This window comes from Coregonus clupeaformis, chromosome 15 (assembly GCF_020615455.1).
Source record: "Coregonus clupeaformis isolate EN_2021a chromosome 15, ASM2061545v1, whole genome shotgun sequence".
Taxonomy (NCBI): domain Eukaryota; kingdom Metazoa; phylum Chordata; class Actinopteri; order Salmoniformes; family Salmonidae; genus Coregonus; species Coregonus clupeaformis.
Genome location: NC_059206.1, coordinates 42,514,917 through 42,765,114, shown reverse-complemented (window position 1 = coordinate 42,765,114; position 250,198 = coordinate 42,514,917). Strand labels below are relative to the sequence as shown.

Here is a 250,198-nt window from a genome sequence, read left to right as displayed (position 1 = left end):
TGTACTCCAGTCTAGTAGGTGGCAGTAATGCAACATTTATTGGATGCCAACAGCGGTTAAACCTCATCGAAGAAGAAGAATCTGCCCCCAGCGGTTGGGATGAGAAGAATCTTTGGGTCTTTGGAGATGGTTAATAAAACAAATCTAAATTACCTCCTGAAAATAACATTGGATTGTTTCTGGGAGTGGTCATTGGTCACCTACACATTTGTAAAATATATAAATCTGGTTAAACAATCCTCCAATATAAACATATGCCCACACTAGCTAGCACCAGGTAGCCTGTCCAACTCTTGCATATCACCTATAATACAGTAGATGGCAATAATGCGCAGAAGCACATCATAGTTAGCAGGCTAGAAGAAGACAAATTGCTAGCCTGTGGAATCTGCATCGTTTTAGCTATGAAAAATAGAAAGACAACTTGACAATTGTTCTTGAGATATCCTTTTAAACATTCATAATGATGCTCAGGCTATTGGTAGATCGTATTTGGCCGGATTAACTAGCTCCGCAATATCTGGTGCTAAATTACCTCTTTGTCTTTGTTCCAAAAATTTCAACTGAGAATGCTTGTTGTTTAGTACAGTAGTAGCTAGCTACGCCTGGTGACCTGTCACAGCTGAGCTTGCTAGCAACATAGCTAGGCTTGCTTAAATTAATTGACAACAAAGCTTTCTAGCCGACGGGTTTGCCTTGTTATAGATATATCAGGTAAATTACATTTCTGTATATCGTAAATTATCTAGCTATTACATTTATTAAATACCCGATCGCACGCTAAGTGTAGCTAGCTGTGTTGTGTATGTAGCTAGCTAAGGAGCTGTGGCAACAACAAAAACAATAATAGCTGAACAAAGTGCCTGAGGTTGTAAGCTAGCTACCATAGGATTGTTGATGTCAGAGAACAGGATTTACTTGTGTTCATAATTTATGCTTTCGACATACACTATATATACAAAAGTATGTGGACACCCCTTCAAATTAGTGGATTATGCTATTTCAGCCACACCCGTTGCTGGCAAGGGTATAAAATCGAGCACAAAGCCATGCAATCTCAATAGACAAACATTGGCAGTAGAATGGCCTTACTGAAGAGCTCAGTGACTTTCAACGTGGCACCATCATAGGATGCCACCTTTCCAACAAGTCAGTTAGTCAAATTCCTGCCCTGCTAGAGCTGCCCCGGTCAACTGTAAGTGATGTTATTGTGAAGTGGAAACGTCTAGGAGCAACAATAGCTCAGCCACAATAGCTCAGTACACAAGCTCACAGAACGGGACCGCCGAGTGCTGAAGTGCGTACAGAGTAAAAATCGTCTGACCTCGTTTGCAACACTCACTACCGAGTTCCAAACTGCCTCTGGAAGCAACATCCGCACAATAACTGTTCATCAGGACCTTCATGAAATGGGTTTCCATGGCCGAGCAGCTGCACAGAAGCCTAAGATCACCATGCGCAATGCCAAGTGTCGGCCGCCGCCATTGGACTCTGGAGTAGTGAAAACACGTTCTCTGGAGTGATGAATCACGCTTCACCATCTGGCAGTCCGATGGACGAATCTGGGTTTGGCGAATGCCAGGAGAATGCTACCTGCCACAATGTATAGTACCAACTGTAAAGTTTGATGGAGGAGGAATAATAGTCTGGGGCTGTTTTTCATGGTTCGGGCTAAAGCCCTTAGTTCCAGTGAAGGGAAATCTTAGGGAAATCTTAACGCTACAGCATACAATTTACATTCTAGACGATTCTGTGCTTCCAACTTTGTGGCAACAGTTTGGGGAAGGCCCGTTCCTGTTTCAGCATAACAATGCCCCTGTGCACAAAGCAAGGTCCATACATAAATGGTTTGTCGAGATCAGTGTGGAAGAACTTGACTGGCCTGCACAGAGCCCTGACCTCAACCCCATCGAACACCTTTGGGATGAATTGTAACGCCAACTGCGAGCCAGGCCTAATCGCCCAACATCAGTGCCCGACCTCATTAATGCTCTTGAGGCTGGATTGGAAGCAAGTCCCTGCAGCACTGTTCCAACATCTAGTGGAAAGCCTTCCCAGAACAGTGGAGGCTGTTACTTTTACATTTTAGTCATTTAGCAGACACTCTTATCCAGAGCGACTTACAGTTAGTAAGTGCATACATTTTCATACATACATTTTACTGTTATAGCAGTAAAAAGGGGGACCAACTCCATATTAATGCCCATGATTTTTGAATGAGATGTTTGACAAACAGGTGTCCACATACCTTTGATCATGTAGTGTATATGAACAACTGTGAATGTTCTCCAGCTCTGAACCTAGATGATAACTTTCAGAAATAGTTACTCATCAACAACAAAGTGACCTAATCTAGTTTACCCCTGAGTAGTGAAACTCATATGAATTACAATGCATCCATGCATTTGAGGTTGCTGATGGTCTTGTTTTGTGTGTAGTGTGCAGGGGAGAGATGGGCACCCTGGGCAGCCGGATGCAGGCCTCCTCCCAGGATCCAGAGGAAGCAGTTGAGACGGCATGTGCCAGTGGCAAGCATGGATGTGAGTGCAGAAAGAGGAAACGGACTGCACACTGCGACTGTGACAGTGAGCCTGATGAGGAAGATGCCTTACTGGACACACCACGGAGGTGAGAAGAGCCACACACATCACACTGGAAACACACACATACACACAACTTCACGAACACAAGTGACACACACACACACAGAGCAGGCCAGAGTAAGAGAAAAACACACTAAAGGTCTACACAAACAGAGCCCCGTTTGCGGCGAGCTCTACGTAGTTCCACGTACATTTGTGCGGCTGAATTTTTGGAACGCGACGCAAATGGACCTCCGTCAGCTCTGTTTGCGTAGACTGTGTAGAGAGCCCTTTACAGCACAGGTGAGGTATTCACACATCTCTCATGTCTTTCAAATGGCCAGCCTGTTTCTAACCTAGGCCTGCCCTCTGCTGGTTTTATTTTGGAATTGTAACAGGAAGAAGCTAAAGAGCACTTCTAAGTACATCTATCAGACCTTGTTCCTGAACGGGGAGAACAGTGACATCCGCATCTGTGCCTTGGGGCAGGAGTGGAACCTGCACAAAGTCTACCTCTGCCAGGTTAGTGCACTGTTCTGTGTATACTATACACTGTAGTCTCTACAAAGCCAATGCCTGTGACTCATTCCACTCCTTCTCTTTCTCCTCCCTGTGTTTTAATTATGTAGTCGGGGTATTTCTCCAGCATGTTCAGTGGATCCTGGAAGGAGTCCAACATGATGGTCATACCGTTAGAGATCCCAGACCAGAACATCGACACAGAGGGTGAGGACTTAAGTCACTGTCAGGCAGTGTTGTACTCACTAAACCTTGAGTCCAAGTTGACTCCGCTGTGCTCGAGTCGAGTCTAGAAGTCCCTATGGCTGGAGTCCAAGTATGAGTCTTCAATGGTCGAGTCACGAGTTAAAACCCGATACTAGTATTGTTTTCAATTTCGTAAAGCAGTTTGTGTTTCTTAACCAGGCAAAGCTAAATAGTTGGCTGGTGGTTACGGGGAAGCAAGACAGTCGCTTGCGCAATGTGTCGCTTAGCCTATGATTGGAGCGGAGCCTGCCTGCTTGTCTGCGCACAATCATCGCTTGCTCCCCTGCAGCTCACCAGCTGATGTAGGCTGCATGTGCCGGGTGTGGCTCATCCTTCCCACTGCTAGAGAATAGAACCTTTGCAGATCTGCGCACCCAGTGCTGCTAATATTCTGTTTATCATAGTAACCTATTCAGTCGAAGTGCAAATACAAGTCACAAGAAGGCAAATCCCATTCACCAATGGTCGAGTCCAGGTTGAGTCACAAGTCGTGAAAATCGGGACCCAAGTACTACAATACTGCTGTCAGGAACAAAATACTACAAATCGCTTTGTTTATGTCACTGAACTCCTTTTTTGCAGTTACTATACTCATTTATCTTTGTGGTGTGTGTGTGTCTTTAGCTCTGCAGGTAGTGTTTGGATCTCTGTACCGGGATGATGTTCTGATCAAGCCCAGCAGGGTGGTCAGTATCCTAGCAGCAGCTTGTATGCTCCAACTGGTCAGTAGATTATCATTATCACACTACAGTATATTTTACATAGAATGTAACGGTATACAATGTAGTGATAATGTTGAGATGATAGTGATATGTGTGAGTTGAAAGTTAAACTTGCTGGAATGAATGAGAATAGATGATCAAAGGCGACAATAAGCCATGCCTTGTGTCTTTGCAGGATGGTCTGATCCAGCAGTGTGGTGAGACCATGAAGGAGAACGTCAGTGTCAAGACCGTGTGTGGCTACTACTCCTCTGCCAGCATCTACGGCCTGGACTCTGTTATGAAGAAGTAAGCCCCATCATTACACTCCTGTTGAATAATATTACACATTTAATCATTTTCTTCTCACTGTACATGCTTATGCTTGTGTGTCTCCTGCAGGTGTCTGGAATGGCTCCTCAATAACCTCATGACTCATCAGAATGTTGACCTGATGAAGGAGCTGGGGTGCGTATCTTCAATGTTTTCATATTTTTCCCTATACACTATATATACAAAAGTATGTGGTCACCCTTCAAATTAGTGGATTTGGCTATTTCAGCCACACCTGTTGCTGACAGGTGTATAAAATCGAGCACACAGCCATGCAATCTCCATAGACAAACATTTGCATTAGAATGGCCTTACTGATGAAGAGCTCAGTGGCTTTCAACGTGGCACCGTCATAGGATGCCACCTTTCCAACAAGTCAGTTGGTCAAATTTCAGCCTTGGTGGCACAAAAGAATCAAAGGTCTGACTGCACGGACATGCTTGGGAAAAATGGTTACAACGGGGGACCAGAGTGTTTGTGTCTCCATCACCTAGGACTTGACATAGGTTCATCAAATCTCAAATTTCTGTCAGTTTTTGCTCAATCTTGCATGCTTTCTCAAACAGCTGTAACTGTATATGCATTTGTAAATCAGGTCCTTTCTTGAGTTGGGCTCTGGGAAGTATAAATCGTGGAGCATCTGAGCTTATGGTTGATTGTGGAGGAAAGGGGTTGAGTGTGTTAGAGTATGTGCGTGTGTGTGTATCCCACATCTGTTGCAAGGGGGTAAGGATGTTAGGGAGAATATAGGATGAACCACAATAATTGTTTGCTAAAATAATAATTGCTTGACAAAAATGTAATGTAATACAATGGCAATCCGGGTTATAGGTAACAATCTTTCGCATGAACTTCCAACATTATTACGGATATTAATTGATAATGATGGAAATTAAGATATGCAAGATATTTGAATAGATATATATTTTTAATAGCTATATATATATATATATATATATATATATATACATACATACATACATACAGTGAGGGGAAAAAAGTATTTGATCCCCTGCTGATTTTGTACGTTTGCCCACTGACAAAGAAATGATCAGTCTATAATTTTAATGGTAGGTTTATTTGAACAGTGAGAGACAGAATAACAACAACAAAATCCAGAAAAACGCATGTCAAAAATGTTATAAATTGATTTGCATTTTAATGAGGGAAATAAGTATTTGACCCCCTCTCAATCAGAAAGATTTCTGGCTCCCAGGTGTCTTTTATACAGGTAACGAGCTGAGATTAGGAGCACACTCTTAAAGGGAGTGCTCCTAATCTCAGCTTGTTACCTGTATAAAAGACACCTGTCCACAGAAGCAATCAATCAGATTCCAAACTCTCCACCATGGCCAAGACCAAAGAGCTCTCCAAGGATGTCAGGGACAAGATTGTAGACCTACACAAGGCTAGAATGGGCTACAAGACCATCGCCAAGCAGCCTGGTGAGGTGACAATAGTTGGTGCGATTATTCGCAAATGGAAGAAACACAAAATAACTGTCAGTCTCCCTCGGCCTGGGGCTCCATGCAAGATCTCACCTCGTGGAGTTGCAATGGTGAGGAATCAGCCCAGAACTACACGGGAGGATCTTGTCAATGATCTCAAGGCAGCTGGGACCATAGTCACCAAGAAAACAATTGGTATCACACTACGCCGTGAAGGACTGAAATCCTGCAGCGCCCGCAAGGTCCCCCTGCTCAAGAAAGCACATATACAGGCCCGTCTGAAGTTTGCCAATGAACATCTGAATGATTCAGAGGAGAACTGGGTGAAAGTGTTGTGGTCAGATGAGACCAAAATCGAGCTCTTTGGCATCATCTGAACTCGCCGTGTTTGGAGGAGGAGGAATGCTGCCTATGACCCCAAGAACACCATCACCACCATCAAACATGGAGGTGGAAACATTATGCTTTGGGGGTGTTTTTCTGCTAAGGGGACAGGACAACTTCACCACATCAAAGGGACGATGGACGGGGCCATGTACCGTCAAATCTTGGGTGAGAACCTCCTTCCCTCAGCCAGGGCATTGAAAATGGGTCGTGGATGGGTATTCCAGCATGACAATGACCCAAAACACACGGACAAGGCAACAAAGGAGTGGCTCAAGAAGAAGCACATTAAGGTCCTGGAGTGGCCTAGCCAGTCTCCAGACCTTAATCCCATAGAAAATCTATGGAGGGAGCTGAAGGTTCGAGTTGCCAAACGTCAGCCTCGAAACCTTAATGACTTGGAGAAGATCTGCAAAGAGGAGTGGGACAAAATCCCTCCTGAGATGTGTGCAAACCTGGTGGCCAACTACAAGAAACGTCTGACCTCTGTGATTGCCAACAAGGATTTTGCCACCAAGTACTAAGTCATGTTTTGCAGAGGGGTCAAATACTTATTTCCCTCATTAAAATGCAAATCAATTCATAACATTTTTGACATGCGTTTTTCTGAATTGTTTTGTTGTTATTCTGTCTCTCACTGTTCAAATAAACCTACCATTAAAATTATAGACTGATCATGTCTTTGTCAGTGGGCAAACATACAAAATCAGCAGGGAATCAAATACTTTTTTCCCTCACTGTACAGTGGGGAGAACAAGTATTTGATACACTGCCGATTTTGCAGGTTTTCCTACTTACAAAGCATGTAGAGGTTTGTAATTTTTATCATAGGTACACTTCAACTGTGAGAGATGGAATCTAAAACAAAAATCCTGAAAATCACATTGTATGATTTTTAAGTAATTAATTTGCATTTTATTGCATGACATAAGTATTTGATCACCTACCAACCAGTAAGAATTCCAGCTCTCACAGACCTATTAGTTTTTCTTTAAGAAGCCCTCCTGTTCTCCACTCATTACCTGTATTAACTGCACCTGTTTGAACTCGTTACCTGTATAAAAGACACCTGTCCACACACTCAATCAAACAGACTCCAACCTCTCCACAATGGACAAGACCAGAGCGCTGTGTAAGGACATCACAAGGCTGGGATGGGCTACAGGACAATAAGCAAGCAGCTTGGTGAGAAGGCAACAACTGTTGGCGCAATTATTAGAAAATGGAAGAAGTTCAAGATGACGGTCAATCACCCTCGGTCTGGGGCTCCATGCAAGATCTCACCTCGTGGGGCATCAATGATCATGAGGAAGGTGAGGGATCAGCCCAGAACTACACGGCAGGACCTGGTCAATGACCTGAAGAGAGCTGGGACCACAGTCTCAAAGAAAACCATTAGTAACACACTACGCCGTCATGGATTAAAATCCTGCAGCGCACGCAAGGTCCCCCTGCTCAAGCCAGCGCATGTCCAGGCCCGTCTGAAGTTTGCCAATGACCATCTGGATGGTCCAGAGGAGGAATGGGAGAAGGTCATGTGGTCTGATGAGACAAAAATAGAGCTTTTTGGTCTAAACTCCACTCGCCGTGTTTGGAGGAAGAAGAAGGATGAGTACAACCCCAAGAACACAATTGTTACGTGAATTATTTAACAAACTATTTCAGTGTCTCTGTGCGTCTCCCAAAAGGTTGTAAGTCTTTTGGGATTTAAATAACGGACAGAGTCTCGATCTGCATAGTCAGAGATTTATTCATTGAGAATTCTGCCATCACAATTTTAGAGTCCATCTTTTATACTCATACGTCATACAAAAAAATCCCTCCCCTCTATAGGCGGGCTGTAGTTTTCCACTCCAAAACCGCTCTCCTGACCATCAGTTCACACACACACCATATACACACACACACACACACACACACACACACACAAGCCTAACAGTTTCTCTACTCCCTAAATTCCTCAATTATCTTGGTTTCTCAGTTGCCTGTAGCCTTTCTCCTTGTCTTTTGTTGTCTGGCCTAACTCTTACTCACATTGCTAAATAGTAACACAATATCATAATATTTACTACACTCACACATTCTAACATATTTCACACAGTTTCAGGGTGTAATAATTAGTCATTAATAATTAATCTATCAATTCCACCCTTTGACTAAATATTACACACATACAAAATATATGTTGTTATAGAAATGAATCACACTCATTGAAGTATATAAGTTGGTTTGCATATAAAAACATTACAGGTTCATCAGGGTTACCCCATGATTAAAAGCGTAACGTTACTTTTTAGCAATGGTAACTAGTACATCATACTTAAAACAAGACTTTAATTCACAAAAGATCATTACAATAACTTTTAAACTAGAGATTTATATTTCTAGGAAAACATCCAGTCTCAAACTATCTGGATCGTCGTCGTCCTCCACCAAGCCTGGTAGGTCATATCCTTCATTCCTTAGGTCGGAGTCCGGGATTGGGCCGTATCTCACCATCTGTTGGGAAACCGCCTTCTCCATCGCCTTGCTCACCAACCTTCGGACACAGGGAATAAGACAACATCCACAAAGAACAAGCATTCCCATAGACGCGATTGCCGCGCCTAAAATAGTTACAACAATAGTTTTCCATTTACCAAACATTTTATCAAACCAACCAGTCATTGATGTATTCACCCCCCAGTTCTCAGCCCATTCTTTAATTAATGCAGTGAGACCTGCCAGCGCTCTAGTTACTGTACCATCTGGGGCTGTATTGTTGGGGATAAACATACAACAATGACCTCCCACCATTTTGCAAATCCGCCCTTCTCTGCTAAAAGCATTTAGAGAACAAAACTATTCTGCAGGTCATGAGTGAGGTGGCGGATAGTTGGCCTGAGATTCTCTTCACTGCATCCCCTGTCTAATTAACTAACCTTTGTAGATGTAATTAATCCAGTCAACATTTTTATCAATTGTAACCCACCAGAAAAACGTTGTTGTAAACCCTTCTCCAATTTGATCTGTGATTCGCATTACTTTGGTGTCTATAACATTGATAATCTCCGGGGTTCATGGTGAATTGGGGTGCCTTAGTATTATCCTTTTTAAGAGTGGTTATTTTAATATCAGAACAATTAGGTGAGGTTTGGTTTGATCCCAAATCTATCACACAAGAGAACATGGTCTGAGGCATAGGTTTAGTTACAAGTGTTGGCCTACCTGTTGAACAGGCATAACAATTAGTTTGACCCAACGCCCTAGCTGTGTAGTTCATCCACCTTACCCAGAAGTTCTCATTTGAAATTCCTTCTACTTCTCCTTGGTTCATTTCCTGCAAGAGGAAATATTCTACCCTTGGTGGTTTAGTGCTCTTCAGGATTCCTTCTGAGGGCCTTCCAAGGGATGTCAAGACTATTTGTTGATACCTCTAGTGATAACATTGGATCTACCTGCTGATCTGTCTCGGAGGTGGAAGATTCAATTTTCTCCTGAAAAATGAACCTCAAACGTATATCTGCCCCGAAATCATCAACACAGGCCCAATAGTTCCTTGCTATGTCATCTTGCATAATTGACTTTACCGTTATCACCAGTTCCGTTTTTACATTTATCATGGGTTTGTTTAATTCCCCCATCGGTGTACTGCGTCCATTCCATTCTCATAGTATGTTCCCCCAGGTATGTTTAAACACCCTTGCCCAAGGACATGAGCGTTCCCCAGTGCAAATGTATTTACCATACCTTCTAGGACCTAACTTTCTTGTACACACCCCCTTCTTACCAAAGCCCCCAAAACCTCCTATCTCTTCATGGGAGAAGTCGAATGGTATCTTGAATCCCCCATCTTGTCCTAAACTGACTTTAACTATTAAAATAATCATTCCCCCAATAGTCTTTCTTGGTTTCAGTATTTATACGAGATCGAAAGTGCATCATTTCCCTGTTTAGGTTGACCTGGATTAATCCATAATATGGTTAACATGATGATGCAGCTCAGAGTCCCCCAAAATCCCCAAAACCGCCATCCCAATCCTGTCCCTGACTCACCTGCCTGGTACTTCCCCATACCCACACCTCTATAAACACCCCACAGTGATGAAAGGTCGGGGTAGGGTTTCTTCGTTAACAGAGTTTACCCCCGAACCCTAATGGGTCAGTTCTTCTCTTTAACTCTGTGTGTGTTCAACAGTGTTGGTATGTGGGACTACCTTTTTGCAGTGGGTAACGTTGACCCAAGTGGCTCTCTCAGCTATTGTTATAGCGAAGGCAGTTACCAATAGGACTTGGTATGGTCCCTCCCAGTGTGACTGCTTTCAATCCTTTTTCCTCATTGATTGGTTCCACACCCAGTCTCCAGGTTATATAGAGTGGGTCACCTTCTCCTTTAGTTCACCTGTGGGGCACAAAACCTTTGACATACAGGTGTGGTTAATAAACTACCTTCTCACGTGTTCTGCTAGGGTGCTCTCTAGTTCTATGTCTGCCTGTCTGGTCCTGCCAACTGTGGCATTCTGTAAGGTCTTCCAAACACTTTCTCAAAGGGGGATAACCCATCTTTATCTGGGGTTACTCTACATTTCTTCCCTTCACTCCGTGATAACTCTATAAAATCCATTTCCAATTGCTGGAAAGGGTACTTAGCCGGAGGATACTCACCCTGAGGTGCCCTTTGTCTGCCCTGGTGATTATTCTGAGCACAGATAACAGATCTTGAACAAAAGTTTTTTAAATTTATTTATATAATTAGTAATCCCAAATGCAACAGTGTTGTCTAATCTGCTCTACCTACCATCCATCCCTCCTTTTGACACATGTCACTGCCCATGTGTCAATATTACCACCTACCTAAACAATCACTTAGGTAAAATTGGTAATTTATCATCCAATTGCCATCCCTTATTTATTTTTGAGACTGTCCCTTGCTTCTTTATTGCTCCTATCTTCCTGATCTCATTACTAAATAAATGATCTAGGTAATAGCTGTTTCGCATTAGATTGTGCCTTCCTCTGATTACTGCAGATCATTGCATTAATTTAGTTTCAAATACCAACTTGTTGTTTATTAAAGCATACTAAAAATGAAATTTAAATGACAACATTTGATAATACCTCAACTTACTTCTATCCCGTAAAAGTAATCCAAGATTAGTACAATTTACTAGCAACAGGTATCCCTCATTCAGGGAAAGCTCTCTCTCTCTCTTCTGTTGTTTTATGGTTCAAATCATATTATTACCTAATTATAATCTTCTTCACACTTGTCACAGTATTATAAATTACCCTCAACTTAGTTTATTTTACTATCTTAAAGTCTTCCTCTCATGCCTTTAGAATTTACCAGTGTGGATGATTAATTAACACCAGAAAGTTAAAACAGAGTTCAGAGGCAATTGAAATTATTCAACGAAGTGTTCCATCCCATAGTATACCAAACATTACCATTATTCTAAATATTTCATAAATGTTACTTATCCCAAGTGTTCATTAAGTCCTCATGACATTCATTCTCATAAGAAATCATATATACCCCAAACTCAGCCAAAACCGAAAAAATCCATAAAATCCTTCTTGTCTGTCTTTGCTACCGTAACCTCTCTTCTCTCCTAGGTGTTGACTAATAGTCTCACTGTCTCCCTGCTTACACTCGTGGACTTTGGAGAAGTCGGCATGTCTGTGATAATATTCTCTCAGATTATCACAGAGTTGTGCCAATTTATCTCCATAAGCCCCTCCTTCTGCCCACTCTAGAACCCCTGTATTCAGCTTAAAGCTGGCGGTCAGCCCTTCCATATCTCTTCTGAACTGGTGTACCCCCGTCTTAGGGTGGGGTATCCCTTCCACTGCTCTCACTAAATCTCTCTGCTTCGTTTACTAAATCCTGCCATTAGTAAATTCTATCCACACACCACCAAAAATGAATAACATATTTGCATACACATAACTAGAAAGCATGAATTTAATGCCATTCTTGCTTAAACAATGCAATTCAACCTTTCTCAAATCTAATTACCTCTGTTATCAACTAAAATTATAGCCACCTCTTATGAAACCCCCAATCTGTCATTGTTTAGAATACAGCAGATATAGGTAACTGTCTTTTCTAAGTAGGCTACAAATAACACCAAACACATGCTGTAGTTGACCAGCATATATTGAATTTATCTCCATAGTATTAATATCCAATGTAGTGATTGACGTTCCTTAATGGAAACCCTAAATTGGCTTTGTACAATATTATATTAATTATGTCTCACCCATGACGTATGTCTACGTTCGTGTGAGCAAGTTAATATATAATTATTATTCCAATTATTATTTTATTAAATCTCTAGCCTCTAATTCAACACAAAACCCCATCATCAAATGTACTCCCAGCAGAACTAAAAAAAAAAAAAAAAACAGACTGTGATTTCTAGGACACTGCACCTTTGTTTCTGGCCTCACTATCTCCCCGAGAATTGGCCCTCCCTCAAGGTCCCTCCCAATCTGCTCTTGGTAAACTGCAAACCTTTTATTGCTTCTGGTTTCATATGGTATTGCTTCTGATATGGCCTATGATTAGATTTGGGTATCACCTGTACTGGAATTACCCCTTTTATTAATCCTACGTCTGCTGGACCCCGGGACCACAAATGCTCTGGAATTTATTTTAAGTCTGACTCCTGTTGTTCTGTCAACAGGTATTCCTCTCCTCAGTATCTGCTATTCTCATCTAAATGTACTCCGGGAACTGAATTGGCTCTCCAATTCAATTTCCGACGATACCTATTTGTGGATGGGCTGTGTTGATCTCCACTCACAATATTGACCCAATCAGTGATCCTCTTACCCTTGGATACCCACTGGCCCATGTCTTTCCAGTCCTCTGCTGGCTCCTTTGCTAGGGACACATGTGGGCTCCATCTTTCCCTGAACATTGGGGCCCTAGTTCCACCTCCACTGCTGCGTGGGTGTTGTCATAGTGAAACCATTTCAAGGCTATAGTCCTTTCTGTGGTTTTAAATAATGCTTCCTCATAGATTGCATCTGGACCTGGGTGTTTGTTATACCAGAGAGTACAGTGTAGGTCATCGGGGGACATTTTAGTGGGGCCTGGTACTACATCATCAGCAAGTTCCATCAAGGTTTGGGGAATATCAGTTATTCCCCCCCTTAACAAATCTTGCCTATACCAATAACATGGCTCCCCTTCCCCACAGACCACCATATTGTCTCTATGTGTGCTTTCATTCCCCTCTCAGTGGAAATGACGGCCACATTCAACTTAGTCATTACATCACGTCCTAGTAAATTTACCGGACACAGCTTAGATATCAGGATGGGTATGGTTGCCTCTCCTCCTGATTGGTCATGTTTTAGGGTTATTGGGGCTGATAACCTTTCAATAAATTGATGACCAGAGGCAGATCGCACTATGATTTTCTCCCCATCAATCCTGACTCCATCTGGCACAGTCTGTTGCACAGATTGCTGTCCTGCAGGCTCCCGTATCACAAAGGAATTTAATTTTCTTACCCATTATTGTCAATGTCAAATAAGGTTTCTGTTCCTGTTGAAGTGCTAAGTCAATAGTAGCCAATTCTAACACCTCACAATTTGGATCAAATGGTTTCTTAGTCTTCCCCTCACTAGAGTCTACTCTTTCTCCCTCACGCTCAAAGCTGGGGGATGGACGTCTGTTAGGCTTCTCTCTTTTCTCTCTTCTCTCCCCGGTTTCCCTTCTTGCCCTCTCCTTTATGTTTGCAGCGGGAAATGTTATGGCCTATCTTGCCACAGTATTTACACGGGGCCTCACATTCTTTGGCGAAGTGCCCTCCCTTGTTACAGTTAAAGCCCCTATTCTCCCCCCGTGGCCTTCACTCTTTCCTGCCTTATCTCCTCTCTCTCCTAGGTTTCTAGTTCTACCCGCCATCTCTCCCAGAGTGGCAATTAGGTACTCTGCATTTTCCTCTTCTTTCTTGGCTCTGTCCTGTCTGTTATTCTGCTCATGATGGATTGCATGTCTCTCTGAGGCTATTACACAATTCAGTTATTTTCCCAACATACTCTCCGTGATCGGCCCATGGCAAAAGTGTCCTCTGGGCATCCCCTGAAACCCACTGCCCTCTAACGGCAGCCAAAACCTTACTATTCCTCTTTTGGGGTGGGTCATTCCTTCTACCGCTCTGGCCACGTCCTCTGTGTTCATGGCCTGTCTGCTAAATGGCATATTATTATTATTGTATACATCTAAGGTTGCTGGGGCCCCTTTCATTCCCCGCCAGTAGATTAGGTAAGGCTATCAGTGGGTACTGGCCCCCTCCTACTCTCTCTCTCTCACTGCTTCTTTCTCCTTTACACACCTTATGTATCTGTTTTAAGCATGGATTCGAGTTTATCTGCGTCTAGATGTCCCTCAAAACCATACCTCTCCCTCCACCTGGTTACATAATGGAGATTTCTTCTATCCCTGGATTCCATTTTAATTACATCAAGTATTTCTCGTCCCCAGTAAATTCTGGGACCTCTTGTGAGGATTTGCCCCCCATGGTTGGTACTGTTAAAAATCCCTTAGCCACCTCTTCTATATAACAAGTCAATTTAACAAGTAATTAAAAACAGCTTCACACCACAACACCTGGAATCACCCCTTCCTGTATATGTAATCTTGACTAGTCCCCCAGAATTATCTCATACTTTACGGAGGAATTTATCCCCACAACGTAATCTTGATAATTCCTGACAGTCTCATACAACAGGAATGGGTTCTCCCTCTTCTCTATACAACCACCTGGAACCACCCCTTCCTGTATATGTAGTCTTGACTAGTCCCCCAGAATTATCTCATACTTTACGGAGGAATTTATCCTCACAATGTAATCTTGATAATTCCTGACAGTCTCATACAACAGGAATGGGTTCTCCCTCCTCTATACAACCACCTGGAATTATTCATAGATGTGACTTTTGAGCAAACATTAGGTCTCACACGTATACAACCTTACATGATTATTGGTTAACACCATCGGTAACCCGGAGTTTGTAAGGCTCCAGAACGGATAGAGTTACAGCAAAATCTACAGTTGTTTGTGACTTTTGACTTTACTAATATTCTATTTCTCACACATGCTATTTTAATTCCTTCTGGTGTACTTTTTGTATTTGTTTAACCCGGATTATTTGTTGACTGTTCTATAATCTCTTACAGGTTACATCCCATAGGTGTACTTTTAATAGTTCCTTCTATTTCAACACCGGGTAGTTTCTTTTGGTAATGGCCTATTACCGTGAATCGTTACGGAACCACCAACATTTCACTTAAAATGGCTACGCATTTATCATTGATTTGTTACTTTTCAATATTTTAGCAAGTTCTCAAATCAATTTCACCAAGTAATGAATAAAGACTACTGACCTTATCCTTGCAGCCGAGATTCAATGTAGGTTTGGATTCCGTCACCGTCTCTGTCATTAATCAGGTGTCCTCTGGCCTGTTTTAGCCCTTAATGTCAAAGGGCAGGACTTTCTATTTACGAATGTATCATTCGCCCGTCGACGGTTTTCAGAGTTACCTGGAATGACAGAAGCAGGGTATTGGAATCCGGCTCGAAGGACCAAGCTGTTACGTGAATTATTTAACAAACTATTTGTGTCTCTGTGCGTCTCCCAAAAGGTTGTACGTCTTTTGGGATTTAAATAACGGACAGTCTCTCGATCTGCATAGTCAGAGGTTTATTCATTGAGAATTCTGCCATCACAATTTCAGAGTCCATCTTTTATACTCATACGTCATACAATGTGATTTTCTGGATTCGGCAGTGTATCAAATACTTGTTCTCCCCACTGTAGAAGCATATATACAGTGGGGAGAACAAGTATTTGATACACTGCCAATTTTGCAGGTTTTCCTACTTACAAAGCATGTAGAGGTCTGAAATTGTTATCATAGGTACACTTCAACTTTGAGAGACGGAATCTAAAACAAAAATCCAGGAAATCACATTGTATGATTTTTAAGTAATTCATTTGCATTTTATTGCATGACATAAGTATTTGATATATCAGAAAAGCAGAACTTAATATTTGGTACAGAAACCTTTGTTTGCAATTACAGAGATCATACGTTTCCTGTAGGTCTTGACCAGGTTTGCACACACTTCAGCAGGATTTTGGCCCACTCCTCCATACAGACCTTCTCCAGATCCTTCAGGTTTCGGGGCTGTCGCTGGGCAATACTGACTTTCAGCTCCCTCCAAAGATGTTCTATTGGGTTCAGGTCTGGAGACTGGCAAGGCCACTCCAGGACCTTGAGATGCTTCTTACGGAGCCACTCCTTAGTTGCCCTGGCTGTGTGTTTCGGGTCGTTGTCATGCTGGAAGACCCAGCCACGACCCATCTTCAATGCTCTTACTGAGTGAAGGAGGTTGTTGGCCAAGATCTCGCGATACATGGCCCCATCCATCCTCCCCTCAATACGGTGCAGTCGTCCTGTCCCCTTTGCAGAAAAGCATCCCCAAAGAATGATGTTTCCACCTCCATGCTTCACGGTTGGGATGGTGTTCTTCGGGTTGTACTCATCCTTCTTCTTCCTCCAAACACGGCGAGTGGAGTTTAGACCAAAAAGCTATATTTTTGTCTCATCAGACCACATGACCTTCTCCCATTCCTCCTCTGGGTCATCCAGATGGTCATTGGCAAACTTCAGACGGGCCTGGACATGCGCTGGCTTGAGCAGGGGGACCTTGCGTGCGCTGCAGGATTTTAATCCATGACGGCGTAGTGTGTTACTAATGGTTTTCTTTGAGACTGTGGTCCCAGCTCTCTTCAGGTCATTGACCAGGTCCTGCTGTGTAGTTCTGGGCTGGTCCCTCACCTTCCTCATGCTCATTGATGCCCCACGAGGTGAGATCTTGCATGGAGCCCCAGACCGAGGGTGATTGACCATCATCTTGAACTTCTTCCATTTTCTAATAATTGCGCCAACAGTTGTTGCCTTCTCACCAAGCTGCTTGCCTATTGTCCTGTAGCCCATCCCAGCCTTGTGCAGGTCTACAATTTTATCCCTGATGTCCTTACACAGCTCTCTGGTCTTGGCTATTGTGGAGAAGTTGGAGTCTGTTTGATTGAGTGTGTGGACAGGTGTCTTTTATACAGGTAACGAGTTCAAACAGGTGCAGTTAATACAGGTAATGAGTGGAGAACAGGAGGGCTTCTTAAAGAAAAACTAACATGTCTGTGAGAGCCGGAATTCTTACTGGTTGGTAGGTGATCAAATACTTATGTCATGCAATAAAATGCAAATTAATTACTTTAAAATCATACAATGTGATTTTCTGTCTCTCACAGTTGAAGTGTACCTATGATAAAAATTACAGACCTCTACATCCTTTGTAAGTAGGAAAAGCTGCAAAATCAGCAGTGTATCAAAAACGTGTTCTCCCCACTGTATGTGTGTGTATATATGTATATATTGTATATATATATATATATATATATATATATATATATATATATATATATATATATATATATATATATATATACACACACACATACTACCGTTCAAAAGAGCCGTCCGTTCAAAATGTGCCTTTTAAAATGATAAACTTGGATTAGCAAACACAACAGTGCCATTGGAACACAGGACTGATGATTGCTGATAATGGGCCTCTGTACGCCTATGTAGATATTCCATTACAAATCAGCAGTTTCCAGCTACAATAGCCATTTACAACATTAACAATGTCTACACTGTATTTCTGATCAATTTGATGTTATTTTAATGGACAAAAAATTGCTTTTCTTTCTAAATCAAGGACATTTCTAAGTGATCCCAAACTTTTGAACGGGTGTGTGTGTGTCAAGCAATGTAATTGTCTGCATCACTTCCAATCCCCCATGTTTTTTTTCTCTCGCAAAAAATAAATGTCCTCTCACTGTCAACTGTGTTTATTTTCAGCAAACATAACATGTGTAAATATTTGTATGAACATAACAAGATTCAACAACTGCGACATAAACTGAACAAGTTCCACAGACATGTGACTAACAGAAATTGAGTAATGTGTCCCTGAACAAAGGGGGTCAAAATCAAAAGTAACAGTCAGTATCTGGTGTTGCACCAGCTGCATTAAGTACTGCAGTGCATCTCCTCCTCATGGACTGCACCATATTTGCCAGTTCTTGCTGTGAGATGTTACCCCACTCTTCCATCAAGGCACCTGCAAGTTCCCAGACATTTCTGGTGGGAATGGCCCTAGCCCTCACCCTCTGATCCAACAGGTCCCAGACGTGCTCAATGGGATTGAGATCCGGGCTCTTCGCTGGCACCATCGAGAGCATCCTGACTGGTTGCATCACCGCCTGGTATGGCAACTGCTTGGCCTCCGACCGCAAGGCACTACAGAGGGTAGTGCGTACGGCCCAGTACAGCACTGGGGCCAAGCTTCCTGACATCCAGGACCTCTATACCAGGCGGTGTCAGAGGAAGGCCCTCAAGATTGTCGAGGACTCCAGCCAACCTAGTCGTGGACTGTTCTCTCTGCTACCGCACGGCAAGCGGTACCGGAGCGCCACGTCTAGGTCCGGGGGGCTTCTCAACAGCTTCTACCCCCAAGCCATAAGACTCCTGAACAGCTAATCATGGCTACCCGGACTATTTGCACTGCCCCCCCACCCCCACCCCATCTTTTTACGCTGCTGCTACTCTGTTAATTATTTATGCATAGTCACTTTAACTCTACCCACATGTACATATTACCTCAACTACCTCAACTAACCGGTGCCCCCGCACATTGACTCTGCACCGGTACCCCCCTGTATATAGCCTCCCTACTGTTATTTTATTTTACTTCTGCTCTTTTTTTCTCAACGCTTTTTTGTTGTTTTATTTTACTTTTTTATTAAAAAATAAATGCATTGTTGGTTAAGGGCTGTAAGTAAGCATTTCACGGTAATGTCTACACCTGTTGTATTCGGCGCATGTGTAAATAAGATTTGATTTGATTTGGCCATGGCAGAACACTGACATTCCTGTCTTGCAGAAAATCACGCACAGAACGAGCAGTATGGCTGGTGGCATTGTCATGCTGGAGGGTCATGTCAGGATGAGCCTGAAGGAAGGGTACCACATGAGGGAGGAGGATGTCTTCCCTGTAACGCGCAGCTTTGAGATTGCCTGCAATGACAACAAGCTCAGTCCGATGATGCTGTGACACACCGCCCCAGACCATGACGGACCCTCCACCTCCAAATCGATCCCGCTCCAGAGTACAGGCCTCGGTGTAACGCTCATTCCTTCGACGATGAACACGAATCCGACCATCACCCCTGGTGAGACAAAACCGCGACTCGTCAGTGAAAAACACTTTTTGCCAGTCCTGTCTGGTCCAGCGACGGTGGGTTTGTGCCCATAGGCGATGTTGTTGCCGGTGATGTCTGGTGAGGACCTGCCTTACAACAGGCCTACAGGCCCTCAGTCCAGCCTCTCTCAGCCTATTGCGGACAGTCTGAGCACTGATGGAGGGATTGTGCATTCCTGGTGTAACTCGGGCAGTTGTTGTTGCCATCCTGTACCTGTCCCGCAGATGTGATGTTCGGCTGTACCGATCCTGTGCAGGTGTTGTTACACGTGGTCTGCCACTGCGGGGACGATCAGCTGTCCTGGCCACATCTGCAGTCCTCATGCCTCCTTGCAGCAAGCCTAAGGCACGTTCACGCAGATGAGCAGGGATCCTGGGTATCTTTCTTTTGGTGTTTTTCAGAGTCAGTAGAAAGGCCTCTTTAGTGTCCTAAGTTTTCATAACTGTGACCTTAAATGCCTACCGTCTGTAAGCTGTTAGTGTCTTAACGACCGTTCCACAGGTGCATGTTCATTAATTGTTTATGGTTCATTGAACAAGCATGGGAAACGGTGTTTAAACCCTTTACAATGAAGATCTGTGAAGTTATTTGGATTTTTACGAATTGTCTTTGAAAGACGGTCCTGAAAAAGGGACATTTCTTTTTTTGCTGAGTGTGTGTAATATATATATACTTATTTTCCACCATAATTTGCAAATAAATTCATTAAAAATCCTACAATGTGATTTTCTGGAAAAAAAATTCTCAATTTGTCTGTCATAGTTGACGTGTACCTATGATAAATTACAGGCCTCATCTTTTTAAGTGGGAGAACTTGCACAATTGGTGGCTGACTAAATACTTTTTTTCCCCACTGTGTGTGTGTGTGTGTGTGTGTGTGTGTATATATGTGTATATATACTGTATATATGCGAGAAAAAAAACATGGGGGATTGGAAGTGATGCAGACAATTACATTGATGGAGGTTAAAATCTATCTGCAATATTAAAGCTGATCTACCCCCAATAAAAACATAAAAAATTAAAAAATCAGCGCTGCTAGAGCTGCCCCGGTCAACTGTAAGTGCTGTTATTGTGAAGTGGAAATGTCTAGGAACAACAACGGCTCAGCCCCGAAATGGTAGGCCACACAAGCTCACAGAACGGGACCGCTGAAGCGCGTAAAAATCATCTGTCCTCGGTGCAACACTCACTACCGATTTCCAATCTGCCTCTGGAAGCAACGTCAGCACAAGAACTGTTGTACATACTGGTAATAGAGGTTTACGTGTTGTGTGGTCAGTGAGCAGTGTTTGTGTCTGTGCTGTATCTGCAGAGTGGACGTGATGGAACCGCTGATCCAGTCATCTGACCTGTTCGTCATGCAGGTGGAGATGGACGTCTACACCGCCCTGAAAAAGGTACTACTGCAGCCATTTGGGCTGTCTCTACTGTAAGGAAGACTTATCTCCCCATTCCCCATCCCTTTGTTTTCATTCATACCCTCTCTTTGTAACCCTCCCTCTCCTCAGTGGATGTTCCTGCAGCTCAATCCATCCTGGGACGGTCCCATCAAGCAACTGCTGGCTGACGCTGACGCCTGGCTTTGCAAACGCAGAACTGGTACGTTCTGTTCTACAGTGCATGTCACAGCTAGCTACACGCCTATCTGAACAAAGGGTTGTAGAATATACACAGAGACGCTGGTTGACCAGACTTTTCTAATGGCCCTTATGTGCATGCTGTTGCAGAGTTGGGAGAGGAGGAGCCCTTCTTAAAAACAGAGGACGGCACTCCCTTTACTCCTGTCTTCAGACATGTGCGCCTACAATACATCATCAACGACCTGGCGTCTGCACGCATCCTGGAGAGAGACAACATTCTCCCACCTGGTAAGGTTGATGATTGGATAGTGGTTTATGTTTCACATTCACGTATGACTGTTTTAGTAGTCATTTTGATCTACTCTGTACAACTCCTCATACCACAGATTGGCTGACCTCCGTGTACAAAAGCCAGTGGTTTGCCATGCTACGGACGGAACACGACAATGACAATGGGTGAGAACTGGAGCTCCAAAGCTGCAACATCGCACCATGACAACATTAATGCCAATCTGCGACATTCAGTGACTGAAAATATATTTCTGCTTGTATAGAGCTCGGCAGCTTGTAGTCCTAAAACTCGGAAATGAGTTACCTCTGGTTCGATCAGCCATTCCTATGGCGAAAATGAATGGGGAAAGAATAGGGTTTTGGGATAAACGCCAAAAATAAGGTCCGAGGTTAACACAGGCTTAGGAGATCGTTCTATCAGTCAGTTAACATGAACTTTATGAATTATGAAGCCTTTATGTGCTTAGTGGGGGGGGGGTTTATTACATAAATGCTTCGAAATTCACAAAAAGTGACGTTAGCTGACAAAGATTATCTCCGAACAAAAGGTATAAGATCTCCTAAATCTGTGTTTACCACAGACCTTATTTTTGGCGTTTATCAAAAAACGGCATTCATTTCTACATAGGCTTTGTCCAATGAACCATGGCGGAGTTGGTGCTGACAAAAAGACGCCATTATTATTTCTCTCTATGCTAAGACATTTGTGTTTGTAGTCCACAGGATGCCAACAAGGAGGAGTTTGAGTCAAGCAGTATGAGGTGTGGCAGGAAACTGACCAAAGATGGAGATGTGAGTCAGACCATTAGTCTCTGTGTAATAAGGAAATCATTTATTCTGAATCATCATGCAATAAGAACTTAAAATCAAATAAAAGAGAATGTTTTAACTTTTTATTCTTGCTTAGTACTGTTGGAGGTGGACGGGCTTCAACTTTGGCTTTGACCTGCTGGTGACCTACACCAACCGCTTCATAGTGTTCAAGAGGAATACACTGAGCCAGCCATGTGGGGGAGCTGTGAGTCTGCAGCCTCGGAGGCATCTAGCATACAGGTAAGTGTTCCACGCTGCAGACAGGACCTAGGCTATGATCAGCACAACACGCATAGGACAGCTACAGATTTCAAAGGTTGGCAATGCATTGTGTGTAGTAGTAGTAATGGTATAATTATGTTCTGTATAACTGCCATGTGATTTACCTGTGCTCTACCAGGCCTGACTAGCCCCTCACCTGTCATTTGCTGTTTGTCTCTGTTCAGGTTACGCCTGGCCTCCTTTGATAACAGTGGGAAGCTGGTGTGTAGTCGATCCACTGGTTACCAGCTTCTCACCCTGGAGAAAGACCAGGTCAGTCAGACCACACATAATCCACGTTCTGAAATGTTCCTCCCCTCTTGAAATTAACACATCACTATCTTAAGTATTGCCTGAATCAGATTATATAATTATGGCTGTAACTTACATTCTGTGCTCTCCCTGTTCCTGTCTCTCTTCCAGGAGTATGTGGTGATGAACCTGGACAGTCGGCTCTTGTCGTTCCCCCTCTATGTGTGCTGTAACTTCCAGTACACATCTCCTCATATGGACCGCCGTCCTGATGCCCCTGAACCAGAGAGCAGCGCCCGCAGTGTATCCTGATATCAGCTCCACACCCTCAGCCCAGTCCCCTTATAATATAGGCTAGTCCTGTCCCAAACCAGCATCTTCCATGGTCCCTCTCTGATCTCAGGCTGTGGCCCACAGCTTCTACCCCACACAACCCTGGCAGCTGCATGCTCTTTAGCCCAGTCTGTTGTGTTTTGGGATACGTTGTGTTTTTCAAAAATATTTATCATTCTTCAGTTTTCATTTTATAACATTCATTATTTGAAGGTTCATTTTTTATTTCATTCATTTGACATGCCTTTTTTGTATAATTTATTGTGCTTTTTTTATGAAAGAAAAAACCCACAAAAAACCTTACACTGCCAAAATATTGTCCACACCAGTGGGCTGTGGTGCTATCAGAAGTGTGACCATGGTCATCTCTCACAGGGAATTATCAGTTACTAGGTCTGTACATCCATTACTATCCTCTATGTAATTACTAACACGTACAATATTGCTAATTGAGTATGTTGGCCACTATAGTGGGTCTGAATTAGATGTGAATTTCAAATACCTACGGCAGAATATGGTGCTGCTTTTAAACTTTCAAAATATTTGTTTAATTTCTAGTCTACATTTTGGATAATTGTAATATACATGCCATAATGTGTTGGACAAATATTTATTTTGGACCAAAGTGGCATGGCAGTCTTGACAAAATAGTTTACTGATCTACTGTCAGTTTGATCTACAGTGGTGGCTTATCTTTACACTGTGCAGTCATTCATGATATAGTACTATTCGTATTGTTGCGTTGTCGAGAAGAACCTGCAAGTAAGCATTTCGTTGGACAGTGTATACCATGTGTATCCTGTACATATGACTAATAACTTGAAACTTGTGCTGTAATATCCTCACTGAAATGCTGTCAATTAGTTTTTTTTACCATTTAGTCTGCATATATTTGTACATTATACAGATTTCACTATGCTGTACATGCTTAGTTATTAAAACTGGTGTTTTCAAAAGCTGTATATGGTGTGTGCATTACTATTCACATTTTGATGAATTGCCAAAAGACGCAGCTAGATAAAGAAATTCTGATTAAAAGATATTACCAATGCAATTCCACCCTTTTCACCATTGTTTAAATGTTTATAAAAACAGAGGGAAAGAATCACAGAACAGGTTGCAGATATTAAGAGCAGTCACTGAGGCAGAATAAAGACTAAAATCATACAACAGATAGGCTATCAAGACATGTAATAAATCACCCTCACACAGTTCACATTTTGCTGTATTTTGATGTTAGACAATTCTGTAATGGCACAGGCCTGCTGAGTAAATTCATCTGGCCTATCTCTGGTCTTTAGGTTCAACCAATAAACAGTAAGTGTTCCACACAGAAACATGTAGGCCAGCCAGTTTGCAAGGGATCTGTAGTCTCTTCTGATTAAGCAGAGGTATCTCCCCGACAGCATGGACTAATCTTTTACCAGGACTCAAATCTCATCCTTGCCAGCTGTAAACCCCACATGAACCCCTTTCCTTTCCCTCACCGAGGTATTGGATCTGCCATTTCAGTGTTTCCCCTAGGATGTTTTTCAGCAGAGGTAGTATGTGTGTGGGGGACGAATGGGGTCTTCCTGGGGCTTACATCTATTATAAAAAAATGCATATAGGGGAAACACTGCATTTCTAACTGTTTAGACTTCTTCGCTGTTATTAGAGTCGGAGAGTAAACTTTATGAACCCCTTTGTCACTGTAGTATGGAGTCCAAGATGTCTCGTGCATCTGCTGTACCCTCTCCCCTTCTCACTGTGGAATAGAGTTCAGGTTCTCTTTGAGTCTGTGTGTCATGCTGGGTATCAGGTTGACGTGGTCGTCCACACAGCTGCCCACACAGTTCTCCATCAGGGACCGCACGGCTGGCTCCTTGGCACCAGAGTCCAACAGGTCCCTGGCCTTGTCATTGCAGTGCATGGTGCACCTGGTCAGCCGGTCCTGGGCATGGGGAGACAAAGATAATCACAATCAAGCTACACATTCTCTGTATCGGCTGTCAAATGATATTCAAGGTTGTTGTCAACTAAAACAAAAAAGCACATGATACTCACCTGAAATTTCTCTAGTTCATTGGTCACTAGTCCTTGGGCCTGAGCCAGAGGGGTGTGGCAGCGTTCAATACAATTGTGCACCTGCGACATGGAGTCTGTGGAGCGTTCGCAGCACTCTGCACTGCACTTAAACATGAGACCCTGGGTACATTATGCACAAGACAGATTTGAACTGTGCACCTGATATAAGCCTAAGTGTTGACAATTACAGGTTGCAAATAATGTATGCTTGGAGAAAGAGAGGGCGGTTTGTAGATAATGCTGATTCCATGACCACTTACTTGCATCTTGCGAATGTGGTTCCGTTCTAAGCTTTGAACCATATCCTCTATGGTTTTCTGTACACGAGCTTGATGTGCCTCTGCCATCTCAAATGTTACTCTCAGTAGCGTGGCTATTTAAGCTCAATTCTAACTGTTAGAAGATAACGTTTAGCTACGATGCACAGCTGAATAACAGCCACACCAATTACATACAGAATGTTATTACAAGATTGGAAGCCTTATTACGTTACTGTTTCAACACAAGGTCACCTCCGTGAAAGCATGCTTCTTCGTTCAAATGCAAACAACGTCACATCTGCTCTAGTTCCGGCTTTATCTTGGTCATTTCCGGTTCCCAATATGGTCGCGACGTGACCGAAGTCTCCGCTTTGAAGTCCCAACTTTAAACTTACAACACTGTGCGGGTTCTATATTTGTTTCTCAACAACTTATTTGACTAAATTACGAGTTAGATAAGTAAATAGCTTGCTTCGTTTTAAAGATCCTCTGTAAACTCGTAGCTAGTAAAACTTCATCGTGAACTCCTTGTGAAGTCTTCACCACTGCTGACATTTGAAATGGTGAGCAGTGCACACTTATCAGTTATCAGACCTTTTTAATTGTCTGATTTTAGCTACTAACTAAGTGGGGTGATATCGTTTATGTTGTTAAGATATCAAGCAGTAAACAAAAATGCCAATCACCATGAAAGACTGCTCCTCAAAAGATCAAGTGTGCTGCCCTTTGACCCAGAGAGATTAACACACTTCTTGAAAACACTGATGGTACACATGTCACCACCAGCAGCAGTCTATGCTGTCTGGCCTTAATTGACCCAGCAATTCACACAATCATATTAAAGTGACATGTTTCTGACTACTGATCAGTTGTGAATGTGTAGCCTATGTTATTTTTGTCATTGAATTATGGTTTGTTTAATCTCTACTCAGATAACCTTTCTTGGAAGGAATTGAATGCACATGATGATTTCAAGAACCCTGTCAATCAGGGCACTCCTGTTCTTGGGGCTCTGTCAAGCTGGACGGAGGAGTCTAGCCTCAGCTCCAGAACGCAGAGATCCACCCAAGAGGATAGGTAAGCCAATCTCAGTCTAGACTCCACATTCCATTGTCTTTGTCAATGGCATCCAGTGTTGTGTGGCTACGCAGTAGCACATCAGTTCTGCATAGGTGTGTTAACACATCTCCATGAATTTAGTTATATTGGCCCAGAGAGCATTTCTATTTCACATATTTACATGACACACATTTTTTAACGTATTAATTGTTCATTTTACTCCCCTTGGACTTCGAATGACATTGCATTGTGGTTCTGTTCTATTAACAGCTGTGGTTGGAGCGGGCATCGGTGGCACAGCAACAGCTTACTTCCTGAGACAGGAGTTTGGGGCAGCGGTGAAGATCGATGTGTTTGAGCCAGGCACTGTGGGGGGGCGCTTGGCCACCCAGAACATTGGGGACTATGAGTACGAGACGGGGGGCGCAGTTATCCACCCCCTAAATCTGCACATGAAGCACTTCCTTGAAAGACTAGGTGAGACATGTTAGCCTATCAGAGATACACTTGCTTGTTCCTGAAAGAGTGCAGTACACATGCACAGACAGACTAATGACACCCATCTTTATTTCTCCCATGTTTCTCTCAGGTCTTTCCCAGAGGCGGGATGTCCCTGGAAAAATGGCCATCTTTGATGGAAAGGAGCTCATCTTTGAAGAGAGTGACTGGTTTATTGTGAACTTCCTGCGCCTGCTTTGGCGGTACGGGTTCAACTTCCTGCGGATGCAGATGTGGGTGGAAAGTGTTCTGGATAAATTCATGAGGTGAGACTTCAGTTTCTGCTACCTGTCTATTTACAACTCAGCAGTCAAAACCTTTATTATGAAATAAGTATGTTATTAATGAGAGAAGAGTGCTAATTGTAGGTATGTGATGTTTTGGTTCTTGTTTTTCCAGAATCTACCAGTACCAGCAGTTTGGCTACTCCTTCACCAGTGTGGAGAAGCTCCTGCATGCAATGGGTGGTGACGATTTCCTCACACTAGCCAATCAGACGCTGGAGGAGGCCATGTTGGGGGAGGGCTTTTCTCAGAGCTTCCTCAACGACGTCGTGGCACCTGTCACCCGTGTGAACTATGGCCAAAGTGTCCGCATCAATGGCTTTGTGGGTAGGTTTTTAGGCAACAAAATAAATGCACACCAAAGTGGTTTGATAAGTGGTTTCGAGTGCTCTTATGTGGCCATCCAATCAAATCTATTTTATCTTGAAAACATAAGGAAACTGAACTAATCCTTGTGAAATGTGTGATGTTGTCTCCAGGGGCGGTGTCTCTAGCAGGGGCAGATCCAGGCCTGTGGGCAGTGGACGGAGGAAATAAGAAGGTGTGCTCAGGACTCCTGTACCACAGCAAGGCCGAGCTCATCCCAGCACGAGTCACTGCTATCTCTGTCAAGCTGCGACCATCTAAAGCAGGTACATACACTGAGTGTACGAAACATTCAAGTGACATCAATAAGGGATCATAGCTTTCACCTGGGTTCACCTGGTCAGTCTATGTCAGGTGTTCCTGCTCTTTCCATGACATAGACTGACCAGGTTAATCCAGGTGAAAGGTATGATCCGTTATTGATTTAATTTGTTAAATCCACTTCAATCCGTGTAGATGAAGGGGGGGAGACAGGTTAAGAAGGATTTTTAAGCCTTGAGACAATTGAGACGTGTGCCATTCAGAGGGTGACTGGGCAAGACAAAATATTTAAATGCCTTTGAACGGGGTATGGTAGTAGGTGCCAGGCGCACCGGTTTGAATGTGTCAAGAACTGCAACGCTGCTGGATTTTTCACACTCAACAGTTTCCCTTGTGTATCAAGAATGGTCAACCACTCAAAGGGCATCCAGCCAACTTGACACAACTGTGGGAAGCATTGGAGTCAACATGGGCCAGCATCCCTGTGGAATGCTTTGGACGTCTTGTAGAGTCCATGCCCCGACAAATAGAGGCTGTTTTGAGGGCAAAGGGGGGTGCAATTCAATATTAGGAAGGTGTTCCTAATGTTTTGTACACTCGGTGGATATACACATAAATGTCTCAAGTAACTAACAGCACAGGTACTTGTTACATAAACCTGGAAGTAGGCTAAAATCTGTTCTGTAGCTGCTAAGGGTCTACTCATTCTCTCTTTCTCCTGTTCACAGGTACCACAGCCAGTCTTTATGAGGTAAACTATGTTGGGGACTCTGGCTCCGCCCATTCCCTGTATGACATAGTGATTGTGGCCACACCTCTCCACCAGGGAAAGTCTGACATCACCTTTGCAGGCTTCTCCCCGCCCATTCCCTCCCAATACCCTGGGCGCTACCACCAGACTGTCACCACCCTGGTCCACGGTCTCCTTAACGTGTCCTACCTGGGGACCTCTGAGAAGCCTTCTACCTTCAGTGTGTCAGAAGTTCTCACCACAGACACCAAGGGCTCCATCATCAACAGCCTCAGCTCTATTGACCCTGTGCACATCCCACCAGGCTACTCACGCCCGCCAGCCAGCGAGAGCAAGGTGTGGAAGGTGTTCTCTCCTCAGCCTCTGTCCCAGGAGCATCTCCAGGACATGTTCCTATCATGGGACTCCATCTCAGAAACGAAGTGGCTGGCGTACCCTGCTTACAGTCCACCACACCGCAGGACCCCTCCATTCATCCTCCATGAGCGCCTGTACTACCTGAATGCTGTGGAGTGGGCAGCCAGTGCCATGGAGATGAGCGCCATCTCAGCCAGGAACCTGGCACTGTTGGCACATCACCGCTGGAACTCCCAGGTGGGCAGAATCGACCAAGAGGATCTGCACACACGTCTGAGGGGAGAGCTGTGAAAAGGGAGGGAGGGAGAGAGGGAGGGAAAGAGGGAGGGACGGACAGACAGCAGAGGGGGAGAAGAGTAAATCATGAGAAATGGCATTAATATCAGTCTGAGAAATTCCACACCAAAACACTCCTGTCTAGGTGAACACTAGTCTGGGGTGTTCTGCCCAATTATGAAGCTATATCCATTGACCCACTATATTGATATATTTTGTATTGAAAAAGTCAACTTAAATAATATAGACTCTAACATTAGCACATCATTTTCAGCAAATGATATTCAGGAGATATTCTTGCACTGTGCTGAATAGAATGATCACTGTGACAACAACATAGCAAACTATGCTATACTGCAGGGTAAAAGTACAATTATTGTTTAATAGATGTATGTGTTGAACAGACAAGGCATTGGGTTTTCACATATATAGCTGCTCTAGATGGTACTGCTAACTTTCTGTATTTCGTAATGTTTCAAATACATCTGGAAAATGTACCCTGTGGCTACTCTAGACCCATCTATACATGTCTTCATGCTGCGTCTCAAGCTCTCTACCTCTGGCGTAGTGTTGAAAAGGTTGTAAAGCAAATTGGTTGGTGAAATTTAAGTGGTTGTGCAAAACAAAAAGGTTCTTGCAAGGAAAATTGGCCAAAAGATTATTGCAAAGGTTTTGGTGTTATACAATTATGAATACACCAATGAAGAACAAACCCCTATTCGCACTGATCATTTGATGTCGTTTGAAAATGTATTGTAGTCTATTTACATATTTCTAAATTGTGCCTTTGAAATTACTAAGCAATGCTCTTTATATCTGGGAATCAGCCTTTCTACTTGCTTTCAGAAAATCTTTTGTCTCTGTTTTTGGTATGTTTGTCATCTATGTGATGAGCAAATTGTGCCATAAAACTAGTCTTCCATTGGGACCAACGTAAAATATAAGAACACAAAGTACATCTATTTTACTGTGAGTGACAAGTATCCTTCAGAAAATATAGTCTTCTATTCTGGGAGGTACATTTCAAGTTTCTCTGTAATTACTCTGAGAATAACCATAGTTGGTTTAGCCTTTCTAATGCACTTTTAGAGGTTTTTAGGGTTTCTATGCGTTTGTGATAAAGAGTTAGATACTGTACAACCATAGTAAATGGTGCACTTTAATATATAGAATAGTATGACAAATTTTACAGCAAATTCCTAGATGTTTAGACATTAACTATATTGATGGAAGAGGGACAGTATTTTGAAGTCAGCTGAGTTGACTCCCAAATGTTGGCACAGATTAAATGCAAGCTTTTCTAAACAAATTTGAAATCAGAGTTTGTAATTGCGATATGTTTTATGCTCTATTTGACATGGTCTTCTATGGATTTTCAGGAAAAATTAAATGACTTCAATCTTGTTTTGTCCATTTTTTTAAAGAATGGGACTTGAAATCAATGTTTACAATCAGAATAAAGAGGTAACACACTGAAGTGATGAATGTCATCTTTAATTAAACAATACATACTCTGCCAGGCCCCGAAGATGCAAATAGCCTCATGTTCTTCAATAAACTGGACATTGAAAGCCCAACCACATTTTCTTATTTGCAGATAGCGCCATTTGCCCTGTGTTGTGGAGTAGTTCAACTAGTAATTTAACTACATTTTGCAGTAGCTTGGCAGTAGTTTAACTAAATTAAAATCATCATATTGTTTTCGGTAGTATAACTACTTCAACTACTCACTAAATCTTTTGCCAAAAAATAAGAAAATAAACGGGTAAGTCAACACACACTCACTGGCTGTCACACAGATCTCATTGCACTATTGACATCTGACTCCAGAGTGATGTGTTCTTGAAGTATACAAAGTTTCATAACTTTGTATTATATGACATTAAAGATATAATTTTTCTTGAGGTAGTTTTGATGTATTGAACTACTTTTTAAAAGTAACTATTTTCTCTTAAGGGTAGCTTTACCTTCCAGTGTGAAGTAATTGGTAGCCTTGTAAACTATATTTTGAAAGTTGCTTTATATTTTGAAATTGGTCAATAAAAGTAAGGGTCACATTGCTAGATAACAAAAATATTACTGAAAAAGGTACAGTAGCAATGATATTGTGAGAGATCATTGAGGGGTTCAAATGTCATACAGATATCATTCACTGTTCCCAAACAAATTAGAATTAAAACGGAATGCTCTGTACCAAAAATGACATCATCAGGTCTGTGCACAATGGATGAATTGTCTCTCTGAGGTGGTCTGTACCCCACATCAGAACACAGTGTCAGTGATACACAATAATAAATAAATAAAATATTCCAGAAAGGAAATTAGGTTTGCTTTTGACAACATGGACAGACCGTCCTACAACACCCCCCCGCCCCCCAGGGGCATCTGACAGGGGAGCCGACAATGGGTGACATTCACTCCCTGAATAATGACACGTCTGTGTTGTGGCCGGGATGTGTCACCCAGATGCCCCCAGGTAGGGAGGGACAATGGTACCACAGCCGCCTGTCCATGCAAAGCATGTGATGAGAGAGACAGTATAAAAGGGCCACTGGCCGACAAAAAAACAATACCCAGTTTGGACTGACCCTATACCACCTTCTATAACCAACCACAGAGCCAAGATGAGAGTCGAGGTGCCCATATTCCTCTTTCTGGCCGCAACAGGATTCCATGCTGGTATGATAATTGTGTGGTTTATATTCTTAATGTCATAACATCTCCAATATATTTTGGTTTAAATATCCGTCAGTTGTGGCATTTGATGAAGCATTGTACTAAGATGAATGCTGTTTCATGTTGTATTGTGCAATGGTAATGTAAATATGGCCTTTAGCCTATTTTTATGTGATTGGGTTTCTATTGAATCCTTACATTTGATGGATAACATGGCCTGAGAAAAATATGAGTTGGTGAGATATAATCACATATAATTTGTGTTGGATAATATAATATTCAAATTTGATAATAAATTGCCTTCTGACATCCCCAGTTCTCGCTGCATCCCTGGAATTGGCAGAAAAAGAGGACACATTTGCTGAGGATGGTAAGAAAGCCCATTATGGATGATGATAATGATGATGATAATGATGATGATGTTGAGTGCATTCCTGGCAACTCATATAGGTTTTTCACTTTTTCCAGTGGGGCTGGAGCAGCTAAGTGACCTGCAAAAGAGAGGTACAATTATCAATATCTCAGAGATGCTTATAAAGGAGCTTCTGCTCCATGCACAGCTACTGCCTTATCGTTAACAGCTGCAATGAATTTGACTGAATTTATCTAACTCAACTGGATTTTTTTGATGTACTCAAGGGCACAAATGGCTCGTAGTGCTAAAGTTTGCATTAAGCAAAATAAATTCCCTCCCTTTCTCTGTCCTCAGATCAGGAGCAGTTCGAAGCAGCTCAAATGAATGGTAAGACAGTGACACAGGCACTGATTCAAGTCTATGACCTGTCTGAAATTGTCTCGCCATATAATTTGTTTTCATTTTAATTAACACGATGAAGGAACAATCATTTCCATATTTCCTTCCATCTACAGAGGATGCACATAGTGAGGATGTACGCTACTTGGGTAAGGGAATCCTACCCTTATAAAAACAAATAAGGGGACATCAGAGCCATTGTCTGTCTTTTTGTGCATTTGGACTATTGATAGTGAAATAATACGATTTGACTTCTTGTTTTCCTTTAACAAATGTTATTTTTCATATGTCTACTGTAGAGGCTGTTCAAGATGAAAATACTGGTAAGGACTGTAGTCTGCTGTAGGCATGTGCATACTTATTAATCAACAATATTTATATTTTTATATTATCTTTATCTTTTAACTCTGCATTGTTGGAAAAGGACTTGTAAATAAGCATTTCACTGTTAGTCGACACCTGTTGTTTACGAAGCATGTGACAAATAAAAATGTATTTACAATACGTTTTTGAAAATGTAGGCCTATTTTTAAAATGTTACAGAGGAGAATGACACTCAGGAGGAGGACATGGGTACGAGCATATTTCACATGTTGAAATTACAAAAAATTGGTTACTGATGGTCACGTGTTTTTGCTTAGTTTGTTCAGATTACATGATTTTACTCCTTTCGCTTTCCAGCAGACAGAGACAGAGACAGAGACGTTGAAGCAGACGAAGAGGGTAAGGAAAGGTTGAATGCATGGTGTTCAAAAACACACCTGTAGATGGAAATAAAGTGTTAGAAGACCGACATGAGGGTATCAGCAGGAAATTCAATGGATGTATGATTATGCAATTCAAAATATTATGATGATTATGAAGATTATATATTTGAGATTCATGGAGGTACATGTATAAGCCTAACTCTCCCGTTTTCCTACAGAGTCTGAGTCTGATGAGGAAATAGATGGCGAGTATTTACCTTTTTCAAAATACACTACATGACCAAAAGTATGTGGACACTTGCTCGTTGAACATCGCATTCCAAAATCATGGGCATTAATATGGAGTTGGTCCCCCCTTTGCTGCTATAACAGCCTCCACTCTTCTGGAAGACTTTCCACTTGATGTTGGAACATTGCTGCGGGGACTTGCTTCCATTCACCCACAAGAGCATTACTGAGGTCGGGCACTGATGTTGGGCGATTAGGCCTGGCTCGCAGTCAGCGTTCCAATTTATCCCGAAGGTGTTCGATGGGGTTGGAAACACAAATTCGTCTAGAATGTCATTGTATGCTGTAGCGTTACGATTTCCCTGCACTGGAACTAAGGGGCCTAGCCCGCCCCGAACCATGAAAAAAAGCCCCAGACCATTATTCCTCCTCCACCAAACTATACAGTTGGCACTATGCATTCGGGCAGGTAGCGTTCTTCTGCCATCCGCCAAACCCAGATTCGTCAGTCGGATTGCCAGATGGTGAAGCGTGATTCATCACACCAGAGAACGCGTTTCCACTGCTCCAGAGTCCAATGGCTGCGAACTTTACACCACTCCAGCCGACGCTTGGCATTGCGCATGGTGATCTTAGGCTTGTGTGCAGCTGCTTGGCCATGGAAACCCAGTTCATGAAGCTCCCGACAAACAGTTATTGTGCTGACTTTGCTTCCAGAGGCAGTTGGGAACTTCGTAGTGAGTGTTGCAACTGAGGACTGATTTTCACTCAGTGGTCCCGTTCTTGTGTGGCCTACCATTTCGGGGCTGAGCCGTTGTTGCTCCTAGACGTTTCCACTTCACAATAACAGCACTTACAGTTGACCGGGGCAGTTCTAGCAGGGAAGAAATTTGACGAACTGACTTGTTGGAATGGTGGTATCCTATGACGGTGCCATGTTGAAAGTCACTGAGCTCTTCAGTAAGGCCATTCTACTGCCAATGTTTGTCTATGGAGATTGCATGGCGGTGTGCTCGATTTTCAACACCTGTCAGCAACGGGTGTGGTTGAAATAGCCGAATCCACTAATTTGAAGGGGCGTCCACATACTTTAGTGTATATAGTCTTGTTGACTGCCTGTCTTGTTGACTCTGGGAGTAGAAGTTCATATACACACACTATGTTATATAATATCCCCCTTTTTTCTCTCCACAGATGAGCTCATTGAGGACAAAGCCAGAGACAAAGTGAGGACAAAGCCAGAGACAAAGGTGATCATTTCTTAATTTGACCCCTCTAGTGTCCATGTTCCATCAAAATGTGTGTGTGTGTGTGTGTGCCTGCATGCGTTTGCTCTAGCTGTTGTTGAAGTTATTTAATATTTTCCACTCCTCATAAAATGTGAAGATGCTGGGGTTTGACTTGATTCAGATAAGATTGTGTCCCAAGTGGGATGAAATTGACTGTAAAGGAATGAGCTTCATCAGTTTACCCTCTAGTTACACTCTACATTTCCATCTGATAAAACTGGAATCTTACAACACACAGTAAACACAAATGTACCACAGTTGTATAATAGCGTCCTGGCAGTGCAACATGTTTTTATTACACTCATGCGAACAAGTAATGACATCTTTGTTGTCCTAAAAACGGTGCTTTGTAGTGAGCACATCAACATCATATGTTGAATAATAGTTTTATAGTTAACAAGCTACTTTTACCAAAAGACAGTGAAAACTGTTTTTATGAACTATGCCAGTCAGTCCGAGTCACTGTAAAAATATAAATGTTATACACAAGCATTCTTTGTATGGTCAAGATTTACTCTTTGTGAGTTTATGAGGAAAACCACATCATAGAGCTAGACTTTATTAGTGACCTCATAACTAAAACATTCCATGGAAAGACTGTCCTAGACCACGAGTCACAAGATGTCAAACTAGTTGAATTAGTTAAACTAGAAGTCCTAGGTTTTACTGCACAACTTCTAGGACACTGACAGCAGTGGCAACATGATTGTTTGTTTGAATGTTGGCCCCCTTGCTTTTACACTATTTAGGACAGAAATCCAGGGCACTCCAAGACGCCTGTCCCCAGATGCTCATCTGTGCTTGATTTATTTTGCATCATATGCTGTGTCCTGGGTTATTTCTGGACCCGAGATGCACCGTTCCTTTCCTAGCCTGTATGAGTCAAGGGAGGCACATTTTGGACAAACTATAGGACCAAGGTCATTATCTACATGTTCAGTCCTTCATTTTAGGCTTTGGGTCTTGATTCCTGAAAATAAATTAATATCATGTATTGTAATCATTTACAACTAGTTTCTAGATCATGGGGTTAACCTTCATGTGAAAATGCACTTTACTGGGCATGAAAGGAGCCCTTACGTCCTGTATCAATGACTTTTCACAGCTTCTGTGCTAGAACGAGTCAGGTCAGGAGATGATGGGGGTTGGTTGAGGAATCATACACGTGGCTTTGAGACTCCTGGGGGAGTAGGATACTCGTGTGTGTGTGTTGGTCAGAAAACCTAAAGGAATCAATTCTCACTTTATCTGTGTCACAGCTTAGGTTGAGTGAGCCTGCAGGAGGCATCATGTGAGGAGGCAGAGCCTGCAGACCTCCCCCCACCTTCCATTACAGAACCTGAAGAACACTGTGCATCGGAAGAGTTTACTGTCAATAAAGAGAAACATCTCACCATTATATTACACTCCTGTGTGACTATCCTTATGCAATAGGTATTTATTTGAAATGTCATGGTTTATGAAAAGTGAGTCTTTCAAAGCACCTTAAAAAAAAACATTCAAAGAAACCTGTACAGTGAGGGAAAAAAGTATTTGATCCCCTGCTGATTTTGTACGTTTGCCCACTGACAAAGGCATGATCAGTCTATAATTTTAATGGTAGGTTTATTTGAACAGTGAGAGACAGAATAACAACAAAAAAATAAAAATTTAACACGTCAGAAATGTTATGAATTGATTTGCATTTTAATGAGGGAAATAAGTATTTGACAACTCTGCAAAACATGACTTTGTACTTGGTGGCAAAACCCTTGTTGGCAATCACAGAGGTCAGACGTTTCTTGTAGTTGGCCACCAGGTTTGCACACATCTCAGGAGGGATTTTGTTCCACCTCCTCTTTGCAGATCTTCTCCAAGTCATTAAGGTTTCGAGGCTGACGTTTGGCAACTCGAACCTTCAACACCCTCCACAGATTTTCGATGGGATTAAGGTCTGGAGATTGGCTAGGCCACTCCAGGACCTTAATGTGCTTCTTCTTGAGCCACTCCTTTGTTGCCTTGGCCGTGTGTTTTGGGTCATTGTCATGCTGGAATACCCATCCACGACCCATTTTCAATGCCCTGCTGAGGGAAGGAGGTTCTCACCCAAGATTTGACGGTACATGGCCCCGTCCATCGTTCCTTTGATGCGGTGAAGTTGTCCTGTCCCCTTAGCAGAAAAACACCCCCAAAGCATAATGTTTCCACCTCCATGTTTGACGGTGGGGATGGTGTTCTTGGGGTCATAGGCAGCATTCCTCCTCCTCCAAACACGGCGAGTTGAGTTGATGCCAAAGAGCTCCATTTTGGTCTCATCTGACCACAACACTTTCACCCAGTTCTCCTCGGAATCATTCAGATGTTCATTGGCAAACTTCAGATGGGCATGTATATGTGCTTTCTTGAGCAGGGGGACCTTGCGGGCGCTGCAGGATTTCAGTCCTTCACGGCGTAGTGTGTTACCAATTGTTTTCTTGGTGACTATGGTCCCAGCTGCCTTGAGATCATTGACAAGATCCTCCTGTGTAGTTCTGGGCTGATTCCTCACCGTTCTCATGATCATTGCAACTCCATGAGGTGAGATCTTGCATGGAGCCCCAGGCCGAGGGAGATTGACAGGTCTTTTGTGTTTCTTCCATTTGCAAATAATCGCACCAACTGTTGTCACCTTCTCACCAAGCTGCCTGGCGATGGTCTTGTAGCCCATTCAAGCCTTGTGTAGGTCTACAATCTTGTCCCTGACATCATTGGAGAGCTCTTTGGTCTTGGCCATGGTGGAGAGTTTGGAATCTGATTGATTGATTGCTTCTGTGGACAGGTGTCTTTTATACAGGTAACAAACTGAGATTAGGAGCACTCCCTTTAAGAGTGTGCTCCTAATCTCAGCTCGTTACCTGTATAAAAGACACCTGGGAGCCAGAAATCTTTCTGATTGAGAGGGGGTCAAATACTTATTTCCCTAATTAAAATGCAAATTAATTTATAACATTTTTGACATGCGTTTTTCTGGATTTTGTTGTTGTTATTCTGTCTCTCACTGTTCAAATAAACCTACCATTAAAATTATAGACTGATCATTTCTTTGTCAGTGGGCAAACATACAAAATCAGCAGGGGATCAAATACTTGTTTCCCTCACTGTAAATACACAGAGAAAATAATGAAAATACAAGGTAATAGCTTTCAATTTGTATTTATTTTCCCTCCCCCAGTCTGAGTAGACTGTATGCAGTCTGTGCATAACAAACCAGTATTTTCTTTGGTGACTAAAAAAACAACTTTAAGGCAACTACAGCATCGATAAGTCTAAATGCATTTAGTACTGCAGCAGCCCAGTACTGCAACTCTTGGTGGCATCACAGCAGTACACCACCCCCCTTTCCAACAGAGCATCTGGTCAAGGTCCACACACCACCAGGTTTAGGGTAGTAACCTGCCACCTCTCACACTAATCTCATCAACCAGATATAAAACATATAGCTGAGAGAGGGTGGCAAGAGCAACCCGATGTGTATGCAAGTGTACATTCCACAGAGAAAGAGTACAGGGAAGTTACTTGTTACAATTCTGCAGTTAAATTGCAAAACAGAGACTACAGAAGGCTTGAGCAGCACTAACGCATTACACCATCTAGTTTGATGCAATCAAGTTTAACAGGAAATGTAAAGGTCTTTTCACGAGTGTTACATTTGTTCAGGTTTACCTCGTGTTTTCAGTAGAGGTCTGCTACCACCATGATTAATGCCAAAACTAACCCAGAATATATACTGATGTATGGAACTAGATGGTTTTATCCTTCACTTGCTTCAAAACAATTGAAAGTGACAATTTCAACTTCTTACAATGATGCCATTAAAACAATTTTATTTAAAATAACTAGCCACATGAAAGTGTGACTGATTCAGACCACTTAAACATTACTTAGAAAAATGTGCAATTTTAGCCAATTTCCCAATGAATAAATTATGATTTGTCCCAAGAGCCAGCGTGGTAAGAGCTAGGCTAGGTCAGGTCCCGTAACACCTGCTCTGTGCTCAAAGAGCATATGGCAAGTAGAGAAACAAAGGGGTCTACTCAGTCTGGTTTCATGTTGAGCGCATTTCAGTTAAATTAGGTAGTCTGACACTACATAAAAAAATCTATTGCATTACAATAACGCAGAGCCAATGACTAACAGCTAAAGTACAGAAAATCAGAGGGACCATTGTAACAAGTTGAGGAAGCTGAGACAATCAGCTCAGAGGGGCTTGCGCATCGTTTCCTGTACTTCTATACAGACCAGGGTTCTGTTCAGTTGCTGAGTGACAGTCAAACTCGGTTCGATCAGGAAAGGGCGAGGGGAAAACAAGCGCTCCTGCACATGAGGAAAAACTATTCCACACACAATTCTTAAACTTGTTTAGTGACAAAAAGACACGCAAACAAATTTGACAATGGCATGTAAAGGAGAACACCCCAATAATCTCAATTTTCAACCTAAAAATACTGCTAATTCTAGGTTACTTTGAGCATTTTTTTTTTTTTTTATTATGTATGTCAGGAGAAATAGATATTTCAATAAAGGCCAATACTGCATTGTAATTGTGTCATATGAACTTGTAAAATAAGATTTAAAAAAAAACAGGAACATGGTTGTATGTACATAATTACACAATAAAAAAAACGGAAGTAGTGGAGTATCAGAAAATGCTTTGATTACCAGTAGTTATTTACAAGATCATGAGCATTGAAAAGCAAATAAATACAGCCAAGTCAGACAAAATGTATGTCCCATTGGAAGTGATCTGGCGGAACAACCAACCATCACTTAAGGTTGAGAATGATGCAGCCAAGAACCACAGGCCAATATCATAACATCATTTTTTTCCCTTTAACATTTCTTCATGTATTTTTTCCTTTGGGTATGTTGGTTAGGGGCATATACCCGCCTTCCAACCCCTTCTCCTTTTCACTCCCCCTCCTCTCCCCTGGTGCGAGCGGGCATTTGTTCCTTCTCCTCCCCTGTTGTGGGGTGCAGGAAGCCCTGGGCTCACAGGATGACATAGATGAAGAGGGCCATGATGGCAGCGCTGATCAGGCCAGAGATGGGCACAGTCACAAACCAGGCCATGAAGATGTTCCGGAACAGACGCCAGTCCACACCCTTCCTGGACCGCAGCCAGCCAACCGCTACCACAGAGCCCACCTGGAAACACACACGATTGACGCACTGACCTTTAATAAACACTTAGGAACCATGGCCCATTAAGACGTGGACAACACTCCCCCTGACAGTAGCTGAATGGATTCTGTTTACGTCTTGGTTTGAGAGTTTTAAAGTGGAAATTAGAACCAGTTTGAACCGCCAATCTCAGACATCCTGTTTACTGCTCCCTCCCCTCCACATCAGACCAGTGTCTGAGGCTGAACAGCTTACCTTGCAGTGGGTGGTGGAGACAGGCAGGCCAATGTTGGAGGCAACCACAACGGTCAGAGCTGAGGCAAGTTCAATGCTGAAACCACTGCAATGAAAATAAATCCAGATTGAGTTAACGGTTGGTTGTCTGTCTATGTACCTTTGTCATTTCATGGATAGTGAAGCGTGGGGGTGTTTTTGTAAAGTCTCATGTCTGTGGGGAATGTTGTTGTAAAGGTGCCATTTGACTGTTTGATTTAGATTTGGCAGTCTGGTACATACCTGGAGGGAGTGATTGGGGTGAGGTCCTTGCCCATGGTCTGGATAACCCTGCGACCCCACACCCAGAGCCCGAGGCAGATGCCAACTCCTCCATATAACAGCAGCCAGATGGGTGTGGGGGCGCTGGAGTTCACCGAACCACTATTGTACACCAGCCACAGAGCTACCAAGGGACCAATGGCATTGCTGCAGGAGAAGAGACTAGGTTACGCAAATACAAACCAGATACAAAAAGTCCCTCTACATGAACATAAGCAGCAACCCTACTACTAGTCAAAAAAATATTTTAAAAACAGCGGTAAAACGCCTATTCATCCAAGATGGAACATCTCCCTACCTGACGTCGTTGCCTCCATGGGCGAAGGAGCCGAAGCAGGCGGTGAGGATCTGGAGGAACCTGAAGAGCTCGGAGACCTCTGGGCGGTCATGGTCATGGCCATCCTCCTCCAGAGAGCTGCGGCTGCTGCCAGCGTCCTCCTCTCCCATCTCCAGAGTCACCTCTGCCTCCCCCAGGCCCTCAGGAGCCCCGTGCTCGGCCACAGCGTTGCAGTAGCTTGTGTAGCTGTCCATGCGCACACGCTTCTTCTTCTCCTCTGTACCCTTGTCCTCGCTGGCGTGGAACTCGCCCTCTTTGGGCCGGAAGTCCCCGTGCATGCCGATGATGGCCATGGTGTAGGAGGTGTAGCTGTTGTTGCGGCGGATGGGTCTGTCGCCTGCCTCGCCCATGCAGTCGCCCACCTTGGTAAGGTGGAGCTTGTGTAACAGGTCCTTGTAGAGGCCGGAGTCCTTGTGCACCGTGTGGTATTGGCTGTAACCGTTGCTGGGGACGTGGGCAGGGCCGTCGCTGAACTGCACATCATTGCTGAACTGCACTTTTGAGACTGATTAAAAATACATTTTAAAAGTAAGCAACAGTGCAGTCAGTCATGGAGGAGAATGGATTACCATTATTATTCAGAATATTTTTATCCCATTTTTTTAACTTTTCCCAACCACTTTACCAAGGCAGCCAGAACCTCCCCATGACTCTCACTTACCATTGGTGTTGCCGTTCTCAGACTCCTTGCCTTCCTTGTTGTCGCCATCATCAGAATCTCCAATGCCAAAGGTTACCCTGCGCTCCTCTTGGGGAGGCTGGGAGAGGGTGTCTGGGTCAGCGGAAAGGCAGGGGAGAGGGGTGAAGGGGGCTCCTCAGGGACAGGCTTCAGGATGGTACAGGGTACAGGCTCCTCCCTCAGTTCCCTCTTCTCCATCAGGGGGCTCTCAGAGGGGCTGGAAGACTTGATTTTTCCTGGAGGGGGAAGAGAGTGGAGTTAGACTGCCTGGGCCGAGTCCAAACACGAATACGGTACAGTGAGGGAATATGAGACGGCACATTTGGTTCTTATACACCTCAACATTTAAGATTTACACAATAATTCAAATCAAAGGTTATTTGTCACATAGGTGTTTAGCAGTTGTTATTGCGGGTGTATTGAAATGCTTGCGAATTGCATAACCAGCTGAGAAAAAACAATAGCAGCTGCCCTAGTTACTATAGGGGTAAACGCATTCAAATTTGAGGGAGCCAAAGTGTTCATAAGTGCAGGTAAAAAGGGCTAATGACTGTTCTTATTTGAGCATATTTACATTGTGCTATTGATTAAAACCTTTACATGTAGGCATATGTAGATAAGGTCTGAAAGTGGATGTATCCTGCATGACTTTTTGTTTGCGGTTTCAGATACTCAATGCAAACATATGTCCACCGCGTGAGTCCTAAGAACGGTTTGGTCTGCTACCTAGCCAGTTGACCCGATTGCGTCATCCAAACGGGTTAGGACAGGAGTCGAGGCAGAGTTTATTTTCGACTTGAGCCACGTCAGTCGAGATCACCTGCACAGTCTTAACCCTGTGATTCAGTGCCAACTTCACGTCAATACCTTAAGTCAACCCATGGCTATTCTAGTCGAGGTAAAGGCCAATGAGTCGATCACTATGACCCAATTAAGCGCCTCTATTTAGTGGAATAGGACCCTACCAGACAGATCTATCATGGATATACAGATGTACACCAGAAGGCCATGTATTAACCTTTCACAAGACCCACCAATGGCCCCTTATAGTAAAGTTAAGATAATACAGACTATATTAAAATCTAACTTTTCACTTTTGTACCCATTCAAATAAAAGGGAGGCTATTTAAGAAACTTTTTCATCCTGGATTTCAGATCATGTGATAAGACTCCTTTTCACTATTAAGAGACAGGTCTACTTTTGACCAGAACAATTATCTTCCTGCATTTTGAGCTAATTGTCAATTCAATGTGGATTTGTATTAAAAGATCAGACTTGAGAACTTCCAAGACAAGCCAGCACACAGAATTAATGTGTAAAACATCAACATGCCTGCAGCCCTGAATCTATTTGCTGGATTAAACCCTTGGCATGAATGGTTGAGGCCACACACATGCAGTATTAATCCCTATGACACTTTTAGTGCCCAATGTAAGGCATCAAGCTAACAGCACCCAATCAAAACGTATTTTCCAGGTGAGACCATAGAATGAGTACCTCAAATTCTCTATCTAATAAAACCCTAAATGATCAACTTTGTAAGAGGTGTGCCAAACTGAAGGGGAAATTAAATTGACTTACCTTCAATCTTCTTCTTGAGGCGTGGGCAGACGATGAACCAGACCAACAGGGCGGTCAGCACACCACAGGCCAAAGAGATGAGCAGTGTGCCCCACCATGGGATCTTGTCAAATCCAAGCACTGGAGTGACACAGAGAGGGGGGGAATAGAGAGGAAAGATCGTTTTGAAAAACAAGGCAACATGTGCTACAGTTCTAAAGGTTTACAGTAGAAGACCGTAGGTATTCAGACTAATATTTTATCTGGACCTGGGGCCTCACCTATAGTTGGTAGAATTACAGTAGCACATTCTTATTATAAATATTCACAATACAAAATATTTCTATATTATACAATATCAACCATAACACAGTAAATAATATAATTCAATAGGATAACAAATTAACATACTGAGTACAGAGAAAAACATTTAAGAGGGTAAAATGCTAGAACGCTCATTTGGACATCTATTCATTGCACATGGTCATATTTCCAGGGAAAATGTTAGTATTACCTCAAACACACCTTCACCACTAGCTACAAGGATGGGCCACAGCAAGTGGCAAATGTCCCAGTTAAATATGGCACGTTAGTGTGCCCATAGATCTGAACAGTTACGCAATGTCGTGGGGTGAGAAAAGCATGTGAATGACGAGGGATGTCGCAGTGACATGGACAGGGAGTGCCTTAAAAGGCTAGGTGAGAGGACTTAAATAAAAGGAGCAGGCTTTTTTTATTTTTATTTTTTACAGTGTCCGCTGTAGCATAAAATACATCTGTGTGCCAAGACTGCGGTAGTGTTTGTGGGGGTGCCAACACAGTCTTGTGTGTGCTGCTGGCAGGGAAAAGAACCACTACAGATTTCCCTGGGGGAACAGCAGCAAGCGACATGTCGGAGAGTCAGCAACATGGTCAGAGTAAAAAACTAAAGTGCTGCTCGAAAATTAAAGCTTCACGTTTGCGGTAACCTTGACCACACGTTTAAAAAAATTAAATAGAAAAAGCCAAACTGTAGGCTGGGATGTGAAAAACTAAAGGAAATGGAAGGCCAGGGCCCGAGATAACGTGTCTCGTTGTGGTGTTCATTAAAGAGCAGAGTCCATCATGCTCTCTCCTGTGTAGTCTGTACTGACTCATTCTCACATGCTGCAGCAGGAGACTGCAGGCCGTGGCACATGAGCAATGAGTATTTAGTTACGCAACAAACTCACCCCCTCCGGGAGGGGAGAGGCAGAGTGGAAATGGCAAGGGGGGGCGTTAGAATGTTTTTCTTCTAAGAACAGCGGAGGCTTCTTCCATTAGACTAGTCTAGAATGACTCAGTGGCTGTGTTGACAGCCCAAAACAGGTGCGGCCGGTAGACATTTGTGTGGGGTAGGAGGGGGTGAGGGGTGGCTGGTGCCAAATTAACAGTGGGCAAAAATAAGTGCCCCCTAAAGAGGAGAATGGGGGGGGGGGGGACGACGACTAGCAACGGGCCAGTCATAATAAACACACCCACAAAAAGGGGCGAGTCTACACCACAGACTTCCAGTGGGATGAATGATGGAGGTCACAGGAAGTGGAATTTAAAAAAATCACTGCTCGGTTCCAAACCACTCCCTTGTAAACCTCTGCATCCCGTGGCCTACATTACACAATAACATGGTCTGTCATTTTTTCCCCCAAGAGCGGTTGAGCCCCAGCCCTCATGATCGTTAAATGACCAATTGTATAGTTAGGATGGGTGGCGTCGGCCAATTATCCTCTTTATGGTCCCAGTCTGTAACGCCTACTACTAGTAGCGTAAACAGAATGTTGATAAACTAAAAACAGAATAAAAAAGCTCAACTTTTCCTAACTGAACGAACATAAAGTAGGCTACAAACTATTTCAGTTGCATTAAGTGTTGCTTGCCTATCAGAGTCTATCATGTTCTAAAATCAGTAATTTTAAGGGCCTTATACCACAGAAAACGATAAACTCATTTCTCAATTGGCATATACTCCGGTAATGAGCTGGTGTCCACTTATTGAGCCCCACCAAAAAGTTAAATTTGTGCAAACAGGCAATGTGCCTTCTTATCAAGATGTACCATTCAGACATTTAGAGACCGTCGTATTTCTGGCATGTAGTGTATTCTGAGTCACAGCTCTGTTTAATAAACCCATTCTTCTCGGCTGTGCCACTGATCAGTCGTTTCTACTTTCCCGATTGTTTAGTGTCCCCTAAACAAACAAGCCACCCACTGTCTCTTTTTCAAAGGGGAACCGAAGCAGAAAATTAGCATTCTGGCTAAAGCATACTGAAATGCCGGGACATGGGGGTGTCCACTGTTTGAAAGTGCACAGTTTGTAGTGAAGGCCAGGCAGGTTATCCAAGTGAGTGAAGAAATAGATTTGATTCTCTAACTAGAGGGGACCAATATTTGCTTGGTTGGTTCAACAAATCAAATGTAGGCTAAATGTTGACATGGTCATAAATTGGTGACAGACCTTTCCTCTGTTGGCAAAGCCTTCAACTGTACAGCTTCCTAATCACTAAATAGAGCTGTGCTAAAATAAGTTGGGGTGATATACAAGGTGTGGACCGCCAAGGCCTCTTCTGTAAATTATCCACTCTTGAGTTACATTCATTTTTCACCCATTCCAACTGAGGTCTCTGGCACTAGGATCTGATATATTGTGTATAGGAACACGCTTGCGGGATTGCCACGTTAAAGTTAAACCAAAGGAACAGAGTCCTAAAACAGGAGACAAAATGTACAGTTCTCAGTCTTGACTCCGCCTCCATCGTCACCCATTGAATTTAAAAAGGGGCTGTATTAGACTAGCAGATCAGTCACCGCTATACTACTGTTATACAACTCTAGAACCAAATGCAGCCAAAACACACAAAAAATGGTGGTGCAATCCATTACTTATCCTGTGATTTATGTGGTTTAAAAGACGTCCTGATGAGAGGACAGTTGAAATGTGTTCTGAAATAGTATAACCCATTTGGATACATTGCACCTGAATGAACTGTGCAAGAAAAGGAAAGTGGGGGAAGGGGCTAATCATGGACTCCTGTCTTGTTTTGAATTCTTAATCCAGGCGCTTATAACATGAGGAAGTGACTGACTAAGTGTGGCTAAAGATCAGAACTAGCCTCGTAATAAGCCAGCTCCAATTACAGGCAGTGGCCAGAGTCTAAAAGTGTGCCAGTATGTGTAAAGACACGTCCTCCTCAGCGCGTGTGAATACAGTAGGCCTACATGTCATTATGTCATATCTGGTTCTCCCATTAATCACTCCCTGAGCTCTTCTCAGTTGTGTTGAAATGTATTGAGCAGGATTCCTGGAATGCAATCTCTGTATGGAACTTCATGTGAGGTGCCCCAGAGTAAAAGGTCCCCATGTACAGTACACTCACGTGTAGGTGTGAGTGACAACAGTACATTATGTGACTGAGTGCATGTGGTCTCCTCTGAGTGAGTGTGCTGATGTGCGTATATACACATCAAGTCATACTCTGGCCTGTAGCCTTCATTTAATGGCCCAGGCCAGTTGAATTCTTGAACTGTTCGGTCCTGTAGGTAGAAGAAAACAAGGAGCAAAAGTGGCTCATTTAATAAGAGTTTCAAAACTAAAAAGTTAACAACAATATAGCAGACCTTAATAATCGCAGTGCTCTCAATGAGGGCCCTATAAAAATCGTTTCTCTTCTTCTCCAGGTTTCTGTTTTTCGCTCCCATAAATCACACCTTTTTTTTAATAGAAAAAACTAAATTGGATATTGTAAGTCCACACCAATGCTTAGACCACATCAGGATATCACTTTTGAGGTCTGGGGGGGGTCTAAGAAATGTGGGTGTAGTTACACTTTAATGCAAATGTGCACCAGCTAGAGACTTGTTTGGTTAGCTGTGTTTCTGTTGCGCTCGTGTGATTGCAGGGTTTACAAAACAAACGGCCAATGGATTGACACAAATAATAATGATCTCATTCTGCCAGGTAGGCATAGGCTACTTAGTAGCTAACATTTAATTGAGAACGTTTTTGGGAAAGTCGTTCCATCTACCAACAGACGGTTATCATTAGCATTATCGCTAACAGGTACACATAGTGTAGACCAGACATGTACAACACACAGACGGGGGCATTCCTGTGCCGTTTCAGAAAGTTGCAGGAAAATACAAAATCACTGATGCATTTTGTTCATGTCTTATTATTAACTTGGGCAAATTAATGAATGTTCTAATAAGTTTAATACATTATTTATGTATTCCATTTTAATGTCTGGATTCCGTCCGAAAAACAGATTTTATAGGGCCCTACTCAATGAGACTACTGACGGAGACAAAAGACGCCCAGCTGCAGAGTTAACATCCTCTTTACTTCCACTTTTCCTCCTCCATGTGGGAAAGGGACAGACATTGACATCAAGAATAAAAGAGAAATCCTATTTCCAGCTCCCTGTTGTGAAGTGCTCCTCTCTGTAATTTAATTCGGTCATGACCCACATAACCACATTCAAGAAAAGACCCAAAACACAACAGGTTAAAATAACAGGCCTTCTCCGAGAACAGTAAACATTCTGGTTCAGTCTTGAAAAAGTGTGGGTATCCGACTGGCTGAGGGAGCAGTTTATTTTAGGCTGTAGGCAGGCATGCATGGTGAAGGTAGACTGGGACAACGATACTCACTTGGAGCGCCAGTGAAGATGATGGAGAACAGGTTGATCATCATGGTGACAGCATAGAAGACAGGCAGGGCCTTCAGACCGTTGGGCACCGGGTCTTTCTACAAGGGGACAAACAGAAATGAGAAACACTATGCTCCCCATTGTACTGTCAGGTTACATTTTATGGCAGAATAGGAGGTGTGTCAGTACATTTTATCTAACATAAATGGCCTGTGAGATTACATGCAGAATAATACCCCTTTCCAAAGAACAAGGAGTGTCTTTATTCTATGTTTAATATAATGACCTTGTTATGATGTCTGGGACATCATCTATGGTCTGGCACAGACTACAACCATTTCCAACAGGAAGCATCATACAATTTAAGAACATCTAGATTTAGATAGAAGCAGATTTTAGTCAGCTTACCTTGTGCAAGATGAACATACGAACAAAGTAGAAAAGGACGCCTGACATGATGCCAGACAGAAGGGGGGAGAGAAACCAGGAGGCAACTGTGGAGATTACAAAAATTAGCATTGCACAGTGCTCTCAGGAAGAACACCAGACACTTGCATTACTCATACAAAGGTGTCTGAATTAAACCATGCCACATAATAGAAGCTGTTCATTTTACTTTGACTATAGGGATCACTTCAAAGTAAGCTGTGGTCAATGGAAGCTGCTGACTCACCAATCCGAAGGAGTTCCAGCCACCTGACCCCCTGTTGACCTCTGGCCACCAGAGAGAAGCCAATGGTAGCACCCACAATGCAGTGGGTCCCTGAGATGGGCAGCTTGAGAAATGAGGCCACCAATTGCCATACCGCAGAACCTGAGAATCAGCATAAAAAGTCAAATTGAAAATGTGAACAGTTCCAGCACTATTTCAACATTACATCATAGTACAACCATACACAAGATGTCCAAATCGAAAGAAATAATTTGCTTACCTACAAAAGGGTATTATAATAATTTGTGTCACTCACCAAACATGGCACTGACAGAGCCAGCCATCAGCTCGTGTTCGGAGCCATTGTACATGCCCACGTCGATGATGCCCTTGCGGATGGTCTCGCTGACCTTTGCTCCAAGAAGCACAGATCCAACGGTCTCAAAGATAGTGGCCAGGATGCAGGCCTGCCGCAAGGTGACCACTCCAGAGCCCACTGCCGTGCCAAACGAGTTGGCCACATCATTGGCCCCCACAGAGAAGGCTAGGATGAAGGCGATGATAAAGCCAACTATGAGAAGCCACATGTAGTCTGTCAGTGGCCCATCAGTGACCTGGGCCATGATCCCCAGTGTGGTGCCCGCCAGGGTAAGAGTGGCAAGAGTTGTCGAAACCATTGTGCCTGATTGATTGCTCTAAAGATTGAGGTGTCACGATATAAGGGAATGTATATCAAAATAGATGTGATATTTGCTAGCAGCAAAATTAAACGAGGTATCAATGTGTGTATACAATTACTTCTCTTTGAAACCCTAACCCTCAAGGTTTTGAAGGTTAACTAAACTTACTGAGAGTTTATGTGTTGTCCTGACTGAACCACAATAAATTATGGAGAGGTAAAGTGTGATGTATTGCTATCGTGTAATTTTACTAGATTTGTTAGGGTTTCTTTGGCTTTGGGCAATCATACAGACTGAACAGACACGCATTGTTCAACAGTCACTGTAGGTGAATGGCAGAACATCCTGAAAGAGAAGAGGGAGAAATGTCTTCATTATGTAACCATCCCTTCTTCCAACTTTAAAGCTTTAGCAACAGTATGCCTCAGATCATTCATGGCTATACAATATTGAGTCAGAGGGGACCAGCTGCGGGTAAATTTATGATGGTCAAATCCTACCATGGCAAATACGGTTCAGCTATCTGAAAAAACAACTTGCATGACTCCACAAGTTTACCATTTTGCAACACTACTCAAAAGAGCAGTAGTAGCAATAGCTAACCTGGAGCCTGACCATATCCACTTCTTCTTTATCGAAATGAAAGTGTGGCCAGGCCATTCAATAAGAAAGTCAGTGTGGAAAATTGCACCTTTTTTTTACGCCAACACTTTGCTCTGTCCACGGCATGAATACAACTAGTTACTTAGCAAAATATGAGCTGGTGAGCTACTTGGTATGCAATTGAGCAAACGTCCTTCCCAGAATGTATTGTGCAATGACTGAATGGGTACCCCTATAGATACAGGCTGGCTTGCCTGAAGACAATGCAATAAGGAAGCCATTTTGGGGGATGTCGCAAGAAGAGACTAACCAAAGGCAGCTAGACAACATAACAGAAATTGCCAACATACTCCTAGCCAACGTTGCAGAGAAATGTATACACGACGATGCAACATAACACTAGCCATCTAACGTTAGATAGCCAAGAATTCTCAACTCCACGATACCCCATAGAGTTGAATGCCGAGGCGTCGAGTGTAGGCTACCTCCGACTACATAGAGTCGGTATCTGTCGATACTTGTAGTAAAAAAATACATATTAAAAAAAAACGTATTTCATACGAAACTTGTACCCCTGTTCGCCCTGTGTAGTTTAGTCCTGCAATCCGTAGTTTTTGATACCTTTATTCTGTGACCTCTTAAATTGCGCCGTACAATGACTGGGCTGTTCATTCTGCGTTAAACAACGCCGGCTCCCCTTGGCGGATGGCGCGTAAAATGATATATTTGTTTGTTTTAGTCGTTATTTCTACACTTCATACAAAATACATGTGATGGGAACAATGTCAAACTGCCGTAAGCGTTTAACAATCTGTTAAACAATAGTGGCAGATTGTTAAACGCTATTGGCAGTTTGACATTGTTCCCATCACATGTATTTATTCACATGTATGTGTTTTGTATTAAGTGTAGAAATAACGACTAAAACAAACATACATATACACACATCATTTTACGCGACATTCTTAATGGCTAGCTAACAACAGACGGATTGCGTCACCCAACGAAAATAATGCAACTACACAGGACAAACATAGGTAAAGTTAACTAACTACACGTTACTAATGAAATAATTTACATACAGGCTGGCTTGCCTAAAGTATTGACTGATACCGACTCGACTGTAGTCAGAGGTAGGCTAAAGTTACACTCCGCCAAAAAACGAATCGCCTCGGCACCCAACATCGCCGGGTATCCTGGAGTTGAGAATTATTGGCTAGACATTTAACAGGATGGGTAACATAGCTATAAAAAGTTGTGCATATGTTAAAGCTGCAGAGACATCTAGTTATAGCTACGACGCAGAGCACTTGTCATAATTCATTCAATCATGACTCGCACCAGAGCTCGCACCAACATGACCCGCAATGTCGAATGTTCATTACTACCTAACGTTAGCTATTGTCAGTCGTCTACCTAGCTCTGTTTACCAACGTAATTGTCAATCCCCGCCATATAAACTATACTAGAAAGCCATGTTTCGTAATGGCTAGCTATCTTTTGTTAGCGACTCTTCATTATTATAAAATGAATGACATGACCTACTAGCTGCTAGATACAGTATAGCTTGATAGCGGACTTCATAATCCTCACGATGTAGGGTCAATTTGACAGAACCATTTTTTGTTCGTTAGTTAGGAATAGGTTAACTATCATCACGATTGAACAAACGTTTGCTTAACTATAATCACGATTGAACAAACGTTTGCTAGCGTTAGCCGGCAAGCTATTGACAAAAATGGCAGTCACAGTAACGTAACCAACGTTACGAAATACGAGAAAACGTTAGTTACCAATTAAAACCGAAATATTTAGAAGAAGAAAAAAAAGACAAGTTTAACTTACCACATGTTAGTTGTCAATGTTGAAGAAGACTAGGACATTTTTAGCCCGCGAATAACTTGTTCAGGTAGCGCACGCGGGATCAGGAAACAGACAAGTCACAGAAAACGATTCGTTTTAACTTAAAAATTATATATATATATATATATATAACTATGTAAAGCAAAAAAATATATTAACGTACTCTTGCCGTTTAGTCTGTTATATTCCTGTAAAAACCGAGTTTGATTGCGTCACGAGCCGTTATATCCGCATGTATAAATTTCGCCAGTAGAATGTCGGGTGCTTGCCTTTATGTAGAATCAGGGGGTGGCGCTTTGGTAACACCCTTCGTCATGCCCAGCCCCCATCCTGAATACCTGTCAATCATCGAGCTACACTGTATCCTCATGTTTACATTTTAGTCATTTAGCAGACGCTCTTATCCAGTGCGACGTACAGTTAGTGAGTGCATACATTATTTTTATTTATATTATAATTTTTTTCATACTGGCCCCCCGTGGGAATCGAACCCACAACCCTGGCGTTGCAAACGCCATGCTCTACCAACTGAGCTACATCCCTGCCGGCCATTCCCTCCCCTACCCTGGACGACGCTGGGCCAATTGTGCGCCGCCCCATGGGTCTCCCGGTCGCGGCCGGCTACGACAGAGCCATGAAGAGCCACACAACAGCACATTTGTCATCAATGAATCATGGTGCACCCGATTAGAGAACAATCACCCCATTAAAAGGTGGTAACCATGTGGCGTGTGGGATACCACATTCACCATATGAATGGTGTGATTGGTAAGTTGTTTCCACCTTTTAATGGGTGATTGTTGTCTAATCGGGTGCACCGTGATTCATTGATGACAAATGTGCTGTTGTGTGGCTCTTCATGGCACCTTCCCACGCAATAAAGTGTAATGTTATAGATTGTACAAACTCAAAATGGGCAAGCACCACATTTTCCAATAGCATGTGGTAGGCCAAGTTGAACTAATTTTAAAATCACTGTTATGACCGCAGTGGAGTAGGCCTATCTTTTTCAAAATCACAAGATTTTCATGAAGACATGGAGGTTGGAAACAAAAATCTCAAATCTGGACTCATCAGACCAAAGGACAGATTTCCACCGGTCTAATGTCCATTGCTCGTGTTTCTTGGGCCAAGCAAGTCTCTTCTTCATATTGGTGTCCTTTAGTAGTGGTTTCTTAGCAGCAATTCGACCATGAAGGCCTGATTCACAGTCTCCTCTGAACAGTTGATGTTGAGATATGTCTGTTACTTGAACTCTGTGAAGCATTTTTTTGGGTTGCAATTTCTGAGGCTAGTAACTCTAATGAACTTATCCTCTGCAGCAGAGGTAACTCTGGATCTTCCTTTCCATGAGAGCTAGTTTCATCATATCGCTTGATGGTTTTTGCAACTGCACTCGAAGAAACGTTCAAAGTTCTTGAAATGTTCCGTATTGACTGACCTTCATGTCTTAAAGTAATGATGGACAGTCGTTTCTCTTTGCTTATTTGAGCTGTTCTTGCCATAATATGAACTTGGTCTTTTACCAAATAGGGCTATCTTCTGTATACCACCCCTACCTTGTCACAACACAACTGATTGGCTCAAACGCATTAAGAAGGAAATAAATTCCACAAATTCACTTTTAAGAAGGCACACATGTTAATTGAAATGCATTCCAGGTGACTACCTCATGAAGCTGGTTGAGAGAATTCCAAGAGTGTGCAAAGCTGTCATCAAGGCAAAGGGTGGCTACTTTGAAGAATCTCAAATATAAAATATACCACAGCATTCTGCAGCGATACGCCATCCTATCTGGTTTGGGCTTCGTGGGACTATCATTTGTTTTTCAACAGGACAATGACCCAACACACCTCTGGGCTGTGTAAGGGCTATTTGACCAAGGAGGAGAGTGATGGAGTGCTGCATCAATGACCTGGCCTCCACAATCCCCCGACCTCAACCCAATTGGGATGGTTTGGGATGAGTCGGACCGCAGAGTGAAGGAAAAGCAGCCAACAAGTGCTCAGCATATGTGGGAACTCCTTCAAGACTGTTGGAAAAGCATTCCAGGTGAAGCTGGTTGAGGGCATGCCAAGAGTGTGCAAAGCTGTCAAGGCAAAGGGTGGCTATTTTGAAGAATCTCAAATATAAAATACATTTTGATTTAACACTTTTTTGGTTACTGCATGATTCCATATGTGTTATTTCATAGTTTTGATGTCTTCACTATTATTCTACAATGTAGAAAATAGTACAAATAAAGAAAAACCCTTGAATGAGTAGGTGTGTCCAAACTTTTGACTGGTACTGTATATATATTTCTTAGGGGCTAGATCAGCTTCACTATTGCAGATAGATTGTAGCTTCCATCAATATAATTGTCTGCATCATTTCTAATCCCCCATATATATATTTTTATATATATATATATATAAATATATATTTTTCTTTATTATTTTCCCCTAACCCTACCACCCCTCCCCTAATTGGAGTAAGCTAATGGACAACAACACTTAGGCTTCTATTTCCAGTTTATACATACTACATAAACTCTACGGACACAATGCATTTTACAATAAAAAATGAAAAATGTATGCACTCACTAAAAAACTGTAAGTCGCTCTGGATAAGAGCGTCTGCTAAATGACTAAAATGTAAAATGTACAATAGTTATCTTCTGTTTGTTTTTAATCCCATCCTTCAGCTACCCTCAACCCCTCTCATCTATCTCTTAACATAGCTGTCAATTTTTTGGTCCTTAAATGAAACTGGTATACTTTTTTATTTACCACAATTTTATTTATCACAATTTATCACTGCAATTTGATAGGCAGAGATTATTATGATTTCTCAATCAATTGTGATATGAGTTTTATAAAAATAGACAATTTTCCTTCTGGTTGATCTACATTGGAGTCACATCCCTTCTTTGTCGGCTTACATTTCAGCACAGACTAATATTCATTCAAATCTTACAGTATTTGTCGTGAAGTGTAGTGGGGAGGCTAAACTCAAATATCCACAATGATCGTTCATTTGATAAAAGCACAAAATTTGGCAGAGAGGTAGATGTACAAGATTCAGATTTTGGGCCATCACAGATTTGCCTCCTGGGGTCCCAGGAGTCATTCCTGTCAGTCGTGTGCTGTTTACTCCTGCATCAAAGTTAATATGGCATGCTGCTCCTTCCAGGATTTGTTTATTTATTTATTTTATTCAACCTTTAGTATGTGGGGATGTTCTGATTAGTGGTGTAGTAGAGGGTAAACGCACATAAACTCTGTTTATACACCTTTTTTTTTATTTTGCGCAAGTGTTTACCCACCTATAGCGGAAAACTGCATCGAAAATATAGGGAGCGTTACCTTCAGGGATGCAAACTTGCCCCTTTTTGGCAATATTCGCCATTTTAATCTCAAAATAGGTAATCCGTGTGATTATCCCACTGTTTGCTCACAAACCTTACTTTCTCTGGTGGCTGTGTCATCATGCACTCCACGCAAAAAACGTTGTTCCTGACTGGGAAATTTGGAATCCAACTCGAGGTAAGCAACCTGTGTTATATAAATAATGCCGCAGTTATAGTTGATAAGAAGAAAATTATAGATGCATGTACAGTGAGGGAAAAAAGTATTTGATCCCCTGCTGATTTTGTACGTTAGCCCACTGACAAATAACTGATCAGTCTATAATTTTAATGGTAGGTTTATTTGAACAGTGAGAGACAGAATAACAACCAAAAAATCCAGAAATACACACATCAAAAATGTTATAAATTGATTTGCATTTTAATGAGGGAAATAAGTATTTGACACCCTCTCAATCAGAAAGATTTCTGGCTCCCAGGAGTCTTTTATACAGGTAACGAGCTGAGATTAGGAGCACACTCTTAAAGGGAGTGCTCCTAATCTCAGCTTGTTACCTGTATAAAAGACACATGTCCACAGAAGCAATCAATCAATCAGATTCCAACCCCTCCACCATGGCCAAGACCAAAGAGCTCTCCAAGGATGTCAGGGACAAGATTGTAACCTACACAAGGCTGGAATGGGCTACAAGACCATCACCAAGCAGCTTGGTGAGAAGGTGACAACAGCTGGTGTGATTATTCGCAAATGGAAGAAACACAAAAGAACTGTCAATCTCCCTCGGCCTGGAGCTCCATGCAAGATCTCACCTCGTGGAGTTGCAATGATCATGAGAATGGTGAGGAATCAGCTCAGAACTACACGGGAGGATCTTGTCAATGATCTCAAGGCAGCTGGGACCATAGTCACCAAGAAAACAATTGGTAACACACTATGCCGTGAAGGACTGAAATCCTGCAGCGCCCGCAAGGTCCCCCTGCTCAAGAAAGCACATATACAGGCCCGTCTGAAGTTTGCCAATGAACATCTGAATGATTCAGAGGAGAACTGGGTGAAAGGGTTGTGGTCAGATGAGACCAAAATCCAGCTCTTTGGCATCAACTCAACTTGCCGTGTTTGGAGGAGGAGGAATGCTGCCTATGACCCCAAGAACACCATCCCCACCGTCAAACATGGAGGTGGAAACATTATGCTTTGGGGGTGTGTCACGATGTTAGAAATGGTGTGGTGTGGAATCAGGCGCAGAAGCAGATGGACAGTCCAACAAGACTTTACTGGAGAGTGCAAAATAAATCCAAAACAGCCAGAGGCCAAAAAGACGCACACAGGCGTCAAAACACGAGCGCACAACACAGGGCGCAAAACTCTCCTCAACCGAGGAGGAAGCTAAATAGCAATGGCGTACTGAAACACGGGTAACGCACAAACACCTGACACAAAACAATTACACACAACACTACACTAACAACAAGGAAACTAAATAGGGTGCTTAATGAGACATAACACAAGACAGGTGTGGCTAACAGACAAAACTAATCAAACAGGAAACATGGAGCGGTGGCAGCTAGTACTCCGGAGACGACGACCGGCGAAACCTGCCCGAACAAGGAGGAGGAGCTGCCTCGGCCGAAACCGTGACAGTACCCCCCCCTTGACGCGCGGCTCCAGCCACGCGCCGCCTCCAGCCGCGCGCCGCCTCCGGCCTCGGGGACGCCCAGGAGGACGCGGAGCAGGGCGCGTAGGATGACCACGATGGAATTCGGTCATCAGGGACGGATCCAGAATGTCCCTCCTCGGCACCCAGCACCGCTCCTCCGGACCGTACCCCTCCCACTCCACGAGATATTGGAGACCCCCCATCCGGCGTCTCGAATCCAGGATGGTCCAAACAGTGTACGCCGGAGCCCCCTCGATCTCCAACGGGGGCGGAGGAGTCTCCTCAATCTCGAAGTCCTGGAGTGGACCAGCTACCACCGGCCTGAGGAGAGACACATGGAATGAGGGGTTAATATTCTTGTAATCAATAGGTAGTTCTAACCTGTAACACACCTCATTCAATCTCCTCAGGACTTTAAAAGGCCCCACAAACCGCCGACCCAGCTTCCGGCAGGGCAGGCGGAGGGGTAGGTTTCTGGTTGAGAGCCAGACTCGATCTCCAGGTGCGTACACTGGCCCCTCACTGCGGTGTAGGTCGGCGCTCGTCTTTTGTCGACGTATGGCACGCTGCAGATGGACGTGAGCAGCGTTCCACGTCTCCTCCGAGCGCCTTACCCACTCATCCACAGCGGGGGCCTCGATCTGGCTCTCATGCCACGGTGCCAGAACCGGCTGGTACCCTAATACACACTGAAAAGGGGTTAGTCTAGTGGAGGAGTGGCGGAGAGAGTTCTGTGCCATCTCGGCCCAGGGCACATATCTCGCCCACTCCTCCGGCCGGCCCTGACAATATGACCTCAGAAACCTACCCACATCCTGGTTGACTCTTTCGACCTGCCCATTGCTTTCCGGGTGGTAACCCGAGGTAAGGCTCACCGAGACCCCCAAACGTTCCATAAATGCTCTCCAGACTCTGGAGGTAAACTGGGGGCCTCGATCGGACACTATATCCTCGGGTACCCCGTAATGCCGGAAGACGTGAGTGAATAGAGCCTCAGCGGTCTGTAGGGCAGTAGGAAGACCCGGCATGGGAAGGAGACGACAGGCCTTAGAGAACCGATCCACAACGACCAGGATGGTGGTATTCCCCTGTGAGGAGGGAAGATCGGTAACAAAATCCACCGATAGGTGAGACCAGGGTCGTCGCGGAACAGGCAGGGGCTGTAATTTACCCCTGGGCAAGTGTCTGGGTGCCTTACACTGGGCACACACTGAGCAGGAGGAGACATAAACCCTCACATCCCTGGCTAACATTGGCCACCAGTACTTCGTACTAAGGCAGTGCACTGTCCGACCAATACCCGGATGTCCAGAGGAGGGAGACGTGTGAGCCCAATAAATCAACCGATCCCGGACCTCGAGCGGGACGTACGTCCGACCCACCGGACACTGTGGAGGACTAGGGTCGGTACGTAACGCCCGCTCGATCTCCGCATCGACCTCCCACACCACCGGTGCCACCAGACAAGACTCCGGTAGTATGGGAATGGACTCCACGCACCTCTCCTCCGCGTCATACCGGCGGGACAGAGCATCTGCCTTCCCGTTCTGGGACCCAGGGATGTAAGTGATCTTAAACACAAACCGGGCGAGAAACATAGTCCATCGAGCCTGGCGAGGATTCAGTCTCCTAGCTGCCCGAATGTATTCCAGGTTACGGTGATCGGTCAGAATGAGGAAAGGGTGCTGAGCCCCCTCAAGCCAATGCCTCCACACCTTTAGGGCCTGTACTACGGCTAACAGCTCCCTGTCCCCTACGTCATAATTCCGCTCCGCCGGACTGAGCTTCTTAGAATAAAAAAGCACAGGGGCGGAGCTTAGGTGGTGTACCCGAGCGTTGAGATAGAACGGCCCCGATACCGGCCTCAGACGCGTCCACCTCAACTTGGAAAGGTAAAGTGGGATCCGGGTGCGCCAACACCGGAGCCGAGGTAAACAGGTCCTTCAGTCTCCCAAAAGCCCTGTCCGCCTCAGCCGACCACTGCAAGCGCACCGGACCCCCCTTCAGAAGAGACGTAATGGGAGCTGCCACCTGTCCAAAACCCCCGGATAAACCTCCGGTAGTAATTGCAAAACCCAAAAACCGCTGCACCTCTTTAACCGTCGTTGGGGTTTGCCAATTACGCACGGCGGACACTCGGTCCACCTCCATTCTCACCCCTGACGCAGACAACTGGTAACCCAAAAAGGAAACTGACTCCTGAAAGAACAGACATTTCTCAGCCTTGACATACAGGTCATGCTCCAACAGTCTCCTCAATACCCTGCGCACCAGGGCTACATGCTCGGCCCGAGTAGGACTGTACACAAGAATATCATTGATGTACACCACCACTCCCCTGCGCCTGCATGTCCCGGAAAATTTCATCTACAAACGATTGGAAGACTGATGGAGCATTCATTAACCCATATGGCATGACGAGATACTCGTAATGGCCGGAGGTAGTACTAAATGCTGTCTTCCACTCATCGCCCTCCCTAATGCGCACCAAATTATATGCGCTCCTGAGGTCCAATTTTGTGAAGAACCGTGCCCCGTGTAATGACTCCGTCATAGTCCCAATCAGCGGAAGTGGATAACTATATTTAACAGTCACCTGATTGAGACCGCGGTAGTCAATACACGGACGCAGACCTCCATCCTTCTTCTTCACAAAAAGAAGCTCGAGGACGCGGGAGAAGTAGAGGGCCGTATGTATCCCTGTCTCAGAGACTCGGCAATGTAAGTTTCCATTGCCCTTTTCTCCTCCTGTGACAAAGGATACACATGGCTCCGCGGGAAGCGCGGCTCCTGTCTGAGGTCTATCGCACAATCCCCCTGTCTATGAGGTGGCAATCGTGCCGCTCGGGTCTTACTAAACACGAGTGCCAAATCCTCATACTCAGGAGGAATGTGCAGTGCTGGCATCTGGTTCGGACTTTCCACCGAGGTCGCCCCTACGGAAACACCCAGACATAACCCCTCACACTGAGCAGACCACCCTTTAAGAGCCTTCTCTCGCCACGAAATAGTAGGATCATGGGTAGTCAACCAGGGAAGCCCCAGTACCACCGGATACGCAGGAGAGTCAATCAGATAGAGTTGAATCGTCTCCTCATGACCCCCTGCGTCATCATCCTAAGTGGCGCTGTGAGCTCCCCAATCCACCCAGATCCTAACGGACGACTATCTAAAGCATGTACGGGGAAAGGCTTATCGACTGGAAGGAGGGGAATCCCTAACTTAACACAGAATTTACGATCTATAAAATTCCCAGCTGCGCCTGAATCGACTAGCGCCTTATGCTGGGAACGAGGTGCAACCTGTGGAAAACAAACAGGTAATGTAAAGTGGACGACAGAAAGCTCTGGGTAAGTAGGGCGCCTACTCACCTGGGAGGACTCCCCACTGTATGGCCTGCCATCTCCCCCCTCAGAGGACCCTCCCCAGCACCTAGCCGCGGTGTGCCCTCCGCGGCCACACTTGGTGCAGGAGACTGCCCCCCTCGGGTTCCTACCTCTTCTCCCTCTAGCGCCAGCCCCTCCAAGCTCCATCGGACTCTGCTCGGAGGCGCTGGAGGGTGGAATGGGAGGCCCCCATCTGGGACGTCCGCGGGTCGTGAGTAGGTTGTCCAGACGAATAGCCATGTCCACAAGCTGGTCGAACGTTAATGTAGCGTCCCTACAAGCTAACTCCCTGCGGACGTCCTCCCTAAGGCTACACCTAAAATGGTCTATGAGGGCCTTCTCATTCCACCCCGCATCAGCCGCTAGAGTCCGGAACTCCAGCGCAAACTCTTGAACGCTCCTCATCCCCTGTCGGAGGTGGAATAGACGTTCCCCCGCCGCTCTTCCCTCTGGTGGATGGTCAAAGACCGCACGGAAACGGCGGGAGAACTCCGCATAGGTGACTGTGGCGGAGTCTATTCCCCTGCATTCGGCGTTGGCCCACTCCAACGCCTTGCCGGTGAGACAGGAGATGAGGGCGGAAACGCTCTCGTATCCCGAGGGCGCCGGGTGTATGGTGGCCAGGTAGAGCTCCACTTGCAAAAGGAACCCCTGACACCCGGCAGCGGAGCCGTCGTACGCCCTCGGGAGCGAGAGCCGAATTCCACTGGGTTCCGGTAGAGGGGTGGGCTGGTTGTCTGGTGGTGAAGGAGCGACAGGTGGGGCTGTGGGAACACCGCTGATCTCCCATCGCCGAAGTGTGTCCATGACGCCCTCCAAAGCGTGCCCGATCCGATTTATGCGATGCTCTTGTCCCAGGAGACGTTCCTCCACGCTGTCGACGTGTGCTCCTGCTGATTCCATATCGGTGTGTAATTCTGTCACGATGTTAGAAATGGTGTGGTGTGGAATCAGGCGCAGAAGCAGATGGACAGTCCAACAAGACTTTACTGGAGAGTGCAAAATAAATCCAAAACAGCCAGAGGCCAAAAAGACGCACACAGGCGTCAAAACACGAGCGCACAACACAGGGCGCAAAACTCTCCTCAACCGAGGAGGAAGCTAAATAGCAATGGCGTACCGAAACACGGGTAACGCACAAACACCTGACACAAAACAATTACACACAACACTACACTAACAACAAGGAAACTAAATAGGGTGCTTAATGAGACATAACACAAGACAGGTGTGGCTAACAGACAAAACTAATCAAACAGGAAACATGGAGCGGTGGCAGCTAGTACTCCGGAGACGACGACCGGCGAAACCTGCCCGAACAAGGAGGAGGAGCTGCCTCGGCCGAAACCGTGACAGGGTGTTTTTCTGCTAAGGGGACAGGACAACTTCACTGCATCAAAGGGACGATGGACGGGGCCATGTACCGTCAAATCTTGGGTGAGAACCTCCTACCCTCAGCCAGGGCATTGAAAATGGGTCGTGGATGGGTATTCCAGCATGACAATGACCCAAAACACACGGCCAAGGCAACAAAGGAGTGGCTCAAGAAGAAGCACATTAAGGTCCTGGAGTGGCCTAGCCTGTCTCCAGACCTTAATCCCATAGAAAATCTGTGGAGGGAGCTGAAGGTTCGAGTTGCCAAACGTCAGGCTCTAAACCTTAATGACTTGGAGAAGATCTGCAAAGAGGAGTGGGACAAAATCCCTCCTGAGATGTGTGCAAACCTGGTGGCCAACTACAAGAACCGTCTGACCTCTGTGATTGCCAACAAGGGTTTTGCCACCAAGTACAAAATCATGTTTTGCAGAGGGGTCAAATACGTATTTCCCTCATTAAAATGCAAATCAATTTATAACATTTTTGACATGCGTTTTATGGATTTTTTTTGTTGTTATTCTGTCTCCCACTGTTCAAATAAACCTACCATTAAAATTATAGACTGATCATGTCTTTATCAGTGGGAAACGTACAAAATCAGCAGGGGATCAAATACTTTTCCCCCTCACTGTATGTTTCAATAGTGAAAATTATTACACACAAAGATATTAACATTAGCTAGTTAACATTACCACCCTTCAATAAATAATGGTGTATGTTTCTCATATCGAAATTAATGACTGTTAAATCTGTAGCCTATCTCCACTGCGCTGTATCAGCCGAATGGACAGTGTCCTACACACTAAAGCAAGGCCACAAGATAGATAGGGTAATTCACCTATTACAAACAGCCTATGTGAATGCAGCCATACACACAGCTGTCTTACCAAAATAATGCAAACCAAATACTGAAAGTAGTAGCCTAGTTATTCATGCATGCAAACAAAAATACTGAATAGCAGTTTAGCTTAGAATATTGACACAACTGCGAATGCAAACAAATGAATGCAAACAGAACAAAACAGTGGTACCAAGTAGGCCAAGTAAACAAAATATCAGATCGATAAATGCATGACACAAATCTATATTTAGGCTAGTTACATTAACAGTAAACAAACACAGTAAACAAAAGGCGGATGGAGATCCAAATAACCAAAACATAGCCTACAGCCTGTTACGGTGAGATGCCAAACAAATAAGCCTATAGGCCCGCTTCAGACATGGAAAATCCTGCCGCGCATGAGTCCTGCAACACATTGTGATATGGCACAATACACTTCTGTGGATTAAATTCGACCCACGTAATCCATTAAGCAATGCCAGCCTACCATAAACATGTTTCCAGAGTATTAAGATTGTTCAAATATGTATTATGTACTTGTTATTCTCTGAAAATACACAAATTATATGCACATTTTTGTCACCTTTTTGGACCCTCACCAGTTTGCACCTTATTCACATTGAATGACAACCAACGTTTACCCACCTATTTTTTAACCACTACATTATTGGTTCTGATGGAATTTGATGGAAGACATTGGCACTGCGCTAGCTAAAGCGTGAGCATAGCACATGCTGCAAATATTGTGCATCGTCAAATGTTCCCCTCTGCTTTCCCAGACAGGGATGTCAAGAAAAATCTGTGCTACCCCTACTGCTTTCCATTGTAAACATGGTTCTCCAGCCTTCCAAGTCAGATCTTATCATAACAGTCTGACCAATATGTAATTTTGTAATTTGGGTGAACCAGTGAACTATTAATATGTAAATATTTTAATTATACACAAATCTTACACAAATCTATCTGTGCCAAAATGAACAATTATTATGCTTAACCAATAGCCACCTCACTAGTTTCAAAGTACTCAGCTACTTTCCTTTGTAGTGTAGTTTAGCTACTCTCATATCAAGGATAGCTGTTCACCCTAGTTCACCCCAAAAAAGTATGATATTATAAGAACCTAGATGTATTCTCTTTTGTATGGCCAAAGTCCTATAGCTTGTGTACATAATTGCATTAGAGCAGTAGAGTGAAATCATTGACAATATTTGTTTAGTGATTAAACTGTACTGTGTTTTTCATTTAGCATTACTTCCTAGCTATTGCAACTGTGCATTAGCATGGGATCCTTGGGACGTCCCAACTCGTTATCCCATTGAAGTTGAAATGTAAAATGGTTAAGGGTTAAGGTTAGGGTTATGTAAGGATTATGGTTAATAAGGTTAGGGTTAGGGTAAGGTTCAGTGTTGGGGAAGCTACTCTGAAAATATAGTTTACCAAGCTACCAATTACTTCACACTGGAAGAAGGTAACCTTAACAGCGTTGGGGAGTACGAGTAGTGAACTATGTAGTTCAATTAGTAATTTAACTACATTTTGCAGTAACTTGGTGGTAGTTGAACTAAATTCAAATCTTGGTAGTGTTTTCAGTAGTGAATTACTTTTTTGCTATGTAGCGGTGTAGTTAACTACTGGAACTACACACTACTTTTTTTGCAAAAAGAAAATATGGGTGATGTAGGCAATAATTTCCTTTCTTTTTTGTCATCAGACCTGCCTAGTTCTCACTTGAAACATTGCTTTTGTGTAGCTTAAGGTAGGGACATCCCAAGGAGACTCCGTTCTTCTTCTTCTTCTTCTTATTCTGTGGATTTTATCTGGCGGTTGGCAACCAACTTTAAGGTGCATTACCGCCACCAACTGGACTGGAGTGTGGACCAGAGACAGTGAAAGTCTAAATTCTACCCAATAATCTCGTCTCCCTAAGGAAACGAAATACATAATTAAATACTACTTCCCCTGAAGATTTCTCTCACATATTTCTGGCACTGAAATAGAACATGTTCCATTGTCGCCATCTCCTCCTGACAATGATCAGACCTCCCAGTCGGATGTTTCCCCACCACTTTCAATGTACTATTTAGCCTTGTGTGTCCCAGTCTCAGCCTTGTGACTACACTTTCCTCCCTTCTCTCTCGGCCTGAGGACCTCCCTGCCCCCATCTTTTCCTGGATCTTATACAGGTGTCTTCCCTTACTCTCCCTGTTCCATAACTCTTGCCACTTATTTTTTACCACTGTATTTATTAATCTCTTGGCTTCTGCTTTACTGATTGACAATTCCATCTCAACATTAGGATGTTTAAAAGCCTGCTTGGCAATAATATCCACTTCCTCATTCCCCTCTACTCCCACATGAGCTGGTACCCAGAGGAACATCACAAATACCCCCATCTGTACAAACACTGCAAAACTTCATAAAATACATCCTGTCTGCTTTGAGACACACATGAATTTAAGCTCATCAGTGCTGCACTGGAGTCAGAGCAGATGTCTGCTTCTTTTACCCTTTTTTTATTAAACCTTTATCGTGGTCCGTTACGGCAGAATGACGTCAGGATCCCAACTTAAAGTGCTAGTGGCTAATCAAAAGATTGACACCAACTACTGCAAATGAAATTGCACCGCAATGATAGGTGACCAATAAGAATTGTGTTATCCAAATAAGAAGGGTACTCTCGAGGAGGGGTGGGAACCCTATTGGTTAGTGCTATCCGGGATTGAACCCCATTGGCGTGAACAAGCTCTTGATCCGTTGTCACTAGTTACCACAGCCACAACGTCAAAATGGTCTATATCTTAAAAATTTATGAAAAAATAAATTAGCTTTTTGGTCTTATTTTAAAATTAGACATAAGGTTAGCAGTGTGGTTAAGATTACTATTAGGTTTAAAATCAGATTTTAAGAAGATAAATTGTAGAAATAGGCGGGGTTTAGCCGTGATTATGACTTTGTGGATGTGGTAACTAGGGACGGCCATCATGTCGACTGACTTCGATGTGTAAGAAAAACGTGATGCTGGTTATTGCACGGAGTTGAAAGTACGATTAAAATTGTGAGTTAGCTAATAATTGAACCGAATGGACGAAAATTAAAAACAATAGAGGTTTATACGACTATTCACAAACTGTACATTATGCCTGCTGTCGCTCAAATACCATCGGTTCCATGGTACGTTAGCTCTTGTCTTGCGTAGTTTAGCTAACGTTAGCTAGCAAGCTAATGTCAAATACAGTTTGAGACCTGGGTTGATACTTTGTTGTCATCTCTTAGGCCTTTAAGTTAACAACCTAGTTACATAACCACCTAACGGTAGAGCAATCTGCATTTTTAGCAGTGTTTGCTTCATATGTTATAAATGATTCGTAGTTAGTTAATTTGCCATCAATACTGACAGCGTCACAATTGACATTGTTGGTAACAAGTGTTCCAAATACACCACATATCGCGCGTGATAGAAAGTTAATTAATAAGCGTGCACTTGCTTTAATTAGCTGTCACTTCTAGTTGTCGAAGTTATTCTTGCACAACCAGCAACATGTTTCAGTCTATACCACGGCGGCCTATAAGAATAAGTGAAATCAGTGTATGTGCTGTTAGGCTTCAAAGCAGTTATACACTGAGACAGGGAATTGGCAAGAGTAATGGCAAATCTCAAACCACGACATGGATGGGACGACGCATAGGCCTGTTGTTATCATGGCTCCAGAGATCGGGGGTGGGTACCAGTAAAAAAGTGGCGTCTGACAATAAGAAGCAAGACCTGCTATCAATTTTTGCCAACCATTGTAGCTTTGTGACAGGCCAGAGGCTTCGACGCGCTTATCAGATTGGAGAGCTTTACGCAAACCTGTACTCAGAGCGAACTAGGTGGACCCTGGTAGGAAGCATATGGCGTCGACTCCAGAGCAAGCACGCTTCCACTGCGAAGCTTGTGGCAGCACTGGCCGGTGTCTTCCTGTGGGAGGACGAGAAGGTTCGGGATGAAGAACTACACAGGTAGCGACATGCTGTTACTTACAATTCTAGAGGAGAAACATATTGTTGTGCATATAATTGTACTCTGCCACATTGTACACTGTGATTTGCCCAGGTGTAGAAAGTTAGGCCTACCTTTGCTTCAACCTTGTCCTGTAATGTGAAAGCAGGCAGAATGCTTCGCATGTTTAGTGTTTAGAACCTGTATATACAGCAACACCAATACATGTTGCTTGTTGTGGTAAGAACTCTAACCCTGCTCACTTCCAAAGGTGTGGACTAGAGCTACAAGCTTTGGAGACAGTGAGAAATCTGAGTGCATCCTCAGAGAAGGAGAAGGCTGCAGGGCAGGTGGAGACAGGCTGGGAGGTTGTCATGGAGAAGAAGAATTTCAAAGTGTGGAGGAGGCCAATTGAGGGAAGCCATATGTGTGAATACAGAGGTCAGCCTGCATTATCACACATCTTTGTTGAAACCCAGAACATGCAGTAAACCTTTTCTTTGTGAATATATGGTATTTCATCAACCCATTGATGTAGATCTTCTCTTTTTGCCATGATCATCATCTACAGTACTAGTCAAAAGTTTGGACACACCTACTAATTCCAGGGTTTTTCTTGATTTTTACTATTTTCTACATTGTAGAATAATAGTGAAGACATCAAAACTATGAAATAACACAAATGGAATCATGTAGTAACAAGGTAGGGGTGGTATACAGAAGATAGCTCTATTTGGTAAAAGACCAAGTCCATATTATGGCAACAACAGCTCAAATAAGCAAAGCGAAATGACAGTCCATCATTACTTTAAGACATGAAGGTCAGTCAATACGGAACATTTCAAGAACTTTGAATGTTTCTTCAAGTGCAGTCGCAAAAACCATCAAGCGCTATGATGAAACTGGCTCTCATGAGGACCGCCACAGGAATGGAAGACCCAGAGTTACCTCTGCTGCAGAGGATAAGTTCATTAGAGTTACCAGCCTCAGAAATTGCAGCCCAAATAAATGCTTCATGGAGTTCAAGTCACAGACACATCTCAACATCAACTGTTCAGAGGGGAATCAGGCCTTCATGGTCGAATTGCTGCAAAGAAACCACTACTAAAGGACACCAATAATAAGAAGAGACCTGCTTGGGCCAAGAAACATGAGCAATGGACATTAGAGCGGTGGAAATTTGTCCTTTGGTCTGATGAGTCGAAATTTGAGATTTTTTGTTACAACTGCCGTGTCTTTGTGAAACGTGGTGTGGGTTAACGGATTATCTCCGCATGTGTAGTTGCCACCGTAAAGCATGGAGGAGGAGGTGTTATGGTGTGGGGGTGCTTTGCTGGTGACACTGTCTGTGATTTATTTAGAATTCAAGGCACACTTAACCAGCATGGCTACCACAGCATTCTGCAGCGATACGCCATCCTATCTGGTTTGGGACTATAATTTGTTTTTCAACAGGACAATGACCCAACACACCTCTGGGCTGTGTAAGGGCTATTTGACCAAGAAGGAGAGTGATGGAGTGCTGCATCAATGACCTGGCCTCCACAATCCCCCGACCTCAACCCAATTGGGATGGTTTGGGATGAGTCGGACCGCAGAGTGAAGGAAAAGCAGCCAACAAGTGCTCAGCATATGTGGGAACTCCTTCAAGACTGTTGGAAAAGCATTCCAGGTGAAGCTGGTTGAGAGCATGCCAAGAGTGTGCAAAGCTGTCAAGGCAAAGGGTGGCTATTTTGAAGAATCTCAAATATAAAATACATTTTGATTTAACACTTTTTGGGTTACTACATGATTCCATATGTGTTATTTCATAGTTTTGATATCTTCACTATTATTCTACAATGTAGAAAATAGTACAAATAAAGAAAAACCCTTGAATGAGTAGGTGTGTCCAAACTTTTGACTGGTACTGTATATATATTTCTTAGGGGCTAGATCAGCTTCAATATTGCAGATAGATTGTAGCTTCCATCAATATAAATGAGTAGGTGTGTCCAAACTTTTGACAGGTAGTGTATATGGATGATGTAATAAAGGCTTTACACTTTTTTTTCTTTAGACCAGCCTCTCTGGTATTATTTATAATTTATTTAGTGTTTACACTGTTCCAAATTGTCAGAAACTATATTTACAGTGAGGGAAAAAAGTATTTGATCCCCTGCTGATTTTGTACGTTTGCCCACTGACAAAGACATTATCAGTCTATAATTTTAATGGTAGGTTTATTTGAACAGTGAGAGACAGAATAACAACAAAGAAATCCAGAGACAGAATAACAACAAAGAAATCCAGAAAAACGCATGTCAAAAATGTTATAAATTAATTTGCATTTTAATGAGGGAAATAAGTATTTGACCCCCTCTCAATCAGAAAGATTTCTGGCTCCCAGGTGTCTTTTATACAGGTAACGAGCTGAGATTAGGAGCGCTCCTAATCCCAGTTTGTTACCTGTATAAAAGACACCTGTCCACAGAAGCAATCAATCAATCAGATTCCAAACTCTCCACCATGGCCAAGACCAAAGAGCTCTCCAAGGATGTCAGGGACAAGATTGTAGACCTACACAAGGCTGGAATGGGCTACAAGACCATCGCCAAACAGCTTGGTGAGAAGGTGACAACAGTTGGTGTGATTATTCGCAAATGGAAGAAACACAAAATAACTGTCAATCTCCCTGTGCCTGGGGCTCCATGCAAGATCTCACCTCGTGGAGTTGCAATGATCATGAGAACGGTGAGGAATCAGCCCAGAACTACACGGGAGGATCTTGTCAATGATCTCAAGGCAGCTGGGACCATAGTCACCAAGAAAACAATTGGTAACACACTACGCCGGGAAGGACTGAAATCCAGCAGCGCCCGCAATGTCCCCCTGCTCAAGAAAGCACATATACAGGCCCGTCTGAAGTTTGCCAATGAACATCTGAATGATTCAGAGGAGAACTGGGTGAAAGTGTTGTGGTCAGATGAGACCAAAATCGAGCTCTGTGGTATCAACTCAACTCGCCGTGTTTGGAGGAGGAGGAATGCTGCCTATGACCCCAAGAACACCATCCCCACCATCAAACATGGAGGTGGAAACATTATGCTTTGGGGGTGTTTTTCTGCTAAGGGAACAGGACAACTTCACCGCATCAAAGGGACGATGGACGGGGCCATGTACCGTCAAATGGGTCGTGGATGGGTATTTCAGCATGACAATGACCCAAAACACACGGACAAGGCAACAAAGGAGTGGCTCAAGAAGAAGCACATTAAGGTCCTGGAGTGGCCTAGCCAGTCTCCAGACCTTAATCCCATAGAAAATCTGTGGAGGGAGCTGAAGGTTCGAGTTGCCAAACGTCAGCCTCGAAACCTTAATGACTTGGAGAAGATCTGCAAAGAGGAGTGGAACAAATTCCCTCCTGAGATGTGTGCAAACCCGGTGGCCAACTACAAGAAACGTCTGACCTCTGTGATTGCCAACAAGGGTTTTGCCACCAAGTACAAAGTCATGTTTTGCAGAGGGGTCAAATACTTATTTCCCTCATTAAAATGCAAATCACTTCATAACATTTTTGACATGCGTGTTTCTGGATTTTGTTGTTGTTATTCTGTCTCTCACTGTTCAAATAAACCTACCATTAAAATTATAGACTGATCATGTCTTTTTCAGTGGCAAACGTACAAAATCTGCAGGGGATCAAATACTTTTTTCCCTCACTGTATAATAATAACCCTCCTTATTCCTTGATGATCATCATTATAATAATAAGTAATGTCACTATCATTAGTAGGTTGTGTATAGCAGCCTTGTATAACCACCATTGAGCTGTAGGCCTAAGAGCACATCCTGTTTTTTCTTTATACCGTAACTTACTTAGGCCTGTATTTCAATAATTCGATAGGCTACTGTATCTATCAATCAATCAATACTTTTTTCGTTCATGTCATCGCACAGCATACGAGTCATTCATGATTTGAATTGCAGTCAAGTATTTTCGTTTTTAAATAAAATAACAAAGTGACCATTGAATAATTAGCGTAAACAATAAATGGTCCCAAACTGTTCCATTTCGGAAATTGCATTCACGAATGAATGCAACTGTTTTTAGTCTTTGCTGTAATAAAGGATTTGCAAACAAACGTTACAACAGACTCTCTGGTACGCTTATTTAGTGTTGTTTACATTGTTCCAAACAGTCAGAAGTTATATTGTAATCTAACAGCACCTGTTTGGCAACCAGCGCTTGCTCCTTACCTACTTTTCCTTGATCTCCAGTATTTTCCACAAATAGTCAAATTTATTCCACACATCTGATTTCCCCTTTTACCTCCTGAGCAACCAGGAAACATTCCCCCATTTCGAGTTTATTTGTCACGTCATCTGCATCCATTTTGCTGTTACAGTGTTCAGAATTTGCTATAACCTATTTATTAATGTGATTATGATATGCTATAGGTCAGACTCTATTGGTCACGTGCATGCGATGCATACATGTGTCACGTAAAGCGCATGGGTTGAGGGAATAGGGAATGTTTTTCCTAAACAAATTAGGAATTTCAGTAACAACTTTTCAGTCAGAAATGGCTGTAATTATGTTGCAGCTTCAGCAACACGGACTGTGCGATACACACTGTTGATGTTCTGTGATGGTCGCTGCACCATGGAGGAGAGAGACAACGGGTGCTAGTCACAGTCACTCGCTGTCCTCTTTTTTTTAACACAACGCAGCAAGTCTGAGCCCGGCCCAGCACAATCAAATCAATTGTGGTCGGACTCCCTCTAGTCATTTGTGTGTCTTCATTATTTCATCAAACAGTTCGCTTAAAGCATCAGACAAGCTCAGTGCATATACAGTGCATTCGGAAAGTATTCAGCCCCCTTGACTTTTTCCAAATTTTGTTACGTTACAGCCTTATTCTAAAATTGATTAAATCTTATTTTTGTAGCAATTTACACACAATATTCCATAATGACAAAGCGAAAACATGTTTTTAGAAATTTTTGCAAATGTATTAAAAATAAAAAACTGAAATACCTTAATTACATACAGTGAGGGAAAAAAGTATTTGGTCCTCTGCTGAATTTGTACGTTTGCCCACTGACAAATAAATGATCAGTCTAATTTTAATGGTAGGTTTATTTGAACAGTGAGAGACAGAATAACAACAACAAAATCCAGAAAAACGCATGTCAAAAATGTTATAAATTGATTTGCATTTTAATGAGGGAAATAAGTATTTGACGCCCTCTCAATCAGAAAGATTTCTGGCTCCCAGGTGTCTTTTATACAGGTAACGAGCTGAGATTAGGAGCACACTCTTAAAGGGAGTGCTCCTAATCTCAGCTTGTTACCTGTATAAAAGACACCTGTCCACAGAAGCAATCAATCAATCAGATTCCAAACTCTCCACCATGGCCAAGACCAAAGAGCTCTCCAAGGATGTCAGGGACAAGATTGTAGACCTACACAAGGCTGGAATGGGCTACAAGACCATCGCCAAGCAGCTTGGTGAGAAGGTGACAACAGTTGGTGCGATTATTCGTAAATGGAAGAAATACAAAATAACTGTCAATCTCCCTCGGCCTGGGGCTCCATGCAAGATATCACCTCGTGGAGTTGCAATGATCATGAGAATGGTGAGGAATCAGCCCAGAACTACACGGGAGGATCTTGTCAATGATCTCAAGGCAGCTGGGACCATAGTCACCAAGAAAACAATTGGTAACACACTACGCCGTGAAGGACTGAAATCCTGCAGTGCCCGCAAGGTCCCCCTGCTCAAGAAAGCACATATACAGGGCCGTCTGAAGTTTGCCAATGAACATCTGAATGATTCAGAGGAGAACTGGGTGAAAGTGTTGTGGTCAGATGAGACCAAAATGGAGCTCTTTGGCATCAACTCAACTCGCTGTGGTTGGAGGAGGAGGAATGCTGCCTATGACCCCAAGAACACCATCCCCACTGTCAAACATGGAGGTGGAAACATTATGCTTTGGGGGTGTTTTTCTGCTAAGGGGACAGGACAACTTTACCGCATCAAAGGGACGATGGACGGGGCCATGTACCGTCAAATCTTGGGTGAGAACCTCCTTCCCTCAGCCAGGGCATTGAAAATGGGTCGTGGATGGGTATTCCAGCATGACAATGACCCAAAACACACGGCCAAGTCAACAAAGGAGTGGCTCAAGAAGAAGCACATTAAGGTCCTGGAGTGGCCTAGCCAGTCTCCAGACCTTAATCCCATAGAACATCTATGGAGGGAGCTGAAGGTTCGAGTTGCCAAACGTCAGCCTCGAAACCTTAATGACTTCGAGAAGATCTGCAAAGAGGAGTAGGACAAAATCTCTCCTGAGATGTGTGCAAACCTGGTGGCCAACTACAAGAAACATCTGACCTCTGTGATTGCCAACAAGGGTTTTGCCACCAAGTACTAAGTCATGTTTTGCAGAGGGGTCAAATAATTATTTCCCTCATTAAAATGGAAATCAATTTATAAAATGTTTGACATGCGTTTCTCAGGATTTTTTTCGTTGTTATTCTGTCTCTCACTGTTTAAATAAACCTACCATTAAAATTATAGACTGATCATTTCTTTGTCAGTGGGCAAACGTACAAAATCAGCAGGGGATCAAATACTTTTTTCCCTCACTGTATGTACTGTATTCTATACTATTCTACAGTATCTTAGTCACTTTAATAATGTTTACATATCTTGCATTACTCATGTCATATGTATATGCTGTATTCTATACTATTCTACTGTATCTTAGTCCATGCCGCTCTGACATCGCTCGTCCATATGTATATATTCTTAATTCATTCCTTACTTAGATTTGTGTGTATTGGGTATATGTTGTGAAATTGTTAGATATTACTGCACTGTCGGAGCTAGAAGCACAAGCAGTTCGCTACACCAGCAATAACATCTGCTAAACACGTGTATGGGACCAACAAGATTTGATGTGTCTATATATGGAAAAATACACGTTTAAAAATGTTGACCAATCGATTGGTCGAAAGAACAGATGTCTTTTGGTCGACCAAGATTTTTTTTTAGTCGGGGACAGCCCTAGTGTCAGCATTAAGACCCCTTTCCCTCTTATCTTTTCACAGTTTTGGGTTCTTATAACGATGTCACCCCCAGACAGTTCTTCAATGTTCAGGTACTAAGCTAGTTTCCTTTATGCTAACTGTGTAAATTGCTAAATTAGTTTTAAATGCAAAAAAAAACACATTTGTGTGCAAGAGGAAGCTTTTTAGTGATTTTAATGAACCCGTTGAGAAATTATTCTGTAGAAAAATGTGTGGTGTCACTGTACAAGTGACTTGTGTGTAGATTCAGCACCAGATTCCTTGTATATTCATACGCTCCTCTTGCGTTTGAGTGTCTATGCCCATATTTAGCTCTTGTTGTTTTGTACATGTCTGTTTACCCAACTGCGCTTGGTGGAGTGTAAGGTTTTTGTGCAAGTATGTAGCTCTATGTGTTGTATGTGTGTGCTATATTACACCTCTGCTCCTCTCTTGTCTCATGCTCTAACCTTTGCCCCAGTTGGACACAGAGTACAGGAAGAAGTGGGATGCTCTGGTTCTCAAGCTGGAGGTAGTGGACAGGGACGTCAACACCGGCTCAGAGGTTGTGCACTGGGCCACACATTTCCCTGTAAGTTTCCCCTGCCAACTCACACACTAGAAATGCGGAACTCGTGCTTATCATCAAAGTCATGCACTTGTAATATGCCTTCTCTCTGATGTTACAAAGTAACATCTGTAGACTGTTGTGAGTGCTGCATGTTCTTGCCTTGCTCATGATGTTCTCAATTTGAGTATTACAGATACTTGCAAGCATACAGTGTTGCAGGAGTTCCCAAACTATTTTGTCCCACGACCCCATTTTGATATCTAAAAAGTCTGCTGACCCCACCAAAGTGAAAAAAATGATGTAATTAACATCCAATGTTTACTTTTTATTTGGGGCTATGGCTGTCAATTGAAAAACATTCAAACAGTATTTATGATTGTCTTCTCTACTCACAATCATATACTTTTAATGTGGTGCAGTCAATTGCAAATTAGTCTGACGTAATGTCTCTTATCTCACCACCACTGATGAGATGGGTGTGCTTGATGCATGTCGCGTCGGAGCTTCTCAAAGTCAGGGGGCGTAGTTGACAGTGCACACCTAATTTCGGCTGTCACATCCAAGCTGGATCAATATTTGGTTTTAATGCAGACGAGAGCACTGAATCCAGCTTCACACAGATATGAGCTGGTGAAGGGTAGACAACTGAGAACTCTGAAAAATACGAGGTGAAATCATGACGTCAGTGATCTTTAGGTCAGAAAGTCTGAGCTCTAGAGAGAGGCCCGAGTTCCTGAGTTGGAATTCTGAGTTGATGACCGTTCAAATATATATTTTCCAGTTGGAGCGCGTTTCTTTCAGAGTTCCCAGTTGTCTTGAACGCACTGAAATCGGAAGTCAGAGATTTCCGAGTTCCCAGTTGTTTGGAACGCGGCATTAATGCTCAGATGGAGACGGCAGGGTATTCCCTTTGAGTCGGGAACCAAAACTCCTCCGTAGTGATACGTGAATGTGTTGTCTGCAGCATTTGGTCACATGACAGCTCAATCAGCTGTTTGATTTGACTTACCGGCATTTCAGCTGAGCCAGGATCACAGTCAAACGGATTGGGAAGTAGGTCCGTCCCAATGTGCTCTTCCAAGGCAAAGAGTGGCTATTTTGAAGAACCTCAAATATAAAATCTATTTTCATTTAACTTTTTTGGTTACTACATAATTCCATATGTGTTATTTCATAGTTTTGATGTCTTCACTATTATTCTACAATGTAAAAATAAAGAAAAATCTTTGAATGAGTAGGTGTTCTAAAACTTTTGACCGTGTGTGTGTGTGTGAGGGGGGGGGGGGAAGTATTTGATCCCCTACTGATTTTGTATGTTTGCCCACTGACAAAGAAATGATCAGTCTATCATTTTAATGGTAGGTTTATTTGAACAGTGAGAGACAGAATAACAACAAAATAATCTAGAAAAACGCATGTCAAAAATGTTATAAATTGATTTGCATTTTAATGAGGGAAATAAGTATTTGACCCCCTCTCAATCAGAAAGATTTCTGGCTCCCAGGTGTCTTTTTATACAGGTAACGAGCTGAGATTAGGAGCACACTCTTAAAGGGAGTGCTCCTAATCTCAGTTTGTTACCTGTATAAAAGACACCTGTCCACAGAAGCAATCAATCAATCAGATTCCAAACTCTCCACCATGGCCAAGACCAAAGAGCTCTCCAAGGATGTCAGGGACAAGATTGTAGACCTACACAAGGCTGGAATGGGCTACAAGACCATCGCCAAGCAGCTTGGTGAGAAGGTGACAACAGTTGGTGCGATTATTCGTAAATGGAAGAAATACAAACGAACTGTCAATCTCCCTCGGCCTGGGGCTCCATGCAAGATCTCACCTCGGAGTTGCAATGATCATGAGAACGGTGAGGAATCAGCCCAGAACTACACGGGAGGATCTTGTCAATGATCTCAAGGCAGCTGGGACCATAGTCACCAAGAAAACAATTGGTAACACACTACGCCGTGAAGGACTGAAATCCTGCAGCGCCCGCAAGGTCCCCCTGCTCAAGAAAGCACATATACATGCCCATCTGAAGTTTGCCAATGAACATCTCAATGATTCCGAGGAGAACTGGGTGAAAGTGTTGTGGTCAGATGAGACCAAAATGGAGCTCTTTGGCATCAACTCAACTCGCCGTGTATGGAGGAGGAGGAATGCTGCCTATGACCCCAAGAACACCATCCCCACCGTCAAACATGGAGGTGGAAACATTATGCTTTGGGGGTGTTTTTCTGCTAAGGGGACAGGACAACTTCACCGCATCAAAGGGACGATGGACGGGCCATGTACCGTCAAATCTTGGGTGAGAACCTCCTTCCCTCAGCCAGGGCATTGAAAATGGGTCGTGGATGGGTATTCCAGCATGACAATGACCCAAAACACACAGCCAAGGCAACAAAGGAGTGGCTAAAGAAGAAGCACATTAAGGTCCTGGAGTGGCCTAGCCAGTCTCCAGACCTTAATCCCATAGAAAATCTGTGGAGGGAGCTGAAGGTTCGAGTTGCCAAACGTCAGCCTCGAAACCCTAATGACTTGGAAAAGATCTGCAAAGAGGAGTGGAACAAAATCCCTCCTGAGATGTGTGCAAACCTGGTGGCCAACTACAAGAAACGTCTGACCTCTGTGATTGCCAACAAGGGTTTTGCCACCAAGTACAAAGTCATGTTTTGCAGAGGGGTCAAATACTTATTTCCCTCATTTAAAATGCAAATCAATTTCAAAAAATTTTGACATGTGTTTTTCTGGATTTTGTTGTTGTTATTCTGTCTCTCACTGTTCAAATAAACCTACCATTAAAATTATAGACTGATCATTTCTTTGTCAGTGGGCAAACGTACAAAATCAGCAGGGGATAATACTTTTTTCCATCACTGTGTGTGTGTGTGTGTGTGTATGTGTGTGTATATATATATATATATATATATATATATATATATATATTACTGCTCAAAAAAATAAAGGGAACACTTAAACAACACAATGTAACTCCAAGTCAATCACACTTCTGTGAAATCAAACTGTCCACTTAGGAAGCAACACTGATTGACAATACATTTCACATGCTGTTGTGCAAATGGAATAGACAACAGGTGGAAATTATAGACAATTAGCAAGACACCCCCAATAAAGGACTGGTTTTGCAGGTGGTGACCACAGACCACTTCTCAGTTCCTATGCTTCCTGGCTGATGTTTTGGTCACTTTTGAATGCTGGCTGTGCTTTCACTCTAGTGGTAGCATGAGACTGAGTCTACAACCCACACAAGTGGCTCAGGTAGTGCAGCTCATCCAGGATGGCACATCAATGCGAGCTGTGGCAAGAAGGTTTGCTGTGTCTTTCAGCGTAGTGTCCAGAGCATGGAGGCGCTACCAGGAGACAGGCCAGTACATCAGGAGACGTGGAGGAGGCCGTAGGAGGGCAACAACCCAGCAGCAGGACTGCTACCTCCGCCTTTGTGCAAGGAGGAGCAGGAGGAGCACTGCCAGAGCCCTGCAAAATGACCTCCAGCAGGCCACAAATGTGCATGTGTCTGCTCAAACGGTCAGAAACAGACTCCATGAGGGTGGTATGAGGGCCCGACGTCCACAGGTGGGGGTTGTGCTTACAGCCCAACACCGTGCAGGACGTTTGGCATTTGCCAGAGAACACCAAGATTGGCAAATTCGCCACTGGTGCACTGTGCTCTTCACAGATGAAAGCAGGTTCACACTGAGCGCGTGACAGAGTCTGGAGACGCCGTGGAGAACGTTCTGCTGCCTGCAACATCCTCCAGCATGACCGGTTTGGCGGTGGGTCAGTCATGGTGTGGGGTAGCATTTCTTTGGGGGGCCGCACAGCCCTCCATGTGCTCGCCAGAGGTAGCCTGACTGCCATTAGGTACCGAGATGAGATCCTCAGACCCCTTGTGAGACCATATGCTGGTGCGGTTGGCCCTGGTTTCCTCCTAATGTAAGACAATGCTAGACCTCATGTGGCTGGAGTGTGTCAGCAGTTCCTGCAAGAGGAAGGCATTGATGCTATGGACCGCCCGTTCCCCAGACCTGAATCCAATTGAGCACATCTGGGACATCATGTCTCGCTCCATCCACCAACGCCACGTTGCACCACAGACTGTCCAGGAGTTGGCGGATGCTTTAGTCCAGGTCTGGGAGGAGATCCCTCCGGAGACCATCCGCCACCTCATCAGGAGCATGCCCAGGCGTTGTTGGGAGGTCATACAGGCACGTGGAGGCCACACACACACTACTGAGCCTCATTTTGACTTGTTTTAAGGACATTACATCAAAGTTGGATCAGCCTGTAGTGTGGTTTTCCACTTTAATTTTGAGGGTGACTCCAAATCCAGACCTCCATGGGTTGATAAATTTGATTTTCATTGATAATTTTTGTGATTTTGTTGTCAGCACATTCAACTATGTAAAGAAAAAAGTATTTAATAAGATTATTTCATTCATTCAGATCTAGGATGTGTTATTTTAGTGTTCCCTTTATTTTTTTGAGCAGTGTGTGTGTGTATATGTATATACAGTGGGGAGAACAAGTATTTGATACACTGCCAATTTTGCAGGTTTTCCTACTTACAAAGCATGTAGAGGTCTGTAATTTTTATCATAGGTACACTTCAACTGTGAGAGACGGAATCTAAAACAAAAATCTAGAAAATCACATTGTATGATTTTTAAGTAATTAAGTTGCATTTTATTGCATGACATAAGTATTTGATCACCTACCAACCAGTAAGAATTCCGGCTCTCACAGACCTGTTAGTTTTTCTTTAAGAAGCCCTCCTGTTCTCCACTCATTACCTGTATTAACTGCACCTGTTTGAACTCGTTACCTGTATAAAAGACACCTGTCCACACACTCAATCAAACAGACTCCAACCTCTCCACAATGGCCAAGACCAGAGAGCTGTGTAAGGACATCAGGAATAAAATGGTACTGCACAAGGCTGGGATGGGCTACAGGACAATAGGCAAGCAGCTTGGTGAGAAGGCAACAACTGTTCGCGCAATTATTAGAAAATGGATGAAGTTCAAGATGACGGTCAATCACCCTTGGTCTCGGGCTCCATGCAAGATCTCACCTCGTGGGGCATCAATGATCATGAGGAAGGTGAGGGATCAGCCCAGAACTACACGGCAGGACCTGGTCAATGACCTGAAGAGAGCTGGGACAACAGTCTCAAAGAAAACCATTAGTAACACACTACGCCGTCATGGATTAAAATCCTGCAGCGCACGCAAGGTCCCCCTGCTCAAGCCAGCGCATGTCCAGGCCCGTCTGAAGTTTGCCAATGACCATCTGGATGATCCAGAGGAGGAATGGGAGAAGGTCATGTGGTCTGATGAGACAAAAATAGAGCTTTTTGGTCTAAACTCCACTCGCCGTGTTTGGAGGAAGAAGAAGGATGAGTACAACCCCAAGAACACCATCCCAACCGTGAAGCATGGAGGTGGAAACATCATTCTTTGGGGATGCTTTTCTGCAAAGGGGACAGGACGACTGCACCGTATTGAGGGGAGGATGGATGGGGCCATGTATTGCGAGATCTTGGCCAACAACCTCCTTCCCTCAGTAAGAGCATTGAAGATGGGTCGTGGCTGGGTCTTCCAGCATGACAACGACCCGAAATACGCAGCCAGGGTAACTAAGGAGTGGCTCCGTAAGAAGCATCTCAAGGTCCTGGAGTGGCCTAGCCAGTCTCCAGACCTGAACCCAATAGAAAATCTTTGGAGGGAGCTGAAAGTCCGTATTGCCCAGCGACAGCCCCGAAACCTGAAGGATCTGGAGAAGGTCTGTATGGAGGAGTGGGCGAAAATCCCTGCTGCAGTGTGTGCAAACCTGGTCAAGACCTACAGGAAACGTATGATCTCTGTAATTGCAAACAAAGGTTTCTGTACCAAATATTAAGTTCTGCTTTTCTGATGTATCAAATACTTATGTCATGCAATAAAATGCAAATTATTTACTTAAAAATCATACAATATGATTTTCTGGATTTTTGTTTTAGACTCCGTCTCTCACAGTTGAAGTGTACATATGATAAAAATTACAGACCTCTACATGCTTTGTAAGTAGGAAAACCTGCAAAATCGGCAGTGTATCAAATACTTGTTCTCCCCACTGTATATATATATATACACACACACACACTACCTGGAAATTCTCCCGTGAACCCATTTTCATATCAGGTGACCCCACATGGGTCGTGACCCCTAGTTTGGGAACTGCTGCAGTATTGTATTTTATGAAGCGAAAGCGATGTTTCCCTGAAAAAGGGCTGTGTCGTAGGTCACAGATGGCAACAAGAGGTCATATCCTACATTTCTATTGTGTTTTTGATTTGTTGGATTATCTTCCCACAGTATCCCATGTACTCGAGGGATTATGTTTATGTTCGTCGCTACAATGTTGATATGGAGAATAATCTGATGGTCCTGATCTCCAGGTGAGGGTTGACTTCACGTAAAATAGTTCTAATGAAATACATATGTGCATTACATGAGGTCTTCTTTTCCTATCCTTTTAATTTGTATTCTCCCTCTTCTCCCTTCTATCCCTTTTTTTTGTGCCATTTAGAGCGGTTCAGCATCCTGGAGTCCCAGAAACTCAGGACTACGTCAGAGTCCACTCATACCAGTCCAAGATGGTCATTCGCCCTCACAAGTCCTTTGATGAGGTGAATAGAGAGGGTATCATAAGACAACATAGATTATCATACATCACCATAGGGTAAGATTTTGTTCTATGCTTGTTAGATTACACTGTCTGACCTTGTCATGTCGTCCTGTCCTACAGAATGGCTTTGACTACCTTCTGACCTACAGCGACGACCCTCAGACCGCCTTTCCCAGCTACTGTGTGAGCTGGATGGTGTCCAGTGGTGAGCTCTCATTCTCCTGGTTTCTCTTCACTGAGCTTAATGATTATTCCCAAGTGTAAACTGGATGTAGTAATTGTTAGAATATCTAACAAAAGATTTGGGATATTTACAGGAACAGCCCTCCTTATTCAAATGGACTGCCATCTGTTCATAGTAAATGTACGTACTGTCCATACATGGTGTCAGATATTTCCCTGAAGCGACACAGCAGGAGTGCTTCACTGAAGGGCAGTACGGCACAAAAGGAACCATCAATTCCCGGTGATCTTTCCATCAAATGCAGCCACTAACTATGCAAAACTATTATATTGACCAGGGATAGTTTTTTTTTAAGCCTGCGGTAGCTGGGCTACAGTTATTGGCTGATTCTTCAACATGAACCACAACTTGATCTGCTGATATTGTAGTTCACTGCTTTGCTTCTTGGTCTGATTTACTTTTATCTGGATGGAGAGTCACCTTAGGTTAGGGTATTCAATCAAATTAAAATAAAAAAAGTAGGTCATTGAGGTCTGCAGTTTCCGCTGCCATCATATGAGTGTGGTTTGTACTCCCCAGTGGCGCAGTGGTCTAAGGCACTGCATCGCAGTGCTAGCTGTGCCACTAGAGATCCTGGTTCGAATCCAGGCTCTGTCGTAGCTGGCCGCGATGGGGCGGCGCACAATTGGCCCAGCGTCGTCCAGGGTAGGGGAGGGAATGGCCGGCAGGGATGTAGCTCAGTTGGTAGTGCATGGCGTTTGCAACGCCAGGGTTGTGGGTTCGATTCCCACGGGGGCCAGTATGATTTTGTAAATTTTTATAATGTATGCACTCACTAACTGTAAGTCGCTCTGGATAAGAGCGTCTGCTAAATGACTAAAAATGTAAATGTAAATGTTTGCCCCGTGGTTGTATGTTATCCTGGTCATCAGCTTTTGCCCTCCTCACTCATAGGTATGCCTGACTTTCTGGAGAAACTGCATACTGCAGCCCTGAGGGCTAAGAACCTGGAGGTAGGGATCTATGATTATGCCAGCGTCGTAAAGTCCAACGACACCAAGCACCAGCTCAGCCAGGACCGGCTTGGGGACAACACGCGCCCTGGGCACATCTACGCCTAAGGGACACTTTTTAGCAGGGGTGGGGAGAGTAACCTGCACCTGCTCGCATACAACAACCCTCAAAACACAAGCTTTTGGACACAATGGGTGACAGGATATCAAATGAAGCTTGAATATACATACGTTGAAGATATGCAGTACTCGTGCTATACTGTTGCTATTTGAGTGGTTATAATGGTGACCACGGTCATTTGGCTGACCAATAACCTTCATCCAAAATTCCATGACCGTCACAGCCCTATTGATAACATAATAGTCATGAGAAGCTTAAACGGTACCGACGAGCGTTTGAGCCCTATGGAGAAAATAATCCCCTTTTTCTGCCAGGAGAATTTCCATTGGAGCTTTCTGCCTTGAAACAATGGTGCTAGACAGCTAACATCCTGAGGGGAGAGGTGTCCATTATGCCTCCTTTTGCTAACTTGCTGCTGCACCAACTAGCGAGACTGCACCAAAAATACTACCCCTATAGAGATGATGTTGCCAAAGCATTGTTTCTCGCTCCATCCACCATGTCTACTAGTTTCTTCCAGCCACCTTGTTTGTGTTCCTTATTTGGTCACATCCACACTGAAATAGCTCGCTGTAAAAGCTTAGCTACATAAATACATACATACATAGTTATTTTATATAACAGAGAAAGAAGAACATCTATAAATAAACACGCTGTGATATCAGGAACTCAAGGAACATGCTTTGTAGCTGAATGCCCTGGCATATTGACTTCCACAGATGAGTGGATTTAAGGGCTCTTGTGGTCTCTTTTTCACGTTATGGGATTAGTGATGTTTTTCTCTGCAGAACTGATGTTTCTCACTTCTTTGTCCGTTACGTCTTGTCTGTGTGAGTGTTTTAAACTGCCAGGTCACGTCACTTCTAACAGCCTTCTGAAGATTACCAGTGTCTTCCTGTCCACAAGGTGCCTTATGGCAACCGCAAAATCCTCTATGGGGCAAATGCTCTTGATGTTTTTTGTTTAATTTGCATTGCAGTTCCCCTCCACTCGACAATGTTATATATGCCCTGATCCAAAAATTATATAAAAAATAAGCATGTGTGTTCTTGTGCCACCTGACTATCTGCATTTCAATGGAATGGATATTTACATTATCCAGAGTGACTTAAATGACTTGCTCAAGGGCACATGGACAGATGTTTTTCACCTAGTCTGCTCTGGGATTTGAACCAGCGACCTTTCGGTTACTGGTCCAACACTCTTAACCGCTAGGCTACCTGCTGCCCCATGACGATGACAGAATAACTACATCATCCTGAGAACAAAGTTCAAAGTAAAGGAACAGACATTATTAAAACAGTGCTTGATAGTTTGCACCACAGAGGAAGATGTTTGTGTTACTGTACCTTCACAGTGAAAGTAGCCTAACTGTAGTAGTACAACACATTTTCTATTACTGATGAGCTTTGGAAGGCAAGTGTTTAGTAACATCATGTGCCCTTTGCATCCTTGTGTGTGTGTGTGTGTCTAATATCTTTAAAGTGTTCTTCAGTCTTTGATATATTAGCAATTTTTCTGACTCAGTAAGTTCCTTCTGGTGGACAAAAGGGCATGAATGTGGGCTCTGTGCGATATGTGAATTCTCTATTTACAGCCTGACAATCTGGTACAATTGAATTAACACCCGTTTCTGTATTATATTTATTTTTTGTGTCTGTGTTACTGATATTGGTTAAATCAGGTATTTTTTTTCCATTAAAAGTTTCATGAATTTATGGTTCCAGTATACAGTACATGCGTGACTGCAGTTTGTTGGTAGTTCACCAATACTGAGTTAGAAATGTACAAGTTCATTAAAAACTGTGGTGGAAAAAGTACCCAATTGTCATGCTTGAGTAAAAGTAAAAATACCTTTTTTAATAGAAAATGACTCAAGTGAAAGTCACCCAGTAAAATACTACTTGACTAAAAGTCTAAAAGTATTTGGTTTTTAAATATACTTAAGTATCAGAAGTACATTTAATTGCTAAAATATACTTAAGTATCAAAAGGAAAATCCGCCAGATCAGACGGAGTAGGATGACCAGGGATGTTCTCTTGAAATTGACAATTTTCCTGTTTTGCTAAGCATTCAAAATGTAATGAGTACTTTTGGGTGTCAGGGAAAATGTATGGGGTAAAAAGTACATAATTTTCTTTAGGAATGTAGTGAAGTAAAAGTAAAAGTAAAAGTAGTCAAATATAAATAGTAAAGTACAGATACCCCAAAAAACGACTTAAGTAAAAATATTTTTAAGTACTACTTAAGTACTTTACACCACTGATTCAAAATATGGCATTTAAATGTATTGAACTATGGTAAGGGTAATTTTGTTTAATTCCTTGGGTCCCACAATGGCTTGAAGTCAATGGGTATCTACTAACATGCTATAAGATAACCATAGACTTCCAGTCATTGTGCTAGTTAGCATTCGCATTTGCTAGCAAACTCTAACTTCCTTCATACTGGACACAGAGACATAAAAATGATATCCACAAGTTCATCTGACTCTGGGGAAGTAGATAAAGGGCCTTATTGCCAAAATCCCGAACCATCCCTTTAAAGTAACTTACTCCCATGAAGTCTGAAGATCGTTTGCCTACTCTTATCTTTGTGATAAATACACTTGTTTTCTGTCTGGGGGGGAAAAAATACTGTTCTGTCAGCAGTATTTAACTGTGTTTGATATGTTGTATGTGTAAGAGGAAATTAATTGCCTCTAATTGAGCTTTTGTTTTGAGATGGTCAGTTGTAGAGCTACTGTACGAGATGTATGCTGAGCAAAAGAAACTGTGGTTTCTATATTGAAATACTACTGTATGAGAATTGTTACTTTTTCTTTCTGGACACCTATATATCACCTCACCTTGGATATGATTTCCAGAAGTTGATTCCTTTTGAAATTGTGTAAAAGGAATTGATTGAAAAGAAAAGGAAAATCTAGTTAGTTGTCATTGTATGATTCCATGTTGAAATGGAGCAACTAATCAGATTCAATAAATCCATTTGAAATACATTATATTTTGCCTTTATCTTTGGTTACACTATAACTTTTATGAAAAAGCCTTTAGAAATGCATTGAAATGAAATGCTTAAATGTTAACAAGTAATGAAATACTAGGTTTTACAACGTATCATTGTCTAGCTCGCATGCTTTAGCTAGTGCAGTGCCATTGTCTTCATCAGCGCATCCTGTCCCTTTGGGCCCGCATAACAAGAATTTTACCTAGGATTCATTCCTTTCAGTTGTGTGCGGTTTACTCCTGCAATGCCAAGCTGCTCCTTCCTGGATGATGGCAACAAGAGATCATATCCTACATTTCTATTGTATTTTTGATTTGTTGGATTATCTTCCCACAGTATCCCATGTACTCGAGGGATTATGTTTATGTTCGTCGCTAAAATGTTGATATGGAGAATAATCTGATGGTCCTGATCTCCAGGTGAGGGTTGACTTCATGTAAAATAGTTATATTGAAATACACAGAACAAAAATATAAACGCAACATGTAAAGTGTTGGTCCCATGTTTCAAGAGCTGAAATAAAATATCGCAGAAATGTTACATGCACAAAAAGCATTTTTTCTCTAAAATTATATGTTAAATGTTTATATCCCTGTTAGTGAGCATTTCTCCTTTTCCAAAATAATCTAGCCACCTGACAGGTGTGGCATATCAAGAATCAGATTAAATAGCATGATCATTACACAGGTTCACCTTGTGCTGGGGACAATAAAAGGCCACTCTAAAATGTGCAGTTTTGTCACAGAACACAATGACACAGATGTCAAGTTTTGAGGGAGCGTGCAATTGGCATGCTGACTGCAGGAATGTCCACCCGTTGTTGCCAGAGAATGTAATGTTAATTTCTCTACCGTAAGCCGCCTCCAATGTCGTTTTAGAGAATTTGGCAGTATGTCCAACCGGCCTCACAGCCGCAGACCATGTGTAACCACGCCAGCCCAGGACCTCCACATCTGGCTTCTTCACCTGTGGGATTGTCTGAGAACAGCCAGCCGGACAGCTGATGAAACTGTGGGTTTGCGCAACCGAAGAATTTCTGCACAAACTGTCAGAAACCGTCTCAAGGGAGCTCATCTGCGTGCTCGTTGTCCTCACCAGGGTGTTGACCTGACTGCAGTTCGGCGTCATAACCGACTTCAGTGGACAAATGCTCACCTATGGCCACTGGCACGAGGGAGAAGTGTGTTCTTCACGGATGTATCCCGGTTTCAACTGTGCCGGGCAGATGGCAGACAGCGTGTATGGCGTTGTGAGGGCGAGCGGTTTGCTGATGTCAACGTTGTGAACAGAGTGCCCCATGGTAGGGCAGGCATAAACTACGGACAACGAACACAATTGCATTTTATCGATGGTAATTAGAATGCACAGAGATACCGTGACGAGATCCTGAGGCCCATTGTCGTGCCATTCATCTGCCGCCATCACCTCATGTTTCAGCATGATAATGCAGGGCCCCATGTCGCAAGGATCTGTACACAATTTCTGGAAGCTGAAAATGTCCCAGTTCTTCCATGGCCTGCATACTCACCAGACATGTCACCCATTGAGCATGTTCGGGATGCTCTGGATCGACATGTATGACAGCGTTCCAGTTCCCGCCAATATCCAGCAACTTCGCACAGCCATTGAAGAGGAGTGGGACACCATTCCACAGGCCACAATCAACAGCCTGATCAACTCTATGTGAAGGAGATGTTGCGCTGCATGAGGCAAATTGTGGTCACACCAGATACTGACTGGCTTTCTGATCCATAGCAAGCTTTTTTTTTTTTGAAGGTATCTGTGACCAACAGATGCATATCTGTATTCCCAGTCATGTGAAATCCATACATTAGGGCCTAATGAATTGATTTCAATTGACTGATTTCCTTATATGAACTGTAACTCAGTAAAATCTTTGAAATTGTTGCATGTTGCGTTTATATTTTTCTCCAGTGTACATATGTGCATTAAATGAGGCCTTTTCGTATCACTTTTATTTTCTCTGAGATGCTTGGAATCTTATTTTATGGTATTACTCTCCTCTCCTGTCCCTTTTTTTTTGTGCCGTTTGGAGCGGTTCAGCATCCTGGAGTCGCAGAAACTCAGGACTACGTCAGAGTTTGCAACGCCAGGGTTGTGGGTTCGATTCCCACGGGGGACCAGTGCAAAAAAAAAGAAAGAAATTACACAAAAAAATATATGTATTCACTAACTGTAAGTCGCTCTGGATAAGAGCGTCTGCTAAATGACTAAAATGTAAATGTAAATACCAGTCCAAGGTGGTCATCCGCCCTCACAAGTCCTTTGTTTTCGGCCCGCATAAGAGGAATTTGACCCAGGAGTCATTCGTCAGTCGTGTGCTGTTTACTTATGCAATGCCAAGCTGCTCCTTCCTGGATGTGTTTATTTATTTATTTATTTATTCCATTCAACCTTCTTTTTGTAAGATAGGTGCCACGCACCCCCAGTGGCCAAATCTGTGTTAGCCTGATACCTAAATCTTTTCAGGATACATAAATGTACTTCTCTGCCAAAATGAACAATCGTTATGGACATTTAATTTTAGTCGCCCACCCCACTAGGATGTTCTTCTATGAAATCTTTGCCTAAACTCATATACAGTATGTTATATGTAGACAACAGGTGGCTGAAGCAGGAACAGAATGTGAAACAGTACAAATGTCAAATCACACCGTCCACAGGAAATGTGCAGTGTGATAATGTATGGCATCCGTGACCGACTAAAGAGGGCACAGCCTGTATTCAAACGGCAACACGCATTCGGATCACGTTGGTTTACAAGATAATATTTCCCAGACAAAGAAAGCAAGATTTGGTTTTTATAGCATGATGGAGGAATTTAGTGGGTAAATAAAACATTCTCTGTCTGAGAGGGAATGTGGTCAGTTATGTTTTAGAGGGGAAAACCCATTTGCCTCCATATATGATGACATCGGATGTTTTACTTGTGCTTAGACTGAATCATCTGGTTGACAAACCCAGTTGAAACAAATCATAAAACATTTAATGATACAAATTAACCATAAAAGTCTGAAGATGTGTACACATACATAACCTTTGGATTGGAACTTATTTGAACATTAAAATCAGAGGCTGACAATGTTTTTGAGAGTTTATTCGAATTAGTGAATGTGATCTTGAAAAGGTACTTCCTTTTACACCACCCAGAGACTGCATTAAATGCCCTCCATTGTGAATTCAGACCACAAAACTGGATAAAAAGAAAGCAGAGTATACACGTGAAATTAGCCTATATGCCCATTATCTCTGGGATTGAAAACTTGTTGGCGTAAGAAACATTGTGCCAAATGACATATGGTAAATGAATGTCTCAGCAGTATGGTTTTCACAGCCAATATGTCCACTGTCTTAATTGAGTACTTCTGTCCTCTACTGGTAGAGATGAAGTGCCTTAGTCAAATGCGGAGAGCACTTACGCTAATTGATTGTGGCCATAAATCTGCCACGCTGCAGCCAGCTTGTAGGAAACCACAAAACTGCTTTATTCACATAAATCTCCCTCTCCTTTTGTCCCATCCAATCCCTGTCCATTCATCAATGACACATTCATTTACATTTCAGAGATTCACAGTCTTTTTGATTAATTTATTTGGACCCACAGAATCAATGTACTTGTCAGAATATATCCAAAGGGGTTAAAAAAATCGTCCTTCGAATCATCAAATCAAAAATGGGTTCAGATCTTACCTAATGGAAAATGTGCAGTTGTGACCTTTGACCTCACAATAGACTAGCGCATCAATGGAGCCCAATTCTCCTCCTTCTCTTTAAAGTGTGCACTCGTTCACCCTCAAGTATTCAAACGCATTGGGTGGGTGTAAGAAATATTGTACAGAACGTCCGTCTACACACACTCCGTCCATACCAATCCAACCCCTTTAAGTCCGTGAGGAGGGGTGAACGAGGGCACACCTCAGGGAAAAGGGGTGAGAATCCAAATTGAGCAAAGCTCTATAGAAACTATGGATAAATGTGTAGGATTTACATCCAGTTAAGTATGTAGTGTGGAGCGTGCTCACAAGACTCCAAAGTGCTTGGCACCACCATGGACAGAAGAACACTGCATGGTTAGATCAAGCACAATGGGGTCCTGGGCAGGGATATACAGCCATCTGAGGTTATGTGGGACCAGGTTCAGTCTGGTCAATTTAGGTGGGATGGTAGAGCAAAAAAAGTAGAATCCTGTAAAAAGTACATTTTGATCACTTCGATAGAGAAGGGCATGATTGGGGCCAGTCAGTCCATCAGGAGTGAATATTGTAATCAGCTCTAAAATCATGAAAGGAACACTCTGCCACCAGAATATGCTATTTCTTGATGCTTCGGTCTTCCAACAACTCTATTTGTGATCCGAGGACAACACCACAGCTCTACGGCATTGATAGCCCAGGAGGAGAAGTGGTGGATGTCCATTGGCATCAGGGAGGGTTGCAGACCTGGGGAGTGATGGACCCAAATGACATGGACTTACACACTATTGCGATAGGGGCAGTGTTCATAATACAGTGTGGCTAGGGACATCAAGAAAATTACAAAAAAGAATTAGTCATAGGTCACATTCACTGCAGTGAAAAGCGGGCACCGCCCTTCCTGCGCATAAACTGCGACAAACCCCTCCCTCCCATCCTTCGCACCCCACCCCATCAGATACCTTCGTACAAAAAAAGAATTAAACACATACATTTTTACAGTTTAACTCAGTTTTTTTTTTTTACATCAACATAATATGAACGAAAACAGACCAACATGAATAGTTTGTTAATGAAATTACTACTACGTTATGGGGAATCAATGAAAACCGAGTTTGGTGGAATGATGGTCATCTTGTTAAAGTGCATCAATATCTTCTAAAGAGGACAAGCTCTTAGGTCCTCCAGCTAATGGACAAAGAATATTCTCAATATCCAAGGACAAAGATGGAACAGCTTGGGAACAGCAGATACAGCCATATCACCAGTGTCCATCTGTAGAAATGTGCCATCTCTTCAGACCTGAGACTCAACCACTTTTGACATGATGGTCTAAACCTGGTTATCGGTCACTGGACTCAAAGTCAGTGGTCAGTCAGTATGAAATAATGCCCTCCACAGATGGAAAACTGATGATTTCTCTAAAAGACCTGTGAGGACAGCCCCCATCAGTGGGTTTGGAAATATTGTTACCTCCATTCTTTACTATATCCCCTGGGATATCTTGTTGAAATGGGAAGGGTTTCAGTGATAGTCAAGTTAAGCTCTGACAACTGAACCACTTTGTGTGATGAAATGAGAAAAGATATGCGTGCATGGGAGAGTGAATGACAACTTGTGTATAGAGCGATGAGCAATGGAGTTTCGGTAACAGACTAGTAGTGAAGATAAAGGGAAAAAATGGACTATGGAAGGTTGATGTGTCCAGGGAAAACAGCACTGCAAAGACACAGCTGTCCTTCTGGGTATTTGATTATGTTTCATGTGGACAAAGGTGGCGCGATGGTATTATGTATTATGGTTGGTGGGATGGTGTCATGGTTTTTATGCATGGATAAGATTTCATACATGCTGTTGTTTTAACAATTTCAATTTCTCTGAGTGTCCTAAACTAAGGTCTTTCAAACTAAGCTATATTTTTCTAAACCATAAACCTCACAATGTATAGAATACACTGTATATGAGATGGGAGAAAGTTTAATTTGTCTCCCTTTGTCCACAGGACTTGCATAAACAATCATCTTTGTCCTCTTCCATTGAAGGCAAGGCTACAGAAAAACAGAAATCTTAAATAGCTGTAAACTCAGGGGTACTGTGGACCAAGGGTCATGGAAGCTGTCAGAGGATATCAAGACAATAGGCAAATATAAAACTAGAACATTCAGAATTTCAATATACCTCACCCGTTATACCTCACACGTCCATTATACCTCAGCCGTCTTTGAAGCACTTCAACTGGTGTCAGTGGAAAGTCACTCCCTCCAACCTGGTCTGTCCATGGAGACCCTCAGTCTCCATTCTTCCTGCCCCGGAGCCGATGGTGGGACGTCCAGCTTGGTGGGGTAGAGTTGAGGGTCGTAAGGAAGAGCAGGTGCTCCTCTTGAGCTGGGTGTCTCGCCTCTAGTACCGGCAAGCTCAACTGGAGACAGACTGTCATGACTACGTCTCTTCCAACACCCCCCAAGCCGTACCCCCAGCCCCTCCTTCAAGTTAGGAGGGGTTAGTGATTTTCTCCTGGGATAGGTGGACTGGCGAGAAGGACTTGGGCAGGGTGGGCTTGTATGTGGTATGGGGAGTTTGGGGGGGGCCTGGTTCCGCATTTCATAAATATTAATACAGAGTCCTCCCCTCCGAAGGGGCAGATTAATTTCGTTAGAGGGGGAAGTGCTTTATTCACTTAATGGCTTTTATTAGTGGCCGGTCTTCAACTCTTTCATTAGCTAAAGTGCTGCTATAATTTACAGGGTGGAAGGGTGGGGGAGCGGCGCTGTCCCAAGGAGCGTCGCTCCTGCCGCTGTTGACCAGCCAGCCACTGCTCTGTCTAAACCTCTGCAGCTTTTCTCAGAAAGAGTGGCCATTCTGTCTCAAAGACTGAAAACTATCTCCAACATCGAATACACTCTAGATAAAGTCCTATTCATACAATTAGAGAGTTGTTACAGGAAGTGTTGAGGTCAAATGCTAGGGTTCCCCTTTTGTGGCAGATTTTTCCTGCACCTGAACAATTGAAAAGTATACTTCCTTGTAAATACATGTGTTATTGACTAGATCTGTTGTCATTGGATGCCTGTTATAAAAAATTAATTAAAGCGATATATTGATTGCTTTCATTTTAGAAATGCTACTTTATCTAAAAAATACACAAAATAAGAACCAAACACGTGCAAACATTTCAATTCAAAAATGATATATTTTGTGTGAGCGATAAGGCTGTGTATAATAATGTATGCCTTGACAATATTGGTGTTCAGTTATAACATTACTCTGGCCAATATAGTAAAGGGCAGTGATCAATTCAAAATGCACTATTTGCTGACTAGGCCATGTCCATACCACCCTCCCTTACTCGCTGTACATCATAGACAGACATGCTAATGGATTCAGATGAAATGCTCCTCCCTAGAATGTGACATGTAGCTTTTATTTGGTTATAAAAAAGCTATTTTGAAATCAGATTTGATCAGATGTGTCCTGTCCTGTGAAACATTGTGTGATCATTAACACATGGAGGAACTTTATTGAAAGTGTCCTGAGCAAATTCCCAAAGTGACCCTATCATGCTATCCATTTAATCATCCGCAAAAAAAATAAAAATCCTCGTCTTCGCAACTGCTAACGTGTGGCAACTGGAGAGTTCTCTGACACAAAATGGCTGATCCATCTCACACAGCTGGGTTGCTACACACCGGCATTAGATAATGTATACACACCAAAGTGCTTCAAGATCTGATGAAATGCTATTCACTAGTGGGTTATCTGTGTTTCTGAACAGATGGGGTAGAATGTCCCCAGACTGTGTCTAAGTGAATGAACTAATTAACCTGAATGACCATCCATGTTGGAGAGAGAAAAAAAAATAATAATAATGAGAGAGGGGGTGGGATGCCAGCCTGACTGACTGCCTGTATCATCAATGTCATATAAATCAGTGGCCGACAGGCCTTTCAAATAAAGCCTTAGTATTGGACACATTGAGACGGTCTCTGGGTAAGTAATGTTTAGTCCAGAGTGGTATACTACAAAGCAGGATAAAGGAGTTAGCCAGCTAACTTGCCTAAATATTCAAATAAACATTTTTATTTTGTAGAAAGATAAGCTTGAAATGGGCATGGTCTAATTGATTGAACAAACTAAAATACATAACTAAGTGGAGCTTTTTTCATGAACCATAAAATCAATAGTTATTTCTGGTTCCTTATCAAAGTTGCTGGCTAACTCATTGATTCTGCTTTGTAGAATACCCCTCTGGGGTATCGATTGACTTCCAGGGATGATGGAGCCAGCAAACACCCACTTTGTTTAAGGATGTATTTCATAAGAACGGTCAATCACCATTGAAAGTATAGAGAGATAAAGCAGGACACACCCATGTAACTGGGGCAGGATTTTGATTTATTTCATATGAAGGGAAATGTGAATGTTATGAAGTTATATTTGTCAGTGTTGTTCAACATAGTAATTACAATGCGTCTTTCAAGGCATAAACCCAATGACCTATATTATGAGCTAAAATAAAAGACGATCCCGTAAGTCATTTTTATGGTGTTTATTTGATATTTTTGAGATTCAAGGCTAATACTCTTCGATGGATTTTATGAATCACGTGTCGGCATAAATGAGAGGTAAATGCAACATGGACATTCATATTTATTCTTTTCAGTTTTTCAAATTCCAAAATAAAATTGAGAACCACAAGACACAGATGCTCTCGTGGATATGTTTGAAGGGGGTTTTCATGAGCAGCAGACTATTCCCGGTGATGAGAAAATCATGCAGCGTCAGGAGTCCTTTTACTTTTTCACCAGCTGGATAACGTCCTCATCCTCCATGACATGGTCTTTTCCCACCTTCTGGGGGTTGTGCTTCACTGAAGCACCCCACACCAGAGCACTGAAAGGACAGGAAGACTGAGTGTTAGAACAATACCAAGCAGCTGAAACATTGAATCATATTTGTCTGTGTGCTGGACACAGCAGCTAAAGCTGCATTTAAACAGGCAGCTAAATTCTGATCTCTTTTTCACTAATTGGTCTTTTGACCAATCAGATCAGCTCTGATGTGATTGGTCAAAAGACCAATTAGAGGGAAAAATATGAGAATTGGGCTGCCTTTGTAAGCCCATGTGAATTTGTTAAGTATATATATATTTTTAAAGTACATTATTTCTTACTGATTGTGGCTTTAAATCGGTTAGATACTGGGGTATACCCCAGTCTTTTCATGAACATCAACAAGATGCACAAAAGCCATTAGTCAACAGTATAGTACTCACTATTTTAATTCTTTGAGGAGGCTTTTATGAATCTTCAAACAGAAGTCCTCTACTGTAGTATGTTCAGTAGGTAGAACGACTGGAGATGTGTAGTCAGGAAGCTGGCCTTTGGGTTTGGTGTATCTGGGGGACAACACATTCAAATGATTAATTCACAAAAACAACATTTATCCAAGCAGTCAAAAAATAGTTCTGTGTGTAATAGGGATTCTATTTCATAGAAGGTTCCAATAACCCTATATGTCCCTTCTAGGGGTTGGTAGGTTGAGAGAGTGTCTCCTTACATGCGCACTAAGTGCAGGTAGTCCCACATCTTCTCCAGTAGGTCGTCAAAGTTCCAGCGGGAGTGGGCAGAGATGGGAACACAGTGGGGCACCTTGTAGATGATGTCCAGCTCTTCAATGGAGATCTGGTCAATTTTGTTGAGCACATAAATGCAGGGGATGTACACTCTGGTGAGATTAAACAGAAAAGTTATGTCAGCAGGTCTGTAGGGGAGCGTTGACCTTACTTTGGGATGGGGTATAGCGGGACTTTGGCTAGGGGGTATAGGTCAGATCCAATTATAGATTAATGGAGGATTAAGAAGAAAATAAAATCAATACAAAAATGACATCCGAGTTTGTAGAAGTGCTCAGCTGCTTACCGGTTTCCCTCCACCACGTCGATGAGGTCATCAGCCGTGGAGTCACTGCGCAGGGTGATGTCAGCGTTGTGGATCTTGTACTCGGCCAGGATGCTCTTCACTGCGTCACCATCCAGCTCACTCTGTGGACACTGGAGAAGGTGCCAGAAAGGAAGAACACCAGAGTAAGCCCATTGAAATCAAATGAGAGAGATAAAAGAACAATCTACTTCCAGAGATAGATAACTGTAAAGAGAGAGAGAAATAGGAACAGGTTGAGCTGGACATGAAAGTGTTGTATTAAACAGACGTACTGTGACGGTGAAGTTGATACCTCCTTTGTCCTTCTTCTTGTAGCCGATGTTGGGCGGCTTCTTGTTGAGGCGGATTCCGAAGCCCTCCAGCTCGTGTTCAATCAGCTTCTTGTGGCCCAGAGGCTTCAGCACATCCAACACTATGAGGATCAGGTTACAGGTTCGAGCCACTGGGAAAAGAAAGACCACAGTTACAAACTACCTTCAAGGTGTGAGTGTGACACATGTTGTTTGTGTATGGTTCTGATGGTTCACTGATGGCTCTCACCTGCGATGACCTGTCGTCCTCTGCCCTTGCCATCTTTGGCCCCCTCGATGATACCTGGGAGATCCAGGAGCTTGGATACACAAAAGTGGAATAAACATCCTAATACTGAAACATCTCCTGCAAAACATCTTAAAGAAAACACTAATTAAGTAAAAAATTGCAAGTAGCAAAAATACAAATTATCACTACTAGTACATATTGTCCTCAAAGGAAAACTCCCCTCAAAAGCTATATGTTGGTATTTTTTTCATTAGTTCACTGTTGATACAGTCCCAAAATGTTTTGCACGTCAGCAGTCAAGTTTTCGAGATATTGGACTTTCAAGAAGCAGTGTCACTTGCCACATCATCATGATGATGTGGAAGTGACACTCTGCTTCTTGAAGTGCCACTTGCCACATCATCATCGTTTTGGAGTGGATTTTTCCTTTAAGGTGAGGTGTGAAGGGTATAAGATGCACATAAAGTACCTGTATTTTTGCACCCTTGTAGCGGATCACTCCTGGTACTGTGGTGAGGGTGGTGAACTCATAGGCTGCCACCTCTGAGTACACCCCTGCCAGGTTACTTAGCAAAGTAGACTTGCCCACCGAGGGGAACCCTACAAACCCGATACGGGCATCACCTGTTTTTGCCACATCAAAACCTATACAACAAAGGGTGACACATTAGTATTCATTACAATATGACAAGATCTTGTACATCTCAACTTATCTCCACTGCACTGTTGTGTAGCTGGACACATTCTTAAGATGAATGATGATCACGAGTTAGGACTCACCTTCCCCTGTGCCTCCTCCACTGCCTCCCTTTGGTGTGATAAGTTCTCTCCTCATCTTGGCCAGACGAGCTTTGAGCAACCCCAAGTGGTTAGATGTGGCCTTGTTCTTCTGAGTCCGAGCCATCTACCCGACAGAGGATGTTTAAATCATTCATATTCAACACAATATGACAACAGCCAGAACTAGAATATTGACTAGGCCTACTTGTCCAGAGCTAAATTGTTGCGATGGCTGGCTTTCGAATGATCACAAAGAAAACATATTGTCATCATGACACCGACACTGGGGTGAATTACAATCTGTCAAAGCTGGTGAACTCCGGCGTGGTTCTATACATACCAGCGCCGGTTAGCATGATATTAGTGCTTAACTAGCTAGTTAGCTACTTAACGTTAGCTAGTTAATTACCCTGCCAACAATAACATATAGCTAGCTACTTTACAGTAGCCAACTAGGGTGTCTGCCATCATATTATGGATATATTCTTTTTTTTAAGGAGAAATCCATTGTAAGGCCTTGATTAGCCAAGTTAAATTTAGCCAACTAGCTAGCCATCTAGTCAAGTGGCCACACAAAATGTGATTCACAGCTAACGCGTTAGCTAGCATTCGCGACCGTTAGCTAACTTACCTCGGCCTCAATTTCTGCTATTTTGGCGAGTAAACTCATCTTGTAGTTGGTCCTTAGATGATATCACGATAACGATGAAACAAGTTTAATATCAAAGTTGTTAAATTGTTGAGTTTTATCACGCAAGCATACAAGACTAGCTAGCAACAGCTAGCACCCATGCTTTCAACCTGTGGCTGGGGTCTCGCGAGGAGGAAGAGGCAGGCAAACCAAAGAAACTCGACGGCAAACTCAGAAAAGGTGCTGCAGTTGGCGCCACCTACTGGAATGAAGTATTTTGCAGATTGCTGTTAGTTATCTGACATTTAAAAATACAAATACAAAAATACAAATAAAACAAGTAAGCTGAATGAAATATGTCGTGCAACAGCAATGACATAAATGTTGCAGAAATTATGCAATGTAACACATTTTAAATACAAGATTCATATTTGCATACCGCCCCAACAGATCCACAGATGATGCAATCTCTATCGCACTCCACACTGCCCTTTCCCACCTGGACAAGAGGAACACCTACGTGAGAATGCTATTCATTGACTACAGCTCAGCATTCAACACCATAGTGCCCTCTAAGCTCATCACTAAGCTAAGGATCCTGGGACTAAACACCTCCCTCTGCAACTGGATCCTGGACTTCCTGACGGGCCGCCCCCAGGTGGTAAGGGTAGGTAACAACACATCTGCCACACTGATCCTCAACACGGGGGCCCCTCAGGGGTGCGTGCTCAGTCCCCTCCTGTACTCTCTGTTCACCCATGACTGCATGGCCAGGCACGACTCCAACACCATCATTAAGTTTGCCGACACCACAACAGTGGTAGGCCTGATCACCGACAACGATGAGACAGCCTATAGGGAGGAGGTCAGAGATCTGGCCGTGTGGTGCCAGGACAACAACCTCTCCCTCAACGTGACCAAGACAAAGGAGATGATTGTGGACTACAGGAAAAAAAAAGAGGACTGAGCACGCCCCCCATTCTCATCGACGGGGCTGTAGTGGAACATGTTGAGAGCTTCAAGTTCCTTGGTGTCCACATCACCAACGAACTATCATGGTCCAAACACACCAAGACAGTCGTGAAGAGGGCACGACAAAGCCTATTCCCCCTCAGGAGACTAAAAAGATTTGGCATGGGTCCTCAGATCCTCAAAAAATTCTACAGCTGCACCATCGAGAGCATCCTGACTGGTTGCATCACCGCCTGGTATGGCAACTGCTTGGCCTCCGACCGCAAGGCACTACAGAGGGTAGTGCGTACGGCCCAGTACATCACTGGGGCAAAGCTTCCTGCCATCCAGGACCTCTATACTCAGGCGGTGTCAGAGGAAGGCCCTCAAAATTGTCAAAGACTCCAGCCACCCTAGTCATAGACTGTTCTCTCTGCTACCGCACGGCAAGCGGTACCGGAGTGCCAAGTCTAGGTCCAAAAGACTTCTCAACAGCTTCTACCCCCAAGCCATAAGACTCCTGAACAGCTAATCATGGCTACCCAGACTATTTGCACTGCCCCCCCCACCCCATCCTTTTTACGCAGCTGCTACTCTGTTAAGTATTTATGCATAGTCACTTTAACTCTACCCACATGTACATATTACCTCAACTACCTCAACTAGCCGGTGCCCCCGCACATTGACTCTGCAACGGTACCCCCCTGTATATATAGCCTCCCTACTGTCACTTTATTTTACTTCTGCTCTTTTTTTCTCAACACTTTTTTTGTTGTTGTTTTATTCTTACTTTTTTTGTTTAAAATAAATGCACTGTTGGTTAAGGGCTGTAAGTAAGCATTTCACTGTAATGTCTGCACCTGTTGTATTCGGCGCATGTGACCAATAAGATTTGATTTGATTTGATTTGATTTGCTTGGTTTTGACAAATCATAAATTAATGTATCTGACGCTGCATAATTCAACACAGTAAAAGGCTACTGCAAACAAACACACACTCTCTCTCTCTCTCTCTCTCTCTCTCTCTCTCTCTCTCTCTCTCTCTCTCTCTCTCTCTCTCTCTCTCTCTCTCCTTTTCTGGATTTTGATAATTAGCGGGTATCGGCCTAATGCTGTTCTGCATGCATTATTTGGTGTTTTTCGTTGTACACAGACGATATTTTTGCAGAATTCTGCATGCAGAGTCTCAATTTAGTGTTTGTCCCATTTTGTGAATTCTTGGTTGGTGGGTGGACCCCAGACCTCACAACCATAAAGGGCAATGGGTTCTATAACTGATTCAAATATTTTTAGCCAGATCCTAATTGGTATGTCGAATTTTATGTTCCTTTTGATGGCATAGAAGACCCTTCTTGCCTTGTCTCTCAGATCGTTCACAGTTTTGTGGAAGTTATCTGTGGCGCTGATGTTTAGGCCGAGGTATGTATAGTTTTTGTGTGCTCTAGGGCAACAGTGTCTAGATGGAATTTGTATTTGTGGTCCTGGCAACTGGAGCTTTTTTGGAACACCATTACCTGGGCCCTGATTTACTGTCAGGGCCCAGGTCTGACAGAATCTGTGCAGAAGATCTAGGTGCTGCTGTAGGCCCTACTTGGTTGGTGACAGAAGCACCAGATCATCAGCAAACAGTAGACATTTGACTTCAGATTCTAGTAGGGTGAGGCCGGGTGCTGCAGACTGTTCTAGTGCCCTCGCCAATTCGTCGATATATACAGTGGGGAGAACAAGTATTTGATACACTGCCGATTTTGCAGGTTTTCCTACTTACAAAGCATGTAGAGGTCTGTAATTTTTATCATAGGTACACTTCAACTGTGAGAGACGGAATCTAAAAATCCAGAAAATCACATTGTATGATTTTTAAGTAATTCATTTGCATTTTATTGCATGACATAAGTATTTGATACATCAGAAAAGCAGAACTTAATATTTGGTACAGAAACCTTTGTTTGCAATTACAGAGATCATACGTTTCCTGTAGGTCTTGACCAGGTTTGCACACACTGCAGCAGGGATTTTGGCCCACTCCTCCATACAGACCTTCTCCAGATCCTTCAGGTTTCGGGGGCTGTCGCTGGGCAATAAGGACTTTCAGCTCCCCTCCAAATATTTTTATTGGGTTCAGGTCTGGAGACTGGCTAGGCCACTCCAGGACCTTGAGATGCTTCTTATGGAGCCACTCCTTAGTTGCCCTGGCTGTGTGTTTCGGGTCGTTGTCATGCTGGAAGACCCAGCTACGACCCATCTTCAATGCTCTTACTGAGGGAAGGAGGTTGTTGGCCAAGATCTCGCGATACATGGCCCCATCCATCCTCCCCTCAATACGGTGCAGTCGTCCTGTCCCCTTTGCAGAAAAGCATCCCCAAAGAATGATGTTTCCACCTCCATGCTTCACGGTTGGGATGGTGTTCTTGGGGTTGTACTTATCCTTCTTCTTCCTCCAAACACGGCGAGTGGAGTTTAGACCAAAAAGCTCTATTTTTGTCTCATTAGACCACATTACCTTCTCCCATTCCTCCTCTGGATCATCCAGATGGTCATTGGCAAACTTCAGACGGGCCTGGACATGCGCTGGCTTGAGCAGGGGGACCTTGCGTGCGCTGCAGGATTTTAATCCATGACGGCGTAGTGTGTTACTAATGGTTTTCTTTGAGACTGTGGTCCCAGCTCTCTTCAGGTCATTGACCAGGTCCTGCCGTGTAGTTCTGGGCTGATCCCTCACCTTCCTCATGATCATTGATGCCCCACGAGGTGAGATCTTGCATGAAGCCCCAGACTGAGGGTGATTGACCGTCATCTTGAGCTTCTTCCATTTTCTAATAATTGCTTGCCTATTGTCCTGTAGCCCATCCCAGCCTTGTGCAGGTCTACAATTTTATCCCCGATGTCCTTACACAGCTCTCTAGTCTTGGCCATTGTGGAGAGGTTGGAGTCTGTTTGATTGAGTGTGTGGACAGGTGTCTTTTATACAGGTAACACGTTCAAACAGGTGCAGTTAATACAGGTAATGAGTGGAGAACAGGAGGGCTTCTTAAAGAAAAACTAACATGTCTGTGAGAGCCGGAATTCTTACTGGTTGGTAGGTGATCAAATACTTATGTCATGCAATAAAATGCAAATTAATTACTTAAAAATCATACAATGTGATTTTCTGGATTTTTGTTTTAGATTCCGTCTCTCACAGTTGAAGTATACCTATGATAAAAATTACAGACCTCTACATGCTTTGTAAGTAGGAAAACCTGCAAAATCGGCAGTGTATCAAATACTTGTTCTCCCCACTGTATGTTGAAGAGGGAGCGGCTTAAACTGCATCCCTGTCTCACCCCACAGCCCTGTGGAAAGAAATGTGTGTGTTTTTTGCCAATTTTAATCACACACTTGTTGTTGGTGTACATGGATTTTATAATGTTGTATGTTTTTCCCCCAACCCCACTTTCCATCAATTTGTATAGCAGACCCTCATGCCAAATTGAGTCAAAAGCTTTTTTGAAATCAACAAAGCATGAGAAGTTTTTGCCTTTGTTTTGTTTTGTTTGTTTGTCGATGTCAGGCGTGCTGTAGGTGTAATGGTGGAATCAAACGCAGGACTCAGAACGATATTCCCAAAGGCTTGTATTATAGGCCAAACTAAGGCAAATGGAAACTTTGCCCGGAGGCAACAATTACGCACGAAGGCGAAAAGAAACTGCGCACAAACAGGTGCGACAAAATAGTAACCGCGCACAAACAGGTGCGACAAAAATAGTAACCACGCACAAACAGGTGCGAAAATACTCCAGTATAATGGAGAGAAGCTCAACCGAGCAATACACACAACTGACGGAAAATCAATTACACACAACACTAGACAAACACAACGAGAAACTTATAGGACACTAATTACGCCAAAACAGAAACAGGTGTGAAAACAAACAGACCAAAGCAAACGAACAAGAAACAAACAGCGGTGGCAGCTAGAATTCCGGAGACGACGAACGCCGAAACCTGCCCAAACAAGGGAGAGAGGCAGCCTCGGCCGAAACCGTGACAGTACCCCCCCCTTGACGCGCGGCTCCAGACGTGCGCCGACTCCGGCCTCGGGGACGACCAGGAGGACGCGGAGCAGGGCGCGTCGGATGCCAACGATGGAATTCCGTCAGGAGCGACGGGTCCAAAACGTCTCTCCTCGGCACCCAGCACCGCTCCTCCGGGCCGTACCCCTCCCACTCCACTAGATACTGGAGACCCCCCATCCGACGTCTCGAATCCAAGATGGATCTCACGGAGTACGCCGGTGCCCCCTCGATGTCCAACGGGGGCGGAGGAGTCTCCAAGATCTCATCTTCTTGGAGTGGGCCCGCTACCACCGGCCTGAGAAGGGGACACATGGAACGAGGGGTTAATACACTTATACTCCACAGGTAACATTAACCTATAACATACCTCGTTCAACCTTCTCAGGACTTTAAATGGCCCTACAAACCGCCGACCCAGTTTCCGACAGGGCAGGCGGAGGGGCAGGTTTCTGGTAGAGAGCCAGACTCGATCACCAGGTGCGTACACCGGTGCCTCACTGCGGTGGAGATCAGCGCTCGCCTTCTGACGTCGGAGGGCCCGCTGCAGGTGGACATGTGCAGCGTTCCAAGTCTCCTCCGAGCGCCGCGCCCACTCATCCACCGCAGGAGCCTCGATCTGGCTCTGCTGCCAGGGTGCCAGAACCGGCTGGTAACCTAACACACATTGAAATGGAGTTAGGTTAGTGGAGGAATGGCGTAGGGAATTCTGGGCCATCTCGGCCCAGGGAACGCACTCTCGACCACTCCTCCGGCCGGTCCCGGCAGTATGTTCTGAGAAACCTACCCACATCCTGGTTTACGCGTTCCACCTGCCCATTACTCTCCGGGTGGTAACCCGAGGTGAGGCTTACCGAGACCCCCAACCGCTCCATAAACGCTCTCCAGACTCTGGAGGTGAATTGGGGACCCCGATCAGCCACAATGTCCTCGGGTACCCCGTAGTGCCGGAACACATGGGTAAACAGTGCCTCGGCAGTTTGTAGGGCAGTAGGAAGACCCGGCATGGGGAGCAAACGACAGGCCTTAGAGAACCGGTCCACCACGACCAGGATGGTAGTATTCCCTTGGGAGAGGGGAAGGTCTGTTATAAAGTCCACTGAGAGGTGGGACCATGGTCGTTGTGGAACGGGCAGGGGTAGCAACTTACCCCTAGGTAGATGTCTAGGCGCCTTACACTGGGCGCACACCGAGCAGGAGGAAACATAAACCCTCACATCCCTTGCCAACGTGGGCCACCAGTACTTGGCACTAAGACAGTGCACTGTCCGGCCGATACCCGGATGTCCAGAGGAGGGTGACGTGTGAGCCCAATAGATCAATCGATCCCGAACCTCGAGCGGAACGTACTTCCGACCCTCCGGGCACTGTGGTGGACTAGGGTCGGTGCGTAACGCCCGCTCGAGTTCAGAATCGACCTCCCACACTACCGGTGCCACCAGACACGACTCAGGCAGTATGGGAGTGGGCTCCACGGACCTCTCCTCCGTGTCATACCGCCGAGACAGCGCATCTGCCTTGCCATTCTGTGACCCAGGGATGTACGTGATCTTAAAAGTAAACCTGGTCAAGAGCATACTCCATCTTACCTGGCGAGGGTTCAGCCTCCTCGCCGCCCGGATGTACTCCAGGTTACGGTGGTCCGTCAAAATGAGGAAAGGGTGTTGAGCCCCCTCAAGCCAGTGCCTCCACACCTTTAGAGCCTGTACCACGGCTAACAGCTCCCTGTCCCCTACGTCATAGTTCCGCTCTGCCGGACTGAGCTTCTTGGAATAAAAAGCACAGGGGCGGAGTTTAGGTGGCGCGCCAGACCGTTGTGAAAGCACGGCTCCTAAACCGTCCACCTCTACCTGGAACGGCAAAGAGGGATCCGGATGCGCCAGCACCGGGGCCGAGGTAAACAGGTCCTTCAGCCTCCCAAACGCCCTGTCCGCCTCGGCCGACCACTGCAGACGCACCGGACCCCCCTTCAACAGAGACGTGATGGGAGCTGCCACCTGTCCAAAACCCCGGATAAACCTCCTGTAGTAATTTGCAAACCCCAAAAACTGCTGCACCTCCTTCACAGTAGTTGGTGTTTGCCAATTACGCACGGCCGACACCCGGTCTACCTCCATCTTCACCCCTGACGCAGACAACTGATAACCCAAAAAGGAGACCGACTCCTGGAAAAACAGACACTTCTCTGCCTTCGCATACAGGTCGTGCTCCACCAGCCTCCGCAACACTCTTCGCACCAGGGCCACATGCTCGACACGGGTAGGCGAGTACACGAGAATGTCATCAATGTACACCACCACTCCCTGCCCCTGCATGTCCCTGAAGATCTCATCCACGAATGATTGGAAAACTGACGGAGCGTTCATCAACCCGTATGGCATGACCAGATACTCGTAATGGCCCGAGGTGGTACTAAAGGCTGTTTTCCATTCATCACCCTCCCTGATGCGCACCAAGTTGTACGCGCTCCTGAGATCTAATTTCGTGAAGAAACGCGCCCCATGCAACGACTCAGTCATGGTCGCAATCAGCGGGAGTGGATAACTATACTTCACCGTAATCTGATTGAGACCACGGTAATCGATGCACGGACGCAAACCACCATCCTTTTTCTTCACGAAAAAAAAACTCGAGGACGCAGGGGAAGTGGAAGGCCGTATGTATCCTTGTCTCAGAGATTCGTCTATGTAAATCTCCATAGCTTTCTTCTCCTCCTGAGACAGAGGATACACATGGCTCCGTGGGAGCGCAGCTCCTGCCTGGAGGTCTATCGCACAATCCCCCTGCCTATGGGGTGGCAACCGCGTCGCCCTCGCCTTACTAAACGCAATAGCCAAATCCCCATATTCAGGTGGAACGGGCAATGCGGGCACCTGGTTTGGACTCTGCACCGAGGTAGCCCCTACGGAAACGCCCAAACATCTACCCACACACTGAGCAGACCACTCCATCAGAGCCCTCTCCTGCCACGAAATAGCTGGGTTATGGGTACTCAACCAGGGCATGCCCAGCACCACCGGATACGCAGGAGAATCAATCAGGAACAGCTGAATCATCTCCTGATGATCCCCCTGCGCACACATCCTAAGTGGCGCCGTGACCTCCCTGATCAAGCCGGTACCCAACGGACGACTATCTAGGGCATGAACGGGGAAAGGAACATCAACAGGAGTAAGGGGAATCCCTAACGCTAAACAAAACTTTTTATCAATAAAATTCCCAGCCGCGCCTGAATCTACCAGCACCTTATGCTGGGAATGAGGTGCTACCTGTGGAAAACTGACAGGTATACAAAAATGGGCAACAGTGAGCTCTGGGTGAGTGGGGCGACTACTCACCTGGAGGGAATCCCCAGTGCGGGACCTGTCGTCATCTCCCCTAGGAGGCCATCCCCAGCACCTAGCCGCGGTGTGTCCTCCCCGACCACAGTTGGTGCAGTGGATGGACCCCCTAGCCTGCCGACTCCTCCTTTCTCTAGCGCCAGCGCCCCCGAGCTCCATAGGACACGGCTCGGAGGCGCTGGAGGGTGAAATGGACGGACCCTCCGCAGGACGTCCGCGGGTAGCCAGCAGGTGATCCAGCCTGATGGACATGTCGACCAGCTGGTCGAAAGTGAGGCTGGTGTCCCTACAAGCAAGCTCCCGACGGACGTCCTCTCGTAGGCTACATCTGTATAAATCGATGAGGGCCCGATCATTCCACCCTGCATCTGCCGCTAGAGTACGGAATTCAAGAGTGAATTCCTGGGCACTCCTCCTCCCCTGCCGGAGGAAGACCAGACGCTCCCCCGCCGCTTTCCCCTCCGGGGGATGGTCAAACACCGCCCTGAAGCGGCGGGAGAACTCGTCGTATGTAATCGTCGTGGCGTCGATCTTCCTCCACTCCGCGTTGGCCCACTCCAACGCTTTACCGGCCAGGCAGGAGATCAGGGCGGACACGCTCTCATGCCCCGAAGGTGCCGGGTGCACTGTGGCCAGGTATAGCTCCACCTGGAGTAGAAATCCCTGACACCCAGCCGCGGTCCCGTCGTAGGCCCTCGGGAGAGATAGTCGGACTCCTCGAGGTTCCGGCGCTGGAATGAGCGGGCTGGCCGATGGTGCTGGCAGGGAGGGAGGTGGTGGAGGCGTACCCCAGCCTCGGATGGTGGAAATCACCTCCTGCAGGGCGGTCCCCATCTGTTGGATCTGCTCTCGTTGGTCCCGAACCTGGGCCTCCAGTCTCGTCTGAGCTGCTTCGGCTCCTGCTGATTCCATTGAAGGTGTGTAATTCTGTCAGGCGTGCTGTAGGTGTAATGGTGGAATCAAACGCAGGACTCAGAACGATATTCCCAAAGGCTTGTATTATAGGCCAAACTAAGGCAAATGGAAACTTTGCCCGGAGGCAACAATTACGCACGAAGGCGAAAAGAAACTGCGCACAAACAGGTGCGACAAAATAGTAACCGCGCACAAACAGGTGCGACAAAAATAGTAACCACGCACAAACAGGTGCGAAAATACTCCAGTATAATGGAGAGAAGCTCAACCGAGCAATACACACAACTGACGGAAAATCAATTACACACAACACTAGACAAACACAACGAGAAACTTATAGGACACTAATTACGCCAAAACAGAAACAGGTGTGAAAACAAACAGACCAAAGCAAACGAACAAGAAACAAACAGCGGTGGCAGCTAGAATTCCGGAGACGACGAACACCGAAACCTGCCCGAACAAGGGAGAGAGGCAGCCTCGGCCGAAACCGTGACAGTCGATTAGTGTGTGCAGGGTGAATATGTGGTCTGTCGTACAGTAATTTGGTAAAAAGCCAATTTGACATTTGCTCAGTACATTGTTTTCACTGAGGAAATTAACTAGTCTGCTGTTAATGATAATGCAGAGGATTTTCCCAAGGTTGCTGTTGACGCATATCCCACGGTAGTTATTGGGGTCAAATTTGTCTCCACTTTTGTGGATTGGGGTGATCAGTCCTTGGTTCCAAATATTGGGGAAGATGCCAGAGCTAAGGATGATGTTAAAGAGGTTAAGTATAGCCAATTGGAATTTGTGGTCTGTATATTTTATCATTTCATTGAGGATACCATCAACACCACAGGCCTTTTTGGGTTGGAGGGTTTGTATTTGTCCTGTAGTTCTGTCACGATCGTTACAGGAAGCGGACCAAGGCGCAGCGTGGTAAGCGTACATACTTTTATTGCAGTACACAACACGAACCAAAACAACAAAACAAACGATACGTGAAGTCCTAGGTCATAACACAAACCTTACGGAACAAGATCCCACAATAAACTGTGCCAAACAGGCTGCCTAAGTATGGTCCCCAATCAGAGACAACAAGCTACAGCTGCCTCTGATTGGGAACCACCCTGGCCAACATAGATATACACGAACTAGAACACAACATAGAAAACTATAACATAGAAAAATCCACACCCTGGCTCAACATATAAGAGTCTCCAGAGCCAGGGCGTGACAGTACCCCCCCCCAAAGGCGCGGACTGCGACCGCGCCACACAAACACAAGAGGGTAGGGGCCGGGTGGGAATTCCACCTCGGAGGCGGATCCGGCTCCGGGCGTGACCACCCCTCTATCTCTACTCCCCTGTAGCGCCCCTGGTCTGGACCGGCCCCGCTGGCCGGAGCTGGACTGAACACCGGTGGAGCGGATTGCTCTGGCTCCGGCGTGGAGCAGCTGACCGGTGCCGGACCAGACACCGGTGGAACAGGCACGGACCGTGCCGGGCTGATGACGCGCACCACTGGCTTGGTGCGGGGAGCAGGAACGGGCCGGACCGGGCTGACGACGCGCACCACTGGCTTGGTGCGGGGAGCAGGAACGGACCGGACCAGGCTGACGACGCGCACCATTGGCTTGGTGCGGGGAGCAGGAACAGGCCGGACCGGGCTGGCGACACGCACCACTGGCTTGGTGCGGGGAGAAGGAACGGGCCGGACCGGACTGACGATGCGCACCATTGGCTTGGTGCGGGGAGCAGGAACGGGCCGGACCGGGCTGGCGACGCGCACCATTGGCTTGGTGCGGGGAGCAGGAACGGGCCGGACCGGGCTGGCGACGCGCACCACTGGCTTGGTGCGGGGAGCAGGAACGGGCCGGACTGGGCTGACGACGCGCACCACTGGCTTAGTGCGGGGAGCAGGAACGGGCCGGACCGGGCTGGCGACGCGCACCACAGGCTTAGTGCGGGGAGCAGGAACGGGCCTGACCGTACTGGGAACACACACCACTGGCCTTGTGCGGGAATCAGGAACGGGCCGGACCGGACTGGTGACACACACCACTTGCTTGGTGCGAGGAGCGGGACTGGGTTTCCTCATAAACCTCCACTCCCTCTGCTGCCTACTCAGTTCCTCTCGCCGTGCCTCCACACTCTCCTTCTCCCTCGTGACCAGTGGCCCCCGTAACCTAGCGGCCTCCTCTGCTAACTGGCTGAACCGCTCTATCGCGGCCTCCTGCTGCCTCGTCGTCCACGGCGTGAGCCCCCCCCTAAATTTTTTTGGGGCTTGTCTCTCCCCCGTGCTCATGGCCTCCATCCCTCTTGCCAGACTCTCACTCATCTCCTCCCAGGTCCATCCTCTCTCCTCGTCACGCTGCTTGATCCAGTCGAGGTGGGATCTTCTGTCACGATCGTTACAGGAAGCGGACCAAGGCGCAGCGTGGTAAGCGTACATACTTTTATTGCAGTACACAACACGAACCAAAACAACAAAACAAACGATACGTGAAGTCCTAGGTCATAACACAAACCTTACGGAACAAGATCCCACAATAAACTGTGCCAAACAGGCTGCCTAAGTATGGTCCCCAATCAGAGACAACAAGCTACAGCTGCCTCTGATTGGGAACCACCCTGGCCAACATAGATATACACGAACTAGAACACAACATAGAAAACTATAACATAGAAAAATCCACACCCTGGCTCAACATATAAGAGTCCCCAGAGCCAGGGTGTGACAAGTTCATTCAATGTAATTGGAGAATCCAGTGGGTTCTGGTAGTCTTTAATAGTTGATTCTAAGATTTGCATTTGATCATGTATATTATTTTGCTGTTTGTTCTTTGTTATAGGGCCAAAAATATTGGAGAAGTGGTTTACCCATACATCTCAGTTTTGGATAGATAGCTCTTCGTGTTGTTGTTTGTTTAGTATTTTCCAATTTTCCCAGAAGTGGTTAGAGTCTATGGATTCTTCAATTACATTGAGCTGATTTCTGACTTTTTCCGTAGTGTATTTCTGAATTGTTTTAGTGATTCACCATAGTGAAGGCGTAGGCTCAGGTTTTCTGGATCTCTATGTTTTTGGTTGGATAGGTTTATCAATTTCTTTCATAGGTGTTTGCATTCTTCATCAAACCATTTGTCATTTTTGTTAATTTTCTTAGGTTGTCTGCTTTAGATTTTTAGGTTTGATAGGGAAGCTGAGAGGTCAAATATAATGTTTAGGTTTTCTACTGCCAAGTTTACACTTTCACTATTACAGTGAAACATTTTGTCCACGAAATTGTCTAGAAGGGATTGAATTTGTTGTTGCCTAATTGTTTTTTGGTAGATTTCCACACTACTTTCCTTCCATAATATATATATTTTTTATATTATTCAGTTCCTTTGGCTTTGATGCCTCATGATTGAGCATAGCTCTGTTCAAGTAGAGTGTGATTTTGCTGTGATCTGATAGGGGTGTCAGTGGACTGACTGAACGCTCTAAGAGACTCTGGGTTGAGGTCAGTGATAAAATAGTCTACAGTACTACTGCCAAGAGATTAGCTATAGGTGTACCTACTGTAGGAGTCCCCTGAAAGCCTACCATTGACTATGTACATACCCAGCGTCCGATAGAGCTGCAGGAGTAGTGTTTTTGTTGGTAATGTTGTCGTAGTTGTGTCTAGGGGGGTATTTGAGGGAGGGAATGCTGTCACCTCCAGGTAGGTGTCTGTCCCCCTGTGTGCTGAGGGTGTCAGGTTCTTGTCCAGTTCTGGCATTGAGGTCGCCACAGACTAGTACATGTCTCTGGGCCTGGAAATTGTTGATCTCCCTCTATAGGATGGAGAAGCTGTCATCGTTAAAGTATGGGGATTCTATTAGGAGGATATAGGTAGCACACATGAGGAAATGTTTCTCTGTTGAGATAATTTCCTTATTAATTTCTAGACAGATGTAAAATGTTCCTGTTTTGACTAATTTAATAGAGTGGGTTAGGTCTGCTCTATACCAAATTAGCATACCCCCCGAGTCTCTTCCCTGTTTCACACCTGGTAGTTTGGTGGATGGGACTACCAGCTCTCTGTAAGCTAGAGGGCAACCACTGGGCCCGTCTCCTTTATACCATGTTTCTTGTAGGATGACAATGTCTGTATTTCCAATTTCTTTTTCTCTTTAGGCCAAAGGCAGATGACCTCAGACCTTGTATATTCCAGGATGAGATAGTAAAAGCTTTGTGTTCCATAGTGTCTAGTGTTGTTTTTGTGTGGTTTAGGCCCGGACCATCATAGTAGGTGTGAGCAGAGCATGTTGAGCATCTGATACATACCTCTTAGGTCGCAGGATGGGGCTTGGGCAGGTGTAATAGTGGGGGTTGGGCCTGTTGCTCTGCTCATGGCCTGGGCATATGTCCTGCTGTCATGTTGAGGTCCTTGCCGCAGGGGCGGGGGGCATGGAGTGGACAGAAGGGGCATAGGTCTGATATGGGGGGGCCTATATAGGGTGTGGCCAGGGTTTGCTTGGGGTGGTCTTAGCTGGTTGGGGTGTGGCTGGTGATGCTGTGGTCTGGGTGTAGGTCCTCTTGGCGTGGACCTGGTCGTAAAGGCTGTTTAATTCCAGGGTGGAGTGGTGGGCCAGGTTTCCCACGGGGGGCCAGTATGAAAATGTATGCACTCACTAACTGTAAGTTGCCCTGGTAGACATTAGGTTTTGAGGCACAGTCTCGCGAAATGCTTGCATTCACCTGCTGTATGGTGGCAGGGTGAAAGTATTTTCTTGTAGCAGGGTGGGGATAACCACTTGTGCGTTGGGGAAAGTGGAAGAAGCTTTTTCAATCACTCCCTTGAGTGCTGTGGCCACACTTTCCTGCTGGTCCCTCAGGTCATTTGTGCCTGTGTGAATTATGATGTGGCTGTGGGACCCTAGTCTGTCCTAGTGTTTGGGCACCAGAGTTTAGCCACTTTGTGTTTGGGAAAAAGTTGATCCTCTTGAATGTAGTTGCCATTTGAGTCAAGAGAGCTATCAGGGGAGCTGACAGGGGGGCTCTTAGGATGGGGTGGGGTCTGTTGGGTTGGTGGTTCCTGTGTTGTCTGTTCCATTGTGGTGTTGAGGTTGTGGTCCGGGTCTGAGGTGGGCTGTTCTGCTGGCTTCTCTGGGGGAGTGTCCTGCTCTCTGTCACACCTCAGCTTTCTCACCTCCTCCTTCAGTGCCATGTGTGCCTCTTTAAGTTCTCTCACCTCAGTCCGTAGAGCAGCCAGCTCCACCTTCTGCCCCCCCCCCGGGTCTTGTTGGGGGGGGGGGTGTTGTTCTGCTGGTCTGTTTTGTGGGTTTGTTCTGTCTGGATTGTGTGGACTAGCTCTCTGAGCTCCACCATGTCTCTCTCCAGCTCTGTGAATGTATCCCTCTCAATGATGGAGGAGCAGTACAGTTGTGGGACCTGGGTGTGTTCAGTGCTGGGGGGTGACTATCCTCGTCTGCAGGACAGTTTGAAGAGGTGTGATCAGACTCACTCAGGATGGGGGAGTCGTCACAGAGAGAGAGCTTTTCCTGCTGTGCTCTCTCTTTGATCCCGTAAAAGTCCTGCTGAAACTGCATGAGGATGCCCTGCACCATTACTGTCCCAGACTTGTACATGTTGACAGAGGTTGTTTCAATTTCCTCAATGTCTAGTATTCTGAGTTTCCACCCTGGGCCAATACCCTCTTTCTTGACATAGGGGTAGTGTGCTCATAGCACTGTGCCATGCCAGGGGATGGTCTGTATGGAAAATTAAGTTGCTTACGTTCCCCTCTTTGTATCAGTCAGCAAATAGTGTCTCTGCTAATTGAAGTTGCAGCCAGGTCAGTTCTGTCCTGGCAGCTTGGTAGCTTAGTAGCCTTATTTATTTATATAACAAAATTACCTAGAGATTATTGTCTTTTACTTTTTGGCTTCAGAAGTAGGTTCAGACTGAACATTACTCACTCAGTTTTGTGTTGGATGTTATTTCCAGGTTCCGCTGTGTTTCTTCTGCAGGTTTTGGTTTGTTTCTTCTTGATAGTCCTTGGTAGTAATAGTCCATTCAGGTAATATTGTCCAAAATCAAGGTTTTAGGTATGGAATTTTGATTTGGATTGAAGGTTTGATGTTGAGGTTAGTATCCTGTATAAGTCTTGTGAAAAAATTCAAGTTTATCTACATTTATCCAACTCTAATTCTATATTTTTGCAGAAGAACTCAGGAGCCCATGAGCTCACTACCTCTCCCTCTCTCTCTCTCCTTCCGTCTCTCTCTCTCTCTCTCTCTCTCTCTCTCTCTCTCTCTCTCTCTCTCTCTCTCTCTCTCTCTCTCTCTCCAGTCAAATGGATGGTATTAGTAATGCACACGCATCTGGTAAATAGTAGTTTTTTATTGTTTAATATTTCTATCGCATACAGTACATAATATCTCAAAAGTATCTATGTTGCTAAAATTTCTGGATCGACTGTCAGTGTTTTAAAGCTACAATACCAACAACAGTACATTCAACACTGTAGATGGGATTGAGCTTTTGGTTGGTTGGACAAGGTCATTGCAGAAAGTTGACTAGATAAGTGCCCATCAGATGAATGCGGCACACTCCTTTAACTTCTGAAAACCTTGCAGAGGGAGGGTGCATATTGCCAAAATGTGCATAAATGGTGGAAGGTTCCCTTTATTTCCATTTGTGACTGGCCATTGGCCAAGCTATTGCTGTTCAAAACAAAGTTACAAAGCTTTGTTGATAATGATGCTATAATCTTGAGCACATACAATATTTGCACAATTATATGTGTCAGAGATTATTTTTTTGCAGTTAGGTTTTGACATTTTACTTCTCAATCTGATAACCACCACTCATTATTAAGTATACAGTTGAAGTCGGAAGTTTACATACATTTAGGTTGGAATCATTAAAACTCGTTTTTCAACCACACCACAAATTTAAAACTATAGTTTTGGCAAGTCGGTTATGACATCTACTTTGTGCATGACACATTTACATTTTTTTTTTACATTTAAGTCATTTAGCAGACGCTCTTATCCAGAGCGACTTACAGTTAGTGAGTGCATACATAATTTTTTTATACTGGCCCCCCGTGGGAATCGAACCCACAACCCTGGCGTTGCAAACGCCATGCTCTACCAACTGAGCTACATCCCTGCCGGCCATTCCCTCCCCTACCCTGGACGACGCTGGGCCAATTGTGCACCGCCCCATGGGTCTCCCGGTCGCGGCCGGCTACGACAGAGCCTGGATTCGAACCAGGATCTCTAGTGGCACAGCTAGCACTGCGATGCAGTGCCTTAGACCACTGCGCCACTCGGGAGATTCCCGAGTTTTGACACAAATAATTTTTCCAACAATTGTTTACAGGCAGATTATTTCACTTATAATTCATTGTATCACAATTCCAGTGGGTCAGAAGTTTACATACACTAAGTTGACTGTGCCTTTAAACAGCTTGGAAAATTCCAGAAAATGATGTCATGGCTTTAGAAGCTTCTGATAGGCTAATTTACATGATTTGAGTGAATTGGAGGTGTACCTGTGGATGTATTTCAAGGCCTACCTTAAAACTCAATGCCTCTTTGCTTGACATCATGGGAAAATCAAAAGAAATCAGCCAAGACCTCAGAAAAAAATGGTAGACCTCCACAAGTCTGGTTCATCCTTGGGAGCAATTTCCAAATGCCTGAAGGTACCACGTTCATCTGTACAAACAATAGAACGCAAGTATAAACACCATGGGACCACGCAGCCGTCATACCTTTCAGGAAGGAGACGCGTTCTGTCTCCTAGAGATGAACATACTTTGGTGTGAAAAGTGTAAATCAATCCCAGAACAACAGCAAAGGACCTTGTGACGATGCTGGAGGAAACAGGTACAAATGTATCTATATCCACAGTAAAACAAGTCCTACATCGACATAACCTGAAAGGCCGCTCAGCAAGGAAGAAGCCACTGCTCCAAAACCGCAATAAAAAAGCCAGACTACGGTTTGCAACTGCACATGGGGACAAAGATCCTACTTTTTGGAGAAATGTCCTCTGGTCTCATGAAACAAAAATAGAACTGTTTGGCCATAATGACCATCGTTATGTTTGGAGGAAAAAGGAGGAACTTGCAAGCCGAAGAACACCATCCCAACCATTAAGCACAGGGGTGGCAGCATCATGCTGTGGGGGTGCTTTGCTGCAGGAGGGACTGGTGCACTTCACAATAGATGGCATCATGAGGAAGGAACATTTTGTGGATATATTGAAGCAACATCTCAAGACATCAGTCAGGAAGTTAAAGCTTGGTCGCAAATGGGTCTTCCAAATGGACAATGACCCCAAGCATACTTTCAAAGTTGTGACAAAATGGCTTAAGGACAACAAAGTCAAGGTATTGGAGTGGCCATCACAAAGCCCTGACCTCAATCCTATAGAAAGTGTGTGGGCAGAACTGAAAAAGCGTGTGCGAGCAAGGAGGCCTACAAACCTGATTCAGTTACACCAGCTCTGTCAGGAGGAATGGGCCAAAATTCACCCAACTTATTGTGGGAAGCTTGTGGAAGGATACCTAAAACGTTTGACCCAAGTTAAACAATTTAAAGGCAATGTTACCAAATACAAATTGTGTGTATGTAAACTTCTGACCGACTGGGAATGTGATGAAAGAAATAAAAGCTGAAATAAATCATTCTCTCTACTATTATTCTGACATTTCACATTCTTAAAATGAAGTGGTGATCCTAACTGACCTAAAACAGGGAATTTTTACTAGGATTTGTGAAAAACTGAGTTTAAATGTATTTGGCTAAGGTGTATGTAAACTTCCGACTTCAACTGTATATGTGGTTAGTGATCATACAGTAAGTTGCTATATCATCTTCTATACATTCCTCTTGAACTAACAATGTATATTCTTATGGTTTTTGAAAGAGATATATTGAACCTCTTCTGTAGTAAGCAATAATTTCAGAAACAAGACAGGCCTGATCATGGTAGGGATCATGGGAGGTTCTTCAACATGGTTTCTTAACCCTGGTCCTGGAGGTTTACTGGAAGATATGTTGAATATACTGGATTTCATCTCGACCAATGCAATGTGTTGCATCATTTATTCTGTTTATATCTCTCCATCATCATTTGCTTGTAAATATTGTGTGAAAGACATACTGTAAGAGGTGTGCGGAGGTGTGCTTATCCTCATGAACATATAAAAAAAATGCATTTTCTTTTAAAAATTAGCTACAGTTCTTGTAAGTTATTGGTTTGCATTGCAGCCAACTAGTGTTGCTCAGCTGAGGCAAAAACCAGTATAAATACTAAGTGCCTCCAGGACAAGAGTTGAGATATTTTGAGGAAAGAACAAACTGTGTTTGTGATAATTGAAAGTATTAATTTCAGTAGCATAGCAGTTTGATATTGAGGTCCCTTTGTGGTACATAGCATGAGGGCTTTGACTTGAGTCATCCTCACTAATTCACAATTTATTAATTGAGCATTGACCATAAATCCATGCCCAAACATCTAAATTGTTCTTATTTTAAGGAGCAACAAAAATGTATATAATATGTCAGTCAGTATTGAAGTGCATTGAATAAAAGTGCAGATTTAGATGCATTCATTTTGATAAGAGGATTAAATTGTTTGCAGTATGGCCCCAAAAATAGTCATTCTACAGGGGCACTCAGCAACAACAACAAAAAACGCTATAGTTGATGCTGTTTCTAACCTAAAATATATGTTTTTTCCTCATATTTCAAGCTGCATATGGTACCTCTGAGAGACAGTACAGTGAGGGAAAAAAGTATTTGATCCCCTGCTGATTTTGTACATTTGCCCACTGACAAAGAAATTATCAGACTATAGCTTTAATGGTAGGTTTATTTGAACAGTGAGAGACAGAATAACAACAAAAAAATCCAGAAAAACGCATGTCAAAAATGTTATAAATTGATTTGCATTTTAATGAGGGAAATAAGTATTTGACCCCTCTGCAAAACATGACTTAGTACTTGGTGGCAAAACCCTTGTTGGCAATCACAGAGGTCAGACGTTTCTTGTAGTTGGCCACCAGGTTTGCACACATCTCAGGAGGGATTTTGTCCCACTCCTCTTTGCAGATCTTCTCCAAGTCATTAAGGTTTCGAGGCTGACGTTTGGCAACTCAAACCTTCAGCTCCCTCCACAGATTTTCTATGGGATTAAGGTCTGGAGACTGGCTAGGCCACTCCAGGACCTTAATGTGCTTCTTCTTGAGCCACTCCTTTGTTGCCGTGTGTTTTGGGTCATTGTCATGCTGTAATACCCATCCACGACCCATTTTCAATGCCCTGGCTGAGGGAAGGAGGTTCTCACCCAAGATTTGACGGTACATGGCCCATCCATCGTCCCTTTGATGCGGTGAAGTTGTCCTGTCCCCTTAGCAGAAAAACACCCCCAAAGCATAATGTTTCCACCTCCATGTTTGACGGTGGGGATGGTGTTCTTGGGGTCATAGGCAGCATTCCTCCTCCTCCAAACACGGCGAGTTGAGTTGATGCGAAAGAACTCCATTTTGGTCTCATCTGACCACAACACTTTCACCCAGTTCTCCTCTGAATCATTCAGATGTTCATTGGCAAACTTCAGACGGGCATGTATATGTGCTTTCTTGAGCAGGGGGACCTTGCGGGCGCTGCAGGATTTCAGTCCTTCACGGCGTAGTGTGTTACCAATTGTTTTCTTGGTGACTATGGTCCCAGCTGCCTTGAGATCATTGACAAGATCCTCCTGTGTAGTTCTGGGCTGATTCCTCACCGTTCTCATGATCATTGCAACTCCACGAGGTGAGAGCCCCAGGCCGAGGGAGATTGACAGTTATTTTGTGTTTCTTCCATTTGCGAATAATCGCACCAACTGTTGTCACTTTCTCACCAAGCTGCTTGGCGATGGTCTTTTAGCCCATTCCAGCTTTGTGTAGGTCTACAATCTTGTCCCTGAGATCCTTGGAGAGCTCTTTGGTCTTGGCCATGGTGGAGAGTTTGGAATCTGATTGATTGATTGCTTCTGTGGACAGGTGTCTTTTATACAGGTAACAAGCTGAGATTAGGAGCACTCCCTTTAAGAGTGTGCTCCTAATCTCAGCTCGTTACCTGTATAAAAGACACCTGGGAGCCAGAAATCTTTCTGATTGAGAGGGTGTCAAATATTTATTTCCCTCATTAAAATGCAAATCAATTTATAACATTTTTGACATGTGTTATTCTGGATTTTTTTTTTGTTATTCTGTCTCTTACTGTTAAAATAAACCTACCATTAAAATTATAGACTGATCATTTCTTTGTCAGTGGGCAAACGTACAAAATCAGCAGGGGATCAAATACTTTTTTCCCTCATTGTATGTGGGTGCCTTCTTGTGCTGCCCTCTGTCTTCAGTTCAGTCATCTCCATGAAATGTTGCACTTTTCCTCAATAAAAAGTATTACTGTAATGCTTGCTGATTGACAGGTCCCATGATTTCTCAGCTTGCTTTAAGGAACACGGCATCTGAATCAAGCCAGCGGAAGCACAAAGTCTGTGAGGAGAAGCACTATTTTAGTGCAATATCTTTACACCTGGCCGGTAACCTTGCTGTCCTAAAACTGGCTACCTCTGCATAGAGATGGAGTATAGTTCTGATCACAGCCCCATCGATAGGCCTAATCGTTTTTACTGAGGAAAGCATTTCTATGGTCCTGTCACCAGAGCAAGGAAAACAACATATTTTGAGGTAATAAAAAACAAACAGCATCAGTTTAAAATCCATTGTCCCGGTAACTTGGATTCTGTCATCAGAATTTGGATAACACTTATTGAAACCATAAGGCTTTACAATAAATGCAACTTGGCCATCAAAACTTGGCCATCAAAAGTCTTCTTTGTAGGTATTCCACTTGGACTCTAGCTGCTCTCGGAGGAGGTGGGTGGTGCCGTGGAGGACGACCTCCGTCTGGAGACAGACTGTGAGCGCTCAGGGCTGTGTTTGTTGTACGGCTGGAACTGCACCTCTAGGAAGTCCCTGTGCTGCTGGCTGATGACCTGGCTGATGAGTCCGGGCAAGGCCTGCAGGTTCCCCAGCAGTGTCTCCAGCTTGGTCTCCAGCATGGCGATCCTCTTCTCCATGTCCTCCCCTCTCTCATTCAGGTCTGAGATCAGGTCATACATGATGTTCTGAGTCTGGAGGAGGAGGAGAGATACACAGTCAAGAGTAAGAGGGCGAGAGCCTACCAGAGCATGGGGTGCTTTAGGCTAGAGAGGTTGCAGGCAGTGGCAGGCAATTATAAAATGATTTATTTGTTTTATTTACCTTATTTTGTATATTTTATTAACCTTTATTTACACAGGCAAGTCAATAAATAAGAACAAATTCTTATTTACAATGACGATCTGTCCAGAGGCGAAGACAGCAGCGACGAAGAACACAAAACAAAGACATCACAAGAATACACATAGACAGACACACTTGGCAACAGTGCATTGTTGAGAAATTGAAGGGGCAAATCCTGACTTAGTTAAATTTCCACTTAGTCATGCATTGAAGTCAAAAGGCTTAGTGAAAATTTTACTGAAATGGAAGTTAGGAGTTGCCCCTTAGCTGACAAGAGAGAGCATGAAATTGATACTTCTGACTAGATACAGCTTGTGATTAATTTGATCATGGGTTGCATCATTCTAAGTATCTAATCATGCTACTGTTTCCCACTACAACACTAAACTGTTCACTGAAGATGTTAATTTTACAGGCTATTAGCTTGCACTCCCTGTCAGAACTGAACACAGTCTGCAGCTATTCTCAGACAAAAGGGCTACAAGACAACTGTCTAGGTGACTGTTGAAAAGAAAACTGTCTTGAAGTGCCCTCCAAAATGAAATTATTATTCACTGTCATAAAAAGAGTGTTAGAAACGCACAGCTGAGTCAATGTAATATAACAAATAGAGTGTCTGGACACAGGTAGCCTAATTAACATTTTACAGAGTTTCATCATCACAACAAACAACCCACTGGGCACACACTGGTTGAATCAACGTTGTTTCCACGTCATCTCAATGAAATTACGTTGAACGAACACGGAATAGACGTTGAATTGACGTCTGTGCCCATTGGGAAAACCTGATGCTGAAGATAGGCAAATCAAATATTAATTGATAACTTGCAGAGAAATTCTGCTGTTTACACTTACTAACTTCTGCACCATGAAGTTGATCTTCTTCCTCTTGAGACATGGCATGTTATCAAACAGTGAGATATCCAGTTCTGTGGGGGCTGGAGAGTGGGAGTGAGAGCTACTGTGTACTGAGCTAATGTTCACTATGAAAGTAATCACTGCCAGCCTGTGGCTAATGCCATCCATCACTTACCTTGTCCTTTTCTCATTTGGGGCAGGAATAATGGGCTGGGTGGCTGGTTTAGAATCACAGTGATCCACGAGGACCAAAACAACACTGACAGCTATTCACCACTGACACACTCCAACTGGGGCAGATAGGGTTTCACTAGGTTGCATCACTACCACAACCACTCATCACTTCCTATGATGTTTTAAAATAAAATCATTTTCCACAGATGATCAAGGAATTTAGAATTGATATGCTTAGAGAGATTACATCTAAATAGAAAATCTTGATGTATAGTCCATGAAATGAAGAACCAATTTTATGGTTGCCTTGGAATTCATGAAAATAAGGATGGGACCTTGAGGCAACAGCAAAATGCAACATTAAACTAATCTGAGCCTCTCTCTGTAAGAAGTGAATTGTGGATAGACACATAGATGAACTGAGTCAAGAGTATGCCTCAGTTAATCATAAACAAATTAAACTGGGAATGCATTACATCTTTATAATATAACACTAATAAAATACGACCGGGACTGTAAGTATATTCAGTTGAGGCACAAAAATGCTTGTGTAATTGTGGGCTGATTTCACAGATCCAGATTTAGCCAACTCTGGGTCCAGGAAACTGGACCTGTGGGTATACATAGGCCTTTGACCCAATGTATACCCAAAACCCCAAGTAGCTGAAATTATAATGGCTCCCAACTGACTCCGTAAAAAAAGGGTAGAAAATTACAATAAAATGTAATAAAGAAAAACAAATCCTGCGTTTTCATTAATGAAAGGGTTATTCAGGGTGAGGACAAATGCTGAAAAAAGTGTTTAGGATACTGTAATTGTTGGCCTACCGTAGTATTAATGTATCCTGACTCGTGATAGCATGCTTTCTGTTGCGCCCTAAATAGATGTTAATTGCTACAACTGTAGGGAAACCACTGCTATGTGAGGGATTTCTCATTGCTTTGCAAAGGCTATGCAGCTGCCAAAGTTTTAGTTTTATTTTAAGCTCCATTATACAGCTCAATATATCCACGGGGAGCTCATGTACTGTGATGATTAATGCTATGCTGCCCTCTGATGGTGAGACCCACTTATGACATTGATTAAAGATGGCCGAATGGGCTGTATGAGTCATCTTCCCCAATGTCAACCCTCTCCTAACTCACTGTGAGTCTTCATTGCACTCAGTGATTGGGTGATATTAACAACCTAATGTCTTTCATGGCATGGTGGCCTGAAACCGATTTGACCATGGTGGACATTTGAATGTCAGTCCTCTCTCTCTCAATTTCAATTCAATTTCAATTTAAGGGCTTTATTGGCATGGGAAATGTATGTTAACATTGCCAAAGCAAGTGAAGTAGATACTAAACAAAAGTGAAATAAACAATAAATATTAACAGTAAACATTACACTCAGAAGTTCCAAAAGAATAAAGACATTTCAAATGTCATATTATGTATATATACAGTGTTGTAACAATGTGCAAATAGTTAAAGTACAAATGGGGAAAAAAATTGTTCTTCACTGGTTGCCCTTTTCTTGTGGCAACAGGTCACAAATCTTGCTGCTGTGATGGCACAATGTGGTTTTTCACCCAGTAGATAAGGGAGTTTTAAAAAATTGGGTTTGTTTTGGAATTCTTTGTGGATCTCTGTAATCTGAGGGAAATATGTGTCTCTAATATGTTCATACATTTGGCAGGAGGTTAGGAAGTGCAGCTCAGTTTCCACCTCATTTTGTGTGCAGTGTGCACATAGCCTATCTTCTCTTGAGAGCCAGGTAGGTCTGCCTACGGCGGCCTTTCTCAATAGCAAGGCTATGCTCACTGAGTCTGTACATAGTCAAAGCTTTCCTTAAGTTTGGGTCAGTCACAGTGGTCAGGTATTCTGCCGCTGTGTACTATCTGTTTAGAGCCAAATAGCATTCTAGTTTGCTCAGTTTTTTTGTTAATTCTTTCCAATGTGTCAAGTAATTCTCTTTTTGTTTTCTCATGATTTGGTTGGGTCTAAATGTGTTGTTGTTGTTTTCCTGGTGCTCTGTGGGGACTGTTTGTGTTTGTGAACAGAGCCCCAGGACCAGCTTACTTAGGGGACTCCTCTCCAAGTTCATCTCTCTGTAGGTGATGGCTTTGTTATGGGAGGTTTGGGAATCACATCCTTTTAAGTGGTTATAGAATTTAACGGCTCTTTTCTGGATTTTGATAATTAGCGGGTATCGGCCTAATTCTGCTCTGCATGCATTATTTGCTGTTTTTCGTTGTACACTGAGGATATTTTTGCAGAATTCTGCATGCAGAGTCTCAATTTGGTGTTTGTCCCATTTTGTGAATTCTTGGTTGGTGAGTGGACCCCAGACCTCACAACCATAAAGAGCAATGGGTTCTATAACTGATTCAAGTATTTTTAGCCAGATCCTAATTGGTATGTCAAATTTTATGTTCCTTTTGATGGCATAGAAGGCCCTTCTTGCCTTGTCTCTCAGATCGTTCACAGCTTTGTGGAAGTTACCTGTGGTGCTGATGTTTAGGCTGAGGTATGTATAGTTTTGTGTGTGCTCTAGGGCAACGGTCTGTCTGTCTGTCTGTCTGTCTGTCTGTCTGTCTGTCTGTCTGTCTGTCTGTCTGTCTCTCTCTCTCTCTCTCTCTCTCTCTCTCTCTCTCTCTCTCTCTCTCGCTCCCTCCCTCCCTCCCTCCCTCCCTCCCTCCCTCCCTCCCTCCCTCCCTTCCTCCCTTCCTCTGTCTATATTTCTGGCTGAATCATCACATCAGACTTACAGCGTGTCTCCCTTTCCAGGTTAGCATATTGTGTTTTTTTGTTGCATCAGGCTAGCTCTGTGCCTAGTCTTTCCCTAAGGTGCTGTATGTCAACTTCTGTTGAGTGCATCACAAAATCACCACCAAAGAGAGAGTTGTTCAATACCATCAAGGGGTGGTTTCCCAGACACAGATTAAGATAACTCCTGGACTAAAAAGCAATTTCAAGAGTCTCCTTGACCATGCTTTTTAATCCAGGACTAGGCTTAATCTCAGTCCGGGAATCCAAACCTAAAGGTAAATTACAGTTTGACTTACGTATCAGGATGGGGATCCTGATCTCATAAAATAATATGCATTCCTTTATATCATCTTTAAAACCAAGATACTGTAGGTTTCCACCAACAACAAGGGGTGGAAATGGAGGGGAACCTGGGGAAACCAGGTTCCCTCTGGGAAATCGTTTTGACATGGAAAAATGTGCATTTTTACATTTAATTCATTTTCATGACTCATGTTGACATGTAGAAATGCACTGAATTCAAGGAATTTACATTGGAGGGTTCCCATAGTGATTCCCCCCCGCCCTTTTCCACCCCTGATAGTATGCATATTATTCTATAATCTTTGAAACCAAGATACTGTATGTTTCCACTAACAACAGTCCTGCATCTAGCCTGAGAGCCAGTCTGTTTAATGTGCTATCATGCCAACTCCTTGTCACTCATTGCCATGCCAATGACAGCAATGGAGTTGGCAAGAGCACAAACAGATCTGGGACCAGGCTATCCTGCACCCAGTTCAAGAAGTAGAAATATAATGTGTCTTATTTTCTTCCAATGACAGTAAACAACTGGTTCTTCTTAACATTCATATGGAAAGTCTGTTTATTTGACACCTGTAGACTTTGTTTGTTTATATGAAAAGGTGTTATTAATTCTCCCAATGCTTTGATATCACATGTATCAAATGGAATCCTTCAAATCAAAAAGTGGGTTAGATAGAGATCAATCCAAATGCACAACCAAACTTCACAACCAAAATAAACTGGAATATGTGACGTTTGTCAGTCCAGCTTACCTTTGCAAGGTCCACTAGTGAGTTTGCTTGGTCATTCAGCTTGCGTTGCTCCATTTTAACACTTCTCAATCTGAACAGAAGACCATTCAGAACCCAATAAATGTATCTATTCGGTAAAGATGGGTTTAACAAATCTGTGCACACAGAAGGCATACACATAGAGAGCACTCACTCCTAGGACATGCACAGGATGTGTGTAGAGAATGCAGCAATTGGTTTCAGACAGTTTGATTGGTTGAGCTGCATGCAAGTGAAGACCACAGAGGGGAGAAGCTGCCAGAGAGGAGAATGTGTCTATTACTGCAGTAAATCTCCAGCCCCTGAACTCTAGAAACAAAGACATATACAAGGGCTCAACTAGGGAGATACAATCTGTTGCAATGGGATTTAGCTGAAATAAATGATTAATGCAGAGTATATAAACTATAATAAGTCGTGTGACCTGGTTTTCTAACCATAGCAAACATTTATACACACGCTAAAAGCTTCATCCAAATACCTGGAAGACGTTTCTCTGTTTGATTCTAGTGAATTATTTAATCCCCCTTCAAGTAGTTCAAGTTAGATCATTTTCATTCTCAAAATAGAAAAATACTTTGTCAATCTGAGCTATTCCAACTAAAGTGCTGTGATAGCCAAACTCTACATAAAAGCAGATATTAATTCATTGTTCAACATAAATACAGCATTGTAAAATATCATTAAATGATAACAAAGATAAAAAAATGTATCACAAAAAAGATAACAAAGATTACAGTAAAGATGCAGCTTTATGTAGTATACCAGCTCAAATAAACTGTGTGAGTGTGTTATTGATAAAAGAGAAAATCCATTTGGTACTGTATCTTATGTAAAATCACCTAGTTACTGACAGTGATATGCTACATTGTTACATAGTGGGAAACTCATCCAGCTGGCATGAGGCCTTTCTGTCTTGGTGACGCAGACCAGTTAAAAACACAAAAATACACTTCTTCAAGAGCCAAAGTGAAATTAGTCGCTTTCTTTAATCCATACAGCCGACTTAAATAATTCAAATCTCTGGTTTAATTAGGCGACTAAAGCAAGTGTTTATCACCCACACTCACTGGGGAGTCAAAAACAGCAAGTGTACTCAGGATATCAAGAGTGCTTTTTTCCCCCCTGCAACCACCCGTGCTGCATGCTAAATCAGAATGAGACCAACACACACAGTGAGCTGGAGGTAGGACAGTAACATAGCCCTTGTGGCCAGCTTTTTCTTTCAGATAAAACCCAATGCTCTCAGACTAATTGTATAAACTGATGAGATGGGCTTGGAGTTAGAAACCTAATTGGACTGTGTGAATTTGAGGGTGTATAGCACAATAGAACAAGGAGGAGAATATGAGGGGTCTTCAGGGACCCTCTGCTAATTGGCCCAGATTCATCCATTCTCATGCAATGGAGCATCATTGTTAGGCATTCCAGTACACAGGCAGAAATGTGTGGAGCTAGATGACAGGTTAGACCAACAGGGGGCACTACAGGAGCCACTGAAGGACACTACAGGCAAAGGACGATGCCTCAACGGCTAGTGACGGGTAGCCTTATGGTCAAAAAGAAGCACATTCTAAAACAAGTAGCCAATGTTATTGCAAAAATAGCACTTTTATTGTTCAATTAATCTGGCAAATTGAAAGGAAAAAAGGTACTAGAGGGTGAAAGACATGAGAGAATCAACATTAAAATGTTTGTGCAGTTGAGATGTTAGACTTGTCAGAATTCTGCATTTCACGGTTGGATGACCAATAGCTGTCACATGGTGTTGATGAACAAGGCAGGCAGGAAGCTGGGGTCAGAATGTGAAAGCATCCTGCCCTCTCATGCTCAATATTCTATGTCCTTCTGAGATTCAGTATTCCTGTGCGGTCCTGGGGTTTCAGTTGGTGCTTATCTGCTATGCTATTCATCAGGGGGAAAACAGCTATGCTAAGCTTTTCAATACCCTTTTGAATTCTTTAAGGCAATCTCAATAGTGCTGCACCGTATATTTTCTCTGGGATGCTCTCTTTGTCATGGCCCCTGTTAACCTTGCTGTGAAAAGACTGATCCTAGATCGTCTTCAGTGTAATGGACAGGCCGTTCTACAGCCCGACTCTGCCCTGCCCCGGCTGTGTCTGCCTGACTACTGGGATTCATGCTGAGGAGGAGAGTGAGCCTCACACTGTGTCAGTTACAGCACAATGTCTTTAAAGTAGGACAAGATCCCGGAGGCTTACCCCGACATTCCCCTCTAAGGTTGTGTCCTTGTTTCACACCTCCACTGAGTCACTGAGCTAACGGACGCATGCTGCTTCCTGTCCGGCTTCCTCCTGTACACCAACCCCCCTCCTGCCTCTATCCCTGCCTCCTGGAGGGGGACAGGCTCCAGGGGACTGTCAAACTGCGCTACGGGTGATGTCATTATACAGAGGATGGTCTGTGTGCCTGCCAAAAAATACTCTCATTTCCTCCAACATATTGTAAGACATCTGGTTGTGTCCATGCATCATGCTAGTTGTAGGCAAATACGTCACAACACTGTGATAAACGAAGGCCATTACACTAGACTAAGGAGTGTGGCTAGCTCGGTGCAGCTATGAGCTACAGACCAGGTCTCTATTGAAAAATAGATTTTATCTCAATGAGACTAACTGGATAAATAAAGGTTAAGTAAATCTGTGAATTCTGCTGGCACATTCATAATGGCCACCGTCTTTATTGCTACCAGTCATCCAAGAGAGAAATGGAGGGAATGCAAATGTAACAGACGTCACAATGGTTTCACAAGGCGAAAGATGACCCCAAGCCCTGGTTAATGTAGCCAAGGCAGATTGATAGGGGGAGTAAACATTGACCTGGACAGATATATTCTATTCTGTAGTTATTAGAGCAAGGCTCTCCTCTCCTCAAGCACCAGTGGTCATCCTTCGGTTCATGAAAGCACAGTTCATTGGAGTTTAATCAGTGGCTTTCTGATTAAAGATCAAATTCTCATCACATTCATGCAACAATGGAAAGAAAAACACCCTCCAACACCCATAATTGAAATTCATCAAAGGAAGATACATGTGAACATTAGCAGTGTATGTGTCGTCTCATTAATGAGATGCACAGGAAGGGGTTGGCATTGATGTTAAATAGGCAGATGTGTAATGCTTTGATAGATCAAAAGTAGGGCAGAATTGATCGAGAGGTCTTTGCTTTCTCTAAATATACTGTGCTGAGTTTTTGTAGGCTAGTCACTAGTGTATCCTATTAACTTATTTTGGCCTAATCATCATACTGTACAGGTAATGATCTAAAAGAGAAATTAAAATATTGTCAATGGTGTTGTGTAACTATATAAATGAAATATAGCATTACTGACAAATTTACATTATGTGACATTGTGTAATCAATCATTGCTCGATGGGAAATCGAAATATGTAGCTATGGTATGAATTTCACTTATCAAATGAAGGAGTGTAATTTTTTGTCACATCATTGAGCCAAAAAGACAAGCTCTCATTTGCATGCACACAACATTTCTGTAACTAAATGTGAGGCGAAGACTTACTTTCGAGCTCTATTGCATTGTGTCGACACAAACAGGAAAAAAAGGAAACATAAAATAGACAAATGAATTATTACAACATCAGATAAATGCGTCCAGATGGCAGGATCAGTCTCCTGTTCAGGCCTGAGTACTGCAACCCGAATCCCACTGCTGCCATTTTGAATAACAACAACAACACTAACATCGACTTAATACCATCATCACTATCACCATCAGCAGCACCTTTTTACCTCATAGCTATGCCTCACCACAGATAACCAAGGAATCATGGGGTTTAAAACTTCAATATTCCTGTCACATTATTCTGATCCGGCCCCTGCTAGCTACTCCCTAAGGTTCTGTCCTAATCCTCCCCTCCAGACTGGCCCAGTTTATCAGACATGCAGTACTGTCAGACCAGCCTCAATGAGCGAACCAATGACCAGACAGGCAGCCATGGCAGTCTGACATGTTCTCTAGCTAACATTTATCTAGATTTTCCCCAGGACCACTGCAGAGACCATGGAAAAAGACTCACTTCAGAAGAACAAAGTTACCTCCTCCTCCCCTCGGACCTGTCCCTTAAATGCTATTGGTGGAGGATCTTACAGGGCGATTGATACAGCTCAGGCCAGAGGAGGAAGCGTAGGGATTATTCATACTTTTCCCACCACTATTGCTTCAAGACAGGTCACTGACCCTTGACTGACCCCTCTCCAGCCCTCCACTTGAGCAGCATCGCATTAGTGCAAACCAAGACTGTTCTCAGGACAGGCCTGGTTGTAGCTAGGTATGTTCGAGTTGCGTCAGGGACAATTTTAGCCAACCCTAACTTTTTTCCTGCTCTTAACCTAATTCTCCTAACCTGCCACGTTAATTATCCTAACCTGCCACATTAATTCTCCTAACCTGCTACGAAAAGTAACTTCTGCTACTCAAAACCGGCAGACCTGCCCTGAGAACAGTCTTGGTTTACACTAATGCGATACAGCTCCACTTGAGGGATGAACGTGCTCCCAGGCACACCCTCTCTGTGGCCATTGACTCTTCCCAACACACAGTGTATGTACATCCTTCCAAGCAGCCCACACTTGGAGCTGAACCCTGCAGCTGAGGCCACGGCCATCACTTAGCACACACCAGGAGGTGCTTTCTGAACCCTAATTCCTCTGCTAAGACCCACTCCCTCTTCATATGACTTACTGAGCCTGTATAAAAGGGGAGATGGACATGCCCTTGCACAAAGTAGTGGAAGTGGCGTTTTACAGCTGAATCTGGTCCTGTGGAGATTCTGCCAAAGCTCTGAGGGTTTCCCATTATTAGCTCATCCTAGAGAAGAGGAGGATGACATGATATGCTGTCATTACCACAAATAGCCTGAATTCAGCTATAAAGGACATAGTAACCCTGCCTGCGCAACTATGACAGAAGCCTATAAAACAGCAGCAGCAGCCAATACTCTCCACCTGTAATCCCTTTCAAAAATCTAATCTCTTAATGTCATCATGGTAAACGATGCACAAAGAAAGGAATCATGAGCAAATTAAAAGCTCCACACAGGAGACCACACAGACCCGTTAACACACAGAAAACACATCACAACATACAACACAGAAAATATATCAAACAGAGAACATTTTCACTATCGCATATGAATATAATCAGACCCTAGTCATCATAGTAATGTAAACCAAACCTGATCTCAAAAAGAGGGAAAATATCTTATTGCGTTTGATGTGATAGTCAGTTGCGTAGTTAAAAGGGGGGAAATACAGTGGTAGAAATAGGCTTAGGCTTGTAAGACGGTTTTAGGTACACCAAGAGGAGAAAACATGAAAATCAATAGGGTTTAAGAGATAGAGAGCACTTGCATCCTCCCTGTAGACTGCCTAAGAGACTACCTGACAGGTAAACTGTCTGATCATAAGGATACACGCTAAAGGAACAACTCAGATGTGTAGGCCCAGAGGTCAGCATGACATGTGACTCAGACTTTAGGTACACAACAAAGACACTCACAGTCATCTTGACATGCAATAGAACTGGCAGTTCCTTACATCATGGTGATGCAGGATGAGATAGAGGGGGAGGGAAGAGGGAGAGCGAGAGAGAAAGATGAGAGAGTTTTTCTGTCACCGCTGAGAAGGAAGGGGAGTGAAATGGTCCTCAAGAGTTTATCATGAATAGTTTAGGTTGTGGTAAAAAGAGTCTGGGCCCTTCCCAGGACATCGGTCATGGTTTACAGTTGCTTTGAAGATACTAGATTAGACAACCAGTAATTCAGTGCAGATAAGTTAACAGCAATTGAGAAAGATCTCCCAATCATTTTACATTCTCCTGATCTAGTAAGTAAATTGCGTTCAATAAAAAAGATTGAATGACTACTTTGGCAATTATAGTCTACCACTTTGCAGTAACACAGTAACACCACTATAACGGCATTATATAATAATATATAATTTATCAGTTAGCATCAGAATTATCTTACTACCAAGTAAACTTTGATGTTAGATCATTGACCTATGAGGGTTTCTGGACATTTTTGTGCATACTCATATAGCATGACTGCTTCTATAATTAATTAGTAAATACATTGAATTTGCATATCATCGGCATAATTTGTGTAACTGCCATTTCAATATCCCACAGTATTGACCACTGAGCTGTTAAGAGGGCACAACTGACATGTTTTGGAACTAAACACTTCCTGACTCCCTTCCAACTTATCAATATTACAAAACAATGGAGTGAAATGAGCAAGAACAAAGAACAAAGGTAAATGTTCCAAGTTGTAAATACAGATTTGGGCTACAGGTGTCAAACAATTCAGATCTCAGGTTCGTATTCTCATCTTTGATACTGTATGTATGAGAAAATGTGAGACTGCAGATACCAGGGTGTAATAAGTATTTACCACACTGCCAGGAGCAGAGTTTCAGGCAGGGTACCTACTGATGAATGGCTTGGAGGAATTTCCTCTGGTGCTTCCTGACTCTGGCATGGTCCATCTTCCTCACCAGTTTGGTGTTCTTGTAGATGAGCCACGTCTCCCTGAGTACATTTGCAGCTGTGTTTTTCACCTGACACAGAAAGAGTAGGGTTAGAAACACTGTTCATGGTAAATAAAATACTCCTCATGTAATTGAAAACATACTGTACTCATGTTCAACCATGCTTGGGCTTCCTGAAATGCTGCACAATAGGGAAACAGTGCAGCTGAGATTATTCTTTCAAATTTTAAAAATTTAAACGCCATGGAAGTAAAGTATTTACTTACTCTTTTGGTCAGCTGGGTGTCCATCATAAAATTATGAACATGTTTTTCAGCTTTGGTTAACTCCAGTTTCTTTGCAACCACAGCCACCACCAAGGCTGTGCAGCCAGCTCCCTTGGGGGAACAATAAACAGACCCCGTTATAGAGGTTGACTTTATTGTGTCTGTTTAAAAAGATGTAACCTACTTTTATTTGAATAATATTAGGAAATTATAAAAAATATAAAAATGATTCTCAAATCAATATCCTCTGAATATAAATGAATCCGCACCAGAGATTTAAAAAAAAATATATTGTCTTTTTTTTTTTATGCAGATACCTAAGGGCTAGATTCAAAGATATTACCTCACTTAAATGTAATGTAAATAAGCAGCACTGCAAAAGACAGCGCTGCAGTGGCATGAGAATGTAATATCATTTCTGCAATACACTCTTAGAAAAAAGGGTTCGAAAATGGTTATCTGGCTGTCCCCATAAGAGAACACTTTTGGGTTCCATGTCAAGATGTCGGATCTTAACTTGATCACTCTTTTGTCGCAGAGAATTTTCATGCTGCATCAGGAAATTCAATTGAGCCTCGCGCGTACCTGAAAATTAGCAGTTCTCTTTCTCTCCATGTGGGGCAGTCGAGTCATTTGGATCAGGGCTTGCTATCAAAATAATTTTCACTCTCGCTCGCTCAAACGCTAGGCCTAGGTCCTATTACTGCAATATTCAAATGTACAAAAATCTATCTGAAATGCAGCAATACCCATCAATAACCATTGTTTTATATAGCTTAATAACACAAGATAGATATTGGTTTCCACTAGGCTACATACAAGTGTCAAGTGTATCCTAAGTTGAGGATTTTGTATCCAAAATTGAGTTTAATCGTGGTCTAGCGGTTAGGGCCACTGCCTTATAGGTGGTCTACTGTGTAGGCGTGGGTTTGATTCTGGTCCACACCATACTGGCACAAATAACTCAATCCCCTGATTGACTTGATTTATTTACACATTTAAAATATGGACTGTCCAGGGATATTTTACCCCCGATCTTGTTAAGAAATGACCTTACCAGACACTTTTGGATAACATAAATAGGAAACTAATAAAATAATAACAATAGGCTACACCAACATTAGTTTCCATTCATACAAAGAGTCGGGTAAATTGCCACGGTATATTTGCCGTGGTAAACGAGGAAACACTTGATTTATACTGTATAGAATGCTTATCAAATAGATAAACCCTTAGTCTGTTAAAAGTTGTTCAGATTACAATACCAGCCAGAGGGCGAACATATTTTGAAAGACATTGGTTGCAAGCAGGACTAAGGGTAACACCGACATAATCTTTTAGGGAGCTGTAGAGGTGACCAATAATGGTTGCAATTGAGATCAGCTGTGCGGGTGAATTTAGAGCGTATTGATGGTTTAACAAGACATCAGCTGGCGATAATCTAGTGCCATCGATGGTTGCAATAGGCCTCTTGTTATTTGATAATATTCCAATAGGCTACATTCTGTAGGCTACCCCGTTAGCCTTTCCATTGTCACATAATGAAAGATGTGAAAATGGATAATAGGCTACTGTGTTTCCCTGTCTGATTTGATGAGCTGATTTAGGCCATCAGTTGATTGACAGATGTAGGCCTACTGTAGAATGATAAAATTTACTCCAGTGTGGATGCTCGTCCACGTTTTTATAGTTAGGCTATGTATAATTTGTCAATATAGTTCTGGTCTTTGGTGTGGATTGAAAACCTGTATTTTGTGGCTTTAATATTTCATTTCGTAAAGCTGTCAAGATGTTTATGCATTTGATCCTACCCAAATGTGATTTTGTTGAGCTGAGACGCTGATGTGTAAATTATCAGACTATTTTTCACTTCTTGAACACATTTAAATAAATGCAATGAACTTGTGGGCCTAATGTAGGCTCAGGCTGGTCACTAGATCGCCCAGCACTCATGAGGCTCGGAGCCAGAGCGCACTGCTCAGACCACTGCGCTACGGCAGTTCACAATGAATACTGATGATCCATAGGCGTGTCATTTTTAATAATTTAGTTTTAAGCCTTCCCCCAAACCATAGCCCTAAACTTACCCACTCGGAATGAATACCTAAACTGTTAACCTTTGATTTGTTTCTGTTTTAACCCTGTAACCACTCAATAATAAATTCATCCAAAATAAATTCATCCATGAGTCAAAGGGCAGTGGGCCAGATATGTGTGCTGGGGTCAGTGGCTGTAACTGCAAGACCACACAGGCACTGAGGCAACCAAAATAATGTATTCTGCCTATTGCTTGCCTTCAACATAAAAATTAATAATAATAATAATCCCTAACGAAAAATACATCTACCCCCTACACATATGTTAATTTATTATAGTCCACATAAGAATTAACACGAGATGTGCTGTTGCCTGTACGTAGCCTACATAAGGTACAATGTAGTTGCAGTGTAAATTGTATACAAACACCGCTTCCAGCTGCCCCCTGGCAGCGATTCTAACTATTTCTTCAGATATTCAAATCCTCCTACTGTAGGATTATTTTCCTCCTGCGATGAAAGGGGTCAAATTAAGATCTGACATCTGTAGCACCCTCTGTGGAAAGGGTTCTACATGAAACCCAAAAGGGTTCTTCCTGGAACCAAAAAGGGTTCTTCAAAGGGTTATCCTATAGGGACAGCTGAAGAACCCTTTTAGGTTCTAGATAGCACCTTTTTTTGTAAGAGTGTAGGGCTCACCATAATACCAGTGAGGAGACAGACTCCTTTTCCACAGTAAGTGTTGGGGACCATGTCCCCATATCCAATGGTTAGAAAAGTGATCGAGATCAACCACATGGCTCCTAGAAAGTTGCTGGTTATGTCCATGTTGTCATGGTATCTGGAATGGAAGGTAGTGAGTCAGCCTGGAGTCAGCTTGCCAAATACATACACGTCTTATACATCATACATACAGTACATCCATGCCTCATTCATGTGTAATATAAATAAGGTGTAAACAGATTCTCCTGTCTCCTAACAAGATGTAAACTATGGGCCATAATTGTCTATCCCTTGACATTCCCAAGCAGAAGATCTGCATACAAAAATGGTGGTATTGCTGGGAATGTGAGGAGTGAGCACTATATCTGGATGTAAGCCTGATGCACAACGAGTTAACTCCTGTTCCCCCTGACCAAACCATGATGCCTTATTTATGTTTCATGCAGTGCTTTGTGCAGCATAGCGTGACAGCTATAGGGCAGCAGGTCCAGACCTCTCGCAGGCCCTCACGGTCCACGCAGCGATGATCCACAACGAGATGGTAAAGACCAGCAACACGGTGCCAGGGCAGATGGTCATCAGGGTCTTCATTACGAAGCGTGTGTTGAAGTTGATTTTGTTGAGCGCCCCGATACTGCGGGACGAGGCGTCTGTGAAGAGCTTGCTGTGGAGCAGCATGACGCGGGCGATGAGGTACAGCCGCAGGAACATGGGGATGGACAGGATGATGTCCACGTCTGCGTCCGTCTTGGACGGGGTGTAGGAGAAGGCCAGGCGCGCTGTCCAGGTGAAGGTGTAGTTCCCTGGGATGGGGTGGATGGCGCACACCAGGATCTCCAGGCAGATGAAGAAGATGCGCTCGTAGGTCATGGCTATCCTCCAGTCGTCTGCTGCATTGTCTACCATGAATAACTGAATAACAACATGGATGGAGGGGGAGAGGGAAGCAGATGGAGGTTACTGAATTAGCTCTGGTTAAATGCAACCTTGCATTTGAATCACTATTGCATCATTCTAAATTAATAAAAACCATAAACCATTACTAGCACACTCAATCAATGGAAATTAATTAACTCAGGTTTCTGACATGACTGATTGCCGTTCAGGGATTCCAATTATTAACTGTTAGCGTTCGCTACACCTTTCACACTCTTCTGTCACGGATGTCTATGGGACCTCCTGCATGTGGCTAACATTTTCGACTTCAAAGCATTAAGCTGATGAGAACATCTGTCACCTCCCACATTAGCATAGGTCTCTTATTGCCTGGCCACAGAGCAGAAGGTAGGCCACTCCACTGGGGGCTTTGATGTGGACTGATTTCACTACCTTTAATGACTCTCCTCTATCCTATCCTCCTCTATTCACACTCAGCCATGCTGTACACCTCCTCTCCATCTCCCCCTCTCCTCCTCGGCCCCCACTCCTTTCCCCCTTTTCTCCTCTTAAACACCTTTCATCTCTCTCACTCCAATCTAAAGCTATCCACCAGTCCCATGGTTTATTGCTCAATGCTTCCATCCACCCGGAACTAATGCCCTAATTGGCCTCGTCCCCTACCAACAGACCCACACTCCCCTCAGTGTAATTCAGTCAAAGTGATCTATCTGACTGTGTTTATGATCTACAGATAAACTACTACCCTCTGTCTCTAGAGATGGCTTCCTCTTCTGCCGCTCACATACTCCTCTGCAGATGGATTGCAGGCTAAATGCAATCGAGCCACGTTAGCTTCCTCTCTACAGTTGTCAAATCATTCCCCTTTCTGACACGCAATGCCGATAGTCCGCCTCAGCCACTCCCTTCCTGCACTCAATCACCTCAAGGTCTATGGGTTGTATACGGGCCGTCACAACTGGCGGGAGATATTTCACAAAATGTTGCCGTCATCAAATTTCAGAGAGCTATATTCACCGTGACCTCAGCCATTCAATATAAAGGGAAAAAACTGTGAATGACAAAACATTTTAACTGAAGCCATCCTATGTGCTTAAATTATTTGTGCTGCGTCTAGAGATATCTGGCCCTCCAGTGTGTGGGGAACAGAGTTTTCTTCCTGGTTCTGTTTGAGGTTTTGTAATTGGTGCTGTAAAGTCTGTGCTTCCCATGGCTCCTACTGTCTACCCCACTGTCTGAACCACTGAATAAGAATGAAATAAAATTAAATATTCAAGATCAATTAATCTCAAACAAAATGAGAATTGTGAAATCCATCACATATCAGCCAAACAGGTTAGCAGATCAGTCAAAAACACCAGAACATTTCAGATTTCTCTGTGAGCACAAAAACGTAGGAGATAAATAAGTGAGGTCACACATTATGACTTGACATCCTGCCAACTAACCCCCATTTAGTATAACTCTAGGATCCTCATTAGAGAAAGAAATGCTGTCCCATTCCTCGAAGCGTAATGGGATCAATGACCTAGATCATATTTTTAGCAATAATACATTACTAAATCTTGAATCATTGAAATAGACATATATTTCCCACTGCCAAAGAAAGATTTCATTCCACATCTTTACCTCAACGACACCCTGAAAATAACAAATGTACACCTGGAAATTGCGCTATAGTGCCACTCACGTCTCGTGATACAAAATGATATGCATCACGAGACATGACTTATAAATCAATACATTGCATTCCAAGGTTGCTGATAAAGCTGCATTGGATGAAATGGTGAAAGACTCAGGTAGGCAGGCAGGCAGATATACAGACAGATAAACTCACAGACAGACATGTCTCTGTCTCTCTCTCTCTCTCTCTCTCTCTCTCTTATCTCTCTTTCTCCCTCCTCTCTCCATACTCTCTCTATCTCTCCCTCACGCTCCCCCTTCTCTTTCTCTCCCTCCTCCCCCCTCCATTCTCCATTCTCTCTCCCTCCTTCTTTCCCTCCTCTCCCCTCCTCTCATCTCTCTTTCTATTCCTCTCCCTCCTCTCTCCCACCTCCACCTCTAGATATGCGTCAAGGGCATTGACGCATAAGTCAATACATTGCATTTAAGGCAAAAAAGTTGGTGATAAAGCTGCAATGGGTAAGTTGGTGAAAGACTCAAACAGACAGACAAACATATACACTCACAGACAGACAGACAGACAGACAGACAGACAGACAGACAGACAGGACAGACAGGCAGGCAGGCAGGCAGGCAGGCAGACAGACAGACAGACAGACAGGCAGACAGACAGACAGACAGACAGACAGACAGACAGACAGACAGACAGACAGATATTCACAGACAGACAGACAGACATGTCTCTCTCTCTTTCTCTTTCTCTTTCCCTCCCCCTCTCTCTCTTATATCTCTATACTCCCTCTTCTTTCCGTCCTCCTCTCCTCCTCCCTCTCTCTCTCTCTCTCTCTCTCTCTCTCTCTCTCTCTCTCTCTCTCTCTCTCTCTCTCTCTCTCTCTCTCTCTCTCTCTCTCTCTCTCAGACAGGACAGGATATTCAACCCTAAACCTAACCCTAACCCTAGCTTCATGTCCACATCCCGGCTTAAACCTTACTTTAACTTCAACAATAAACCTAACCCTAACCCTAGCACATCCCGGCTCAACCCTAACCCTACCACAACCCTAACTCTAGATTTGTCTCCATATCTTGGCTAAACCCTAGCCATAAGTTAGGGTTAGGGTGGAGCCGGGAGTGGACATGAAGCTAGGGTTAAGGGTTAGGGTTGAGCCGGGAGTGGACATGAAGCTAGGGTTAGGGTTAGGGCCTCAACCATAGACATAACCCTAACCCTAATCCAATTAACAATTAATTAATTTGCCCCTCATACCACTATATGGCAGAAAGGTAGGCTTCGCTTGAAGCCTGAACTAGAGTTAATGTGCTTTTGAGTGACATCAGCAGAACAGTTGAGGCTAGAAACACAATTCACGTATGGGATCGTTCAACAATACGCTCCGGCTGAACGCAAGCCTGCACCTGACCATGTGAAATGAACTCTTCACAGTAAAAAGTTGGTCCCACAGAGAACAAGGCTTTTATTTCATAGAAAAGCTTTACCTACAGCCCTCGCATAACCATGACACCCCTGTTGACTGCGATTGAGCTAGCTAACCATCCTTCCACAAAACCCACCGTGATCTTATAGGGATGCCCTGTGTTGAGGTTCAGCTTCCTGTGGCAACAGGAAGTGGCTTAATTCATCCTCAACATGGTCCTTCATTCGCTCCCTGCAGTTGTCTGTCTGTGAGCATTGTGCGCAGGAATTTACCCAGTGCAGCTTTAGCACCAACTTTTTTGCCTTGAATGCAATGTATTGACTTATGCGTCAAGTCTCGTGATGCATATCTTTTTGCAAAAGTATACCAGACTGACGCTTATCAGTTGATACCAGGCTGGCACTGCACATACTACAGCCTTCCAATCCCACAGGCACACTGACACTACAGCCACCTACACCACATTGCCACACAAAGAACATTCCACTAGAACATCCTGGCAAATGTCACACTATCATTAAAGCTAGCCTGCAAGCCAAACGCTTCCCACCGAAAGCTACAGGAAATTCCAACCGTAAACATCATTGCAGCATAGAGCATCATAATGAAAACAACACAGAGACAGAGTAATACAGATTTCAAGATGAACGACCCACATTCCAGCTCAAACTACATTGCAGTTAAGTGTAGAAAACCCTCCCACGCAACATCTCTACCCAATTCATTAATTAAAACACCACATTGGAAGGTTCCCCCACAAAGATAATTTTAAAGCACACAACTAAAGTGCCTGATACCTATATTAAATACATACTGTAACAACATCTATCTCCTTGAGAGCACTGACATCTGTCAGACTCCTAGGCTGAGAGATGCTGTAACACTAACTAGGCTCTCTGTTGGTATAGCTCTGCTTGGTAAGCCTTTCCAAGGGAGTGTAACTTAGACATGGAAACACAAGATGTTACTCCACTATGTGACAGACGCTATCTTATTCACAGACCTAAGCCATCAAAACAGTCCAAACAGAATATTGTCTGCACACAGCACAAAAGCTCTCATTTGTATTTGAGACAACAACTTAATGTGACAAAAGAAAGTGTTTACAAAGTATGTTGCTTTAAAACAATGTAATTAAACATTTAAAACCAGGTCATATAAGAAAAGCCTATTGGTCTGTAAAAACATGACCTGAAATACAATACTCTTTACCTCTGAGCATCAAATATTCCATGCTAGTGGCAGAAGCACTAGTTATGAGGGAGAGGGGGAGTAACTTACAGTAGTACATCTGCAGCGGAAAACCTGGAATGATGTATGTGGCATAAGAATGGACAGCAGTCAAGTCTCTTTCTACAGTATATCATATGCACATATAACTTGTCCAGTTCATATCCTGCTAGAATAAAAAGTCTGAAGGGGTTTATGGCTTACTAAGCTTAAAAGGCAGTCAACGCTACAACAATAGTCCATCCCATGTTCCATGGCCTAATAAAGAGCATGTCCGAGAGGGACCAGAGAGGGACTCAGAGAGGGACCAGAGAGGGACCAGAGAGGGACTCAGAGAGGGACCAGAGAGGGACTCAGAGAGGGACCAGAGAGGGACCAGAGAGGGACTCAGAGAGGGACTCAGAGAGGGACCAGAGAGGGACTCAGAGAGGGACCAGAGAGGGACTCATAGAGGGACCAGAGAGGGACTCAGAGAGGGACCAGAGAGGGACTCAGAGAGGGACCAGAGAGGGACTCAGAGAGGGACTCAGAGAGGGACCAGAGAGGGACTCAGAGAGGGACCAGAGAGGGACTCAGAGAGGGACCAGAGAGGGACCAGAGAGGGACTCAGAGAGGGACTCAGAGAGGGACCAGAGAGGGACTCAGAGAGGGACTCAGAGAGGGACCAGAGAGGGACTCAGAGAGGGACCAGAGAGGGACCAGAGAGGGACTCAGAGGCATAGAAAATGCCCTGTTGATGAGCCAAAAAACTCTCAGGTCACTTAACTAAGAGTCATTTCACCCACATGGACCAGTGGACCACACACACAAAAACACCTAGGAAAAGTATCTTTAAAGGAGCGAGACCAATGTCGCCACACACACACGTGCTCACGCACACACATACAGAAAATGATCTTTATAACAGAGAGAAAGAGCAGTGTCGCTACGCATGGTGTCCTACAAGCAGAGCCCCTGTACTGCACAATGATGGTTGGACCGATTCTAACCAAGGCCAATCTCTTCAGATATAGCCTCCTGTCAAGGTCCAGTGGCTGCTCTCAGATGGTTGGCTTGTCGTCTGATGGATACAAATACTGTTGAATCATTAAGGGAGTATTCCCCTGCTCATCACGGGAACGCTGCACCGGCGCCGGCCGAGGTGAGCCTATGCCACAGACAACACCATTAAGGATGTCCTGAGGTCATCCCATTCCAGTCTCTCTGTCGGCCTTCTTTCTTACAGTATCTATAGAAGCTCACCCTGTGTTGGTTGCAGCCTGGGTTGGTTACTGGTTTCAGTATGCTCAATATAACTAATGGAGTCCAGCTCAATATTTAATCTGTCTGTGTAATGTGGAGATGGGAACATATATCTTGTCACTGAGTGAAAGTAATGGCTCAATCTCATTAGTGAATTAGATTGAGAGGTTCAGCCCAATTAGAAATGAATGCAATGGTTTATTTATGATATCAAAGTGAGGCACTAAGAGGCCACTTTGCTGAGTAAATCTCAAGCTGGAGGTTACATTTTATTTTGCATCTGAAATCAAGTGATTACTTGATTACATATTTTCTCTATGCATAACATTCAACCGAAATAAAAAAATATGCACCTCTATATGAAAATATAACATCATAAGTAAATCTCCCTTTGTTTGGAGTGCTCTAGCTGGAGACGTTTCTCATATAAATTATATTACATCTATGTTTCTGATCATATAGTATAATTGATCATGGGGTAGCAAACATGATCAATTAATAATAATTTGGATTCTCGTCCTGTTCAGAGGCAGAGTATCTGTACCCTTGAAAGCCTGTTTGTTCAGTGAAAACATTGAGGTCACCAGCAAGCAATGGTTATCTGACTCCAGTCTGGCGTCTCAGGTAGAGGACAGATTTCCCTGTGAGAAATGCACAGCATCTCCTGCAGTTACACCATGGCGTCTCTAATACACACAGAGAAGCACGCACACAGAACAACACACACCACCCAGGACTATCTAAGCTAGACAAGGCTGGGTACATTGACTTCAATACAACACCTAGGAGCCTCGTGGTTCTCACCCCCTTCCATAGACTTACACAGTAATTATGACAACTTCCGGAGGACGTCCTCCAACCTATCAGAGCTCTTGCAGCATGAACTGACAAGTTGTCCACCCAATCGAAGGATCAGAGAATGAATCTAGCACTGAAAGCATAAGCTACAGCTAGCTAGCACTGCAGTGCATAAAATGTTATGAGTAGTTGACTCAAAGAGAGAGAAAGACAATAGTTGAACAGTTTTGAACAAATGTATTTCTTCAGAAATGAAGGAAAAACAAGAGAGAGAGAGATAGCTATATTTCGTTGGTAGTATTTCTTTTCACTTTCACTTACTTTCCTAGCAAATGCAGCTAGCTAGTTTAGCGTACTCAAATACCAGGCTCAAACAGAGAGGGATGCTATGTTAGCTAGCTGGCTATGGCTATCCAACAATGGAACTCTTCAAAGTCAAGGTAAGCTTTGGTTTTATTAATTTTTTGCCACCGGGGTCCGCCGGTGTAACTGCTAAACTGCTTGCTGACTGTACACTGTGCTGCATGATTGTAGGGTTTACTAACGTGTTAGTTATTTTGTTAGTAGCTATGTTGACTATGACATTAGCTAATATGGTGACAATGATGTAGGCTGTGTGTAGCGTTTACCGGTTATGATATGAAGGTTTGACTTGGAAAGGTTTTTTCGCCAGGTCACAGACAGCTGATGTGTTGAGCACTGAAGTCCACAAGCGCAGGGAAAAGGTGATAGGAGGAGAGCTCGTAGATGCGAGAAGGAATTATACAACGATAAAAGGGATCATACTGTTGGTATGTGGCTGCTATGAAAGTGAACTGCGTTTACACTACCGGTCAAAAGTTTTAGAACACCTATTCATTCAAGGGTTTTTCTTTATATTTACTATTTTCTACATTGTAGAATAATAGTGAAGACATCAAAACTATGAAATAACACATATGGAATCATGTAGTAACCAAAAAAGTGTAGCCACCCTTTGCTTTGATGACAGCTTTGCACACTCTTGGAATTCTCTCAACCAGCTTCATGAGGTATTCACCTGGAATGCATTGCAATTAACAGGTGTGCCTTCTTAAAAGTTAATTTGTGGAATTTCTTTCCTTCTTAATGTTTATGAGACAATCAGTTGTGTTGTGACAAGGTAGGGGGGGGGTATACAGAAGATAGCCCTATTTGGTAAAAGACCAAGTCCATATTACGGCAAGAACAGCTCAAATACGCAAAGAGAAATGACAGTCCATCATTACTTTAAGAAATGAAGGTCAGTCAATACGGAACATTTCAAGAACTTTGAACGTTTCTTCAAGTGCAGTCGCAAAAACCATCAAGCGCTATGATGAAACTGGCTCTCATGAGGACCACCACAGGAATGGAAGACCCAGAGTTACCTCTGCTGCAGAGGATAAGTTCATTAGAGTTACCAGCCTCAGAAATTGAAGCCCAAATAAATGGTTCACTGAGTTCAAGTAACAGACACATCTCAACATCAACTGTTCAGAGGAGACTGTGTGAATCAGGCCTTCATGGTCGAATTGCTGCAAAGAAACCACTACTAAAGGACACCAATAAGAAGAAGAGACTTGCTTGGGCCAAGAAACACGAGCAATGGACATTAGACCGGTGGAAATGTGTCCTTTGGTCTGGAGTCCAAATTTGAGACTTTTGGTTCCAACCGCCGTGTCTTTGTGAGACGCGGTGTGGGTGAACAGATGATCTCCCGTATGTATATTTCCCACCGTAAAGCATGGAGGAGGAGGTGTTATGGTGTGGGGGTGCTTTGCTGGTGACACTGTCTGTGATTTATTTCGAATTCAAGGCACACTTAACCAGCATGGTTACCACAGCAATATGCAGCGATACACCATCCCATCTGGTTTGGGCTTAGTGGGACTATCATTTGTTTTTCAACAGGACAACGACCCAACACACCTCCAGTCTATATAAGAGCTATTTTACCAAGAAGGAGAGTGATGGAGTGCTTCATAATAATAATATAATAATAATAATAATAATAATAATAATAATAATAATATGCCATTTAGCAGACGCTTTTATCCAAAGCGACTTACAGTCATGTGCGCATAAATTTTTACATATGGGTGGTCCCGGGGATCGAACCCACTACCCTGGCGTTACAAGCGCCATGCTCTACCAATTCATCAGATGACCTGAAAATTGGAGTATCATGAAGTAGCCTAAACCTATCGATGTAACATTGAGCTGGGTGAATAGAATATGAATGACAGTCATCCAATATGCTGCAATAGAAATAAGGCCATGCTCATAAAAAAAGGATCATCCTCCCTCGTCTTAAAGGGCACCGACCGCCACTGGTTCAGACAGCAACCTAGACTGCTACCTGCCACCAGAGGAAACAAAAGAGGCAATTATTATAGATCGCTAGCTGTCACCAAAAGACGTACAATGTCGGTATGACACCTTCAACCTGAAACCTTCAACCTGAAATACCATGCCCTACAACATTTGTTAGACGCTTGTTGACGTTTACATATAGAATGTTAGTGGATATAAAAACAGAATATGGCTTCTAATTGGATAGAGGAGTCTTGAGGGTCTCTGAATTTTGAGACATCACACTAGGAAGATGGAGAGAAATCCTATTAATGCACCATGTCACCGATCACTGACATCTTAAAGGGATACTTCGGGATTTTGGCAATGAAGCCCTTTATATACTTCCCCAGAGTCAGATGAACTCAGCACAATGAATGGAAGTCTATGGTAACTACTAGCACACTAGTAGATACCATAGACCTCCACTCATTGTGCTACGCTAGTTAGCATTGGTTCGCGAAACTACCTCTAACTTCCTTCATAGCATACTGGATGCAGAGACATACAAATGGTATCCATGAGTGCATCTGACTCTGGGGAAGTAGATAAAGGGCTTCATTGCCAAAATCCCAAAGTATCCCTTTCATCTAGAAGACATGTCCCTGAAGACTCCCCATGTCCAAGAGCTGTCCTCAGACTGACCTAGGGACATTTCCGCCACTATGAGGACAGAAACTAAAATCAAAAGGTGTGTCCCTATACTGTTTAAGCAGCAAAAAAAGTGTGGAAGTCCAATCTTCCCTGTTTGTGCAGTTTGGACAAGTAAATCACTTCCAAGGAGCTAGAGCAGTGTGTGGGCACCTCTCTTCAGTCTGAACTATGCATCTATATTTGACAGGCATCTGTGAGTACAGATGGATGTGCATGTATAATCTATCTCAATGAGGATGGAAAACAGCCAATATTGAGAGGACAGGATAGGGTGCAAGCTCTGTGGTAGAGATAGGGTTGGAAACGTTCAGTAAATTCAATAAACTTTCAATAAACTTTCAATAAATTCCCTGGTTTTCCAGAAATCCTGGTTAGAGGATTCCTTAGGTAGAGAGATATCCCTATACTACCACTACGGATACAGCTGCAAGTAGCAATAAAAGTGCCATTGAGTGGGGTCACAACCAAGTGACTAAGGAGAGTATTGAGTAATAATATAGCTGCAAACAGCAATAACAGCAGATATGGAATTTAAGTGAGTGTCACTAATCAAGGTGAGAATTGCTATATTGAGTCATATTCCAGTCTGAATAAGACTGTGGAGGATATGAAAATCGAATAACTGAATGTAAGCCATAAAACGTATCAATCTGATATTTCTAATATAAACATGAACCTATTGCAACCCGTTTTACTTCAAAAATAATATCACTGGGCAAAAACCACCCCTCAGCATATTTCTGCTTTTTCCATAATCGTAATAGTCATTCAAAATATTGCATTCCCTTTGATGTGTCAGACAAATTGGTTGACTCAAGGAAGTTTAGTTTATGATATGTATGTTTATTAAATAACAGAAACACAGAGGGTTGAAACCTAAGTAAGAACCCTGGAAATGATACCCTCTTGCTGCATTCTATTATGTAAACAGCAATAGAGAACCATTGCTGAAATGTAAATGGTTTTGTTATGTATCCAAATATGGTATTGATCAGTGCGCATATCTATCATCCCTAGCAAAGAAAACTTTACAGTAGGCCATTTGAAAAGGAGACACATTTTACTGTTGAGCTGTTTCAATGATTGATACCCCTCTGGTGCTTGTAAACCTTAAATATAACAAAGAGGCTAATGAATACAGGCCATTGTAATTCAACAATACAAAGATAATGAACTAGTGGCCTATTCGCACACTGTATCCCTCAGGCTAAACCATATGAATTCTACTCCAAAATTCAACCCAAATATAGTCATGAGGAAAAGTTTGATTATTTCATGGACTAAACCATATGAACAACAAGTAATATTCATTTGATAATGGCAGGATTTTCCTTGCACATAATCTTTATCGCTACATGAGGTTAATCTGCTTTGTCTTACAATGGTGTTTGAAAATATGTAGATAGGCTTCATGTTTTCTCGCTGTTTCAAAGAAAGGAGACTGCATAAGGAGAGTGTTCTTATGCAGTCTCAGCACGGTTAAAGAAAATGCTTGGCATAGGCAAATGTATTTCTTCTCTGGTCAATTTTACTCACGTGGAGCAACTTAATAGGTTCCTGACAATACCGTAATATATGTCCACCTCTCGACAAGCCACACAATTGCGGGAGCACCATTCATTATTATAATTAAGTGGTTCTACAACCGAGAGAGACATAAGTGCTGAATTGCAGGAAGAAAACACGTTAAGTAATGCAACAATGCTCTGACGCAAGGTCATAAAATGGAGTTTGTCCAAGTGCTAGAACCGTTCAAGGAAGCTGACAAACCAGACCAGTTAACCCCTGAAGGTTTGGAAGATGCATGAGCCAATCTTGAGATACAAGTGCCAGCCACTATCATAGTATAATATTGATTTGGCTGCTGCTCCTATTCTTCCCACTGATTCTCAAACAAATTAGAATAAGTATCCTCCAATAAATAAGCTTACTTCTGACCTTTCTCATTGGGTGTTTTAATATGTTATCTATTATTGTTGAAATCACAAATACCTAAAAGAGTACAAATTAAATAGAAATGATAACAGACTGAAGTAGACATTGGAATAACAACTTCTTAAAGTTCCTAAAGCTAGACTCTCCAGATAAAATAAGCATAAACCATCAGAGTGGGCAAGGGACGACATTCCATTAGAGCAACATAGAAATTCATTCTTTGAAGCTATTTGTTTACAAAGTCTCCAATGATAAGAAAAACATATAAACAATGGAGCAATAGTGTTTTGGTTATGATAAGGCAACTCATCTCATTAAGGAATGTATAAGTCAGTTTAAGTTTTCAATGCAACATAATTAGATTATGTCACCCGTTAAAGAGGAAATGTACTTAATTTGGAAATAATCCACTTAATTCCAGAGTAATTGCACTCAGTGAAGTCAATTAAATTGATTTATCGCATCAATGTTGGAGCTAGAAACATAAGCATTTAGATGAACCTGCGATAACATCTGCAAAATATGTGTACATGACCAATAACACTTAATTTGATTTGATTTTGATGTCTTGGATACAATTATTCTGCAAACTCACACTCATACTGATAGGCAATGACAGCATTTTCTTTTTTTCCTCAAATGTTTTAGTCATTTAGCAGATACCCTTATCCAGAGCAAGGAATGACAGTAGTGAGTGCATAGATTTTCATCCTTTTTCTTACTGTGCACTTGGACAGCACTGTGCACTTGGATAGCAAATGTATAATAACACTATTGTGACACTTTTATAACCATAGCTAACCTCTCAAGGGATGTGAATGACAATGACATGAAAAATAACCATGTTACCTGAATCTCCCTTGCGTGGTATATGATAATCAGACCAAGAAGAATGATTGTAGAAAGGCTTATCAGGCATTTTAGAGCTAATGAATACAATGACTCCTGTAAAGAGAAAAAGAACAATAGTAATACAACAACACATGTATTCATGCAACAAACAGTACTAATCTTACAAAAATAAAAATATATTATATATTGGATAATTAAAATGCAAGAACATTTCAGGAAACTCCTGTAAGGTAGGCCTACATATTGGATTTGCACATAGCTAGTTCAATATAGTACAAGGCTACAGTATATTAGTAAAACCTAGCAAAGCACATCATACTGTGACACTTACTTTATTTTGAAAGATCTATATCTTGAAAACTTGAATGCTGACATGCAAAACGTTTTGGGACTGTATCAACAGTGGACTAATGAAAAAAATACCAAAAGATAGTTTTTGAGTGGAGTTTTCCTTTAAGGCCAACAGAGGACATTCCTTTAATGCTTGGGAGATCATGTGTCACTATATCAATGGAGTTTGTAAACCCACCTGGGCTCAAAGTGTAACCTGGTCTCAAAAGCATTTTGTATTATTCGGTACATAAACCCGAGACACTCCATTTAGTGTTATATGTTACGTTTCGTATGGTATGTATTCATTTGTGAATGCCCATCATCCATTTCATATGCCCCCAGTATGAAAAATGTATGCACTCACTAACTGTAAATCGCTCTGGATAAGAGCGTCTGCTAAATGACTAAAATGTAAAATGTAATATGTTAAGAATAACAATTCGTATTATATGTTACGAATTTGCAAAATGTACAATATGTTACACATTTTCCAAATGTACACTATGTTAAGAATTTGCAAAATGACAATGTTACGAATTTGCGAAACTTACAATATGTTACGAATTTGCAAAACGTATGATATGTTACGAATTCTAGCTAGGTGGCTAACGTTAGCTAGCTGGCTAACGTTAGCTAGGCTAGAGTTTAGGGTTAAGTTTAGGAGTTAGGTTAAAGGGTTAAGGTTAGGGGAAGGGTTAGCTAAAAGGGTTAAGGTTAGCTAACAAGCTAAGTAGTTGCAAAGTAGCAGAAAAGTTGCTAATTAGCTAAAGTTGTCCATGATGAGATTCGAACTTGCAACCTTTGCTTTATACACCCACCCATTCACCCTGACCAACCATCTATCTTATGTAACCATACCAAACGTAACATATCATACTCAATTTTGTGTCTAGTCTATGAGACCAGGCTACAAAGAGAGAGACTATCCAGCCATGCAAGTTTTGGCTGATTGCATGGTTTATGGGTTAAGTCTTCAGTCTTCACTGTCTAAATATTTGATGTATAAAGAAAACAATTCGACTATGCTACTACTGGTTTAAATCACTTTAAAATGAAACTTGCGGTTTTTCCTGGTAAACTCGACATGCCAGTCAAGTAATCCTTCTGACCTAGATGGACCTACAGCCTACCGGGATTGAGTTACGCACCTTTCCATAGGCTCCCCATGAGAGTTCAGTCTCTATAACCATAACTACGATCCCAAACATCCCAAAGATCAAAGCATAGTCGCTGAGACGCTTCCTTTTCTCAAACAAGGCCCTTCTATGTCCAAGCTTTTGCCCAATGTTCTGGTTCTTCTTTTTACCCGATTTACTGCCACTGTTGTTACATCCACCCCCTCCGTCTCCCGATGCGTAAGGCATAAGGGTGGTGGAATTGTTCTCCGGTTTAGAGGCTAGGGTGTCCGACGCATCTGCGGTAGAGATTGGTTGTAAAGGCTGGGATTCTGAATCAAACTCGTGTAGGTTTCTGCGGGACGAGCTCAAGTTGCTCAGCGGTCGCATTACTCCGCCGTTGTATCTGCAGCTACTCATGGCTATTTCGTTATACGAGTTACTGTCTTTGTGGCTGCTGCTCGGGCTGCCCCACTGCCGATTGTGGCACTGCTGATGGTAATGATGTCTGGATGAACTACCATGACTGGAGGGCTTGAACTCACAGACGCTAAATTGAGAACCTTGCCTCGAAGACGTTATGGATTGTATCCTTAAAGTTCCTTGAGTGGTCGGTGACGTCCCACGAAAAACAAGGCTTTTTCTTGCATCACAGGTACAGTTATTGCATGTGCAGCATTGGTTGCGCTCCTTAGTGAGCCGTTCCTCTCGTCCGCAGTAGTCCTGGTACTTACAGTGATGCTGGAACTGCTGCTCTTGAAGGATATCGTTCTGCAACTGCAATGGGGTTTCCATGTCAGTGCTGCTGTTTAAAGCAGCAGTCGAGTACCATCATACACCCGCCGAAGGGCGTTGTGGTATGTACTGGAGGACAGCTACGGAGCCAGATTAGACCCATTTCGGCTCCTGTAGAATGTCTAAGTGATGGCTCCAAATGGATAGTCAGGCCCAAAACAACTGTCTTGACGTCATTGAAAAGGTTGCAACATCTTTTCGAATATTAATTCAAGGAAAGTAGCATGTCAGCAGTGAAAAACAATGTCTTACAAGTGAGACTGTTCAAGTATGAACATGATAAGGAAAAAAATCATTGAGGGCCTATTACATATGCTCATAACCTAGGCGTACTGCTATACATGGGACCTCTCACTGATGTTCACACTGATGTTCACACTGATGTTCACACTGATGTTCACTGTAATATACCAGTGGGGTAGCCTACCATTTACACAAAAACAAACGTGTAAAAACAACTAATATTGTGTGCTGTTTTGACTTATCCATTTATAACAATGTCTATGTTGGTGCCAATATAAACGTGAAAAATAAAAACGTGGATTACAATGAAAATGTACTCTTATATTCATTGCATTCATTAAATAACAACCAACATAATGTAAAACAAATAAACACATAGCTTAAAAGATAGCATATCTTGTTCAGGAGTTTTCCCATCATCCAATATTCTTCTGATCAAAAATCTGCAATGCCTTTTATCAGCATGCACTACTTTAGGCTGATATCGAATGTAAGAGATCATAATAATGAAAATATGTTTTGTCAATTTTATGTAGGTTACTGATACTGACCAGTAGTCAGTACTGACCAGATATACACCAGATCATTTTGGCGGTGGTGGGTTTGAATGGGCCGCACTGACTACTGCCGTCGAAAGCGCGTTATAAATAAAGATGGTGATGGTAAATGTGCAACGTCAGCACCATAGGAAAAACATGTCAATATGTGTTTTTAGCTAATGAAAGGCTACATTGTGTTGTTATCTCTCTCATTATCTACGAAAAATCAACTGCTGCCAAGACTTGCACTTGGACACATTTGGGAGCCCAGAAATGTAGCCCAACCCCTCGTTTTGATTTGGTTGAGTTGTCAACTAAAGAGAATTCAACGTGAAATCAACAAAACATTTCACCATGTTATTGGATTTATGATAAAAGTTGAGTGACAAAAATACGAAATTCCCTTACATTGATGACTTTTTGCAAATCCAATCAGTTTTCATTTGATTCAAGTAAACACATACATTTGTTTTGTTGAAATGACGTGGAAACAATGTTGATTCAACCAGTTTTTGCCCAGTGGGTTATGTTTCAACAACCAAACCTCTCAATTTATCAAGTGTAGGTTACTAGGGCTAATATTGTAGCCTACACTAACTGTAAGTCGCTCTGGATAAGAGCGTCTGCTAAATGACTAAAATGTAATGTAAATGTACTCTTGAACACTGCATCGCAGTGCTAGCTGTGCCATTAGCCTGTTTCGAATCCAGGCTCTCTCATAGCCGGCCGTGACCGAGAGACCCATGGGGCGGCGCACAATTGGCCCAGCGTCGTCCAGGGTGGGGGAGGGAATGGCCGGCAGGGATGTAGCTCAGTTGGTAGAACATGGCGTTTGAAACGCCAGGGTTGTGGGTTCGATTCCCACGGGGGGCCAGTATGAAAAAAATATAAATAATGTATGCACTCACTAACTGTAAGTCGCTCTGGATAAGAGCGTCTGCTAAATGACTAAAACGTAAATGTAATATGTTGCTTAGTCCAGATGAGTTACAATTACATTATTCAGGGTAAAATAAATTGTTCATGGTGAGGCTAGAACACATGCTATGGTATGTATTTTATTTGGATCCCCATTAGCTGTTGCTGAAGCAGCAGTTACTCTTCCTTGTATCACTCAAAACCATTTTCTGTTATTTTATCAATCGATAGTAGCCAATGCGTAGCTGATGTGGATGTGTAAGTCGCTCTGGATAAGAGCGTCTGCTAAATGATGTAAATGTAAATGTAAATGTAAATGATTGAGCCACTCAAGATGTTGGAGATAGCAATTTCCTTCACAGTGTCTGTGCCTGTTCATGTTGGTCACATTCACAGACCATGTGACTTGCATTCCAGCCAGACTGAGGGCCGTCTCAATCCTCAGATTGATGTGATCGCTGGTAGCGGTGTTATTAATGGAGTGGAGGAATTATGTCACCCGGAGGAAATATAGGCAACTGCTCAAAATTGAGCATCTGGGGATCCATAAAGCAAAGCCTGAACCCAATCATCCACACCTATCGGGTACTGCTGCAACCACAAATTATTATAGAATCTTGTATGTGTATTTTTTAAATATCCAACATCATTGTTCTCTCAAATTGTATACTTGTATTTTATCTGAATCCTGAATGATCTGAATCCTGACAGCCTGTTTAGGCTATCTGGTTAAAATAGACTATTATAGGGCTCATTTTACAGTACTTGGTTAATATAACTCCAAACCCCTTTGAATTATGTCAGAGAAGGCATCTCCAGTTTAGAAAAAGTACCTATGCACCAGTGACTCCAAATCTTTGAAATGACTGGAGCTGTCCAAGGTGCTGAAGAAAATGTATTTCATTTGTCACCGATTGAGTGTTGTCCCTTTAAATTATGTTTTTTTTTTGCACGAGATCGCAATGCGCACTTGCCTCAGATTGGCTGGTCTGTCTGCCCACGTGCCGTTTTTGGAATTCAGCGGAAACAAATTTGTAGCTAGCTAGCTGCAATTAATGTAACTAAGCGTTCTAAATATATCTATGTAATCAGTAAAGAGGACGCCTGATGGCAAGGATGTAACAAGCTATCTTACTAGTGTAGGTCAGAGTTAGAATAATTGACGTGCACGTACAGTAGTTAGTGTCGACATTAGCAGGGTCATCTCTACCTCCATTTACGGAATGCAAGCTAGCTAGTTAATCAGCGTCAATCAAAAACAAAATAACGTTTGAAATCCTCTCTGGCGAAAGAGCCATTACCATTAGCTAGCTAGGCATGTTGTGATTTTTGCTGACAGCGAACAGTGATGTTTGCTGGCTTGTTTGATTTCACGATGTTGCTTGTTTAGCTCGAACAACACGTCTGTGTATTTGCCCTCAGCTGCAGCTACCGTCAATTGAATAATCTTGCAATGAAGAATCCAAGATTTATTAAACATAACACAGACTCATTGAATGAAGTTCTCACGGGGCAGCAAACACGTAGTAATGAGCACGCTTACTTCGCTACATAGACCAGGGTTTCCCAAACTCGGTCCTGGGCCCCCCCCCTGGTTGAACGTTTTGTTTTTCTGCCCTAGCACTACACAGCTGATTCAAATAATCAAAGCTTGATGATGAGTTGGTTATTTGAATCAGCTGTGTAGTACTAGGGCAAAAAACTAAACTTGCACCCAGGGGAGGCCCCAGGACCGAGTTTGGGAAACCCTGACATAGACCACACACTTATCCAAGAAAGTTTTATTTTCGGGTTGGGGTTGGAAAGGGTGGTCCCTGTAGTGCCTGATACCAGACCCAGTATTGACACTTACTGGGATGTAAACCAAGACACATTTGGAAAAATTAAACCCATACATAAGCCCAGACCAGACCAAATATCTAGCAAAATAAGGCATCTTCTCTCAAAACAGTCAACATGCCCACCCAGCTCTCACAGTAGGCACTTTGTGTGTTGAGTATTTTTGCTTTGACATTTTTCACTTGCAGAGACTGTTGTCTACCCTCCCGAGTGGCGAAGTGGTCTAAGGCACTGCATCGCAGAGATCCTGGTTCGAATCCAGGCTCTGTCTTAGCCGGCCGCGACCGGGAGACCCATGGGGTGGTGCACAATTGGCCCAGGGTAGGGGAGGGAATGACCGGCAGGGATGTAGCTCAGTTGGTAGAGCATGGTATTTGCAACGCCAGGGTTGTGGGTTTGATTCCAGTATGAAAAAAAATAAAAATGCACTCACTAACTGTAAGTCGCTCTGGATAAGAGCGTCTGCTAAATGACTAAAATGTAAATGTTGTCCTGGAGACCTCAGAGCCCGAACGTCCCCCAGGGCCTGGCTCAGTGAGAGGCATGGACAGTGTGGTACTAGACTGAATCAGATGAGGAGATATCTGGGTCATCGTGATGTTGTCGGGGAAGTAAGTTAGTCACCAAACTCATCTAAATACTGTATATCAGACTTCACCACTCTAGGTTTACACAGAGCCGAGGAAATCACTTGTATATCAAGATTCTACAAGAGTTCACAGGTCACATAGCTCCATCCATCTTACCTGCAGCGTGCCTTCAACACAAGGCATGTATCTGTCACCCCTGTGATGTACTAGGCAGGTGGATGTACTGATGCCATACACATTACACACTAATCAAGATTTTGAGGACATTTTTAGAATGATTTATTTACCAAGGCTCATGTTTTCTTTGATCAATGCTATTGAATCGAATGGAATCTGCTGTGTCATGTCCTGTGGCCTGCTCTGTGACATGGAAGTCAATAAGTTAGTGAAACGTGAACATGAAAGATATGTTTAACTGAGATAAGTGCAATTAAGTGCAATTCATCTTTAATTCATCTCTGGGGTTTCTACTCCTAGCAACACAAACTAGAGACAGTGTGTTAATATGCCCCCCTTAATGTCCTGGTTTAGACCCAGTCTGTAAGAGGAGACTAGAGGTGTGTGACAGCTCCCAGGAGAGTGGGGCATCCAACTCTAGCAAGAAACCAGCCCTCCAGGAAGATTTAGTGGTGAGTCCACTAGGGCCGGGACGATACCAGGATCGCGATACTCATTAGTATCTTGGCAAGGAAACAAAACACGAAGCGGATTTAACTTCTTTAGGAAAACAGCCCTAATGTTGGAAACAAACATCATTATGTTGTTTGCAATACTATATTACAATACTGGTATCGTCCCGGTCCTAGAGTTCACCTGACTGCACTCCAATCCCTCCTCCCTCCTCCAGCCTCCATGACACCCCCAAACCAGGGTGGGGGTGCATACTCTGTTTACACCTGACATGTGAGTCATCTGTGTTAAGCTGGAGATTTCCTGAAGTAATTTGGCTAAAGTGCCCCGCTCAAGGGCACAAGAGCCGTGTGCCCCACCTGGAGTTTTGACCTCCAGGTTACCAGTTTATTTCCCTGACCAAGATGATATACTGCCACCCTAATTGTTCATTTGTTATTTGTCATCTCCAGTACAGAGGGGTAGGCTTGCGTGCGGAGGAGCTCACACTCTAATTGGCGTCTGCCTTAGGACTTCACGCGCCAGTGTGTTTTTGTCCTACCAGACAGATGATTCTGAGGACGAGTGTCCAGAGCCCAGCTGGAAGAGCCAGAAGGACATGGTGAGGAAACTGCAGACTAAGTTCCCCGTCTGGTCAAGGAGGTGAGGCTTCCATCGTCTGTAGAATCCCACTCTACAGGCCCTGTGTTCTCTGTCACTGCAGTTCCACAACACATTAATCAATGCCCTAAATGTTGGCAAATGTGAACAAAAATATTTTAAATGTTGGAGCTGCATATTAATAATTCCTTTGACAAAAAGGTATGGTTTTTGTTTACAACTGTATCTATTTGTCTTATCCTGCATGCACACAGGAGCTTAGAGGACCACTTCTGGAGCATGGTTGGCACTTTGAGGAAACCCTAGAAGCACTGCACATGTTTTCAGAGGAGGGTGAGAGTTGTGTGTGTCTGTTACGTGTGCCTGTTTATACAAAATAAAAACATGTACATTATTTTAGGTAGCTAGTTAAGTCCCTTGCTGTCTTGTAGCCCTATAGTTTCCTGTGTTAAAATAATAGCATCAATTTTATTTATTTGAGAAAAATAAATAGGTAGCCAAACGTCCCTCCCAGGTCCTGTAGACTGATTCTGTTTCCTCCCTTAGGGGAGAGGTCCAGTGAAGAGGACACCCAGGCATCATCATCAGCTAGTTCTTCCCCATAAACCTCAGCATGCCAGGCAGCCCCAGCAGCCAAACCCCCTGGTCAGCCCCCATCACTACCTTACAAGCCTACCAATGGGACCATAATTAAGACCGTCAATAGGCTGACCGAAGGAGCAGACAAAAGGAGGAGGGTGATTCCAGAGCCAGGCACCAGCTCTGAGGACGAGGCTAGTGATGACTTTGATGAGTCTGCTGAGGGCATGGAGCTGAACTTGGAGGAGGCTCAGATCTGGAGGTTGGAACAGGGTATGTGAAGGGCCAGATCCTCAGGTTCTTTCAGGAGGCATCGCCAGACGAGCTGTCTCTCATCTCTGGCTGCTCTGTGAAGAAGGCCCAGAGGATTGTCGCGCTGCGCCCATTTAACAAATGGGAGGATCTGGTGAGTGGCACAACAAACCTGTGTGAACACACACACACACACACACAGTTTTCTTTTCATCATGATTCATTACTGAATTCCCTATGTTACTATGACCTCTCCAAGTTCCAGTTGAAGCCTTACCAGCTAATTGGTCTAAAGTGTGTGTGTACCCCCAGGTGACTGTTCTCGACGGAGGGAATGGCCTCTCCACTGACCTGGTGCAGGGCTGTTGTGTGGTCCTGAGGGAACAGGACGTGGTGCGCAGCCTCTTGACCAAGTGTGAGAACATCACCAACAAGATGAGGCAGGACGTGACCCAAGTAGTGGAGAGGGATAAGGGGTCCCAGAAACAGCCTGAGACCCTCATCAGCAAGTGGGTTTAGCTGCTGTTTTTATACTAACCTCACTGATATACGTATTCAGATAGTTGTGATTTTCGTAGACAAACACAATCTCATACATGTACATAGGCAGTCTTGAACGCACACACACACCCTTGTGTTACTTTGACCTCTCCAGGTTCCAGTTGGAGCTTTATCAGCTAATTGGTCAAAATTGTCTGACTCTGCTACACCAGAACAACCTGAGTGGAATCCTTGCTGATGAAATGGTGAGTTGTTATTCCTGACCAGTCTCCAACAGCTTATCTCAGCTCCTCTGAGACTCAGCACACATGGCATGACAACAGATGCAATCCTGTGTTAATGTGATTGGGAAGTGGGGCTCTCTTTTTGTTGTGCCAATTCAGTCTCTGTAAATCAGTGTTTATAATGAACCACCTCCTGTCTTCTTTTGGCAGGGTTTGGGGGAAGACCATCTAGGCCATCTCTTTTCCTGTTTCCTTGTTTCAGCAAGGAACAACAATGTTTCATCACATTCTAAAGAGTCCATGTTACCGTGGAAACAGACTCAACTGCACGAATGCCCGGCTGTCCTGTCTTCAGTCAGCTGTTCGTTCCACAAAAAAAACAACGTTATGGCGGTTATTTTATTTTTGATGATGGTCTTCATCCACAATTGTCGGTTATACGGTAATTGTGCCTGTCCTAGTTTTTTAACAGACTCTGGTGTACTATAGTGAGTGACTCTTCTGTTCATTCTGAATGGCGTGACACATCATACTGTAGCCATCATGGTTAAGGCTTCACATTTATTTGATTATACAGATTTCAACCTGTTGGTTTAAGTCACCAGAAGTGAAAGGATTACCAAATATAGATTCTAATATATTGTCCTATTTATATCACATTTGTGTGTGTGTGTTTAGGGTCTGTGGAGGATCGCAGGTTCCTTCAATATGATATTCTCAACAAACGGGTCGACTACAACATAATAATTTCCACGTAAGTCTCAAATCTAAGAATTACGGTTATGCAAGAATGACAATAGAGAGAAGTACACTTGAGTCTAGTAGTATACAGGTTCACATCCTACTGTGTTAGCTAACTGCTGTGTGTCTTCTGAGCGACACACTTAGCCTCTGGAAATATCCAGTGGAATTAGTGGAGATCTTGTAAAACTATCCGCCGTGTAAGTCACCCCAGCCAGGCTTCTGCTAACACTCCAATAATGATAATATATTCAGTGTTTGACTGAACCTGAAAAGGTCTTTGTAAGCTGAACCTGTGACTCATTCATTATTCATGGTAATCAAGTGGTTGCCATGCCTCACAGACTACTTGTGGGAACCTTGTGTGGCTCCTTGAGCTGCTGTGTGTCTGCCAGCTACGCTCTGACCATCGGCAATGACAACGACCGCAGCCTGTTCCGAAAGCTCAAGCTGGAGTATGCCGAGCATGAGCTGAAGAACATGAGCTCGCTGCGCTAGTGCCACCTCATGGCCATCAACGTCAGTACATTGCAGGGGGCACCGCGGGGTGGGGAGGGGGCTTTCATTGGTCACCTTGGTTGAAACAGCAGAGAGGAAGAGGCAAAGTGATAGGTTTTACTCCGCCCAAAATCTGTCCACGAAAATAAACCCACGAAATGAGGGATTTTTGTATGGGGGTCAATGAGAAAGTGTCAAAATTGGTAAACAAAACATTGAATTGCTAATTTGCTACGTGAGGCTTATTTGATCAAATAGAAGTTTCATAATGGTTAGGTTTTTACGAATGCACTGATATAAGTGGATCATGTGGCATTTCGGACAAAAGTTATATTGGAGTTGTGCCTGTTGTCATAGAGAGCGATAGAGGACTCATCATGGATATAACCCGTTTTAGCATGGACATTGACATTGAGGGCTTCCACCATTTTAAAGTAGTCAACTGGGTGGGGATTCCTATGAGTTGGGAGCAATCAGCCAATGAAGAAGAAGAAAATGTACTATTTTAAAATGAAGATAGCCTCAATGGCGCTGCCCATGCTGTCACAGATGCTATAATGGCACAGATACAAAGATGAGTCCTCTATCTGTATGGCCTCTTGTTCACATGCGTATCTGCCTTCTCATTGTCTAGAATGGTCCGACTCCCACCTGATCTCGCCTCCTCCCACCTGCCTTCCATCTTTGAGGACATATATTTCCATTGTTAGCGTGCTCACTCTAATATCTTGTCAATCAAATCACATTTTATTTGTCACATGCTTCGTAAACAACAGGTGTAGACTAACAGTGAAGTGCTTACTTACGGGCCCTTCCCAACAATGCAAAGAGAGAGAGAATAGAGAAATAATAGAAAAGTAAAACATGTAATAATAAATACAGAATCAGTGACGATAACTTGGCTATATACACGGGTTACCAGTACCGAGTCAATGTGCAGTGGTACGATGTAATTAAGGTAGATATGTACATACAACTAGGGAAAAAGTGACTAGGCAACAGAATAGATCATAAACAGTAGCAAATGAGTCAAATAAATTAGTGCAAAAAGGGACAATGCAGATAGTCTGGGTAGCTATTTGGTTAACTATTTAACTAACAATTTAGCAGTCTTATAGCTTGGTGGTAGAAGCTGTTCAGGGTCCTGTTGGTTCCAGACTTGGTGCATCGGTACCGCTTGCCATGTGGTAGCAGAGAGAACAGTCAATGACTTGGGTGGCTGGAGTCTGACAATTTTTCGGGCCTTCCTCTGACACCGCCTGGTATAGAGGTCCTGGATGGCAGGGAGCTCGGCCCCAGTGATGTACTGGGCCGTACGCACTACCCTCTGTAGCGCCTTGCGGTGGGATGCCAAGCAGTTGCCATACCAAGCGGTGATGCAGCCAGTCAAGATGCTCTCAATGGTGCAGCTGTAGAACAAATTGGGGATCTGAGGGCCCATGCCAAATATTTTCAGCCTCCTGAGGGGGAAGAGGTGTTGTCGTGCCCTCTTCATGACTCTGATGTTGTGTGTGGACCATGATAGATCCTTAGTGATGTGGACACTGAGGAACTTGAAGCTCTTGACCCGCTCCACTACAGCCCCGTCGATGTGAGTGGGGGCGTGCTCGGCCCTCCGTTTCCTGTAGTCCACGATCAGCTCCTATGTCTTGCTAATATAATAGACAATATTTGATAACAGCCATTATTGATTTGGTGTGATAATAATTTTAAGATAAGTGTTTGCCTTTGCCTCTAAACTGTTCCTCTTCCTGCCTGAACAATGTCTTGTTTATCTCCTGTGAGTCACCCCTCTTTCTTCCTTTTCACTGCAGTGTATTCTGACACCTTTTGTAAAATGCTGCATGGTATGCACTATATAAGTCTAATCAGATTTGATTTTGATTTGATCTCAGGCCAAGTACCGTCTGCTACTGACTGGGACCCCAGTGGAGAACAACCTCCTGGAGCTCATGTTCCTGCTCAACTTCATCATGCCCAATATGTTCTCCAGCAGCACTGCACAGCTCGCCAACATGATTTTTATTTTTTTAAATATTTTTTTATTTTACCTTTATTTAACTAGGCAAGTCAGTTAAGAACAAATTCTTATTTACAATGACGGCCTACACCGGCCAAACCCGGGCCAATTGTGCGCCGCCCTATGGGACTCCCAATCACAGCCGGTTGTGATACAGCCTGGAATCGAACCAGGGGGTCTGTAGTGACGCCTCAAGCACTGAGATGCAGTGCCTTAGACCACTGCGCCATGGTGAGGCTAGAACGCATGATATGGGATCACTCCAAAATATTAAGCTTAATACACAGCAAGTTTGACTCATCCAACAATCTTTATTTCCTGTCAGAAATCTTCAGAGGAGCAGCTTTGAGATGGAGAGGATTGCTCATGCCAAACTTATCATGAAACCCTTCATCATCAGACATGTCAAGAGTAAGGTACGGAACAGCTTGGTCTAAACTCATTACCTGATATGGTTATGGCATTGGGACAGTGATATCACATGATGCACACTATATGAAGGTTCATGATCAGTGTGAAATCCTATGAACTTGGGCTAGGATCAGTACGTCTGGACGTTTGAGCGGATCAAGGACGCAACGATGATGGCTGTTCCATTCATCAGACCCCTGTCGGATGTCCCGATAATTTTCTCACGTCAGAAATGTGGGTCGTGCAGCTTGTGGTGTGAGCAGTGCTACGACACGATTGGGCAAGGACTGCTGCCAATGAGCACTCAGCATGTGAGACCAAAACAATGATGCCGAAGAGGAGAGCAACAACAACACGCACCCTGTGGACCGAGGTGATGGAAGACAGATTAGTGAAGCTGTGGAGAGAACGCTGCTACCTTCAATGGGGCGAGTTCGTTTTACATGGCCCGCGGTGCCCCAGATGGGTGGAGTTTGCACATTTTAGACCATAGTCCTTAAGTGAAATCTCCACCCACCCGGGCCACCAGGCCATCCAAAACAAACTCCACCAATATTACATCCTACCATGAATGAAAACAAAAAGATAATTTCATATTATCATTATTAGTCCATATTCTGCACCTCCGTCTCTTTTTTGATGTTTCTGCACATAATAATGTGTACACTAATAAAGCAGCTCACTGTTTACGTCAGCATTTCCCCCCTACAACCCGAGAAAAGCATGGCAGGATCAACTAGGGAATCATTGTGTATTGTGAGCACCCACGTCCTGGGGTTGAGGATGGACGGAATGAAAGATTTAGGACAAGGAAATCGGGAAATGTGAGCACGTCGAAGTTGTTAAGATTTTAGAAGTTGTGTAGTGTATGACCAACATTCTGTGCCATGAGTGACAATAAGCAGCAGCTCTACAACACCTTGATGCAGAAGCTCAAGGGATCCACCAATGGAGAGAGTATGTTAGGGAGAGGAAGAATGAGAGAAAGGTATCTTGGTCATTTGAAAAGTGATGATAGGCTTAAGAGAATACTAAAAAGCAAAACATGTAGAATTTTAGGATGCACAGATTAACTGATTTAAGACCATATCATGTGCCCATGTGTCCTCCTCAGAGAGAGAACTGACTAAATGGGATGATGCAGTTGAGGAAGATGGCCAATCATCCACTGCTGCACGGGCAGCATTACACCACTACTAAACTGGCTGCTATGAGTCGACTCATGCTCAAGGTCAGACCTGAACACTTACTGGTGTTTTAAGATAATTACAGTTATTGAACACGTTTGTAACTACTATTGCCAGCTCTACTTCCACTACCACTAATATGACAGCTACTGCTGTTTCGTCTACTGTTACCACTACAGCAACTGCTGTTGATGGGGCTGCTGGAAGCTAAGGGTATTACAGTGTGTATTGTGGTCAGTCTGTGATTGCTTTGACTCTTGGCCCCATCGGGAGCCGACCCACCGTGACGCAGATCAAGGAGGAAATGGAGGTCATGACAGACTTTGAGCTGCACCGGCTCTGTCTGCAGTACCCATCTGTACAAGACTATCAGCTGAACACAGACATGCTCCTGGACTCAGGAAAACTCAGCCTGCTCACACAGCTTCTGACCTCTCTCAAAAACCAGGTGTGAAAGTGGAGTGGAAGTTGAACAAATGGAGACAGCGTCTTTATTATGCACTAGTATGCCTCACCCGTAATGACCCAGCTATAGCCATCTCCATCTCCCTGGGGGTTTCTTCGCCCCCATAAAACCAGTCACCCTTTTATTCCCCATTCCTCTACCTTTGTCAGACACTTCATCGCTTCCCTGCTCTCAATTACAATCACTCTTTCCTTGGCTTTCCCTCTTCCAACATGCAGTCAACCACATTTCTCTCTGATCCCTCCAGTCCTGTAGTCATTAATCACAGTGACTGTGTTTCTCTGTCAGGGGGATAGAGTGGTGCTCTTCAGTCAGTTCACCATGATGCTGGACATTCTAGAGGTTTTCCTGAAGCACGTGAAGCATCGCTACATTCGATTGGATGGGTCAATGCCCATGTTTGACAGGTAGGAATTGTCTGATGAATCAAGGACGTTGTACTCTGTCCCTACATCTGCAAGGCAAATAATGTTTTACCAGACTTAACTTACTATTCTGTTCATTGAGTGCCTATAGCAGAGGATGTACTTGTTTAGAAACTATATATCAAATTAGTTATGTTTCATTGAGCTGTTAATTTATCCCCGAATAGTATATGACAGGCATTTGTCATTTAGGAATGGATTGACAAGTAGTTTGGACTGAAAATGGTCACAGTCAGGGACTCTGGACATTATGCAAATTAAACTGTTAATCACAAAAACATTTACAAAAATTAATATTTCTTATTAATATAAATCTCTTTATGTCAATGGGGGGGGGGGGAATAGCAAACTAATTATTTAGCTCCAAGTCTCTCCCATCCTCTTGTAGAATTATGCTGCTTGACCAGTGCAACACAGAGCTGGACATCTTTGTGTTCTTGATGTCTACTAAGGCTGGGTGCCTGGACATCAACCTGACCTCAGCCAATGTGGTCATCTTGCATGACATCGATTGCAACCCCTACAATGATAGGCAGGCAGAGGACCGCTGTCACTGCGTCGGACAGATAAGGTCAGTGAGGAGGGGGAAACTGTTTACACACAAGCATTTTGCTAATGTTACCCGCTATACCCATGTGCTTTTTTGTGTGCTTCCTTTGAACTTGTGTTGCTCATACACTAGATATGAGTGTATATGCCCAGTAGTAAAATGTCATCTTAATTTTGCATGACTGTGAAAGTGATCAAGCTGATCATTAAGGAATCTGTAGAGGACAATATGCTCCGCATCAGACAGAAGAAACTCAAAATGGAGCAGGACATGACTGCCTCAGTCCCAGGACAGTGAGCTCACTGCCCCCACCTTACTCTCACATGAACCAAAATATACTGTACCTCGCATGCTCATACCAACACAACAGCATTCATTTTCATATAGCCTGCCAATGAACATATTCACTGACAGTTGATTATAGATTTTACGGGCTAAAACTAGATGCATTTCATTTGTCACAAGATGAGGACTCAATTCCAGAGGACATGGCCTCCCTTCTGATGGCATCATCTTCTTCTTCTTCTATGGTATCTTAGCGATCACACAATTTAATGTGCATCCCGCCACCTACTGTGCGGGATGGAAACAGGATTCCCAAAAATTGTATCCTGTTTCCATCCTGTTTCCAAAGCAACCAAACTACCAAAAAATTTATAAATAAACTAAACAACTTTTCTGTTAAAAAATAAAACAGATCTGATCCCTACACAGGCTCAAAGGGAACTTGGGAGGGCGGGTCTTCCGGCGCCAGTACCCCTTGCAAGTCTTCAGATGTAAAATTCTTAAGTCCCAAAAACCTTTCGGCCGCAGCCACAACAATGTCCAGTTTCTTAGACTTCTTTGAGACTTGTGCCTTACAGTTTATAACTGTAGCTCAGTTGGTAGAGCATGGCGCTTGCAACGCCAGGGTTGTGGGTTCGTTTCCCACGGGGGGCCAGTATGAAAATGTATGCACTCACTAACTGTAAGTCGCTCTGGATAAGAGCATCTGCTAAATGACTAAAAAAATAAAATAATTACTGTGGTAATGAATGCCACAAAATCCACCTTTTTAACACACAGGGTATCTTTTGACTGGCAGCAAACTTTTACTACAGGCTGTGGTGCATCCACTACCATATCTTCACTAGCATAACTTGTTTTCTTCACCATTTTCAACACCTCAAACGGGTTTCCCACATATGCATCCTTACTCAAACGCATCCCAACAAGAAGCAATTCATTATCATTCATACATGTATCCTCCACTCCAATTTTAGACAATTTCCTTTTTGTTCCAGTTTCCGCTACTACTGTTGTCCATTCAGAACATTCGTCTTCACCAACTTTGCTCGACGCACTGCTTGATTCGAACTCAGCATCCACTTCCACCATTTTTCCGTCTTCTGAAAGGCATCACTGGGGCTGTGAGGATTTATCCATTCGTCTTGAGGGGTCCTCACGGTTGTTGATTGCCAGGGTATTCAGAGCCATGGATACAGTGGCGTACCGCAGTTTTGCAAGACCCCCACGCTAGGTCAATTATTTAAAACAATTTAGGAAAACATTTAGTTTTAGGAAAACAATTACTGCAATTCTACACATTTTGCTATGGGGCAGGGAGAACATTTGCAGATTTATAGCCAATCTCATGCTATTCTACAAATGTTGCCATGAGTCTGAGAGAAAATGTTACTGTTTTAAAGATTGGCAGGGCATTCAGTCTGGTTGGCTGCGCAACTTTATTGCAGCGATGATCATTCTGAAAACAGCGGGAAGATTCGAATCGTTCTGGCGCGAGGGAGGTTGAAGAAAACAACAGACAGAACATTAGCCATCTCGGAAACAAAGGCAACTACGAATTGATAACTTTATGTAAGTTACTCTCTATGTTACTGTCAGGACGTGTTTTTGACTAACCGCACGGTGAGCCAGTGTGGATTCAGATAAGCTAGCTAACTAGCTAGTTAGTTAACGTTAGCTAACTTAGCTAGCTAGCCATCGTTGTGAATGTGGTTGAATGCAGCCAGCTACTCTCGAAATTTATAGATTGAGCTGGATAGGCTTGACAGTCTAGGAGGTTGATTATGTATTTTCACTTCCTAACTAGTCTTGTTCCAAAAACGTTGCATATAACTAGCTACTGTAAGAATGTTGAACGCACACAAGTGTAAGAGTCAAAGCTTCATATGCGTTCTTTATTGGCAACTTTGTTACTTGCAACGTTTTTAGAACGGCATTGTTTTCCTGAAGCATTATTTTCTTGAGACAAAAGACATCAAGCGACAACAAAAACAAACAATGGTGTAATCAACCGTTATATTTTGGGTTATGATAGTGGAAGACATTTAATAAGCCCATGGGGCATTTAGGCTTTATTCAAGATTCATATACAGTACCAGTCAAAAGTTTGGACACCTACTCATTCAAGGGTGTTTCTTTATTTTAACTATTTTCTACATTGTAGAATAATAGTGAAGACATTAAAACTATGAAATAACACATATGGAATCATGTAGTAACCAAAAAAGGTGTGCCACCTGTGGCGGCAGGTAGCTTAGTGGTTAAGAGCGTTGTACCAGTAACCGAAAGGTCGCTGGTTCTAATCCCCGAGCCGACTAGGTGAAAAATCTGTCTGTGCACTTGAGCAAGGCACTTAACCCTAATTGATCCTGTAAGTCGCTCTAAGAGCGTCTGCTAAATGACAAAAAATATATATATTTGAGATTCTTCTAAGTAGCCACCCTTTGCCTTGATGACAGCTTTGCACACTCTTGAGCATTCTCTCAACCAGCTTCATGAGGTAGTCACCTGGAATGCATTTCAATTAACAGGTGTGCCTTCTTAAAAGTTAATTTGTGGAATTTCTTTCCTCCTTAATGTGTTTGAGCCAATCAGTTGTGTTATGACAAGGTACGGGGGGTATACAGAAGATGGCCCTATTTGGTAAAAGACCAAGTCCATATTATGGCAAGAACAGCTCAAATAAGCAAAGAGAAATGACAGTCCATCATTACTTTAAGACATGGTCGGTCAATCCTGAAAATGTCAAGAACTTTGAACGTTTCTTCAAATGCAGTCGCAAAAACCATCAAGCGCTATGATGAAACTGGCTTCATGAGTACCACCACATGAATGGAAGACCAAGAGTTACCTCTGCTGCAGAGGATAAATTCATTAGAGTTACCAGCCTCAGAAATTGCAGCCCAAATAAATGCTTCAGAGTTCAAGTAACGGACACATCTCAACATCAACTGTTCAGAGGGGACTGTGTGAATCAGGCCTTTATGGTCGAATTGCTGCAAGAAGCCACAACTAAAGGACACCAATAAGAAGAGACTTGCTTGGGCCAAGAAACACGAGCAATGGACATTAGACCTGTGGAAATGTGTTCTTTGGACTGGAGTCCAAATTTGAGATTTTTGGTTCCAACTGCTGTGTCTTTGTGAGACACGGTGTGGGTGAATGGATGATCTCCGCATGTGTATTTCCCACTGTAAAGCATGGAGGAGGAGGTGTTATGGTGTGGGGGTGCTTTGCTGGTGACACTGTGATTTATTTAGAATTCAAGGCACACTTAACCAGCATGGCTACCACAGCATTCTACAGCGATACGCCATCCTATCTGGTTTGGGCTTAGTGGGACTATCATTTGTTTTTCAACAGGACAATGACCCAACACACCTCCAGGCTGTGTAAGGGCTATTTTACCAAGAAGGAGCGTGATGGAGTGCTGCATCAGATGACCTGGCCTCCACAATCCCCCGACCTCAACCCAATTTAGATGGTTTTTGGATGAGTCGGACCGCAGAGTGAAGGAAAAGCAGCCAACAAGTGCTCAGCATATGTAGGAACTCCTTCAAGACTGTTGGAAAAGCATTACAAGTTAAGCTGGTTGAGAGAATGCCAAGTGTGTGCAAAGCTGTTATCAAGGCAAAGGGTGGCTATTTGAAGAATCTCAAATATCAAATATATTTTGATTTGTTTAATACTTTTTTGTTTACTACATGATTCCATATGTGTTATTTCATAGTTTTGATGTCTTCACTATTATTCTACAATGTAAAAAATAGTAAAAATAAAGAAAAACCCTTGAATGAGTAGGTGTGTCGAAACTTTTGACTGGTACTGTATGTCAAAATGAACATTGACTGAACCGCAGGAAATCTTCCAGCCTGTGCCCTTTTTAATTTTATTGAACAGCTGGGCCTTTACCATCTTATTTTTCAGCAATATGAGTCATTGTGAGCTTGAGGATATAACCATGCACTTGAATGACAGGATTTCATCCACAAGACGGGTCTTGGAGCTGCGGACAATTGGTATGATGATCTGGTGTATATATAGGGCTTGTTATCTCATGTAGTTAAACACTGTTTCAGCTAACAGAGAAATGATCCCACCCGATCAAACAGTAACTCAATGGTTTTCTGACATCAGGTAATGCATAACATAATTTAAACTTATCATGATTTATTCCCCATTTTCAGCAAAAGATCAAGACAAGCGGATCATTCTAGGGAAGATAGGACAAGATGTCCTTGCAATAGATGGACTCCTTGACCAGTTTGAGAAATGTGTTGGCCGCCAAAAAGATCTACTGAAGCATTTAAAGGTATTTCATGCATTCCTCACAATGCATTTTTAGATGGGTCCTTTTAGCTTGTCTGGATTGCAATATCTTTAAGTATGCTATTTGTACTGTAGGTCTGTGTGAAATCTGTTATTTGTGTCACAGGAACTAGAGGGGTTCTTCCAGGAGGATGTGCAGGATGGAAAGCACCTTAGGGACAACATGCCCACACACATGCCCAGGAAGGGACAGCCAGCAGTCCAGTAAGGATAGCGTGTGTGTGACTGTGTGTGTTGGAGGATGTCATAAGAGGAGAAGCTACTGAGTACAAACAGAGTAAATGTGTTGTCCTCTATTTTGCCCCTCCATTGATATCCCAGTGGAAGAGGGCCTGTGGGTCAGAGTGGACCTGTGGATGTGCAGCCAGTCCAGCAGGAGCACCCCAGGAAAACCTCCAAGAACCAGATCAGAGAGATGGAATTCATCACCAGCCCAGAGTTTGATACCATTCCTCAGTTAGTCCCCCTCAGCAGCACTCCGTCCACATACTGCATTGCAGCTTTATTTATTTAAGATGTTACTGCAGATCTGGCAGTTTTACCCGTTTATAAAAATTGTTATTGTAAGATATCTTTCTTCTGTAACACTCTCTCTAGGTACATGAAAGGCCGTTTGACATATGACCAGCTAAACACTGCTGTGGAAAGCATTAACACAGCCGTAACAGGGAAGTACAAGATCTTGCACCAGCCAGCAAAAACCCTGAATAATGCCACACGCAAGCTTCATCAACGATTTAAGGAGGAAGAGAACAAGGACACTAAAGGTACCTCAGTCAAACTACTGTTCTAAAGGTACCTCAGTCAAACTACTGTTCTAAAGAAGGCTATGTGCTTTGCTTTCCTTTGATGCACAAAAGGTTGATCATTGCAAAGAGTAATTATCTTCTCTGACCCAGATGGTATTGTTATGACAATATTTGGTCAAGGATGGCCACCTGCATACTAATGGAAACAAACTAACTTCCCATCTCACAAAAGTCTTGCAACCAATATAATGTTATTTATATGGGGGATACAATCTTCCCAGCTCTGCAGATTTAGCTGTGAAGAGACTTAATCATTAGGTCATTTGTTTTGGTACTGTCCATTTGTAGCTTGTTTTTGGTCACAGGTCCAGGAATTGCTGAAGGATTGCAATATTTACCTGGAGCTAACCTTGAAGATAGCACTACTTGGTGATCTGAAAAGTCATAGTCAATCGATCAATAATATAATAAAACTTTTAGCAAAAATGTTTATTTTCAATTTACAATCTGTAGAAACAATGAGAATAGAAGTGTTCAGAACTTTTGTGAAACAGTACAGTTGAGAAGTAGAAATCCAATATGGATGGTGTTAAGAGATAGATGGGAGGGGTTGAATGGAGCTGAAGGTTGGGACTAATAACAACAAAATAACTCATGTAAAACATACTGTGTCCATAATAAGTATATAGGTTGAGAACTTTTATGAAAGAGCACAGTTTGGGGGATATGGCATGTAGAGGCAAACCAGATGGACATCATGAAAATGATCTGAGAGGTTGAGGGGCGAGGAAGTTCTGGAGTAAAAACAAACTTTGACTGTGTCCATAAAATGTATATAGTATGTACAAGCTGGAAGTAGAGGCATATGCGTTGTTGTTCAGTAGTTTACTCCAATTAAGGGAGGGGTGGTGGGGTTGGAAAATAATAAAGGAAAATAAAAAATGTTTCAAGGATATGTATACACTACCAGTCAAGTTTGGACACACCTACTCATTCAAGGATTTTTATTTTTACTATTTTTTACATTGTAGAATAATAGTGAAGACCTCAACTATGGAATCATGTAGTAACAAAAAAAAGTGTTAAACAAATCAAAATATATTTGAGATTCTTCAAATAGCCACCCTTTGCCTTGATGACAGCTTTGCACACTCTTGGCATTCTCTCAAACTGCTTCATGAGGTAGTCACCTGGAATGCATTTCAATTAACATGTGTGCCTTGTTAAAAGTTAATTTGTGTCCATATTATGGCAAGAACAGCTCAAATAAGCAAAGAGAAACGACAGTCCATTACTTTAAGACATGAAGATCAGTCAATGCAGAACATTGTTTCTTCAAGTGCAGTCACAAAAACCATCAAGCGCTATGATGAAACTGGCTCTCATGAGGACCGCCACAGGGATGGAAGACCCAGAGTTACCTCTGCTGCAGAGCATAAGTTCATTAGTTACCAGCCTCAGAAATTGCAGACCAAATAAATGCTTCACAGAGTTCAAGTCACAGACACATCTCAACATCAACTGTTCAGAGGGGCTGTGTGAATCAGGCCTTCATGGTCAAATTGCTGCGAAGAAAACACTACTAAAGGACACCAATAAGAAGAAGAGACTTGCTTGGGCCAAGAAACACGAGCAATGGACATTAGACTGGTGGAAATGTGTCTTTTGGTCTGGAGTCCAAATTGGAGATTTTTGGTTCCAACCACTGTGTCTTTGTGAGATGCGGTGTGGGAGAACAGATGTTCTCTGCATGTGTAGTTCTCACTGTAAAGCATGGAGGAGGAGGTGTTATGGTTTCGGGCTGCTTTGCTGGTGACCCTGTCTGTGATATACAGTATTTAGAATTCAAGGCACACTTAACCAGCATGGCTACCACAGCATTCTGCAGCGATACGCCATACCATCTGGTTTGGGCTTAGTGGGACTATCATTTGTTTTTCAACAGGACAATGACCCAACACACCTCCAGGCTGTGTAAGGGCTATTTTACCAAGAAGGAGCGTGATGGAGTGCTCCATCAGATGACCTGGCCTCCACAATCCCCCGACCTCAACCCAATTGAGATGGTTTGGGCTGAGTCGGACGGCAGAGTGAAGGAAAAGCAGCCAACAAGTGCTTAGCAAATGTGGGAACTCCTTCAAGACTGTTGGAAAAGCATTACAAGTGAAGCTGGTTGAGAGAATGCCAAGAGTGTGCAAAGCTGTCATCAAGGCAAATGGTGGCTATTTGAAGCATGTCAAATATAAACTGTATTTTGATTTATCACTTTTTTTGTTTACTTTTTTGTTTATTCAATATGTGTTATTTCATAGTTTTGATGTCTTCACTATTATTCTACAATGTAGAAAATAGTAAAAATAAAGAAACCCTTGAATGAGTAGGTGTGTCCAAACATTTGACTGGTACTGTGTGTGTATTTGTGTATATGAAAGAAAAAAAATATATATATATAAAACATATGGGGGATTGAAAGTGATGCAGACAATTACATTGACGGAAGTTACAATATATCTGCAGTATTAAAGCTGATCTTTAAGAAAAACTTCCCATTTCACTACTCCTCTGTGTTCCCTACAGGTCTGTTTTTCATTGTAGAGGCGGACATTAAAGAGTTCACTCAGATGAAGGTGGACAAGCGCTTCCAGGGCATCCTTAACATGCTGCGTCACTGCCAGCGTCTGCGAGAACAGCGAGGGGGAGGTATCACACGCTACGTCCTGCTGTGAAAGGAGCAGAGATGGAGAAAGGGGGGTTGTCATTGATCTTAAGACATTGAGTTGTCCTCGGTCTCCAGCATGATCTATCATATTGACTGAGGGAGGGGTGAAAATAAACAAATCATTCTGTGGAGAATAGTTGTCAAAACGTGTATGTGCCTGGTGAATAACTATTTTTTGGGGTGGGCGGGGGTTAGTATTTGAATGTAGTTTCGTTCATACATCTTTTTTTATTCAAATGTTGTTGTATTTGCTCATTTTAATTGTATCATCCACATGAAGATCAATGTGACTTTGTCCATAACAACAATGTTTAATATTGGTAGAAAGGCAATAAATATTTTTGTAAATAATAATTTTGGATCAATTGTTATATTAATGTCAATTGTGTGCAATGTGTAAGAATCTCTTTCCAGATACCACTTGACATTGCAGGATGCACATACGAAGTTGGATCTTATTCTTCCCTACAAGGATGTGCATTTGTTTTTATAAGGGCACAGGTGTGCTTGCTTTGATGTTTGATCCTTTTGGTTACTAATTTCAGCTGTATAAGTTAACATTTAACCAGTTTCAGTTAGACATCTTTATTTTGTTTGTCACATTTGCCCCAATGCAAGGCATTTAATTGAACCAGGGACTAGCTACATACAGTATGTCACATGCCTTGACACTCCTGTGTGTGTTTGTAAGTTTTAATTGCTAGTGCCATTTTTATTTTATTTGGACATTTTAATCATTTAGCAGACACTTATCCAGAGTGATTTACAGTTAGAGCGATCATCTTAAGATAGCTAGGTGGGACAGCCAAATACCACATAGTAAGCACATTTTTTCTCAATAAAGTAGCTATCAGCAAAGGCCGCTAGTAAGGGGGGGGATGCTGCTGTGCTGTGGGATTATTTATTATTATTTAAAATACGGACGGACGAATCTGGGTTTGGCGGATGCCCGAATGCATAGTACTATCGGTGGTGGAGGAATAATGGTCTGGGGTTGTTTTTCATGATTTGGGCTAGCCCCTTAGTTCCAGTGAAGGGAAATCTTAACGCTACAGCATACAATGACAATCTTCCAACTTTGTGGCAACATTTTGGGGAAGGCCCTTTCCTGTTTCAGCATGACAATGCCCCTGTGCACAAGTGAGGTCCATACAGAAATGGTTTGTCTAGATCGGTGTGGAAAAACTTGACTGGCCTGCACAAAACCATGATCTCACCTTTGGGATGAGTTGGAACGCTGACTGCGAGCCAGGCCTAATCGCCCAACATCAGCGCCCGACCTCAATAATGCTATTGTGGCTGAATGGAAGCAAGTCCCTGCATCAATGTTCCAACATCTAGTAGAAAGTCTTCCCAGAAGAGTGGAGGCTGTTATGGCAGCGAAGGGGGGACCAACTCCATATTAATGCCCATGATTTTGGAATGAGATGTTCGATGAGCAGTTGTCTTCATACTTTTGGCCATGTAGTGTATCTGTCCTGACATCATCATCTGTGATCCACATCAAAAGTATTAAAATTACAAAAGTACACCACCATGTCAGTATTTACAGATAAATGTGGCTTTGCCAAACAAGTGCAGTTATTGTTACCTTATTTTTATGGAAACATGAGTGTAATAGCTCTGAATAACTATTTTCTCAACAAACTAACAACTTCTATTAATTCTGGGGGAAATTAGAAATAGTTTGAGAACCATAAATGTTTGACCTACCCAACCTCCATAACGTCACGGCCACCCTCTTGGTGTTACTGCAGTTTCATAAAGGAGCTGGTGAACACCACATGCCTGCAGCGGTATAGTATCTCCTTGAAGCAGTGTTAAGTGACTTATCTGGTCCTTCATCTTCTGCATCTGGGGTCTCTGTGTGCCAGCCGCCTCACCTCAGTGTATGGGAGGTAAGGACCAGAGGAGGCTGGTGGAGGAGCATTTATAGGAGGACAGGCTCATTACAATGAGCCTGGGATCCTATAGCTCCTCCCACCAGCCTCCTCTGGTAAGGACCATGGCGTAGTGGTAGACAGTGTCAGGCTTCATACTGGGCCTAGACTTGGGGAATGAAACCTGGTCATGCAAGGCCTTTGGCCTCTTATTTGAAGGTGTGTTGGTGTGGTTACTATTTGATGTAGTAGAACATTAATGATGTTGATTTTGTCCACTAGACTTTCCAGAAAGAGATGCCTGTTGTTGAACAACCTGTTTGTCATTGACGGTGCTGTGATGATGCTGTTGAGCAAAACGGCCATGTCCTTTGAGATGATCATTGTTGGACATTTCCTCTACGGCATTAATGCAGGTAAGCTGATTTTCATCTTACGAATTGATATTATTTTACTGTAGGCCACAAAACAAGGTAATCTTTATACCTGTCTTTTAATATCTCACTAGAGGAATTATGCTTCCAAACTGTGTCTATGATGTGGTTTGTCCTTTCCTGTATGTGCTGCAGGTGTTAGCCTCAGTCTCCACACCATGTACCTGATGGAATGTACCCCCTAAAGGCTGTGAGGAATGGTGGTTTGTGTCTGTGCCACCTTTGTGTTTATGGGGAGGTTCTCAAGTCAGCTTCTGGGGATCAGGTGAGCTATCTGGTTCTAGTGTATCAGTCAGAGATGCTATTACAATTTTAACATGTGGTGAACGAACACTATGTGATGCTATGTGATAGCCTTCTGTCCTTGCAGTGAGTTATTGTGGACAGAGGACGGTGACCGTGGTTGCTGGGCTTCAGTGGTGCGACCGCCCTGCTCTAGCCTGCCACCCTGCCTCTCCTCCCAGAGTGAGAAAGGTAAGCACCTGGGTGGAGCTCTGTGAGGAATATGGATAGGTAACAGGTTGCCTAAGGAAAACTACCTTACCATAAATGTATTTGCAATTAGTGTTATCATAGTCATCCTCACAATCATCATTATCATTATGCCTGACTCAGCTATCTTATTGGGCTTTTATGTCCTTTTCCACCTGTGTATCTTATTGGGCCTTTCCCCCCTGTAGCCATTCGCAGGCTGTGGGGCAGCAAAGACCACAATGTGGAGGTGGAGTAGATGCTGGTGGAGCACGCCTCCCTGAAGGGGGTCCGCAGCTCACTGTGGTGGACCTGATCCTGGACCAGGCCGTACGCTGGCAACTCCTCCTCATCACCTTCACCACCCTGCAGTTCTGTGGCATTAATGCTGTGAGTTGATGGTTGAAGTCGATCCATGAGATCAGTGTGTTTAGAGTTAGAGTGAGCAAAAGGGTATACAAATGTAGAATGGCATGGTTATGTCACTTTCTGATCAAAACCTACCTAGAGTCTTACGTTCATTCAGTTAGATACAGTATGTCTGATTGACTGAGTGATGAACTCTGTCATTCTGCTCCTCTTCACGTGTGCCTTTACTCATTTGACATGTTCCGTATGGCAGGGATCCCCACCCACCAGTTGCGCCATGTTGCCTTGGGAACCGGTCTGTGTGAGATTTCCACCTCTGTGGCCTGTGTGAGTCCTATTTCACCATATCTCTCAATAAACCTAATTAACCCTATATTAACATTGAGGAACTGTGAACCCTGCGAAATGAAAATGACCATGCCTCATGTTTTGGTTGACCTTTAAATGGAGGGGTTTGTCAACAGGACAAACCCCTCAAGCCTGTAATTACAGTGCGTTCAGAAAGTATTCACACCACTAGACTTTTTCCACATTTAGTGCACACAATACCCCATAATGTCAAAGTGGAATTATGTTTTTAGAAATGTTTACAAATTAATAAAAAATGAAAAGCTTGAGTCAATAAGTATTCAACCCCTTTGTTATGGCAAGCCTAAATAAGTTCAGGATACAATTATCTGTAAGGTCCCTCAGTCGAGCAGTGATTTTCAAACACAGATTTAACCACAAAGACCAGGGAGGTTTTACAATGCCTAGCAAAGAAGGGTACCGAGAGCAAGGAAACCGGTCAGGGATTTCACCATGGGGCCAATGGTGACTTTAAAAGTTAGAGTTTAATGGCTGTGGTAGGAGAAAACTGAGGATGGATCACCAACATTGTAGTTACTCCACAATACTAACCTAAATGACAGAGTGGAATTAAGGAAGCATGTACAGAATAAAGATATTCCAAAACATGCATCCTCTTTGCAATAAGGCACTAAAGTAAAACTGCAAGAAATGTGGCAAAGAAATTAACTTTATGTCCTGAATACAAAGAATTATGTTTTGGGCAAATCCAACACAACACATCACTGAGTACCACTCTTCATATTTTCAAGCATGGTGGTGGCTGCATCATGTTATGGGTATGCTTGTCATTGGCAAGGACTAGGGAGTGTTTTCTGATAAAAAGAAACGGAATAGAGCTAAGCACAGGCACAATCCTAGAGGAAAACCTGGTTCAGTCTGCAGTCCAACGACACTGTGAGACTAAACTGCCATTCAGCAGGACAATAACCTAAAACACAAGGCCAAATATACACTGGAGTTGCTTACCAAGACAACATTGAATGTTCCTGAGTGGCTTAGTTACAGTTTGACTTAAATCGGCTTGAAAATCTATGACAAGACTTGAAAATGTGTGCAAAGCGCTTAGGTATTTACTCAGGAAGACTCACAGCTGTAATCGCTTCCAAAGGTCATTCTAACATGTATTGACTCAGGGGTGTGAATACTTATCTGAATGAGATATTTCTGTATTTTATTTTCAATAAATGTGCAGAAATTTATAAAAACACGTTAACTTTGTCATTATGCGGTATTTTGTGTAAATGGTTGAGAAAATACATAGATATTTTGAATTCAGGCTGTAACACAACACAATGTGGAATAAGTCAAGGGGTCTGAATACTTTCTAAAGGCACTGTGTGTCATAAGAGTGCCCCCCTGTGGCGTGTCATTTATCTGGAGTCGACAGTGAAACTTCTACTGTCACTACTTGACACTGATAGTTAACTCCCCATTGGTATGACAGGTGATGGTAAAAGCGGAGGTGCATGCACTTACCACAAATTCCGCTTTTTGCTAAGTTCGCCATATTGTACATTGCTTTCCATTACTCTTTTTTTGTATGGTCATTAGCATAGTATACATGATCCCAATTTTAGCTTCAAGACACCGGCAATTTGAAAAAACGAAAAAGTAGATTGTGCTGATTTATTGGCACATTGAACCTTGTCGCGTACCGTAGTTTAAAAACTCAATGTATAGTGCTAAAACAATGACGTCATACAGTTGAAGTTGGATGTTTACATACACCTTAGCCAAATACATTTAAACTCAGTTTTTCACAATTCGTGACATTTAATCCTAGTAACAATTCCCTGTCTTAGGTCAGTTAGGATCACCACTTTATTTTAAGAATGTGAAATGTCAGAATAATAGTAGAGAGAATGATTAATTTCAGCTTTTATTTATTTCATCACATTCCCAGTGGGTCAGAAGTTTACATACACTCAATTAGTATTTGGTAGCATTGCCTTTAAATTGTTTAACTTGGGTCAAACGTTTCGGGTAGCCTTCCACAAGCTTCCCACAATAGGTTTGGTGAATTTTGGCCCATTCCTCCTGACAGAGCTGGTGTAACTGAGTCAGGTTTGTAGGCCTCCTTGCTCGCACACGCTTTTTCAGTTCTGCCCACACATTTTCTATAGGATTGAGGTCAGGGCTTTGTGATGGCCACTCCAATACCTTGACTTTGTTGTCCTTAAGCCATTTTGCCACAACTTTGGAAGTATGCTTGGGGTCATTGTCCATCTGCAAGACCCATTTGCGACCAAGCTTTAACTTCCTGACTGGTGTCTTGAGATGTTGCTTCAATATATCCATATAATTTTCCTTCCTCATGATGCCATCTATTTTGTGAAGTGCACCAGTCCCTCCTGCAGCAAAGCACACCCACAGCATGATGCTGCCACCCCCGTGCTTCACGGTTGGGATGTTGTTCTTCGGCTTGAAAGGTCCCCCTTTTTCCTCCAAACATAACGATGGTCATTATGGCCAAACAGTTCTATTTTTGTTTCATCAGACCAGAGGACATTTCTCCAAAAAGTACGATCTTTGTCCCCATGTGCAGTTGCAAACCGTAGTCTGGCTTTTTTATGGCGGTTTTGGAGCAGTGGCTTCTTCCTTGCTGAGCGGACTTTCAGGTTATGTCGATATAGGACTCGTTTTACTGTGGATATAGATACTTTTGTACCTGTTTCCTCCAGCATCTTCACAAGGTCCTTTGCTGTTGTTCTGGGATTGATTTGCACTTTTCGCACCAAAGTACGTTCATCTCTAGGAGACAGAACGCATCTCCTTCCTGAGCGGTATGACGGCTGCATTGTCCCATGGTGTTTATACTTGCGTACTATTTCTTGTACAGATGAACGTGGTACCTTCAGGCGTTTGGAAATTGCTCCAAAGGATGAACCAGACTTGTGGAGGTCTACAAATTTTTTTTGGAGGTCTTGGCTGATTTCTTTTGATTTTCCCATGATGTCAAGCAAATAGGCACTGAGTTTGAAGGTAGGCCTTGAATACATCCACAGGTACACCTCCAATTGACACAAATGATGTCAATTAGCCCATCACAAGCTTCTAAAGCCATGACATCATTTTCTGTAAACTTCTGACCCACTGGAATTGTGATACAGTGAATTATAAATGAAATAATCTGTCTGTAAACAATTGTTGGAAAAATTACTTACTTACTTAACCGACTTGCCAAAACTATAGTTTGTTAACAAGAAATTTGTGGAGTGGTTGAAAAACGAGTTTTAATGACTCCAACCTAAGTGTATGTAAACTTCCGACTTCAACTGTATCTGCCATCTTAATGCACGTTCGCCATTGATAGCACAGGAAAAAGCCTGCTCCTCTACAGGGATTACCTATGCATGGCAGTTACCCTGGGTCTCCTGGGTCACTCTACCTGCAGGTGAGTCACACTTTATAAGCAACACACTGCTCTGTCATCAGCTACATAGTTTGTGGGTGACATCTTTTCCATGAATGGAACAATGCTCATTATGAATGAATGAATGTCATTCATTCATAATGTCACAGAATGTCCTTATATATTATCACTGGGTTACATCAATCTTTTACAATGGGTGGCAACATCAGTGGTTCATCAATAAGCCACACCGTTTGTTGTTATTTGTTGTTCAGATCCAAGTCTCCTGGATGCCATACTGCAGTATAGTTCTCATCTTCACCTTCTTCTTCTCCAGTGGACCAGGTGGGTCCTATACCCTGACGTAGAACTAAACCAAGCTAAAAACAAATCAACTTATTTAGCTGGTATTTTCATTGTTTATTGCTCCTAGCTGGAGTGACAGCACCTCTGCCTGGTGAAATCTTCAACCAGTCGTTCAAATCAGCAGCCTTCACCATCGGTTGCACCCTCAACTGGCTGGGGCTGCTCTTCCACCTCATAGCAGTGAGCACATCAGCCTCTCTCTCATACCTTGTCACATACACAAACAGGTATAACAGTTGTACTGTAACTATTATGTGACAGTGAGTACCTAGATTGTAATTACACGGTTATTACATAGGTATTGGGACTCTTATTTGTTAAGTGGGAACGTGGCAGCTGATATCACACCCATACACACATGCAATCACAGTATGTTTATACACGGGAGAAGTTGGACTACTTCTGTTTCCTGTCAGGGTTGTTTGTGTGGTACAAAGTGCTTGAGACCAAGAACCACACCATCATGGAGATCACTGTCGAGATTCAGAGGATGCATCCCAGCAGGGGATCCTCAGGGTAGGGAAAGATGAGACCTCATGAACCCCATCATATCAAGCCATGCACAACCACCAAACTCTGAACATTTGCCATCATCATTGACATTGTGTCTGACTTGTACATTGTTTTGTCCTTCCTGTTAAAACATTGTCTTTGTGAAAACTCCTCTGTTAAGATTTGCCCCACACCCAAGCCATTTCCAGTCTAATGTCATCTTAATGGCAAATCAATAATTTTGACCTTTGGGATGGTGAGTACAGTGTGATAAAACTGTTAAGTCTCTGGGCCCCCTATTAAAGTCATTTGTTTAGTATTGTGAGCAGGCCCAGGTCTCTGTCGCTATCAGGCTCTGGCCCCAGGCAAACAGGCACTAATCAGGGAGGGAGAGGTTTTACCTCTGACACTCCTAAAGTCAGCATACTGTATGTGGTTTACTGATGAACAAGTTACATCACTTAGGGCATGATTCAATCAGCTCGCCTTGAGTTCCTTATTAGTGAGTCTGGGCTTCCATACACTCATTTTGAGATAGTATTTTTTAAATTACTGTGGTGTTTAGGATTATTATCAGAATGTTTCAATGGAAAGCTATGTCTACTCTCACCTGTATTCGGGGGAAAAGTGTTATAGGTATACAGGTAACTGCAACCATAAAGGAAACATTTGAGTAAATGAGGGATACAAAGTATATTGAAAGCAGGTGCTTCCACACAGGTGTGGTTCCTGAGTTAATTAAGCAATTAACATCCTATCATGCTTAGGGTCATGTATACAAATGCCCAGTTGCCCATTATTTTGAGTACCATGGCTAGAAGAAGAGATCTCAGTGACTTTGAAAGAGAGGTCTCAAAGAAGCATATGGGGTTTAAAGGCTGTGTGTGTGTATGTGTCAGTCACCAGAAATCTCAACCTTATTGAACACTTATGGGATATTCTGACCCACTGACGCTATTCTGGAGGCTCGTGCTTGCCCAACACCCTATTAAGACACTTTATGTTGGTGTTTCCTTTATTTGGGCAGTTACCTGTATGTGGCCTAATGTAAAACGAATTGTTGTTTTCTTTAGTACTTTCATTGTGTTGTTGTTTTTTGAAAGTCGTTCAGCTTTGCTCATATCGCAGAAGTGCTATCAGCAAACTCAAGCCAAACGCACGTCCCCCTCTGCATGTGTGCGACTGATTACATTATCTCGGTATTTTAAGCTAGCTTCCAGTCCGCTGTGCGTTTGACCAATTCATAGACTAGATAGGATGCGTAGGTCCCAGAGCCCCGCACCCACTATTAACTACCGAACCACGAAGTTTAAAGCAAGGGAGTGGCTGTTTACTGACGTGTAGTGAAACCCTTTACGCGCACATCTGCGTATTTTGGAACTTTAAAAGCCTCTCCAGTTAGTAGGCTTCTAGTGAGATGACAGCTAGGACTTATAGTGATATCTGATATGGGTAGCCTATCTAGAGAGGCTGTTACCGCGACGACTATGGAGGATCCGACTCGGATTGTGACAGATCATCCTACTAAATCGGATACAGACCCGAGCATTTCACCCGATGTGCCTTTGGTGAAGAACATGGACTATCAGCACAAGTGAGTTATTATTTGATATAGCATAATATTTATTACACCCATACATGTATGACGTGTAACGCAGTATTGGGCCCAATCCTACACTAGTGCTTACAAAACTGGCAATACTGTAGTATAAATGAGACACAACCTGTACAGTTGTGCATAAGGTCATAGGGCATGTCCTGTGACATATACACTAATTGGCTCAGCTTATTTTTTTCATTTTAAAACTACTTGGAACTTGGAGAAAATGTGCCTTCTATTTTTTACATGTGCAGATTCTGACAATGTACAGAGAGATCTGGCAGACAGACTCACATTACCTGTTCTGATTGGTGGACGGGAGTGGAGTTTAGGAATGGTATGTCAGGTCAGGGATGCCTTTTCTTTCACACCTCGATTGTAAGAGTCACCCATTTCTGTTCTTCCTCCACATTATAGGCTAGTTGTTTGGCTGAGGTCTAAATGAGAAGAGCATCTCAGGTCTTCAGATGTTATTGCCTTGATACAAGTTCTCAGTCACTCAGGTGTAAATCACACTTGGTGTAAATCACACTTGGGGACACTTCGATATCCCCTTACACCAGTGTTAGGTATATTATTTAACCAATTACTGTCAGTGTCCACTATTCATGCTTCAAACCAGATATACTCCATCAGTAGCCTTGTTCATACCTCCCAGGCACCCACTGTCTCAGGGTGACTGTTGTCTCAGGGTGACTGTTGTTGTTCGCTCAAGTGACGCTTCCTCAAGTGAAGCTTCCTCAAGTGAGGCTTCCTCAGCAACACACTTCCAGAACACGAGCTGTCAGGTGAATTATTAACAGCAACCCTATATTTTTGAACTGGCTGCTATTGGCAGGAGCAGACAGACAGACAGGCAGGCAGAGGGGGTGAGGTGTAGGCCACTCTGACAGGAGGGAGATGGGTTACTCTCCCAGGGTGTCACTGATAGAGGCTCCATATCACCTGGTGACTGAACTGATCACAGAGTCCTGAATTGATATTTACAAAAGCAATCTCTCTTTAACTAGTTTAATGCTATTTTGGGGATACTATAACATTTGGTAGGGCAATGTGGTTCTTCTGAATACAGCAGTCTATTTTCAGAAGTTCTCCATTCTGTCTATTCTTGTGGTTTCCAGTTCTTTGTTCCCTTCTTGATTCAACAAAATACTTTTTGCTATAACATATGGATTTTGTTATTACATAGGCTATCCATTAGTGAAATATAAACCTGTTAATGATGATTAGGTGGAGTTCTGTGTGGTAGAGGCTAGAGAGAACTGACGTGTAAGCTGTGCGACCACAATTTCTGCTGCAGCACCACTGACTGCAAAGTTTGATCACTTGCAGAGTGTGCTCAATGAGTTGAATCAGGATACATGAATCACGGTACGTGACTGTCATTAAAAAAGAAGCAGTGCCAAGTCTCTGAAATCTTTGCCAATACTATAGCCGCCTCCTAAAAAAGCCTTCACCTTAAATGACCTTCCTGTAGATGGACGTGGTTGTCCATGTTGGCAGGATTGACGACAGATGTTAATGAACTGATAAGAGTAGAACTGTAATGATGTGATATAGTGCAGTAGGATATAGAGCCAGATAATGCACTACCAGCTGATTTGGCTGAATGTGCAGCATAAGATATTCTTTAATGGTTGGTTTCCAAGACTATAGTTAGTGAGGCATATCCCAATGTGACCAGCCCCATTGGGCTCAAGCTGATTGATTTCCATGGGCTTGAAGCAAGTTGAGTCAATTTGTCAAAATTAGTTCTACTCTTGAAGGATGCAGCAACTGGTCTTAGACGATAGGTCAGATTTAGAGACACATTCAAGCCACACCATAAAACACCCTTGTACAGCTGATTTGGTATCCTGACAAGCTTTGACATTCCCATCTGATATCTGCTTCTCCTCAACTGACCCCTGTTTGTCTCCCAGATAATCACTTCAGAAACTCCAACTGTCCTGTTTTCCTTTGATTACAGGGTGTTCGTCAATAGGAGTGTAACATTGGAGAACATCAAATGCTATGGCTTTGACATGGACTACACTCTGGCAGGTAAGTTCATCTATACTGAACAAAAATATAAACGCAACATGTAAAGTGTTGGTCCCATGTTTCATGAGCTGAAAGAAAAGATCCCTGAAATGTTCCAGATGCACAAAAAGCTTATTTCTCTCAAATGCACAAATTTGTTTACATTCCTGTTAGTGAGCATTTCTCTTTTGCCAAGATAATCCATCCACCTGACAGGTGTGGCATATCAAGAAGCTGATTAAACAGCATGATCATTACACAGGTGCACCTTGTGCTGGGGACAATAAAAGGCCACTCTAAAATGTGCAGTTTTGTCACACAACACAATGCCACAGATGTCTGAAGTTTTGAGGGAGCGTGCAATTGGCATGATGACTGCAGGAATGTCCACCATAGCTGTTGCCAGAGAATTGAATGTTCATTTCTCTACCATAAGCCGCCTCCAACATTGTTTTAGAGAACTGGGCAGTACGTCCAACCGGTTTCACAACCGCAGACCATGTGTATGGCGTTGTGTGAGCGAACGGTTTGCTGATGTCAACGTTGTGAACAGAGTGCCCAATGTTGGCGGTTGGGTTATGGTATGGGCAGGCATAAGCTACGGACAACGAACACAATTGCATTTTATCGATGGCCATTTTAATGAACACCACTCATTGAGCACATTTGGGATGCTCTGGATCGACGTGTACGACAGCATGTTCCAGTTCCCGCCAATATCCAGAAACTTCGGACAGCCATTGACGAGGAGTGGGACAACAGCCTGATCAACTCTATGCGAAGGAGATTTATCGCGCTGCATGAGGCAAATGGTGGTCACAACAGATACTGACTGGTTTTCTCATCCATGCCCCTACTTGTTTTTTAGGTATCTGTGACCAACAGATACATATCTGTATTCCCAGTCATGTGAAATCCAGAGATTAGGGTCTAATGAATTTAATTAAATTGACTGATTTCCTCATATGAACTATAACTCAGTAAAATCTTTGAAATTATTGCATGTTGCGTTTATATTTTTGTTCAGTATAGTAGCAAAGTAGACCTACTCCAACAAAGAGAAGATGTGATTGTACTGGTAAACGGCCAAAAAGGCTGACTTCTGGAGAAAATCTGAAAATCTATGTCTCATAGATTTAATGTGTGTAATCAGGGGGGTATACTACAAAGTAGGATTAATGAGTTAGCCAGCTAACTTTGATAAACAACCAGAAATAACTAGATTTTCTGATTAATTAAGAAAGCTAAACTTAGATTTGTGTTTTTATTTATTTAGTCAATTAGACTATGCCCATTTCAAGCTTATCCTTCTAAAAAAAGTAAGTTATTTCAAAATATTTAGGCACGTTAGCTTGATCCTACACCTCAGAACTACACTACCGGTCAAAAGTTTTAGAACACCTACTCATTCAAGGGTTTTTCTTTATTTTTACTATTTTCTACATTGTAGAATAATAGTGAACACATTAAAACTATGAAATAACACATATGGAATCATGTAGTAACCACAAAAGTTTTAAACAAATCAAAATGTATGTTTTATTTTAGATTCTTCAAAGTAGCCACCCGTTGCCAAGAGTGTGCAAAGCTGTCATCAAGGCAAAGGGTGGCTATTTGAAGAATCTCAAATATAAAATATATTTTGATTTGTTTAAAACTTTTGTGGTTACTACATGATTCCATATGTGTTATTTCATAGTTTTAATGTGTTCATTATTATTCTACAATGTAGAAAATAGTAAAAATAAAGAAAAACCCTTGAATGAGTAGGTGAAATAACACATATGGAATCATGTAGTAACCACAAAAGTTTTAAACAAATCAAAATATATTTTATATTTGAGATTCTTCAAATAGCCACCCTTTGCCTTGATGACAGCTTTGCACACTCTTGGCAAAGGGTGGCTACTTTGAAGAATCTAAAATAAAACATACATTTTGATTTGTTTAACACTTTTTTGGTTACTACATGATTCAATTTGTGTTATTTTATCGTTTTGATGTCTTCACTATTATTCTACAATGTAGAAAATAGTAAAAATAAAGAAAAACCCTGGAATGAGTAGCTGTTCTAAAACGTTTGACCGGTAGTGTATATTGAACAGCATATGAGGATACAAACATTGTTACATTTTCACTGATGAAAACTGACTGTTCATGTGTCCTGTGTGTGTAGAGTACAAGTCTCCTGACTACGAGGACCTGGGCTTTGAGCTGCTCAGAGACAGGCTGGTGTCTATAGGCTATCCCCATGAGCTACTGCATTACACCTACGATCCTACCTTCCCCACTCGGTGAGTTCTCTCTTCCTGTTGATCCCACAGACATTTGCATACTGTTGATTTTTACATGTTACGTTTGGTAGTACATAACATGACCCTTTACTCACAAATATGTTTTTCTGTTCTACATGAATTAGAACGCCTTATCATTGGGTTGATGCCAAGCGTGGTTAGTTAGGATGGGACTCTTTATGGGAGTCTACCTTTGAAATGACCCCTAACCATTATTTTTCAAGTCATTTGTTGTTCTGTGCAGTCTATTTTCTGTATCCTTGCCCCATGGGGACACTATGCTGGAGAAACATCTAACATTTTATCATTTCATCAGCAGAGATAGTTTCCCCAAAGGCCTAGGAACAGTAGAACAACAAGATCGGTCAAAATAGAGCAGAAATGAAAAGTAACCTACTGATACTATCAAGAGCAGCCACAAATCTAAAAGATATCATCATCTATCCCTCTCCCATCATTCCTCTCTCTGCATAACCATATTCACCTCCTGCTCTCTCTTCCTCTTTTTCATCGCAATCTCTCCTCCCTCCTTCTTAGCGGCCTGGTGTTTGACACAATGTATGGTAACTTGCTGAAGGTGGACTCCAATGGAAACATTCTGCTGTGCAGTCATGGCTTCACCTTTCTAAAAAGGTGAGTGATACATCACAGGAAATACAATAGTTTGTGTGTGTGTGCGCATGTGGACATGTTTAATTATACAAGAATAGTAAACAAACAAAAATTTGACCAACTGGGGACATTTTATTAGTCCCCACAAGGTCAAATGCTATTTCTAGAGGGTTTAGAGTTAAGGTTAGAATTAGGTTTAGGGTTAGGAGCTAGGGTTAGGTTTAGGGTTAAGGTTTTCAGGTTAGGTTTAGGATTAGGGGGTTAGGGAAAATAGGATTTTGAATGGGATTGAATTGTGTGACCGCACAAAGTTAGTTATACAAGACTGTGTGTGTGTGTGTGTGTGTTTGTTTGTTGTGAGTATACTGTTTCTCATTCTGTAACAGGATGTCCTTGGGTCAACACTGTCACTGAGGGCACATCTGCACAACCACTTTGCAAATGAATCTAAGTAGGGGAACAGGGCAATGACACGCGCACACGCACACACGCACACACAGCAAATCGGCATGTCTAGTCAGTGGGTCATCAGGGTGAAACAGCTCATGGGCACAGAAAACCATGAGGCCAAGTTTTCTGAAAGACCAATATACTATACACATCTTATCAAACTGAATTTCTTTATTCTCCTCTGGTTGTTTCATTTCATAGAAGAAGTAGAATACACTACCTGTGTGTAGGCTATATATTGCAGCTGTATGAAGGAGTTGTTTTTATCTTGTTGAGGGTACAGGAGATGGACTGACTGAGAAACTAGGCTATGAGAGGACAGGGGGATGGGCTGTGGGTTGCCCTGCTCTACCAGAGAACAGAGGATGTTGGAGACCAAGGGAGCCTGATCCTGACCTTGGTCAGATCCAACTGTGAGCATCTGTCTCAGTAGGCCTACATACTGCCATTATATTCAGCTTACAACATAAAACAGCCCCCATGTTCCTGGTACTTTCATGGAGGACTGAGAAATGACTGCAAAATATCCCCTAAAACTTTATTTTATTAATTTTTTTACCTTTATTTAACCAGGTAAGCCAGTTGAGAACAAGTTCTCATTTACAACTGCGACCTGGCCAAGATAAAGCAAAGCAGTGCGATAAAAACAACAACACAGAGTTACATATGGGGTAAACAAAACATAAAGTCAAAAATACAACAGAAAATATGTATACAGTGTGTGCGAATGTAGTAAGTTATGGAGGTAAGGCAATAAATAGGCCATAGTGCAAAATAGTTACAATTTCATATAATACTGGAATGATAGATGTGCAAAAGATGATGTGCAAATAGAGATACTGGGGTGCAAATTAGCAAAATAAATAACAATATGGGGATGAGGTAGTTGGGTGGGCTAATTTCAGAAAGGCTGTGTACAGGTGCAGTGATCGGTAAGCTGCTTTGACAACTGATGCTTAAAGTTAGTGAGGGAGATAAGAGTCTCCAGCTTCAGAGATTTTTGCAGTTCGTTCCAGTCATTGGCAGCAGAGAACTGGAAGGAATGGCGGCCAAAGGAGGTGTTGGCTTTGGGGATGACCAGTGAGATATACCTGCTGGAGCGCAGACTACGGGTGGGTGTTGCTATGGTGACCAGTGAGCTAAGATAAGACGGGGATTTGCCTAGCAGTGATTTATAGATGACCTGGAGCCAGTGGGTTTGGCGACTAATATGTAGTGAGGGCCAGCCAACAAGAGCGTACAGGTCACAATGGTGGGTAGTATATGGGGCTTTGGTGACAAAACGGATGGCATGATACATGATACACCACAAGGTGTGCAGGAATGTTAAAAGTTTTTTCTAAACATGAATTGGATGCAGATATAGCAGCACTATTTGGAATTCTTTATTCTTCCATTGGCTTACAATGGTGATGTAACCAGCTCACAAATATTAAAAAGTATATTTATATCCAGCACCTGGTGCCTTGGGATTTGCGAATGAATGTCTGTATGTGTGTGTTTACATGTGTGTTATTGCATGATTATGTGAGTTCCTTTTGAGTTAGTCTTTGGGTTATTGTGAGTTGTATGTAGGACTATGTGTATCTTGTTTTTTTTATCATGAAATACTATATTGATTATACTTTAGCTGGACATGTACATAGAGGGCCTGCCCATCTTCCATTCATAAATCAGGATTTAGATGCCTTTGGGAACCCCTACCAGCAGCTAAGCTATCGAGAGGCTCCGGTTCCAGTTCAAATCCACTCAATCGTCAATGCATCCCTGCCTCATACTCTTACAGTGAGGCAGACTGCAGCGTTGCTTCAATGGAGAAAGCCAGTGGATGTTTCTATCTCCAGCTCTAGCTGAACGTCATAGTCAAGAGACTCAAAAAAGAGAGGTCTTGTGACGTTGATAGTGCTGGTGGGTTATGTGCACTTTGGATGTTATCTTGTTATCTGTTGGCTCAGTGGGTTCTCTCTGAATGACTCATCATCCGGAAATGCTCCAATAGTAGCTGTTTGCTATTATTGGGGAGGTTGTCAGACCAGCTTACTTAATGAGTTTCTACACAGAATGCATGTTTTTGTCATGTTACACGTCTTTATATGCACCTGTGGATACTGCTTAATTTGCTGGTTGTATACATACTTTCCTTCTCTACAGGGACAAGATCCAAGACTACTACCCCAACAACTTCATTCAGAAAGGCAACACTGACCGCTTCTATATCCTCAATACTCTCTTCAACCTTTCAGGTAGCAACAACAGTGTTATTTTGTGTAGTTATGTACAATCATACTGCAAATAAAGTCAAGTAGAATGACTTTGCAATGCCCCCTCCTGCTCCTCCCACAGAGACGTATCTGGATGGTTGCCTTGTGGACCTCTTCACCAGATGCAGCAGATACGTAAAGTGAGTGGCCTCTATTTTCCTCCCTCTTCTCGCTGCCCTCTCTCTTTCTCTACTGCTGTGAGAATAGTAAATCATAAGAAAATAAGTGAATAATGTGACTGTAGTTTCTCTACTCTTTTTTTTTTTCTTTAAATAGCTGCCAGAAAGGCTTCAAACATGGTGACTTGTTCATGTCATTCAGAAGCATGTTCCAGGATGTTCGAGATGCAATGGACTATGTTCATGATACGGTTAGAATTACACAGTACATACACCACCCCATCCCTACACACATACTCACACATTATGAAACATTACTGTCTGTGTCTTTTTGTAAAGACTGACTCTCTCCATTTTGTCATATAGGGCAGTCTGAAGGAAAGCACTCTGAGGAATTTGGATAAATATGTCGTCAGAGATGTGAGTGAAAATAACTTTGAACCTCCCTTAATTGCTGTTTCATATTGGATACCCTTTTTGGATGCAGTATATTGACAAAGTGCTTTGGACATAATTTATGAGATGATACCTCAATTAATTAGTGACACTCAACAAAGTCTCTGAGATGAGTAAACTTTCTCTATCCAGAGGAATTGACCCTCTCCTTTACTCTTCTTCCCGATAGCCAAACTTGCCTGTTCTCCTGACTCGCATTAAGGAGGTGGCCAAAGTGTTCCTGGCCACCAACAGTGACTACAACTACACAGAGGTCAGTTGTTAATGTTTCATGGTACATGATGTCCATTCTATTCAATATATGATGTCTATTCTATTCAATATATGATGTCCATTCTATTCACTTTTATACTAAGGATGTGTCTTTGTTCTTTTCCCTAGGCTATCATGAAATACTTGCTTGAAACTCCACCAGGTGCCAAGGTTAGTCTAGGTGTCTCCAGTTTCAAATTAAGGAAAAGGGTTTTGGGGAACAAATTACCATTCATTCTAATGAACATTTCACAAAAAAATTTCTTAAGTACCCAAAGAAACCGTGGCGCGCCTTCTTTGACCTTGTCGTCGTGGATACCAGGAAGCCAGTGTTCTTTGCCGAGGGAACTGTGCTGAGACAAGTGGACACGGTAAGGCCCTTTCACTCATCATCACATGGTGTATATAGAAAACATCCTTTAACACACCACACAATTAGATTAATGTTCTAATCCAGAGCCATATATTTAGAGTTATGCCTTGTTCTAATTCTATATATTCAGTTACATAGCATTGTTTAAATATTCCCCATCTAATGTTAACATGGCTGCCATAGAATGTTGAGTGTCATGTATAGTGACTTCAGAAAGTATTCACACCCCTTGACTTTTTCCACATTTTGTTGTGTTACGACGTGGGATTAAAATTGATGTAATTGTAATTTTTGGTCAATGATTTACACAAAATACTCTAATGTCAAAGTGGAGAAAAAATTCTAGCATTTGTAAAGAATTCATGAAAAATAAAACACTAATATATCTTGATTAGATAAGTATTCAAAGCCCTGAGTCAATACATGTTAGAATCACCTTTGGCAGCGATTACAGCTGTGAGTCTTTCTGGGTAAGTCTCTAAGAGCTTTGCACACCTGGATTGTGCAACACTTGCCATTTATTCTTTTCAAAATTCTTCAAGCTCTGTCAAATTGGTTGTTGATCATTGCTAGGCAACCATTTATAGGTCTTGCCATAGATTTTCAAGCAGATTTAAGTCAAAACTGTAACTTGGCCAGTCAGGAACATTCACTGTCTTCTTGATAAGCAACTCCAGTATAAATTTGGCCTTGTGTTTTAGGTTATTGTCCTGTGTCTGGTGGAAAGCAGATTGAACCAGGTTTTCCTAGAGGATTTTGCCTGTGCTTAGCTCCATTCTGTTTATTTTTTATCCTGAAAAACTCCCCAGTCCTTAACGATTACAAACATATGCATAACATGATGCAGCCACCACTATGCTTGAAAATATGGAGTGTGGTACTCAATAATGTGTTGCATTGGATTTGCCCCAAACATAACACTTTGTAATCAGGACATGTTTTGCAGTATTGCTTTAGTGCCTTGTTCCCCAATAGGATGCATGTTTTGGAATATTTTTTATTCTGTACAGGCTTCCTTCTTTTCACTCTGTAAATTAGATTAGTATTGTGGAGTTACTACAATGTTGTTGATCCATCCCCATTTTTTTTCCTATCACAGCCATTACATTCTGTAACTGTTTTAAAGTCACCATTGGTCTCATCGTGAAATCTCTGAGGGGTTTCCTTCCTCTCTGGCCACTGAGTTAGGAAGGACGCATGTATCTTTGTGGTGACTGGGTGTATTGATATGCCATCCAAAGTGTAATTAATAACTTCACCATGCTCAAAGGGATATTCAATTAACTCTTTTTTTATATTTACCCATCTACCAATTTTTACCCATCTACCAATTGGAAAACCTCCCTTGTCTTTGTGGTTGAATCTGTGTTTGAAATTCACTGCTCGTCTGAGAGACCTTACAGATAATTGTATGTGTGGGGTACAGAGATGAGGTAGTCATTGAAAATCATGTTAAACACTATTATTGCACACAGAGTCCATGTAACTTATTATGTGACTTATTAAGCAAAGTTTTACTCCTGAACTTATTTAGGCTTGCCATAACAAATGGGTTGAATACGTATTGACTCAAGACATTTCAGCTTTAAGTTTTTTATTAATTTGTAAAACGTTCTAAATACATAATTCCACTTTGACATTATGGGGTATTGTGTGTAGTGGAAAGAAATCAATTTTGAATTCAGGCTGTAACACAACAAAATATGGAAAGGTCAAGGGTGTGTATACTTTCTGAAGGCACTATAAATGCATCATAATGCAGAAACCACATTGGCCCAACTCTCTATATACATGGCTCTGTTCATATCTACCCAACATAGAACACAGGGAAGCTTCGTATCGGAACATACACTGGAGACATCCAGCATGGAACTGTCTACTCTGGAGGTAAGAATTAAAATGTTAATCCCAGCTAGCACATAACAATATGTTTCTTAGAGCTTGGTGAGAGCATGGTTGTCCTATGGTTATTTTCCATACAACCTTCCCACAACTTTCTGGGAATGGTGCAGGATAGTTGATTGGCTTTGGAACATTCTCAGCACATTTCTTGACAAAAAAACATTATATTCTTGGTATTTCATTACTTTAACAGAACGTTTCCTAAAAGTTAAAACATGGTTACATTTAATAATAATGTACAGAGAACGTTCTAAGAATTTATTTAAAATCATATACAGTGAGGGAAAAAAGTATTTGATCCCCTGCTGATTTTGTCCGTTTGCCCACTGACAATAAAAAAATATATATATATTTATATAAAAAAAAATATATAAAAAAATAATAATAATAATAATAATACATTGTAAAGTGGTTATCCCACTGGCTATAAGGTGAATGCACCTATTTGTAAGTCGCTCTGGATAAGAGCGTCTGCTAAATGACGTAAATGTAAATGTAAATGTAAATGATCGGTCTATAATTTTAATGGTAGGTTTATTTGAACAGTGAGAGACAGAATAACAACAAAAAAATCCAGAAAAATGCATGTCAAAAATGTTATAAATTGATTTGCATTTTAATGAGGGAAATAAGTATTTGACCCCTCTGCAAAACATGACTTAGTAGTTGGTGGCAAAACCCTTGTTGGCAATCACAGAGGTCAGACGTTTCTTGTAGTTGGCCACCAGGTTTGCACACATCTCAGGAGGGATTTTGTCCCACTCCTCTTTGCAGATCTTCTCCAAGTCATTAAGGTTTCGAGGCTGACGTTTGGCAACTCGAACCTTCAGCTCCCTCCACAGATTTTCTATGGGATTAAGGTCTGGAGACTGGCTAGGCCACTCCAGGACCTTAATGTGCTTATTCTTGAGCCACTACTTTGTTGCCTTGGCCGTGTGTTTTGGGTCATTGTCATGCTGGAATACCCATCCACGACCCATTTTCAATGCCCTGGCTGAGGGAAGGAGGTTCTCACCCAAGTTTTGACGGTACATGGCCCCGGCCATCGTCCCTTTGATGCGGTGAAGTTGTCCTGTCCCCTTAGCAGAAAAACACCCCCAAAGCATAATGTTTCCACCTCCATGTTTGACGGTGGGGATGGTGTTCTTGGGGTCATAGGCAGCATTACTCCTCCTCCAAACACGGCGAGTTGAGTTGATGCCAAAGAGCTCGATTTTGGTCTCATCTGACCACAACACTTTCACCCAGTTCTCCTCTGAATCATTCAGATGTTCATTGGCAGACTTCAGACGGGCCTGTATATGTGCTTTCTTGAGCAGGAGGACCTTGCGGGCGCTGCAGGATTTCAGTCCTTCACGGCGTAGTGTGTTACCAATTGTTTTCTTGGTGACTATGGTCCCAGCTGCCTTGAGATCATTGACAAGATCCTCTGTGTAGTTCTGGGCTGATTCCTCACCGTTCTCATGATCATTGCAACTCCACGAGGTGAGATCTTGCATGGAGCCCCAGGCCGAGGGAGATTGACAGTTATTTTGTGTTTCTTCCATTTGTGAATAATTGCACCAACTGTTGTCACTTTCTCACCAAGCTGCTTGGTGATGGTCTTGTAGCCCATTCCAGCCTTGTGTAGGTCTACAATCTTGACCCTGACATCCTTGGAGAGCTCTTTGGTCTTGGCCATGGTGGAGAGTTTGGAATCTGATTGATTGATTGCTTCTGTGGACAGGTGTCTTTTATACAGGTAACAAGCTGAGATTAGAAGAACTCCCTTTAAGAGTGTGCTCCTAATCTCAGCTCGTTACCTACAGTGGGGAAAATAAGTATTTAGTCAGCCACCAATTGTGCAAGTTCTCCCACTTAAAAAGATGATAGAGGCCTGTAATTTTCATCATAGGTACACGTCAACTATGACAGACAAAATGAGAAAAAAAAATCCAGAAAATCACATTGTAGGATTTTTTATGAATTTATTTGCAAATTATGGTGGAAAATAAGTATTTGGTCAATAACAAAAGTTTCTCAATACTTTGTTATATACCCTTTGTTGGCAATGACACAGGTCAAACGTTTTCTTCACAAGGTTTTCACGCACTGTTGCTGGTATTTTGGCCCATTCCTCCATGCAGATCTCCTCTAGAGCAGTGATGTTTTGGGGCTGTCGCTGGGCAACACGGACTTTCAACTCCCTCCAAAGATTTTCTATGGGGTTGAGATCTGGAGACTGGCTAGGCCACTCCAGGACCTTGAAATGCTTCTTACGAAGCCACTCCTTCGTTGCCCGGGCGGTGTGTTTGGGATCATTGTCATGCTGAAAGACCCAGCCACGTTTCATCTTCAATGCCCTTGCTGATGGAAGGAGGTTTTCACTCAAAATCTCACGATACATGGTCCCATTCATTCTTTCCTTTACACGGATCAGTCGTCCTGGTCCATTTGCAGAAAAACAGCCCCAAAGCATGATGTTTCCACCCCAATGCTTCACAGTAGGTATGGTGTTCTTTGGATGCAACTCAGCATTCTTTGTCCTCCAAACACGACGAGTTGAGTTTTTACCAAAAAGTTCTATTTTGGTTTCATATGACACAAATTCTCCCAATCCTCTTCTGGATCATCCAAATGCACTCGCGAGCAAACTTCAGACGGGCCTGGACATGTACTGGCTTAAGCAGGGGGACACGTCTGGCACTGCAGGATTTTAGTCCCTGGCGGCGTAGTGTGTTACTAATGGTAGGCTTTGTTACTTTGGTCCCAGCTCTCTGCAGGTCATTCACTAGGTCCCCCCTGTGTGGTTCGGGGATTTTTGCTCACCGTTCTTGTGATCATTTTGACCCCACGGGGTGAGATCTTGCGTGGAGCCCCAGATCGTGGGAGATTATCAGTGGTCTTGTATGTCTTCCATTTCCTAATAATTGCTCCCACAGTTGATTTCTTCAAACCAAGCTGCTTACCTTGCAGATTCAGTCTTCCCAGCCTGGTGCAGGTCTACAATTTTGTTTCTGGTGTCCTTTGACAGCTCTTTGGTCTTGGCCATGGTGGAGAGTTTGGAGTGTGACTGTTTGAGGTTGTGGACAGGTGTCTTTTATACTGATAACAAGTTCAAACAGGTGCCATTAATACAGGTAACGAGTGGAGGACAGAGGAGCCTCTTAAAGAAGAAGTTACAGGTCTGTGAGAGCCAGAAATCTTGCTTGTTTGTCGGTGACCAAATACTTATTTTCCACCATAATTTGCAAATAAATTCATTAAAAAATCCTACAATGTGATATTCTGGATTTTTTTCCTCAATTTGTCTGTCATAGTTGATGTGTACCTATGATGAAAATTACAGGCCTCTCTCATCTTTTTAAGTGGGAGAACTTGCACAATTGGTGGCTGACTAAATACTTTTTTTCCCCACTGTATGTAAAAGACACCTGGGAGCCAGAAATCTTTCTGATTCAGAAGGGGTCAAATACTTATTTCCCTCATTAAAATGCAAATCAATTTCTAACATTTTTGACATGCGTTTTTCTGGATTTTTTTGTTGTTATTCTGTCTCTCACTTTTCAAATAAACCTACCATTAAAATTATAGACTGATCATTTCTTTGTCAGTGGGCAAACGTACAAAATCAGCAGGGGATCAAATACTTTTTTCCCTCACTGTACATTCCGTTTTCAGCATCAACAAAACTCTATCTTAAGTGTGCTCAAGTGTGAAGGCCGCGCCCACTAATTGGCTTGAAGAGTGTTTTTTTCTTTTTAAATGGGGTCTGTTTGAATAGACTAAAATGAACAGCTTTGTATGAGTAAAAAAAAAACATGGAATGCTAGTTCAATCCTGGTGGCACAGTGGACTAATTCCATGGATAGAGAACAGAAGATCATACGTTAGAATCTCACTGACACTGTGCCACAATAAAAAATAAATGTGTTTGCATGATTAATGCCTAAGTAAATTAATTTCCATGTGTCTATCTGTGCTTGGCGTTGAAAACAGTTAACCTAAGCTAGCAGTGTTATTAAAAGTCTTATTTAATTATCTTCAAATAGCCTATAATTTCCGTTTTCAGAACGTTAATAAAACCTCCCAGGAAAACTTTCAGGGAACCATAGTAAAACGTTCTCAGAACCTCCCTGCAACCTACAAATGTATGTTCCCAGAACAGGTGAAGTTTTCACTTCCGTTCTCAGAACATTTAAAAAACGTTCAGTTTTACCGGTTAGGAAACCAATAAGAAACCAAAAACGTACATTCCCCCAACTTCCAAGCAACCAAATGTTCTAGCTGGGATATTATCATCAAAAAAGGTAACACATTCTAGGAAGAGGGACAGAGAGGAAATGGGAAGATAGGAGAAAGGGATTAAGATCGTATTAAATTGAGAGAGGAATAGTGAGTTTCACCAATCTTGGTTTCAGTGGGAGCCAATCAGTGGGTGTCACATCTCCTCAACTTTCCATCCTCTTTTATCTGTCTATCCTCCCTGCAGGCTCCTCAGACATTGTATGTGACCTGCTGGATGTGAAGGGGAAGGACATTCTCTATGTAGGGGACCACATCTTTGGGGACATCCTGAAGTCTAAGAAGAGGCAAGGTTGGAAGACCTTCCTAGTGGTGCCTGAGCTGGCCAAGGAGCTGCAGGTGTGGACAGAGAAGAACCGTAAGTACAAACATGGTCAACCTCCTCTTCATGACCTCACAGTGACCCTAAAACTGACCTATCATATACCACACACATACATCACATGGTCACTTGACATACCTTAGGTAATGTAATCTTGGACACCATTTTGATGAGTGTCTCTTTTTCCTCAAGATCTCTTTGAAGAGCTGAAGCATCTTGATATATTTTTAGCTGAGTTGTACAAGTGAGTGGGCATTTCCTTTGTTCTATGAGTGACACTCGCCTGTTATTGCACTTGACAGAGCTGTGCATGATGTTGTCAATCTGACTGGCCTCTCTCCTTAGGCACATGGACAGTAGCTGTAGAGAGTGCCCAAACATAACTGCCATTCAGACCAGGATGAAGGTAAACCATGCCCACTGACACATACAGTGCCTTGCAAAAGTATTCATCCCCCTTGGCGTTTTTCCTATTTTGTTGCATAACAAACTGTAATTTAAATCGATTTTTATTTGGATTTCATGTAATGGACATACACAAAATAGTCCAAATTGGTGAAGTGAAATGAAAAAAATAATTTGTTTCAAAAAATTATAAAAAAGAAATAACGGAAAAGTGGTGCGTGCATATGTATTCACCCCCTTTGCTATAAAGCCCCTAAATAAGATCTGGTGCAACCAATTACCTTCAGAAGTCACATAATTAGTTAAATAAAGTCCACCTGCGTAATCTAAGTGTCAGATGATCTGTCACATGATCTCAGTATACAGTGAGGGAAAAAAGTATTTGATCCCCTGCTGATTTTGTACGTTTGCCCACTGTCAAAGACATGATCAGTCTATAATTTTAATGGTAGGTTTATTTGAACAGTGAGAGACAGAATAGCAATAAAAAAATCCAGAAAAACGCATGTAAAAAATGTTAGAAATTGATTTGCATTTTAATGAGGGAAATAAGTATTTGACCCCTCTGCAAAACATGACTTAGTACTTGGTGGCAAAACCCTTGTTGGCAATCACAGAGGTCAGACATTTCTTGTAGTTGGCCACCAGGTTTGCACACATCTCAGGAGGGATTTTGTTCAACTCCTCTTTGCAGATCTTCTCCAAGTCATTAAGGTTTCGAGGCTGACGTTTGGCAACTCGAACCTTCAGATCCCTCCACAGATTTTCTATGGGATTAAGATCTGGAGACTGGCTAGGCCACTCCAGGACCTTAATGTGCTTCTTCTTGAGACACTCCTTTGTTGCCTTGGCTGTGTGTTTTGGGTCATTGTCATGCTGGAATACCCATCCACGACCCATTTTCAATGCCCTGGCTGAGGGAAGGAGGTTCTCACCCAAGATTTGACGGTACATGGCCCCGTCTATCGTCCCTTTGATGCGGTGAAGTTGTCCTGTCCCCTTAGCAGAAAAACACCCTAAAGCATAATGTTTCCACCTCCATGTTTGACGGTGGGGGTGGTGTTCTTGGGGTCATAGGCAGCATTACTCCTCCTCCAAACACGGCGAGTTGAGTTGATGCCAAAGAGCTTGATTTTGGTCTCATCTGACCACAACACTTTCACCCAGTTCTCCTTTGAATCATTCAGATGTTCATTGGCAAACTTCAGACGGCCCTGTATATGTGCTTTCTTGAGCAGGGGGACCTTGCGGGCGCTGCAGGATTTCAGTCCTTCACGGCGTAGTGTGTTACCAATTGTTTTCTTGGTGACTATGGCCCCAGCTGCCTTGAGATCATTGACAAGATCCTCCCATGTAGTTCTGGGCGGATTCCTCACCGTTCTCATGATCATTGCAACTCCACGAGGTGAGATATTGCATGGAGCCCCAGGCCAAGGGAGATTGACAGTTATTTTGTGTTTCTTCCATTTGCGAATAATCGCACCAACTGTTGTCACCTTCTCACCAAACTGCTTGGCGATGGTCTTGTAGACCATTCCAGCCTTGTGTAGGTCTACAATCCTGTCCCGGACATCCTTGGAGAGCTCTTTGGTCTTGGCCATGGTGGAGAGTTTGGAATCTGATTGATTGATTGCTTCTGTGGACAGGTGTCTTTTATACAGGTAACAAGCTGAGATTAGGAGCACTCCCTTTAAGAGTGTGCTCCTAATCTCAGCTCGTTACCTGTATAAAAGACACCTGGGAGTCAGAAATCTTTCTGATTGAGAGGGGGTCAAATACTTATTTCCCTCATTAAAATGCAAATCAATTTCTAACATTTTTTACATGCGTTTTTCTGGATTTTTTTGTTGTTATTCTGTCTCTCACTGTTCAAATAAACTACCATTAAAATTATAGACTGATAATTTCTTTGTCAGTGGGCAAACGTACAAAATCAGCAGGGGATCAAATACTTTTTTCCCTCACTGTATATACACCTGTTCTGAAAGGCCCCAGAGTCTGCAACACCACTAAGCATGGGGCACCACCAAGTGAGCGGCACCATGAAGACCAAGGAGCTCTCCAAACAGGTCAGGGATAAAGTTGTGGAGAAGTACAGATCAGGGTTGGGTTATAAAAAAATATATCAGAAACTTTGAACATCCCACGGAGCACCATTAAATCCATTGTTAAAAAATGGAAAGAATATGGCACCACAACAAACCTGCCAAGAGAGGGCCGCCCACCAAAACTCATGGACCAGGCAAGGAGGGCATTAATAAGAGAGGCAACAAAGAGACCAAAGATAACCCTGAAGGAGCTGCAAAGCTCCACAGCGGAGATTGGAGTATCTGTCCATAGGACCACTTTAAGCCGTACACTCCACAGAGCTGGGCTTTACGGAAGAGTGGCCAGAAAAAAGCCATTGCTTAAAGAAATAAGCAAACACGTTTGGTGTTCGCCAAAAGCCATGTGGGAGACTCCCCAAACAGAAGGTACTCTGGTCAGATGAGACTAAAATTGAGCTTTTTGGCCATCAAGGAAAACGCTATGTCTGGCGCAAACCAAACACCTCTCATCATCCCGAGAACACTATCCCAACAGTGAAGCATGGTGGTGGCAGCATCATGCTGTGGGGATGTTTTTCATCGACAGGGACTGGGAAACTGGTCAGAATTGAAGGAATGATGGATGGCGCTAAATACAGGGAAATTCTTGAGGGAAACCTGTTTCAGTCTTCCAGAGATTTGAGAATGGGACGGAGGTTCACCTTCCAGCAGGACAATGACCCTTAGCATACTGCTAAAGCAACACTCGAGTGGTTTAAGCCCAGACCTCAATCCAATTGAAAATCAGTGGTATGACTTAAAGATTGCTGTACACCAGCGGAACCCATACAACTTGGAGGAGCTGGAGCAGTTTTGCCTTCAACAATGGGCAAAATTCCCAGTGGCTAGATGTGCCAAGCTTATAGAGACATACCCCAAGAGACTTGCAGCTGTAATTGCTGCAAAAGGTGGCTCTACAAAGTATTGACTTTGGGGGGGTGAATAGATATGCACGCTCAAGTCTTCTGTTTTTTTGTCTTATTTCTTGTTTGTTTCACAATAAAAAATATTTTGCATCTTCAAAGTGGTAGGCATGTTGTGTAAATCAAATGATACAAACCCCCCCAAAATGCATTTTAATTCCAGGTTGTAAGGCAACAAAATAGGAAAAATGCCAAGGGGGGTGAATACTTTCGCAAGCCACTGTAATCCCTCTCTGAGAAATGCTCTAACACAGTGGTTCCCAACTCCAGTTCTCGAGTACCCCCAATAGCCTCGGACAAAAAAAACTGATTCAACTCATTTAGTTGATTAGTTGACAAGTTGGATCATGTGTGCTTGTTCAGGGTTACAGTAAAAATGTGTACTGTTGGGGGTACTGGAGGACCAGGGTTGGGAAACACTGCTCTTACACATCCACACATCATCCACCGATGTTGTGTTTTTATGTGTTTCCCAGGCATAATGTTATCATAACTACACCTGAGTGAGGTCATTTTCAGTCTAGCTTTATGATGCTGCTAAATGCATTTTGTGACTATCCCACATGAAAAAATACTATAGTATACTATAGTATAAATACCATAGTATTTGCTGTAGTGTTTTTGCTGACCTTACTGTAGTATTCACTAAAGTCAGCAAAAATACTACAGTGAATATAATATAAATACTGTAGTAAAATAACTGTAGTATATGCTATAGTAATAGTAATTAATGTAGTGTTTTTGCAGATTGTAGTATACTGTAGTATTTACTGTAGTGTTTTTGCAGACTGCACTATACTAATAGTATTTACTGTAGTGTTTTTGCAGACTGCACTATACTAATAGTATTTACTGTAGTGTTTTTGCAGACATTACTGTAGTATTTACTATAGTTTTTTTGTTTTATTATCTTGAACATAGAAGTGGAGGCTTTCTCCTTGAGGAAACCTACTAGAGAAATACTAAAGAGCAAGTTTTCCATAACCTGTAGGTAGGTAGGACTGGGGACTGAACAGATAGTTCTGAGCTTCTGCTCTTTTCTATAACCTCTATGGAACACAATATACAGTGCCTTTGGAAAGTATTCAGACCCCTTGACTTTTTCCAAAAAAAATTACGTTACAGCCTTATTCTAAAATGGATGAAATAAAATAAAATCCCCAGTAATCTACACACAATACCCAATAATGACAAAGCGAAAACAGGTTTTTAGAAATGTTTACAAATGTATTAAAAATTTAAAACAGAAATACCTTATTTACATACGTATTCAGACCCTTTGTTATGAGACTCGAAATTGAGCTCATGTGCATCCTGTTTCCATTGAACATCCTTGAGATGTTTCTACAACTTGATTGGAGTCCACTTATGGTAAATTCAATTGATTGGACATGATTTGGAAAGGCACACACCTGTCTATATAAGGTCCCACAGTTGACAGTGCATGTCAGAGCAAAAACCAAGTCATGAGGTCGAAGGAATTGTCCGTAGAGCTCCGAGACAGGATTGTGTCGAAGAAGCAGATCTGGGGAAGGGTACCAAAACAGTTCTGCAGCATTGAAGGTCCCCAAGAACACAGTGGCCTCCATCATTCTTAAATGGAAGAAGTTTGGAACCACCAAGACTCTTCCTAGAGCTGGCCACCCGGCCAAACTGAGCAATCGGGGGAGAAGGGCCTTGATCAGGAAGGTGACCAAGAACCCGATGGTCACTCTGAAAGAGCTCTAGAGTTCCTCTGTGGAGATGGGATAACCTTCCAGAAGGACAACCATCTCTGCAGCACTCTGCCAATCAGGCCTTTATGGTAGAGTGGAAGAGTGGCCAGACAGAAGCCACTCCTCAGTAAAAGGCACATGACAGCCCGCTTGGAGTTTGCCAAAAGGCACCTAAAGATTCTCAGACCATGAGAAACAAGATTCTCTGGTCTGATGAAACCAAGATTGAACTCTTTGGCTTGAATGCCAAGCGTCACGTCTGGAGGAAACCTGGCACCATCCCTACGGTGAAGCATGGTGGTGGCAGAATCATGCTGTGGGGATGTTTTTCAGCGGCAGGGACTGGGAGACTAGTCAGGTTCGAGGCAAATATGAACAGAGCAAAGTACAGAGAGATCCTTGATGAAAACCTGCTCCAGAGCTCTCAGGACCTCAGACTGGGGTAAAGGTTCACCTTCCAACAGGACAATGACTCTAAGCACACAGCTAAGACAACGCAGGAGTGGCTTCGGGACAAGTCTCTGAATGTCCTTGAGTGGCCCAGCCAGAGCCTGGACTTAAACCTGATCGAACATCTCTGGAGAGGCCTGAAAATAGCTGTGCAGCCACGCTCCCCATCCAACCTGACAGAGCTTGAGAGGATCTGCAGAGAAGAATGGGAGAAACTCCCCAAATACAGGTGTGCCAAGTTTTTAGCGTCATACCCGAGAAGACTTGAGGCTGTAATCGCTGCCAAAGGTGCTTCAACAAAGTACTGAGTAAAGGGTCTGAATACTTATGTAAATGCAATATTTATGTTCTTTATTTTTTATAAATTAGCAAAGATTTCAAAAAAAATATTTTTGCTTTGTCATTATGGGGTATTGTGTGTAGATTTTAGAATAAGGCTGTAACGTAACAAAATGTGAAAAAAGTCAAGGGGTCTGAGTACTTTCTGAAGGCACTGTATGGTATATAGTTAGCATGTAGGTTTCTCACTTATGGGTGGCACAAATTGGGACACGGGGGAGGGGAATGGGTATATGCAAATTAAATACTGTATTATTCACTGTAGTTAAAAAAGTGTAGTGTTTTTGTGGACTGTAGTGGTTTTGCTGACATTACTGTAGTATTTACTAGTGTTTGTTTTGCACATAATACTGTCGTATTTACTATAGTATTCTACAGTATATTACAACCTTCTATAGTTAGTACTACACCTGATTGAGGGATACTACAGTGTGTAGTATAGTATTCTACCGTATACTATAGTTTACTACAGAATTATATAGGAAGTACTGTAGTATTCTATAGTAAACTGTAGTATTTTTTCATGTGGGGTACGTCGCCTTGTGTCTTATAGGTGGTGACCTTTAGGATGGATCTGTCCTATGGGCAGATGGGCAGCCTGCTGCGGAGTGGCTCCAGACAGACTCTGTTTGCCAGCCAGCTCATGCGTTACGCTGACCTGTACTCTTCCACCTGCATCAACCTGCTCCACTACCCCTTCAGTTACCTTTTCAGAGCCCCACCTGTCCTGGTGAGTCCCACCTCAGATATCCCTTTGATAATAACAGGGACATGCATCTCCTCTTGCATAAAATCTCTTGCTGAAATTACCATGAAAAAACATGGATTTGTCTTCCTGATGTTGTCAAGATGCCCCATGAGTCCTCGGTGGATAATCACCCCCTTGACTTCCCTTCACCTGAGTTCTCTGCTCTGGATCATGTTCAGAAGATAGCTGAAGCCAAGGTTTGACACTCATACCTACACTTGCAGCTATCTGTTATTTACAAATGTTGCATTTTCCGTTGAAATAAACACTGGATTTATCTGTTAAAATAGACAGTCTTGCTTTAAGTCCTGAAAAAGTATATATTTGTTGTCAATCTTCCATAGTCCATATTGATTTTAAAATATAACCTTTATTTTCTTACAGAGGGCAAATGAAGGTAACACAGCGGAACTGAAAGACACATGAGGATGTATTTGACAAAACAATTATTCAGTTTTGACATGACTATTCCTCCAGATCTAAAAAAAAAAAAAAAAACGGTGGCTGTGTGTTTTTTGGTAAGGCAATTTTCTTTCTGGACAACAATATATGACATATATAGCGCCACCTGCTGGAATACCGTTTTATAACTCGTTTTTCATCAACCACCCCAGCATTTACCCCATGTGATCAGTATGCCTAGGGTTAGGGTTAGGGAAAATACAATTTGGATAGACACTGATTCTAGGTTAATGTATATAAGTGAATATTTGTCTTAATAATATATATATATATATATTATATATATTTTTTTTTTGCTTGTCTATTTAGCTACAGTACTTTTACATGTCCTATATGCAATACTGATTTTGTTCCTTGTGCAAATGTATATTAACTTCAATGAGCATGTAAACTGAAACATGCTCAGGTGACCGTTTCTGAAAAGTCACGTATTTGTGGTGAATTATTATGCAGGTTGGCTCATGTAGCCTATGTTCAATAAGGATGTAGCTAGCTCCTCTGTGGTGGACATGCTTGTGTGGTGGATATTACTTGACCATGGTTAGATGGATTTATAAAAATTATTACATACAGTATAACAAATATTTACTTTTTACTTTTTCTCTTGTTGGCTACTCTTCACAGCATACCCTATTTTGTTTTTAGAATCCTAACCTAGCCTATGGGGACTCTGTAATTAGCTGTTTGTCCTAAACAATCATAGATACAATAAAAGTATGGAGTCCAAAACATGTGTCCTTTCTATAACGGTTAAACAAAATTACAGCATTTTAACATTAATTGAAGTGTGACAAACAAGGTTCTTGAGGTGTATGTATGCTCTCTGCCCATTGGATGGCATCAAATCGTTATTCTGTGCAAAACGCTTGCAGCCCACTGCACTGTATGCAAACCTATGGGTGGGATGTAATTTTTATAATCAAAACTTGGAAGACTATACTGTAGGTTCATAATGTGTTTCTTCCACATTCAAAATAACAGGGATTAAAACCCCTTTACCATCGAAAGCACTGGTCCATTGAAATGTGAAGTGAATAATATAACTGAATTAATCGAATAACACAAATATTGAATGTTCAAATAGGCTACAGTCATATTGAGGTGCAAGCGTGTGCTACTGGCCCAATGGATGTTTTTTCGTTGCCTCTCGCCAAATCGTTGAAAATATGAATAACATCCGATTACTGCATTTGCTGTCAAAATCATTTTCGTAACGATTTGCTTTTGGTAACACAGATTCATAGGCAGAATTTAAGCACTTTAGCTATGTGTCCATGGGCGTATGAAATTTTCTCGTATAGCCTAATCTTAAAGTTTTCAGCTGTTTTAAATTATTTATTTCATCAGCCTTCAAATGAAGAAATAAATAGGCTTAGTTATATTTAATACATCTCATAAATGTAGAAACCTAGGCCTAATTGGTATTTTCCGGTTGAAAACATATGGTTTATTCTTCCTATTTTCACTGCTAAATGTGGCCCCAAAGATTGAGGCTGGGTCACGTTCGGGAACACGGGCTCGTCATGTGTATCCACTTTGCCCTTGTTCCTCATTATTCACGAGCCCTTTCTATACAATGGCCAATCATTGCAGTTAGCCTTGACTATAGTGACTATAGCTACACAAGATTTAATTGCATATCCTTGCTTTTCAAGACAAAAACATGACACAACTGTTCAAGGAAATGTGGCCTTTACATAGCCTACAATTTACCAAGTAGATCTATAAATAAATTAAATACAAATGATTCTTTAACTATACAATGAAGACCAATTTCAATGATGAATCAAATGATTTCAATGTACAGTATTAACATTTCATTATTGAGACTCAATCTAGATAGCGACAAAATAAAAAATAAAGTCTGGCATCTAAAGAAAAGTAATACCACTATGACAACAGTTCATGTTAACCTAATGATTAAATGTTTGCAGTTTTCTTTTTGATCTTATTTCGCTCAAATAAACATATAGGCGACCTCATTTATTCTAACAGCAGACCAACACAAAACTCTGATTAAAACCATACCTTTTATTTACTCAAAAGCATACATTTTAACATTATGAAAAAGTTTTTTGTGAATCAATCAAAAAACGTGTTTTTTTGTGAAACAATTGGAGTACATTGTGTCTCACACAGCCCTGTGAGACCTCTGTATGACTAGCTAATTAACTCATTAACTTATCCTCTACAGTTAACAGGGTGTAATGGAGCTTGCCTGAGCCACACACAAGTGGTGCTCCAAAGCACTGACCTGTTGGATTCAGTGCAGGACGCTCAGTGCTCTACCCAGTCAGATATGACTGCAGACACACCACCGTGGCACTGTCCCCCATTCCACACATTCCAGGATTTCCCAGAAAGCATTGCAAGCAAGCCTCAACAAGTCACATTCTTCACTCTGGGGAATTTCGCATACTCAAGTGGCTGAGATAGATCTGCTCCACCTTACTAATACTGACTTCACTTCAAGATTAAATTAAATCAATGATCAACAAATATCTTGTCCCTCCCTCAAGCAAACAAAGTCACTTTTTAATTAAGATTCTTAAAAAATTTACAAAGCCTGGGTAAGTACACTACATGACCAAAAGTATGTGGACACCTTCTCATCGAACATCTCATTCCAAAATCATGGGCATTCATATGGAGTTGGTCCCCCCTTTGCTGCTTTAACAGCCTCCACTCTTCTGGAAAGGCTTTCCACTGGATGTTGGAACATTGCTGCGTGGACGTGCTTCCATTCAGCCACAAGCATTAGTGAGTTCGGGCACTGATGTTGTGCGATTAGGCCTGGCTCGCAGTCGGCGTTCCCATACATCACAAAGATGTTCAATGGGGTTGAGGTCAGGGCTCTGTGCAGGCCAGTCAAGTTCTTCCTCACCGATCTCGACAAACCATTTCTGTATGAACCTCGCTTTGTGCACCGGGGCATTGTCATGCTGAAAAAGGAAAGGTCCTTCCCCAAACTGTTGCCACAAATTTGGAAGCACAGAATCGTCTAGAATGTCATTGTATGCTGTAACGTTAAGATTTCCGTTCACTGGAACTAAGGGGCCTAGCCCGAACCATGAAAAACAGCCCCAGACCATTATTCCTCCTCCACCAAACTTTACAATTGGCACTATGCATTGGGGCAGGTAGAATTCTCCTGGCATCCGCCAAACCCACATTCGTCCATTGGACTGCCAGATGGTGAAGCGTGATTCATCACTCCAGAGAATGCGTTTCCACTGCTCCAGAGTCCAATGGCGGCAAGCTTTACACCACTCCAGCCGACTCTTGGCATTGCGCATGGTGATCTTAGGCTTGTGTGTGGCTGCTCGGCCATGCAAACTCATTACATGAAGCTCCCGATGAACAGTTCTTGTGCTGACGTTGCTTCCAGAGGCAGTTTGGAGCTCGGTAGTGAGTGTTTCAACCAAGGACAGACGATTTTTACGCGCTACGTGCTTCAGCATTTAGCGGTCCCGTTCTGTGAGCTTGTGTGGCCAACCACTTCGCGGCTGAGCCGTTGTTGCTCTTAGACGTTTCCACTTCACAATAACAGCACTTACAGTTGACCGGGGCAGCTCTAAAAGGGAAGAAATTTGACGAACTGACTTGTTGGAAAGGTGGCATCCTATGACGGTGCCACGTTGAAAGTCACTGAGCTCTTCAGTAAGGCCATTCTACTGCCAATGTTTGTCCATGGAGATTGCATGGCTGTGTGCTCAATTTTATAGACCTGTCAGCAACGGGTGTGGCTGAAATAGGCCCTCCTGTAGCTCAGTTGGTAGAGCATGGCGCTTGCAACGCCAGGGTTGTGGGTTTGTTTCCCACGGGGGGCCAGTATGAAAAATGTATGCACTCACTAACTGTAAGTCGCTCTGGATAAGAGCGTCTGCTAAATGACAAAAAAATAAAATATATATATAGCCAAATGCACTCATTTCAAGGGGTGTCCACATACTTTTGTATATATAATGTAGCTGCAGAAATATCAAATAGACTCAGTAACAGAAAAGGCATTAACCTAAGGTTAATGGGACTGTGAGCCCAGACTGGCAGTTGATGGGGTTTTATTTTTTTAAAGAGAAGAATAGAAACAACAGTACACCAACATTGTGTGACACTGATCAAGGTGCTTTGGCTTTTTTCTCTGTACAGTTAATAAATGTTTAATCTTCCACTGAAAGAGAATTGCATTTGGCAGTTGAATGTTGGCTTAAACATTAATTTGATTTAGTTTTGAGCTAAAAACAGACCTGAGTTTATAATGATTTGAAGCAAAACAATACATTTCCTGATGACACTCACAACCAGCTTCCCAGCAGTCTGATCCTTTGAAGGGCTCCCAGATGAGGCACACACAGGAGTGCTCCCTGCGCCCCCATCCCAGCTCACCCCATTCCCCACCACCACCATACACAGAATAGGACCTGCCTCACTGCATTCCTCCAAAACACTCCCCTCCCCCACCGACCTGCCTGCCACTACCAATGATGTATATAAGTCCTGGATTGCTGATGCTATGTATTGGCCATTGAGAGGTTTGAAGCCACTGGTCGGCCACATTGGCACTCCCTAGTAGGAGCAGTTCTACATAGGAATTAACTGAATTCTACAATATTTAAATTAAACGTTTCAAGGACAAAATTACATGTATTTAAGTCTTTTTTTGCTGTTGTAGTGGGGACAGCAACATTAGTAATCTCTAAAAATTTAACTTTAAGGAAAATATATTTATATATGTCTTCATTTTTTAAATGTTTAGCTCACATAATATAATTGAAAAGTATGCATTGGATTAAGGTGTCTGTAATAGAATAAATGTGACAAAAAGTAATAAATGTATAAATGCATTTCTATGGCTTCCAAAATATAAAAAATTACAACGATGGGGGAGTGCCAAAATGGCGGCACGATGGCTTCAACACAGCGCCCCCTATAAGTCATCTAGTGTATCTATAAATTATTGGCCACTCGAGAAGGTGCTCATTTACTTTGGGGAACTTACACATGGGTACACAACAAGATGCTATCAATAAGTTACTGTACTACTTTTTAAGCAGACATATATTTTAGAAAACATCAATAATCTTTAACTACATTGAAATATTTTAAGTCTTAGGATGTCATTTCTTTCCTAATTTATAAAGCTATGCTGTTCTGATGTTTCATTTACCACTATAACTACTTGGAATCTGGAAAACATATTTTACTCAACACTAATTCAATTAGGATGTTGGAGTGAGCTATTTAAAACTTTTTACAGTGCTATATGGGCTACTTTTAGATGATCCTGTTCTAAGAAAAGCACACTGGGGCCACATGTCTGTAGTTCACAAGAGTTCACTACTATTGATTTCTGAATGACTTCTGAAACCCTGACATTGAAAGCAATAAAACTATTCCTGTCTCACCCACCATCCCCTTACCACCAATTCAGAGAGAGCTGAGGCCAAATGCTATGACAATACTATTGCACTGCTAGAATGAATGGTACAGTAGTGCAACATTGTCAAAGCAGCTGACCTCAGCATGTGTCAGCACGTGGACATGGGGACAGCCATTCACCATTGCCAATAGAAGAGAACCAGCTAAAGCTTAACCACTTTTACATAAGCAGCCGTGTGTAGCTCACATTTCCCATCAATAGTTTGGACATTACTTGGGTGGTTAGATAGCCATAAAATATAATCTAGATTCAAACCTTACAATTTTACCGATACCTGTACACACCAGAGGTAAAATTACCATAGCTGCAAAATACTGTCTAATTGACTCATATCATGTGGGCACAATAATATCAATCTAAAGATATAAAGCTGTACTGACTTATCTTCTGACAGTGGTCCACATGTTCAACTTCAGAAACAAACAACATAAGTTCAATCTTTGTAAAAAAGTTATTAAGGAGCCTGATATTTAGTGTTCCTGTAGCCTCACACACACCCCACATGTGTAGGCCCCTCATTTATTGCCTGTCAACTCAGAGGGGTGAGAGGTTAAGGCAATAGAGGGAGGTGTGGCTCTCCGTTTCATCAGCCAATGCCCTTTTAATATTGCACTGCTCATCTCAATGCCCAGTAGTACAACAGAAAAAGGGCAATGGACGACAACATGGGACACCATCAGCCTCATCTGAAGATAGTAGTGCTTCTTACTCCAATCCTCCTGTTCCACCATGACACTGTCAAACAAGCAGTGGCTGATCAACTCTAATCTGCTAGATTCATTGACCCAGTTTAAACACAAGAATAAATGATAATATGCCATTTTGCAGACGCTTTTATCCAAAGCGACTTACAGTCATGCGTGCATACATTTTTTTGTGTATGGGTGGTCCCGGGGATCGAACCCACTACCTTGGCGTTACAAGCGCCGTGCTCTACCAGCTGAGCTACAGAGGACCACATAGGCTGCTACTCACGAAATATACAATGTTTAGAGAGAGTCATTATAGTTAACACCAAGTAGTTCAGGAAATGCAGCAATTTAAGAGAGGAAAATAATTAAAGTTATCAAGAAGTAGTTTCTAGAGACAATTCAGAAAAAACATGTAAGTAGACAATTTGCCCTCTAATTCACTCAAACATTTTTTAAAGGGAGGCCTACATTTGACCAGAACTCCTTTGCCAGAAAATTTGAAGTTGAAAGCATCATTATCACGTAGGCCTAAACTGTTAATTATTTTAATTTATTTCCCTTTAATACAAAACATAAAAACATTTTTCAATAATCGAATTACTTTATACAGGTCAAATTATGCCTATATAATTTTAAGGTGCATCATAAAAAAGGGAAGTTCTTCCTCACACAACTGAGAGAATATGGGTTTTCCCTGAATCATGACTAGTTCTCATGAAATGTTTTCTAATTCTGAGAACAGGGGGACATTTTGTTACTGTGCAACATTTTCGTTTAGACTTTGTACTCTTAAAACCATAGTTGAAACTTAATCAGGCACATTTATAATTTGTTCACTTTTGTGTTTTGACTCAACAACCAATAATTTATTATGCCTATTTTTTTGTATTATTTGTGCAACAAAATAGAAACTCAGAGGTAGGCTATTTAAAAGATAATTAGATAGGCTTTAATATTTGTTTCTATCATTGGTCGGCCATTCAGGCGAACAAACTATTGAACATAGCATTTCGCTCAACTCATCAAATTCATCTACAGCTGCTAGTGAATAGCCTACCTTATGCCCTGTAATATAATACACGTGTTATTACTTTATAACAAGACAAAATATGGAAAATGTGCAAAACGAATAGCCTACATAACCTACATTTAAATTACAAAGTAGGCTAGTGTACCCCTGTAGTCCCCATGGATTACAATGACATAATTCAGATATTTCACATAGGCCTAATACCAACAGAGAGCACAAACTAGTCAACGAACCTTTGTTTTTCTTGAGCTTTCAACTTCTATGTCAAAAGGATAATTATCAGTAGCAGGAATGGATATAATCTGCAAACGCAAACCAAACGTGTCAGCTCTCTCACTCCAACATAAGACGACTTGTTACATAGCCTACATTGACTCTATGCACAATCCATGATCGTGAATGTCACTCACAATTCTAATAGCCAGCAAATTATACGTGGTGCATCGATTTAGGACTAAACATGCATTTTTCCTGATTAATCCAGAATGAGGAAATCACAAACTGGTCGAATCTTGTAGAGGGAGCTCTTCCTTGCCCAGTCTTTAAAGCAAGGTCCTGATGCGCGTGAAAATGTCAAGCCCTTCTTTTGATGTTCTCTTCCCTAAATTATTTTTCAATATCCCTTGATCACTCATCTCCACCCTTCCCAATTTGCCAGTTTTGCCCTGAGCTCCCGCCATTTCCGCCCAATGCTACTCACACAAACAGAGGACCCCCCAAATTCATGAATGGTACCTAGCCAAGGGAGGGACCACAATCAATCCGTTAGCAAAAAAATGAAAAGTTGACCAAAAATATAGGGACAAAACCCACTATGAACCACACCTTTGTGTCCGCAACATTAGGAATTCACCCCCATCATTTCAAAACGCGTAAGTAGAAAGACATTTCTCTCGCGCTTGTAGATAAAATAACAAATCTTTCATGCACAACCGCACGGCCTCCCAGATCCAGCCTCCATCTTTGACTACTTGACATTCAGAGGCTACTGGAGCAAATTCCTCGTTTGCATGCCTTCTACTGATTGGCTTCTTCTTGCGCTAGTCTTTGCCATATGATAAGCCATTGGTTTAGTTTCGGGGTGTTCAACGTTTTATCGGTTCCAGGATTGGTCACATAGGCTACAAGGAGCACAGCCTATAACGAATGCATGATTAACTATCTTCCATTCACAAATTTCTCATCACCATTACTTTTCAGTATACTCTAGCCACCTTTTCGAGTGTAAAAGTCACACGCGTCTTTTAAATGGATTATAACAGGATTAAACCATAATGATTATTATTAGGCTATGCTTGTAGATGTTATTAGGGTCATTCTACAAAGATGGTGGCTTTTTGACCAGCCAACTCAAAAATATATATACATCTTTTTTATTAATTTTTTACTAGAACTTAGTCAGATAATAGTTAACAATGTAATGTATTTTTACATTTTTACTACAATAAATATGCTTGTGTTGCCTTTTTGTCACTGGTGTCACCTATATTTGAATGACAATTCAGGCTTTCCAGAATATATTTTAACTATTTAATTTGCTTATATAATCAAAGACAGAAAAGGTTAATGATAATATTAAGAAATGTTTTTGATTAGTAATAATGGACTTTAAACAAAACAAATTTTTCTATAATAACACCAGTGATGGTAACACCAGTGACTAGTACAGCGTTTCTCAAACTCGGTCCTTGGGACTCCAAGGGGTGCACGTTTTGGGTTTTGCCCTAACACGACACAGCTGATTAAAATGATCAAAGCTTGATGATTAGTTTATTATTTGAATTAGCTGTGTAGTGCTAGGGCAAAAACCAAAATGTGCACCCCTTGGGGTCCGAAGGACAGAGTTTGGGAAACTCTGGACTAGTAACACCAGTGACAAATCTTCAGAAAATATAGAATATCTAAGTAGGCAGCCATAGTAGCTCAAACCACACTTCTTAAATTGTAAATTAATCAGAAAATCATATGATATGATAAATTATTTTAATAAAATGTCCTTTTCCCCTTACTATAAACTATGTAACACCAGTGACACATCTTAACGCTTCGCTTGAAATTACCAACTTAATCATCAAATTGCTAACAAATGAAGAGAGAGTGCAGACCCACCATGTACCTTTCAAAACAGCCCCCCATCCAATGAAACTTTGACCAAGTAAGAAGTTGGCAAAGATGCAGATTTTTTTTTTTTTTACATTGTTTTACAAAAATAAAAGGGTAACACCAGTGACATGAAATTGATATTTATAATATTTTGTTGACATTTTAGTTTAAGTAATCCACTAAATAACTATAATACTTTCCTTTGTATTACGACATTTAAAATATATATTTTTTTACTCAAAAAATGCCAATAAACCACGACTCTTGACCCAAGGACCAGCCATTTTCCTGGTACTGACTGTATTCTATGATATATATATATATATATATAAATGTTTGCAATATAACTGTCTTACATATGTTTTATTAACAATAAAACACTTCAATTTAAACAAAAACATATACATGTGTTTTTCCTGGTGGTTAAGGCGGGAGACAGGAAGCCACCCTTTTCATAGAATGATTGGCTTTAGGACATAAGTTAACCTCAACCCCACTCAAGATGTGTATAAAGTAGCCTAGTCTATAATAAACAGTTGTTTGTGATTAAATAAATAACCCCCATATTTAAAATGTTAGTCCTATTAATATTTGTCAGAGATGTAGCTAGCTGTAGATATTTGGATATAGTCCTACACCAAATTGTATGCCCATCTAATTACCTAGATTTAGCTAATGAGACTTGACTCCTGCACACTTTTGTACACACAGCTATACCACTCAAATAAGCAAATAATACATTTGGCACTTCTTAAAAACACCCAAAATAATATGAATAGTATGAAATTGGGCTAATTTGAACTCTAAATTTAGTATAAAGACTGTTGTCTCCAGTAGTGATGACTGTTTGAATTGCTTCATGAGTTGAATATAGACTATAGATTTTTGGGGGCTCTCAGGTTGGTTTAAAACTGTGAAGTGGACCAGTGGGGGCGGTCCCAGTAGGCGACTGAACCCTTGCAAAGTTTTGATTGACGCCTGGAGGAGAGTAGCGGGCTGTGAAATCTGGCATTCCTGATCAGGGGAGCTGAAATAATGGTATTGTCCAGTGGGAGAGGGCCCACTTTTCACCCCCCACCCCACTCTGAAGGGATCTGATTGTGCAGCCAATCGGTAAAAAATGTTTGATGTAAGGCAGGGCATGATGAATTCAGAGGGGTACAGAGATTTAGAGGAGGCCAGTGATGCTCTCTATCTCTTAGTTTACACACTGCCATTAAACACAGCAGAAGAGGAGTTCTTTGTCTCTCTGTTTCTCACTCGTCTCTTTTTATAAAGCAGTAGGCTACAGAAAGTATCTTCATCACCACTCCTTAGTTCATCAGAAGTAGTCTGATCAAACTGGGTTTTCTATATAAAAAGAGGAGAACATACAACAATCATGAACATTGATCACTGCTCCCAATATGGACTTTGAAGAGTTTGTGAAAGGTGCCGCTCAAACAAGTTTCTTGATAGCAAGTCTTTGTTGCCCCCAGACCTCATTCATCCGTCTTCGACCTTGTCTTCAAAGCCCTGGCTTAGAATGGGATGCAGTGTATCTCTTGCCATGTCAGACCACAACGCAGACCAAAGAGCTCATTACAAATTATAACTACTATCAATTTGGTTCAAGATTGCAAACTGACATAAAACCTGAATAGAAAAACATGAACATTTTGATGAACATACTGTAAGTTACAATATACAATAGATCAATCTATGAAAGAGAATAGAGGGGAAGCTAAAGGAATGGGGATGACACATTTGACAAGATACTGGCAGAGTTTATGTAACTGTCATTTATAGTCTCACTGAGAGAGACATGCCATGGACAGCAAATAAGAGGTATTGATGGGAAAACATTTGTGGAACTGCATTTATGCATTCCTAAGGGGAACTGAATTGAATCTAAAATAAACAAAAATGATTTGTGACAGAGAAGAGCAGGGTAGAGAATGAGATGAGTGTGAGTATTTAGACAGTAAAAACAATCCCAGCAGAATAGAGAGAAACGTTCATGTATCATCTCATAGTATCCACAATGTCCACTTCAACCTTTCTAAGAATGATTTATACAATAAGGAATAAGCATCTGTTTTATCCTCTGTTGAGTTTTGCACCAAGGAGTTAGACCGTCCCTCCGACCACCACTTCTTTAGCCGAGCACGTTTGTCCAATGAGGGTGTGGCAGTATCTAACCCTTGCCCTTTAACGATCAACTCAGGAACAGAACTCTCACCAGTGTCTCAGCTTCGAGAGAAGCTTTGTACATAGAAACATATATTACTTCCATTGAAATTGGTTTAATGACTTCAATAGAAACTTCTAAGCATTGAAAACTCATAGGTTCAAGAGTGTTTCTTGTCATCAAATCTCAACGTAAACCAACTTTTAAAAACATTAAGCTTATTTACTATGTAATATTTATACATTTTATATTAAATATTCAAAGATATTGTGTTGAAATATGAGAATTACTACATGATATGTATCAACATTGTTTATCAAAATTGCTGAAGTTTGAGTTTGTGGCACAAACAAAACAAGATTATGAGCAGTAATGTAGATACTAAAATATATTATGATAAAAACAATTGTCTTGTTAATTAGATAATTATTCTTACTATCATTATCAGTGTTATTGACCTTATTATAATTACATACAAAATACTAAATAAATTAAACAAAATATTTGTATAATTGGTTTTTATAATTATCTGACTTATAATTAAATTAACTAATGAATGTAACATTTGTGGCAGAATACCACTGATATAATCAATAATGTATTTGTATAGTCTTGTATAGGTTTTGAAGATAGATATGTTCTGTCCTCCCTGTGCAAAGTGGTAACTTTAAAATAATTGAGTAAGATTGTTTCATTCATTAATGTCTGCTCATTGCTACTATTACATCTAGTTCTTCATTCAACTCTAAAAACATAATTGCATTGGTTATACATTCCTGTGATCAAGGATCAAGAATGAACATTAATAAAAAAAGTTTCATTTAAACTCATTGATGTGATTGAAGCATTTTAATAAAGATGTATGACAAAAATGTCTTGATATTTTCAGAATTTTACTTGATGAAATCATGAACATGTTTAACTTAAAACAACAAACATCAATAGAGAATTTAGTTTAGTTGTGTTTTTGGAAGTTCAATTGTATTTTATTGAAAAGGAATATCCTTCCCAAAACAAGATACATTTAACAAATGAACAAAATATATTTTAAGATAACGAAATAAGTATTTTCCAACATCATATCACAGGTTTTCAGGAGTGTATTTACTTACAAACTAAATATTTACCCAAATGCTTTAATATTTAAAATGTAAATCTTGAATAAAACTGGACATTTATATTTATATATTCAATGTTTAGGCAATTTACTGTTCCAACAGATGTTGAAAAACAAACCATTGCAAACATATGATTAAGAATGTAACAATTCAGCCATGTTTATTTGAATATGCTGCTATTCAAGGTTCAACGTAGACTTTATTGCAAAATTTAGCCAAGTGTCTGTCTTCAAAGTATTGGTGACACTAAGGATAGACATTCCCTGCTATTTATGTATTACAAATAGAGGGGAATGGGCATAAAATCACCTACCCAGCTATAGCTACATTCAAGCCAATAATTAATAGCCTATTCCAATAGCATATTTGGAGTGTGAATCCTGAAAAATGTTGTGAAATTCCATTTTTCATGCTTTGATTCTAAACTCTGAACTGTGAGGTGTCATAGGGGCTGAGGGGATCCTTTCAAACATTGGAGTTATTGTTCCCTCCTTTTTCCAAACTCACTTCCTCTGAAAATGTACCTCCCTTCTTCCTCTGCCCTTTAACCTCTCCCAACCCCCATCCCTAGTCTCTCTTCAGATTCCACTCATCAGGAGAATGGCAAACTGATGGATAGTCATTGATCATTTCCCACCCAAAAAAGGTAAATGGATTCATTTTTTTGGTGTGAGTGGGGTGTGAGTGTTCCCCATCTTTTCTCACACAGAGAGTAGACCCCACCTCTAGCACCCAGCCCCTGTGTGTGCTGTGTACCCTGTCTCACCACAGAAGGCTCCCCTTCTCTCCCCCTCCAGAAACAGGGTCTATCCACTGCATGCATGACGTTCCAGCTGTGTGGGTGGCACTGCCTTTTACAGCGTCTCCAGCAGTATGGAGACTGGTTCTGAAGCTCAGTGCGACAGAAAACATCTTAGACTGACAGTTTCACCAGGCGCTTGGGAGTGTTGCTTTGGAATGTAGTCATGGTTCAACTGGTGAAGTTGGGTGAGAAGTGTTTGTGCAGCATGTAAAAATGTTCAAAAGTTCATACAACAGACTGTGTAATTGACCAAAGGATAGTAGATCATTATAGGAGTAACTGGTAATGCAAGTGCATTATATTTTATTTTGAACTTGTTTTCAGTTTAGCCAATCCCATTACATTTATATCCACCATCCAAAGCAAAATATGAAGAACATCATACTGGTAATTACATAAATCAACATTGTTGAGATCTATCTTCTTGTAAGAATGGCATTTTACATTTTAAAAAACATCCCACTCAACCTATGGCTCTTCGGTGTTCACCACAATTGTTTTTCTTTCCACTGGGTGACTGTTTTAGAGTCCAAAGGATGAAAACTCAACCCCATTAACTGAACATCAGAGGAATTCCTCACTTTACGTACTGAATGCCCTCAGGGTCAGAGGGGAATCCACCCGTGCCCGGACAGGCAAACCTTATTTAAACAAGCCTGGAATTCCAGGCTGGAGGACAGGACGGAAGGGGAGAGGAGGGGGGAGAAACCTCTGCCACTAGCATGAGCCACTGCCAGCACATGCATGCACACTTTTATAGTTGGGTAACAACCATTTTACTATAGTACCTGAGTTTGCAGAAGTTATGATAAAGGCCTACAAAATACTTTGTAATATGTTATTACTGAATAATAAACATGCTTATTCTGTAATTATGTAACATACATTTTTCATTGAGTATGATTTTCCTTCTGTTTTTGACCATAATAGGCTAACATGAGCGATGTCAAAACAGGTCTCCTTGGCAGATAGAAAATAATGATTTGGCTGAGATAACTTTACGCGACCGGGAGACCCATGGGGCGGCGCACAATTGGCCCAGCGTCGTCCAGGGTAGGGGAGGGGAATGGCCGGCAGGGATGTAGCTCAGTTGGTAGAGCATGGCGTTTGCAACGCCAGGGTTGTGGGTTCGATTCCCACGGGGGGCCAGTATCAAAAATTTTAAAATGTTGCACTCACTGTAAGTCGCTCTGGATAAGAGCGTCTGCTAAATGACTAAAATGTAAGAGTAAATCCCTTCTCAATGTGGTTGGCTAGTTCTTGGGCTGCCCTTGTACCTGCCTGTCTTAGCTGAGGATTCATGTGAAAGGGACTTAAGGAACCCTACATTCCAATGGTGGGTTGACTTCTTATTTTAGGACACCCAGCTTGGCGAACCGTGTTCCAGATGACATGCTACAATCCCAATGGCTCCGGTGGAATCGTCTAACTGGGGAAAACCATTGGATTCTCTGGCCAATACGTGACGAGGGGCGGACACTGGGAATTCAAAAGCCCCGGTCTTTCGCCCTCTCTGCCTTGACCTCACTGACCCTTCTCAACCTCCAATGTCCTGGAAGCCCTCTCCCTCCCTACCCCCACCACCTTTAAATCTGGGCTCTTTCTTTCTCCCACCAGCACCCCCTCTACCTCTGTCAAATGGTACAGAATTCCTCACCACATTTGCTAGGTGTGAGCCTTTTGATTGATATGGATTTTGTAGTAATTCTGATGTTAGAAGTGGGCAGGGTGGTTGCGGTTTCAGTAAGCTTGAAATGTCAGCCAGGGGACTGTAATGATCGATGTCTTCTGGTAATTCAACCTCGTGCACACATGGATTGTTTTGACAGCCCACCATCCTCCAACAGCATATTCAGATCCTGGCCAAATTCATTTGAGGACAGATTTTGAATAGACAAAATGCACCATCTTAATTCCCACTGTCCTATTTTGGTAGACAAGTGTAACCTGACCAGAGGAGGTGACTCAGCGGTTTTGCCACCCATCGCCACGCTGGTCCAGTGGCCTTTCACACTGTGCTCTATAGAAATCCCTGACTCAGCATCTTTGGTGCGACACAGAGGCAGCCATTTTCCCACAGAAGCTAAAAAGGCTCCTCCATGCTAGAGAATTCCATCACTCCTTTGACGTGCAGCAGATTCCCTGGTGGACCTAGTCTAGAGCAATGAAAACAGAGCAGAAAAGCATCTTTAAAACATAGAATGATACTCCCAAAGTCTGTCAGATGCTCCACAGGGGCAAAACATACAGGTAACATACTGTACCTTTCAGATCATGGGACGCACACAAAACACCCAACACACCTCTTTCACCATACAGACCAGTGGTTCCCAACCAGGGGTACTAGGATCCCTGGGGGTACTTAACCTATCCACAGGGAGTACTTGAGAAGACTCATGAGACCATAGGCCTACCAGTAAAATACACAAGGGGTTACTTCAGGGGTACTCGTTGGTGGTACAGTAACCGAAAAAGGTTGGGAACAACGATACAGATCATACAGAGCTTTAAAACCAATCAGCAGACACTTTCAGCAGTGTTCAAAGTGAGAATATATCAGTATATTGTTTTAGGGTTTAGAAATAAAGGGCCACAGCATCTAAAACATTATCTTGTGGGATCCTAAGCAAATTCTTTGTGAAGCATAGCATATGCATAATTCACATGCAGTGTGGATGAGGGAGCTATTCATATCAGGCTTGCTCATGTCTAGTTTCATTTTCAACCTGCCTCAAGTATCTGACTTGGACTGTGTCACCATCCAGTGGTACATCTTGGAAATGCAGTCATTTTCATAACATAAGGGCATTTTGCTCATATTTTATCTAATGAAAAACTTATTTCAATGTCTATTACTTATTCAAAAACAGAGTATTCTGAATATAAACTACCAGTAACATTGGCCTCATCACACTATGAGTACAACTGAATTTATCAAACATTATCCCCTGATAATGTAGCTAGTGCGAAAGAAAGTAATCTATCAAAAGGTCTCAACTTCCTACCAGAGTAACTGATACAGAACCCATACCAGCGTAAGTTGAACAATGAGCCTGATATGACTCCAACGTAAGCCTGTAGAAAATGAGTCGGACACAGGAGCCGTACAGTTAGAGTCATGTTTATTTACAGTAGAATCCTGACAAGGGGGGAAAGGAACAGGGAGGGGTTTAAGAAGACAAAATATTTTAGATTCAGCTCATTAAAGTCCATGTTTCACTAAACAGTTCTTAATTTATTCAACTTTTTGTATACAGAATCCATTCAGCTGTAATGGCAATGCACCAAGAGCTAGAGCCAGTCCTCTGCTGCAAGTGAGGAGAGGAAAGGAAAGTATCAAATGGGAAACCTAAACCTACAGCACTAAGAAAAAAAGAAAGAGAAAAAAAACTAATACAAAGGGGATAAAAAGAAAGATATTCCATAAAAAATGAAAACATCAATTGTTCTTCAATTTTTTATCACCATGATCGTCATCGTTTTTGATATTTTCTTTGCCAAGTCCATAAAGAGGCAGAGGGGACAGGGATGGGTTTTTTGTAGTTACATGAAGTCCATGATGTTTAGGCCATCCGACAGTGGTCTGTCCCACAGCCAGATAATGTCCAGGTAATGATCAGCCAGAGTGAAGTCAGGGCTAAACAAGTCTCAAAAACCTGCCAGGTGGCCTGTTGGGTCAGAACCGTTCAGAGTCCTCCAGACTCCTGGCCTTTGTCCATGTAACTTTCCTCTGTGCAGCCTTGCTGGCAAAGCTCAGTGCCTTGGTTTGGGCCAGCAGAGAGTCTCTGAGCTGCAAGTGTCCTGTTGATGCAGTCTGAGGAATGACACACACTGTACACTTGACATGCAAGGCCAGAGAACCAACATAAAAAAAACAGGTAAAGAAAACAACCCAAGACAGGAAGCCAGCAAACTGCATGTTCCATCCAAGTCTCGCTCTCCCTCGGATTCTCTCGCTCTCACACACTTTAATTCCAGTATTGTTCAAGCTATGATCTAACTGACAAGCACCACAAAACTGTGGGAGGAATGACAATCCAAAAACTGCGGTGATACTAAACCGTTGACAGTAAAAACTAGCTATGGGTTAGTTTGAACCTCTCAGGGTCCATTGATTACAATCCTTTATTAAGCTGAATCCCTCAGGGGCGTAATAGAGACTTCCTCTCTCAAGGTCCATTAGACATTATGGAGGTAATGCTATATGATCACACACACACAGAGAAACAGACACACCTCCAGGTACAGCCATGGCACATGTCGAGGGTATCTAGGGGTTTCCCAATGTCCATTCTGTCACTCGTGGGAGGAAACGTGTACACAGGGAAACCTCCCCTAGTGTGACTAACCTTCCAGAACAAAGCTGTGATCCAAGTCAGACTTGTCACTCCACAAGTCCTCATTGTCGATGCCTTTTATACCTGTGCTGGATCTAAAACATTATTAAATTGTTCATAATAATGAAATAACACAATCTCGCATTCTATGCTCTCTCACACACACACACACACACACAAACAACATGACACCCAAATATGTGTGTACACATATTTACAAAGAGAGATGCGTCCCCATCAATAGTAGGGACACATTCACAATTTATAATGCATAATTTCTGTATATGCCAAGAATAAAATATTTTCTAAATAAAATACATGTTTCTGTGATGGGGCAGCAAATGAGAGAAGGTGGGGAGGGGGGAGATTGTTAGAGAGGGGGAGGGGTTGAGGGTGTAGAGGAAAGAGAGGAGAAGTGTTCTGGGGACAGAGGGGGGAGATGGATGGCAGAGACAGAGGGAGGGAGAGACTGATTAACCATTCCTTCTCTCTCCCGTAGGCTGCTGGTCCTGTGCACTGATGTCAATTGTCCTGCGTAGTGGCAGCAGCAGCTATGCCTACTCTCTCCGCGGTTCATACCAAATCATTCCAGAATAATAATATGATTCATGATGAAGACCCAGTCACGTCCCACACCCAGTAATCCATATAGGGCGAGACCTGGCCTTGGAGTCCGACAGAGTCAGTGAGAGAAAGAGAGAGAGAAAGACCAAGAGCGAAAGGAGAGAGGGAGAGGCCTAGCAAAATGGAATGGGCCATGGAAAGGGAGGGGGGATAAAAAAGTATGGAATATAGAGAGGAGTGGAAAAAGATGGACAGGAATTGTGAAAAAAGGAAGTAGGAGAAAGAGGAAATGGAGAGACGGAGTAAGAAGAAAAAGAAGCAAAGAGGAGTTGTCTGGCAATGAGGTCCACACAATGGTGTCCATATGAGAGGTCTGCTGCTCAGAGGATGGGTGGAAAGAATGAACGAGTGATGAGGACAAGGCCTCTCTTCAGTGCACGCTCTTCCTCTCACTCTTCTCTCATGGTCCTCCCCACACTGGCTGTGTTCCCAGGGTGCATCATACCTCCAGGAAGCGGGAGCTGCTGGCCTTGGTGTGGAAAGGCTCTGACCACATGCGCCGCAGGTCTCCCTGTAGGACACACCAGGGTTAGATTCCCAGTAACTACTTTAGTACCACACCACTGACTCCCATCCTCACCCACAGATATCACCCATCTTGACCTACTCTACCACCGGTACGACACACCCAGTGTTAGAAGCTAACCACTAGCCTAGCGGCTCCCATACCACATCATATCCTCAACAGCTACATCCATTACCTCTGGTCACTGGCCTGGTGTCCTAACTGCCTTGATCCTGGATTACTCCTCTAGGCATCCTCTACCACTTAAGCACTGCCTCGATTGGTTGATCTCAGTCACTAGGCAGGTTTCCATTGACCCAGGTTTATTTAGACAAAAGCAATGTCACAACACATTGTGACATGTGTAATGGAAACGGCAGCTATAGGAGAAATGTTCTAAAGATCGTTTGACAGGGGCGGCTTTTTCTTTTGTCCAACTTTATTGCGTCAAATGACGATGGAAACTGTGTTTTTCAAGTAAATGATTGTATTTTTAAAGTACGTGGGGAACGTGATGTAATCATCACTCCATATTTAATTCTAAATGACTACTGCTTGCTAAATACATTTTTCCAACTATAATAATATTTTTTTGCAGGACAAGGATTGTCCTGACTTTGAAGAATGCCTGAATTGCTTTGCCTTGCTTATCTGGTTGGCTGAATGCAAGTTTTACCATCCAATTATTTAAAAATCTACAGGAGTGCAAGTTTCACCATGGCATGGACCGTGGCGATACGTTGGTAGGCTACCTGAGACATGAAACAGATAGGTGGGAGGGCATACAGGCTGTCGCCAATTTATTAATGCGCAATTCGCCTAAATGGATCATGGAAACGCTATTTTTATTAGACATTCTAGTTTTTTGGGGCAAAAAAAGTGTTTTTCTTTTGTGTGATGTCATTACGTCCAGCTGTTTTTATCTCACAACAGAAAGTTAAATGGAAATGCATTGTAGTAGGCAATTGCAACTATTTTCTATGCAAACTTTCTAAATGTCGACAAAACAATCTCTGGACAATTTAATGGAAACATAGCTTCTGACTGTCAGCATTCAGTCAAAACACATTTATACAATAGCAGTCCTGCTATTTTGTCTGACCTCTTAACTTACTTAAATGACTGACTCCATCATATTATCCCCCCCCATATGTACCTTCAGGTAGGCCATGGTGAGCAGAGGCAGCAAGGTGAAGGGCACCAGGTAGAGCAGGGCAGGCTGAGCCGCGCGGTGGATCCTGGAGGCCACAGTTGCAGTCAGCAGGCCTGGAAAGAACAGAGACAGGTCAGAAACACTCCAGTCAAACTTCTCATACTATGGAGTTTAAGGTAGAATAAGCAATATGACATTGTGTACAGAGGGAGGCTTCCCTGTAGTGCATACAGAATAAAACTACATTCAAAATCAGCCAAGAATGCCACTATTGTTGTTGAATTCTCTAAGCTTGAAGTCGCCTCCCTTTATATGATGTCATATGGTGGATTACTGCCAATAGTCTAGTTAACCAGGCAACTGCGCTCTCTACAGACTGGTTCAACAAGTCAGAATGTGGTTGTGTGGGCTGCCCAACCCTGTTCCTGCAGAGCATCTGTCCTGTTCGTGCCAACCCTTATCTAGCACACTTGATTCTAATAATTAAAAGTAGACTTTGGGTCCGAAAAACATTCCAATTCCGCCTCTGTCAATTGTCTAACAGAAATGGGGTGTGCCTTTGGTGGTTCATCGATGTGTCATTCTGGTCATGCGCGCTGCGACCGAAGTAGCTAGTTTGTTAGCTAAGCTAGCCAATGTAGCTAGCCAGTAACTCCACCAGTATGTGATGATGTCATTTCACAGGATTTGGTTTTGGATAGAAGCTGTAGAGATCAGTAACAAATGGCACTTCTGTAGCCAAATATCTTATTGATCTTTTTGTTGTTGTTTTTAAGCATTAAATTACCTGGTATGATGGTGCACTGATCAGTTATACAGTTTAAAGCCATTCTTTTTGCGTTTTTGCCCAAAGTCTACCTTTAACTTGGTTGATAAGCTGAATCAGGTTAGTTACCTACTGGGGTTGGAGCGAAAACCTACTGGAGGGTAAGCTCTCCAGGGACAGGTTTGGACAGCCCCGTGTTACACGATGGTCCCTCCCGCCTCGATCTCTCACTCTGTCCTTACCCACAAAGTATCCGATGAGAGTGCAGTGGAAGTAGGAGACGCGCCCCATGCGTCCGGGCGTGCCTGGTCCCCCAGCCTCCCCGCTGGCCTGCTTCTTGTAGTTGTCATAGCGCAGCACAAAGCACAGCAGCAGCCCCGGCATCACGATGTCCCCGATCCCCAGCATGGAGAAGTGACTGCCTGTGGAACTGTAAGGAGAGAGGGATGAGATATAGGGAGAAAAGAGGGAGGGAAAACAGACAACCAAAACATGGTGAAGGGCAGGATGTAAAGAGAGAAGGAGAGGAGGAGGAGGGGGGGGGGTGAGAGAGGAAGAGGAAATGCAAGCTTGAGCTTCAGAGCTCATAAGAACAGCAGAGGTTAATCAATACAGCTGTAGTGAATGGAGTTGGAGGTTTAAACATAGATCCACCCCCCCCATGGCAAGGCTGTGGTACCTGGGGAAGACCAGTTTGCCGGGCAGGGACAAGCGGGGGACGTCGCGGCCCATCCCAGGGCCCAGGTGGAGCTTCCTGGACAGCACGTCTAAGGGGTTGTCAGCCGGCTGGGTGGCCACCTTCACCATCACGTTGCTGTTGAAGATGTAGGCTGAGAAGAACACCTGCAGGACAGACAGAGTCGTCATCTACGGAGGCTCAAGTGATCCTTAGAAAATAGCCACATTTGTAGTTCTGTCTTGAACATGTAGTCTAACCACGATAAATGTGGTAGAATAACAGAGATGGCCTTTTAGGCTCTACCATGGCGTACAGCGGAGATAACCAGAAACTTCTACTAATCAGTCTATTCCCTGCTCTGCTCTGTCCACCTCAATAAACATAAGAGACCTCGAACAGCGGCACTTGCTGTACCTTAGGTTTTCACACATACAGTGAGGGAAAAAAGTATTTGATCCCCTGCTGATTTTGTACGTTTGCCCACTGACAAAGACATGATCAGTCTATAATTTTAATGGTAGGTTTATTTGAACAGTGAGAGACAGAATAACAATAAAAAATCCAGAACAACGCATGTCAAAAATGTTAGAAATTGATTTGTATTTTAATGAGGGAAATAAGTATTTGACCCCTCTGCAAAACATGACTTAGTACTTGGTGGCAAAACCCTTGTTGGCAATCACAGAGGTCAGACGTTTCTTGTAGTTGGCCACCAGGTTTGCACACATCTCAGGAGGGATTTTGTTCCACTCCTCTTTGCAGATCTTCTCCAAGTCATTAAGGTTTCGAGGCTGACGTTTGGCAACTTGAACTTTCAGCTCCCTCCACAGATTTTCTATGGAATTAAGGTCTGGAGACTGGCTAGGCCACTCCAGGACCTTAATGTGCTTCTTCTTGAGCCTCTCCTTTGTTGCCTTGGCTGTGTGTTTTGGGTCATTGTCATGCTGGAATACCCATCCACGACCCATTTTCAATGCCCTGGCTGAGGGAAAGAGGTTCTCACCCAAGACTTGACGGTACATGGCCCCGTCCATCGTCCCTTTGATGCTGTGAAGTTGTCCTGTCCCCTTAGCAGAACCCCCCCCCCCAAAGCATAATGTTTCCACCTTCATGTTTGACGGTGGGGATGGTGTTCTTGGGGTCATAGGCAGCATTCCTCCTCCTCCAAACACGGTGAGTTGAGTTGATGCCAAAGAGCTCCATTTTGGTCTCATCTGACCACAACACTTTCACCCAGTTCTACTCTGAATCATTCAGATGTTCATTGGCAAACTTCAGACGGGCATGTATATGTGCTTTCTTGAGCAGGGGGACCTTGCGGGCGCTGCAGGATTTCAGTCCTTTACGGCGTAGTGTGTTACCAATTGTTTTCTTGGTGACTATGGTCCCAGCTGCCTTGAGATCATTGACAAGATCCTCCCGTGTAGTTCTGGGCTGATTCCTCACCGTTCTCATGATCATTGCAACTCCACGAGGTGAGATCTTGCATGGAGCCCCAGGCCGAGGGAGATTGACAGTTCTTTTGTGTTTCTTCCATTTGCGAATAACCGCACCAACTGTTGTCACCTTCTCACCAAGCTGCTTGGCGATGGTCTTGTAGCCCATTACAGCCTTGTGTAGGTCTACAATCTTGTCCCTGACATCCTTGGAGAGCTCTTTGGTCTTGGCCATGGTGGAGAGTTTGGAATCTGATTGATTGATTGCTTCTGTGGACAGGTGTCTTTTATACAGGTAACAAGCTGAGATTAGGAGCACTCCCTTTAAGAGTGTGCTCCTAATCTCAGCTCGTTACCTGTATAAAAGACACCTGGGAGCCAGAAATCTTTCTGACTGAGAGGGGGTCAAATACTTATTTCCCTCATTAAAATGCAAATCAATTTATAACATTTTTGACATGCGTTTTTCTGGATATTTTTGTTGTCATTCTGTCTCTCACTGTTCAAATAAACCTACCATTAAAATTATAGACTGATCATTTCTTTGTCAGTGGGCAAACGTACAAAATCAGCAGGGGATCAAATACTTTTTTCCCTCACTGTATAGTAAAATTGGCTAAATCTCAAACTGAACATTTGGACACTAAGCCCTTTATTGAGTGGCCCTTGTGTTTGATAGTCATCACTCGAGCCTGCAGGTTGACACGATACACACTTGACGTCCATTTGCGAGCATCGTCTCGCGCGACCTGTCTTGTAGCATGACTCGATATGAAACATGGGCAGACACGCATACTCCGATAGACAGTGAGAAAGTAAAAACTTTATCTCTAGCTACTCATGCACAAAATATGTACAAGTATATTGGTTTCATGAGCCAATTTAGCTGGTTGTAACCTGCCTGATGTTAGCTAGATTCACTAACAAATACAAGGGTTGGAATGGAATTCAAGCTAATGTTAGGTAAGGATTTTAGGCACCGCTGCAATGGTAAACAGCATGTAGCTTGGATGTCAATTATTTACAATAGTTTGACAGCTTGCTGATGAAGTTGTACACATGTTCTTAGCAATCAGTCCATACTTCACCATGTTTCCAAAGCACCAATCGCTACGTTGTAACTGAATCAGCTCAGCTGAGCGTCGTGGGCGCAGCAGCTGCTGACTCGATACTGCACTGACTCAGAGAAGAACAGACAGTTACTGCTTCATTAAAACGTATTAATTGTGATAGAATAACGTTACTAGCTAGCTAACTAGATGTATTTAGTGTTGCACTAGCTGGTAAGCTTTGATATGACGTGACTGGCTCAGGCTTAGCAAGAGAATGGACAGGTTTTCGTGTACATTATCAAATGTCAGAAATACTGCTTCTTCAAGCACAACTCCTTAGCTAGATGTAAAATTGTGTGACTAAGACCTTGGCAAAAACTTCAAAATTAATTCATCTTCATTTATTCTGATTTTTTTTTGGGGGGCAAAGTAGTAGTAATTATGTTTTTACTAGGTAACGCGCTGAGATTCATGGGAAGAACGCACAGTATGCCACTTGAAAAAGAGGCTTCCGAAAGGTTCAGTGGAGGCCTCGATGGCTCGACAACTAGCGTTTCAGATGGACTCGATTGACTCGTGAACACACACGTCGAGTGATCTAAGTATTCAGTTTGAGATTCAGCCATTGTCTACAGCTGTGGTGTGGTCCTTTGTGTTTCGTATCTGAGGACCCATGGCCCTGCCTGTGTTTTAGCTGTTGTATTTGGGTCAGCTGGGTGGAGGGAGGAATGGGAGCGGCTATCTTACCCAGAATACGTCATAGATAAGCAGCCCTGATAGCAGCAGGCAAGACACCTTCAGACTGGGCAGCCGCACAAACGCTATCATGGCCACACACAGCCCCATGGCCAGAGCTGAGGAGAAAGACAGAGGAATATCAGAAATATGAACACACAAAGCTCAGAGAGGAAGAGAGAGAGGCACACACAGTGCTGAGAGAGGAAGAGAGACACACAGTGCTGAGAGAGGAAGACAGACACACAGTGCTGAGAGAGGAAGACAGACACACAGTGCTGAGAGAGGAAGACAGACACACAGTGCTGAGAGAGGAAGACAGACACACAGTGCTGAGAGAGGAAGACAGACACACAGTGCTGAGAGAGGAAGACAGACACACAGTGCTGAGAGAGGAAGACAGACACACAGTGCTGAGAGAGGAAGACAGACACACAGTGCTGAGAGAGGGAGACAGACACACAGTGCTGAGAGAGGGAGACAGACACACAGTGCTGAGAGAGGAAGACAGACACACAGTGCTGAGAGAGGAAGAGACACACACAGTGGGGAATATCAGACATGAACACACACAGCTCAAAAACACATGTAATGGAGCTCAGAGAGCGAGACACACGAGATTAGAGAGAAACTAAAGAAAGGCAAACCTTACAATGGCAAGACAATCTGACATGCGTTGTTTACACCCCCCCACTAGACACACGAACACACTGACATACCGTCCATGAGCAGCCAGTGTCCAGTGAGCACCCAGATCAGCACCAGCATGACAGAGAGGGAGAAGGAGAGGAGCTCGGCCAGAGTGAAGCGCCCACAGCAGCCAAACGAGATCCTACAGGGGGGCAGAGAGAGAGAGATGGTTTATACACACGGGACAAAACACAATCACTGGAAAATACATTATCTCCTCTAAACACAGGGTGTATGGGGTCAAAAGTGTAAATACAGCCAATTTGAGTCAAAATGTGTTCAATACACACACACGGGGGTTAAGGTTGAAGAATTCTGATTAAGCTGAGAAATCTAAGGCCCGATGCTTCACATTGTCAAACATAAAAGGCGAATTAAAGACTTGTCACATTATTGTTTTTTGGCCATGGCAGCCTCTCAGCTTCCTTACTTGTTTTGTGGGGAGCAGGGTCTGGTCAAGTACTGGCACATCGGCAAAAGGAGGAATGCAAATGCTATTGTCGCAAGAACTGAAAAGGAACAACAAAGAGGAAGATAGATAAGTGAACTAGACAAAGATATAGCAGCCAGACAGTTTGTTTCTGTCCATTGGTTTCAATCAGTTTAGCAGAGTCCTAATCATTGTCATCATAAGAATTAGAGTTGGGCGGTATCCAGATTTTCATACCGTCTTTGTACCCTACAGGGGTATACAGTATTACTGAATGTGGACACTAGGGGCACTATTTTATAAAATAAAAAACAGGGATCTTGATCCAGGAGGTGATTGAATGACTCTACTGTAACCAAGAAGCTTGATCTTGACATCTAGCCACTTAGCTAGCAAGTTAGCAAACCAAATGGATAGCTGGAGCCCTGAGCTGGCTGTAATTTATTTGACACATCTTAGATTTCTTAGTTATACTTAACTTATAGTTGTGGTCCTCTGTAGCTCAATTGGTAGAGCATGGCGCTTGTAACGCCAGGGTAGTGGGTTCGATCCCCGGGACCACCCATACGTAAAAATGTATGCACACATGACTAAGTCGCTTTGGATAAAAGCGTCTGCTAAATGGCACGCCCACCCCCCCAAAAGATGATATTGAAAATCATACCATCGGTATTTCTAAATATACCGTTTATACCGTATACCGGGGTATCGCCCAAGCCTAATAAGAATTATGCAGAGAATAATGTTTCTGTTAAATCAATGCAGGACCTGCATTTTGCCTCATTATGACGCCAACCTCTAAGGAAAAAAATAAATTAGTGTAAGCTTGCCTTTAGGCAAAAAGAGCAAGAAATTGCTCTGTGACTTTATGGCGCGTGTCTGTGTGCTGTGTGAGGAGTCGGGTACCTGCGGTACAAATGGTGAAGACCACCTGGACAGAGTCGAAGAAGAAGAACATGACGAGCAGCGACACGGAGGCTCCTATGGGCAGGAACAGAGCCTGCGTGGAGTCTATAGTCTGAATACCTACAAGACAACACACAATACATGCACAAGTGAGAATGCTCAAACACACAGGGATAGAGAAAGACACAATCACACAAATACACACATTTCTGCATGTGCTGCATCTACAGCCTGGATAACAGCAAACCAACCAACCACTAAATATACGGAATCCACGGTATGACGACTTCAAACTTGTAAACAAAAAAAGAAAAAACACACGCTCTGTATGTCTTATGTCTCACCAAATATGTGAGACTCACTGTTGTTTGTGTTGCCATTGTTGAAGGCCCCATTCGGGACAGGGTTACCATCCTTGTCTTTCTCCTGGTTCTCACAGTCCATGTTTAATGATCTGCATGGGGAGAGATGGAGGGAAAGGTGGAGAGAGGTTGACTATCTGAAATAAATCAAGCATCTCTCACATTGCTATTCTGTTGAAGACTTGTTTTAAAATGACTGGATAGCTCAACATAGGCGCTCACTGTAATGGAAGTAACATGATAAAGAAGATGAGACCCAGTGACCAGTGTTGGCCTATCTGTGATGTAAGAGGGTTGGACAGGGTAGACTGACCTGAAGCTGCCATAGACGATGAGGAGGATTGAGATGAGGAAGGTGGACACCTGGCTGGAGTCAACCAGGGAGTACGCCCTATAGACAGAGAGAAAGATTTTAGATTCCATTTCCTCCACAGACTAGATTTCAGCAATAAGGCCCGAAGGGCTGTTCTTAAGCACGACGCAACGTGGAGTGCCTGGATACAGCCCTTAGCATTGGTATATTGGCAATATACCAGAAATATCCGAGGTGCCTTATTGCTATTATAAACTGGTTACAAATGTAATTAGAGCAGTAAAATAAATGTCATACAGTCTGATATACCACAGCTTTCCGCCAAATCAGCATTCAGGGCTCGACCCACCCAGTTTATAATACAGAGTAACACATAGTATACCTTCAGTGTTGCATATCTCAACAAAGGGCTAATAATCGCAAGGTCGGGAAGATAGACGATAGTCCAACATTGGCCACTACAAAACTCATGTGGGTGTATCCAAGCACTATGCAGATTAATAATAATAAACTATAAGAATGGCATAACAGTCAGAACAGTACAGCTTGACATTGGTCAGTTGCGTCATAAGACTATAATTAACATTATTGAAGAGTAAATTCTCATTTGTAATCCTGGTGGTCATAATCCCTTTAGTTAACAAACCTTTCAAGAAAATAAATCCCGACACTAAATCAATACATTTTCTTTCTTTCAGCAAGGAGAAAGGAACCCAAAATGAGCATGACATACTAAACTCAGCAAAAAAAGAAAATGCCCCTTTTTCAGGACCCTGTCTTTTAAAGATAATTTGTATAATTCCAAATAACTTCACAGATCTTCATTGTAAAGGGTTTCAACACTGTTTCCCATGCTGGTTCAATGAACCATAAACAATTAATGAACATGCACCTGTGGAATGGTCGTTAAGACACTAACAGCTTACAGATGGTAGGAAATTAAGGTCACAGTTATGAAAACTTAGGACACTAAAGAGGCCTTTCTACCGACTCTGGAAAACACCACAAGAAAGATGCCCAGGGTCCCTGCTCATCTGCGTGAAAGTGCCTTAGGCATGCTGCAAGGAGGCATGAGCACTGCAGATGTGGCCAGGGCAATAAATTGCAATGTCCGTACTGTGAGACGCCTAAGACAGCGCTACAGGGAGACAGGACGGACAGCTGATCGTCCTCGCAGTGGCAGACCACGTGTAACAACACCTGCACAGGATCGGCACATCCGAACATCACACCTGCGGGACAGGTACAGGATGGCAACAACAACTGCCAGAGTTACACCAGGAACGCACAATCCCTCCATCAGTGCTCAGAGTGTCCGCAATAGGCTGAGAGAGGCTGGACTGAGGGCTTGTAGGCCTGTTGTAAGGCAGGTCCTCACCAGACATCACCGGCAACAATGTCGCCTATGGGCACAAACCCACCGTCGCTGGACCAGACAGGACTGGCAAAAAGTGCTCTTCACTGACAAGTCGCGGTTTTGTCTCACCAGGGGTGATTCGCATTTATCGTTTAAGAAATGAGCGTTACACCGAGGCCTGTACTCTGGAGCGGGTTCGATTTGGAGGTGGAGGGTCCGTCGTGGTATGGGGCGGTGTGTCACAGCATCATCGGACTGAGCTTGTTGTCATTGCAGGCAATCTCAACACTGTGCGTTACAGGGAAGACATCCTCCTCCCTCATGTGGTACCCTTCCTGCAGGCTCATCCTGACATGACCCTCCAGCATGATAATGCCACCAGCCATACTGCTCGTTCGGTGCGTGATTTCCTGCAAGACAGGAATGTCTGTTCTGCCATGGCCAGCAAAGAGCCCCGATCTCAATCCCATTGAGCACGTCTGGGACCTGTTGGATTGGAGGGTGAGTGCTAGGGCCCTTCCCCCCAGAAATGTCCGGGAACTTGCAGGTGCCTAGGTGGAAGAGTGGGGTAACATCTCACAGCAAGAACTGGCAAATCTGGTGCAGTCCATGAGGAGGAGATGCACTGCAGTACTTAATGCAGCTGGTGGCCACACCAGATACTGACTGTTACTTTTTATTTTGACCCCCCCTTTGTTCAGGGACACATTATTCAATTTCTGTTAGTCACATGTCTGTGGAACTTGTTCAGTTTATGTCTCAGTTGTTGAATCTTGTTATGTTCATACAAATATTTACACATGTTAAGTTTGCTGAAAATAAACGCAGTTGACAGTGAGAGGACGTTTCTTTTTTTGCTGAGTTTAGTTGCTATTTATGCTCAACAGTGTGTTCCTAACTGGTGTTTGTTTTTGGTTTGAGGACTGAATGAAAGTGTCTTTGAAAATGCACAATCAAAGAAGAAGAGAAACCGTAGCCTAACCCTTATTGGCATAAACCTGATGCTTGTGTAGGTTTGTCTTGTTCTAGACACGTTTATTTATGCAATTCTTTATGCAACAAACAAGGCGAAAGTAAACGTACAGATGAGCTGGGAATTGCCATGGACCTCACGATACGATATTTTTACGATACATAAGTGCCAATATTGTATGTATTGATATGTATTGCAATTTGATACTCTGATTTTATTGCATTTCGATGTTACAAACATATTGCTCACCATATGTATTCTGCAGTGGGACAAGAAAGCCATGAGAAACCAAGTTAAATCAGTCATTCAAATATGTGCTGAAAACAAATTGGCTCCCGATTTAAAAAAGATGGAGAACAAGCTATGAAGGAAAAATACTGGCATTTTGGTGCAGGTACAAACAACTAGCGCAAAAATAATATTGCGATATTGTCAAAACGATACATAGTCAAAAATAATATCAGGATTTGCAACTATCGATTCCCCCCCATCACTACAGACCAGTAGTGTGCGTTTCATTTAACCTTAATAGGGACACTGGCTATTCAATTGGGAAGGCTGTAGAAGTTGCACAGGAAACGTGTAAATGTCTCAGACATTTAGATAGCTGACTAACGGGCGGGAAGGATGGTGGACCATCTGTGAGCAGCTGCACAGAGACACTGTTACCAATTTAACATTCTAAACCCACAAATATGTAGCTTTCACCTTATCTGCCAGACATGCCTGGCTGACAACTTCTGGTTTCAGAGAGATACTCCTCGGTGGTAGCAGCTTGAGCATGCTTAAAATACGCATACACAAGCTAAAAAATATTCACAAATACACAGAGTTACAAAACCGAGGAGCGCATAAATAAACATACTGAGAAAAGACAAACAGATAGCTGTTCAGTGGGATATAGACTGCCTACATGAATCTCAGCTTTGGGTACTGGGCCATGCTGATGGAAGGCTGAGAAGGAGAAATCTTGACCGGTCAGGTATCTGGCACAGCAAACCTTACCCTACATGTGTTACCAGCCGTAATCAAATCTGTTTGTTTACATTAAAGGTGTGGATTGGATCGGAGGCATGACCTCGGTGTTGTATGCCCATGGCAGGCTAATTATCACTGGTAAAGTTGTAGATCATGTAATAGAGAAAGAGTCAGTGGAAGACTTGTGTTCCACTTCCTGAGATGAAAAATAGTCACACCGGCAGGGCTCTACAGTGCGACCATTTTACTTGCATATGCGCCTAAATATTTTGCTGTGCGACCTGGAAGGAGGAGCACCAAAGCGCCTAGAAAAATTACAGATTTTAGCTTGAATATCTCAAATATGTTTCATTGTGCTCCTAAATTTCAACCTAGGCGCACACGTGCTCCTTGTAAAAAAAGGTCAGCGTAGAGTCCTGACTGGTTCATCTCTGGGGGTAAATAAGAGCATAATGGCTGCACTGTGTCACCATGCCTTCATCTGAGAGGTGCGGGTTTGACCCCTGGCCTATGACCCCTTACCTCCTGTCTCATCTCCCTCTGCAGCCAGCCCTGAGTGAGAAATGTAGTCTGGGGTTAAGAGGACACACCCCTAAAAATAACAGTATGCGTTCTTCATAACTATACATCCCGTCGCCTGCCGTATGACTGCGCTCCAACCCACCAGATTACACCCCTGGATAAGTGTTAGGAAGCACATGATGAAACGGCATAATTCATAAGTACTTATGAGCTGTGAAGCGTGAACTCGCAAGGTAACATGTCAATCACTACCATAGACATCACAGGGCAAACTAAAAGCTAAAGGATTGCCCTGTTGACAAACATTTTCTCTCAAACACGCTGAAGTGAAATGTTCCTTAGCCTGTTGATGGGCCTGACTGACATCTCCTTTTCAATCAAACCAGGAGATGCAAAACCCACTTCTTGCATAAAATATTCAGATGCAGAGGGGATCTACATCACCACTCACTAGGGATGACCCCATTTAGTCAATTGTTTGGTTGACAGGCTGTTGATCGACCAAGATTTATTTAGTTGAGCAGTCAAATGTATTGTTTTATGGCACATCTGTCTGATTCACGCTTGTCTGAGTGGACTAATCCATTGCGGAGGCCGCGGAGATGGCACACCAGTAGTAGGCCTACAATTACAGTTCCCATAATCTCTAATCTACTATGTTTGTTTACTTACGGTAATTTCTGTTAATGCATTCAATATATTATTATTAGTCTTACCGTTCTCATTCTAGGAGTGGACACGTCGTTTGCAGAGAGCACAACCTAGGCTACACTTGTGAGAAACAGGTTTTGGTTAATTTCAGTCCATTTATGAGTTGTCAATTTATTTATTGTCTTTTGTTTGTAGCGCTCCTGTCAATCTTGAGAAAGGAAATGCACCCGATTACGCATAGAAGTAGGCCTAGGCTACCTGGCCTGTGCGGAAATGTAGGCCAATAAATGTGCACATCTGGGGAGCTCATACTATTTCTGATTGTCTTAACTCAACAGCAATGTGGAGCGTCTCAAAAGAAAAAATGTCTTCGCCTCAAACAGCAAGTAAACAAAAGTCTGTTTTTACATCCATTGAGAATCACAGTAGTTCCTCAACGTAGCCCATTTGAAAAATATTTTCAGCTCTCTCCCTTTCGATAACCACTCAGCATGAAAGGGGGAAAAAATGTCATGCTCTGATCCGATGGAAACGTCATAAAATAAGCCTACCTGAATACTTCTTATCCCTTGTGCAAATAGCCTACACAGCTGTTAGTTTCCCACGCCAGTGAGCTCCTGAGGGCCCAAAATATTTTAACGTTTACTAGCACTAGCTTCGGGCTGGCCCAAGTTGATACAACGTTTCAAGTTCCTTGCAGACAGGCTATTAGTAGCCAATGTGTTATTTTTTAAAATCAGGATATTGTCTACCTGCAGGCCACAATGTTTTTATTTGTTAGCTTTATGTAGGCTATTTTTACATAGACAATAGGAGTTACTTTTAGATTTGTATCATTTTCATTGATATAATTTTACTTAACGACTTGACATTGATTAAAGATATGAAGACTATTATAAATTAAATGAAACGGTTCCACGAAAATGTGCATATGAAAATCATAACTGGCACGCAGATCAGTTGAAATGGTACGATAAATTGGCACTCCAAATGGAAAAGGTTTCCAACCGCTGGTGTAGCCTATTACTAGCAACTTCAGGAGTGTAACGGAAGGCCAGCAGCAGTGGGAGGAGGGTCGGGAACAGGTATTTCCTTCTGGTTAGGCTATATTGATCTCTGGCTCCCTCTTTAGTAATTTGTGTGTCTTCCATATTTAAATCACAGTGCTTAAAGCATCAGACAAGCTCAGTAGCCTACATATAGTTGATTTTATTAAAACATAGGGTGTCTATATGGAAAAATACACGTTTAAACATTTCGACCAATTGACAGATTTTTTTGGGGTCGGGGAGAGCCCTACTACTCACCACTTTCAAAGTGAAATACATATGATAGAAATTAAGACGTCTTGACTGCAGAAGTATTCAAACATCTACTTGCCGTTGGTCTATGCATGACTTCATGGAGGATGCTGACATCAGTGTTATGAGAGTTGAAGCTTACGGAAGTAGCCTAATTCCACAACCCTCGTCCAGCGATCAATGAAAGGCAATAGGGAAAAAGTATATCAAATCTAGCCTATTGCCAATGTTATCTGATGATGTATGACTGAATGGCAACATTGAATGTCCACCGAGTGACTATCTTTGCGCATCAAAAATATGACATCGCCTGCTTACGCGCAGAAGGCATCCATTACACAGGGGATTGGCTACTATGGCACCTTGACAGTCTTGTAGCCAAAGAGATATGCAGTTGACCTGGGTGGGACAAAGCAAGGCCTAGAACCTTTTATGCGTAATGCGAACTATTGCTACCTAGCTCAGAGACGAGACTCACCGAGCACGCTACATTACATTGTAAACAGATTTCATCGCTTTAGCATAAAATATTACTTCTCAAAGGGGGGGGAGGTAAAAACTAAGAATATCGAACAGGAAGCTAAAAAGAAGGCAGCTATGAATAAGTATACCGACATAGAAGCTTTGAATAAAATACTGGTCGGACTCAGATCAGGGGAGCGATTTAGACCGGCAAAGATTGCTTTCTAGAAGAATTGGATCCACTTTTAGATTTGTAGTAAATTATTTTCTTGACTTTATATAGCTAATTTACTATATGTATTACGTTTTTTTTATAAGTTGTCTGCTTTTTGTGATTTGGATTGAGTTTACATAGGCCTATGTAACAAATAATTTAAATGTTATATAATTCCAAAGTAGTTATTGTCTGTTTCATATTAGTTCACTGTTCTAAGTTTCATCCATGTAACTTTGGAGAAGTGACTACAGTGAGGGAAAAAAGTATTTGATCCCCTGCTGATTTTGCCCACTGACAAAGACATGATCAGTCTATCATTTTAATGGTAGGTTTATTTGAACAGTGAGGGACAGAATAACAACAAAAAAATCCAGAAAAACACGTCAAAAATGTTATAAATGTATTTGCATTTTAATGAGGGAAATAAGTATTTGACCCCTCTGCAAAACATGACTTAGTACTTGGTGGCAAAACCCTTGTTGGCAATCACAGAGGTCAGACGTTTCTTGTAGTTGGCCACCAGGTTTGCACACATCTCAGGAGGGATTTTGTCCCACTCCTCTTTGCAGATCTTCTCCAAGTCATTAAGGTTTCGATGCTGACGTTTGGCAACTCGAACCTTCAGCTCCCTCCACAGATTTTCTATGGGATTAAGGTCTGGAGACTGGCTAGGCCACTCCAGGACCTTAATGTGCTTCTTCTTGAGTCACTCATTTGTTGCCTTGGCCGTATGTTTTGGGTCATTGTCATGCTGGAATACCCATCCACGACCCATTTTCAATGCCCTGACTGAGGGAAGATTTGATGGTACATGGCCCCGTCCATCGTCCTTTGATGCGGTGAAGTTGTCCTGTTCCCTTAGCAGAAAAACACCCCCAAAGCATAATGTTTCCACCTCCATGTTTGACGGTGGGGATGGTGTTCTTGGGGTCATAGGCAGCATTCCTCCTCCTCCAAACACGGCGAGTTGAGTTGATGCCAAAGAGCTCGATTTTGGTCTCATCTGACCACAACACTTTCACCCAGTTCTCCTTTGAATCATTCAGATGTTCATTGGCAAACTTCAGAAGGGCCTGTATATGTGCTTTCTTGAGCAGGGGGACCTTGCGGGCGCTGCAGGATTTCAGTCCTTCACGGCGTAGTGTGTTACCAATTGTTTTCTTGGTGACTATGGTCCCAGCTGCCTTGAGATCATTGACAAGATCCTCCCGTGTAGTTCTGGGCTGATTCCTCACTGTTCTCATGATCATTGCAACTCCACGAGGTGAGATCTTGCATGGAGCCCCAGGCCGAGGGAGATTGACAGTTCTTTTGTGTTTCTTCCATTTGCAAATAATCGCACCAACTGTTGTCACCTTCTCACCAAGCTGCTTGGCGATGGTCTTGTAGCCCATTCCAGCCTTGTGTAGGTCTACAATCTTGTCCCTGACATCCTTGGAGAGCTCTTTGGTCTTGGCCATGGTGGAGAGTTTGGAATCTGATTGATTGATTGCTTCTGTGGACAGGTGTCTTTTATACAGGTAACAAACTGAGATTAGGAGCACTCCCTTTAAGAGTGTCCTCCTAATCTCAGCTCGTTAACTGTATAAAAGACACCTGGGAGCCAGAAATCTTTCTGATTGAGAGGGGGTCAAATACTTATTTCCCTCATTAAAATGCACATCAATTTATAACATTTTTGACATGCATTTTTCTGGATTTTTTTGTTGTTATTCTGTCTCTCACTGTTCAAATAAACCTACCATTAAACTTATAGACTGATCATTTGTCAGTGGGCAAACGTACAAAATCAGCAGGGGATCAAATACTTTTTTTCCCCTCACTGTAAACCCTCATGGCCATTGTTTATTTGTGGTTCTCACCTCTGCCTTTGTCTCCAAAGTGTTACTGTTTGCATTGTGTGTGCTTCACATCTATGTGAATCACTGTACAGATAAAGTTTAGGCTTGGTGTCTTTACAGTAATGTCGTAAATTTGTCAACTGTAATTCTGTGTCTTTTCCAACAATATATCCCTTTATTTTATTTCACCACAGAGTGGAGGATGCAGAGGATTTGGATGATGACATTTGGGAGCCACCCCTCCCCAGCAAGCGCCCCCGCCGGTCAAGGTCTTCACCCCCCACTGCTATGTCAATCACCCCGTCTGATGGTTCTACATCCACTTTTCATAGACCGCTTGAAAAATAAAATAGGGGCTTGTGGCACCATTCGTCCTAACAGAATCGGTTTCCCCAAGACCAAGGTAAACGACATGACAAAGACAGCGGAGAGGGGGACCATACGTTGGATCAGGACTAACAAGCTGCTTTTTGTGAAATGGAAGGTCACTAGGGAAGTAACCATGCTCACCACAAAGCATACGGCATTCAATAACAACCATGTCTCAAGGAGGGTGAAAAAGGAAGAATGTCCCCATTTGTTTCTGTGAAGGACTACAATGCCAGCATGGGGGGGTGTCGACCTATCTGATAGGCTACTACCAGGTCCTCCACAAGACCAGGAAGTGGTAGAATACATTGTTTTTACCACTTTGTGGACATTGTAACAGCAAATGCTTTCATTCTCCACAAGCAGATGGCCAAAGCAAAAAGTCAAACCCCTCTCTCCCAGTTGGCCTTCTGAGAGCAGCTGATGTTGGAAATGGCTGAATTGGGGGCCCAAAGCAACCTCACAACCATCACAAGACCCCCCACTCAAGGGGAGCGGCACTATCCAACACACATGCCAAAAGACAAAAGATAGAACTGCAAGCATTGCACAAAACACAGGGGGGGGGGAAAAGGGTGAAATGCCAGATCTTCTGTCTGAAATGCCAGTTAGCTTTTTGTTTCCTGGCAGAGAGGGACTGCTTCAAAGACTATCATGACATGCACAAGCTACGGTGAAATTAATATGTAATCATCTACACCTGGGATGTAAAACGAACATGAATGCCATTTGTAAATAGTTCAGTTTATTTTTAGTGAAGGACACGTGTGTGTTTGATAAGACATTTTTATATAGCAGTCAAAAGTTTGGACACACCTACTCATTCAAGGGGTTTTATTTTTTAAAACTATTTTCTACATTGTAGAATAATAGTGAAGACAACAAAACTATGAAATAACACATATGGAATCATGCAGTAACCCAAAAAGTGTTAAACAAATCAAAATATATATTTTATATTGGAGATTCTTAAAAATAACCACCATTTGCCTTGAAGACAGCTTTTCACACTATTGGCATTCTCTTAACCAGCTTCACCTGGGATGCTTTTCCAACAGTCTTGACGGAGTTCCCACGTATGCGGAGCACTTGTTGGCTGCTTTTCCTTCACTCTGCCGTCCAAATCATCCCAAACCATCTCAATTGGGTTGATGTCGGGGGATTGTGGAGGCCTGGTCATCTGATGCTGCACACCATCACTTTCCTTCTTGGTAAATTAGCCAGGAGGAGATGTGTTGGGTCATTGTCCTGTTAAAAAACAAATTATAGTCCCACTAAGCCCAAACCAGATGGGATGGCGTATCGCTGCAGAATGATGTGGTAGCCATGCTGGTTAAGTGTGCCTTGAATTCTAAATAAATCACAGACAGTGTCACCAGCAAAGCACTCCCACACCATAACACCTCCTCCATGCTTTACGGTGGGAACTACACATGCGGAAATCATCTGTTCACGCACACCGCGTCTCACAAAGACACGGCGGTTGGAGAAAAAAATCTCCAATTTGGACTAAAGGACACATTTCCACCGGTCTAATGTCCATTGCTCATGTTTCTTGGCCCAAGCAGGTCTCTTCTTCTTATTGGTGTCCTTTTGTAGTGGTTTCTTTGCAGGAATTCAACCATGAAGGCCTGATTCACACAGCCCCTCTGAACAGTTGATGTTGAGATGTGTCTGTGACTTGAACTCTGTGAAGCATTTATTTGGCCTGCAATTTCTGAGGCTGGTAACTCTAATGAACTTATCCTCTGCAGCAGAGGTAACTCTGGGTCTTCCTTTCCTGTGGCGGTCCTCACAAGAGCCAGTTTCATCATAGCGCTTGATGATTTTTGCGACTGCACTTGAAGAAACTTTCAAAGTTCTTGAAATGTTCCGTATTGACTGACCTTCATGTCTTAAAGTAATGATGGACTGTCATTTCTCTTTGCTTATTTGAGCTGTTCTTGCCATAATATGGACTTGGTCTTTTACCAAATAGGGCTATCTTCTGTATACACCCCTACCTTGTCACAACACAACTGATTGGCTCAAACGTATTAAGAATTAAAGAAATTCCACAAATGAACTTTTAAGAAGGCACACCTGTTAATTTAAATGCATTCCATGTGACTACCTCATGAAGCTGGTTGAGAGAATGCCAAGAGTGTGCAAAGCTGTCATCAAAGCAAAGGGTGGCTATTTGAATAATCTCAAATATAAAAATACACTTTTTTTGTTACTACATGATTCCATATGTGTTATTTCATAGTTTTGATGTCTTCACTATTAATCTACAATGTAAAAAAAATAGTAAAAATAAAGGAAAACCCTTGAATTAGTAAGTTTGTCCAAACTTTTGACTGGTAGTATATATATATATATAGCTTTTTATATTGTTATTGTAAACAGTTCATTTTTATGTGGAACTAATACATTGGATATGCCTCAGCTAAACTTTCAGGCACTTTGGAGAGGTTGAAAAAAAAAAACTTTTATATCCCCTGTATGTCCCCGACACCAACACAATGTTTGAGAGAGGTTGATATGGTAGAAATTGTGTTTTTATTCCCCCTCAGGAGACTGAAAAGATTCGGCATGGGTCCACAGATCCTCAAAAAGTTATACAGCTGCACCATCGAGAGCATCCTGACTGGTTGCATCACCGCCTGGTATGGCAATTGCTCGGCCTCCGACCGCAAGGCACTACAGAGGGTAGTGCGTACGTCCCAGTACATCACTGGGGCCAAGCATCCTGCCATCCAGGACCTCTTTACCAGGCGGTGTCAGTGGAAGGCAGAGGAAATTGTCAAAGACTCCAACCACCCTAGTCATAGACTGTTCTCTCTGCTACCGCACAGCAAGTGGTACCAGAGCGCCAAGTCTCGGTCCAAAAGGCTTCTTAACAGCTTCTACCCCGAAGCCATAAGACTCCTGAACAGCTAATCATGGCTACCCGGACTATTTGCATTCCCCCCCACCCCCTCTTTTATGTATATATATATATATATATATATATATATACTGCTCAAAAAAATAAAGGGAACACTAAAATAACACATCCTAGATCTGAATGAATGAAATAATCTTATTAAATACTTTTTTCTTTACATAGTTGAATGTGCTGACAACAAAATCACACAACAATTATCAATGGAAATAAAATGTATCAACCCATGGAGGTCTGGATTTGGAGTCACCCACAAAATTAAAGTGGAAAACCACACTACAGGCTGATCCAACTTTGATGTAATGTCCTTAAAACAAGTCAAAATGAGGCTCAGTAGTGTGTGTGGCCTCCACGTGCCTGTATGACCTCCCTACAACGCCTGGGCATGCTCCTGATGAGGTGGCGGATGGTCTCCTGAGGGATCTCCTCCCAGACCTGGACTACTCCTGGACAGTCTGTGGTGCAACGTGGCGTTGGTGGATGGAGCGAGACATGATGTCCCAGATGTGCTCAATTGGATTCAGGTCTGGGGAACGGGCGGGCCAGTCCATAGCATCAATGCCTTCCTCTTGCAGGAACTGCTGACACACTCCAGCCACATGAGGTCTAGCATTGTCTTGCATTAGGAGGAACCCAGGGCCAAACGCACCAGCATATGGTCTCACAAGGGGTCTGAGGATCTCATTTTGGTACCTAATGGCAGTCAGGCTACCTCTGGCGAGCACATGGAGGGCTGTGCGGCCCCCCAAAGAAATGCCACCCCACACCATGACTGACCCACCGCCAAACCGGTCATGCTGGAGGATTTTGCAGGCAGCAGAACGTTCTCCACGGCGTCTCCAGACTCTGTCACGTATGTCACGTGCTCAGTGTGAACCTGCTTTCATCTGTGAAGAGCACAGGGCGCCAGTGGCGAATTTGCCAATCTTGGTGTTCTCTGGCAAATGCCAAACGTCCTGCACAGTGTTGGGCTGTAAGCACAACCCCCACCTGTGGACGTCGGGCCCTCATACCACCCTCATGGAGTCTGTTTCTGACCGTTTGAGCAGACACATGCACATTTGTGGCCTGCTGGAGGTCATTTTGCAGGGCTCTGGCAGTGCTCCTCCTTGCACAAAGGCGGAGGTAGCAGTCCTGCTGCTGGGTTGTTTCCCTCCTACGGCCTCCTCCACGTCTCCTGATGTACTGGCCTGTCTCCTGGTGGCGCCTCCATGCTCTGGACACTACGCTGAAAGACACAGCAAACCTTCTTGCCACAGCTCGCATTGATGTGCCATCCTGGATGAGCTGCACTACCTGAGCCACTTGTGTAGGTTGTAGACTCCGTCTCATGCTACCACTAGAGTGAAAGCACCGCCAGCATTCAAAAGTGACCAAAACATCAGCCAGGAAGCATAGGAACTGAGAAGTGGTCTGTGGGCACCACCTGCAAAACCAGTCCTTTATTGGGGGTGTCTTGCTAATTGCCTATAATTCCCACCTGTTGTCTATTCCATTTGCACAACAGCATGTGAAATGTATTGTCAATCAGTGTTGCTTCCTAAGTGGACAGTTTGATTTCACAGAAGTGTGATTGACTTGGAGTTACATTGTGTTGTTTAAGTGTTCCCTTAATTTTTTTGAGCAGTGTATATATATATATATATATATATATACACACACACAGCTCTGGAAAAAAGTAAGAGACCACTGCAAAATTATCAGTTTCATTTACATTTACATTTTAGTCATTTAGCAGACGCTCTTATCCAGAGCGACATACAGGAGCAATTAGGGTTAAGTGCCTTGCTTAAGGGCACATCGACAGATTTTTCACCTAGTCGGCTCGGGGATTAGAACCAGCGACCTTTCGGTTACTGGCACAACGCTCTTACCCACTAAGCTACCTGCCGCCCAGTTTCTCTGGTTTTACAATTTATAGGTATGTGTTTGGGTAAAAATAACATTTTTGTTTTATTCTATAAACTACTAAAAACATTTCTCCCAAATTCCAAATAAAAAGATTGTCATTTAGAGCATTTATTTGCAGAAAATGACAACTGGTCAAAATAACAAAAAATATGCAGTGTTGTCAGACCTCGAATAATGCAAAGAAAATAAGTTAATGTTCATTTTTAAACAACACAATAGTAATGTTTTAACTCAGGAAGAGTTCAGAAATCAAATTTTTGGTGGAATAACCCTGATTTTCAATCACAGCTTTCATACGTCTTGGCATGCTCTCCACCAGTCTTTCACATTGATGTTGGGTGACTTTATGCCACTCCTGGCGCAAAAATTCAAGCAGCTCGGCTTTATTTGATGGCTTGTGACCATCCATCTTCCTCTTGATCACATTCCAGAAGTTTTCAAAATGGGGTTCAGGTCTGGAGATTGGGCTGGCCATGACAGGGTCTTGATCTGGTGGTCCTCCATCCACACCTTCATTGACCTGGCTGTGTGGCATTGCGCATTGTCCTGCTGGAAAAACCAATCCTCAGAGTTGGGGAACAATGTCAGAGCAAAAGGAAGCAAGTTTTTTTTCCAGGACAACCTTGTACGTGGCTTGATTCATGTGTCCTTCACAAAGACAAATCTGCCCGATTCCAGCCTTGCTGAAGCACCCCCAGATCATCACCGATCCTCCACCAAATTTCACAGTGGGTGCGAGACACTGTGGCTTGTAGGCCTCTCCAAGTCTCCGTCTAACCATTAGACGACCAGGTGTTGGGCAAAGCTGAAAATTGGACTCATCAGAGAAGATGACCTTACTCCAGTCCTCTACGGTCCAATCCTTATGGTCTTTTGCAAACCTCAGCCTGGCTCTTCTTTGCTTCTCATTGATGAATGGCTTTTTTCTAGCTTTGCACGACTTCAGCCCTGCCCCTAGGAGCCTGTTTCGAACCGTCCTCGCCGTGCACTTCACCCCAGCTGCCGTTTGCCATTCTTTTTGTAGGTCACTTGATGTCATCCTACGGTTGTTGAGTGACATTCGAATGAGTTGGCGGTCATCCCGGTCAGTAGAGTGTCGTTTTCGCCCTCTGCGGTCTGTAGCTTTGTTGTCCCCAATGTCTACTGCTTGACCTTGTTCTTATGAACCGCCGTCTTTGAAATTTTAAGGATGGAAGCAACCTGACGCTCACTGTATCCCTATGCCAGTAAAGCCAGAATTGAACCCTTCTTTTCCTCTCTCAAAACTTTCCTTTTCAACTCTTTTGGCATGGTCAATAGTTCTTTTTTGATTAATATTACTTTTGAGGTACTATTAGCACTGTTTTTGCCATCCAGCTGGTCCTATTGCAAGACGATAGTGATGACCACAGCAGTGGTTTTTATACTTTTCCCATTAAATAAGATTTGGTTCAGGTGATCACCTAATCAGTACCTAATTCAGTAGAATGGAGGTGTGCCTGTGTTGGAATGGCTGTCATTCATGTAGAGATGCTGATTTAAGAAAAATTTGCAGTGGTCTCTTAATTTTTTCCAGAGCTATATATATATATATATATCTATCTCAGCAAAAAAAGAAAACATCAAAACAATGGATGCCGTGCTAAGAACGTTCAAATCTGTGGTAACATTAACGTTACAGCCCTTTAGTGAAGCCAGCCAAATCTGGTGTGCTATATTTGCTCTTTGCGAAGGGTATTCCTCAAGCACTAAAAAGCGTCAAAGGTCACAAAGTAGCACTTCGTAGTTACGTTTTGATGTATGGGTTCACTTGATAAGGACGGGTCCAAATTCACATTTCGCCACCCCAATTTCTATGACGAGTTCTAGCTAGCTAGCCAGCTAACTAGCTGCGTGAGAGTACTTTGAATTTTGCGAATGATGTTTTCCCTTTCATTTTACATAGTTATTTAGCAGACGCGCTTACCCAGAGCGACTTACAGGAGCAATTAGGATTAAGTGCCTTGCTCAAGGGCACATTGGCAGATTTATCACCTCGGTGGGATTCGAACCAGCGACCTTTCGGTTACTGGGCCAACGCTCTTAACAGCTAGGCTACCTGCCACCCAAGTGACAACTACCCGAATTCAGTGGCTACAGCCCTACAATCGATGAAAATATAAATACCAATACATCGTTGTTTTCCAGCTGGCTAGCATGAGGCAGCTCATTCTTCAGAGCATCAACAATTTATTTGCTGGAATCAGTGCAGTTTATCCTCCTTTTTACTAGAGTAACAGTTTTTCCAAGTATTTCTGGTGCTCCTAAATTCTGTTGCGCTTACATGAATGTTCTTTCCTGAAATTTAAGAAATCTGAGTATATTCATAGGGCTGTTTTAAGCACGACAAAAGTTACTATTTTTTCTAAAGTATTTTTTATTCCAGCTATAATAAATAAATAAAACATTATCGGCAGATATATCTGTTATCTGTGAATATTTCCACTCTAAAATCAGAATTGGATCCAAAAATCCCATATCGGTCAGGGTCTACTCTATTCATGCGCTCTGCCATACAGGAATAGCCAGGTCCAATATGCCACACTTGTAATTAGTTAGAGAAAAAGCGGGAATCGCCTGTCCATTTCATTCATTCATTCAGTAATGCACCAATTTGTAAGTCGCTCTGGATAAGAGCGTCTGCTAAATGATGTAAATGTAATAAAGAAATGACTGGAGGAGCCTATAATAATAAGCCATTTAGCAGACGCTTTTATCCAAAGCGACTTACAGTCATGTGTGCATAAATTTTTCCATATGGGTGGTCCCCTAGGTCAATGCTACGCCTCGTTGCTGTGGTCTGTTATGGTCCAGCCAGTCCCAGAACAGACGTGTTCCTAAAGTCTGCATAAACACTTGCTGAGATTCATATTTTTCTACATAGGGCTCACACAACGGTGACGCATGCATGCCTTCTACAACAACTACAATACACACATCTCACTACACTGAACAAAAATATAAACGCAACATGTTGAGTGTTGGTCCCATGTTTTATGAGCTGAAATAAAAGATCCCCGAAATTTTCCATACGCACAAAAAGCTTATTTCTCTCAAATTTGTGCACAAATTTGTTTACATCCCTGTTAATGAGCATTTGTCCTTTGCCAAGATAATCCATCCAGCTGACAGTTGTGGCATATCAAGATGCTAATTAAACAGCAATATCATTGCACAGGTGCACCTTGTGCTGGGGACAATAAAAGACCACTCTAAAATGTGCAGTTTCGTCACAACACAACGCCACAGATGTCTCAAGTTGAGGGAGCGTGCAATTGGCATGATGACTGCAGGAATATCCACCAGAGCTGTTGCCAGAGAATTTAATGTTAATTTATCTACCATAAGCCGCCTCCAACGTAGTGTTTTAGAGAATTTGGCGGTACCTCCAACCGGCCTCACAACCACAGACCATGTGTATGGCGTTGTGCGGGCGAGAGGTTTGCTGATGTCAACGTGCCCCATGGTGGCGGTGGGGTTATGATATGGGCAGGCATAAGCTATGGACAACTAACACAACTGCATTTTATCAATGGCAATTTCAATGCACAGAGATACCGTGATGAGATCCTGAGGCACATTGCTGTGCCATTCATCCGCCGCCATCACCTCATGTTTCAGCATGATAATGCACGGCCCCATGTCGCAAGGATCTGTACACAATTCCTGGAAGCTGAAAATGTCCCAGTTCTTCCATGGCCTGCATACTCACCAGACATGTCACCCATTGAGCATGTTTGGGATGCTCTGGATCGACGTGTACGACAGCATGTTCCAGTTCCCGCCAATCTCCAGCAACTTTGCACAGCCATTGAAGAGGAGTGGGACAACATTCCACAACCAACAGCCTGATCAACTCTATGTGAAGGAGATGTGTCACGCTGCATGAGGCAAATGGTGGTCACACCAGATACTGACTGCTTTTCTAAACCACGGCCCTACTATTTTTTTATTTTTACGGTATTTGTGACCAACGGATGCATATCCGTATTCTCAGTCATGTGAAATCCATAGATTAGGCCATAATTAATTTATTTCAATTGACTGATTTCCTTAAAGGAACTGTAACTCAGCAAAATCTTTGAAATTGTTGCATGTTGCGTTTATAATTTTGTTCATTATATATAGGCTATTTGCATGCTGGTCTTTAATTAATTGTTACTTTTATTTTGTATTAGTTTATATATTTATTTTTGTGTGTGATTTTTTTTGGTATTCTTTCTTAAAAACTGCATTGTTGTTTAAGGGCTTGTAAGTAAGCATTTCACTGTAAGGTCTACACCTGTTGTATTCGGCACGTGACAAATAACATTTGATTTGATCCCTAATAGCACTGTAAAACATCATTAACAGGCACCTTCTGAACTAGCCACTGAAGGCTTACATTCTGCATTGAAATGAGAATGGGTTAGCCAAGTATTTTCTCTGTTGCCAGTCTTGGATTTAACCTCTTAAGGATCTGACCCTTTTTTCAAATTTTCACCCAAAATGACATACCCAAATCTAACTGCCTGTAGCTCAGGACCTGAAGCAAGCATATGCATATTCTTCCATTTGAAAGGAAACACTTTGAAGTTTGTGGAAATGTGCAATTAATGTAGGCGAATATAACACATTAGATCTGGTAAAAGATAATAAAAAATAAAAAGAAGAGAAAGGCCACAATATAATATTGCAGTTTAGGCGCGATTTAGATTTTGACCACTAAATGACAGCAGTGTGTGTGTGTGCAAAGTTTCAGATTGATCAAGTGAATCACTGCAATACTGGACTATTTTGTATCAAGTCTGCCCAAATGTGCCAAATTGGTCAATTGATACATTTTCAAGTACATAACTATAGACAAGATACAAAAATGATATGGTAATACAAAATGTAAGTTTACACACTCCCAGGAATGTCATACATGATGGATAATTTTTTTAAACATTTTGAGTCATTTAGCAGACGCTCTTATCCAGAGCGACTTACAGTTAAGTGAGTGTATACATTTTCATACTGGCCCCCCGTGGGAAACAAACCCACAACCCTGGCGTTGCAAGTGCCATGCTCTACCAACTGAGCTACACGGGGCCCCATTAGCTTATACACTAGCTAATACACTAACTTTCAGACATCCAGATGGCCGGGCGGGGTGGGTGTGGAGCCAGAGAAAGCAAGGGTTCCCAGTTCCTACATTTGAATATAAAAATGGATTTTATCAAACAAAACTATGCTACATTTTATCTCTGGGACCCTCAGGATGACAAATCAGAGCAAGATCACTGAATGTAAGTACATTATTTACCTTCAGAGGTGAATGTATCAAACCAGTTGGCGTGATAAGTTTTTTGTTGTTGTGCACTCTCCTCAAACAATAGCATGGTATTCTTTCACTGGACAGTGGAGTTAGATTAACAAGAATTTAAGCTTTCTGCCCATATAAGACATGTCTATGTCCTGGAAAGTTTGCTGTTACTTACAACAGTCATCTCAACCATCCCGTATTCGTGACACCGATCCCGTAGAGGTTAACTCAGATCGAATTAAATACTTTTATTGTTTTAAGAGATTGGTATACATCTCCAGACAGTGCTTGGACATTTATAAACAAATACAAATCCCCACTGAAGTCAACGTAATGGATTGTGTTAAGTAAAAAATTATATTCAGCAAGTAAACTGGTCAAGTGGTCCCTCCGAATTCTGCTCACATGGATGAGATGGGCTAAATAAATGGAACATTTAAAAATCAAATACAATCCTGGATTGTTGAGGGCTGGACAGAAGCCCAAGGGCCATAAGACTTCCTTGTTTGGGAGAAACAAGGCTTCTATAACACAATTCCAAAACCGTCCGCCACCAAGTCAAAGGCATGCACGCTTTGGCCACTGAGGACTCAGCCACCAAGCGACAGAGGACAAGGATTGGTTTCTCAAAACATGTCGCTATAGCAAATGAATATTGACAATTCGGATTGATCCACAAAAATGAGTGCTGGTTCTCAATTAAATCGTTATCCGTGGTAGTCCTACATGAGCCTTACAATCAGAAACTCTCCCAAAAATGTCTGTATACAGAGCATTTTTGTAGGATATTACTCCAAAAGTTGTGATACACTGTCAATGCTGAGGCTGTTGTAATAAATTACAGCATGTTGGTCAATTGTTACATTTCATTAGGTAGTCGCAACCAATTAAACAACTCCTGCTGCTTCCTTATAGGTCTTACAAGATAGGCATGGTAAAATAATGTGCCTCAGTCTGGCCTCCTGCACATCACTAGAGGGGAATCTGAGCAAGACCATGTCCCAGGATGGTAGGCACAGCTCAAGAGAATTGCCAAACTCTGGTTTAAAACGACTTGTAATTAATCTACTCAGAAGGGTTGAGATTTAATTAAGTGGTACGTTTTTATCTGAATTTATGACATACAATTTCGTTACCAAGACAAGGACCATACATTTTAAAAGATAGTCTAATGGCACTTTGACTGTTCTGACCATGCGTATCGCTTATTATAACCACATAACATAATGGCTCTGGCATAACAGTATTTAAGTTTTAATAAACCTGGGGGGGTTCTCCTTGGTCACTATTTTCCTAACATTTGTCACCAGGAGGGGCATACTTATTCAAAATACACCTGGTCTTAGTGGCATAACCTAAATGGTTGCCTCCACATCAATACTTAAGACAACAGAGGACAATACTACTAGCAATTTTTAGATGTCACAATTGGACTTCAATCATTCCATGATCTGCAGCATAGGACTTCCAATTGTGAACAAGAGAGACATGACCTGGATGGACATGTAATTTATCAGTCGAATGGCATCATTTGCTATCATACATAAAAACTATAATTTTAGCTAATGTACAAAATAGAAAATAGTTAGCTATCATTGTGCCACATATAACTAGGGATTGCTAACTAGCTAGCTATAGCTAACAATAATGCGGGAAGATACACCCAGATTTATAAAGACAAGGCCTTATTTAGCTAGCTAGCTACTCTTTAGGAAGCAGATTATAATGAACAATCAAGATTACATAGCTAGTTAGTGAGCTAGCTAAACTAATTAGATGTATTGACTAGCTAGCAAGCCATCTGCGCACTTAATTACTAATAAAATAAAAATGGATGGCACAATAAGGTCCCTATTTATCTATCTGAAGAGATAAAACACCGGGCGTGTTATAAATATATCACAATGACAATATAATTGTCTGAAAAATATAATGACATTTCATGAATAAAGGTGAGCTTTTCAGCTAGTCTGGATAGCAAGCGTAAACAGGCTGGCTAACGTTAGTTACGCTCATAGGCTCCCTTTGTGTGCAACTGGCTACGAGAGGTAGCAATAGGCTATTTATTTTTTAACATATGTTGTCGAGGGGCTTAAACTAATTAAATAATATGATGTGGGTATGAGTTGGCGAACTAACGTTAGCTAGCTATAACCTTGCGCATTCGTGTAGCTTAAATAAGCCACTGAACCATTTTCGTAGTACCAATGTAATGGCAATGCCACCATGGAGACGAGAGCCTGGAGAGTCTAAGATAGCTAACTTGCGGTTAGCTGGCTAGTTAGCCCTGTTCACGCTAGCCTACAGTAACTTGGACCGTAGCTAGCTAACGTTTAGTTTACTAACACCATTTGAAAAGAGGGCCATCTCATTCTAACTAAGCAAAATAAGTGGCTGATTCATTTAGGAACGAAATATGTTGCTGTATCTATGTGAATTGCAGTGTAAAAATGGCATAACTACACCAATCAATTCAGTCTGGTTAGCCAGCTCGCGCAATGCCTATGCGCACTCACCAAGAAGAGTAGCCTTGCTCCGCCATGTCGCGGACGACAACAGTACAGTGGTGGGTTCCGCGACTGTAGCGATTCGGGTCCCTGTGGCAAAACGGTAGGACCTGGTGGACACAATTTCCGCCTTTACTTCAAGATTGGTCTTTTTAACAGTCACTATTTGATAACAACATGGCGATGTACACCAGCCCCCAGACCTGCTAGCAAACACTAGCCGAATAGCTTCCAATCGAATTACAATGATGGTTTGCTAGGTGGCCAAGACAAAGCACGCCGAGAAAAACTCTATATTTCGTCAGTTTCGCTAGTGTCCTGCCGTCTCACTGCCCCAAGCAGGCCCGAGTCTCAACCGATCCTATACTAGCTGTAAATCCATATTTAGGGGTGTTTGGTAGCGTTTATATTCAGATATTCCCGAAGTCTGCACCCTCGGCTGTAATGGAAGCCGCGCAGATAGCTTTGTTTTCTATGACGAGAGAGTCACGGGCACGCGCAATATCGCCCTTGCTAGAGGTTTACACAAATACCTGTGTAACGCTAACCACAATAAGGATTAGCCACAATAGTGGAATTTGCGGTTCGACTTCCAAATAAAAGCTCCCCATTGAAATTGATCCAAACGGATACAAATAGTGTAATCATGCATAAATAAACAAGGTCGGAATGTTGTTATATAAATTCAACAAAATACAATAATTAGTTAATTTGACACAAAATA

The 250,198-nt window shown here is 42.8% G+C and overlaps 11 protein-coding genes, 1 non-coding gene and 2 pseudogenes across 23 annotated transcripts; 8 read left to right on the top strand and 6 right to left on the bottom strand.

The window, feature by feature from the left end:
* Window positions 1–343: 343 nt before the first annotated feature.
* Window positions 344–24,037, top strand: LOC121582407 (germ cell-less protein-like 1). Its single transcript, XM_041898162.2, has 15 exons — window positions 344–714; window positions 2,439–2,628; window positions 2,981–3,104; window positions 3,212–3,308; window positions 3,972–4,069; window positions 4,245–4,357; window positions 4,451–4,516; window positions 20,858–20,942; window positions 21,054–21,144; window positions 21,273–21,413; window positions 21,512–21,581; window positions 22,133–22,208; window positions 22,324–22,469; window positions 22,676–22,763; window positions 22,914–24,037. The coding sequence occupies exons 2-15, from the start codon at window positions 2,453–2,455 to the stop codon at window positions 23,052–23,054; spliced, it is 1,512 nt and encodes a 503-aa protein (XP_041754096.1). The 5' UTR covers window positions 344–714; window positions 2,439–2,452; the 3' UTR covers window positions 23,055–24,037.
* A 107-nt stretch (window positions 24,038–24,144) lies between these two features.
* On the bottom strand, window positions 24,145–25,689 carry LOC121582408 (protein FAM136A). Its single transcript, XM_041898163.2, has 3 exons — window positions 25,403–25,689; window positions 25,122–25,262; window positions 24,145–25,008 (listed from the first exon to the last, which is right to left on the bottom strand). The coding sequence occupies exons 1-3, from the start codon at window positions 25,487–25,489 to the stop codon at window positions 24,820–24,822; spliced, it is 417 nt and encodes a 138-aa protein (XP_041754097.1). The 5' UTR covers window positions 25,490–25,689; the 3' UTR covers window positions 24,145–24,819.
* A 40-nt stretch (window positions 25,690–25,729) lies between these two features.
* On the top strand, window positions 25,730–30,731 carry LOC121582405 (prenylcysteine oxidase). The gene is made up of 7 exons (XM_041898161.2): window positions 25,730–25,965; window positions 26,335–26,479; window positions 26,732–26,938; window positions 27,051–27,225; window positions 27,359–27,570; window positions 27,723–27,875; window positions 28,599–30,731. Exons 2-7 carry the CDS (start codon window positions 26,359–26,361, stop codon window positions 29,267–29,269), a joined length of 1,539 nt encoding a protein of 512 aa, XP_041754095.1. The 5' UTR covers window positions 25,730–25,965; window positions 26,335–26,358; the 3' UTR covers window positions 29,270–30,731.
* Window positions 30,732–31,811: 1,080 nt separating this feature from the next.
* LOC121583294 (cell division protein DivIB) lies at window positions 31,812–36,312 on the top strand. 5 transcript variants are annotated; one of them, XM_041899475.2, is made up of 11 exons: window positions 31,812–31,933; window positions 32,247–32,300; window positions 32,381–32,434; window positions 32,640–32,672; window positions 32,801–32,833; window positions 32,984–33,007; window positions 33,228–33,257; window positions 33,369–33,407; window positions 33,610–33,636; window positions 34,814–34,869; window positions 36,168–36,312. In XM_041899475.2, the coding sequence occupies exons 1-11, from the start codon at window positions 31,879–31,881 to the stop codon at window positions 36,201–36,203; spliced, it is 441 nt and encodes a 146-aa protein (XP_041755409.1). In that variant the 5' UTR covers window positions 31,812–31,878; the 3' UTR covers window positions 36,204–36,312. The 5 variants fall into 5 exon arrangements, with proteins under 5 accessions (XP_041755409.1, XP_041755408.1, XP_041755411.1 ...); XM_041899474.2 differs by having other exon boundaries at window positions 33,366–33,407; XM_041899476.2 differs by having other exon boundaries at window positions 31,813–31,933; window positions 32,399–32,434; window positions 33,366–33,407.
* Window positions 36,313–38,063: 1,751 nt separating this feature from the next.
* LOC121582409 (sodium-dependent phosphate transporter 1-B) lies at window positions 38,064–51,882 on the bottom strand. Its single transcript, XM_041898164.2, is given in 12 exon segments — window positions 38,064–40,071; window positions 40,303–40,387; window positions 40,564–40,749; window positions 40,901–41,444; window positions 41,601–41,730; window positions 41,733–41,854; window positions 43,201–43,320; window positions 47,845–47,941; window positions 48,252–48,337; window positions 48,517–48,657; window positions 48,812–49,520; window positions 51,624–51,882. Coding segments are annotated over 11 exon segments (2,028 nt in total). The 5' UTR covers window positions 49,173–49,520; window positions 51,624–51,882; the 3' UTR covers window positions 38,064–39,915.
* A 13,274-nt stretch (window positions 51,883–65,156) lies between these two features.
* Window positions 65,157–83,681, top strand: LOC121582410 (stAR-related lipid transfer protein 7, mitochondrial). The gene is made up of 8 exons (XM_041898166.2): window positions 65,157–66,251; window positions 66,503–66,672; window positions 73,331–73,380; window positions 73,770–73,880; window positions 80,231–80,313; window positions 80,445–80,544; window positions 80,664–80,748; window positions 81,682–83,681. The coding sequence occupies exons 1-8, from the start codon at window positions 65,791–65,793 to the stop codon at window positions 81,846–81,848; spliced, it is 1,227 nt and encodes a 408-aa protein (XP_041754100.1). The 5' UTR covers window positions 65,157–65,790; the 3' UTR covers window positions 81,849–83,681.
* Window positions 83,682–93,112: 9,431 nt separating this feature from the next.
* On the bottom strand, window positions 93,113–96,684 carry LOC121583296 (developmentally-regulated GTP-binding protein 1). The gene is made up of 9 exons (XM_041899479.1): window positions 96,472–96,684; window positions 95,841–95,964; window positions 95,530–95,705; window positions 95,061–95,130; window positions 94,793–94,962; window positions 94,500–94,630; window positions 94,138–94,305; window positions 93,854–93,976; window positions 93,113–93,471 (listed from the first exon to the last, which is right to left on the bottom strand). The coding sequence occupies exons 1-9, from the start codon at window positions 96,508–96,510 to the stop codon at window positions 93,372–93,374; spliced, it is 1,101 nt and encodes a 366-aa protein (XP_041755413.1). The 5' UTR covers window positions 96,511–96,684; the 3' UTR covers window positions 93,113–93,371.
* A 20,338-nt stretch (window positions 96,685–117,022) lies between these two features.
* Window positions 117,023–148,188, bottom strand: LOC121582411 (small conductance calcium-activated potassium channel protein 2-like). 4 transcript variants are annotated; one of them, XM_041898167.2, is made up of 9 exons: window positions 146,964–148,188; window positions 145,480–145,575; window positions 132,957–133,375; window positions 132,440–132,581; window positions 129,705–129,815; window positions 129,380–129,507; window positions 126,449–126,457; window positions 122,890–122,995; window positions 117,023–117,891 (listed from the first exon to the last, which is right to left on the bottom strand). In XM_041898167.2, exons 1-9 carry the CDS (start codon window positions 147,723–147,725, stop codon window positions 117,616–117,618), a joined length of 2,049 nt encoding a protein of 682 aa, XP_041754101.1. In that variant the 5' UTR covers window positions 147,726–148,188; the 3' UTR covers window positions 117,023–117,615. The 4 variants fall into 4 exon arrangements, with proteins under 4 accessions (XP_041754101.1, XP_041754102.1, XP_045081089.1 ...); XM_041898168.2 differs by having other exon boundaries at window positions 122,890–122,959; XM_045225153.1 differs by lacking the exon at window positions 117,023–117,891 and having other exon boundaries at window positions 122,725–122,995.
* A 1,571-nt stretch (window positions 148,189–149,759) lies between these two features.
* Window positions 149,760–161,235, top strand: LOC121583473 (annotated as a pseudogene).
* A 1,412-nt stretch (window positions 161,236–162,647) lies between these two features.
* Window positions 162,648–169,374, top strand: LOC121582412 (spindle and kinetochore-associated protein 1). 2 transcript variants are annotated; one of them, XM_045225399.1, is made up of 7 exons: window positions 162,648–162,795; window positions 165,151–165,242; window positions 165,411–165,535; window positions 165,659–165,756; window positions 165,865–166,008; window positions 166,150–166,319; window positions 168,879–169,374. In XM_045225399.1, the coding sequence occupies exons 2-7, from the start codon at window positions 165,155–165,157 to the stop codon at window positions 169,025–169,027; spliced, it is 774 nt and encodes a 257-aa protein (XP_045081334.1). In that variant the 5' UTR covers window positions 162,648–162,795; window positions 165,151–165,154; the 3' UTR covers window positions 169,028–169,374. The 2 variants fall into 2 exon arrangements, with proteins under 2 accessions (XP_045081334.1, XP_041754103.2); XM_041898169.2 differs by having other exon boundaries at window positions 162,658–162,795; window positions 165,874–166,008.
* Window positions 169,375–171,025: 1,651 nt separating this feature from the next.
* Window positions 171,026–176,763, top strand: LOC121583474 (annotated as a pseudogene).
* Window positions 176,764–177,991: 1,228 nt separating this feature from the next.
* LOC121582413 (cytosolic purine 5'-nucleotidase-like) lies at window positions 177,992–203,439 on the top strand. The gene is made up of 18 exons (XM_041898170.2): window positions 177,992–178,329; window positions 180,305–180,378; window positions 182,534–182,651; window positions 183,189–183,284; window positions 185,865–185,956; window positions 186,057–186,114; window positions 186,251–186,344; window positions 186,460–186,513; window positions 186,719–186,802; window positions 186,931–186,972; window positions 187,071–187,172; window positions 188,995–189,061; window positions 193,548–193,718; window positions 193,875–193,926; window positions 194,028–194,088; window positions 200,155–200,331; window positions 200,451–200,546; window positions 200,734–203,439. The coding sequence occupies exons 1-18, from the start codon at window positions 178,184–178,186 to the stop codon at window positions 200,773–200,775; spliced, it is 1,626 nt and encodes a 541-aa protein (XP_041754104.1). The 5' UTR covers window positions 177,992–178,183; the 3' UTR covers window positions 200,776–203,439.
* On the bottom strand, window positions 198,023–198,076 carry LOC121583711. The gene has a single exon (XR_006003571.1). It is a non-coding gene; the product is annotated as a U7 small nuclear RNA (small nuclear RNA).
* A 13,832-nt stretch (window positions 203,440–217,271) lies between the features above and the next one.
* Window positions 217,272–249,988, bottom strand: LOC121582414 (signal peptide peptidase-like 3). 4 transcript variants are annotated; one of them, XM_045225150.1, is made up of 11 exons: window positions 249,484–249,988; window positions 228,155–228,232; window positions 227,824–227,933; window positions 227,480–227,599; window positions 226,574–226,652; window positions 226,173–226,288; window positions 225,466–225,572; window positions 222,231–222,394; window positions 221,794–221,981; window positions 220,789–220,898; window positions 217,272–219,638 (listed from the first exon to the last, which is right to left on the bottom strand). In XM_045225150.1, the coding sequence occupies exons 1-11, from the start codon at window positions 249,507–249,509 to the stop codon at window positions 219,567–219,569; spliced, it is 1,170 nt and encodes a 389-aa protein (XP_045081085.1). In that variant the 5' UTR covers window positions 249,510–249,988; the 3' UTR covers window positions 217,272–219,566. The 4 variants fall into 4 exon arrangements, with proteins under 4 accessions (XP_045081085.1, XP_045081087.1, XP_045081086.1 ...); XM_045225152.1 differs by having other exon boundaries at window positions 227,842–227,933; XM_045225151.1 differs by having other exon boundaries at window positions 226,173–226,285; window positions 249,484–249,987.
* Window positions 249,989–250,198: the final 210 nt, after the last annotated feature.

Excerpts from the sequence above, each read along its gene's own strand:
- LOC121582413 (XM_041898170.2), top strand. The coding sequence starts at position 178,184 with ATGGGTAGCCTATCTAGAGAGGCTGTTACCGCGACGACTATGGAGGAT. Across the intron at positions 178,330-180,304 it reads AACATGGACTATCAGCACAA|GGTGTTCGTCAATAGGAGTG; the intron begins GTGAGTTATTAT and ends CTTTGATTACAG. Across the intron at positions 182,652-183,188 it reads GATCCTACCTTCCCCACTCG|CGGCCTGGTGTTTGACACAA; the intron begins GTGAGTTCTCTC and ends CCTCCTTCTTAG.
- LOC121582414 (XM_045225150.1), bottom strand. The coding sequence starts at position 249,509 with ATGGCGGAGCAAGGCTACTCTTCTTG. Across the intron at positions 227,600-227,823 it reads CAGTGAGTCTCACATATTTG|GTATTCAGACTATAGACTCC; the intron begins GTGAGACATAAG and ends GTTGTCTTGTAG. Across the intron at positions 226,289-226,573 it reads CCCTGCTCCCCACAAAACAA|TAGGATCTCGTTTGGCTGCT; the intron begins GTAAGGAAGCTG and ends TCTGCCCCCCTG.
- LOC121583294 (XM_041899474.2), top strand. The coding sequence starts at position 31,879 with ATGAGAGTCGAGGTGCCCATATTCCTCTTTCTGGCCGCAACAGGATTC. Across the intron at positions 32,673-32,800 it reads CGAAGCAGCTCAAATGAATG|AGGATGCACATAGTGAGGAT; the intron begins GTAAGACAGTGA and ends TTCCATCTACAG. Across the intron at positions 32,834-32,983 it reads TGAGGATGTACGCTACTTGG|AGGCTGTTCAAGATGAAAAT; the intron begins GTAAGGGAATCC and ends TGTCTACTGTAG.
- LOC121582407 (XM_041898162.2), top strand. The coding sequence starts at position 2,453 with ATGGGCACCCTGGGCAGCCGGATGCAGGCCTCCTCCCAGGATCCAGAG. Across the intron at positions 3,309-3,971 it reads CCAGAACATCGACACAGAGG|CTCTGCAGGTAGTGTTTGGA; the intron begins GTGAGGACTTAA and ends GTGTGTCTTTAG. Across the intron at positions 20,943-21,053 it reads TCTACACCGCCCTGAAAAAG|TGGATGTTCCTGCAGCTCAA; the intron begins GTACTACTGCAG and ends CCCTCTCCTCAG.
- LOC121582412 (XM_045225399.1), top strand. The coding sequence starts at position 165,155 with ATGAGTCATTGTGAGCTTGAGGATATAACCATGCACTTGAATGACAGG. Across the intron at positions 165,757-165,864 it reads AAGGGACAGCCAGCAGTCCA|ATATCCCAGTGGAAGAGGGC; the intron begins GTAAGGATAGCG and ends GCCCCTCCATTG. Across the intron at positions 166,320-168,878 it reads AGAGAACAAGGACACTAAAG|GTCTGTTTTTCATTGTAGAG; the intron begins GTACCTCAGTCA and ends TGTTCCCTACAG.
- LOC121582411 (XM_041898167.2), bottom strand. The coding sequence starts at position 147,725 with ATGGAAACCCCATTGCAGTTGCAGAACGATATCCTTCAAGAGCAGCAG. Across the intron at positions 145,576-146,963 it reads CATGGGGAGCCTATGGAAAG|GAGTCATTGTATTCATTAGC; the intron begins GTGCGTAACTCA and ends TTCTCTTTACAG. Across the intron at positions 129,508-129,704 it reads ACACCCAGCTGACCAAAAGA|GTGAAAAACACAGCTGCAAA; the intron begins GTAAGTAAATAC and ends TTTCTGTGTCAG.
- LOC121582405 (XM_041898161.2), top strand. The coding sequence starts at position 26,359 with ATGCACATGATGATTTCAAGAACCCTGTCAATCAGGGCACTCCTGTTC. Across the intron at positions 26,939-27,050 it reads GCACTTCCTTGAAAGACTAG|GTCTTTCCCAGAGGCGGGAT; the intron begins GTGAGACATGTT and ends TGTTTCTCTCAG. Across the intron at positions 27,226-27,358 it reads GTTCTGGATAAATTCATGAG|AATCTACCAGTACCAGCAGT; the intron begins GTGAGACTTCAG and ends TTGTTTTTCCAG.
- LOC121582408 (XM_041898163.2), bottom strand. The coding sequence starts at position 25,489 with ATGGCAGAGGCACATCAAGCTCGTGTACAGAAAACCATAGAGGATATG. Across the intron at positions 25,263-25,402 it reads ACCACATTCGCAAGATGCAA|GGTCTCATGTTTAAGTGCAG; the intron begins GTAAGTGGTCAT and ends TAATGTACCCAG. Across the intron at positions 25,009-25,121 it reads ATGAACTAGAGAAATTTCAG|GACCGGCTGACCAGGTGCAC; the intron begins GTGAGTATCATG and ends CCCCATGCCCAG.
- LOC121582410 (XM_041898166.2), top strand. The coding sequence starts at position 65,791 with ATGTTTCAGTCTATACCACGGCGGCCTATAAGAATAAGTGAAATCAGT. Across the intron at positions 66,673-73,330 it reads CCATATGTGTGAATACAGAG|TTTTGGGTTCTTATAACGAT; the intron begins GTCAGCCTGCAT and ends ATCTTTTCACAG. Across the intron at positions 73,381-73,769 it reads GACAGTTCTTCAATGTTCAG|TTGGACACAGAGTACAGGAA; the intron begins GTACTAAGCTAG and ends CCTTTGCCCCAG.
- LOC121583296 (XM_041899479.1), bottom strand. The coding sequence starts at position 96,510 with ATGAGTTTACTCGCCAAAATAGCAGAAATTGAGGCCGAG. Across the intron at positions 94,631-94,792 it reads GTATCAACTTCACCGTCACA|TGTCCACAGAGTGAGCTGGA; the intron begins GTACGTCTGTTT and ends CACCTTCTCCAG. Across the intron at positions 93,977-94,137 it reads TACCTGCACTTAGTGCGCAT|ATACACCAAACCCAAAGGCC; the intron begins GTAAGGAGACAC and ends GTTGTCCCCCAG.